The sequence below is a fragment of the Struthio camelus genome, chromosome 3 (genome assembly GCF_040807025.1).
Source record: "Struthio camelus isolate bStrCam1 chromosome 3, bStrCam1.hap1, whole genome shotgun sequence".
NCBI classification, from domain to species: Eukaryota; Metazoa; Chordata; class Aves; order Struthioniformes; family Struthionidae; genus Struthio; species Struthio camelus.
In genome coordinates this window covers 35,157,343-35,430,920 of record NC_090944.1, presented here as the reverse complement: position 1 = coordinate 35,430,920, position 273,578 = coordinate 35,157,343, and the positions used below count along the sequence as shown (strand labels likewise).

The 273,578-nt window shown below is 38.2% G+C and overlaps 3 protein-coding genes and 1 long non-coding RNA gene across 7 annotated transcripts; 2 read left to right on the top strand and 2 right to left on the bottom strand.

Annotated features, from left to right (window-relative positions):
* The first annotated feature begins 65,499 nt into the window (after positions 1 to 65,499).
* Positions 65,500 to 152,780, top strand: HMGCLL1 (3-hydroxy-3-methylglutaryl-CoA lyase like 1). Of its 4 annotated transcripts, none has more exons than XM_068937393.1 (9): positions 65,500 to 65,716; positions 89,919 to 89,996; positions 90,974 to 91,081; positions 96,783 to 96,878; positions 98,309 to 98,457; positions 111,907 to 111,970; positions 116,508 to 116,696; positions 142,784 to 142,909; positions 147,348 to 152,778. In XM_068937393.1, the coding sequence occupies exons 1-9, from the start codon at positions 65,588 to 65,590 to the stop codon at positions 147,459 to 147,461; spliced, it is 1,053 nt and encodes a 350-aa protein (XP_068793494.1). In that variant the 5' UTR covers positions 65,500 to 65,587; the 3' UTR covers positions 147,462 to 152,778. The 4 variants fall into 4 exon arrangements, with proteins under 4 accessions (XP_068793494.1, XP_068793496.1, XP_068793498.1 ...); XM_068937395.1 differs by lacking the exons at positions 142,784 to 142,909; positions 147,348 to 152,778 and adding exons at positions 124,842 to 124,921; positions 127,004 to 132,783; XM_068937397.1 differs by lacking the exon at positions 116,508 to 116,696 and having other exon boundaries at positions 147,348 to 152,780.
* On the top strand, positions 66,344 to 74,456 carry LOC104151951 (uncharacterized). Its single transcript, XR_011140100.1, has 2 exons — positions 66,344 to 66,493; positions 66,985 to 74,456. It is a non-coding gene; the product is annotated as an uncharacterized lncRNA (long non-coding RNA).
* Positions 152,781 to 156,454: 3,674 nt separating the features above from the next.
* Positions 156,455 to 185,748, bottom strand: GFRAL (GDNF family receptor alpha like). The gene is made up of 10 exons (XM_068936440.1): positions 185,727 to 185,748; positions 182,354 to 182,491; positions 175,249 to 175,407; positions 173,687 to 174,160; positions 172,863 to 172,919; positions 171,822 to 172,149; positions 168,470 to 168,729; positions 164,540 to 164,638; positions 157,523 to 157,604; positions 156,455 to 156,542 (listed from the first exon to the last, which is right to left on the bottom strand). The coding sequence occupies exons 1-10, from the start codon at positions 185,746 to 185,748 to the stop codon at positions 156,455 to 156,457; spliced, it is 1,707 nt and encodes a 568-aa protein (XP_068792541.1).
* An 8,638-nt stretch (positions 185,749 to 194,386) lies between these two features.
* On the bottom strand, positions 194,387 to 230,659 carry HCRTR2 (hypocretin receptor 2). The gene is made up of 8 exons (XM_068936439.1): positions 230,226 to 230,659; positions 215,146 to 215,324; positions 213,445 to 213,688; positions 206,661 to 206,776; positions 201,201 to 201,421; positions 199,724 to 199,845; positions 198,495 to 198,695; positions 194,387 to 196,108 (listed from the first exon to the last, which is right to left on the bottom strand). Exons 1-8 carry the CDS (start codon positions 230,455 to 230,457, stop codon positions 195,915 to 195,917), a joined length of 1,509 nt encoding a protein of 502 aa, XP_068792540.1. The 5' UTR covers positions 230,458 to 230,659; the 3' UTR covers positions 194,387 to 195,914.
* Between the last annotated feature and the right edge of the window lie 42,919 nt (positions 230,660 to 273,578).

Below are 273,578 nucleotides of genomic sequence, written 5' to 3'. Positions count from 1 at the left end.
CAAAGGATTCTAATAGCCAAGACTTTAAAATTATATTCTTTACAATCCATACTAGCTTTTCTGCTCACACATTCAGCTGTGCATAGGGAGAATTTGACATGTGGTGCTTGAATGACGAACAAGCCACATGTGAATTATATAGCATTATCTTTTACTATCTCATGTGCAGTCACAGGCCTTGCAAACTGTGATTTACAATGTGTTACTGAATTCTTACTCACATGGCTTAAGCAAGAGCTTGATTAAAAACAAAAGAGAACTACACTAAAAACTCCAGGAAAAAACAAGATGAGGTTTTCTTGCCATTTTAATTCAAATAAATCAGCACCAAATGTGGTACATGAGGGATCAGGAATCTCATGAGATTTAAGTGATCCTTTTGTATTCACTTTTCCATATTTATGACACACGGCACAGACAGATACTTCTCATGACTGCTGTATTTCCAGCTAAATACTTTGTACTCTTTTCTTGCACTTCTTTGCTACCAGATGGGTACCATCAATTATTATTATTAATATAAATGAAGATGTTATCACTTTAGTGGAGGTTAATGGTTTATAAAATTGATAAATGCTGTTATTATTTGCTGCTTTACAGGTACAGAAAGGTGGAGAGACTAGCCTAAGATAAAAGCAGAAGAGAGGCAGTACAGGGGAGACAACCAGATCCCCTGTGTCTCAGTGCTCTAACCACTACCTCATAGCATTCACGGAGTGATATGTACACTTCATGTTCCTGCCGTTCATGGCTTCTAAAGATTATAGGCACTCTTATGGGTTTACCTGTACCATTTACCAAGTAGTTTTGCAGTTTTGTGGTTGTTTGCTGAAATATGAGCAGTGGCTGATAAAACTGGGAGATATTCAGGGTGCAGGCTGCAGCTTTGCTATGTGGAGGTAATTATATTTTAATACTATTCCTATGCAACCAACCAAGATCTCCTTGAAGCAGATCTTGGAGCATCTTTTCAACGATTTGCGCCAGTAGAGCTGAGGGCAGTGATACATCCCTTATTTTTTCTCCTTACATTTTCTTTCTGCTCAGTGGAAAGTTTAGCAATGAGTTAAGACTGTTAATATTTTTGTAGCAGGGGATCTCAGGGCAGATGTTGGCTGGAGATATGACGGCAACATGCTTCCTAGGGAACAGCTCTGTTGGAGAATAAAATTGAAGCAGAGATGTGGGAGCAAGATCGCTGTATAACTTGCCCTGGTCTCCTCCGGGTCTTCAACAGGCTTGTGAGCAGAAACGTGCAAAAATGGGAAAGGTCTTCAGTGAAATTGTGAGGAGAAAATTTTGAGGGGGCTTCTTCTGGCATCTCTGTCCCTCAGAAGCCCTTCCACAAAGGAGAAATCCAGGCTTAAACCTGGCGCTACTCAACTGCATAGAAACTGGAAGTTACATAAGATGTGATGAAGAAACATGGCACATACATCAAACTGCCTAAATTGATCTAATTGAAAAACAAAGCTTTTCATGCCTGATTATTTTCTTGATCGCTGAGCTATCATGTATTAACTTGCCACAAGAAAGTGTGTTCCCTTTTATTTGGGCCAATTATATATCCACTGCTGGGATTCATTTTCAAAATTAGTGTTTCTCCCTTAACCTCTGAAACAGCTCTTTTCAGCCTTCTCGGCATGTTATCTGTTTTATTATTCAAGACTAACAACTCCCACAGGGAATGTGCTTTCCTAGACTGTGCTGCAGGGATGGAACAAAGACAAGACCTGCCAAGCCAGTTACTTGTTTAATTGGGATGTGAAGCTAAGAGAAATCTTTTTTTCTCATTTTTTATTTCATTTTCACATGCGCTTGAGAAGTTTCTTGATTTGTTATCATGATACAAAATCTTGTGGGTAAAAACATGTAGGTAAGCGCATAGCGTTCCAAGAAACCTTCCTGTGAACTGTATTTGTGTTTCATTTAGCGAGAAAAAAAACAAATACGTTTGGTCTCCTCTTTAATAATAGCACGGATGTAGCTGGTAGAAAATTGGAATTCCCATTAAGGAGACAATTTTTAGAAAAATACTGAGCAAGGTTGCATTTCATGTTTTGAAAACTATTAATTTAGTCAAAAATTAATGAGATGTTGATTAGCAGGATCTACATTGTTTACCTCAGAATTGATATGCAATGACCGGATATGTATTCTCTGATACATTAATGTCAATACAAAATCTATCACAATTAAGAGTGGCCTTGAAATATTCATAAATATATTTCTAATTTTTGCTGAACAGTGACATAATTAGAACATTATTTGTGCTAGAAAATAATTAACCGTTTAATCTTCAGACTTATTCTCCTCATAACCAAAATCCTATGCTTTCATTCCTTCCTCTCATGTAGCCACAATGAGAATCAGCTGAAAGTCAGGACTTCAAATTCTGCAAAAAATGTTCAGGTTTCAGAATGGAATTGAAAGCGGAAATTCAAAAACTTCCACTAGAAGGTTAAAAAAAACCCACATCAAAACGTTACTGATCTGCAGAGCCCAAACCAGGGCTGGGGAAGCAGTCACCTTGGGCAGGGAAGCGGGGCTGCTTGCATACCTTGCGAGAAGCGCCGGCAGCCTGGCAGGAGCTGTGCCTGCGGGACGCCTCTGCACCCTGACGAGCAGCCAGGACTCCTAGGGACTACACGTTCCCAGATTCGTGGAAAGGAGCCTGGAAGCTGCAGGGTTCCCTACTCTGACATAGTCCAGACATCAAGGCTGTTCGGGAACCGTGCATCTGAGTATCCAAGGCAGACAAACAGGAGAGGTTTCTAACAGAGAGGTGCATGGTAGATTCTGCTGAAAATGCCTGTATTTCATTAGAAAAGTGCTTAAAGATACGACTCTATTTCAATAAATTGACATTTTTTTGACAACCCCCCCCCTCAAAACTTTGTGAAGTTCCCATGCTATTGCTGGCTAAAATTTCTACTGATACTTTTAAGTGAAGTCTTTCTGACATTTTCACAGAGGCTTAATCATTTTTAGCAGGAAAGAATTTGACCCCTATCTTCAATCATGTTACACCTCATTTCCACTGACTGTCTCCCAGACTTTTACCATTCTCTTAGTTCTTTCCATGATGTAAATACAAACTCCATTAGAAGCAATAGTGTTCATCCTAATTTACTCTAGAATAAACGAGTAGTATTGCAAAATGCTTTCTACAGTGTTTTTCTGCCAGATCTTTACTCCTCTGAATCTATGCCCTTAACTGACCTCTGCTGTTGAAAAAGCTATAAGAAATGAGCCAAATAATAATGGTCAGGGCAAGAATCAGATTGGATCCATGTGTTACATTTATATATATAATATAATACACAGCTTTGTATAAGTTTGCACCAAGACTAAAATCCTTGGGTGTAACCTTGTCCTATACAGTGAGGGTATATATGAGATCAGGACAGATGTCCTTTTCTGTATGCAGCGTTGGCAGTGCAAAACGCTTCTCCCTTGGCCCTGGTCCAAGCACTGTAGCAGATTAACCCCTTCAGTCTTTAAGCAGAACAATTCCTTTGAGTGCTTCAAGCAATGTCAGGCTAATCAAGCTGCTTAATCAAGCTGATCTTTGCATTTTTTAAACAGATTGATTCACTATTGGTGATTACTAAACATGGTAACTTCCTTTAGGAGAATATTGAAGCACAGACAGGAGTGGTAACCTTCTCCACTACCTTACATGGGTCATGAAGAAGATATCCGTCTCCAGTTTGATTTTCATTGGATGAATATATTCTTTATTTTCTAGATTTTAAAAATGATACAGTGCTTTTCTACCAGTTGAGAGAATTCTGCTGCACATTAAAACCCGCTTATGTTGTTCTCTGCTCAATGGTTCTGCCTTTTTGTCTAGTTTCCATGATTGTCCAAAGCTTGCAGAAGCCATCTCGCTCATCATATCAGTTATTATAATTAGGACTACTCCAATTTCATGCAGTTCTAATCACCCTTTAGATATCTAGGTAATTAAAATGTTCATTTATAGGCACCCAGATGTTTTGGTAATTTCATTCCTGTATGCTCCTTTTCCCACCAGTATGAGCCTTCTCTTATTCACAGTCATACTTAAATCTTTTTACACTGCAGAAAATTTGATAGTCTGTTTACAGAAAGTTGGGCAACTTGCGTTTTGTCCCTTAGAAAGAGACGAGGAAACGTTTCTAAGGCTACTCTATATGACATAATTCAGTTCTGTATAGTGTGTTACTGCATATTTCCAAGCTGTTTGCAATACCAGCAGCATTTCATGCAGAACCTATATTTTGACATGGCAGTACACTAAATGGTGTGTAGAAACATATTAAAATGTTGTTTTTTGATCATCTCTGAGTCTCTGAGGTGAGCTGATAAGATCCAAATGAGTTTGCAAAGGCCTGTGAATGGCAGTGTTAAGTTTATATTTTTCTGTGTCTCCTCTTTGCAGTGAATATTGCAAGCAGATCAAGGCATAAGATCAAAGAGCCTTTCATTTTAGTGAGTACATTTCTGTAAGTTGTGTTTAACACAATGCTGAACATCATTTCTCATTGAAATCAAATTTTCATTAACACTTGGGTTTTCCTTTCTCTTACATGTCTTATATGTTTTGGTACCTTTATAGTCTCTGCTGCCTTAGAAGTTCTGTTATAACAGCACCATCTTCTGACTAACTTCCTGTCAAGAGTACTTTTGACTGTTTTTATCTTTGGTTTATTGCATCTCTGAGGATCCTGGTTTTGCTAAAAGGTGATGACGGCTTCCCTGCTTCATGCATTTCTTCAAAGATGCGGTGAAGAGGTTAATTGAATCAGATACTAAGCAGGACAGTCATCTGTGCAGAGCTGAGAATTCCTTAACTTTGGCAGCCTAATATTGAAATGTATGTATATTTCCAATGAAAACTCTGAGAGAATTTAATGAAAATAGAAAATGTTCCACTGATATTTTTGATGCTGGCTAAATTGTGTATGAATAGAAGCCACTGACAGCACTTGTCTTCTCAACCTCTCTCAAGGTCAAGATTGTATGGTAGATATTTTCTGTTTTCAAGAATTTATTACAGTATAAATACAATCCAGTTAATAAAGTTTTAATATAACAAAAAATGGCCTTATTTCACCTTTATTTTGTATGCATAAAGGCATAAACTTTTAGATCAAAAAAACCTGATCTGCACTGTTTTCCCAGAGCAGTCTCTGCATTTGCATAATTTTCAGGTTATATGTACTTTAACTCTTACCTATGTTCTAGTACATATGGCTTCTTCTTCCTTCCCATTTTTGTCTGGATGCTAAGAAGAACCAGTACTGATTGGCTGTTGACTACCAAAACTAGTTAGTTAATTAATTACAGAAAGTCTGTGGGCTGCGGTTTGAAGTCAAATATCCATTTCATTTTTTATAAGTTACTATTACAGCTTAAGTATAGTTTCAAGGGCATACAAACAGAATGTCGTGCTTCACTTCTGTGAGAGAGAGAAGGGCTCAGAAGATCTGGGCTGTCTCTTTGTTTCTGTCACTGGTTCAACATGAAACTTGGCAAAACAAATTCTATGTCTACATGCATTTATAAAAGAGAAGTGGAAATATGCACTTTGAAGAAAATTAGTATTTGTGACAAATATTGAGATTCAAATCTGTAAGGCAGAGCAGAAATAGTGCTGTTCTTGGCATTAGATATTGCCAGTTTGTTTCCTAATTCTCTTGCACTATATATCTTTTGTGACAGGTTGCAATTTTCAAAGGTATGTTTGGCTTATTAGGACTTTGGCACCTTATTCATTTCTCATCTGTAATACAGTAATAACAGCATTTCTCAGTATCACAAGAGAACTATGAGGATAAATACATTAATATTAACATTAATAAAGAGGGACTCATATCAGTAGTCATTTCAGTGCATTTATATTATTTATATACACACACCATCTGATATATTTCATCATTAAGTAATGACGAAACCTGTTACTCATCTGGGCCCTTCTTTTCCAATTTTCATTCTAACATGCTTACTTAGATTAATCTAATAGTTTGTTCCTTCTTAAAGAACTCCTTTGCCATCACCAGAAAGAGGTTATTTGCTCAGGCTCTCCGTTTTCTATTGTATTGGTTCCTTATGAATGACTTTCTCTAGCCTTTGAAGGCTAATTTTCTTAGTCTCTGAATTATCCACGTGTTATTAAAAACTTCTGAGAAACATCATATGCAGAACTGTATAATATTCCCCAGCTGATGGCTCACTGGAACTGAGAGGAATTTTCTCTAATTAGTGACAAGAGTGGGGTGATTCACTGCATTACAGAGATTTTTATAGAGGTGTAAATGCTGGTGCAAGGTGTAGGGCAGCAGAGAACTGAAATCAATGCCTAAATAGAAACTGGAGTTGCACTGATCTTTATTTCCCTGACGGCATTGATATCTGTGTGTGGCTAATGCAAAGACAAGTACAGGTGGTCACAGTAATGTTCTTTACAGCATATCATGGATTCACAGAATCACAGAATGGCCAAGGTTGGAAGGGACTTCTAAGATCATCTAGTCCAACCCCCCTGCTCTAGTGGAGTCCTCTTGAGCACATTGCTCAGGGTTGTGATCAGGCAGGTTTTGATATCTCTAGCGAAGGAGACTCCACAACCTCTCTGGGCAACCTGTGCGAGTGCTCTGTCACCCTCACAGGAAGGAAGTTTTTCCTCATGTTCAGACAGAACTGCCTGTGTTTCAGGTTGTGCCCGTTGCCTCTCGTCCTATTGCTGAGCGCCACTGAGAAGAGCCTGGCCCCAGCCTCTTGAACCCCTCCCTACAAATATTTATGCACACTGATACTCCCCTAAGCCTTCTCTCCTCCAGGCTAAACAGGCCCAGCTCTCTCAGCCTTTCCTCGTAGGACAGATGCTCCAGTCCCTTCATCCTCTTTGTAGCCCTCCGCTGCACTCTCTCCAGTAGGGCCATGTCTCTCCTGTACTGGGGAGCCCAGAACTGGACACAGTACTCCAGGGGTGGCCTCACCAGGGCTGAGGAGAGGGGCAGGATCACCTCCCTCCACCTGCTGGCAACACTCTGCCTCATGCACCCCAGAATACCATTGGGCTTCTTGGCCGCAAGGGCACATTGCTGCCTCATGCTTAACTTGCTGTCCACCAGCACTCCCAGGTCCTTCTCTGCACAGCTGCTCCCCAGCAGATCAACCTTCAGCCTGAGGCTATTCCCCTCCCTGCGTGCAGGACCCTGCACTTGCCTTGGTTGAACTCCAGGAGGTTCCTCTCTGCCCACCTCTCCAGCCTCTCCAGGTCCCTCGGAATGGCAGCACAGCCTTCTGCTGCGTCAGCCACTCCTCCCAGTTTAGTATCATCAGCAAACTTGCTGAGGGTGCACTCTGTCCCTCCATCCAGGTCATCGATGAATACATTGAACAAGACTGGACCCAGGACTGACCCCTGGGGGACACCACTAGCTACAGGCCTCCAACTTGACTCTGTGCCACTGACCACAACCCTCGGAGCTCTGCCATCCAGCCAGTTCTCAATCCACCTCACTGTCCACTCATCCAACCCACACCTCCTGAGTCTCCCTATGAGCATGTGATGGGAGACAGTGTCAAAAACCTTGCTGAAATCAAGGTAGACAACATCCACTGCTCTGCCCTCATCTACCCAGCCAGTCATCCCATCATAGAAGGCTATCAGATTGGTCAAGCATGACTTCCCTTTGGTGAATCCATGCTGACTACTCCTGATCACCTTCTTGTCCTCCAGGTGCTTAGTGACGACCTCCAGGATGAGCTGTTCCATCACCTTTCCAGGGATGGCTGGAGGTGAGGCTGACAGGCCTGTAGTTTCCTGGCTCCTCCTTCTTGCTCTTTTTGAATATCTCCATTAGGATATTTATTCAGTGTCACTAGAAGCAAAAGGATTGTTTTTTATGCTTCAATTTTAGCGCACTCAGTGCCATCTACAATTTTTTACTTTGGAAGCAGATCTCCAAAATTATGGTGAACTTGCTGGACAGAAAAACTCACTGTTCCAATCTCTGCATTTATTCTCAGATGAAAAAAAAAAGGTAGATGGAACTGTAGACCACAAAGGTCATGAGAAAGAGGAGAACTGTCTTAAAATAGCTTGGAGCCAGAAGACTGTGCACTCAATTAAAATACTGGTGAGGTGATACCCCCAGAGGGGTTTAGTTCTTGTTTTGATTTCTGGCTATACATACTTGTTTCATCTCCCGCACAGCCACTAGTATACTCAGAATACACACCCCGAGGGACCAAATCCCCTTGAGGAAGAAGATAGATGCCCACAGAAACATTGTCTTCTTAAGTTTCTCCTTAACTTTCCAGCCTCTAGCCCTGTTTACACTGGTGAGCTGTAATGTATATTCAATATATCTACATTAGTGATTCCATCATGCATATCCCCTTGATATCTAAGCACTTCCAAGTGCAAAATCCCCTCCGCCCCAGCTGCTTCTGTCTTGCACTAGCATGCCTCAGGTCATTTCCTTGTTGACCTGATGATCAAAAATGGTCATCTCCCACATTAAGATCTGTTTGAATGTTTTTTTCTTCAGCCAGTCTCTTCTTCTTCACTACCACATCTCTCTTCATCCTATCTGTTACGATGGCAACCTGCAGGCAACCTTGCCTGCCTGCCTGCTTTTCATATTAATGTCTTTGTACCTTTTCTAATCATTGTCCTCCATCATCTGATCCATAAATCCCCTCCCACTTCCTTCAAATTGCTCTTCAAGTTCAGCCTTGTAAAAAATACAAATAAATAAATAAAAATGTTCTTTGGGCAGTATACCCTTCAAGAGATTACCAGGTGGAGGAAATGCAACATCATCTCTTTCTATATACAAAGCAGCAATGTAAACCTCCATTTCTCTGCCATACCATCTGCTCTTTTAGATCAGTGCATCATAAAATGCTACCAAATCTTTATGAAAATCTAGTTCCATATTTGCATTTAATTCATGATATGCTACAAGTTCTAAATCATGATAAGTCTCCCTTTATTAATTTTACCATTCTCAGCATCACTGTTTGCTCTGTCACCTTTCATTCTCCTCTCCGCTATCATTGAAAAACAGTTTTAGATATTCATTTGTTAGCGTGTACAATTTTCTGATCATTTGCAAATTTGTGCATCTTTCAGTGTGATGTTTACTTTTCAGGTGCTTTATTTGCATGTATATATACAGAAAATGCCCCCTGTTGGGGTACAGACTGGCTTTCTTTGAAATGCCTTTTAACCTTTTTTTCACTCATCGATTTCAAACAAGCAATGTACTGTTGACCACAATGAGTTGGTTTATGGACTCAGAATCCCACTAGAAAAGCCAGAGCACGATGTTTGTTCTCAAACTCTAGATTTTGCATTTATCTTTCCAAAATTCCTGGAAGATAGGTAAAAATCACTTGTAAAAGAGAGGTCTCTCTGGACTATGAATCTGTACTTGCCTGATTTGTGGCTTCTTCCAGATACTATATGCAGCATAGTGTGTTCCAGAGTGCAATAACTTTCTCCGTAAAGGACTGTACAGAAAGAAGTGCATGGTTCAGGGCTCTCACATCCTCCTTCAGACGAATGTTGATCTTATTTTGGGTTTGTTGAGCACAGGTGTTCAGTCCACATATATCTGTCACAACACGTGTTGTCAAGAGGCAGTGGTGTCTTTGCATGAAAACAATATTGCTTAGACTATTTCTTTGTTATTATCATAAGTTACTCTAGTCTGAGGTGTTGTGCATATGACTTCACATAAAGCTTCAGTCTTTGGACTAGATCTGCAGCTGGTGTTTTTTAGAGTAGCTTTTATATATTTGATTGACGTCACCTGAAGAGTTGACATTCTCATTTGCAGCAGTGAAAAATGAAGCTTTCCCATCTCACAGCACACAATGACAGTGCTGTGCACACAGAAATGAAACCTGGATATGGAATTTATCCAAGAGCCGGCATACATCTCAGTGACAAATAATGGAAAGAAGAAAAAAGCACAGATTTTAATCCTGTGGGTTCTTCTAGCAATTGAAAACAGTCTTGAATTTCTATAATTTATAAACTTACTCTTCTTGTTTGATAAAATGCATTTACAACAATTTTATTACATGATGGAAATGCGATTAGCATCCTAGCGTAATCTCTTATTCCCTCTCTGGCTCCCTTTTTTTTTTCTGTTTGACTGCTGTTGAAATAGACTTAGAGTCAGTAGAATCACTCCTTTTTTCTTTTTCTTTCTGTTTTTTCTTAGCCAGATATTTAGAGTATTTCTTACTTCTCAGGGCTCAGGTGCCCACACAAAGATATGGTAGATAATAAATTACAATGCATAAAAATGTATAAAGATAAGCTTCTACTTCCTTTTCAGCTACTGTGTTTGTGTTTTGATCATTGTCTTTTACATTTTAAACCTCTTTTTCCGTGACGGTTTGGAGAAGTAGATAAAAGTGTGAGAATGGCAGACTCTGGTGGGACTGCTGAATACTCCTCAGGGCTCCAGGAAGATCTGAGGAAGCAAGGAAAAGCTACTCAGGATTTGGACGAAAGTGCCTTGTTGGGAATAAAACATTACAGACCAAGTTTTTATAATTTCTTTCTTAAGACACTGGAAACAAGGTTGTATGAAAGTAAGCTAATAAAGTAGCCACTATAAGTGACCACTGTATTTCTAGCAGTATGCTAATAACAGTTACAAAAAGATTGTTTGTATGACAACCATTATGACAATCAATCTTCCAAGAAGCTCTAGCTCTGGCTGATACTACTTAGTATCATCTTGTACCACACTGCAACTAGAGTCAAGAGTCACTTGTAAAATACTAGTTTTATTAAAGCATTGGCACTTTACCCTTGAATGGTTTGAAATCACAGTGGCTAAAATTCTTAAAGACACCTAGGCAAATTAGTAACTTTAATCATATTTTCAGAAGCAGCTGTGATACTCTGACTTAGAAAACTCAACTGATTTAGAAATACACATGCTGTTTAACTCCTACAGAAAGCACCTTCGTCCAAATGTAGATCCACAAAATTTGAATTTAAGCATCATCTAATCCTCAAGTTGCCTAAAGTAAAATTTCTCCCAGTGAAGTTCCCAAAAGTGCTTAAATGCCTATTCTTGAGAGTTCAAGGACTGGCAACACTTGCTAAGTTGCTAAACTCTTTATGCTTAAAGCAAAGCCCAGGCAATCCTACTGGTTTCATTGTCAGGTTTAAAGGTTTGGTGTGTAAGCCTAACCTGATTTAACTGTTGGATGCCAGCGTCCCACCCTTTGCCAGAGTCCTGACCTCTCTCTTTCAGAGTTTGTTTGGCCCTCTCTGTGATGAGTCATTTCAGCATGCAAATCCAACAGAAAATTAACGAGAAAGAAAAAAAACAGTTGTTTTCTTAGCACCCTGACTGAGCGTAAAGCGATGCTGGCCAAATGTTGAAGTCAGTGTAGTGGAAAGGGTGGAACAGTAAGGCTGGGAGCAAAGGATGGGCAGGACCGTCACCAGTGGTGAGGCCAGCTCAGGCTGCTGTGGGAACTCATCATCAAAGCATGCTGGATTAGGCCACACATAAAACACAGGTGGAAGGAGAGATGTTTTCCCAACTGTTTAGCAACTCAATGGTTGTGAAGGTTCAATTTCTAATCACATTAACTCTGGAAGATTTCCACTTTTTTTTTTCTTTACTATGTCCCTGTTTGTTCATGAGCAGTTTAAGTTTGGCTCCCATTTGGAGACTAAAACACCTGACTGTGCCACGTGAGCTGCGGCATATCCGGAATTATCACTGTGTCAGCAAGTGACTCAAAAGCTGAAGCCAACAACTGCCAGATCTCCCTGGGACCTAGCCTACTCCATACCATGGGAACACAGGGAGCCACTGTCATCTTCACCTATGGACTGTTCCTGCAGCTCCTCCTCATCCTTTCTGCTCTCCCAGGTACGTGGCATGCAGCCTGTTCTCAGCCATACCAGCACTAAGTGTATATCTACAGGTATGACTCTTGGGTCAGGGAGGGTGGCTTTCAATTCCAAAGGCTATTTTGAGATAAAGTGGCCATAGTACTGCCTGACAGAATCATTCTTCCAGTGGTGTAGTTAAATCCTGTTGTAGGAGAGGAAATATGCTTATGATTATGAGGGTCAATACCTTAACGACTGGAGAACTCCTGTGGGAGACATGCGCTCCAATCCCCTCAAGCTGTTCTGAACCCCAAATTACTATATACTGGCCTATAACACTCAGCTATTTAGATTAAAGGGAATGCTGACATCATTAGCTTTTATACCAAATTTTGTGCCTAGGATTGCAAAAATATTAGTTTGCAAAGGAATTCATGGCATGAATTCAAGCTATACGGAGCCTTCTTCATGCAGTACAGACTTCAGCAAATCTTCCAAAATCGCTTTATCACCATGTGTTCCTTAGCTTAATCACTCCTCCACTCAGCTTTGGATATATATAGCCAGATACAGCACCTAGCTCTCGCTAAGTACCGGACAACTGCAGCTGAGCATTCATGGAAATGGTGAGGTATGTAAGCCATTGGTGTTGTGGTGCTCAGGTTTTGATGACTGTACTGTATACAGACCAGTCCTGGCTGAAAAGGGGACTTATGCTTTTAAGTCACTTAGAAGCTTTTGAAAGTATCATTGCTTGCCATATTAGCTAAAATATGTTTAATATAGAATGTGATACTCCCAAGTTGCTTCAGGATATGTCATCTGGACTCTTTACCCTGTGGTCCCTGTGAAGCCTCCCCTTCACAGACATGTTAAAAAGATGTAGACCAAGAGAGCTTACTGCATTTCTTTGGGAAATGTAATGTGAGATCCTTACCTAGTAGCTGATCTAATTTTTGTCAGACTTAGCTCACTATTTTGGAGGTTCTCACTGAAAAAAAAAGGGAATTGCTTATACAACTGTATTTCAGCAAATAGCTTAAAGGTACAATAACTTTTCTCCTGGTCTTGTACTGTTAGCTCTACTTCTGTTCTACTAATGTCAGTTAAAATCTTATTTTCACAAGACTCGAGACAAGTTTTCTTTTGTGTGACTCCAGTGCTCAATAGTTGTCTACAACAATAAAATAGCAAGATCATGTACAACAGATATTCAAGTACTCTCAAAAAGTTTGTCCGTTTGCTTCATCTATATACTTGGAGCATTTCTCATGGATAAGGATGGCAGTTCTAGTCACTGGCTATGTCTACACTGATAAATTAACCAAGGCCAGGGCAGGTGCATATCTTGTTGTCCATGTCTGTCCCATTGCCCACATCCACCCTGCTGTTCACATCCAAACTGCTGTTACTAACTGTTAGTATTCTCTCTGGGTGCAGTTTTGGCTCATGCTAGCTAGCACTCTTTCATGTCTAGACTCATTTCTGGGGATCGTATTGGCTAGGGAACTGTTCCCAATAGACCTCCCAATGAGGCCACCTTGCCTGGGAGCACTGGAGTGCAGTTTAGCTGTATAGATGTGTACCCTGCCAAATCATTTGTCCTTAGAGCAAGAGCAGCAGTTAGGGGAGCCCTAGCTCGTTTTATTCACTAGGAGGTAGACACCTGCCTAGAGGACCAAAAAGGGCGTTCAGCAAGGACAAGGGCTTTGTTTCAGTTAGAGAAGACTATAGGTCTGCCTAGATGCCTCAGATGGTGGAATAAACCAACAGGACTCAAGTGAACATGGCCATTCAACAATAGGCCATTTTGCTTTTCAGTCTTCAGGTCGTCTCCCCACTCAAATTCAATGGAACTTTTTAAATAAAGAGAGATGGGAGAGGTGCCACTCAGGTGAAAAGGGTTGCTGTGGTGAACAAAGGAGCAGCAACCCAGGACTACCCATGCCTCCAGCAGAGATCCAGGGAGACTGGTGACAATGTAAATAGCTGTAAAGAGAAGAGTTCTCTAATTAAGTTCTTTTTTTCTCTCCATCTCATTTAGAGATGATTGACACTTTCTGACTGAACCCTACTGATTTCTGAATTAAAAGAAAAAAAAGGTTTAAGAGATTTTCAAACTGCCTCACACCATCTTCTTTTTTCATTTTGAGTTGCACTTGCCGTATTGGATCAAATCAATATGATATCTGATCTCTCTTTTTTAAATTCTCTTTAATATGATCTGGGCAATTAAATTGACTTTGAAGGCTTATATAAAATGCAAAGCTTTCTTTATTAAACTGTTTATAAAACAGTTTATTAACCTGTTTATCAACAGCTGTATACCCAATTCTGATAAGCTTGAATTTCACAAGGTAAAAACATATTTCTTGAATCTAACTTTTCTATTTTTGTTCTCTTTTAAATTCTTTCTGTTTGTTATATAATAAAAAGACGTTTGGAAATACCTCATTCCTCTTATTCCTACTACTCATTTAATATTCCCTTTTCTAATGTAGCAGAATCAACTCTTCTCCTACGATTAAGAAACAGAAAAGAAACCGATGAGGGAAAATGCTTCTGTCTTAAAATTTAAATGAAAGTAAAATTAAGGGAAAAGGAGAACCAAACTCTGAGATTTATGCTTGAAAGGAAAAAAATCTTATTTTCCTGAAAAAATGAAACATGTTAGAAGGACTTTATGTCAGCAACATCGTCAAAAAATGTCAGATTTCTGAATAAAATTACATGATTCCTCTGAACAGAATACCACAGTCCTGATGGGTTTGGACATGCTGAGAGAAGTTTTTAAACATTTTTTTTCATTATTATTGCACTGGATTTGTGAATCACTAATACATTCCCTCAATCAACTTTTGCTGAAGATGGTAACTTCTGAAGTTCAATTTCTGTTAATACAGCTACTTAAGTTTGCACAGCTGGAAGACTTCTATTTTTTCCTACAGCCTTTTCTTTCCCCTCCCCCATTCTGATTTGTTATTGTTTGAAATTCTGAGAATGTTTTACACACATTTCCAGTGTACAACATTTGGACACTGATAAACGAATGACAAGTATGATATAAAGCCTAGTGGAAGACCCTTTAGGGTCTATCCAGGGAGAAGCACACATCTGTCTCCAGCTGTGCAGCTATTTAGAAGTGAAATGACTTGCCCTGGGTTGGGCAGAGATGGTAATTATTTTTGTTGTTGATGTGAAGATCAAAGGTTATTCTCAGGAAGTAAGGACAAGGACTGTGGTATTTAGCAGGAAAGATTTATACAGGACATAATTTAGTACATGGTTTGCACATTAACCTGGTGCTAATGCATATAGATGACAGAGAAAATGTAAACAGTCCTGATGTAAGATAAATTATAATTGGTGAAAAGCAAATTAATCTACTGGTCATGAATCTCCCACAAGTTAGCAGAATCTCAAGCAGCTGTTACATTCCAGAATCTCACTTTGAAAAGAGCTGCTTGATCTGAGGATTTCTAGCTACAGTGCAAATAACTTGTTCCTCCTGTCCCAGCATGGCTTTTCTTTAATAATGGGACCTCTACGTTTAGCAGCAGCGTCCAGTCCTGGACTAACATAACTCATACCTTTCTTACTATAGGAGTGAATCCTTAGGGTTTATGGTATTCACAGGTGCAAACTAAAGAGCACCCGCCTCACTAAAACCGCAGAGGTAGTAGTTTACAAATGACTTTTCATAACGGACTGTACTATGACTTCATGGTCAGTAGATGAGATGTAATGTTTACTTCTCCACAGTTTCCTGATACCAGGCCAGAAATCCATGAAGTAGCTTTCTCAGGTTTCTGGTTCCTAAATTTGACTTACGTATGCAAATAGTTTTCTCTATTAAAAATTTTTCAGTGTAAACCACATATGTACAAATTGTGTGAGCAGAGAGAAAGAAACTGAAGAAATAACATGGGAGAAAACATTGGGATGCCTTAGAGCAAACCAAGATTTAACCAAGATTTATATACTAAGAATTGTGACACGAAACATTTTTCAGTAATATTGATATTTGCATAAAGGCTCTTCTATCTAAAGTCTGATTCTGCTCAGATATGTATTGCTTAAATAAGGAAAAAACTTCATGAGCAAAAATGAGCTATATTGATGTGGAACCAGTATAAAAGGTCTTTGGACCAAATAGATAGACCAAATACATAGGAAATGTTCATTACAGATTCCAGTGACAAATATTTGCTTGTTTGGAGAAGGTTTAGCAAAAAAAGACAGAGGTAGAAAAATCATTTAGTAATAGTAGCTCATTCACAAATGTTTAGGATTATTCTTAGACTAGAAAGATAAAACTGCTATGTATATCAAAATTCATGCACTTATCTCTCAAATAATTGTTAGGCTAGGGAGAAACGATGACAAGAATGAAGTTCTAGACCTTTTCCCTTCTTTGCTGGACTGTTCAACTTTCAAATTTTCAAGAAAGCACATCCAAGGACCAAAAGATGCATTCTTCTAATATAGCTTTGATCCTATGATCCAAGCATCAGGTGTTCAAGGAAAGCAAGTAGTGATGGAATGCCCATAGAATACCTATGTAAGCTTTTACAGGGCAGAGAAGTTTCCACCATAAGCAGATTTAGTTTTCTAATTTTGTGCAGGCTCCAGTAAATGTCTCAGCATAGACTAATCTGCTAAAAGTAGGTGCAGCCAAAAATCAGAAATTCTCCAGATAATTCCATTTGTAAGCCAAACCCCATTGTTTCCCCACATCATCGCCCTCTCACAGAACAGAATCCTACTGGAATCTCTTAAAATAGCAAGTGAACTTTGAATTCATTAAGGGAAAATTGGCCTCAGCCAGTGAAATAGAGGTTACCAAGTCTTCATATGGGTTACACTTACTTTAACATACAAACATTACTGGCTAAACTGCAGGGCTCAGTGGCACAAAGCCCAGCTAGAGGACAATCACTAGTGGTGTCCCCTAGGATGAAGAATGTTTAACATCTTCATTAATGACCTGGATGGGACCAAAGTTCACAGATGATACAAAACCGGGAGGAGTGGCTGATAGACCAGATAGTTTTGTTGCCATGCAGAGGGACCTGGAGAGGCTGGAGAGCTGGGCGGAGAGGAACCTCCTGAAAAGTTCAACCAAGGCAAGTGCAGGGTCCTGCACGCAGGGAGGGGAATAGCCTCAGGCTGAAGGTTGATCTGCTGGGGAGCAGCTGTGCAGAGAAGGACCTGGGAGTGCTGGTGGACAGCAAGTTAAGCATGAGGCAGCAATGTGCCCTTGCGGCCAAGAAGCCCAATGGTATTCTGGGGTGCATGAGGCAGAGTGTTGCCAGCAGGTGGAGGGAGGTGATCCTGCCCCTCTCCTCAGCCCTGGTGAGGCCACCTCTGGAGTACTGTGTCCAGTTCTGGGCTCCCCAGTACAGGAGAGACATGGCCCTACTGGAGAGAGTGCAGCGGAGGGCTACAAAGAGGATGAAGGGACTGGAGCATCTGTCCTACGAGGAAAGGCTGAGAGAGCTGGGCCTGTTTAGCCTGGAGGAGAGAAGGCTTAGGGGAGTATCAGTGTGCATAAATATTTGTAGGGAGGGGTTCAAGAGGCTGGGGCCAGGCTCTTCTCAGTGGCGCTCAGCAATAGGACGAGAGGCAACGGGCACAACCTGAAACACAGGCAGTTCTGTCTGAACATGAGGAAAAACTTCCTTCCTGTGAGGGTGACAGAGCACTCGCACAGGTTGCCCAGAGAGGTTGTGGAGTCTCCTTCGCTAGAGATATCAAAACCTGACTGGCAGGGTCCTGGGCAACCTGCTTTAGCTGACCTTGCTTGAGTAGGGAGGTTGGTCTAAATGGTCTTTAAAGGTCCCTAGCAACCTCAACTATTCTGTGATTCTGTGATAAAGCCTTGTATATATATATGTATGTATATGTTTACATATATATATTTATATAAGCCTCCTTCAAGAGCTTAGATACATGTAGCATTTAAGTACAGTTAAAACTATTGGCCCACAATGTGAAGAAAGTAGTAGTAAGAAAGGCTTGGGAAAGGGGGATCTATCTCTGGTTCTTTTTCAGGAAGGAAACAGTAACAGGTAAAACAGAGCTCAAAGTGACAAGATTACCCCTCATAATAGAACGAGATAATTGAAAGCTGACTGGATAGGAGCTGTAGCTACTGAAATCACAGCTTCCTTATTTACTTCAGTGATAAAGACTTTCTATGTTGAAATATTTGAGTGCCAGCATTCCTTAGTGTCAAATTGCTAAGAAAGCAGTCTTGTGAAATCAGTGGTTATTTGTGGGCATGCCAAGGTAATTTCTATCCAGCAATGCCAGGTCATATCAGGTAGAATAACTGCTGTAGTATCACTAGGAGAGAAACAGCTGTATGTACTTTCTGCCTCTGATGACAACAATTGTAACACTGTAGTAAAGCTACTATAAATATAATAAACAATGAGAAAGGGTTGTCTGAACTCTCACTAATTAGTAATTAAAAAAAAATTTGCATAACTATCACAATTCATTTTAAAAAACTTCTAATATGTCTTGTATAGTTTGTAAAGGTAGTACTGTGTCTTCATGTCTCTTTCTGTAGAGAGTTTATAATTGAGTTCAAATCTTTTCCAGCCCCTTTTCCATTTCCTTTGCGATTTTCAGAATGTTATAATGCATTTATTTTTAATTTCTTTGCTCCATTTTACACTTATTTTTCACTTAACACTATTTTTAAAATCCTCCCTGAATAAGACAGAACAATAATTTCTTTGCATCAATTTATATTCTACGGAGATTTATTGCTAAGGCAAATAAACAAACAAAAAATATTCCATTTCCCTCTTTCAAATGTTCCATAATGACAAAAGGACAAAACATTCAAGACGTATTTTGGAAAAATTTATCTAACCTTTAGCTTTCAAAAAGGTCATGCAGTGGACACTGTATATGCAAAAGCATGTCAAATAAATCCATGTCTGGTTCACCTCTCAAGTACAAGATAGACACTTCCTGTGTATGTCATCTTTTCCAAGCTGAACCTATACTTTATCGTTTTACCTATGTTATATATCTTCTGGTAGAAGCTCATAAAAATTCAAAACATCATTAGTCACGTAATAAAGACTAATAACATGAGTTGGCCAGAGTTTGGGAAAGCGACTGAAATGGTCCACGCTACTGACAAAGCCAGATTTCACAGTAACTTTCAGCAAATCTGTAGAATGTAAATAAAATCCTTAGAGAATAATTCGATAGTAAAACAAAGACAGTGGCAACGTTAGAATCCAAGAGACTTTGAAAAAATTTTTTTTATTCCTACTATCTTTTACAAACCTTGTAACTTCGTAGTATCACATAAACATAATTGTTTTATAACATCACTGGAGAGTACGAATTAACCACATCATAGTGTTTTTAAATAGAAAATCTTAGCAGTCAGTGCATCATCACATTCATTTCACTCAAAAAACAAAGAAAGAAAGAAGAAGAAAAAAGGAAGAAAACTTGTATTTCCTCCAAGTGATAGGAACACAGGCAGCTCTCATGCATTTTTTTCCCTTCTAAAGACAATTGTTGAAAGTCTGTTAATGAAGACTGCTATTGTGTAGGAATGTTTATGGTCATTGGCCTTCAGGCAAAGTTCATCAAAAGAAAAAGGATAATTACTTTGAAAATACCTGTGGCGCTTAAAAAAAAAACCTCAATGGCACTTAACTCATCCACTTTCAAACTGTAAACTAGTTCTGCAGGTTATTGCAGAATTTGACTGTGAAGAAAGCCGTGACGTGCGTTGTGTGTCAGCCGTCTAAAAGGATGGGTCTGCTTTTGCCTCTGCATAAAATTCCATGCAATACCACATTCCTCACCATGTGAATCACAGAAAGTCACAGCTGCTAGATTTGGGTGGATCACCTTGTTCATTAGAAAGATCAACTGGCTGAAAGACAGCAGGAAAAACAGAATGATTTCCTGGCAGTAAATGCAAAAGTGACATATGGAAATGTTTCTTCATGCCATTCATGGTGAGCTGGTGGAACTCATTGCTGCAAGAGCTCATTGAGATAGGATCCAAGAAAGGCTGGACATTTACCAGTATATTTCTAACCCCTAGAGTTAGGCTAGTAAAGCCTAAATATACAGATGAGAATGCTGGGAGACATAAACGGTCACACATTTCAGGAAATAAGCCAGCTTCTAATAGATGGCTTACAGGAGAATCCTTTGATATATCGCGTATTTGTTTCACCAGTATTTGTAAGTGGCTGGGAAATAGTTACAGAACAGGGTATATTAGCCTACTGACAGTGTGACAGTTTGACAGTCCCTTATAATCTGATGTATGTTTTTTACTTTATCAAAAGTTTTGCCCCATCCCTTGAGTCCTAACGTTAGTTTCAATGTTATGCTATTTAACTAGCAGATCATAGTAGCTTCGGGCTTCAGAGAACAATCAGTGTTTTAGTCCATACTGTCACAGAACTTTTGATCTTGGTGATAATCTGATTTTGTGTATTTTATGTGTCTGGAATAAGACCACTGATTATTAGAGATGGTGGAATTCATTTGGTGGACTTATATGCTGCTTATATGCTTACATGCTACTTGAGTACCTTCACAATAACTACCAACAGGGATGGAAGAAGGGGCTGAGGACTGGAGCTGTGAGGCTGACCACTAAGCTGGAGCTTCTTATATAAAAGTATAGTTGAAGAGGCCCTATGTTTCATTTGTTTACTATTTCCCTCTCCCATATACAAAGGCCCTTTTACCTCTGATTTTTAAAGGATTCTGTCTCCAAATAATTAGACTGGATCACAGAAGTTTAAATTAATTTTCTGAAGACAGAAATAAAAATGTATTTTGAGCCCTCCTGCAGGAGAGCGCTTAAATCTTTCTTAGAAAATCCGGACATTTATAATGGGGGAAAACTTATACATAATTGAAAACACAGGATCTAGCACTAGCAAGAGTTTTAGGCAGCCTTATGTAAGTAAGCCTCTACACAAGTTTATTGGCTGTAAGTTCAGTGCTGATGTGGAGAGCTGCCTGGTGGTGCAGACTTCCCAGTCACATGATAGTGTGGTCCTAGCAGTGAATCTTATGGTCTCCCTTTCTGCTGTAGTATGTGTATCCCGGCTCCCAGTTTCTGACTATTAGTTGTGTTAACAGCTATTGCCTTTGATTAGATATCTACATTTGTTTTCAACTTAATCATTTACTTTTTATTCTGCATCCTCACTTTTTGCTCTTTCACTTGAGAAAAGGGAACACAGAGAGTTGCTTTCACGTTCTGGTTCTCATGTGGTAGCTCATTACTTAGCTGGGAAATACTTCCACCATTGCTAGAAGGAGATTCAGGGAACAGCTAGATTGGTTTTTACCACAGGAGTTTATCTCAACCTTGCAAATTCTATACATTTGGGCCAAATTTCATCAGGTGCTATGCAATGCAATGGCATTATCTGGCCTAGCAAGGAATGCTTTAGAATAACAGTTCCATTCAGTGGCAGACATTCTGCATTTCCCACTGACATGGGAGACTGATTGCTGTATTCCAGACAGAGAGCACCCTACAAACAATACCACACAGTCTGAACTGGGTAGCACAGTCTGGGCTAACAGCATAAAAAAAAAGGAATAGAAAGAATAACTGATGTGTTAAAAAGGGAAGATAAGGGCAAAAATTCATCTGGAGATATTCCGAGGATAAAAGAAGCACTATAAAAACCTTAAAATTTATCTATTCTGTAGCTAAGTGTTCATTTAATTGGTTTTGCATTGCAATTTGTATATTGCAGCTCTTGGATTACAAAAAATGCTAGATATACAAAATGTATTATTATAGGCTTGCTGAATACTCTAGAAAGAAATTATTTGGAAAATAAAGAGTCATATACGTATATATAATTCAGAGTGCAAATATGTACTCACTTTGCTGTAACAGAAGAAATCAAACTTTTCAAGAATAAAGTATAGTTTCTTAAGTTGCAATTTTTAAATGGTTTTCCATATATTATATATACTGAGATTAATCTTAATTTTAAATTGGTTAGCCCTTCAGCATCAATCAACCATTTTTTCCAGGTAATATATATTTTTTCTACCTTCCTTTCTTTGAGTCCTTGAATTTAATAATGTTGGGATTTCCTCCTCCAAAGATGGATCTGCTAAATAAATTTGAGTGAACTTAAGCATTAAAAGAGGAATGAAACCCTAGAAAAATATATTCAGATAACATTGAGAGTCTGAATCAATAATCCCCAAAACATGACAATTTGAAATTCAGTCTGAACCCGCACATTCTCCAGTTGTTATTCAGAAATATTAGCTCCTTCCTATAATTTTAAAAAACCTTTTCCCCAAGCCCATAACCTGAATATGAAGTTCATATAGGAAAATATTCCAGAATAAGGCTATTATTATACAAGCCCCATAGCTCCCATGGAATTTCCCTTACGAAAGGGGACTCCAAACTGGCCAGTTGGCTTTCTTGTCATCTTTGCTGGTAGAGACATTCAGTGGGGTTACTTTTGTGGGTAATGCCCCATATGCTTCCTGCATTAAGGAGGTGAGGGGAGATGAACACCTGCCATGACATAAGTCATAATGAAATTTACTCTGCAAGTTAGAAAAGCCCTAAAAAATGAGTGGAAAATCTGTTTTTCGGGAGTGGAGTTGTAGAGGACACTTTTAGCCAAAAACTGGTGAGGTTTTGAAGTGAATAACAACAGGGACAGTCTATATCTTGCATTTGTTGCCTTGGAATGCCAAAGACTTGAAGATCATGAAAAAGGTTAGAAAAGAAAATGAAAAAAGTTGCCGGATACCAGATTTTTAAAATAGACTGGTCAGTTCTAAGTGTGCTTTTGGATAGCGGCACTGACAGGCCACACCATTTCCTTGGTGTTAAGCACCATAAAAATACAAACATGCAAGAATAAAAATACGTTCCTGTATTATCAGCAGTGCTCCACCACAGATGGTTTGTAGAAATGCCAGAATGAACTGACATTTAATAGTACATCTGTACTAAGAAGCAGCTTTTATGACGCCAAGTACAGTATATGTTTGCTAAAATGTAACTGTAAGAAAATCAGGCACAAATTACAGATCTCAGCTCATTTATAATGACAAATGTGGGGGGTGATCTTATGCCAGTAGCTGGGAGGTATGGTGGAGGCAGGGAGAGGTATCACTTTTCCCTGAAGCATCTGCTACTAACTCATGCTGCAGGCAGGTACTGAGCTAGATGGACCTTTGGTTTGACCCAAATGTGGCTTTTCATATTTTCAAGAATCAAATAAACATCAAGGACATCTGAACTTGGTACTCCTTTTTCATTTTAGTTGATGCATCCCATATTTCAAATACAGCCACATGAATGATTTTTTGAAAAATAAGCTATACTTCTACCTAAAAACCTTTTTTTTTTTTTGGTTGATCAAGCTAGAATGTGTTTTTAGAAGCTGCTAGTAGGCCAAACTGAAAGTGCACAAAATGCATAGAATGGAAACGCTGACAGACCATTAGCTATAGATGTGCCAGTAAGGTAACTCAAATGTATTGCCATTAATTAAGCAGCTGAAACAGAAAACAGAGGGAAAAATTAGTTCAAGTTCAGCGGTTACTTGTTGCAAATTTGTAAATGGGCTCTCTACCATGGAGATATGTAAAATAATGCTCTTGTTAAAAGTTATGTGGAAAATAAAGGTTCTCAGCAAGCTAATTTTACTCTCTTAACAAAGCGTGGTTTCAAGCTATTCTTGTTAACCATCTACCAACTTTCTTTTCCTTCACCACCTCAGATTTGCAGATAGGAGGTACAATTACAGTCCTTTGTTCCACCTCCAGATCTCTTTACAAAATAAAGTCTGCTTTTATCCTGTTGAAACCTATGTGCTTTCCTTCATTGTGTAAAGCTGAAGGGGCTGAAGTCTAATTTTAAAGTAGTCCTTTGTGTTACTTTTTTTTCCCTCCTCGCCTCTTTGTTTTATGTATAAGCTAACTGTGTGCCTTCAATTGAACTTTTCCCCTGCCAAATCACACACCTAAAGCAGAAGAAAAGAGGCTGGGGTGAAATCCTGACCCCACTGTGGTTAATGGACTTTAATAGGGTTAGATTTCCACTCCAGTGACCGCTCTTGGAGTTGCTCCTTCTAGTCCTGCCTCAGACATAGCTTTCCCCCTCCTTGTGTGGAAGTGCTCCAGTGCAAATTTCTGATGTAGATGTTCTGATACAGTGAACAGAGTACCATGAACTTGTGTGATTGACACAGTGTTAAGGTCATGGTCTAAGAATATGCATCCCATTCTTAATATACAGGCCATTCCTACTATGCCTCCGAAAGAGTGAACCACAGAAACAATGTATTTTTATTTCCTCCTTTCTGGTGGCCTTTTTTTTTTACTTGCCAGAGCATCCCAGCTCAATAAAGGCAAACTGGTTTTTCAGTGTAATTCATGTGTTTTTCTGGAGATTTGTAGCAGAAGGGAGTGCTGGCGAAGATAAGCAGAAAGGGGTATAGAGATCGTTTTAATGGTACGTAGCCAGAAACAATCAAGCAAAGCAAAAAAAGAATTACCAACACAAGACTGACAACAGCGGTGGGAAACTTAGCTGCTGAGCTGGCCAGGGCAAGCAGAGAGGATGCTTGTCTGCAAGATCAATGGAGTGGGATTACAGTGGTAGAAAAGTTGAGAAGTTAATGCCTGGAAAGTTTTGCTTCATAGACTCTGGTTTTACTTTCATGCCTGTGACACAACTGCTCTCTGAAGGAGCCACAGGAGATGGGACTGATGGCAGGCTTGCTGACTGAGTGTCTGCCGGAAGGATAAACTCTTCCTCCCTCCTCTCCCAGTAGCTATGGTGATTTCCTGGCCATCTCCTTAATTTCTGTTAAGTAATTAAGTAAGTGCACATCAATCCCTCAAACGTGTGCTTTGTATTGAACCAAATCCACAGGGAGACAGAGATATGAGAAGATCTACTTGATCAGAGAGACAGAATGGACAGCTTCACATTTCTATATCTTTCCTTTCCTCTATCAGTTAGACCACTATCATCCAGACTAGTTTGATCCTGGGAGAAACCCTGCTTATTCCTACTCAGTATCAGCTCCTCTCTGTGATTGAGGCACCACCTTTTTGAAATTGATGCTGTAAAAATGGTTTCTGATGAGCTAAAATTCTAGAAGCCTTCATACCACTTCCAATGAGACCTGTAGGATACTCTGAACTTATTCCCAGAAATGCTGCTTTGTTGTCTGGGCTTTAAAAATTGATGTAGCCATGGTCTTCCTGTCACCTATACTCATCTTAAGCTTAAAAGGAAGAGTAATTTCTCAGAGAAATCTCCGAGGTTTGCATTTTGCGTAGGATATTTAGAAATTGGAGAGGTCACAACATGATTTGAGAGCTGGAGAAAATGTCTAAAACCCCTCACCATGCTTAGGTTATCAAAAAGAAGATTGAGATGTGACTTGATTACAGTGTATAAATGCATCTTGTGAAATATTTTGACATTATAAACTCACCTAGAACAGCAGTTTCATGATGATTGAAATGAATAGCAGATATGGATGAATTCAGGGGATCATTTCAGAGAAGAGCTGAAAAGCTTTTTGTTTTAGGGCTTTTAAAGCTAAAGTTTATTCCGTTGTTTGATTGTAATTGTAAAAATTGTAATTTAAAAATTGACCTAACTGAAAAGAGGTCAAATAAAAGAGTCAACTTAAATATTTTGAGTTGACCTAAACCTTTTGTTTGCTAGTTTCATGGCAAAACTTAAAATAATTTGATCTGTTTTGAACTGAAAAAAATCTACTTTCTGTTTTTCAGTTTGGCTATTGAACTGAAAATCCATTATTTTTCCAGGTACAAATATAGACTCTTAAATCAACCAGAGATAGACTAGCAACAACTGGACTTTGAAAGAAGTAACAACTGGACTAGCAACAACTGGACTTTGAAAGAAAACACAGTTGGATTAGAAATAAGATGGCATTATCTTAATCAGGAGGATGTTATAACTGGAACAAAACAATAAAGGGAATTTTTGGATTTGATATCTCTCAAAATGAGACTGAATGTCTTCCTGAAAGACTGACATTAGTCAAACACGTTAGTGGGCTCAGCACAAATGGTAACTAGGTGAAATCCAATGCTCTGTGCTAAATAGCACAAGACATTGAATGAGCCCATGATCCTTTCTGGTTGGTGAATCTATTAATCTGCCTTGTGAAGTCCCTACTATCAGCATGCTATGCAGTGGTAAGCACTGCAGGGCTGTGCGGCTGTTTTCCCTATGGATAGATCCATATTCCTAAAATCCATGAGGTCACCACAGCACGGATGGCTCTTAAGGACCCCAAAGGCAAATACCTGAGCCAACTCATTATGTTGGCACTAACTGTTCTACCAGCCCAGCTGTCATTGTGTTAATTATTCCACTGCTAAAGAAATACCCCCTGCAGTGGGCTTTGTACTCTGAAGTTATTGTCATCAAAAAAAGATACGAGACTCTGGGATCCTCTGAGTGTTCTCAGGTATACAAATAACCACGCACTTCTGTCAATAGGAAAGTTAGAGAATGGTCTACCCCCATTTTAACCTGAGAGTTTGACTCATATTTGATGAGAAAGAGACGGAAAATTTAACAAATTATTATTATCATCCTTATTCTTCAGTTTTACTCTATTTAAAAAAATGTTTAATAACTATTTAGGGGTTTCCTGTCAGAAGCTTTTAATATAGCCATAACCTTAAGGTGCAGCATTTCTAAGCCCTCTAATTTTCGGCTTTGTGCTTTGAAGAAGCTCCACTTTATTTAAAAAAAAAGTTAAAATCATTATTCTGAAGATCCCTTCAGAACAACCAAAATGTTTCAGTTCATTTAAACTCTTGTGTAAGAAGTTATAGGAAATTAAGAAAAATAGACATTCAGGGTAAGATCGTTGAAGCAATCAGGGCAATGGACCACTCCGGGAGAAGACCTAAACTTTTGTCTGAATGAGGACTCTCAAGCTTAATGTCTAGGTGGGAGAAGTAAAAATTATGGAACAAAAGGGCACATTTTCAAAATTCTTATGAAGCCAAATCACTTTGTTCTTACGCAGTTCTTGTACTTGCACTCTGTCTTTTGGAATGAATGATAGTATTTGTCTCACTCTAAAGAATATCGGATTTAAGACAAAATAAAGATTAACCATCTTCAGCAGCAGTACTTATGTCTCCTTTATAGGCCAGCCAGCAGCTCTGGACTCCTCCAAGCTGCTCTGAGAAAGAAAGCATTTGGCTAATTGGACAAAGGTGCTTGGTGGAGCTCTAAAATAATCACTACCATCCCTCATCTTTCCCAGCCCTAAATACATATTGGAACTCTATCTTTTAATCCTGTTTTTTTGGCAGAACATCTTTAATCTCCTGCCCTCCATACTAAGAAAAATTCATCTGCAAGTGAGTTTAAATAAAAGGCACTATTTATAGTAGTTTAAAGTGATTTATACTGTCTAAATTTTTATTACACTGTCATGACAAATTTACACTTTTTTTCCAGTATTTTGCTTTGAATACAGACTTAGATGTGTACTTTGCTTACATTGTCTAACTACTGAAGTTGGATGATTTTTTTTTCTTCCAGTAAGGGACATCTTTGCCCCTTCTTATAATTTTCTAAAATATAGTTTGAAGTCATTTAGAAACAGTTGCAGATTTGACTTATATTTTGTTTAATTGTTCCTACTGAGTGAAAAATAAAGACAAATTCTGGAAATGAGACATTTTATTTGAAATTTCCAAATGCTTTGAATGCTAGGGTTCAGTTCACAGCAAGTCTAAGGTGCCCTTCATAACCCTGATTACCACTGCTGGCACTCCCGTAGTTAGGACACAATGCAGTAGTTTGGATATTTGCTTAGTAGATGTCCTATTCAAGTGCTCTGGCTGTTTTTTCTTTGGAGTATTTTCAACCTTTTGCTGCAGAATATTGCGTGGTGACTCTCTCTACCACTCTTTCTCTCCACATAAACACCTGTTTAAACTTCTAATATTTGTAAGAAATAATTAATTAATATCATTTTGATTAGTGAGAGGGGGGGAAAAATTGTGTCATATTATATATTTTGGTTCTGTCGTCATGTAGAAAAATCATTTATTTGCACAGCCCACTGCCCACATGCTAAATTTTTGAATGATGATCTTCTGGATACATTAGGTTGCGTTAATAAAGGACGCGACCATTCCATACTATAACCTGGTTTCCTAATGACTGTTTTGTTTTGACTTTTTAATTCCATGACTGTTCTGACATAGTGAATTATTCAATATAGGAAATAGCCAAAGCGTCTGCATTCAATTAACCATTAATCCTCTCATGGTCTGCAGCAAGCTGGGGTAGGAGTGGGGAGAAGACTGTAAGGCCTGTATAAGACAGACTCTATTTACTATAGTGCAGCAAATAGGTTTCAGAAGTGTCTGAAGTGTCAAGAAGTCAGCTTTCGTAATGTGAGAGTATAGACTGTGAAGCATATGAAATAATCCTTCCATTCTGATCAAGTTTGACTTTGCCCAGCTTTGGGCATCACATTCAGGAAAAATGTAGCTCAAACAGAAAAGGTCCAAAGGACAGCAGAGGGAGTAATCTGAGATCTTGAAGATATGGTCTACCAGGAAAGAATGGATGAATTGTTAAGCATTAGGATTAAAGAAGTGGACCACATGGGAGAATTTGAAATAAACAAAGAAGAAAAAATCTGATCTCTGTCAATGAAGGAGAGATCAAGAAGCAATAGGCTGAAACTACAGCATAGAAGGTGCACGTTAACAACAGGAAAATCTTCCAGTGAATAGGCAGTGAAGTAAAATAAAGTTTCTACATTCCTAAAAGTGACAAATTTCACATTGAGCCACTCCATCTCTTAGTCCCCTCCTTACCAACAGAAAGAGTGGCTCTACAGCACACCCAGAAGGCAGTCCTGAGAAGGTCATTGCTGGTGACTGATTTATTTTAGTTTGCTGAAGAAAACAAAAGGACTGGAGGGCGTAAAATTGCATCCATCAGTTTGTTGGCCAAAACATGATGTTTCATGTCAGAATATTTCATTTGATGTGCCATAACATAATTTGTAAGAAAATTTTTACTTTTTACTTTACTTTTTAAGAAAAGTAAAGAATAGATAAGTCTAAGCATTAAGAAAATTGGGAATACATCTGAAAATCAGCAGCCTGGTGCTATTAAGTAGTGATGGAACTGCCTCAGTTTCCAAATCTCCTGCCTCTCAGAAGTCGCTTGTCCACAAGGCAACTAGGTATGCTATATTAAAAGGCTTAACTCTTAACAAGTTCACATTATTCTACTTTGTGAGTAACTGAACGCCCTGTGAGTGGAAGCGTATCTAGATTTGCTAACTCTCAGCTGAGTGTTCTAACCAAGAAATAGAAAGTTTGGCAAATAATTAAATATGTACTGCAAAATGGAAATTTTGCAAATGTTAGTTAATAGAAGGGATAAAGAGAGACATACCTCAAAGAAAAGCAAGGGTTAACATTGTCTAACCACCTTTCAACATGTGTACCCTGAATCAGATAGATTCAAATTTAGTCATCTTCCCATAAATGAGTGCTCTACAGCTTAGAACCATGGTTTCCAGATCAGAAGATAAAGTGTAAGCACAGTGCAAATGAGTTACCAGGGCCAAGCTCTAGTTCTGCAGGGCAATAGCAGCAGCAGTCTTGGGGCTGGGGTAGGGAAGGCAGGAGAGTGAGGAACTGCATCCAGTAAAGCAAGGAACAAGGCCAGTTTTCTCTCAGTTGATGCTTAGCAATATAAATACTGGGAAATATGACTCTTCTGAAGTGATTGTTTTTCAGTCCTAGCCTTAAAAATACTGAGACAGAGGTAGGCAGCAAATCTGTTACTCACCTAACTGGTGGATGCCTGTGTTTTAGTGCCTACTCTAGTGGGAACGTGTTTACATAAAATAGAATAGCTTCCACAGAAGCGGCAGAGTCTACCCATTTCCCCTCAGAAGGCTTTCTGACCTTAAAGTTTCTCTTCAAAGGTGAGTTTTAAAATCCTTTTACCCAGAAAATTCATTAGCTACTGTCTACATTAGTACTTCAGCCCCTGAGCTACCAGATGAAAAGATCAGAAGAAGGATCTTCACACCATGACTAGATCTTTTTTAAATATTTAGCACGGGAAAAACCCCATGAATGAAACTATTGTGTGAATTCAGTGGAATTGATGTACAGTTTTTGGGTGACTGAAACTGAACTTTTCAAGGGGGAAGGAAAAAAAGGGACCTTCCTACAGCTGGAAAAATGTTGTCAAGATGTTCTTCTCGCACTTCTGATTATATTACAGAGCTAATGCTTAAGACACTTAAGCTTAAGGTTAAATTTAATGTCTGGACATGCTCACTGTGTATGTAATATCTTCATTCTTTTCTGGAAAGATAAGAGCTGAGAACAGCTGTTAGCCTCATGAGAACAATGTCTTAAGTATCACTTAGATGTTTGCTGCTGTTTTAAATGGTTTCAGGACCCTTGTGGAAGATTCTTTGTAGTTTCTTTTACAGAGAGACCAAAAAATTAACTGTGTCACGATCCTAGAAGATAAAGACTCAAAGCAAAAAAAGACATCCTGTTTTATAATTAGGGCACAATATGTGAAAATACTTATTCTTTTCAGCTCTGCCTACTGATGATTAAAATGCAATACTAATTGCTTCCAATTCTTTTTAACATGACAACTCTTTTCCTTCTTTATGCATTTATCAAGGTGCCAGAGTACCAGAACAGTCTTCTGCTCCATTTATGGCTTTTAAGGACAAAATTAAAATAAGATCTTCATCCTACTTATTGCTTAGCTTATTAACATTTGGAGAGCAACTGTGGTCTAGTGAAATGTGAACACCGGTCAATAGAGTTTATTCATCCTAATTTCAGGTATTTAGAACCTACACATTTTTCAGACAGCCCATACGAGTACCTATTCACTCCTTAATTCCCCAAAGTAGACCGCTATTGTTTTTTCGGTCATGAACCTTACTCCGGTCCAGATTTTTTTTCTCATTTTTTTCACAGTAAAGCTCCATTACATGGCTACCAATGATGGTATTGAAAGTCAGCATGGTGTGGAAGGTGAGACCACCAGAAAGACTAGGAAAGCATAAAGAGAAAAGCTAACAATAGATAATATTACTGGAAGCCTGAAAAAAAAGTCTGCACAATAGAAATAAAGGAATATATCTGATATTTTCTCTTTCTATGTCAGGTTCATTGCTATCATGTCTTTCATTTCAAGAAAGAAGCTTGCCTAGTTAACTTACTTTTTTATATTAAAAGCGAACAGAATAGGCACCACTAAATACCTCTCAGTGTAATTATTAATGGGGGAAAAAAGTTATAAGAACCTCAAGAGCAGATGAAGGGCTGTTGAAGCCTATAGCTGTGACAATGCTTGTGGGAAAGTCGGAAACAGCAGGGAAGAAAGTGGCAGCCAAGAAACCTGAAAAATACTCAAAATACTATCATCAAGCCCTTTTTCTAATAATATATTTTTAATTTTAATAATGTCTTTTTTTTTCCTTAGGGCCCTGTGTTTATTGTAAAGCATTCCTTGAAGCTGCCACTCTATTGGAGCTCCCCTAAACTAAAGCTCCCTTAACATGCAGCTTTAGTGATTTGCCTCTGGTTTGAGAGGGTACATTAATAACCACACACTGCTATAGGCCACCCAGAATTTTCACCCTCCTAACACGTAGATTCCACATTTCTATCCGCTCCTTATGGCAGCTAGATGAACGGGAATGATGTCAGGGGTGCAACGAAATGCTTTGCACATCTCTTGACTCCTATCTTAGGGAGGATCTTTTCCTGTTAGACAGCTATTCATTCAGACAGGGAACACTAAAGTGAAGTTGATTTAGTGCTGACTGGAAAGGAAGAGTGCCACCCGCCAGATCATCATTAGCAGAACTGGCTGCCAGCCAGTGCTGTCGCCCTTTGGTCATGTCTGCATATATATGACCTACAAGTTGCTCTAATTACTCCCAGCTCTCGAGTTTATCACCCACACATGCAGCATGCCTTTGACCTGTGAGCCACCATGTGCAGTGGAGAACTCTGCAGCTTCATTTTCTGGCTGACTTCAGAGATTTCAAGCTCCTTCTTGTAACTGTATACTCTTCCCATCTGTGTCTTGCCTGCTCTGCTGTCCAGAAGTAGACATGAGGGCACATACGAGTGTTTTGAGGAAACGCATGTGTGTGTGCATATGTGCAAGTGCAGAAGTTTTTCTATAGGCAGGGTTAGCAGCTCAGTTTATTTCAAGTTGTCTAACACTTTTGACTAAAAATCTTGTTTCCAGTTGCTGAAATTTAACTATTTTGGCTGAAATGTTCCCAGTCAATAGCCCATCTCATATTCAAATGACTGTATTGGACATATATTCATTTACTTGAAGATTTCAGCTAAACCTCTTTAGTGATCCCCTGAAAGCTAGGGAGACCAATACATTCTTTGCAAGCAATCCATTTCTCCCACATTAAAAAAAAAAAAAATCTGGTGAGTTTTTCTTTGAAAATCCATCTTGCTTTAACAGTAGCAGGGATGACTAATTGTGCCAACTTAGCTGGCACATCGGTGCCCTCTAGTCTATAGGGATACTCTTTCAGTGATAATGTGCCCGAATCCGGCTGAGAGTTAAGTCAGCTTTGAAGCTATACATATTGCAGCCTGCCCTGTAATTGTAACTTAGTTTGCTGTTGCTGCAGCCACATCAAAGCACAAGAGTTGGTTGTAGGCTCTCATTCGTATCTCTTGGCTGACAAGGGTCTAGACTGTAATGCTGACAAAACTCAGGTGTGTGCATGCCACACTTCAAATGTGCCACACACAAATGACATCTACCCTACAAGTCCTTAGGAATGCATTAAGTGTTCATCAGATATTAAATAACTGTAAATAAGAGGTTATGCCTGTGGCCACCTTTTAGTAATCTAAACCGACATTACTGCAGGAGGGCCACAGACCATCCTCTAGCTCTGAGCCCAAGCAATATGGCCTTGTTGCATCCATAGCACATAAGACTTGGCCCTGCATTGCCTATGGGTCCTATGAAGTACTCTGTTTCTCTGTTAGCCCTAAAATGTAATTATTTCTGTGTGTGCGTGTGCGTGTGCGTGTGTGTGTGTGTTGAGGGAGTATGTGTTCAAAGTGTCTGAAGTACTCAGGGCTATGGTGCAGTCCATTAAAGCTGTGTTTTTTTAGCATGAACATTTGTTACCTGTGTGGCATAAAAGCACGTGGGAGTGCTTTTGGGCACAAAGACTACTGGGATAGTGAAGGACTGTGTAGGATGGAGAAAGGCAAACTAGCTAGACAGACTAGACTACACTGACTGCACAACAGATTGGTTCAATTTATGAACTACATTGCTGACTAAGAATGGTCCCTGGCGTGTGCTGTACACCTAACAGTGTCATGAGATTTGCAGGACAGTGCTAGTTATCACAAGAAAATTACATTTAGGAATGAGACATTGTGACTGTGATTAGGATTAGGAACACTGTCACAAGGATATTGGCAGAAGAGTAACAGAAAGAGCAGGATGTTCTAGGGAATTTGCAGGACAGAAGGAGAATCTACCAGCCCAGTGGAGAGCTGACCATGATCAATGCCTAGTGCCAACGCAGTATATATGTGTGCATAGTGTAAAAGGCTATGTTTGTGACAGACCAGAATCACTGTACTGAGATGGCTATCTCTGATGTAATATGGATTCACTACAGCTACTATGTTCGTCTGCACATGTGCAGTAGCCACTCATTTGGTATTTCTGAACATTCAATAGCCCGACCAGAGCTACTACTCCAATGAGAATACCAGATAGTCAGAAATCTGGATAGCCATGCAGATGTCAGTGTACTGACAAAGTACAAAGGACAAAGATTCTGCACGGAAACAAAAAAAAGAGGGGGTATTTATAGTGAAACCGGGATGCACGGTAACCTCATATTTAGTCAGATTGGTAAAGAGGCCAAAACTAAGGCAGTTCAGAATTAATGGACTAGAAGGGGTCTCAGCAGGCAGAAAAGTCCTTTCTTACCAACAGCTACTCCTCTTCAGTCCAGAACCCAACATTCCTCACCTGCTATCAACTCGGATATCAGCAAACACTAACAAAGTGACTTACTCCCTTCTAGTGATAGTGAACAAAGAGGAAGACCGCTCTACATGTGTTATCAAGTTACTTCATTTGTTCAAGTGGAAGAATTTTTTCTGGTGTATTGGGAGATCAAAGGACAGTTACACAGAGTTTGTATTCTCTTTTTTTTTTTTTTTTGAATTTCCTTTATTAAAAAAACCCAAGACCCTTTTCATACATTAAATAATCATAATCATATAGCATATTCAGATAGTCATAATTTAGGAAATTCCAGAATGAAAGGCATTGCTAACTTCTGAGTGTTTATAATACTAACTTAATTGTATAAAATATAAACAAATGCATGAAATTCTGTATAGTTTGCACCAGGTTAAAACACACCTAGATTTTTTTAAAGTCTTATTACAATATACATTATTCTCTGTTTCCTAACATGCAATCTTTTAGCGTGTGTCTACTTTACAAAGTTTTCTTGAATTTTTAAAATATTTACTTAACAGATTTCCCAATCAACTGCTAAAAAAATCCTCTCTGATCCTTTTTTCTTTCTAAACTTGTTGTTCATGAGTAATGAACCTAATCACTGAGGTATTTTCCTACTTTATTTGACATTTTCTTTATTTAAGAATCCTGAATTCTGCTCCAATGAATGAAGAATTCATCCAATTATAATTATAAAGAAATGTAACTGTATACAAGAAGAAAATTAAATAATAGAACACAATTAAAGAATAGAAAGTAATGGGAGACTGAAAAGCTGGTCAATTGTTTCTAATAATTCTTAGCGTTGTGAAAGAGAAAAATAGAGCACATGATATTTTCAAGCAGAGTAGCTTTTGGAGAGCTTTTATCATGAGCAGCTGTCACAGATGGGTTATGTTAGTTAAGAATATTCCAAAATAGGAGAAAAAGGGCACGCTTATATAAGTGGGAAGAATATCAGCTTGGTTATAGTACTCCTCTACTAAGAGAATATATACTGTTGGCACTGTCTGTATTCACTTAGACATTAATAAAGGAAGTATAGATCATAAAAACAGAGTTCTAAGCACTTTTTCCCATCTAAAAAACTCACATCTATTCACATGCTCAGTGATTAAACAGAGCACAATACACTATTCTACATATTTCGAGGACTTCGTAGGAGCCTGGATGGGAGACATGCTGAGAAGATCATGAAGCCAAATCCTAAATCTGTTACTCAAAGGATTATATCTTATTGCCACATCTATTTCTGAACTGTATAGATATTTTTATCTTAATGCATTATAAATTGATGTATTTATTCATTTTTATTTGAACCCTTACAGAACTTTAATTAAACAAAACTGTTTCCCACAGAATTAGCACAGACAGCCATAAAACAAAAGATATTAATAATCTGAAAACGACAAAAACTTTGTCTGCCATGCTCTCACATTTTCTGTTTGGTCATGTAAATAAAATTAATTTGAATGCATTCCGCAGTTCCTGTTACAGCACCACTCTTCATGATGCTAGATGAAAATGTTGACTGTATTTGTCAAGTTCACTGCATAGTCACGTGGAAGAACTAACTCGCATCAGAACACTGATTTAAGGAATATTTCCCTAGCCTAATCCATCAGCATAATCTAATAATAAACTATCCATTTCAGTCCTTGCTATCAAGATTATGTCTCTTTATTCTATCTAATATAAAGCATATCAGTGACCAATAATACATATATTATTGCTTTTATATATAGAGGATCTTAACTACTAGACCTTCTGATTCCAAAGTTTGTACTCCTGACTGCTCAGTGATGCACCTTCAATAGAACAGCCAATACATGGTTTCACTTTCTGACTGAAGACAAATCATTTCCCCGGGGTTAAAGTGGAAAATTAACCTTGGTCTTTCATTTCTTGGGTGCATGCCCTAGGCACCAGGATATTATGCAAATGCTAATGGTACTACCATCACTTCTTATCTGAATAACAGCTGTTTGTACCTAATGAGGCAAACACGGTGCTTTAGATGCTTGTGTGATGCTTTAGGTAATTTTAGCACCTGAATCCATCTTGCAGAGTAGCTGAAGGATGTGAGAGGATCAGAAGTCTGATCAGTCTCCTTCGGCTGTGTCCCTCAGGCTCAGGTAGGCTGATGCTATCCATAGCTCCTAAAGTGGCTAACTTTCCAGGTTTATTATATAGGGATGCAGATTATTGACTGAATGTTATGAAACCCATATCCAGAGCTAGCACCTACAAGTCGGATGTGGTTAAGCCTCATCAAAGTGCTCTTTTCAGAATTTGCCCAAACAAGAGAGCTTCACTCACATTCAGCGCACACACATTAAGCTGTATTGTAGTATGAACTGTACAAGCTGGTGGGTGCAGAGGAACAACTGGGGAAAGATCAATCTGCATGCACTGTGCCTATATTGCTTTCCGAAAGAACTGTTTTCTTATCCCTGATATTTTGGTATCCTGAATACACTAGAAAGGGTTCTTTAACTACTGGCCTGACATAACCATTGCCTTGCTTTTGGATTTCAAAGTGGATTAAATAGATTGTTTTAGTAGGCTGGCACAAAATAAAGAGGTGTTAGAGAAATCTACTGAGAGTGGTGGTTGACTGTAATAGGCAGACTAGAATGTGAAAACTCAGGGGATCTCTATTTTGATAATTATCTTGTAAATGGATATTTTCAGTATAAATATGACTGTTGAAATGTGAAAAAAAGGAACAGTTTTAGATGTGTTCCTGAACAATCTTCAGGGCAATATGTTTCTCTAAAAACACACCTTTGCTCTTAAAGGGCTAAGAACTTCATCACCTTTCCAGTTGCCGACATCCTCCTTTATTCAACTTGTCTAAGACACATAACTAACTCATTCAGACGAGTTATAATCAGTCTGTAGTTAGCCTGAAGTTTGCAATAGACGATCAGAAAGCCTTGCGGCCCTGGAAACATATCTATTATTTCTAATATCACTGATCTAATAAATATACATGATCATGATAAAATCCTAGCTCTGTATTACTGAAAATCATAGCCTGAAGGAATCTGTCGGACATCTATTCTTCTTACCATGACTGTAGCTTCTTTTTGGATATCTGCTATGTATAGAGAGTTTTCTAAAGTCTTTTTAAGATAAGGCATGGATGATTCTATATGGGAACTGTCATACAACACATTGTAAAACTTTCTAAAGTTTAAAAAGTTTCACTGTATCAAGAGGTCACAAGGACAGGAGATTTGAGGAAAGGAATGGGTTAGTTTGTTTTTAATAAAGACAAAAGGAAGGGTCAGTAAGTAAGCAATGCATACTAAAGCTACTAAAGAATTAAAAGGTGCAAAATTATAAAGAAAACGATTGTATTTAATACTAACACGTTAGTCCTTGGTCCTAATGACTTTGTATATTTTATGTCCTTTATATGCATTGCAACAATATATTTAGTACTGAAAATAAAATTCTTTTCTGGTAAAACTATTTCACAAAATCACACCTGAGAATCATTCAATGTTTAGGAGACAAAAAGAATGCTAAATAGCAATAGAATTTGCCTTAAACAGCTCGTGCCACCAACACCTAAACAAAATAACAAACTTCAAACAACTGTAAAACTGAATTTGTTTGAATGTGTCAAGTAAACCAATGAGCTGGTAAGAGTGAAATCAGCCATTGAAAGCACATCAAGACAGCACAAAAAGAATTCACTACAACTAAAAGTGGCAGAAAATATCAATGACTTCTACATAGGAGCGAATCATGTGAACAGCTAGTAATCCAAACCCAAAATGTTGCTTATTTATTTTTCTTAATCAGTGTTAATTAAACTCAGAGTAACAAGTTAAGACTTCTGTTTTCCAAAATACAATCATAACGAAATATTCTGGTAACCTATCTTTCAGCTTAACAGAATTTTCTCTTGTTTTTATTGTTTGTTATTTGTGCTGCAGAAGGATCCTGAAATAGCTCTTGCACACCATGATTTTACAAAGTAGTGTACTAGCCCATGCCACATTGCTTTTTTGTTGTTTTTTCCCTTAAACCACAATTTAAAAAGATCTAGCAGCTATGTTTTCAGTCATGTAGCCATAGGGGAAAAGCTAAGAAGAACACATGTGAAAGGGAGCAAAGAGAGCAGCCTTCTTGTTCTCACTTCTCTGAAGTAAATACCATTGTTTGGTAGACCGGAGGAGGAAATTCAGACTATACGTAATATTTTCACCCAATCTCTTGTTCAAAAGCACTAGCATTGTTAACGGAGCTGAAGTTATTCTGCCAAAATACTGTGTATCCCAGGTAATCAGACACAGAATATATTCCTGTAGGTATAATTGAATACTGAAGTAAGTACTTACCTTAGTATAAAATACACTTGGGGAGCATTTTCATTACAACACTTAATCCTGCTGAAATCCGTATGAGTGCCTCAGAATTCCCTCAAAGAGTATCATATTTTCAAAAACAGGTTTGACAGATGCATGATAGGTCATGAAGTATTTAACAGAGATAATACCTTGAAAATATAATTAATTCTACAATGAAATGAATAAAAGAAAAGGGCAGATGCTTCAGTGAAATGCATCTGAAAAGCTACGTATTTGACTAAAGTACCTAAGTAAGACTGCATTTCCAAGAAAAGAGAGGAACAAAGTGGAGGTGAAAAATCAACATTGAGCACACAGCTTTCCAAACACCAATTATTTTAATGTCATTATAGCACTTTTAGGATATGGATTGGTAGAATTATTTTAATTGGATCCTAGAATTAATTCCTAATGCCTATTAAAATGATGTAAATGGTTTATTTTCAAAAATACTGCACTGCACCTCATTACAGGACAAAATACAAAAATTCTGAATAGATTTTCAATTGCTAGATTGATTTAAGAACCAAAACGATTCTGGAACTTTTGGAATCACTTCTGTGAATCTGTGATTCTGTGAACTGTCTTTCTGAGTTATCAATATTTTGGAAAGCAGTAGGTATAGAAATAATTATTTCTATTTGATCACTCCAGGTAGGTTTCCATCTTCTTTCTGAAGAGATTATAAACTATGGAAAGAATGATCAGGTACTAAAATCTGCTAAAAAGATCCATGTCTTCAGATATAAGACATCTCATTGAGTATATGTTTATATTTCCTTGTGTCCAAAAAGAAACATTTTGTTAATATTTGGAACAGATTTTTTTTTTTCCAGCATGGAAAACTGTAGAGATTTTATATAATTACTGAAATTAAAGGGTATAGTGTCTTTTTCCCATTTACACAGTATTAAAATGCTTTAGTGCTAGGTATCTGATTTGCATGACCGCTTATAGTTTTTTCTTAAGTATGCAGTTTGTAAATCCCTTGACTCTGATTGCCTAATAATGGTTGTCAGCTAATCAGAATGGATTAATTTGCATTATTATTATATAGTTCCTTTTCAATAGCCACAAACTGAGTAGACGAATCTCTGTACTGTGTGTGATGATTATAATCCTGAAGCTCTTGAGAATCTCAAGAGCTTGCTAGCAACAAAGATGGTATCTCAGTTTCTCTCCTTCTTCCCTCTCTTCAACACAGGCAACAATCCCCAGCTCAAATCAAGCAAATAGGAGAATTTGCACAGAAGAGAAGCAAAATGTCTAGTTCTGTCTCAGTTAGAATCAGTGGAAGTTTTGCCAAGGATCTCAATAGAAGTAACACTCTCTAAACTTCCTTTCTTCTTCCAGGACAACAAACTTCTTATCTGCACAATGTCTGCCACATAGTTGTGCCTACAGTTAGACTAAGTTAACACTAGGAAAAGTTACATACCCGTAAATTTTGAAAGAGCTTAATAGGGCTTTTAGACACATAATCCCCAGCAAATCAGCAGAAGCTATGCAGCTGAAAGCTGAGGTCCACTCTGGAAGTGGTGTTGAGATACCGTTTTCTTGTATGTTGTATGTATGTGACTGTTAGTAGATAAAATGTGTTTTTATATCAGAACAATGAAGGTAAAATAGACATTGCCTATTTGTAGTATATGCTATTGAGTATCTGAATGAAATAGAACTAGGGGATGGAGGGCTTGTTGAGGGAAGAAGAAAAATATTACTCCTTATAATTCGAAATTTATCTTTAACATCTATGAGTGGCTGAGCTGGAATTTTGATGAGTTTTTGGCTCTGTTGTCTGTTATAGTTTTATTAATAATTTCAAATTTGGAGGAAGAGGAGAAAATATCCACAATGTATATATAATTACAATATAGGTAATTTCAGGCTAGGCTGAAAACACTGAGCCGAACGAACACTGGCCTACCAGCTTACCTAGTGCTGACTTGAAAGCATTGTGCAGATGAGATTCTTGTTCGATTCAGTCTTTTCTTCCTGAAGGAAGAAAAAAAGGCAAGTGTGACATAGTTATGGGATGATCACATCTGCCCATTAGGGACTGGACATCTATCTCTCTTTAAATAGCGCTACTGAACAGCCATCATTTACATTAAAACTCTCAGTCCATTACCAACAGGTGACCTTGTGACCTTAGTTTAAATGCTTCGTATGCCATTACTTTCCTCCCAAGTCATCTACTTTCTTAATACCTTACACTAACGCACTTCAGCATTGTCACACATTTCTGGCTCCTATTCTGGAACACATTTCTTTTTAGGACTACACTCAACTACATGCTTTATTTTAAGCATGCACTTATCTTATGAAATTAAAGTGAAGCATACCATTACTGTTTGCTTTCCATAGAAATAGACTGAACATATACTTATGTGCTTTTCAGTCTGAGGCTCTGAATAATGGGAGTTATTTTTTCCAGTCTATTTCAAACAGAAAAACTAACGTAATCACAAATGCATTGAAATTAAACACTAATAAAGGATCTTCAGAAGAATGCATATATTCATGCTCCCACTTAAAAAAAAAAAGTTTATGATACTTGAAAAAGATACTTGAAGCATTCCAGCTTTCTAAAGCACTGCAGTATGATTTTGCAACGTCTTGTTACCCATTACTGACTAGATTTAATTATACTTTGTCTGTAGTAGAATTACAGTTACAGATGTTTTTTTGCTACTGATTGGAACGTCAGTAATAATTTAATTAGATATTATGACAGTTTCCATGGCTTATAAGTTAACACAGTTAAATTCTCTCTGTAAACTAATTTTGAGAACAAATGTTTCTGTTCAAAGCCTTTTACAGTGGAAATGTTTCAAAGGTAGAAAAAGTTAATTATAAGGCTTCCCCTCCCAACATCTTTGAAGGAGCAAGAACATTTTCCATGGAAATATGGTCAGTCACTGAAATGTCAAAAAGGCTCTAACTGTAGAATATTGAACAGTATATGGAAAGTATATGAAACTTAAACTACCTTAGAATCTGAGTTAAATGGTACTATTTATTTATATAACTATAGTGACCCTCCGTGTGCAGAAGATACGCTTTTTACTATGTGGTTTTCTTGTGTGCAAGAACATTGAATGGCTATATTATATTTAATTAAAAGCAACGGTGGGTCTACCCAGATGTTAAAAGGGCCTGATCTGAACAGTGTGTTGACATCAGATGAATAGGGGAGGCCACCTGCTAGCTCCACTTTTGGCTTTGTGGATGATTTGCATTCCTGTGGCCTGTTGCTCTGCATGATTGCTCTCAGCACTTCACAGCCCCATGAACTGTTTAATATCATGGATACCTTCCAGCCATGCAGGCTATCTCCTTTTGCAACATCAGTGCATAAGAAAGAATGACCACTTGCATGATTTTGATGGGTAGAGTATGATGTTTTCACTTAATATATACCACATCAAAGAAGAGGAAATGTTTTTATATAAATTGAATTAAGATAAAAATTAATCCATTCTTGCCTAAGAACGCTAACAGACTTTTTTTTTTTTCCTTTCCAGAAGATAATGCTCATCACTTGAATCTGAGTACATTACAGTTCAGATAGTAAGTTATATCCTTGCCTTTCCACTCAAGCACAGCATGTTTCTAGTGTAAATATGTAAAATTAAAATAATTCACTAGAGGCACGTACTGGCTCCCTGAACACTGGGAATCCCTTTAGCTGCTTAAGTGTATTCATGAAACCAAATTCACCTATTAGACTGTACATATTGCATAAGGCTGGTGCAGTCCTGATTTCTATCAGCCCTCCAGAAATTGCAAATATTTTTAAGTGAGAGAGAAGAAAAATGGAATCAAAAGAAAAAAAAACCAGTATTTTTCTGGTGAGTAGTATCGAAAGGCAAAATAAAAACTTCAGATGCATGTTTCCATATATCGTCCTCTCTTGAGATTATACTTGCTGTGTAAGACTCAGTGAAAGATTTTAAATGCTTCGCACTTGAAGGTTACGTTATAATCACTCAAGGAGTGGAAGGATACCATTATCTAAAAATAGTCAAAGTTGTTTTCCAGATTCTTTCATTTTTGTTCTGTATTTATTTTCTCAGTGATAAGTTAACTTCATCCAGGAAGTTCTCACTGATATTTCTTTGCAGTTTCTTACATTTTAGTATTAAATAATGTATTTAACAGACATAAAAATCCATTCTGTTATGGTGTGATAAAAGATAAATTCATTTATTCAAGTTCTAGATGTGAAAGCTAAAAGTTACTTTAACTTGCAGTAGACTGGTGGAAATTATGCTTGTTTTTATGTTTCACATATTTTCCATCACGCAGTATGATGATTTAAGGTATAAGACAGAAAAATATAGTGTTAATGCACAGCAGATTTATACATAATTTGTGTGATAATTCTATTTTAACTCAATGTTAAGACATTTTTAAAATATTGAACATTTTTTATCAACTTTTTGCTGTAACTGAACAACAATCTTATTGCCAAATTAGTTACTTAAAACCTAGGATAACTGAGATTAAAGCAGAATTTATACACCTAAATGCCTCTTTAGAAGCCTTACTCTAAAGTGTAGGTTTTCTAACTCCTTACTCTGCTGATTCCTAGCACTAGTGGTGTATAAAATTCCTAAGAACTTAAGTTTATGACATCAAAGTTGCTTGTGTATCTCAAATTTTGCTTCTCAGCATATCCACAGATGACTCTTTCTCAATGCATAAAGAGTATAGAGATTTTATTTGAAAGGCCAGCAGACAAAGTGCACCCAGTATGTATGAGAAATATGGTTTCAATTCCATCCTTTGTCTGAAAGGATTTGAATCTAGCAGTGTTTATAAATCACATGACTTCAGAGGTTTCAGGGAATAGACACTGTCAATTTTGGCTGATTAAGGGTTTTTTATTGACTGGTTAAATACTTACTAGTCAGTGACTGCGATCAAGAAAGTCAGTGACTCCATGGCCTGCCTATTAAAGTGTTCAGAAGGATGAAGAGATGCTATTTCATTCTTTGTCAAAAAAATGAAATATAATTTGGAGAAAATGGAGACACCTAAGACAAGGTATTACCCAGGAAAAGCTATAGCCTAGTGGCTAGGGATCTTCTTCAGTTAAATAGAAGGGTTCAGGTCTGCTTAGGCAGAATTTGAACCATAATCACTCGATTACTGGCTGAGTAGCAGGTACTTGGTTGCTCGGGTTTTCTTGCTAGAAAGAACTGCTACTGTGAAATGCCATTGGTGAGAAGAATCTCTATCCAATCTGCAATGAAGTATCCAAAGCCTTAAAAGGGATGAAGCTGAAGACAATCTCCTCTTTACAGTATTTTCTATTAACTACTTTTTCTGATCCCAGGTCAACATCTCTGCTTTCTGTGAATCCCGTTCTTGGGTCCCAGGTTCTGCCCTGGTATTGAATCGGAAATCTAACATGTGGCTGTGATTCTCCCAGGGAGTTGCATTCTGGTGCTGAATATTCTGAATTGCAGAACTTGACTATTACTGCTTTTTATTTTTTTTCCTGAAGAAACAGTCCCAGCATGAGGCACTGTACAGAGAAAAGGTTAGATCCCATAAACACTTACACTGGGACTCATACAAGTGTCTACAGATACTTTAGGGATGAGGCTGCACTTAGGACCATCTGAGGTGTTGTGGGGAGTCCAAGACAGGTGCAGGAGGTTGACAGATATCACAGGACCTGCAGGAAACTCTTCTGGACTGGCAGCTAGGAGACTATGGCATCTCAAATGGCACTGGGCACTTGTAAGCAAGCATGTAAGTTTAGGCAGCTGAATCTCAATCAGGGTGTTCAAGTTCCCATGATAGTTGGTGGCCATCTAGTTGATGTAGCCTAGGGAGTGAATTAATTTACTTGGTGCCTGGGACTTACTCTTCCACCTCTGCTGGCTAAGTCTTCACTGGCTGCCTAGCATACACGTAGACAAATACATGTAGATACATAAATTTAAGGTGTCTTAATCGTGCACTGAATCTTATCATTAATTATGACATTTTCCTTTATTTCCATTGTAGTCAGTGAAACTATATGGATATAGAGAACACATTGCGACAAATACAAACGTTGTAAGCCACCTATTTGTAAGGTGACCAAGGAAGCCAGGTATTGTACACTCACACTTCACAAAGACTACAATCACTTATGCACATCTTCGCTATAACATCATGGAAGTGTACAGAGAAGAGAATATATTGATATTATTCCCCCAATGAGCTGGCTTGAAGCAGCAGATTTAACTATGACCTACTACAGCTCATGTCCACTATACTTCTGGAGGGGCTGTGCAGTCCTAGCAAAGCCAACGGCCTCGAAACCGATGGCAAATTAAAGTTTAATATGTACTGCAATTTGTATCTGTTAGAATCCTACATCACTTCCCCATCATAACTGTGTGTTAACTGCCATTACATCCAAGTATATGAAGTAATAAATAGGTCCCAAGTGCCAAGTAAATGCTAAAAAAATTTGAGGCATTTCTTCTCCATGTGGGAACCATCTCTAAAGAACTATACTTCTGTAAAAGGAAAGTTATTACTGTTGCTCTGCAAGTGTTTTCCTTCACTAGAAAGCTGCTATAGAGAATGACAAAGGGTTTACTCTTTTGTTGAGTGCTCTGCAAGTACTGTGCGCCTTCCTCAGATACAGCTTTGCAGATGGAAATGTTTGAGGCGAGGCAGAATGCTTTGCTGAATTGTAACCTGCTATAACATGAGTTTTCTTCTCAGCCTAATTTTCTCTGCTTTGCACTACTCAGGTGCTGCAAAACAGCTGTTGAGCTAGCTGACCTATGAAGATTTAAATTCTCCTGACTGCCTGAATCCCCATGTTGATGGAAAAGGACTGCAAAGCTGAGTACCACTTGATTTTAGCCATGAAAGAGAGGAGTGGGGTTTCCCTGAAGAGGTGATGGTCCAGAGCATTCCTGTGCTCCACTACTGCCTATATCTTTGGTTCTATATACAGACTTGTATAATTTTGAGGCAGAGCTAACTTCTAAATGACTTCTGCTGAACCTCAAGAACACTAAAGTGACATAAAGGCATCTTTGCCACCCAGTACATGACAGAGGATTATGTTTAATCAGCCCCAAGTAAGGAATTTAAGTAAAAGAGAAGATTATATAAATTTCACTTCTTAAACAAATACTAGATTATCATCCCTTTGACCATATCACTGCGACAGCTTTGTGATAATATCTCCAAGTATATCCAAAACATGATAAGGAATTGGCAGTGTTTTTGTTTTCTTGTTACAGCAAATGGAGTGGTAAGGCATTAGGATAACTACTGCTAAGCATTGCCATTGTATATATAAGGACAGGGTTGAGGGGCACCATGCTCTTTACTGCTTATCTTTGTCTATTTTTAAGCAAAGTGTTAATTGAGTGCAAATGTGTCTGATTCTGTGATGTAAAGAACTGCTCTTTGTTGACAGTCCTTAGTCTTTTGATTGGTTATTTGGTATTGACCAGCTGTGGCCTTGAGTGATGAAACATCTTAAAATATGAACTGTGCTTTCTTCAAAGTGTGTATTTTGCCTTCTATATGGTGAAGCAATCAAACACTTAAGGCTAGCTTACAGGAAGAGAACATTGCTATAATAAGTACTGGCGGGCTTAGTTCAAGGGAAGAGAGGATGCTGAGGAATGTTAAAAGCAGACACTGTTATCACTCCCTTTGAGTACTGAGTTTACCTTCACGTATAGCTGCTTCAGATCCTCCCCCTCTAACCTTGAAGAAAGCCTTTCACAACTCTGGTGACACAATGTAAGGAAGGTGTAACACTGGGACAGGACAGGAGGGGAATACCCCTATCTTCTCTTCCCAGACTTTCTGGGTAACATTAACTTTTCTAAAAACATGCCTTTATGATAACAAACAACCCACCCTTAGAAAAATGTCAAGATAGTTTCATGTAAGTTCCCATCTTTGGAAAATAAGAAAATATACTGCAGTTCTTGAGTGATACGTGTTGACTTCTCCCCATGCTAACTTGTAGGGGATCAAATATAGTTTCACTGATATTCTGATATGAGATGAATATCAGGATTGGATTTTTTTTTTTTTTTGAGGAAGAACTTCTTCGTATCTTTCTGCAGTACAAAATCAAAAACCTTAGGACCTTCCTGGTTACAAAACAACAAACTGGCCCATACCCTGCCCCCTGCCCCCCCCAAAAAACACACACTTAGGCGCTGACCAAAAGCTCACTGAAGTTTCCTGGATCAGGCCAACGGCACATTCATTTCAGCTGAGCTACTCAAAATGGATGAGAGTTCACAGCACCGAGCTCTGCTTAGATACTTGCCCCGTATAGTTAAAATACCTTCCTCTCTCCCCGCCAGAATACAAATTTTAACTAGTATTCTATCTGATGTGTGTTTGTGAGAAGTGTCTCCCAAGGCTTCTTCTCCTTCCTTGAGAAATAAATAAAACAATCATATTTATTGTGCACACCAGTGGGATTCTTGTTTCATAGCTCTTCTGGAATAGTAGCTGCCTATTCCCATCTCTCAAACCAGCTCACTTAGCTTCATTTTGCTCCACTGGGAGCGGCCGAAGCCTTCTGTGAGTCTCTCCTTCTGAGAAGGTTTTGGTTCCATCAATCTCTGAATTGTATTTCTCAGCTGGTGAAGGAAAGTTCTCTCCAAGCTTAATCATTTTACCTGCTACCCTAACTCCCTCTCTGTAGAAAAGATGGGTCCCCTGCTATCATGTCTCCCTCATCAGTGTGTTGCTAAGCTTCACTTGTGTAGCAACAATGTACACATCAACAGCTGGAAACTGATTGTTATGGGAAGAAGTTAGGCCCAACTGATAACTTCCTGAGCCACAAAACCAAACCACACCACAGCAAAAAACCATGATTTTTAATAAAAAAAAATCTAGATTTTTTTATTAAATACTAGATTATTGCTTTCTTATTTGCAGTGATTACATGAACTGACTGCCTTCAAATTTCAGTCTTTCTCATTCACATACGCATAACACATTTAGACGAATACGTGAGGCTTCGGCTTGCATGAACCTATCTGGTAACTTGGTATCAATAATAAAGCTAGAAAAAAATAGGACTTGATACTTTTTTCTGCAAATCTTCAATTAGGAAGAAGACACTTTAAGACATTGCTTAGGTAACACAGAGCAGATCATCATTACAGCTTTGCATCTGCTATTGCTGGTGAGAGCCAGGAAAGATAATAACTCAATGATGAGCACGAGGGTAGGCTACACTCAGGTTTCTTGCAACTGGCGATTGAAAAAGTATTAGAAAAAGGGAGAGAGGGGAGGAAAAGAAGATGGTAGAAATGCAGCATACTATTCCTTTCACTTCCAAAAGGAGCTCTGAAAAAACGAGATTGTACTGACAACTTACAGTGAAGAGCCTTGTCTGCCAAACTGAGGATCATTTTCCACCCTTAAGCTTCCTGCAATTCTGTAATTTTTCAGCTAAATCAACATAGTAGAACACCCACCTAATGAAGCAACCAGTACACGATATTACCAATGCTCTGTTTCTTTAGCTGGTTTCAAGGACACTGGAAAAATGAATTTACCCAAGGATTTGTGAGGTTTTTTATTTGTTTGTTTCTGCCTGATTTATTAATGGATTATTATCTCCTTGGCCTGTGCTGGATGAAAGAACGTTATTTGTGTGAGTGAAGAGAGCAGTGCTGTGCTGTGTAAGAAGGGAATTTTAGCTATGGCAAGGGAGATGTGAGACAAGCACCATAATTCCCTCCTGCTTCCCTCCAGAGACATCAGCAGCAGTAAGGTCAGGAAGACTGTAAACCTGCTTATGCAAATGACTGCAGTTAGCCTGGCTTGCCACAAAACAGAGCTATTTCTTTTTAGACATCTGACATAGCTCTGTAGAGATGGCAATTCATCAAGCTACAGTTCATGAGGATAATAGAGTGATATCCAAAAATTTTCAGTAAAATTGAGGAATAGTTACATAACAATTACAGCTAAACCAAAACGACAAAGTTATTGTCTAAAGCAACAGTGAGGTTACACTGTGGCTGGATATAGCTCGCATGAGATGGCTAAAAATCTTTGTGGAACTAGCAAAGGAGTTTCGATGATGTTGGTTTTTGACGGGAAGAAGGTTTATTTTTGTTTTTTCCTTTGCACTGAATGTGAAAAAAATGTGTTTAAGATCCTGTTATCAGAAAGACATGCTACTCCTAAGCCACTTTGCTGTGGTTAATTACCCAGTGGAAATAGATTACCTTTGAGGATTAAATTTTTTTTTTTCCTCTGCTAGTTATGCGTACATTAGCAGGTATCCCGAATCTGGACTATCTCTTCTTGAAGCATGATTATGGTTATCTACAGTCATGAAGGACTGTGCTCTTCAGAGTTAAGAAGGCAGAGCAAAGGTCAATGGAAGCTCAGCTCATGACTTTTTACTATCCGCTTTTTCTTCAGCACACAGTGTGAGGAAGTCCAAGCTGTGGTGTTTCAGTCTCTTGAATGTCTTTTGGCTTTCATTTTGGCTTGAATTTAAGACTGGATAACTGTTTTAAAGGACATTTGAATTCAGCGTCCTTTGTAGCATACTATTCTGTGTCTGTTTAAGAGGTGTTCCATGTGCTTTTGGCAGATGATATTTCCAACCATTTTGAAATGTTTAGAAGGCCAGTTTTCTGAACCGGCTGCTGCTGTATGTGCGCTAATTAAAATTTAGGCTTTTGTAGTTATGGCTTAAGTTCAGCAGCTTAGTTTTACTTTGCTGTGAAAATCATAGCCAAAATAAAACACCCTGCCAAAAACCAAACAACGGAGGAAAAAAAGGAATATATAAATTTAGTATTTTTACAGTTTATCTTTTTATATTTGGAAGACTTCATTTGCTTCTCTTTGCACTGCTGGGAGGCAGCAAAATCTGTTCTCACTGTACCAACGTGGGAAGCTCTCGGCCCAGAACGTGCTATTGCAAAAGAACAACGTTGTTAATTATTGAGTAAATGAAAACACCAGGGCTGAGCCTAGAATCAGAAAACTGAATCTTTATAAGCTTATATGTTTTAACACTCCCCACTGTCACATGGAAGGTATGAAGAGAGAAAAGCTGTTTTGCCTTCCTGCATTATGTAAAATATATACCTACGTAAGTAAGATGTGGTGACATACGTGGATGCCCTTTACTTCTTCTCCGTTTTACTCATTAGAAAATGCAAATAGAAGCTGTAATGGCAGAGCATGGGGCAAGGCTTACAATTCAGAGGATCTTGAGTTGCTTATCTTTATCCTTAACCTTAAACTAGTGCTATTTATTGGACAATTATAACTGATACTCAGACACTCTGGGAAGGGAACAGGTCACAGTCCCATAGATCTGCCAGTCCCACACAAATCATATATCATATCATATCATATCATTTCATACCATATCATATTTCCTATCTGTCAGCCCCCTCCAAAAGTCTCACTACCTTCAGGTCCAAAAGACAGTTGTTTATGAACCTGAATCACTCCTCAAATGAACTAATAATGAAGATGCCATAGGGGGACCGTTCTTAGCAAACGTTTATAAAGGACGGTTCTCTGATTATGCCTGGTGCTCCTTTCACTAGTGGACAAGTATCCTGTGTGTGATTTAAATATAGTGGATACAGCTACCTTGATGTTTATATACTGGTATATATTCACATATATATGTGTGACTGCTGTGCAAACTCATGCCCAAATATGAATAATAAAAAGCATACCTGAACGTTTGTGTGTGTGTGTGTGTGTGTGTGTGTGTGCGCGTGCGCGCGTGTATTTCTCCTCTGAAAATATATTCTTTGAAATCCTAGTTTAACACATTTTCACACATACAGAGAAGGAAGCGTTTCTTCTGACTTAACATGCATTGTTAATATGCATTAAGCATCATCCTCCAAGTCATATGGTTGTAAAATCCAACTGGACTAAATAGGTATTCTTTGTACGTAAGAGCTGCTACATTTATTTATATTTTTAAATTTACATTAAAAAATTTAGCTAATGCTTGTTTATTAGTGTAATATAGTACTGTTTTATAGAACAAAATGATAATAACATTGAATCTGCTCAAATCCTGGAGGTGTTTGATGAACTGATGGACTCAGGGCTTTTAAGTTTAAAGCTTTCCTTTAAAGCTGGCAGGTAGGACATTCAGGTGTTTGCTCAAACACTGCTATTTTAGCTAATTAGACCTGATGACATAATGAAATGACTTTCTTTTTGCCTCCTTATTCAAAAATATTAAGTATCTTAAGTTAAGAGTGCTCAGCACCTCCCAAAACAGTGTCCTTAAGCTGCACAGTCATACAGTTGCGTTTTATTAAGCTAACACTAAACATATACTTTTCAGATTTGGAATAAATGTTATATTGCTCACATGTTACAGCGGTTTGCTGTTTTCAGGTTTGTCACTTTTGCCTCACAGTAAGACGCCAGTTTACAAGATTGCACGACTGGCAGTACCTTGGTAAAACTAAATGCATTGCAGACGTGCGCTAAGCAGCCATCGCCACACAGCTTCCCCTTTGCACTTTGTTTCTGATCGGCCACACCAGGGTTATTACAGGCCTGAGCCTCTCTTGAGCAAAGCCTACCAAATGTGCTGAACTCTGTCAAACTTGCGTGGTGAGCCTGTGAAGTATTCATCTGTTGTGAGGCAGGTTTTACATATAAGGAGGCTTTTGCCTAAACAAAATGTATCAAATTGAAAGCAGTTGTAATTTGGAACATAAATCATACATCAAATAACATAAGTGTAGTTTGCTTGTCATGTGGAAAAGATGTATAAATGGTATTTTGCTGAAAAATACGCAGGTAGAGGTAAAATGTAAAATCAAACGCTTGCTTTAAAGAAAGACTGTGCTTTATTTGACAAAATATACTTTATCATTAAGATTAATATAGATATCCAAAACAGTATGTGTCTGCAAAATTCCAGAATGTTTTAAAATAGATTCCTGCTGGAGGGAAAGGCCTATCTCAGACCTGTTTTAGCATTCTGTGGCTTGTGGATCGGGGTTTAAAAAGTTTACATCTCAGTGGGAAATGTCCTTTATCATCTCCTTTCACAGCAGGTGAGTCTGTCAAATGTGAAGAATGATATCAAGAAGACTCATTCCAGCCCACTTTATCTTTTAGTCTGGTTTTGGTTTATTAAACTTTTTGAACAGTTCATCAGGTTAGTCACGAAGCTTTATTCTCTATTATTACACTAATTTTAAAATGATACTATTTTGTCTGCAAGAATAATGAGAAAAAGTCATTGGGGATCAGCTGTGTATATATGGCCCCTCCTTTACTCATGCTCTCATGGGGCGAATTAGTCATGTGCTGGTTTAACACATCCCTACAGGCAACATCTTATTGCTTAAGGTTCAGAAATATGAATAATAAAACTAGACCATAAGCTATTTAGCTTGCTAGAAATTAAATTTAACAGCTTCAGCTCATGAATCCAGCTGTAAAAGTACATACAAGGCATTAAATTAACAGGAACACATGGAAATCTACAGGATCATATTCCAGAGGAACCAAGTTTTCTGTTTGTCTTACCAGATAATCTGGTAAAACTAGACAAAATAGGTTTTTTTTTTTTTTACATTAACCTTTTCATTCCACTAACAAAATCCCTCTTCGAAACAACTTTAATGCTGTAGAACAATATTCGTAGCCCTGACCTGTCGTCTCATAATAATACCAAATCTCCAAACTAGTCAGCTCGTCCCTGTAGCAGAAAAAAACATTAGCATTTAGGAAGGATTAATGTGCCAAAGGGATTATCTATTTTTTTCCAAATGTACTGATTAATTTCATGAAAGACATCACTGGCTCCGCCCACAAACTTGTTGTGCATATCCTTTGACCATCACAGTCACAGTAATGCTACAGTATTAATATTTGAGAATATACCCTTATAGACAAAAATAAATCAAGAAATTATTGCCTTTCAAAAAAAAAAAAATTCCAGTCCAAAAAGAATTTGTTTTTTTGCAAAGCAGGGACATTGCTGTTGTTACTGACCCTATGCAGAAAACACTCAGATACCGTAGTAATAGTTAGCAGTCTGAAATTCCAGGGTTGATATGAGTGGTTTCACTGATATCATTGTAAGGTATATTTGAGCCTTTTGTGCCAGGAGTTTCATGTAAGAAGATCCTGTGCTTAATGCTGTGACTGATCTTAAGGCAATGATGAGTGAGAAAGTAAGGGTGACAGTGTATTGGGCTTTACAGAAAGGTGAGTTTTGAATCTATTGTATCAGTGAGGATATATTGGGGTAGGCCAGGTTAAGAGCAGAAACGAACATCTGGCATCTTGTCTTCCTCCAGATCCTGCAGGCAACACCTGCACAAAGGCCAAATACTGTGTCATTACGCAGGACTTCAGGATTTCTCATTGTATGAGGAAAATAAAGTGCATTTTCTCCCTTGGGGCAAATCCTAATTCTGCTTCTGAGGCCAAGAAGCCTCCTTCTGCCTTGTAATTGTGTTTTGGCAGCACAAGTCAGGACAACAGACTTTCCTGGTAAATCTCTGTACAGACCAGTGTGCCAGTAATGGCTAAGAATGGGAGCAAGGCCAGTGATCATGCTAGCCCCAGTTCTTCATTCTGCAGAATACTGAGCGATACAAGGAATGGGATGTTGTGATTACGTATATGATGCCTCAAAAAAGACACACTACTATCAAAGTCTTGTGTCTTATCTTGCATAAAGCCAGTTTTCCCATGTTGCCTAGAGACTGCTTATATAGTGGCTGCTGGGCAGCCTATTTTAGGAGAAAGTTTATTTCATCACAGCCACATATCCTTCAACCTCATTGTCTTCTGACATCATTCCTCATGCCCTTATATTGCTGTTGCTAGGGGACACGTTATCTGTCGTAAAATCACAGTTGAAAACATGTTCAAGCTATTCTGTTGTCAACTGTTTAAGTTGCTTGTCATGCTTACTGTCTTTTCAGCTACTATATACAGCCTTATCTTTTGTAGTAGAGATGGAAGAGCTTAGTTATGGCACTGTAAAAGGGAGCAGTCAAGCCTTACTTTAAAAGTTTGATCTAATTAGTGTTCTTAAATGAAGGTTGAATGGCAATATTTATATGAATATTTCTATGAAATATAGATACATACAAACTACATTAGGTGTAAAGTCTAGCTTTACAGTAACCCATCTCAGGATCTGTGATCCATTAATTATTCTAAGAAATATGATATTGTCCAATAATGAAACCTGGTCATAGGGGAAACTATCTAATTCTACCAAGTGTCAGCTGCGTAAATACTTGTTATATTTCATAACCTTTGTTTTATAGCGGTCCTATATTTTAATGCATATGGACACTAGTCCTTCCTAGAATTCTGCTAAGTTCTTAGCCTCCATGATATTTTATGCAAAGATAACAATCCGCACTAGTTAAGAATTGGCTAAATATGTATTGAAATAAAAATATTTTTATCAGTCTGAAATGTTCAGCCGGCCATGAAATTCATCCTCATTTCTATGCTTTAAGGGAAAAATGTGACATACTCAATTTTAACCTTGCTTAGAAAATCATACTTTTCTGATTTGTCATGATAACATATGTTAGGAATCAAAGGAATCATTTGCTTCCTTAATGGTATGGGAATATAATTTGCAGTTTGTTTTTAAAAGCTGTATCACTATTTTCAGATATCATTCCTCAGGAAACATGTTTTCAATTAACCCTTCCCCCCCCCTTTTTTTTTCTCTCAGGCTAGCTACACTACCTATTTAAGCAGGATACATTAATTTTTTGTCATAAAGATACTTCTCAAACACCTTTTCTGCCATTCCTTTTTTTATGGAATCACTTATACAGTTTGTAAAATAATAGGTCACTTATTTTAATGATGCCCAGTTCATCTGTAAGGTGTATCTCATTGATTCTTGACTTTATTCGCTATACAGAAAGACAGATAAGACCCATTGGCAGTTAAGATTCATACTACTTTAATGGTTGTAATTAATTCCTGTATTCCATGTGTGTATATTGTACCAGCTGCATTATAATTCATGATAGTGCATTTCAAATACATCACATTTTGAAAATAACACAATAATTACTTTGTTTAACAGCCCATTTATGTTTCGATGGAAAGATCTCAAAAGTGTCTGAGCAGACCAGAGGATTAAGAGGGGTGGTGAACTATTCATCATGCAGTGAATGTGCTCCTTAATTTAGCAGATTGCTTCACATCTTCCAGCAGAAAAGGCGCTTGAACTGTTTTTGCCTTTTCCATACAACTCTCTTACGGGTGGAGCTTTCATCAGTGTTAAGACTGAGTTGCTTCTAGTTAGAAGTCCACCTCCCACTTTGGGTGCTCCACCCAGTCCTCAGCTCTGAGAGCTTGACTTTGATCTCCCTTCTGTTTAAGCACGGTTTATCTCACTCTCTCTGTAGCATAGCACTCTTTAAACACCAGAGCAATGATTGGCTAAGATATCTAATGAAGGAAAGCAGAGATTATTTCTTGGTTTTCTTAAAAGGTTTTCTGCAAGGCATCTACCCCTATACACCTAATAAGATCATTCATAAAGTCTAGTTACCACACATACATAGAGAACAGCACTTTTTGCCTACAGATTGTTCCTAGCTGTTTCTCTCTAAGAGAAACAGTGCTGGCTATTCTGTATCATTATTGTAAATGGAAGGCTTTTAAGAGCTCATTATTTTCTGATTTATCTTACCTTTCCTGCATTTCTGCTCTCTTTTGGAATTTTGATAAATTGGGACAGGGACTGTGTTTTATTTTGTCTGCATACAGCCAAGCTCAAAACAAACATGCAAGTACTGTTGTACTTCCATACGTTCGTAATTAGCATCTTATTTACTAGCAGAATGATCTCTTGCTGGAAATTGTCATTTTAGTAAAACCAAAACACCCCACAGGTACAACAGCATTCCTTCTGAACTAGTATTCTGTGTACTAGCATTCTGTGAATTTCCTATCCTTAGTATAAAAAGCATATCAACTGGACATGTAATCTATGAAGTGCAGCATCCTGTCCATGATAGTAGCCAGTACTAGACGTTTTAGAGAAAGGTGCACAAAATCCTTACAGTAGACAGAGGTTGGGTTACCTCTCTGTTAAGAAGGTGTCATCCTAAGCCCTAATACTTAGTTTGTCTGAAGCTCTAAAGAATGAAGTTTTATGTTCATTCCAGAACTCGTCTTTAGTGTCTTACTAAATTTTATTCTTTGCGAATATGCTTGTTGTGGAGCAATGGCAGGAACTGTAGTGTGTGGGTTCCAGATGTAGGTTCAGCATTGTTTCCCATACTGGAGCAACATGCCAAAGCAAAATGTGCTCTGAGTGAACGGGATAATAAACTGCTTAGCTGTTAGCCCTCAGCAAATATAAACGAGCAAAACACAGACAGAAAATTGTATTTCTCAATAGTTTTAGAAAATAAATAGATATTCACTGGCACAACAGAGGGAGTGTTCCTGACTCCAGGCTATCCTACCGCTAAATTCCAAGTTCTTGCTGCAAGACATGGAGATGTCTGTGTTCTTACAATTTGTTGGACGTACTTTTGTAATGGAAAAAAATTGGCAATTTAAATATAGTGGTCACTATTTCAGGCACAGAATTACCACGGTAGAAGAGGTAATGGGAACACAAGTCCATTGTCCTGAGAACGTGTGGTGACAACGCTATGGCCGGGAGCAGGAAATTCAGGCTAATGAGGCTGAAAGAGCAAAAGTCTCTCTGGGACCAATTGTGAAAGAAAGTTAAAGCCTTTCTTCCTGGCTGTGGTGCATCAGAGCAGTCCTACTACCTCTGTGGCTACAACACTGCCTCTGCTGCCTGTGTTGGGCCTTCTGATGCCCCATGGTTACTTGTTCCCCATCCTTCCTGTTCCTCAAAAAACCCACGGAAAGAAGACTATAAGAACTCAATCTACCTCCATTAACACTACAGTCACATACATCTCTCATTGCTCTCTCCTTGAGCTCTGAATTATGAATCTGATTTATAATAATTGACACATCGTGTCAAATTATGTTAACATGGTATGAAACACCTCAGAAACTTAAACAGAAGAAGTGAAGGAGAGGAAAAAATGTTTTCCAAAAATAATAAAGAATAATTTTAATCCTGAAAGCCCATTTACCTGTTGTCCTCAAGGGAAGCTATAGCTTTTTAAGCATCTCTCTGCACTAAGATCAGCAATACTCAAAGGTCAAAGAAAAGTCAGAGCTGTAATAGTAATGTATTACCATAGAACTTAAAGAAATACTCTATGCATTGTTTTTAATTCCTGATTCCTTATTACTCAAATTCCTGGCTGTATAGTGATCCAGTGTCAACATTTGGTTTGGCATTTAGGATTCTCTCCTAGGAAATGGGAAGTGTAGGTTCAATACCCTTAAGGCTTCTTAAACCCTGAGCCAGGAACTTCATGGCTATTTCTCTGTGCTTAATGTTTTCTGTTGGTCAAATTTCAGTGGCTACTCACTCAACATGGGGACATACAGCACTGTCTAGAAGAGATACCTTAGCTTCCTTTATTGCAATGGAGAAGTAAGACTGTAGCTAAGCTGCTCTGAATAACGCCTCGGGACAACTAGCTTGGACACCTAGCTCACCTTACTCTGTAGAAAAATTCAGCTTAGGCAGTCTAAAACTCTCTAAAGTCTTCTAGATGCTGCAATGCCTAAGTTAAGCACCTAAGTTAAGGAGGTTTGACTATGGCCCAGCACTGAAGTGCCTAATACTGACCATATCTATTTGCATTCTTTGCAGCCTTATGCAGATAGACTGAATATCTGTTGTACTAGGACCACAGTGCCACATGCTAAAGCCATTCTTTGCACTCAGAAAGACTATAAAGTTGTTAATTTTCTTAACAAAGGTAATTTTGATCTGGTCACATAATTCTACGAGCTGATACACAGATTTTAAAAACCCCAGGCGCCTTGTGAAACAAATCCGTTCTTGTCAGGGTGTACAAGTCTGCTCTCGACGTGAATTGTGTCTTAATTTGGACAAAGAAATTTGGAGTGGTTGGTACTGTAAATGACATTCTTGTTATTAAAAACAACAATATAGCTCTTTTTCACAGAATATTGCTTACATGACATTGTGGGCACCTAAAAAACAATTCCTCTCCGAAAGTCTTCTGCTTTGCAACATGGCATCAGTATTTTCCTTTAAAGGTATTTTTCCTCTTTTTGTATCTCTAGATGAAGCTTACATATATGCTTTTGTTTCACATGCTGTAGACATCAACAAGAAAATGTTTATTTGCAACTGTAATATGAAGTAGTGTACATTAATTCCTATGTGATTACATCGTAATTTAGTGATCAAGATAGAAAAGTAGATGTAAAAAAACACTTCTTCCAAGTGTTTTATTTTAATGTGTTGCTGTTACCATTATGCTAAAAAGTGAATCCGTGAATGTCAATATCATTCCAGTATTTCGTTTCCTCTAGAGTTACAGTATTCATTGACTTGGTACAGTCTTTGCTACTGAAGCCAAAAAATCCAATGCCTTGTCCTAACTTATGCATGCTACCAAAGAGGATTTTAGATCACAGGACACAGCTGAAGCCTGCAATCTGACTCTAAAGTTAAATACAAACAGAAATGAAAGAAATAAATGATGCACACATTTACTTGATGATCACAGATTACTTTGTATTATGGTACATGTGATATTTGTTTTTATTCTATATTACACATTATTTCAATTTATTTTTCATTAGTCAGTAGTATTTTGTCCAGAACTTCTTGCTATGTTGATAATTTAGCAATGGCATTCAGTTATTGTGGGTATGCATTTTTAATTATGCATTGCTTTGACAAATGATATGAAGTAAATTGAAAAATATCAGACAGGCATATTAAACACATGGAAGTTACCTTGGCAAGCACAACATTTCCACACTAGATGAGCTATTTCTGTCTTTTTCACTGATGTTATTTTAACTAGGGAGAAAGCAATTTAAAATGAAGTTAAAAAAAATGAGTGTGTATGAGTAATGTAAGGCTGTAATAATATTTTTAATGATATGTGCAGTTACCATAAACTGTGCTTTGGACACCCACATTTTGGAAAAGCCATTTTACTGATTGAGTTAGCTATCATCTTCCATTGTGATTTTAAGGAACGGTCATTTAGAACTCAAGATTTTTAGGAGGATGCTACATTAGTCATCTTGTGAAGATTTTGATGCTTTGGTTTTACATTGCTACTAGCCACACTATCCAACTATGGTTGATGCAACCGCATTGCGAAAATGTTTGTCCATTCAGTTATACCACTGCCTTTTTCACTTTTTGGTTGCCTAATTAGGTAAGTTTATATTGCACGAGCAGATTTTTTCTTCGTTTATTTTTGGTCCTAACTAGAGTAACGCTGGTGGCAGAGAAGAAATAAAAAAGTTCTAGCTAAAGATAGGTCACAGATTGACCTCTGCTAAACCAGAATTTAAACTGTTTCTGGTTTTTTTTGGAACAATTTAATGCCAGGGACACAACAGCTGAGTACACCAAATCATTTATAAAGTACAGTTTATACAGCAAATGCCAGCAGTAAATACAAATACAGTTTTCCCTGGTACTCCCACAAAATATTTTTTGTACATTAACCTAGTAGTATTGTTTGGGAACAAAACCAAACCAATAACATAGAAATACAGGTTTTGGATTCACATTGTCTATCTATATTTTTGCTTTATTAGATGGTGCCTAATTCTTTTTCGCTTATTGAAATAGTTTCAAATGAGGAAGTTGTATATTAGATCCTAGAGTTTGTCATAAAGTCCCCAAAAAGCAAGCTAGCCACTAATCAACCTATTTCTCTTGTGATTTCATAGCCCAAATACACAGTTCTTTAGATTATCTGCTGGTCTCAGAAACACTCCAGTTCTTTCACTCCAGCTCTTTTCCCTTCCCCTTCAAGCTGAAACTACATCTAGCTCTGATAGCCTGCAGGATGGACACATGGTCTAGTAATCTCTTTATCTATATGCTCCAAAGCTATGACCACATAACCTTTAATAGACCAAGTTTGGCATCAACTCTTATGTTGATTCACTAAATACAAAGGAATGACTCAGAGGATCATTTTTGCCACATTAATCTCCTTAACTGATACAATGAGTACACAATGATATAACATATTCATACGTGTAGATTTCATGTGCTCCTTTACCTAAGAGTAGGATGACAAAAAATGTAGGATGACACATTTGTACAAGCTGTTTCTGGATGAAGCATCAGATTTTATTACTTAAATTAATTTTATCATATGTGAGGCCTCACCTGGAGTAGTGTGTCCAGTTCTGGGCTCCCCAGTACAAGAGAGACATGGCACTCCTGGAGAGAGTCCAGCGGAGGGCTCTACCAAGATGATTAGAGGGCTGGAGCACCTCTCCTATGAAGAAAGACTGCGAGAGCAGGGCCTGTTCAGCCTGGAGAAGAGAAGACTGAGAGGCGATCTCATCAACGTGTACAAGTATCTGAAGGGGGAGTGTCAAGAGGATGAGGCCAGCCTCTTCTCCGTGGTGCCCAGCAACAGGACAAGAGGCAACGGGCACAAACTGAACCACAGGAAGTTCCACCTGAACCTGAGAAAAAACTTCTTCACTGTGAGGGTGCCAGAGCATTGGAACAGGTTGCCCAGAGAGGTAGTGGAGTCTCCTTCCCTGAAGATATTCAAAACCCGTCTGGATGTGATCCTGGGCAATATGCTCTAGGTGACCCTGCTTGAGCAGGGAGGTCGGACTAGATGATCTCCAGAGGTCCCTTCCAACCTAAACGATTCTGCGATTCTGTGATTCTGTGAAAAATTGATTCCATCCACCTTTTACCAAGAACACACAACCTGGCATAGACGGTTAATATAATTTTGTACACATGGTCCTGCTATGATTTCAGTCCACTACCAGCTTCCTTGGTGAGTTACCATTTTATCTGAAGCCAGCAAACAGTTAGGTTTGGTAATTGTATTGGTTTGAGACTTTCCTTTTCTGCACAAACTAAGAAGAAATCAGTTACAGAGTTAGATGAATTGACCAAGTAATGGACTTAATAATGTTGGCTGGGGTGCGATTTATGCAACTAAATGTAGCTAACGTCACTATCTACATCTGAGTGGTTATCTTAGGCTCTCTGTAGTCAGTGGAGACAAATGTATACCTTAGGATATGATTCACTTGATCCTAAAATAAGTGGCTGAAATAAGTCAGAAGAATTGCTCCCTATAAGAAACACAGAAATGATGCAGGTCTTTGTTTTATGTCTGGAAACCACTATACCAAGAATATAGCACAGGTACACTTGCCAGGTGGTTATTTTCTATTATCTGATAAATGCTCTATATTTGGGAAGAAAAGGATATGGTATAAAAGTTCTCCCAGTATCTCCTTACTCAGTCAATATTTCCTGAGGACGATTTATAGCTTCTGTTTTTACTAAGTGATGTAAAGGGGACTCTCACTGGAAGAGCAAGAAAATTGGCCCCACTGACAGTTAATACTGTCTGTTGGGTTGACTCTTAATAGCATAAAGGGAGAAGGGAAATCAGAGGCTACTGCATATTTCACCTTATAATCCATATAAGAAATAACATCAGCATTTATTGGCAGAAGAGACTGGGTGGAAAGGAGAGGGAGATATTAGCCGCATTTATGTGAAAAATAGAGACAGAAATGCAGTCTGTCTAACAAGGCAAAATACTTGCTCTGGAAAGGAAATATTTTCTTAAATATTATAACAGCACCTTGAAAACCTATTCTGGAATTGGCTCATTCTCTCTGATGGTAATGTCCAGTGGCAGATCAGGTCACTGAGATGAAGACCTTACAGTCCAAAGGATGGTGTCAGACAAAGGACGTAGTTGGTTCATCAGCATTTCTGTCAGTTATGGAAATACCTCACATGGAAATGTTATCCATAAATAAATACTTTCTGCCCCAATTCTCTGTTGTCTTTGATATGCCTCATAACAGTAATTTTTAGCTATGTAACTTTGGCACTTTAAAGACCACCCAAAGAGCTGCAGAATACCATTCTTACAAAAGCAAGAGGCAGTGTCCTTCATAAATATAAAATTACGCAGCTTATGATACGTTCTTTTCTTTTGTTTCTGTGAATAGTTGTAGAACTCTTGTGATTACAAAAGTAGGTCTAAACTCACAGAATTTCCTTCTTTTATTTAATATGGTCTGCTAATAGTAGAGTAAAATTAAAACGGTGTCAGATGTCAATGGCGTCAAATGTTTGAATTCTTTTTGTCTGCTTGTATGTTCTACACTGCTATCTAGTTGGCAAAAAAACTGCTATCTGATTGAACTGGTGAAAGAATAGAAAAGAGCAGAATTCAACATCTGGCAAGACGTAACCTGGACTTTCCTCTTGATTGTCTCTGTTTCAAATGCCAGGTGTCTATCACCTGGGGTCTAGCCTTACTTTGGCACAGTAAATCTATTACTAACTCTCTGAGGAATGCTGTTTCTGAACGATGCTGCTGTTAATGGAATACTGATTTACTGCCACAACTTTAAAGAATCTTTTTTAACATTATGTTACACTTCCCATCAATTTAGATCAACCAGACCCACCATATGTGAGAAGTTATCTGCATTTTTCTCCAATAAAACTGAAATGATGAAAGCTTTGCTTTCCCTGAGGTATCATCCACCGTTGGTAGCCCAGTTGTTTTTTCTTTAGCCCTCATCTTCTTTGTCAAGGCTGGAGCATATTATTCCTGCAATGCTTGCCAAAATTCTATGGCTTATTTGTTGTTTGAGACTCACCATATGTGTCTTTGATCCCTGCCTAGTAGGCACCTTGGCTGCTTGCCAGTTTGGCACTTAGATTATCAACAGCATGAATAGCTCCCTTGCTTCTGATTCTGTCCTTCTTGCTGTCATCAAACCACTCTTTAAACAACTTTCTTATTTTCTTTTAGATGCTTGTAAATGATCAACCTATTTTTACCGTGCCTTTCTTGGCCAGGGTTTCATGTCATGCTGCAGGAAATCCAATGGTTTGATGTTTCCACTTGCCATGATCTGACTGCCAACTACCTGTGTAGTCGCATGGGGACAACAAGCAGTACCTCTTAGAGAGATTTTTCAAGTTTCGTTGTGTATTATACAAACTTGTGTGTTCTTCCCATTTAGTAGATTTGGTGGCACGATTTCTGCAAGAGATTATTTACTTTAGTGAAAAGCATTCCTTTTAATAAACGTTTTTAAACCTTTGACCAGAATAGAGTGTGAGCCAACGAGAATGATAGATTCAGAGGAGTATCACAATGATATATAGTTTTAAGAGACAGATGGGAAGCCAAAAGCCAGTCATGTGTAATTTCTATTCACTATCCTTGTGTAGCATTAAACACATCTGAGTCCTTCCATGTGTTCTAGTAAACTGAAGTTGTTCCAAAATGCCATTGCTGAATGAAAAATATGCAGAATCAAAATAAGGAACAGCACAGGGCATAGCAAGGTCTAGACCATGAGAAGCACATGTGCTGTTACAGGAAGATCTGCCAGAAGTTTCTATTACTCCTTATATTATTTTGCAAACCTTCTAACAATAAATATACTGGTACTACCATTCAAGGAAAACAGCATATCTATCTTCATGTTAAAGCACAGAGTGGGGTAGAATAAGTTCTTTAGCCCCTGTAATTAAGGAACAGTATTAGCATGATTATGCCTGCCTGAGATGCACCCTTCCTGAAGTTAATTTTGACACTCTGTTGTCCCAAGTGACTCTTGTTTAGGAATAATGATTTGGTTTAGCTCTAAAGCTTTTAACATAGTGCTTTTTAGACAGCTAAATGATCAAGTGCCTCTCTCAAGAAACATGGAATTTCAGACCTAATTCAGACAAGTGAGCATATTTTATTCACAGAAGTATGCCTTTCAAGTTTGAAAAAACTGCTTTACCTAGAATCAGGACAAATAGCTGAAAAATTGCTATATATTGGTAGGGATGAAAAGCAAAATTCTGAGTTCAGGGAGAATAAGAGGTGTAATAGAAAAAACAATGAGAAATGGTAGAATGTGAATCAAGTTTACTGGGATTACGTTTTAATGTGTCATTGTTGCCTTTTCCTTCTTGGTCCAACAACATTTGGATTTCAGATAAAGAATGTTCCTCCACTGACGATATTCAGTGGCGTTCTGAGCCTTTAAGTGGGTTTGTGTCAGAAAACGTTCATAGTAGACTTAGGGTGGAAGAGCACGTTGAAGCTTTAAGCCCTATAAAAATAGCCATTCAATTCTGGCAGTGTGCTTTTCTGGTTTAGTTATGTTTATAATAACAATGACAGAGAAGCACTGCTATTAGGAGGGATTTAATAAGAAGTAGGCAGTAGTTTGATGGATTAGCTATCTGCAGAGGGTTATAATGAAACTAATGTCAGAAGTATTTTTAAGATGATGAAATGGAGCAAATAGCTTGACTTCAGTACTGGAGTACTGGAGCAGTTTAGAAGTGAATGGGCTAAGTAGGTAGGAGAGAGAGGTGTACCTTATACATAGAAATACTCTAACTTCCCCACCTAATAGCATTTTTCATCCTAATACCAATTAAATAAGAAATGTATAGAAAGCGTATCGATGAAGCGTCTTTCTCTTCATATATACCGCACTGTAGAAAAACTCAAATGGAAATAAAAAGAAAGGCTTGATTTTATCTTGAGCCTTTGTATATTTTATTCCTAGCTTCACAGCTTTACAGGTAATAAGGCCAAAGAAAGTAGCTGCAGTGTGTACTGGACAGCTAGTGGAATCTCAAACTGAAAATGTAGGAATTTTGAATGCAAAAATATTTTATTGGAAGAAAGAAAAAAAAAAACTCCCTGCCTCAAATCTCAGTCAGTGGGGAAATACCATGGCACCTGTCTGTGCCCAGGTTTGAAACTGCAGAAATGCCTGCTAGACAGACTTGATAAAAAAATCTTAAACGCTATTTTAAATAATTTCTGAAGGGATGGCGTTATCTTCAAAAAGAAAAAAAATCCCAGCCATTCAAACAGTATCCAGTTTTTGTTTACAATGGTACTCAGAAAGGAGGGAAGGGTTTGGATGCACAGAACAGTAAGCTTGAAACTCAAAGGTGTAAAAAAGACAGTGCTTCCAGAGCATTACAGCCATTAGCAAAGGACTGGGACAGAGACTTGGCTGTAAAACTGATAATCTTTCACAGAAAACGCCTAGGGAAAGGTTAGTGAATTTAACAAGAATTCTGTGATACCCCGGAAAAGCAATGATCCGGGAATAATTTCAAATGCATACGGTACTCCACTGGAGAGTAGCTTGGAAAGCTGGCTAACACAGTGAATGCTGAAGGAGATGACAAAATATAACCTGCTGCTTTTGAAAGAGCTGTCAAAATGTGAAGAGTGCTCCTTTTGCTATCTTCTAAATTTCTGCTGCCTAAACAAACACTGTATATAAACCCCCTTGGAAAAGATTTGCTGGCACCTGCAGGACCCAGGGACCGGAAGACGTTTGGTTCAGTCCCGCGGTGCCAACCAAGGCAAGCTGCCCTGATCTTGCCGCAGCCCTGGCCCTTCTCCTTCCCCAGCCATCAGAAATAATTTAAAGCACGACTTGGGTGACGCATTTCCCTCCGGCGTGCGCAGTTTCAGGAGAAACCTGGGGTAGGAGGGGTGGCTCTGCCCATTTTTGTCCTCCCCGGTGCTCCAGCCCCGCCGTGACCCCGGGTTTCCTCAGGGGTCACCCGCGCCACAGCCGGGTGCCCTGGCGTTGGCCATTCCCCCCGACCCCGGCCGCCGCGCTCCCGCCTCCCGTTTCCGCGAGGGCTTCCTCGGCCAGGCGCCCCCAGCGCCCAGGGAGGCGAGGCGGGGGGGCGTGAGGCGACGAGCCGCCCTGGTAGCGGCGGCAAGTGAGGCCCGCGGAGCCGCCTTGGGGCGAGCCGCCCCCGCCGCCGGGCCGCGGGCGGCCGTTGGCGGCGCGAGGCGGCGGTTGCCGCAGCAGCGGCGGGAGCGGCGCGAGGCGCCTCGGGGATGCGGCGGCGGCGGCTGCGGCTGGCCGCGCTCTCCGCCAATCACAGGGGCGGCGCGGGGCCGCGCTGCAGCCAGTGGGTGCGGCGGGCGCGGGGCGGCGGCCGGCGGGGCTGCCGGCGGGCCGGGAGGATGCGCTGACCTTGCGGCTGGCTGCCGGGCGCCCCGCCGCCGCCGCCGCCGCCGCCGCGCCATGGGCACGGTTCCGTCGGCGCTGAAGCACTGCCTCAGCTACCAGCACCTCCTCAAGGAGCAGCTGTGGATCGGCGAGCCGGCCCCGCCCGCGCCGGCGGCGGCGGCGGCGGCTCCGCACCCCGGGCAGGTATCGCCGGGCAGCCCGCGCCTCCGGGGCGGGCTGGGGGGTGAAGGGACGGGACGGGGCCGGCCGGCGTGAGCAGCGGCCGCCGCTAGGGGGAAGTCGGGGCGCGGCGGCCGCCGCCATGTGGTGTCCGGTCGCGGGCGGCCGCCGCGGCCCCCTAGGGCCTGCCTGCGGCCCCCGCCGCGGCGGCCGGTTGGGAGGAGCGAGGGGCGGCTGGCGGCCGGCCGGGCTCTGCCTGCCCCCGCACGGGTTTGCCCCTTGCTCATGCGGTATTTTACAGCACCGCTGATCTGAAAGCATCTGACTGGCAGCACGCACACGTGGGCACCTCCCCAGCGGAGCTGGGGGCAAGGATGGGGCAGAGTTGAGGGGGGAAAAAAATCCCTTCAGGGATTTTTCATCCCCTCCCCCGCCGTTGTAATCCAGTGCGTGAGAAGTGGGGAAAGTTGTGAAATTGTAGGTTGGCAGAACTGCTGGCAAGGCCACAGCAGCCTCGTCGCTCCCGGCCGTTGGTGTTTCTCAAGCTCTGGTGTTAATCCTTCCACAGAGGTGGCCTGAGCCCTCCCGGGGCTGCCGCTCCCCTGTGTCTGGCCCGCGCCGGTGACCCGCGTGGCAGCGGCCGGAGCAGCCAAGGCGGACGCGTCCGCCGGCCCGCCTGGCGGCTGGAGAGCCTCGACGGCCCTCGGGGACGCTGTCACCCTCCTCCTGGCCTGCTGTACTCTTGGCACCGACGGGATTGCCGCGGAGGGGAGAAGGAAGGCAGCTGCTGCCCTCTCGCCTGTGAGCTGTGAACACCTGGGGGAAGCGGCTGGAGATACTGGGGAGTGGGAGAGGAGGTTGGATGAGGAGGCAGATGGGCAGGCAGACAAGCACCATAGCACATGGCTTTGGAAGGAAGGAGTTGATGGAAGGAGAAAGCTGTGCCAATGGGCTTTGGGGAGAGGCTGGATAAATCTGGAAGGACGTCTCAGGAAGATGTCAATATGGAATATCAGCTACTTCAAAGAAGGAAATCATTTGGGGCATGGGATTGGCTTTAGTATCATAGCCCACATATTTTTAAGGCGTATTGTGCCTGAATTATCATTCTTAACAGAGTTAGACTCCAGTAATCAGTAGGCACTCCAGCTGTCAAAAGCGATTAGCCAGGTCTAGAACAGAATTAGTTTAAAAATTATGTCTTAAATGCATTTGCTGTTCGTTTTATCTGTGTTCTGTTTTCTACACCTTTTGGGTATACTGAGGCTACATCTTCCATTTTTCTCCACCAGGAGCAACTGAAATGCTGATGCTATTGGGTAGCAGTGTAACTTCGGAGGTGGAGCGATTATAAAAAAAGTAATGTTTTGAGTCTCATGAAAGCTGGCGACATTTCATTGTAATTTTGCTTCAGATGATCTGGGCTTGACTTTTCAAAAGCTACACACGTGGAATGCTTGTGGGAGATGTACTTATAAAATTTGTCAAGCCTTAAAAATACCCTTGTGAGCACAGAACTTTGTATAGGTAAGCTACACTACAACTTCCAGCTATTATAATTTCCTGAGCATGGTGTCTATCCAGCAGTGAATTGTGGGGAAAAGTTTGAATGCAGTTCCCTCAGCTGGTTCTAAAAAAGTGGAAAAACCTTTTCTTACTGTAAAAATAAATAAAATGAAAGGACTTTTTATACATTAGGCATGAAGTAAAGCACAGTCCTCTTCAGTGACATTATGTGCCCTTGCTACATTTTGGTGCATCATTTTCTTTCAAAACATGTGAATGCTTTCTAAAAAATTCCTTCAAAATATCTTAATTTGCCACTTCAGTTGCATGAGTCTCTAGCCTCTATCAGACAGAGGATCTGAAAGGTTCAAGGACTATTGCAACAAAGAGAGAGTTCATTTGAAGTCAAACAGTGAAATCTTCCCGAAAATTCATAAGTCAAGAAAAAATGATCAAATTCTTTGTTTTAATAGATGCCAGTAACTTTTGCTTCATTTTTGCAGTGCTCTTCAGTGACTATGTTTTTTTTCTTTCTCATCACAATTTTTTCTTCCTGTAAAGATACAGAGAGATGTCTTCCTCAGTAACAGTAGCAAACATGAGAATTTACTGCTTATCCTCCTCGTGCATATTGATGTGACTGTAAGCTGCATAGCCTACTCAGGCCACTGACACTAATCATATTAAGTCCAGAGTTGGGCACTGTTTGTATTCTAGCATCAACGTCTGCATAACCTCCCTATGATTTTTTATTAGATAATTTTCATAATTTTTTTACTTTACATGAATCTGTTCCAGTTTCCATTTTTTTTCACAAGGATCCTAAAACAACCTGTAAAGCAATCAAACTGTTACATTTTCCTTATGCTTGAGTGCATTCTGTAGCTACCCTTTTAGGAAAAAAAAAAGTTCCTCTTTATGTGAATGGAATTCATTGTAGCTCAATAGGAGGTAGTAAAAAGTGAATTTTTTGTTTTGACCAGTGCATGCAAGACAGTTGTGGGGGCATTGTAATCACAATTTTGCAGGTACACAAAGAAATAAAATGGGGGAAGGGGGAAGTATGAAAACAGTTTCCCAGAAATAATGTAGTGCTTTCACATCTAATGAAAACAGGGAGTTGATTTCACTGCTAAAATTTTTCAAGATTCTGTAAACACAAAGTAAAATGTAGGTGTTATTAGAGTGTTACTACCAGTGCTCTTGTAAAAGTAAAATCATTCTTTTTTTTGTTTGAAAAATACCCCAGTTTCTATAAATTTGTTTATGTACTGTACCAAGTAATTTGTAAAGGTCCAAGTTAATTCACCAGGAGCTGTGTCTGAGGCAAAATAACAGGGCCTAAAGTGAGTAGCTGAGGGTCTTGGATCTTTGTTTTCCCTTAATTTTCCTGCTTCCTGTAGCCAGTATTTTTATGATTGTTAAAGCTATATGTAGCTTTAAAACGCAGGGCTTCTTGAGGAGTGAAACTATTGAAAAGGAGGACTGAAAAGCAAAAGGTAATTGGGCTAACAGCTAGATAGAAATTAAGTAAAATTTGCTAATATCTCAATTTCATTCATGTTTAGTATATCTGTTCTGTGCTACGCAGATAAACTATTGCGCACTTGACTGGTCAAAGGGACACCCTATTCCTTTTGCAGTACCTTCATCTTCTTCCTCCATTTTCTTCCTTTCTTTTTCTTACCTTTTATGTAATGGAATCCTAGTTCAGATTCATCCCTGTAGTGTTACCCCAGTGTACGTTATTTTTATTAATAAGTCTGATTAATCTGACTAAACACTTTTAAGCAATTAACATACCTTAGTTCACATATGCATAGACTTCAGGAGTACTTTTGATATGGTGCTACTTGAGAAGTTTGTTAAGGAAGACATGGATTTATGTAAGAACTGTAAAATGGGCTAGGATCTACCTAAGAAGTAGATGGCAGTGGAAATTGTTGCAGTATTAGCACATTTCCTCAGTAATCAAGATTGCTATTGATTGTAACACATGGCACTTGCTTGCAGTTTGTTGTGTACTCTGCGTTCTGTTTTGTAGAAAAGTTGGGCTGAGCAGCAGGGAGAAGGCTGTGCACGAGCTGCTGGCTGCTGTGCACTGGTTTAGGGGCTGCCTTCTGGCATGAAGGTGACATGCTCTGAGAACAACTGACATTGGTCCCACCCTACAGATTTAACGTTATGTTTTCACATAGATTAAATGGAATTTTAATGGATTAGGAATATGCTGAGGACACAGCAGGGAAGAACCGGATGCTGAGGAAGTGGTGTAAAAGACTGGGATGAAATTCAAGAATACAAAATGATTAGGTACTTGGAGACTAATAACCCAAATTCTGCTATAAACTATAAACTGTGAGATTATCAGTTAGAAGTGATTGAGGAAGTGAGGAACCTTGGAATACTAACAAATCGTAGGAGAACTGTGAGTTGCCAATACAGTACAGCTGTTAAAAAATAAAATGAAATCCTAGGATATATCAGATAAGGCATTTTCAGTCAGACAGTGACATGTTAGTGCCATTGCAAAAGACCTTATCTGAGGCATGTACAATTTTGGTTAGCCATGTTCAAGAAAATTGAGTTCCAGCTGGAACAGGTCAGGTCTTGCACCGCTAGAATAATCAGAAAAATGAAGATGAAATGTAAGATGACTTTTGCTTGTTCAATATCTAGTGGTAAGACCTGGGGGAAGGGCGTGGAGGGAGGAGAGAAGAAATAGCTGTATAAAATTACCGCACAAACACACATACACACACGCACAAAATCTGTCTACATATTAAATATAGAATAGAAATTTAAAAAAATCTAAATATCTAGTGATGAGATACTTCAATAGCTTTCTAATGAAAATAATGAGGATGAATAACTTGTGAATTTAAGTTTAAAAATAGGATTATGATGTGGTGTCTGTAGTAGCAGAAATAGGTAGGTAATCTTAAGATTTTTAGGTAGTAGAAAGTGTAGGAATAGACATGTAAATGATTTAAAATAGAGGCAATTCCAAATCCAGTTTTTGATTGCATCACATGCCTTACAGTACATTGGAAAAAATAGGATTAGTTGAGGACAGAGTATCAACTTCAATGGCACTTTATCAGTGCATCCTACTCTACTCTGCAAAAGGACAGCAGCTAAACATAACTAATTAATGATCATCTTTCTCTTGAACAGTTGTGCTCAAATGTACCAGTGGCCACATGCACTAAAATGGGTATCTTAGGGCTTATCTGGTTCGGTGAGGGCTGCTTGTGCTTAGTACAAGCAAAGCAAATAGGAGTCAAAGACAAAACTCTAGTCTCTTGCTCCATTGGGTGTGGCTCTGCCTCTTGGAGGAGTAAATCTTTCTAAATAATGCTGTTGTGAGTGATGTCTTGTAGGCTTGCTGTCACATTTAGGCTGTCCTGTAGAACGCAGCACCCAGTATTATTAACAGTTGTTCAGTGTGTGACCATTGGATAGCACAGTTACATTATTATCAGTTCTGTTACTGCAGACGGACAGAAGCTCTTCGTGTTAAATACATATTTTTTAAAATAATTGAGCAAAAGCTCAGGTCCTCCAATTTAGACAGCCAACATCTGTTTTGGTGCCTACGTCTCACTGATTTATATGATACATGTCTAAATGTTTTTGAGGATTTGGACCTAACATGCACAGAATAATCTAGCCTCTTACCCACAGCCTAAGATTCCCTGACCCCCTGATTCCTCACTAGCTACCACATTTGGAGTAAAAGATAGATACCGTTGGCTTACTTCTGCAGTTCTAATTTGATCATTTAGATTTTGTAATATACTATCATTTTAGTAACTATGTGTTAGCAATCCCTCAGATTCATTTTTAAAGTAGATCAGAAATAACGTAACAAAGTCCATTTAACAAGCTTATGTATATTTCTGTTAGCCACTTCTTGTGTTCAAAGTTTGATGCTTGGTTCAAATTGCAACGTAAAAATGAGGCATATGGTATCATGCTACCTGGGATGAGAAGGCATGTCTTTTATTTGAATCTTTCAGCTACGCTTCAGAGAGATTGATTTGAGACATATTACATTTCATATTCTTTTTATCTCTATGTAATTATATATTCCAGGAACAAATTCACATTTGCTTTAACATAGACAAGTGGTTTATGTGCTTGTTTCTTTTCTACTATCATTTCCAAAAATTGTACCATGTCTTCTTAAAAAAAAAAAAAAACAACTGTCTTCCTCCCCTCTAAATTATCCTGGAAATACATGAGAAGTGGTATGTAAGGTCACACCAGCAGCCTGTTAACTAAAGATGTAGGTTATTTTTGTTTTTTGTGTTTTATTTAGTTTATTTAGTTTAAGAAGTACTATAGAATTGTGCTGTCAAAGCTACTGCAAATGTATTAAGTTATTATGGCAATTACAATACATAATAAATACATTGTAATTTATATTCAGTTTATTTGAAATATAAAAATATTTCAAGAGAAGGTAAATGACACTCCCACTGAATTTAATAGGAGTTCACTGCTGAGCTCTTTTAAACATTTTCTTTGAAATCAAGAAGAGTTTTCTCTGTAGTGGATCAAGTCGCTAGACTCATCTTGATTTTTTCGCCAGATAATCTTCATGCTGTGAAGTAAGAGCTCAAGAACATTGGAGGGTGGAATGTTGAAGACAGAAAGAAACAAAAGGCTAAGCAGTAAGTGTGCTAAAGTTGCCAAACAGGGTGTTGGAATTTAAAAGGCTGATAATAAAGTTAAAGTTTGACCTGAGTGAAGTCACTGACTTTTAGTTCTTGTATGCCATTGGATTGTAAATAGTGGAAGGATAATTGAAAATTCTTAGCAGATACAGATTCATGTTATATTTGAATTATTTTGTGGGTTCAGAACTTTATATTACAGCTGGAAATGTTGTAAAGGATTTTACAGATCTTGCTCTGCAAATTTGGGAATTAAAAAAATACACAGGAAATTTCTACTCAGACCCAACATCTGTTTTTTGGTGAGATCCTGTTTTTGACTTCTCCCACCTCCACCTCCTTCAGAGACTACGTATGGGCACGGTGATGTTCATTTCCTGTCTTGCCAGCTCAAGGAAGAAGATTAATTTCAGACACCCCCTGTTTCAGATCATCATACTGAAGGTCATACGTCTTGGGATCATTTTTCCTACTACATTTTGTCATTGCCTTTGTTGAGGATGAAAATAAGTGACTTGCCTAAGGTCAACTAGATCCATATATAGTTCCTATCAAAATAAATGAGAATATATTCATTAGCTCAGCTTTCGTTCTTAATAAGGATTTCACTTAAATTTCTGGACCTTCTAGCATCTTAGTTGCTCTCGTTTGGTTAGGGTGATCTCACAAGCTGTTTTATCTACTATAAGATTTGCCAGTTGGTCAAACACAGAAGTTTTCATAAAGCAAAATACTTATTGCTACTTGTTTATTTAGTGTTAACTAAATGTTATTTAATCAAATTTTGTATTTTTGAAATGTCTGACAGGAGACTAATAAATAGTATTAACAGTAGTCTCTATAGTGGCTTGGATCAGCAGTTCATGGTTTCTCAGACAGATTTGTCCCAAAGAAGGTACGGTCCTGGGTACTTAGAATGAGGTTGCACTCATTTCCTCTAAGTGTTAATGCTGGGAGTTTTTTCATCTTTCAGAGGAAAAAAGTGTCTCCAGTTCTTGCAGCATTTGGGTTGAAAGATTCGCTTGGTTGTGAATGTGTGGTTGAATTTCAGTTTCTCTCTGAATATCATGCAATGAGAAATTGGTGTAGTGGAAGTACAGTCCGGAGATAAAGCTGATAGGAGTGAGTTTGTCACCTCTGCTCTTTCACAACATAAATTTTGGAGGCATTTAACCAAGGTGCTGATCCTCTGAAATTTTAAAAATTGAAAGTTAAAGAGGGTCTTTGATGTGTCAAGTAGAGGAGGAGTTATGTTACTTTTAAAGAAACAGTGGGTGACTTCAGAAAAGTAGTTATTTAGTACTTCAGGCTGTGTTGAATTCTCTTCTATCGTTTAGCTCCTTCATTTATTTAACAAAGATCCACTCTTTTCTTTAACATTCTTCTTTTTCCCCAAATGTATATTTAAAAAGATATATGAAGTACAAAAGAGAAAATGTATGCTAAAGATGTTGTGTGCTATTTTTGACCTTACAATGCATACCACCTTACAATGTATAGCAGTGCACATCACATCATAATGTGTATGTGGACCTGGACGTACTTACAACGTAATGAAGAACCAGGCACTCAGATGTTTGTGAAAAGTAAGGCTTATCAATTAACAGATCTTAAGAAAATAATGGCACAGAAAAATGCTGATTTTAAGACTTGAGAAAGAAAAACTGTCAGATGCAAATTTATGTGGAAGGGTACCCTTTGGCTGTCTAGTCCATCTGTCTTCTATCATATAGAAAAACTCAACAGAATATTGAAATTCTGAGAATAGTTGATTTATTGGCTTATTTGGAATTTGTGAGGTAAGAGCATGTAGTATAAGGCCTATAGCTCCATGATCAAAATTAGGCATTCATACTATGCTGTTTTAAATACCAGTAAAACTAATTTAGCTTTTTGGCTCTTCAGCAAAAGGGAAATATTTTATTACCGCTTTATTAGTGGTTCACACTTCTATAGCCCTTTTGGGGCAGAATTATCAAACTGGTATATTAACCTTAAAACTAAGCCATGCAGTGGAGATAAAAGCCTTTTCTATCTTGTAATATGTTGCTAGTGACATAGATTGTAACGGAGAGTCAAGAGTTTATTAAACGAGAGATTATGAATCGCATACTGACTTTTGTTTTCTGAGTTTCTCAGTCTTTTCATCAATCTCTCACTCTGAAGGAGTATAAACCTTATGTCACAAAACTGATAAATGCATGATTTACGTTTCAGAAAAATACTTCCAAGGATAGTTTTAAGGGTTGCTTTTTAATCATAAGGTATTACAGTTAGAAATAATCAGCTCATGATTTTTCAGACTTCTGCAGGGTTGGATGTAGTAACTGACAGTGAAGATTTTGATCATGGTTTGGGACAAAATTCCGATGTTGCAAAACATGAAAAAGAAGCTGCAGGTGATGCGAAGAAAATTATACTTTCTGTTGGAAGATTGTTTTACCTGTACATTTTTAGATAATTCCTGTGCTAAATAGAGATTTTTTTATGGTGTAGTGTAAAGTAATGTAATTTACTCTAATTGTTACATTGCATGTTAATTTATTATTTGGATTAAATATCCTTGTGAGACAATGCTTCTCAACAGTTCTTACTGTGAAAAGTAGATTTATTGCATGCAAAAACTGCTAAAAGGTGTATTGGTAGGAAAACTGAGCTGGGTAGACATTTCTTCTTTGTTTGGCTGTTTTTTTTGTCCACAGATGTTAGCTGTTTTGTGTGGGAATAAAGGTGTTAGTTTATGAGTTTCTTGGAAAAAAAATTTTAAAGCTTTGAATCCATGAGATGTGGACTGAAGCGCCAGAGGACATTAGTGGAATGTTAGGTGAAATCCATAGGGAAATAATTCAACAGCAGCATCTGGAAAGGAGCTGTATGTGGCTTTAGGGTTTACTTTTAATGTAAGTAGTTAAGATGAGATTAAATATAGGTGTTAGTATGTGAGAAATGGGGGAGCGAGCTAAGTGATGAAGGTATATCATGTGGAACACTGGGATGAGGAAAAAGATTTAACAGAATCCATGGCTAATCGCAGCTGAATTTTTAAAAACCTGGAAACATAGTTTGGGTTGAACTACACGTTGGAGTCATACAAAGAAAAACAGCTTACATGAAGAATTTATTGGAAAAAAGAAGAGAGAGGATGGGCAAGTTCCTTGGCCATGCTGTGTCTCATTTTTGCTGGAGTAGCGTGAAGAAGATGGAAAGTTAAGCTACTACGCCAGCTGGCTCTTGCCAGAACATAGAAGAATCTACTGCTGATTGGGAATTGTCTCTTGTCTCCCTGTCACTTTCTGATGTTTGGGATTTGTTTCAGTTGCGTAAGCATAGTTGTCTGGTGCCATTTGAGATGCCCTAGGGTAACAGAAAGCTCAAAGGTCTTGCAGATACCACACAGGATCTGTGGGAGAGCTGGGTCCTCTGGACTGGTAGCTGGAGGTCAAATGGAATGTATCTCAAAAGCACTAAGCCTGTAATTAGCCAACTGAATTGTGTCGTTACTACTCAGCTTAGCTGTTTCTGAGGCTCTTGGTCCAGTGTTGACGATGCAGAGAAATGGCTTGATTCAGCTGCCCACGCTTCATTGCCAATGCTATTTAAGATGCTCTGGTCTTGGCCTTCAGGTGCCCAAAAAGACACAATCCCATGTGCTGTATTTTGGAAACCTTAAGAATATACCAGTATATAAATGGACTGTAATGGGACACTTAGCATACCTGTAGACACCTATATGTATAAGGCCAAGTTATCTTAAACTCCAATTGAATCTTACTATTAAGGACGTTTCAGAACATTTTGAACTTGGTGGTATGGTTGGACTGCCGTTTAGTCCCTAATTATGATTGATCAGCAGAATTTAGAACAATCCGTCGGCCAAGATTGTTGTAATTATTGGTCATAGTAAGAAGCAAGTACAACTGATGGTAATACCGTTAGATGTATTTGACAAATTTCACATGTGGTTAACACTTACCCACTTATCTTATTACCAGTTTTACAGAAATGCACATTTTTTTCTCATCTGTTGCACATCTTATTACTCAGAATATCAGTCCTGGAAAAAAAAAAACTTACTCATTTGCAAAGTCAAGAAATGGTAGCAGTAAACAATTAGGAAATCTCATGATTCCTTTTGCCATGACCTCTGTTCTGCTCATTCTTAAACTCTATGATCTCCTTCTATTTTTCCCTTTGTCATAGGTTCTCCAGTCCGTTTTGATCTACTTAAAATCTTGCTGTATCACTTTTTAGTTTAATAAATTGGAAATTTAACCAGTTCAGCACAAGTCTCAAATACAGTATGGATATCTTTACTAAGGTATATCGTTATGATCTGTGTACTTTTTAATAAGCTCATGAAAACTGATTAAAAATTTTAAATTTTTATTTAAAAATAAGGCTTCCTATCTATCTTTATTTCTAGATTTTAAATAAGGAACATTTTCAGTAGCTTTAATTGTTATCAGTTCAATGGACAGAAAAAGATACTCTCTAAATATATTTAAGTGGTTCCATTGTGGAAATGAAACATTTTTTATGACATTAAGCATGGTGTAGCATTCAAGATACCATAATTTTCTCCCTACTACTGGGAAATTATTATGGTAACACTTTGCAGATGTTTTTTTTTTTTAAAGAGGAGCTTTATAAATTTCAAATTCTCCTGAAGGACGAGTTGCCAACCATGGTTAAATAAATAGCCATTAAACGACTGTCATTTTTATCAGTGTCTTTTGGAGAGAAAGCTAAGGAAAATGTAGTGATGGGCCAGTTGTACTTGAATTAAAGATTTCCTTGGTCTGTTAGGCTCTGGTTTCTGACACAGAAGGTGATTTTGATGACTGTAATAATTGAGAGTCAATTCACTTTCCGCTTTTAACTTGAGTTCGTAAAAGATCTATTCATAACATTCGTTTTTATTGACAGTGAGGTATTTACCAAGGCATATCTAATAGGATGGATGGGCCGGTTCTTCAGTGTATTCATTTTTTCCCCACTGATATCCCAAAGCATTGTAAAGGACAAATTACTTTCACATGTTGGTCTTGTAAGGATGATTGTGCCTCTGCTTTTTCAATGTGTATGGAAAAACACCCTTCCTTCTGCCTTCTAGAATTCTTGTCTTTAGTCTTGCCTGTAAAACACCATACAACATACACACCATAATACTGTTACCATAAATAATAGTAAAGGAAAGTGTGTGAGGTTTTGGCTCCAGTGTCATCAGTATGCTGTTGATCTCAGTTCTCTGTATCCTTTTCATCCAACCCAGATGGCAAAGTATAATTACTTTTCCAGACTTTGACCAAGATAGGGATATGGATGAAAGTGAATTGGCTGCAAATCAACTTGGTTAATGGAGAAACGTTGCTTGTTAGCCAAGGGAAGCATTTAGGGAAATAGAAAAAGATAATGTATACACCATGTCCTGAAAATACATTTTTAATTTTTGCACGAGTGGCTAGCTGTATTAGGATCTTACAAACAACAGAGGCTTCTAGTACCTTTTGTTAACAATGATTTCATTGTAACGGAGGTTTAACTGTGGTTGTATATGCCTCTGCTACCGCCTGACTCTAGCAATACATTCCCTTAATTGTTATTTTTCAAGTGATCAAAAATCTGTGACTGCAGCACATGCCTGTCTGCTTTTAGGTTGTATGAACTGCTAGCTATGCTTGACACTTGTACTCAAAACTGCAATTGCACATGCTCTACATTTGTAGAAAATGGGAACAAATGTTTTGTAGAAAATGGCAAGCAAAGTTGTCAGTGATAATTCAGACAGTTCAGAATCATCCTGTTACTTGATAGACTTGAGGTTATGAGGAATGTTGAATAAAATACATGCCTGAATATCAGAGAAGGAGCTTCTTGGTTTTCAAAGACTGTGAACAGTCTTTGGGCTTGGTTTTATCCTTCTGAATTTTTGTGCTCTATTGCTACTACTTTTTTCAGCACATCCAGCAATATTGCATGGAATTGGACATGGTTTGCAGTTGCTCCTGGAGCTAGCTTCAGTAGAACTAGCTCTGTCTGTTACACTCTCTATTCAGAGCACAATTCCTGAGATTTCATTTTTTCATGGCTGTCTGTCAAAGCAGCAGTTTCAATGGCCTGCATCAGCTTGCTGAATTTTCTCATCTACTTGCTTGCATTTGGCAAATTTTAGGGCATGACCACCAGAAATGTTTGTGTGACTCTGTACTGACAATGAGTCATTATCCTTGGCAGTGTAGTTATAATGGAGCATGAACTATTGTGATTTTGATTATTACAATTTAAAATGCGTAACTTTATGTAATCCACAGTGTTCACATTTCTCATCTGTGCTTATTAAAGGGAAGAACTTCTAGGAATCTGTAACTATCTTACCATATTCATTTCTGTGTGATTGCCAATATAGTTTCATGGACTTTGTTTAAATTACTAAAAGTATCAGCATATCTGAAGAAGAATAAGATTCTAAAACATTAAAAGGTGTAAATTAAAAATAAATCTAGAAAGTTTTATTTTTATGTAAATATTTCTCCTGAATATGTGTATATCTAATATTTGAAGTAATACTAATACTTACATTTTAGGTAGTAATATTTACATATATTTTATCATAAATTTTTATGTTTTGAATAGGCAGTTTTAATAGGTGCTGCTGTTTCCCATTGCGTAGGCTGAGAAAAAGCTTTTTTTAGTTTTATATCCACCATAACCATTACTGTGTATATGAGATGTAACCAGCAATTAAATTTTATTTTGTCACTTCATTGTACCTTTGCTTTTCACAGTCTGTGGGGATGGAGATGGTATATGAAAAGTTATAAAGCAAGAACATCATCAAAACGGAACCCTGAAATCGTGGTACTTAAGTATTAGTTGTTGACTTTTAAAACGGTGAAGGATGGGAGGAGATAGATACCCACTGCAGCTTTATCTTCGTTGCAGCTGTAGTAAATATTAAGTCTTCTTTCAAACTAAGCTGTGAGATTATATTCTTTGAAAATGGCTATGATATCACAGAGCAGATAACCAACAGGGTCGTGATGGAATTGTTGACTAGTCTGTTCAGATACAATTCAAAAGTCTTAAAAAAGCTAGCAGTTATAGGCTAGCAATTTGTTGTTTTATATCCTGCTACTGGGAAAAACACATGCTTGGTTTAGTAGTTCACTGTTGCTCTTTAATGCATACAGGAATATTGTTACCTTCTGTGCTCACTTCGAATGATGGAGAAATCTGAAAAAAGTCCAGTTTATAAACTGATGTAATTATAAAGAAACGTTTGGTAATATTGCAAGATCAGCATGGCAGCCCAGTTAAATATAATTTGTTTAACTAAGCGAAATAGTTTCAAAATGTATTCCAAAACCACAACATGATAGAAAACAATAAGGAAACTTTAACCCTATTTATTACTTTTGAACTTGGCACTTCCTAAAGAAAAAGGAAAATGAGGAATAGTATAACAATGAAGGTTGGTTTAGTCTTTGATGTGATGGGAAAAGTACAACAGAAATAACTTTCAAAATTTCATGTATTTAAAAACATATATATAAGGTATTAGAACTTATTATTATGCTTTTAAAATAAAAGTGAAAGTAAACACCTCCAGACCATACTCAAATATAAGACTATCTTTTCCATTAAATGAAAAGGAAAGAGTCAGGATTTCAGTTTATGTATATTCATAGTTCAAGCTGAGTTCACTTGAGTTGGTTATATGAGGCAAATTACATGTTGGAGGCACCTACAGGTTTTGTTTGCATCTCTGAGCAGCTAAGCACATCCCCTGTAAGAGAAAGGGTAAACTCCAACTCAAAGAAAACAATATTCAGCAGGTGTTTCACACAAAGTGAAATGTGAGAGTTGACCTCTTCTGATCTATTACAAAGAAAAATATCCCGAGAAGAGAGGAATTCCTTCTCTTATTCCCTCTGTTTGACTCCTGCAGGCAGAGATTATGTTGATTTATTAACTCGATAGTGCTTTTGGAAAGTATGTTATTTTGTATTTGGCCTAACAGAAATGTTCTTCCATACGGAAAGGAGTTGCTTATTAGAGCTGTTAATACGTGAGGTCTCTTGTTGCATATTACTAAAACCTGGGAGGTATCATGTTGGGAAATCAGCTTGCACACTTGGTAATATTTCTGTGATTCTCCTGTCAGGAAGTGATTTAACACACATGCATATTGTGGCTCAATTTGCTCTTTTATGAGTGGACTTGTACTTGTGTCACAGACAGAACTCTTTTAGATGCAAATTTGGTATGTTTTTTCTTGTCGGAGGCCTCTGATTGTAAGAAGACCCTTGTTTGTTGCTTGGACAACACATTATCCTTTGGGATTATTCTCATAGCAACTGATCACTGTATAATCCTCCATGTAAGGAAATGATGAGGCAGGATCAGAGAGAGTTAATATACAAAACAATAACTTTCCGAAGTAGCTTACAACTGCTGCTGCCCTAATCTGGAGCATATGACGCTACTGGTCTCCATCAGAGAAGCTTATACTTAAGTGACAGCTATTAGAAGCTACTGTTACTTTGTGTTATAGGTACTATTGACAGAAGGGTGCAAAGAGAGGGAGGAGAAGCCTCCATTCAACTCCCAGTATATATGATCACTTGGGGTAAAGAAATGCTTCAAGGGTATATATCCGATCTGCATGGCAGGAAGCAAGGTTCGGATATTGTGAAGAACACTGAACTAGGAGATTTCTCTCAGTTTAATTATCAGGAAGCTGCAAGGGCCAGGTGCTCCCTAAGGCAGGGGAGCCAAAGGTGAACAGGGCTGGCAGGGTGGGGATGTCAGCCTGGTCCTGTAGTACCCAAGTGAGCTGAGCAGGGCAGGACTGGAGATGGTAGCCAAGTTCAACCAAGACTTCGGATCATCAGGGAAATTTGTGGTGATGAGGCAGGTCCGAAGTTGAGCTGGGAGTGCAAGTCAGTGAGTCAGGATCACAGTTAAGCCCACTGATGGTAATCAGGGTCAGCCACAGCCCAGTGACTCCTTGGCAAGTCTGTAGCGATAAGGGAGGTCAAGCTGGAGAGTCAGTTGAGGGATCCCTGGGTCCATGGGCAGGAGAGCAGGGAGAGGTCCTAGGGAGAGGGTGGTCAGGGCCACTAAGACCTAGGGAAGGCCTTCAGGGGGGAGACTAGATTACTGAAACAGAATCATGAGTAAAGCTGATGGGAGGACAAGAAGTAACATCTGCTGTCTGAGCATTTTCTTACTATACTCCCATTTCACAAACTGACGTGTGAATGGTATATTTACAGGGGAGTTACTTGAAAACAAGAGGCAAGAATTCAGTTGATCTGAATAGCTTCTGAATGAGTAGCTTGGGCAGAAGGACAGAAACCATGTCAGTTGCTCAGGACAGAAACCATGTCAGTTGCTCCAAGGAGGGGCCCTGAAACAGGAGTTACAATCCTCTTTATTGGACTGATGCTGCTTAAAACACGTGCTACATGTTGCCTTTCTTATACCTAGAAAGCTGCTGTTGTATAAACCTGTAAGATAGCAGTCCATGAGGACGTGTTTTGGGTTGAAACGATCTGCTGCGAGGGGGAAGGTTACTTCCTCTCTCCTATGTATTTACCTGTCTTCCAAATTCTTAGGGTTTTCGATGAATATCCTGTGAGGGAGGGCTTTGAGGCAAAGGTGAAATGCAGCAGGAGGGTAGACTGGGAACTGTATCAGCAAAGAAGTGTGAAAACTTCATTTAGAATGAGAAAAAGAAGATATCACCAGCTGAGCTCTAGAAGGAACTCCAAAAGGGTTTGTTCTCTTGATCCCACATTAGGTGACACGTAGTTCATTTGAAGCAGATTTCTGCTTGAGATTGAAACACCTAAATGAAGACATGTAGGTGTCTATAGTAGCTTTAAGTTGCTCTGATAGCCAGTGGAGATCTAGAGCAGGACTCAGTTGCCTAAACATAGATGCCTAGTCCCATTTGAAACACCTAGGGTATATGAGATGTTCATATGGGGCAGGTAGCTCTGACCCAACACGTACAGGAGCCCCTTTTTTTCTGGAATAGCGTTCAGTCCCCTAGTCAAGCACAGTTAAAACCAACCTGGGACTGCAAGTCATCAGCCACTAGGTGTCAACTTCAGGATGAACGGGACTTTTTGTGTTCCACCTGCTACATTAAATTATATAGCTGTAATTGGAGTTTAGATATCTAGCATGCCTTTAGACATCTACATGTAGAGAGCAATTTAGAAGCTCAATTCAGTTGCCTAAAGAGATGTGTCTAGGGCCATTTAAGATGCCCTACAGTGTCTGGACATCATGACAGAATTGAAATGGGACCTATAGCAAATGGGTGAAATGGGACCTGGGCCCTTCCTAAACAGCACTTCGGAGGCCATCACTCTAAAGTCATCCAGAATGACTCTGGGTACATATGTTTAGGCAATAGAAATCAACTGAGGTAACTTAACCTTTAGCTGAATATCACTTTAAATCTTCTGTAGCTTTGGAAGTCTGATTCTAAAGTATTTTCAAAAGGCATAGTAATATATAGATGGTATTTAACTTTTTTTTAATCTATAACCATATGTCCATGGTAGTATAGATTGGAGTGTGACTTGAATTTTGTAGTTTTGTGTTAAGAATATTATATTCTTAACACTGCAATATTTGTACAAGCTCGAAAGCATTCCCTATTCATGTCATTTTTCTCCTTTTGAACTGTCAATTCATTAAACTTCCACCCACCTGATAGAATTCTTTTTCAAAATATTCATTTTTAATTTCTAAGACTGTAGATTATTAGTTAATATCATTTGCATTATTATGACCTTTTTCTTCACCATTAAACTCCTCTTGATGAACAGGGTTAAACTGAGCAACTGGCCACTCTAGCAGCTTAAACATTTATAGTTCAGCTGAATTCCCCCTGGATTTACAATTGTTTCTTCTATTTTTATATGAATGACTTGTATTTTCTTATAAACAGCCTTGCAACAATTTTGTAAGTGTGCTGCTAGATTATATTAGAATTTCATAATTAACAGAAATGCCAGTAGAAATGTTAGCGCTGTTACCTTACAATGCAAATCTCTACAGTGAATTCCCAGTCAGTTCAGATAATTTCCTGATATATCTAAACAACTACTCTTTCATGAGCTTGCACAAGCCCTCTAATACAAAATAATGGCAGACTTCTACGCACATTCAAATTAAATTTGAAGAGGTGGACTAAAGTAGTAGTTTTGGCTCTGCTCTCCAGTACAAGAAAGGCATGGACATACTGGAGTGGGTCCAGCAAAAGGCCATGAAGATTAATGGACTGAGCATCTGTCATATCAGGAGAGGCTGAGAGAGCCGGGACTGTTTAGCGTGAAGAAGAGAAAGCTTGGGGGGAATCTTAGCAATGTTTATAAATACCTGATGAGGGGAGTAAAAAGATGGAGCCGGACAGTTCTCAGTGATCCCCAGTGACAGAAGAGGCAATGGGCCCAAACTGAAGTAAAGAAAATTCCATTTAAATATAAGAAAAAGCTTTTTAACTATGAGGGTGTCAACCTCTGGAATAGATTGCTCAGAGAGGTTGTGGAGTCTCCATCCTTGGAAACATTCAAAACCTGACTGGACATGGTCTTGAGCAACCTGCTTTAGCTGACCCTGCTCTGACTGGGAGAGTTGGGGTAGCCAATATCCAGAGGTCCCTTCCAACATCAACAATTCTATGATTTGTTTCAGATATTTTATCTCTGCATTTAACTAATTTCATTCCATAGTGAGGTATTTGCATTTTATCTTTTCGCAAATATTAATGGATTTTTATCAATATTTGTTTATTGATTTTGTTGAGATTGTTCACGACGTATGGAGAAAACACGTTCCTTTAATAGAGAAATGGAAAAGATGAACGGTTATGTAAGGATTTAGAATTGGAGGTATTTGTGATGTGCATGATAACTTTACATCTTGTCTTGACTAAATAATTGAAAGACGTTTTATGTCAAGATTTTGTAGGGTTCCATTGGGGTGGATGGCACTGGAGTGTTAGAGCTTTCTACGCCTTTCCTACAACCTGTTCAAGAGCCAGGTAGAGTTGCACTTTTTGCCTGCAGGATGCCTATGGATAGGTGTGGCTTCACATTGTCTTTTGTGGATAGCTGTTTTGCCCTCTTATGGATGCTCTCCTGTTGATTCAATTCTTTCTTGATGTAGGGAGCCCAAAACTAAACATGGTGTTTACCTATCAAGTGGCAGGCTACTGTCTTGTGTATGACATCGGTGTTTATATCCTGGAATTAAGTTTGCCATTTCATTTTCTTTTTTTTTTTTAACCTCGACAGCATGATGTTAATGGCTGATATTCAGTTTGTTATCCATTTTAACATCCTAGTTCTTTTTTATAGAACAATTTAGTCAGTTACTTACCATTTTCTGTTCGCCAAATACCCTTTTTAGTCAAAATTACCAAACTGGAAAAGTAAGTATGATTTTTAAAGGACAAACATACAGCAATTCCCTTAATTAATCCATCAATACCTGGAACAATAAGGATAGCCCTAAGTGTTGTGTTATGTATTGTCTTTATTGAAATGCATCTGCTTATTTCTCAAGTATATCAAGGGAATTTTGAATTCTAATTCTGTTATCCAACGCACTTGCAACTACTTTGATTGTGGTATTTCTATTCTATCATTCAAGATATTAATGAAAATACTCAATAATATCATAAGAATAATTTATTTACTGAAAGCCTTTCAAAGGCTGATGAATTTTTTTTGCTGGTAGCAGCCTATATCTGGCTACTGTTTTCCCAGCAGTCATGTCAGCAGCATGTGACAGCAGTTCTGTGATGGATACTCATTGCATGTATGATGCAGGAGTACGCCTGTCGCTCAAAGATAAAACGATAGGCAGAAGCTGGCTTGTGCTGGCTCAAGAGACTCCAGAAATTGCTTTATCTACTGTGTCAAAAAGATGTATTCAATACATTTTTGCACCGTTTGTGTCCTCTCTCTTTCTCTTCCAATCTGAAGTACAGTACAAAATAGAAGGTTCTTGCTTCTCCAGTCTACGAGGATATATCACCCTTAAATGCTTGCATTTATCTGCTTATCCTGATTTGGTATAGTAAACTCTCAGTAGCATATCAGTCTTCTTTTTCCCGCTTGTCTTTGTCTAGGAACATTCATCAGGTCTATGTCCCACTATTTTCTGAATATCAGTGTATCTTTCTTGTATCTCACAGGTGAATCTCCTTCTTTTTCCCCTAGTTAACTTGAGAATGAGTATCTTTTTAATATGTCTTCCAGTAGTGTGAACTGTGTAAACAGGTCTCTGCAATGCCACTTCAATTATTATTTGATTATATACTAACATTTTAATTTCTTCCTGTTTATTTCCTCTATGTCTTGTAAAGTTTAAAGGCATCTATCTGTTCAGAAGATTGACCATTGTTTTCTTTGTTCTCCTTCCAGCAATTGTATTATTTATCTCAGAGCCTTCTCCCAGTTTTTAGGCATTGGTTCATGTCACCGCACACGTACATATGGAGTTACATTGCCACCTCCCTGTTGATGCTAGTTTAAAAACCTTCTCAGGAACATTTCTTCCTTTTGCAAGATGGATCTGTCTACCTTTGCACAGTTGTCTTCTGTGCCAGAACACCACCTTGTGGAAGTGGAAAGCAGAGCTTCATCTTTGCTTGGCTAGAAAGACTGAAAATTCTTCTCCCTTACTTTTGGGTCCTTTTAATTGCTTCTGAAAAGCTCTGGGAGTATTTGTCAGTGCCATTAGTGCCCATATGGATGAGCTGCATGGAATAAAAGTCAGAAGCTGAATGAACGTCAGCAGCTTTACTAGAAGTTCTGAAGCAGTGACAAAGCTTAAGAAAGTGTTTATTTAATTTGATTACATTTATGGTTATATTAAGAAGATTATGCTGCTCTAATTAAGAGTTAATAGGGTTTTCTATAATAAACTTCTATTTTCAGCTATTTATAACTCAGGGAAAATGTTTCCGTACAGAAATTTGGCATACAATGTCTGAAGCTGAGTAGTGTGGCTTTCCTTTTTGTATTTTTTTTTAAAGAATCTTTGGCTGCATTCTGAAGGCAGTTCTTTTGTGGTTTTTATGCTTTTTGTTCTCCCTTGGCAAGGCTTGATACATGGAAGAAACAAATTTTCCAGGCCCTTAGTCTTTTATGTCAACTATTTCCTTTTTGATATTCCAAACATTGTGCTTTGGTAGTCATTACTTTTTAACAGAGCCAGTATATAATTCAACAAACAGTCACCTCTAAATATCTACAATAACTACTTTTTATACTTTGTTACATGAAAATACTTTTTATAAAATAATTTTATTCAATATTTTTTTCTGCAACAAGAAAGATCTTCATGACATGTTTAGTGAAATAAAGACTTGTGTAATGAATACTTGTGTGTTGCTGTAACATTCACCTTTTCTGGATTCTCTTAAAATATACAAACTATTTTTCATTTTTATATTTATTTTCTGTGGACTGTTTAATACCATACTTGAACGTACCTAAAATTCTCTAAGTGTGTTTCCTTGTTGGTTCTGAAAAACCCTTCTTTTTAGCCCAAATGTTTATACCTTTGGATTACTCCAGTTAGGGGGATTAGATGCCTTGATCCTGGATGCCTGAGTCCTGACTGAGGTCTGATGCCATCCAGACAGCAGAAAAGTGCTTAAAAGTCTGCATAAGTTCTTAAAGACTTCAGTCTATTCTGTGCATTTGGAGTTTGCCTAATGGCTATGCATGGCACTAGGGCCAGCACAAAAACGGGCTTATGGCTCTGGTCACTTCTTCAGCTGGCTTTTTAAGTGGTGTCCAACTGTTCTGCAAGTGTGGCACTATGATCTCTTGGGAAGACTTCCCAAGAGAGCAGGAAGTCTATTTTCGTTTCCTTTTCCTGAAAACATTGTCAAGTCTCCAGCTTCCTGGAGGATGTCCTAACTGCTGCGTTACTGAATAGTCATGGGACAGGTGAGATTAGGGCAAACAGGTACTTCTTTCCTTCTGTTATTGAACTTGGGCCACAGAATGAAAAAGATGCTAGTCATTTTAGCCAAAAACAGAGCATGTAGTGATATAGTCTCTGATTTATTTCTGGGTTTTATCCAATGACTATGTACTGTAAAATGCATAAATAGTACACAGGGGACTGAATCTAAGTATTCTGCATCCCTTTTTCTTGCTTTTTATCTAAGCTTCAGCAGTACAACACAAGAGAAATTATTAGTTAAGCTAGAGGGGAGGAGGATGAGAACAGGAATTGTGCGGTGAGTGGGAAGCTGGAAACAAGATAATGTTAAAAGCAGATTTATTAGGCTGAAGAGACTTTACTGGTGGAGTTCCTCAGGTCCTTTTGTTTAAAATGTTTCTTCAATAGTACTAGACCAAATTTAGGGAAATAATATATGTTTGTGCTAAAATAAATAGTCATGTTAGTCCAGATATTTTCCCCATGGAATATTAAGGTGGTAAAATTTGCTGATGACAGAAAGACGGGAGACATTGTCAGTAGCACACTGGATACCGCACAGGAGAAACTGAGTGACTGTGAAAACAGGAGCAATAGAAAGTAAATTAAATTCAATGCAAAGCAAGGCATCTGTGGACTAAGAGCCAAGAAGTCTACTCTAAGCTGTTAGTTCATCAGCTGGAAAAAAGTAAGGATTTGTCTGTAATGTGGCCTTGCATTTCTGCTATGTGGCCCTTGTGAGAATCGTCCTGTACGCACTTCTCAGCGTCGTGTTTGAGAAAGGTGAACTCAAAGTGGGACTAGAGGGCAGAAGAGCTACAAGGAAAACCAAGATGAAGACCCTGTCTTATGAGAGACTTGAACTGTGGCTGAATGAGGTTATACACCGGTAATTTTTCCACAGCTGGAAAATAAAAATCAATACTTTTGAACAGAAGTCAATACTCATTGTCTTCCTGCAATAACCATTCCAAATTTCTGTTCTTTGTGAAATCCAGCAACTCCAAACATCCTCTTAAATGGCTATGTGAATGGCCACTGCTATGGCACATGAGATAGCTGTATAAACTGTTCTGTAAAGACAGATATAGCCTTTGATTTCAGCAGAAGCTTTACCACAGTAGAAACCGAATAGGATTTACATGGTTTGGCCTAGAAATTGAACATTTTTGCCACCAAAGTTTTATGGACGTTTTTCATACTTTAAATTAGGCTTTAGTTCACATAATCTGTTTTAGCTCCCTTTATTTTCAGTCACAGCTTTATTCATAGCACAGCTGTGGCATTTGTCTTGTAACAAGAAGGATCTGATAGTCATGAAATAACCTAGATTTATGCCCTTAGTGCTGAAGCTGTGCCATATGCATGAAAATAACTTTAAAAAAAGAGAAACAATATGCAGCAGATGTGAAAGTTTTACCTTCACGTTTAAGTAGGTTTATACTGTCAGTGAGTGTGGGCTTAGCACAGTCTGACAAAGTTTGAACATACCAGATGTTCCACGTGATCAAAAAGATACTGTGCAGCTGTTTCCCATTCTTTTTACTGTGCCTAGATAAATATACAGTAAATGCTCTGAAATATGTTTATTGTATTTTAGCTGTATTGTGACTATTACTGCAGAGAACTTACTTTAATCCACGGGCACTGAAATCGGTGGGGGCGGAACCAAAGGTACCGTAAAAGTATGGTGCAGATGGCTCATTTTCCATTACTGTGGGGAGAAATTGTCAGCCATTTAGCTGAAACTACACTGGTGATGCTAATAAGGAAGGGATGAAAAATGGGTTTTTCGTCTAGTTGAGAATGTTGTGAGATTAGTGGTCCTATTTACGCACTGCAGAAATTACTTCTTGAGTCTACGTCTGGTTTCTGTGAAAGCTCCGACTTCTGCATCCGGGTGCCTTTCCCTCCCAGTTGACAGTTTCATTGTTCCAGTGGAATTTAACTGTCAGGGGAGGTCATGGTTGCAGAGGGAGCAGCAGTCTCTCAAGTAGCTAGCACTAATCCCATCAAGGGCTTGAAATATTGGAATGAAGACACTGGATTGGATTCTGTATGCAGTGCAATACAGAAAGCAAAGTGTTTCCCCGAGCTCCTGATGGGGCTGCTCCCCGAGCTCCTGATGGGGCTGCGTGTGTTCGTCCTCTCTGCTCATATAGGCCCTGGCAGGACGCCCAAAGTTAGCCGTTTGATTTGTTTTTAAAGGCACACAGCTTTTTTGGGTCAATGTGAGCAACTGCTCTGAGCTGTTTGTTTCAGGACATAAAAGCCCAGGTTACTTTAGCTGCCACACCTGTCAACTTGATTCAATAACAGACCAGCTAAATAATAAAAAAGGAAGTTTCATTTCCCTTCACCTGCTTTTCTGCTCTTGTTTCTCCTTCCTCCCCCTCCAGCTCCCCATGCTCTCCTTAGCCCTTTGACCTCACTGCTGCCTTCCTTCCCTCCTTTTACCCTCAGTCTCCTACCATATCAAATCTGCTCTTACACCTGGAAAATTCTTCTTCTTGTCTACCGGGGGCCTTCCTTGGTCTCCTTTAAATCCTTCTTTAAAACCTTCATCTTCAAGCAGAGGGATTGCTTTCATCTTTCATTAATAATCTCTTCAACATTTCTTGATTTCTCTGCTCTGTTCAGATTTATAGCCTCGTCTTGCAAACATTTACACAGAAGTAACTGTTCCACAAATTGAGAACATTCAGTTAGAGGTTGGAGGACTGGATCGTTTGTTTGGAAGCTTTTTCAAATGGGACTATTTCTCACTTTGTAAAACACAACGCTCATTTATGGTTTTATATACGTTCTTATAATAAACATTTGTGGCCTCAGAGGAGCAATGGAGCATGCATGCAGATAACTTCTGCTTTTAACTTTTATTCCCCAAGTCAAGTTGCGGAACACATTCTCACAAAGTTTTAAGGGCAGTGAGCAAACTTACTGTTGATAAAATGACTTCATACGCAGAATCATATAAGAAGACATGTACAAGCTGTACCTTTGATCTTAGTGACCTTCATTGTTTTGTGTTTCAGTGCTGATTTTTGTTTCAGGAATCTGAAACATCTGGACTGCCTGAGTATGTGAAGATAGTAGAAGTTGGGCCAAGAGATGGCTTGCAAAATGAAAAGGTAATCTTTTTCTCTTTCTTTCTACATGGATATAAGCATTGTTGCCGTTATGTAAAATATAAATAATATTTTAATCATTTGTCTTCCATTATGTACCGTAAATATATTTTTCTATTTATGTATATATTAATACCTTACATATTAGTACAAAAGTATATTACTGTTTTTCAGATGTTACATTATACTTGTTTCTTGGTATTAGGTGAACTAGCTTTACTGTTACTCATCCTCCATTTTTTCTCTGAAATTTGTCTTGTTAGCCAATTACATTGTTATGACATAATTGGTAAACACCTTGAAATGCTAGCTCTCTTTAAGTGTTCATGCTGCATGTGCTACTGTAAAAGGAATAATGTAATAGATTTTTTCATGCTTCCTGTTGAAGTGGGGTGTAGGAAGGAAAAGCACTCTTTTTATATTATTTGCCCAACGGGAAATAATAAGGAAGCGTGGAAGAAGATTGAAAGAGACTGTATAAATAGGGTGCACGTATCAAAACAGTCACCTCTTCCGCAAATAGATTAAGCTTATATGCCTTGTTGTTACTGATGACATAGGTGTTAACAGTGTTAATAGTGTTAACAGAATAGGAGAATTACTGTGCCTTAGCTGTGAGGCTATTTTTTTCTTTTTCCTCTGTCTGGATTATTCTGTGTTACTATTTCCTTATGTCACTTCTTTGGTTTGTTAGTATTTGGTTACTAATAATCAGTGAGGCCAGATCTATGAGCAATTACATGGAAATGCTTTCACATTCTTTTCTGGTGGACAAAAAATGGAATAGGATCATGCACACTGCTAAGTACTTTTCTTGTACAATAGTTTCCTACTGTCAATAAAGGGTATAGATATGCTATAATCTATAAGCATAGTTCATTACTTTAAACAAAGTATCTGGTATGTACTAAGAACATTTCTCTTCCAAAAGTTTCTTACTGCATGAATTGCTTTACTATAGTATGTCTCCATGTTCATAGGTCATAGTCCCAACTGATATCAAAATTGAGTTAATCAACAGGCTTTCCAAAACAGGCCTGCCTGCAATAGAAGTGACCAGTTTTGTTTCATCCAAATGGGTGCCTCAGGTATGTAAAATCATCGCCATTAGAACTATTTAAATTTGAATGCTATTCCATGCAATGGAGTTTTCCAATACCTTAGCCTGTTTTACTATACGAGAAAATGGGACAGAAGTAAATTGTTGTTTTTTGTGACATTTACACCATTACACAGTTTAAAAGTTTTACAGTTTTATTCAGATCCACTGCAGTTGGTCAAATTATTAAAAAGTAGTACAAATTATTAAAAAGTAGTAAGATGTCAAAGAATATATGTACCTTTATCTCTATCTATCTCTCTGTCCTGCAGGTTAAATTCTAGTGAAAAATATCAAGATACTGCAGCACAGATACTTTCTTTTTCTTGAACACTTCACCAGGTTCTTTTGAATATTGATAAGGTTTTAAAACTGAAAGAACTTCTGATATCTTCATCTGTGTCCATTGAAGGGTTTATTGGAACACGAGGGCTTTCCAATTATCAGGTGCTCTGCCATTTAGTGTTACCACAGCCCTGATTTACGTGCCTGTGGGGTCATGCAGACACAGTTGCTGTCAAAAATTGGTGTAAGAAAAAACAGCAAGCTAGGCAGGAAGCGGGTTAAATGTAGTCAATAGAGTTAGGGAGCAGCAAGGACAAGTGTCTGCACCAAGGACGAGGACCTGGGAGCCAAGGATAGCAAGGTGAGCAGAGGTTGTATCCTCACTGACAAAGGGGCAGTCCCACCCAAGAGCAGAGCAGGTCTGGTGAGGGTAACCAGGGAAGCCAAGCATACAGATCTGTAGGTGAGTCCACAGTGACAAGGCAGGTCCAAGGTCAAGCTGGGAAGTCAAGTCTCTGAGGGTACAATCAACAGGACACATAGCCAAGCAAGAGCTTGGCTGCGTTGCAACTGTAGTGTTTCTCAGGTGGGGAGAAAGCATGCGAGCCCCAGCTTAGGAGTGGCTTCTGAGTGAAAAGAGACACTTCTTATCAGAGCTTTTCAGGGAATCCTCTGCTGAACCTTCTAGCTTTTTCTTGAAGAGGTCCAAGGCTGGCTGAGGCTTCTCAAACTGCTCCCATCTTATCAATGAGCTGGGCTTGAATACAGGCAGCTAAACTCTTAGGAGAGGAGCAGTGCACTCTTGGGCCCTGATAAACAGAAATGCTAGGAGTATGACTTGGAATGACTACTACATAGAGTGTGAGAAATCTTGGATGGGGCCGTCACTTTCCAAACATAAATAATTTTGAAGGTGATTCCCATTTCCCTTTTGCAGCACTAGGCTATGGCAGCAGGTTAGGGATGTGTGTGAGTATGTGCAAAGGCCAGCAATAAAGCGAGAAGGTGGGAATTGGGTTGCAGGATGCTGAGTGTGGATAAGAGGTGTGGGAACAGTGGAGTAAAGGGCAGCTGGGTTATAGGATGCTGAGTGTAGACACAGTGACAAAGACTGGAGAAGGTGAAGCTGTCAGGGTACAGAGTACTGGGTTTGAGTATCCGAATGAACAGCAGTGGGCATGATCTCTGTGAAACGTTCATGGTGGAGGTGACTTCCTGTGGAAGCAACACTAATTCAGAGCCTACAGTCAGAGAGGGGAAGGCTAGGTGTGTGGGATTTGTCGAAACATGGGAAACTTCACAGCAATCCTCTCCGTGGCACCTGCTAAATGAATAGACACCCCAGGCCTAGGGATTGTGTGAAGTGTCATGGAAATGTGACACTTCCCTGAGCTCAGACATCACTTTCCTTGAGTATCTACTGTGTTTGTTACATTGAACACTGGACCATGTTGCCCAGAGAGGTTGTAGAGTCTCCGTCTTTGGAGACATTCAAACCCAACTGGACATGGTCCTGACCAGTGTGCTCTAGCTGACCATGCTTGAGCTGGAGGGAGGACTCTGGACGGTCTCCAGAGGTCTCTACCAACCTCAACCATTTGTGATTCCGTCATTCCCATGTATCCATCCACCGTGCAGTTCTCCTTTCCCAAACACTAACATTATAAATAGTCACACACATGCAAACACACATGCACCTGCATGTTGAAGGATTCCAGCTGAGGGAGCGGTGTTGCAAATTCTACACTGATTTTGAATTTACTCTCAAAGAGGCAGAGGCTTTTCACAAAAATCACTAATATACAGAAAGTTCTTTATGCTCAGTGCTGTATTGTGCTTGTGGAATAGAGATAAGGGAAGTGCTTCTACATTCTATTTTATACTTTATTTATTTAAGTATTCAGTTAGCTGTAACTAAAGAACTAAAGGAATAAAGGACTAAAGAACTGAAGTGATAGGCCAATAATATAATTTAAAGTTGTTCCTACCTCTTTCCTACTCTTTTGAGGACCAATAAACATTGATGTAAAACAGAAAAATCACATACTTTTTTCTTTTCCCTAAATAAAATTTAATTTTCCATACTGAGAGATCTGTTTGGAAGATCTAAATTTGGTTCTTTGGCATATGAAGCAGCAAGGCACTGTAGTTGTTTTACAGATCGAGCACTCTTTCAGCGGCCATGCTGAGTTTTGATGAATTGTAATAATTTGCTCATTACTTTTCCAGAATTAATTTCTATTTTTGCTGCGGTTCAGCAGAAATCCCGGGCTTTCTGAAGTCATCAGCAAAACTGTATTGCTGGTAGATGTGCCAGGTTTTCATTTGAGGTTTAGTGCTGCAAATTCAGGCCTAGTCCTGAAGTATACTATGCAGCTCCTGCTTGTGCAAACTTAATTATTGCCTGCAGGTAAAGAAATAAATCAGTCCTTGTTTATTTCATATAAACTCATTTTCAAGAGGTTACACACGTACAGCCACAGAAACATTTGAGTGTTTGTATGTTTAGTAAGGACTGCACATGTTATTCAAGAAATAAAACTTGAAATTAATTGATAAAAAAGAATGAATGTATTTTGTTGTCTTCTGTAAAAATATATAAAAAGTGTATCCATTTTAAACTAGGAATGCACCCTGAGACTGGATTGTGTTCCAGACTTTCTTCTGAGAAAATTGTGGTATGCTCATGCCTTACCTTGCACAATAGCTAACAAAGCAGACTGGCTGTACAGTACTCTCTAATGGGCTCTCAATTTATTTCCGTATTTGCGGGACCATCAGGGAAAGGCCCAAAGGAAGGATAAAATGAAAGGAGAAAAGAACAGTGACAATGCAGAATTTCTCTGGTGTCAGCGCTGCAACAGTGTGCTTTGAGATTGTTTCCATTAGAAGTGCTTAGGCTAGGCTGTTCCAAGGGCCATCACACTTTGGCAGTTACGGCAACAGAAAATAACTTAGGGGTTTTAAATATGAGAATGAAAAGTCTAAAGCCAAGGTAGATTTCTTCTTTTCTTGTTTAATTATTTCATTTTCTTGTGAGCCATTAGGAGTACCAAATTTACGTTAGGTTTGTCAGTTTTGGAAAAAAAGAACAATCTGTTCTTATCTTAAATTCAAGTCTGAGTACTTTATTTTAATGGCTTAATTTGTGTTTAAAATGCTTTTTATTTAGATGATAAGATTGTGTTGCTTTGAAGGGAGTGCAGTCTTGACTTTGTCTTTTCTGTGCTCCTTTTTTTTTTTCTTTTCATAGGTCATGGGAATAGAATTCCTGGTTATGTTTAGATCACTCATTCACTTACTTCTTTTTTTAGTATTGTAAAGCTCTTTTATGGTTTCCTACCCAGTATTTTTTTTGGCAAAGATTTTATTGCTGAAAAAAGCTAAAAGAAAAAGGTTCCACAGTAGCAAGGTGCCATATAAAACAGGATCCCACACCTATAACCTAAATGGCCAAAAATTATAAATACCTACCATTAAAAGCTTATTTTTGAAGATATTTGGAAAAGAAATATTTTATTACAATTTAAAAAATTATAACATGCAATATGTGCTAAAATGGGTTTTTTCTTACAGGAAAAATAGTAATGGGACAAATGTAACGCATAAAATATTACTTGGATCTGGCAGCTTTATGCTGTTTGAAACACTGTCGTTCTGGTTTTCTAGTATGTTTTAAGTTAGACTATAATTTTAAAGTGTGGAATTAGTTCCAGCATTTGCCATTTAATTAATCATTTGGTTTCAAACATTTTCCCTAGTCCTGAGAAATGTAGATACTGTTTCTATTAAATTAAGGAATAAAAAATTGTTTTTTAAAAAATAAGGCATGATAGAATGTATTTTTTGTGAGATTATCACATATGTTAGATGGTCACACTGATTTACTTTACATAGAAACAATTATAAAGTTCCTTTGTGCCACCACGTGATTCTTGATGAAAAATTAGTTGTGTCTAGCTATAAGGCACTTTCCATACCATATATCTCCTTCTTTACAGAAATGTTTGGCATGCACGCATTTTTCTGATATATTTTGGTACATTCATTTTCATAATAGGAAAGCAGTGACATGAAGATTCCAGGATACCAGTAGTACTGTTACTTAATAATATGGTATAATTTAATATCTCATATGTTAGGATTATGGTACTGCAAAGCTGTCAATGTATTATCCATTGTAAATAAGAGGTAACAAAAGCTTTGTTGTTCATATCTGTTTTACTAAGGTAGTCCTAAATTGACTTTTCATCAGTTTGAAAAGAACTAATCGGAAAAGCAATTTAATAGCAGAACAGGTATTATTTGCTTGGATCAGCTCCTGTGAGAGTTGATTTAAACAGCATTGAAAGCATACTGTTCAGATTCATTTTTTTTAAAACTCAGAGTCTTAAAGACATGAGATGTGAGATATGCTTAATTAATTTTATTTTTTCCAGATACGGGCACTATTAAAACGTAAACTCATTATTCCTACACTTCTTTCAAGAAAGTGTACTGGTCTAAATAATCTACAATTTATTACGTGAATAAGTCTCTGATTAATCTTCTTGATTAGCACATGGAGCTATATTTAATCATGAGTGAGAAAAGCATAAATATTTCTTTAAAAGGCATGGCTTCTCTTTAGAGGGAGGGAGGTTGTGCAGTAAGATACGGTGAATGAAAACAAATGCTTGAATAAGGTAATTTTCTTTGACTTGTTCATAACACGTTTTCTGTAATGAAACAATTTTATTTCTTTAAAAGAAAATTCTAAGTGTATTAAAAAGTTACACTATGCAAAGAACTGGATTTTGCTATGTTTTTTAAGAATTGTTTTATTCTGATTAGTCTTTTCAGACATGCCGGTTGCAGTATTGAGTACAATTGAGGTTCAATTACATTTAAGATTGTAAAGTCCATTTTTGTAAAGTCCATTTTTGCATCATTCTGTGATTGTGATTCTGTCATTTTAGCCATTTTCAATCAGGCTGAAGATTTTGGAAAACTTTGAAGGTTTTGATGGTTTTGAGAATTAGTTATTCTGTCAGTTCTGCTGGTTGAGTCTGTTGAGGTAGGTTTAGAATTGCGATAACAAATTGATCCACGTGATCCACATGATCACAATTTTATGAATACATACTGCAGTTTCTGTTTTTAACAGATACAAAATAAACACTCTAGAAATTTTATCTCCAGTTCTATAATAACATAGAATTAAAAAGCTTGCAACTCAAGTATTCAAAAGTTAAGAAATGTAAAAATGAGTCATTGTACAATATCTATTTAACCACTTTGCTGTTATACTTTTTTGCAAACTATATACCTAGTCAAGACAAAAATACAATGTAAGATAATTTCTACTTTACCATATCAAATCAGAAAATAACTGATAATCAGTACAAAATATTTATCTATTTTAGATGGCAGATCACAAAGAAGTAATGAGAGGCATTGAGCGGCATCCTGGAGTCCAGTATCCTGTTCTCACACCTAATCTTCAAGGTTTTCATTCTGCTGTAAGTGCACCCCTGGAAAATGTCTTAACATTCCTGAAAGATATCTGCAATTGGCATTTTCATGTTTCAGCTACTTTCAATTCAGTACCATAAACTACTTATTTAATATCATACACCCTGTCCTATTAGAACTAAGCTATATTTTAATGCAAAGCTATCAGGTTTTTTTGGTGAAAAATGACCAAATTTACATAATGACATTGACTACCATATATTCATATTTTAATAGCAGTATCAGTCGGTCTTTGCAAGTTGCTATGAATGATGCTTCCATATACAGAGAAAGAAAATTCCTTTTCATTCTTTGACCTGTTGATCCTAGAAGAGTTTCTGAAGAATAGGTTTTTACTGGAAGGTGGTGAGACAATTAAATGGAAATGCTTTGTAGGACTGTATTAGATCTCTTAAATTTTGAACCATTTCAGTAGGGTTCAAATGCTGTTAAATATTTCAGTTCATACAAAACTTATTCAAAATAATAAACTCAAAACGAAGTGTTTGAACTTACAAGAATGGAGCATTTCAGTCTTCTTAAAGCAATACATCTTGATAATCAAATATTTACAGGTATTTTTTGTTTTCTGAAGGATTTTCGTGCTTTCTGTACTTTGTTTGGATATAGGACAAGCCATATTTGGAATGCATACTCCTCTTTGGACATTTATGGCTTACTCTGATTCAGTTTTCACGCTGCGTATGTGACCTATGTTAAGATGGAAACCAGTACCTGGGAGATTTAACTACAACAATATAGTCAGATTTATAGTGCTACCCTTAGTCCACAATGGCAGCTGTATGAGTTGAATTATATCTGCCGTATCTCTAGGCCTTATTTGATGATATAGTGAAAATAAAATAGTTGTAAGTGAGTCCTGAATTATTTTTTGCTGATTTTTGTTTTCTCCATTCCATTGGAAAAGATTCTTGTTCTTGTCAGGGTTGCTGAAGCTTAGATTCTGCAGAAGCAGATATTGTTGCCATCCTGGGCACATGCAGGTACAGAGCTTGTCCTAAGCATGAGAGTAACTTACTGCCATTCATAGAGAGGATGGATATTTCAGAGAGTCTGTAGGATCTTGTTTTCTGAAAAATAAAATATAAATATCAGTCGTAGTTATTTTCGTAGCTGGAGGTTATATGATTTCCTACATCTTAATACCTGTATTTAACTTTTAAAAAATGTATGCTTATCCAATTGACAAGAAGAGGAAGTAAATATGCCATAGTGAAATGAATTCATAAAATTCATTTGATTTGATTTGTTAGCATGCAAACTGATTAAAGAACACTCAGAATTAAAATTGCACTTATACTTTAGATATTGGTGAGACTTATAATGTACTAAAATTCTAGAATATCTTACAGCATTAAACACTTATAATCTTTTAATAAGTTGTTACTCTTCTGTTTTATTGAAATATATCTTTCAGATTGCAGCAGGAGCTACAGAAGTCTCAGTATTTGGTGCAGCATCTGAATCTTTTAGCAAAATGAATATTAATTGTTCAATTGAAGAAAGCATAGACAAATTTGCAGAAGTTGCTAAGTCAGCAGGAAATATGAATATTCCAGTGCGTGGGTAAATATAAGGATTCTTAAGTAATTTGTAGTTACTGGCATTGTCATTATGATTTATTTTTCTGTACTCCTAGAAAGGTATGCTATCAGATTTTCACACTTAAGTTGAAACAATAGTCTGTTACGAAAATGTTTTATAAAAATTTGAGTATGTTTAGTATTTTGCTCTGTATTTTGTAACTAGAATTGGTAACTTTAATTTTGTTTGGAAATTACAAAAAATAAGTTGTTTTGTATATAAATATCCACTTTATTATAGAAATTTAGTCAGTTTTATTTCCAAAGATGACAGAATAAAATTTGTTTTGTGCTGCTAAGAACTCGTAACACTCGTTGCTGAACCTTAAAATAGCCTGCATATTTTTATTTTATGTAGTATTGGTTATGCATCAATTCATTCACTATAGAATTAAGGTATACAAATGATGGAACAAAATTATTCCTGCAGGAAAAAAAATCTTGATAAAGTTCATTCTGGAAACTTGAAACATTTAAGTATGTGGAGTCTACAGTGCATAATGCTCTTAATTCTTCTAGTATTTATCTTTCTGAGTATTTTCTTTTAAATTTGAAGTACTCCTGAATGATACTGGTCCTTGAGCAGTCTCTCTTTTTCAGTTACATTTTCCTTTGCGTTAGACAAAACTGTGTATCTAAGATTATTTGTGAAAGTCCTTGTGAATGCAAAAAAGGTTACAAAGATTTAAGGAGTAACTCAACAGTGAGACAAACTACATCAGGCTCAGAAAGTACTTGAAGCTGAAAATGGATAGAGGTAGGTACCTCAGAGACTCAGTATCTGAAAATCTTTCTGGGAATAATACAGGGATATCTCTTTCCTCCAGAAATAGTGATGAGATCATGCTACTACTCATTTTTTGTATAATACAGTGGTAGAGCATTTGCCTTGAAAAAGGGAGATCTGATTTCTGCCTCAGTGTCAGGAGTTTTTAACACATATCTCATACATGCTTGAGGCTTTTTTCCCTGGCTTAATTATGTGTTTTAGGTGAACAGTTACTAGATAAAGAAATAAGAACTTTCGCTGGATTAAGAGATGAAAACTTTTACCAGAATTTAAATACTGTACTAATCTCTCAGGTAGAATCAAGCTCTGTCCTCCTGAGCTCTTACAAGAACTCTGTTGTTTAAAAGGTCTTTAGCACTACTCTTTGCCATGTTTTTCTGAAATTAAATTCTATGCTGAGAACATAACTAGCAAACTGGGTTCTTCAAGAGGATTAAGCTCAGGGATACCTAAATTTTGGGTCCCAAATATGTGTAGGAGACAGGCAGTGAATTCAGAGAAGACAGCAACATAACCTTAGGCACTAACGAGAGTTTTAAGTAAAAACTGTTATTTTCTGGTTTTCCCAGATGTCTAAGCCTATCAGGCAATTTTTCTGTTTCATATTCCTGTATTTCTCTACCAAAATTCAACCAAATGGTACAACAGAGCAGGCTACCTTCAAGGGAATCCTCGAGGCTTTTACACTGTCTTTATGTTTGGATAGCTATGGGTGTCAACAAATGGACTTTGCAACAGAGGATGTAAACTACTGATGCTGAGGCAGCTCCCTGTGGTTGACTCTAGATTGATATTGGAGCGTAAAATGGTAACTTGTCTTCTCTGCCTTCTCTGCCTTAGTTTGCACATATTTAATTAAGTGGCAACCTGCTGCTTTTTTCACGTAACGTATGTCTAAGGCATTTGTAGCATCCCAGTAGCAGTTATTCTGGGAGTTATACACTGACGTGATGGAAATGACTGTTCCCATGATAGAATTCTGCAGTGATCCCATACGTGTGTTGTCTACTACCTGATCAACTCTGTGTAGCAGAGAGAAAGAAAGAACAGGCAGAAAGCTGTCAGATAGAAAGGCAGAGCAGAAAAAAAGAAAAGAGTATTACAATAATGAAGAATGAAAGGAAGGAAAACAAGATAAGGGAGCACAAAGAGAGGGGTATAAGGAACCACATAATGAAATGAAGAGAAAAAAACAGTAATCCAGAGATGAGAAGAAATGAGAAAATTGGACGCAGGGAAAATATAGTCAAATTATGTTTTAAAAGTGTGTAGTCTGTGCATCTAATACAGAAATCTGTAATTTTACACCTGTATGCAAACCTTGGCAACCTTCACACAGTATGTGCAGGATGTTTTCAGTGAGTCTGTCATGCCAGGAGCAATACGTTGACATGTGCAGTCTGATGTGTTTGCAACATAACAGATATGTTACAAAGCAAATACATTCAAAGCCATGAATGAAATTGATTTAAGTTCACTCCACCTGTAGCTTTCTTCTTCATGCTTGCAGGTGTAAGAAAAGTGAATCATTCAGAAGCAGGAAGCCATCAGCAGAATCTTTGGATTTGTGGGATTATAGCTGAGTCAAGAATTCAATTAGAGAGAATAAGGATATTGAGGAGAAACTAAATTTATATTACAGCTATTTTAACCACAGGATATTAGCTTGGGAACTACTTTATTCCAGCTAAAATTAGAGTTTGAGGCATCAAGAGACGAGATACTGGACTAAAGTTATGTTTTAATAATCAGTGAGTTACCAGGAGAAGACTATCTGGTATTTGTCCAGGGGTGTCTAAAGTAATTGAATAACAGCATAGCTAATCTGCTACAAATCTGTTAGGAATCTAAATTGTAGAATAGAGATCCTTATTTCATAACAAAGAAAACTAACCGATATAATAATTCTCAGCATCGGAAACATTGACTGAATGTGGATTTCAATATAGGAATATACTGAAAAGAAAGTTTTGAGCATATTAGTAAGTTAGAAAATAAAAGAGAACTGGTTAACATAAACTGTTTGGACTTTGAGTGCGCTTTTGAAATATCCCTCCTAGAGATTTTTAAAAGAGGCAAAATAGTTATTCATGAGAAGTAAATTGTTGCTATGCGTTAGAGTCTGGATAAATATGTTTTCAAGAGAATAGTTACCAAATATTTTGATGCAGTGAGTCTTGTTCCTGCCTATTCATACTAACTGAAGTGCACTCCTCATAGGTTGCAGAAATGTGGGAATCTGTAAGAAGCACTGAGACTTCATGATTGCTAAGAAATAAAAAATCAAAAGGATTGTTCAGTGTCTTTCTACCTCAGCACTTTCTATTAAACTCCAGTGTACTGTATTTGCTAGAGTAGAATTCTGAAGACCAGAAAAACATGAGCAAGTAGCAAGAACATATGAATGCAGAATTCTAGAAGGACTTTTCTTTTAGTGGTAGATATCACAGAAGTTGAACAAAGCTCTGGAGGTGGATTTAAAACTTCTAATTAGTTATAAATTGAAGAAGTACCCATAAAGAAGAAGCGTCAGTTTTGGATAACAAATCTAGGAAATAAATAAATCCGTTTACAGCACTTTCAGATATTTCTGAGGGGGGAACATTATGGAAGTAGATCACAGAATCACAGAATCACAGAATCGTTTAGGTTGGATGGGACCTCTGGAGATCATCTAGTCCAACCTCCCTGCTCAAGCAGGGTCACCTAGAGCATATTGCCCAGGATCACATCCAGGCGGGTTTTGAATATCTCCAGCGAAGGAGACTCCACCACCTCTCTGGGCAACCTGTTCCAATGCTCTGGCACCCTCACAGTGAAGAAGTTTTTTCTCAGGTTCAGGTGGAACTTCCTGTGGTTCAGTTTGTGCCCGTTGCCTCTTGTCCTGTTGCTGGGCACCACGGAGAAGAGACTGGCCTCATCCTCTTGACACTCCCCCTTCAGATACTTGTACACGTTGATGAGATCGCCTCTCAATCTTCTCTTCTCCAGGCTGAACAGGCCCAGCTCTTGCAGTCTTTCTTCATAGGAGAGGTGCTCCAGCCCTCTAATCATCTTGGTAGAGCCCTCCGCTGGACTCTCTCCAGTAGGGCCATGTCTCTCTTGTACTGGGGAGCCCAGAACTGGACCATGAGTTCCAACTTAATTCTAGAAGACTGAAACTGTAAATTCTCTTGTACTACCCAACAAAAGTCTGCGCCACTATAGGGAATTCATTAGGCCTTGAACGAAAATAGTTTATTGGTTCCCAAATATTGCCATGTGTTTAGGAGACTTTTAATATGATTAATCATCTGCTTTAAATACAATGTAAACTTCCACAAGCGTGTATTATATAAAAGACAGGACTTCCCCTCTCAAGTGAAAATCAAGCGTAGAAAAGATAATCAGGAAGTGAAACTTAGGAACAGCTTTGGTAGAAATATTCATTGCAATCAAGGAGTGACTTTTTCCTGGAGAGGTAACATTCAAAAAAATCTACTATCAAAGTCTGCAATTTATGATCTTCTCCCTTATTTAGCTGCTACTGAAAAGGGCGTTTTGAGTGACAGATTTGGGAAACAGCATTTTCCTAAACATTTGTGCATCCCATGTAAAGTTTGCTAAACCCTGAAACAGTCAGGGCTTTGTGGCAAATTGTCTTTATGTCCTGTGCTTTCCAGATCTGTGTTGTGAGCATCACGTAGGAAAGTCAAGCAGCCATAGGAAGAGGGGCAGAAACTTACAGTTTCAAAAGCTGGAGTTTCTGTTGAATGCTGTCAAACCCAGCACTGTAGAAATAAAAGGATGAGATGTTAAGTACTTCAGCAGTTTACATTCAGTTTCAGTATTTTGAATTGGCACTCGTTATTTGGCTGATTGTTTTTTAATTTCATGGAGAAGATTAGTTTCAGGTTTTATTTTGTTGAGTGTTAATTATGATAATTATATATTATTTGCATCTATTGTTGTAACATGAGCCATCTAAGTCTGAGCTTGTCATCCTAAATTTGCTTTTAGTTATTGGATAGGCAGCCTTCAGGCTATGGTTTATCATATGTATTTAAATCCCTACTTTTGGATAAGATGATTCACCCTCTGGATGATCCTTCCTTTTGACAGTAGAGGAGTTTGGATCCTATCCTCTGTTAGTAATCCTATAGATGGCCTAAGTCATGGGCTGTAGATGATTTTCTTTGATATCTGAAATTAGAACAGATGAACCTCATTGTACCTGTGCATAGACCAAGGGTTAGCACCTTGTAATTTATGTAAATTACAATAGATACAGTAAATGCATTAGTGGGCTTAGTGGTGCAAGATAACACAGAATAACGCAGTGAACAATGATACGCGCTCCGTGTGCTGAGAATTTTTTATCACCCTACTAAAGAACCAAAGCAAAAGCCTGCAGCTTTTGCTCAGGCAAAGTCCCACAGCTACACAGTTTGGCTTGTAAATTTTGTAGGCTAAATATTCTGCTTGAATTACTTAGGTAGTAAAAATATTAATATGTGTAAATTATATTATTTTCAATACAGAAGTTGTTTCCTTTCTAAAGCACTATTATTGTTTAAAGTGTTACTTATTTGCAGGAAATGGATAATTTAGTGCTTTGCCCTAACTCCTTACTTGTGCAGTTGAAAAATACTTCCAAAAATAATTCTAAAGGGTTCAAATTTTATTTTTTATTTTTACTGGCAATTTAGAATTCATGTTATGAGTGTAAATCATTGGCAATCCTTGATTCTTATGAAAAATGCACTCAAACAGTTGAAACTAAACTTTAAACTTTTGCATGTCTTACTGTTGCTACAGCTGCACTAACATTGATTCTATCATCATCCAGAAAATTTATGTTGTCAGCTGTCACATTTAAAATCTGTAGCACAGTATACAGTTTTCTAAATGTTTACTAAATTACTTCAAATGTTTATGAAGAATTGAAATCTTGCATATGGTCATAGAAGTTAGACCATTTACTAGTGTCATAAAGGGTTTTTTATTTTTATTTTTTGTACATGCATAAAAACTTTGTAATAACATCTGGGACACATTCTGTGGAGACGCTGTGCCAAATCAATGTTATAAACTGGTCAGCTAATGACTACTATGCATATTTTGCACGTGAAATGGCACAAAATACTGCTGTTTTTAGGACTGCATCTTTTAATGCCTAATTCAGGTACTATTACAGATATTACTACTTTTTCAGTGCTTAAAGATGAAGCCAAACAGCTAGGATTAGTGGAAAGCTGTGGCATGTGCTAATTGCAAGTAGTCCCTTGGATTGTGTTTTAATTTGAATGTAATGTAAATTTAAGTGAAGTGTACAGAGAAGTTGTTAGACAAATACATTCTGGTTAAACTAGATTCTTCCAAGTGAATGTATTCCAAAACATAGAAAGACAGAAATAAATTGCAATTACTGCAGCAGAAGAACAAGTTATTTGGGTGGGGTGAAGTAAGGAGTCCTCTGTCTCTGTTTTCGCACAAATGGCACTTCAGTACATGCCTTGTGTCCTGTAACAGTGAAATAGCTTCAGACGAACTTCTGTTGAAACAGTTAGTTCTGTATGTGACTGTTGTAGTCCTAATGTAAATTTAATGGGAATATAAAAGTCGAATTTTTTTTTTTCTGTACCAAATAAGCACCTCCTCGTGACCATTGTATAAAAACCGTCTTGCATACTTATGTCCCAATCCTGAAAAAGTTTTTTGTGAATAGCTTTTCTGAGGCCAGTTGGACTATTTGCATTTGCAAATGTGAATGTGCATGCAAATGTTTAGCGGTTCAGTATTAGAAAAACAGATGGAAATGTTTGCTGTAAAATAACTATTTTAACTCTAAAAGCTTTTATTTAAGAAGCTGCTGCTTGTAACTTAGAGCACATGTAATCATACATTAATTCTAAGTTGATGTATGTAATTCCTTTAAAATGTATTTGGTAGACCTATAACTTTTAAGAATGAACAGTATAATAAAGTTCACAATACATAAAAGACTATTGAAATGTATCAATATTTAGCTTATATTTGCTTTTATATAAAATGCAAATACTGGTCGATCCACTTGAAATACAGGAAAAATACTTGCCATGACAGATAGGTACCACACCAATTATTGCTTTGCAGTATTGTTTAGTATCTTTAAATAGCACAACTGATACTTTTTATATTATGCTATAATAAAGGCTGTACAGGTTACTACAGATACACTTCCTTCTTGATGATAGGAACGAATCATTACTTTATTTCTGTGATAATGGACAAGATAAGATGAAAAATGACAGAAATAACAGAAATCAGTCTGATTGTCTTGAATCTGCTAGTGACATTCTGATTTATTTTGAAAATGGATTTTTAAGAACGAATTGATTTTAATATACTTTATAACAAATAATTCTGGAAAATAGTAATCGGCTATTTAATTTGAATATTGTTAGAAAATTATGATTATCAAGATAATCTGATCTTTATAATTCAGTTTAATAATTCCCCTTTTCCTTTTATTACATTTCATATTAATGTCTTTAATATGAGAGATTTGGCAGGCCTTATAGTACAGTATTTTATATAAGTAATTAGAACTACCATGAGATAAGCGCCAACAATGCAGTCTTGCAGAAATCAGCACAGTTCAAAGCTGCATGTGTTTTATGAATACAGACAGAAACTTTGAACTCAATTATCTCTGACATTCTGGAATACTTGGGGCTGGAGTACACATTTTTTTTGTATTGCTTTAAACTCTCCTTTTCTGATGACATTGTGTAGTTCTTCAGCATAGTCACAACTATATTGATAGCAGGGTGTTTGCACTGTTATTACCGCTTCAGGTATTTACTAAAAGCAACTAACGCCTTCAAGTCACTGTTAAGTCAGCCTGTACTTGAGACTAGGTGAACAACACGGTGTAGACGAGCCTCTAATAGAGTTGGAAGCAACACGTTTTGGTGTATAAGTAAGTGGTAAACAAGTCTTCATGCTTACACTGTATTAAGCCAGCTGTTCACAGTCCCCTGGCGCAGCTTGAGAATCCAGAGATTGCTAGAATGTGGGGATTTTGTGTGTTTCTCTGTACTGGGGACAGGTTAAGAAAAAGATGTAGGAGCCATTATACTAGCTCTCTCTTATTGGATGATTGGTAGGAGGAGAGCTTTTCCTTAGCGATAACTTTATACCCCTTTTCAGCCATTTTTATGTGCCTGCAGAAAGGTAGAAGGTGATACTGGTGGGCCAAAGGAGCTGGTGGTTTTTGATTTTTAGTATGTGACACCTTTGGAAATTCAAAATGATTTCTGTTTCTTTGAAAGGATAGTGTAAAATTAGACTCTGAATGTTAGTATCAAATTATAAGATAATAATACAGTATGTCTGCTAGTATGTTATTGATTGGTGCACAGATAATCAGATACACTAAACCTGAAGTGATTAAGTGGCCCTTCATTGCAGTAATAGTTTTGCTCTATTTCTAAGCAGAAAGTTACATTTTGCAACACCTTGCAAGATCTGTAACAGCATTTCTGGGCACTCAAAAAGTATTATTATTATCATCCTAGGTTCTCACTTAGAATAGCATGTGTATTGTTTATAGTTAAGTACTAAATAAAAGGAGGGGTTTTTAATAAAAAATCAAATGTAGAAAAAAATCCTGGCCTTATTTACACATTTTGGTCTTGGCTCAGAGATTCAGTTTCTGAAAGAATCTCCTTTCTCTCCCATCTTCTTTGTGTTTTCTGTTTCCTTACAGTAAAGTTTGCCTGCTTCTAACAAATGGCTTCCTCTGCAAAAAGACAGAGTATATCAACCTTAATATTATGAATTCACCAAATGATCGGCATATACATTTTAGCACGAACATCCAATAAAAATAAATACATCTGCAGTGAACATGGTAAATTATATGCGAACTTACACTATAATAATAAACAGGAAACAGCAGCATCTGAGTCTGCAACTGGCTTCTCAGGAGGCTTCAGGCTTCCAGCTGTGGTAGCAGCTGTGGATCTGGCTCTGGAAGTCTTGCTGAAACAAGCTGACAAAGGGCTGATTACAACATGGAGTTGAGTTTCTGCTTGGATTCATTTTGCTTTTAACACACTTTGGTTATGAAAAATTTGCTCATTTACCCTGTTTGTGATTTTATATCCTGCACTTCATAGTCATTGGACTGGTGTGGTGATTATCACCAGTCTTAGTGACCTGGATCATAGAGACCATATATTGCCTATACCATTTGTTGAACACTGCAGTTTGATTTTGACTTATTGGAAGAAATCGAAAACTCTTTTCCTTTCCTCTTCCTTCTCCCTCCCCATCCCTAGAGACTGTTCAGCATTTTTTGTTCAAAATGTTATACACTAAAGTTGTTGGATTTTTTTAATTGTTGTTATATGAATAGAAAAAAACTTATGAGATGACCACATGATACTCACCTGCAGTGAAATCTGGAGAACAGGCAAGAGTCTGGGTAAGCTTTGCCTGGTGAAACAAGCAGAGAACTTCTTTTTATCACTTTTTACTACAGGGAGTAATTCTGATTTCACAGAACCTGACTGAGAGAAGCAGCATCTACCTGTGTTTTCCTAGAGCAGTTTTATAGAACAACCTTCATGTATTGCAGGTCCTTCTTTTCATCTGTGGTTGCATGGGCTCTTTTTTTGATTGTCCACTGAAGACGTGATTAAGCTACTAAAAACTCTGGCCTTGATTCGGCAAAGATTTAAGCACATATTTGGAATTAAACACTTGCATTGCAAAGTCTGCTTTGTGAACTCTCAGAAATTTGCTTCTGCTCTCATACTGTGGAGTGTCTCTGGTGAATATCCTGAAATCAGGACAGCCTTTTTCATTACAAATTCTTTTTTCTTTCAGTCCTACCATCTTTTTAGAAAATAGCTGTATTCTCCAACTCAACTGAATCCCAAAATTGAGTCCCGGTTGCCTCTGTAACTTGTTGCTCAAACTCTTCTCTCTTTTTCCCTCTGCTTCTTTTCTTCACACAGGATCTTGCTCATTTCTCCGAAGGAAAAATAGATACAATATGATCTTCCTTCTGTCATTCTGTTCTCCCTCCCCTCTATAATCCTTCCTCCTTCTTCTCTTCCACTGTCAAAGCAGCAGAAGTTTCTTGTCTACTTTCCGTCTGTACCCCTGCCACTTGCCCCAGTGACCCCACGTTCTGCTCTCTCCCTTATTTCTCCCCTCCCTTATTCTCTTTCTTAACCTCTCACTATCCGCTGGCTCTATTCCATTGCAATATAAGCAAGCATTTGTCTCTTAAAAATTTCACCTTTGACCCCAGTCGGTTCTTCATCTCATATCTCATCGCCTATCTCTTCTTCATTCCCTAAGCTCATTGAAGGCGCTGTTTATAATTACTGTCTGGAGACCCTATTCTGTGATTCCCTCCTGTAACTCCTACACTTTGGCTTCTGTTCCTTGCTTGCAACTGCAACAGCTCTCACCAAACTCCCTGATGACAAGATCTCAGAAACAGTAGTCTGTCCTCATTCTTCTTGACTTGTCAGTAGTGTTTGCTGCAGTTGACTAGGGCCTTCTTTTGTCCTCTCTTGCCTTATGTAGCTCTGTCTTCTTGATCTTCTTTCTAAGCATTCCTTCAGCATGTTCTTCTGAGTTGTCTCCTGTTTTGGAGTGGTGTTGGTGGTGGTCTTGGGGCTCTGCTTTGACTGGTGTTCTTTTCTCTTTTTATGCCTTGTGGCTTATTTCAAACACTAAAGAGAAAATGTAAGTGCCAAATGTATCTGTAGATGAAAGATCTACCTTTCTATTGAAACCTGTCTCCTCTCACTGAAGCTTATTAATTTGGAACTGCACAAATGCAATTATGAAGCATTGCACCTGGAGCTGCCTTGAGTCTAGATGTCTTGGCAAATGCTCAGAGCAGATGGTTGATTATCTCCCCCATTCATGTTGATGCATATATTTTCTCCTTTTGTATGATAGGCTCTCTGTACCCCTGCTAGCTGTACCAGCCCTTCTCTACATCTGTTCCAACTTGTACTACTTTTTGTATGAATGACTCAAATTGTGTCTCTTATTTCAAACGAGAACATAACAAGACCTTGTCAAATAGAATTCATATTTTATGATCTGTACTAAAAATGTTTCTCTTGATATATGTTTGGAGTGTATTTGACTCTTTTACAGCCTCATTTTAGGCATTTCACTTTCTTTGTCAATGCCATGAACTGAGTCTCATTTCTATTGCTCCTGTCCTTTCTTCATGGAATCATTGTACATCTTCATTGTACAATACCACTAAATTTAATGTTTTCATCACACTTCTACTTTTTATGCCAATTCACTACATGAAAAGATTAAATAAATTTGTGCCAAACTCATCCTCAATGAACTCTCCTAAAAGCAGTTTCTTTTTTCATTCTCCACATGACTTTGTTTTCTCTATGTTAGGAAGTTCTTTACCTGTCTAATTCTTTCAATAATCTTTTTTTCTCTAGTTTAATATTGAATATCGATGTCCAGATAGATTATATCTACCGTATTTTTCCTGTTTAACATTTTAGCTTAAACGCAATGATGTAAGCATGCAGAGAGCTCATAATCTCAAACAGATTTTTACGCTATAGGAGGCAGATTCCTCGGGTCATCACATCCTTTAATACCGCAGCAGGCCCAGCTGAATTATGTGAGCTCAGGCAGGTTTCTGCTAGCTAGCATGAACTACAGGGAATGTTTCCTTGTGGCCTGCTTTTACTTTTGTTTGCTCTACTCCATTCCAGATGTCATTCATGCTGCATTATCACTACCAAATACAGATCTTATTGACAATAATATATATAACTGTTAGGAACATACAAGATATAGCTAATTAGAGGGAACGTGTAGTTGTATGTTGTGCATTTTGCATTTACTTTCTTCATGTTTAGTACTGTTGCTCACTTCATAGTGAGTGTTGTGGGTTATGTTGCAAAATAGTTTCAGTAAAAGACTGTGTGTTCTCTGACTCTAGGCACCGTACTATTATGAAGAACAGTCCTTTGGGTCTGAGATTTTTTGTGCTTGATTTCACTGGAAAATCTCTCTGTATGCATGTAAAATATAAGGAAATTATCTTGTACTGTATTTGAGCATGTGTCACTGAAAAGCAAGGCAGTGTTTTTACTGCTTAAAGTAGCTACCTTTTTATTTTTAATGTAGATAAGTAAATTCAGAATTTTGAAACTTAAATGGTGACATCTAAATTGGGGTGGACGGTATTTGATGAAATCTATGGCCAAGTCTCAAAAAACCCTGATTTTCATAACATACAGATAATTGAAATCATGCCTACTAGTCGTCTGGACTGAAATTATGAGGAGGATGTAATGCACCCAACCACTTTTGTGGAAACAAAATAAATTTCCATTTCGTTGTCAGGGCTAATCAGATTATTTTTAGGTTCAGGGGCTGCTTCTTTCTTACTGCTGTTTCCGCTGTGCAAAACTATACCTTCACCTATTGGAATGGAATACGTTCTATGTGTTAAAATGCTGATAATTTGTTTTTGCCTGTTGCTCATCCTGATTTCACATTCTATCTTTCCGTTTCTCCTTCAACTGCAAATAAACAATACACCCCTTACCTTCTGGACCTTGGCTACATGCAAACTGGCATCTGCTCAATCCAGTTTGCATTATACAGTGTATAATTTTACATTTTATCCTTCAGTGTTGAGGAAAAGGGAGTGATGAGGGTTCGATGAAGGTTCTTATTCTCCTACTAAGAAGCTGAGCAACCTCCCATTGAGACTGGGGCTCTACCTGCCTCTGAATCTGTTGTAAATCCCTCTACAGCCACACTTATTTTGATTTTGAAGGCCTGTTTCTGGTTAGTTTAATCCTATTCTTAATCAATTTAAGATAAACAATTAAAAATTAAATTGGAATGTCACGGCTTTTAAATGTCATTAAAAAAGGAAATTGAAATCAAATTCTACATTAACACGGCATTAAGACTGTGAAGGCTCAGCTGTGGAGCACTTTTTGTGCTTCATGGAGCAGATAGCTGCTGAGAGACACAGTCCAGTTTCTCAGTTCCTCTTGTCCCAAGCCATACCTAAGCTATGGCTAGCAATGGAATTACCATTTTTGTGGGGTGCTGGGATAGAAATGCCAACAGAGAAATTGACTGGGGTAGGATTAGAGCTACCCCGTTCACCACAATTCTACTTACAGGGTAGTGGAGTTGTTATAAGTTTTCCTTGTGCTGCTATCTATGGTCCAGGTAGCTGGCACAAGGAAGTAAATGATACCTTACTTTCTCTGAATACTTTGTGTGGGCCAGGCAAGAAAAATCTTGAGCGGGCTCTTACAATTTAAAAAGGAAATACCAGGAAAATTTGAATTTTCCTGCAGTAGCATTAACTTGGCTGCATCGTGAATCCTTTACAATTTGTGACATTTATTGATCATAAATAAAGCTATAAAACTGTGATTTGTGATTTAAAAAAAAGAGAAATCTGCTATTTTCATCTGATGCAATTTTAACTTTTCATTTAAATCTTTATTCTACATTGACCCACTTAAATATTCAAAGTTCTATTTAAACTTTACTTCTTTTTGATTGTAACATGTGGACCAATACAGATAAGTGTATATAAAACAAAAGTATATTTGTGTGTTGTTCTTTTTATTGTAGGTATGTGTCATGTGCACTGGGATGCCCATATGAAGGAAACATCACACCAGCTAAAGTGGCCGAAGTAAGAATGCACTTTTGGCTTGTCTTTTTAATGATAAAAATATACCTTGTAAAGTGTGCCTAAGTTATTTTCTCTACTTAATCTTAAAAAGATCTTTAATGAATAAAATTTAAGGGAAACAAACACAAAACATAGCTGACTCTAAAACTAGTGGCATAATCTCCCTATTTTTTTCAACCATATCCAGTCAAATTTAAGGAAAATAATGTGATTTTTATTAAAATCAGCCTTGAGAAGAAAAAAATATATATATGTGCTATTTCCTTCAACAAGATATCAAGGAAGTGCTTAAAGAAACAGAGTCAAGCACATTTGTCAGTGGACCGTGCTGCATGAGATGATTTTCAGCACAACCTCCTGCAAAGGGAAAGTGCTGTAAAATTTATTCTATGCTGGCACGAGCATACTGCTCACTGCCTATCAGTAGTGCCACTACTAAAACATTGTGTTTCTGGCACATGACGTACAAGCATCATGTGATAAAGGCACGAACCAAAACTCATCCACAACATCATTTCCTACTACTTACCTTGCTATTCTGCTGTGATGGAATAAGATGCACCCTCCCTTCCTGTGCCCTTTTCCCAGTAAGATAAAGGAGAAGGAAGATGTTTTGTCCAGCCTTTCTCTCCAGCAGAAAAGAGATGAGGTCCTAAAAAGGCAGGAGAGTGGAAGGAAGGCAGGAAGGCAAAGAGGGCAGTGAAGGTGAAATGGGCAGTGGGTATGAAAGTAGGAAGAGAATTCAAGACACACAATGCAATACATACTGACTTTCCTCCTGGAGGAGGATTTGCCTTCTATTCCACTGTGCCTGTTACATTTAATCACCTTTTTTTTGCAGCCTAGCAGAATCTGCAAACCACTTTTTTTGTTCTGTAGCAGCTAGTCAACATTTGTCTTGTATCTTGTGCTCAGTGTGTGTGGCTTTCAGGTCCTGTCCTCCTGCATCTTCTAGTTTACGTTCCAGATGGAACTTGTGATAGGGCTGCTTCCATGGCAGCCGCGTGTACTCTCACTCTTTGAAAAAACAGCTAAATTGGAAGGTATTCAATATTTCTAAATTAATTGGTTTTAATATGAAGTGAAAGTTAGAAGTGATACAGCTTTAGTTAGAGCAGTGATGACAGATTCAGCTGTGCTGTTGGTAAATTGCTTACTGCAATATCATGTTCCCCAACAGGCTTCTTTCCATGTGTTGCTTTTTAAAACTAACTACTCTCCTTTCACAGAAGAGTTCCCTTTCAGTTTGACAGTGGGAGTGCTATTTAGTGTTCCAGACCTGCAACCTTTTACTCACACAGCTGTTTTATTTTCTCTTTTCATCCTAGTAAGTTTTTTCTTTTATACTTGTTCATCATCCTGTGTGTGCTTAAAAAATAAAAGGTACCTCCTTAAGTTATTAATTCAGTCCCTGGTTCAGCAAGCATTGATGCTTATCTAGAAGCATCTGATTAGCTGTTAATGGCTTTTACATAAACACATACACTCGTCCTTTGCTGAATCAGGATTATCAAAATTACTGGCTGTGTTGCTAAACCCTGTCAGAGAGTTGCCTTGCTAGTCGTCATCTTTCTCAGGATGGGAGCACATCACTCCCTTAGCTGTGCATTGCAATCAGCAGCTATGACTTAGGTTGAAACTGTTTCTTCCAGGATCAATGACAGTGACCAGATTTTAAGCAAAAGGTTTTTTACCTGGAGCAAAAACAATTAAGAGAGGTGGATCACAAACCAGCCTATATGCATTTCTGGCTTACTAGATACATAACCGTTTTACGCATAAGGATCTAATGTGTCTAAACTTCAGATGCCCTCAGACTTGTAGAATCTATCTAGCACATCCATCTGGTTCTCCTCTCATCCTGTAAAATAAACCACTGTATAGCCCTGTTTTATCGCTCTGCTTCCTGAAATGGAGTCACTCTTTAACCATTTATAGTCCTCCAATTTGTTAGTTTTAACCTTAGGCAAATAAGGCTTGAGAGTTGTTGGAAACACAATGGAACATCCTTGAAGCCAGTTGTGTTCCCCATTATCTTTCAGGCATATACTCAATTGTTTTCATCTGCAGCTGTTGTCTTTCTGCCTGCTTCTTTCTTTCCTTAGCTCCCTTTTACCCTAGATCAGAGAATTCATATAAATATTATCCAGCATTCAGTAATTTGCCCTCGCTGATCAGGCCACAGAAAATGTATATATTCTTGTTTCAATATTATTTAGATTATTACAGACTTTCCCTTACATCATCAGGATTGCAGTGTGTATTTATGCTGTTATTCACTTAAAAACATCTGGAACTGGAGTGCAACCTATTTATATTCAATTTAAGAGTGCAGTTTTAGATTTTCTTCCCAGCAATAGGGAAGATTGTTCACAATTTAAGGTTTTGCAGTACTGGGTCAGCAGCTCACATTTTGATCAATGGCTGGCATCAGGGCAGTGCTCCCATGAGGAGTAGTACAAGACTCGTGTAGTAAAATTGTTGAGCAGTGAGTGCAAAACAACCTTGTTCTATTAACCAAGCTGCAACCTCATCATCACTTTCTGATTACACTGACAAAATAATGTATTCTCTTCTCCCCCACCCTCCTCGCAAAAGTCCACACTGAAAAGTTAAAACAAAAATATAAGTAAGTAGCCTTCTCCTAGGATGAGATAGAGGGGGGTAGAAGGACAGTAGGATAGAAAATCCAGTACAAAAAACTCTCATTCAGCTTTTGAATGTGCACATTCTTCTTGGCATTAAATATATAACTCTTTGTTTTTTAAGGGTCGATTTAAGTTTAGATCATGAAAAGTCAGTGATGGTGCTCAGCTTGTTAGTACTCTCTTCTTTCACCTTTCAGGGCTTGATTTTCTGAAAGCTGAAAGACCTACACACTGAGCACTGGAGAGAAATGAATGCAATATGATTTCTAGCTGTTTACATAGTCCCCTAATCATCACTGAGATGCTCACTTAGAAATACTTTGAATCAAGGATTAAAAAAAGAACATCTAGAAAAAATATACGGTCTGCTTCTTTCACCCTGCTATTAAACAAAAGTTTGGGGGTTATGTAGAGGTAATCTAATCTATGACTAACTGCAGGTGATCCATTTTGTCTTACAGCAGTAGTCCAGTTTAAACACCTACTATGTATTGATGATATAAAAATATGCTGCAAGATGGAATCCTGGTGAATGTCCTTTTCTTAAGCATACATTGAATTTATGGTGATATGAACCCAGGACTTTGTGACTTTAAAGCACAAAGAATTTTACTACATTTGCAAGAGTCATGGAACTTGCAAGGTTTGAGCAGAGCAATCGAACTACTTGAAGTTCTTTTCAGCTGTTCTTTGAATTAAGTGAATAGCAATATTAATCCAGTACTTCCGGGACTGCTGGTGCAGCACTTTATCAGCTTCTGCAGACATATTCACAGCAATCCAACTGATGAAGTCCTGAAATTGCTTTAACAGCAAAATGCAGAGCAACTGAAGTTGTTCTGGAAAAGAGTATATTTCTTCATTTCTAAACAGTTGATTTCTAGACTGGGATTCCGTGCCAGTGGAGTTTCCTTTTGGGAGCGTTGATACACAGTGCAGAATGCTAAAGGGGACAGACGTACTCGGCAACTGTAAATAGGTTGAAACCTTTTCCAAATAAATGGATAGAAAGATACAGAGTTCCTGTATTCAATTTCTGAAGCAGTATTTTCAGTGCAAACATAATTTTGTGCTTTACAGAGTGTATGTCTCTCTCCGTACAAACATTATGGGACCAAACCTCAAATCCCTTATTCATACAAAGAACTCCTCAAAGGCATAATTCTAGAAACATTTAGGGCTTTATAGAAGTGAGCAATATTTGCATAGGGTTTTCTTTGGTACTAAGAGAAATCTGAAGACATAAAGGCTGTAATGTTAATTGTATTAAAGTTTTGCTCTTTTGTATTTTAACATTTGGATTTATGAAAAGCAAACAAAATTGATACTAGCTAGATGATGTTAAAACTTCAGTTTTCATTGATGCTTTCAGTGCCAAGAGGAAGCAAAATCAGGCTTCTAGTTAATTATTTATTGTATTAGTTCAGCCAAGTGCTTAGCTCTGTGTAATAAGCAAACAAAAGGGCAGGTCTTTACCCTGTACAACTTGTAGGCTGAAAAGTACGTGGAGAAAACCAAATGACTGGAACATCCCCAGAGAAAGGAAAATGTTGGGAAAGGGCTTGACAGAAACTTAATTCGTAGAATAAATCCTTGCTTCCTTGGATTCTGTTGGAGAGTCAAAAAGCAAGTTGTTGATGGATTAGGGTTAGTTGGTTATTCCATGTATGGAAGCAGAACTAAAAACTTCAAGAAGAGGGTCTGTGGGATGTTGTTCTTGGGTGACAATTTTCAAGAAGAGGATTTCTGATACAAGGTCCACTTCAGTGGGACAAAACCCTATAATACACTAAGAGCTATGCATAAGTATGTCCTTTTTACCGTATGGTCTGAACCCTATTTTTCACTCTTGCATCTTGACCTCTTTGTATTTCTCTGTTTCTAATCAGGTATCTAAACGGCTGTACAGTATGGGCTGTTATGAAATATCTCTGGGGGACACAATTGGTGTGGGGACTCCTGGAAGTATGAAAAGGATGTTGGAAGCTGTTATGAAAGAAATTCCTCTGAATGCTCTTGCTGTTCACTGTCATGACACGTATGGCCAGGCGTTAGCCAATATCCTCACAGCCATACAGGTAACTCAGGTCCTCCTTTTATAGATATGATAGTAATAGTCTTAGTTTAATTCAAACACACAATTTATAAAAGTCTCACCCTTAAGGAAATCAACAGAACAGGAAACAGGCACTCACCAGACTTTCAAAAAGTGTTGCCCATGCTTCAGACTGTCTACAGGTATTGCTGCTTTGCTTATGCTAAGAAAATGTCAAAACACTTTCTGCAATCCCACATGAAACTGGAAATTGTCAGTTATGAATTCTTATCTACTTATTACCTTGAATTCCATACAACACCAATAAGAGACAGTGATGGTGATTAAATGCTGTTGATTTTGGACGAATGAGGGAGATAGATAAAATATATATTTTTTCTGATGTCTCAGAGTCCTCTTCTGTGCACATTCACAGATTATTAAATGAAAATTTCTACTTTAAAGATGTGGCTAAATATAAAATAGAACAATGCATAATTACATATATTGAATTTGTTTTCACATTGATAAATCTAAATTCTTAGGAATGTGTTACAGAGAATGAGTGTTTTTTTAGACAGTTCTACCACTGTTAACATGCCTTCAGTATTATTTCATGTTTAGCAATTGTACCTTCCAAGTAAGATGAGCAATAACTTTATGTCTTGTTTAATCTTCTTTCAAATCTGTTGCTAAATAGGAAGAAAGAGTTAATTTCCTGAGAAGATATCTTTTCCTTTGAGTTTGTATTTCTTAATAATATAGATATTTACTACAAGAAACAGACCACTAATTCTAGTGTACATTTTATAAGGATATTATGTTGACGAAAAATATTTTCAAATATATATGTGTTCCAAAGGAGGGGTTTCTTTACTAAAAGCTACAGAAACAAAAGCTATTTACAAGTTATAGGTCTATATGTTCTATTTTATGCTTAGGAGCATCTCTTATTTCTGCATTCCTGAAATTCGTACAACAAAATCAGCTATTCTGTGTGTTGACTTGATATTTTGATACGGCACAAATGTTGTTTAGAAAGAACAGCAGTATATTAACAGTTTTAATGGTATCAGCAAGAAGAAGGAACAGGGAAATGTTTCAGTATGGGAGTCTCTGCAGGTATTTGATTAGATACTGCATGTTAAAATTCAGTAAAAAAGGTTCTAACTTTTACTAGTGTTGTTCACTGATGAGCCTTACTTGCTTTTAGTATTGCAATTGTGTACATATGTATCATGGGATAAATAAATTACTAATTTTACAGTTAGCTTCAGTTGCAGATGTAATAGCTAAAAGCATGAAAACCCTTGAGCATGGGAGGAGTTCTTCATAAAAATACTTGAAGCATTGTTTTTCAAATCCTTCCTTAAAATAATTGCTGTCATGGTGCCTATTAAACACTGAAACAATGACTGTGCTTTGTTGACCCCAGTATCTGTTATGATACATTTCACATTTACCTTATGCTCCTGTCTTTTTATGTATTTCTGAAATTAACTCTGCAAGAGCTAATGGGGGAGAAAGCTCTTAGGTACCTTATGTGCAGTTTAGGCTAATTTAGATGCAAATTCAAGAAAGCAATAAATCTGGAAAATAGTTCCCTACCCAGTCTTCTCAGATTACTGAGAAGCCAGGTGTGCCTGAGATTCTTGCAGAAAACTTCCTTATGTGCTAAAATTCTGCTACAGTGCACATCTAAAGGTGCTATGTTTTGGGCTGAACTGAACTTTTCATAGATTTAGCCAAAAGTCCTTGATGAGGTAGGCATTACACAGGCTCTCTGACTGGCTTTATGCAGGCTGCTTCTTGGCTTAGTCTGAAGGCAAGTCCCCTGACTCTTGGATCCTCAAACTGGGCCTCTACGTCACAGCATCCTTTCCTATCTCTGTAGTCTACCACTGATTCTAAATAAAGACTTTACTCAAACAAAACTGGCAGCTAGCAGTGAATTATAGCTAAGTAATATTATTTCTAAAACAGGGAAGCTTTTACTAGTCATCTTGATTATAGAGCGCCAAAGCCACTGGATCAGAACACTCAAGTCACTTCTAGCCCCTGCTGTCAGGCTTGTTTGTATTTTCCTGTCTCCCAAAGAAAAATGCAGGGTGGTTTAAGGTGCTAGAGCAAAATCTCTTGTCTTAAACCCACTAATTTTTTCACTGTCCAGATTCTCCACAGATGGAATTTCTAACCCTCTTTCGTTATGGGCCTATATGAGAGAAACTGTATTTCATAATGAGTAAGATGTGATTGAGGGGTTTTAGAAATAACAGGCTACAATTATTGTATGAAAACAATTGTAAAGAGTATTCAGCAAACAAATTACAGTCTTCGTAAGACACTGTAGACTACAACCTCAGACTGAATACTATTGTATTATATATTATATTTTCTAAGAATTAATGAATGACAGCTGGAAAGCCACAAATCATTCTATACTAAATCAGGCAGTGCTTGGATGGGAGATCTCCTAGGAGTGGAAAGAGGTGCTGGTGATTCAGTAAGTGATTTTTTATACAGATCACATTGTTTCATACAGGATTATACTACCCCAAATATTTTATTTTGTTTGGGGCTGATCCAAAGTCATCTAGAACTGACAGGCTATATCTGTATATGAAATTAGCAGGGAAGTAGCCTTGTAATTTTAGTATTCAGTTTTATGTGTGTTGTTTTAGCAAAAGGATAGGTAGTGATAGATGGGGGAGAGATAACCCAACTTTTAAAGGATAACTAATTTATCCTTTAAATGAAGTGATATTTCAGAACAAAATGTTAAACATTTTAAACAGAAACATGTCTGACTCTTGATTAACCGGCATAAACTTGGCTGAATCAGGGAAGGAAAATATTAAAATATCAGAGTATACAATTTATTCAAGAGCCAAAATCGGAAGATGGGAAATGATGTGGTGATCTAATTAGGGACTGTGATATTTTGAGTAAAATTCATATATAGGTTAGCTAATGTGACAAATACAAAATGTAGCTAAAACAAATAGTAAAACATTTATAAGAAATTGTTACAGACCTCCAAGGAAGAGTAAAAAGATGGATCAGGAAACCTGTGCGCTTGGAGAGGCCCCAGTAAGGGTAAACCAGTGATCTCAGGAGATTTGAGTTACCTTGACAATTAGCTCCCATAGCATTTACAGAATGGATAAGAAGGGGGAAGTTTTTTAATGGAAGAACTATTTTCTTGCATAGCTTGTGTAGTTGCCAGAAATAGCTGAGTAAGTCTGTTTTCTTAGCACATCTCTGAACATGAGAAAGAATAATTCAAGAGGCAAAAAGGAGTTTTGACCTGCAGTGATAGTTCCGTGAATGAAACAATTGCATGGTAATTTCATAGAATTTTATCAAATTTGAATTGTTAATTTTAATTCATATAAACTGATCCTTACTTACACTACCGGGATCAGGTCCTAACTTATAGAAAGCTAGTGTAAACTTTAATGACTTACCACCAACAAGGAATTTTAACACTTTGTGTGATCATTTTCACCTGATTGGGCACTTTGAGATGAATGAGTTTGATGACTTGCCAAATGAAAACATTTTTTCATTAGTGCTTTCTTCTTCCAGAAAAGGAAAACTTTGAGGAAAATTAAAAAAAATCCCAAATCCACACTTTAGTACCAGAAATGGAATTTAGCAAGCCTATAATTAAACTTTCAAGGTGTCTCACACTGCAAAATCCAAACTGATGAATATAATTATTTATTGCCAACATTAGAATAGAAAATGTCCCCTTACAGATAGCTGAAAATATTTAATAAAGTTTTATTAATATCTTTAAGGTCCTTGAACTTTAAAGATTTGGGTTTTTTTTAATCCAAATAGAAGTGTCTGGCCGCTAAACTCACCCGTCTATCACTTAACTAAATAGGGCCCTTTGACTCACACTGATGATTCTAACCAACTTGCATGTAGGTTATTTTTTTCCATATGTAGTTTGCATATGGAATAGGGCTAGATTCACATACAGGCAGTTAGTGATGATATGCCTGTGTTTTAAGTGGCAGAACTAAGGGAGAATCAGAACAGAGATGCCTAAGCTCCCAATGTATTAATTCGTAAGGATCAAAATGCTTCAGGACTAAAATTCACAACAGCCAGCAATGGTATGGCCTGAGCTAACCACTGAAAAAAGGACTGTTTGAAATCCTCATTTTGCTTTTGGGCCGACCCTTGAAGCCTTAAGTGAGATGAATTTTCCACCAAAAACCGTCTTCTAGATTTAAGTACCTGACCTGGCCCTTTTTCAAATACAGGATTCACTGTTTGTGGCTGTTCAGCTTTCCTACAGGACAGACGGTCAAGGCCTGCATCTCATTCTTCCCCTTTTAGATGCTAGTCCAAGGCCAGCTCACTGAGAAGCACTGCTGTCCAGAGGCCAAGAGGCAAGATTTTGCCAGTCAGTTAAATCTAGAAAGCATTTAACTGTGTCTGAGTGTACGCAAAGCCCTAACAGATCTGCACTGGCAGCTTTGCTGAGGAAAAAAGAATTCATTGAGGAATTAGTGTGTTTGAGTGATATGGCTTGTGAATTATGACTATGAACTTAAACATCTCTTTTAGGTGCCAGATCTTCTTTAGCTGCCATAGTCCTTTAAAGTTTTTAGACTTGTATTTCTGGAACTAACTGACCAAAAAGAGTATCGGCATAATGAGGAATTTCCAAACAAATATGGCATCAGTAAGACTATTTCGGTACTAGAAAATCCCCTTAGCATTTGTATCCTGCAGTCAATCCCTGCATATTTGATTTATCCAATTTAGTTTAGTAGGTGTCTACAAGGATGCAGGGGATATGTTAGTGTATCCCAGTGAATGACTAGCATGTACAGCTGGAAGTTATACAAGTTAGAGTAGAAAAAAACCAGAGAAGTAATAAAAAGCAATAATGGTAGAACGGCATGAAGGTATGGATAGCAAAGGTGGGAGGTCAAATGGGAAAAAGGCAAATATATTAGTGTACTAGACAGTTAAATATTCAACCATTCTGGGGTTTTTATTGGTGATTATTACCTCGTGTTTTTACTGAGTTATGCATATAAGCAGGCATACAGCCACAGTTTAATCTTTTGATTTAAAAAGAATCAACAGTATAATTTTTTAAAGCAAAACTTTATGAAACTTTATGTTACAGAAACTCATACACATATTTTTCTTGGATTTTCCTGAGCTTTATACTTTTTTCATTTCTTCTTTGGGTTTAATTTCCAAACAGACACAAAGTTAAAACTGGTAGGTTTGTCCTGGATTCATGCTGAAATTGCCCCTTTTCATGATTTTAATGCACAACAATAGCTGGGTTATGATCTCTTTAAACTTTGCATACAGTTGCTTGGACAGAGCAACATTAAGGAAGATTTTAAAACTAGATGAGCTTTGTTGCAAAATGTTATATTAGGGGAGAATTATGAGGACATGTTGTAAGTAAAAATTAAGGAATAAAACTAAAACTTGGTTCCTTGCTCACGCATGCATCGAACAGCAACCAAAAACCCACAGCATACTGGATAACAAAACAAAGACTTTAAAAGAGAACAAAAGAGGTAGGATTATATCATTAAAGACTCATTAATTCATGTATACACTTTTATTCATGTGCTAAGTGGTCACCATGTTGGACGATCAAAATTCAGGACTGCTTTTTTGTCTGCCTACAGTCTGGATTTAACCAACATCTGAATTCCTTCACTTTCTCTTTGTAAAACAGAGAACAAAGCATATACACAAGTCTTCAATAAGTATTAAAAATCCTATTTTCTATATCCCAAAAGAGCAACTGACACTTCTGTTACAGAGTAGGGAGGATAGATCGGCAACCACGAAGAACTGTGAAGCCTCCATGTAGTCACTGTGCGAGACCTGGGCTAGGAATTTCTCAAGAAACAGTATATTGTGAACTGAGTCGTGGGAGAGGCAGTCTAGCCGTACTTTGTCTGTAGCTGAGCAAGTAAAACATACTGCTTTTTAGGCTTTATACGGTAATTCAGGAGATGAATTTATCTGTAGTGGGCTGCCGAAGTTCTTGTTTGAACAATACATTAAATACCACAATTTTTTTTTAAATATCAGCTGCGTGCTGGGGTACCCAGAGCCTAGCAGTGAAATGATTTACATCTAAACTAATTTTTAACAGAGCAAAAATATTTATGATAGGTTCAGTTAAAATTTCAAGACTGTAGTAAAGATAGTTTCTAAAACCGGTAAGGATGTGTTACATGGAATGAATGAGGTACAGGAGGCAGGAACCATATTAGGGGTTCTTAGCTTGTCTTCTCCCTGTTTGCCATATCTCTGTGCATATCACTTGTCTTCATTTTTCCATTTGTGAAATGGAAATGAGGCTCATCTCTTTTTTTTTGTGAAATGATAAAAAAATTACAGGAGGAGAGCATTGGACAAGTACAAATTATTTTTATGCACTCCAGATTTAAAAGTTTTTTTGAATTTGTAGTTTGAAAGCTGACTAGAATTTAATTTTTGTTTAGAGTGTAATTTTGAGATTTAAAAAGCTAAGGTATATGAGTGGGCAAATGATCAAAATACATACATGTCCTTTCAAATTATCTGAGTTTTGTAACACACCATTTCCTTTCCCTTGCGTGGCTGGCATTCTGTAGAATTTGTGCTATACAGCATGGGGGTGGAAAAGACATTTGGGGATCTTGAAAAATGTTGATATTTTTGCATTCCTGTTTTGAAAGAGACATAGAAGTGGAGAGGTTTCAGTAGACCTCACAGGTTTACTTTCTTCTGCAAAATGCTGTTTACAAAAGAATCAAGTTATGCTAGGAAACTGCAAATCACTTAACTGAGAGCTCCAGATTTCAAAGTTCAGATGGGGAAACATTAGAAAAAGCACAGCTTGACTGAGAATGGCTAGTATGGGATTCAGGAAGGGCTGGTCATGCTTCAGTATTTCGCTGGAATTCTTTGAGGCAGTCACTGCCAAAGAAGACAAAGGATATACAGTGGCCATCATATGCTTTGATTTTTCAGAAAACAATTTACAGTGTTCTGTACTGGAAGTTAATATTAAGGCGTGGAGTCATGGAATAAGTGGAAAGTTGGCTAATTGGCAGGAAACAAATGGGAGTTATAAAACAGAATTTCTTCAAGCTGGAAAGCGCCCACCAGCAGGGTAGTAGAAGGATGTGTTTGTGGATCCCAGGTTTTTCTGCTCAAATGAATAATTTGCAGTATGATAGTGCTCATGTTAAGGGCAACTGTTCTAACTAAATCTGACTAGTATTCTCACACAAGCAAAAGAAAAGCATTTAGGGGTAAAAGCAGAAGAGTAGGAATTAGCATAATTTTAGGTAAGGTAAAAGATTATTCGATACAATGTGCATATCTTTTTAAAAAAATATCTTCCTACAGCTTTCTACTTTTAGATTTCTCTAGGAATTAATTTATCCTAGGCAGTTATCAGACGTTTTTTGAATTTAAAAATGTAAACAATACGTTTGAATTTTCTGTCAGCAGACTAAAACAAAATTCCTTAGAAAACATCAGTTTGCATTTTTGCATCTGTTTCCTTTTATTCCAGTTCCTAATAGAAACACCATAACACATAGGTAATGCTAGGGATTAAAAAGTTTAGACATTTGAGCTGAAGAAATACATGATATTAAGAAAGGAAAGAGCAGCTAAAATTGTATAAGATGATAGGTGACAAAACAGAGTCAAAGGAGTCTGTGTGTATCTGAAAGCGGACAAGTCAGGAGGAAAATGGCAGGTGAATTGTGAAAAGGTTCCAGATTGCAAGGTTTCTGTGAGGAAAACTTAAAAAGAGGATGTTTACCTTAGGAAAGTGGAAAAACTATTGCATTATAATTTCAAATAATACTACTAATATAAGCAGTCAGCTAGTTACTTTTATAAGTGAAAAAACATACTACAGAAATGAATACATCAGACTTAGATGTGGGAAGAAAATGAAAGCATAGGCATTCATTCTGAAAATCTGAGAGAGCTTTTGCACTATTTTATCTGTTTTTTTGGAGGGGTGGTTTTTAAAGGTACTGATTTTACACTGTTGCCTGTAATTTCCAAAAAAAAAAAGAAAGAAGAAAGCAAATGAACAAACAGTACCACCCCTGCTCTTTTCTCAGATCAGTACAAAAGAAGGAGCAGCCCTATTTTTATTGCTATCTCCTATTTTTTACAGGATGTGCATAGTATGCAATTTCTGAAGGATCGAATTTTTCTGACCTTTCTTCCTATGCTTCATAAAAACTTGATAGCCTGGTAGGTCACAAATAAATTCCTCGCTGCTGTTATTACAACTGTTACCCTATTCCCTGGAATAAATTTTAAATAAGTTATTTAAATTTAAATAAAATTTCTAACTAATTTCAGGATTTTAAAATTTTGAACATTTTAGGAGAGGTGAGGGACTATATCTGTTACTGTATACTGAATTAGTAGCCAGAGGTCCAAAGGTAAAGATATATTTACATGAGTATATCAATAAGTAGCCTTATTTTTTTAAAGAATCTTATACCCTAAGTGATTAACAAATAATAGAAAACTTCATTGTTCTAGCTACCTCTAATGTGATGATTGAATTTCAGAAGCTTTCAGTCCTCGTTACTGAACCAGCAAACCTCAAGTCTAAGTCTAATTCAGGATACTAATCAGACAAAGAGATCCTGCATCAGTTATAGATTATTCTCATCTCCAGATTCTCCCACTAGAGCTGACTTGGAGCAATAGACACAACTTCCCTTTGGCTTAAACTCAAACCTCAGCTGTCTTTTTAAACATTTTTAAGCTTAGAATTTCTCATGCAAATCCACTTATCTCTATATATATCTCTGCAGCTACGTACAGATTTATTACTCTAGATCTAAATGGAATATGAATGGAGAAATCACTGCAACAACTAGAGAAATAAAATCTAAAGTGCTTTTTAGTAGTTTTCCATCTTAAAGCCAAATATATTCTCTGTACTAACAACACTGAAGCTGTGGATTTATAGAAGGAATGGATTTGGCCCAGATATTTTATGCCGTTTTCTCTTATTCTGTGCTTGTGTCTCCTTGCCTAGTTACACTTTTTTCTTGGAATACTGTTTAGTAGCTTTCCTAATCACATCTTAGATTTCTTTTTTAAGTTTCCCATGCTGTAAGTAACATCCAGTTGCACATTTCACTTTCTCTAATGTCAGTAGTATGTTGCAATTTCGGCTTCATTGATAGTTTTCTGTTTCATGAAATCCAGAAGAATTAAGGCCATTCTGATTTAGTGGACTGACACCTAAAAAGTGTTGTGGCATTGCTTCCATTATTGCGCATCTGTGCATCTGTGTTGCAGATACACTTCTGCCCGTGTAAAAAAATACACAGATTACAATTTACTTTAAATGATTATTAGGTCTTCATTAGATTCTACTCTGCTACATTATTTTTAAGTTTCACATTTGGAACTACAATGTGTAAAACAAAAAGAAATTTGAGTTCAAGGAATATGAGAAGACAATCATCTTTTTCCCCATTTGCCAGTTGATAACAGGCTTGCAAATTTGTCTTTACAGACAAATAATTAGGTTCAGAAAACAGTTTAGATATACCTAACCAGCAGATTGTAGGCCCATCCAAGGATAATACTCTGTGTAGACTATTATTGTCTACTTCTCCCGTCCTTTGTTCTCCTTTACATTTTCTTTTTTGCCATTCTTTGCCTCCTTCAGTGCATAAGAGCAGTAAATACAGTGCTGGCAGCTCACTGACAAGAAGGGAGAATGATAGGAATAAATCCTGTGCCCCTGCATTCACCTCGTCCCTAAAATTTTCCATGGCACTTGGCAATTTTCTCTCTTTCACTGTTTTCCTAGTCATTGTTTGGTAGTTGTAAGTCCGCCTGGCCAGAGCAATAGCCTTTTTACAGACCTCCTTTTATCAGCCCAACTGTGTCTTGTTTAACTTGACTATTTAAATGGCTAAGAGTCAGCATCATCCAGTTCTGAAGTGGACTGGGCAGTAATCCAGCTCTTTCTGTTAGAGACAGACATTCATTTTTTTGGACTAGAAACAAATTACTTCCAAATGCTGGAAATGTAAGAAGGCTTTTCAGAAAAGGTTTTCAGGTGTTTATAGAACAAATTAGTATAAAATAGTTTTCAAAATGCTAAGCCCAATTTAAAATAAATATTTAGTACTTTTAGGAGTTGTCAAAATATCGCACTGGAAAGCTGAAGTCACTGATCTGTTGCATGCATAAAAAAAATAATGAGGGCACATTGGTGTCAAATTCCCCATGCATTTTTCTATTGTGCCTCAGCTGGATTGCATGCCTAAAAAGTAGTACTTTGTCTTTTTTTTTTTCCAGGAGACTACATGGCTTGCTGTAGGTTTGATGAGATGCCTGCCGGTAGCAAGCAGAAATGGGACTGATAATTGTTATTTGCAACAGTTTTCAATTCACTTTTTGAAAATCAGAGTCTAGATTATCAAGGTGACTGGAAGAGGAGGAATTTTTGTTGGTGTAAAGTTTGTTTTTTGTGATTCATTCAACATCGCGTAGGCACTCTTTATTTCACAAAGACAGTCTAGTTCTCTGCATCTATTTTACTTGTCTCTTTTGTTTTTGTAATGTCTTGCTTCTTTCTCACGCACCATCCAATTTACACAAAATGAAATGGGATTTCAGCAAACAGGTAGTTTCCTGCACAATTGCCTCGTCCTAGAGCTGCCCCATCCTTGCAAGCCCATCTGTCGTCCCTTTCAGCCCCCTACCCCTTACCTGCATTTCGTAATCCATTTCCATCTCATAAGCTGTCCCAGTAGTTTTGGATATCACACTAGATGAATAGACACTATGTCGTTCCTTTAACATGTTTCCAGTCTCAGTACTTCCTCACCTTCCTATTCTAGTTATATTTTTCCCTTTTTTTTCCACACTGCTCCCCAGACCTCACTTACTGTTGTCATATCTCTACCTTAATCAGTCACCTTTCTCCTTTGAGCTGCCTAGGTCCAGCAAAGTGTTAATTGGCTACATCTATACTAGTAAATTAAGTATACCTGGACTTGTCTGGCACTGAGACCAATTAATATGAAAAGCCTGCATCCATAAAATCAAATTATTACCCTCCAAAATAGGGTCACCACTTTCATACAGCCAACTATGAATGGTCCCTAACCTATGCTAGTTCCTACAGCGTGCCAGAAGTTGTGCCAGATAACAATTTGATTTGGTTACTCTCTGGAGATCTGTGGAGCTGTGGAGAGCTAGACTGTCCTTCTGTGAACTAAGGAGTGCCTGTGTGATGTTGAATGAGTCACAAAAAACAAATTGTTACCAAAACCAAATTGCTACCAAATTTGTTACCAATTTGCTATCAATTGCAGACAGTGGACAATTGAGTTCCAGTTGTTGGGAGTGCTCCCTGACACTGTTTAGTTTACTGGTAATATAAATAGCCACAAGAGAGCACAGCCTGTACAATAAAAGCACAAAAGAGCGTTTTCTGCTTTTGTTACCAGTGGCTGTTTTACAATGTCCCCAAAGATGAGATTTAGGAGGTTCTAGTCTGCTCTGAGAATATACTGTGCTGCTGGAGTCTTTGGAGATTTCCACTGCAGAGCTGCAAGAAGTTTTCACTAAACATCTCTACAGTGTATGTAGAGAGTGTATATCTCATCTGTATGGCCCAAATTACAAGTCCTTGATCCAAGCCACAGGGACCTGAGCACTTAAAAGAGAGTATATCATAATTTACTAATATGAGGAAACCAGTGTATTTATGTTATTTTGAATAGCTGAACTATTTTGTCTAATTTTTTCTAAAGCAATATTGTTCAACGCAGATATCCATCACACAGAATTTCAGTTCAGTTGGTAAAAAAAGGCTGTACGCAACTCACCATAGGATCTGAATATGGAAAAGGTTGGCCACTCTCTGTAATTGGCATGGCTAACATGCTGATTTAAATTGAATTTCTAATTTAAACATACTGCAAGATTGATGTCTGTATGTAAAAAGTAATCATCTAAAATATATTGTAGATTCATACTAGGTTTGTATTAACAGATCTCTGTTATGTTTCTGTGATAAAGATGTACTTACGATGATTCTAGGACATATATTTTTAGGTTATCTGTAATCTAGAACATGAGTAAGCTAATACTTGTGTATCTTGCTTTATATTTTCATCTAGTGTTTTTCTTGATTGACTGTGGTATAGTCTGATTCCTTTCACTTTTTTGGTTTTGAGCTGACATGCTGACATGCAGCACACTAAAAAGTTATGTAGTGCAATGACAAAAATAACATAATATTTCAATGTAACTGTGAAAGACAATTTTCAAAAGTTTGGCGAGGATACAATTATTTAAAGTACCTTAGTTTCTTAGTCTTCAGGATTTGATTCCTCAATCAGTTTCTTGGGCTCAGACTGAAAATCTTTTTAATTGTATTTTCAAAAGAAATTATTTTGATAAGAGCTTCTTGACATATATTTTTTAAATTCTCTAAAAATTACATTGCACTTTGATCAGGCTGTAATTCTGTACACATCAGCTAGAAGGAGATAAATGGCTTTTAGACGTGTATATTTTTCTGCTCTGGCAAAATGACTTCCCCTCTCTTTTTTCCCTGGAGGTTTTTTTTTTTTTTTTAAAGTTTAATAGTAAGTGTAAAACAAGGACAACATTGCTACAACACTTCCCAGCTAGAAATGGTGCTTCTTTTCCTTACCCTATGAGTATGCGTCTTTTAGTTTATGCCTGGAAAAAAAGGTCTTGCCTTGCAAGCTCACATTTAGAGCCATTTAAGGGTGAGGCTAGTTTGCCATGGCAGGAACAGTCCTGGGAAATAGCTGCAACTGGGTCAGAAATCCCAGTGTCTCCAGTAGGGAAGAGCAGTATTTACAGGATGACGCTTACTTCCTTTTTGGGCAGCTCTACAAACAGCTGTGCTGAGGGGGTGGACCTAAACCTCTGGCCATTCTTGTATATTTATGACTCCGCAGAACCAACTCTATTATGATCCAGCAAGCAATGAAGGAGGGAGATTTACTTCATGTTGTTGAGATACATAAGGTGGCTTTAAGCATAATTTCAGGGTGTTTCCTGAGGTAAATTAAAGCGCAGAAAGTTCAGAGATATTATTATTAGGCAGATTCAGGTTGCTGAATTCACTCTAAATTAATATGTTGGATAGATCTTTGTGGCCACGTGAAAGCAAGTGACTATTTTGCATAAGTGCAATAAGTCCGATGACTTGATCAAGACAGAAGGCAAAGCTGATGCAGTACTTGGGGTATAACAATCATATTTGCTTTCTGCGCTGTGCAGAAGCAACACTGAACCAGTCTTCTGAATAGTTAATTTGTCATTTATGTATTTGTTTTATTTTTTCTTTTGAAATATTATAGTGTAGATTGAAGCAGTTGGGCTTTCAGAAGGAAAAAGATTTAGATCATTTTTCAAGATAAATGATGAGTGATAGTTTTATACACGCTGTGATTTTTGCCAACTTTCATATTTTCCTGTTTATTAAATTTTTCTGCATTGTTGCTTAGTGCAAGTGCTATACAGTGACAGACTGAGAGGCAAATGACAGACACACAAAAAGTCCTCTTAAATGCACAAAGTTAGCAATTACAGAATGAAAGAAACATTTTTCTCTTTAGAAAATTTAGAATTTACTTGCACTAGCAGTTGTAACAAATGGTAAAAAATTTAAATTTAGTGTAGCTCCTCATCTTAAGAATAAACCAAATGAAAACAAGTAGACGATACAATGTTCATTTTTAGCAAAAGATGAGGTGCTAAGCTGATTTTTTTTTTAAACAAAAGCAGTGTTCTAGCTTTACTGTTGAAAGATGTTTTGGCTAAGCAATTTGAAACGATTTTTTTAAGAAAGGGAACTTTATTCAGAGTAAGGAAGAGAAATTTTCAAGGTAGATTACATTTTGGGGCTGCCTGCCTTCTGTCTGGACCAAGTCATCTGACTTATTGCACTTATGCAAAATAGTCACTTGCTCTCATGTGGCTACAAAGATCTATCCAACATATTAATTTACAGTGAATTCAGAAACCTGAATCTGCCTAATAATAATAGCATTTTATTAGTATATTGAAAGGCAAGGTTCTTTCAGAGGTGTTGTAATAACAGTGATGAAAATGATAAAACTGATACAATTATGATGGAATAGTAGGAGAAGATGAGAAACTGTCACACTTACTGTTAAAGTTTACTGCATTATGATGGAAACTATGGTAGAGAACTTTGTTTTAAATAAAGATTCCATTTTCCTATGGATTCTAAAAAGATGCTTTATTTGATCACATTTGCTTTGGTCATTTTGCTGTAATTATTAGCTGTTTAATCCCATGCTGGAATTCTATTCAGGGCATTATATTTTAGCACAAAATGGAAAGTTCTACTTCCTTGAAATTATATGGATGAATGAATAAAACATATATTCCAGAGCTCTTAAAGGGGGATGGGGGGGTTGCGCCTTCGTTCTGAATCTTTGCCGTAGAAGCTGTATTTTCCAACAAGACATTACTGCTCCCATTTACTAAATATATTTGGCTGTGTGCTGAATCAGATTAAGCCTGTGCATGGTTGTTGGCAAATTCAGGGCCTATTCAGCGGGAAGGTATGGAATAAAAAAAAAAGTACAGATAGAAAAAAATTGCTGGTTTTTGTTACAAAAGGTGTAGAAGAGAATAATCACATGAAAAAAAAAAGAAATATCTAATACTTTATTATACCACAATGTCTATTAAAATATTACCATAATTTTTGCTTAACAAAATGGGAACATAGTCATTATTCCCTCTAGAGAATTGGGTATACATGCCAAAATACGTTTGTTTTTATATTGTTGGATTTTTTTCCTTTGCAATGATTTTCAGAACACAGATACCATGAAGAAAAAAGAAGCAGTATAACTACAGTAAACATTTTAGAAATTACCCATCTGAAGTCCCTCGATCTCGGGTAATTAGAGGCCATACTGTGGAGATTGACAGGGTAAATTACCAGCTAATGTTTACACAACAAAACATATGCCCAGTACAATATCCTACACTGATGTTACTGAAAGCAGAGTCCGGAAATGTACAGTGGAAACAAGACCTGGTACTTTTCGTTTGCCAACACAAACAGCAATTACAGCACAGTGTGAGAGAAGTCATAAGAAATACTACTGCATATCAGTAGTTCAACAAAGTCAGCACTTTTGTGTAATTGCAGGGGAAAAGGGCTGAAAAACATTACAGATCTCAGCAAGAAATGGCCCTCTATACTTTTAAACTGATCCTTGATAAAACAATGCTGGGGTCATGAGAAGGCTACTTTGCCAATTTTGCTTCACTGTGGGATCCATTGACATCTGGCTGAGCTGCGGAAGCTGGAAAACTTCTTTAATATTCTCTTGACAGTAAAATGGACATGTGGAAAACATTCTAATCTGTTAATCTTTGGTGCTCCTGAAGAAAAAGGACATTTGGCTTTATGCTTTGTGATGATAAATATTAAGTCTCCAGATCTAGCTGTAAATAAGTTAAAAGCATTTGAATGGAGAACACAGTTCTTATTTTCCAAATAGAGCAGAAGATAGATATGCACCTGCATTATCCAGATGATGTAATAAATGCCAGTTTTTTTCCAAGGGTAGTTTACCTCTTGGCAATTTACTTTTCTTAATAGTGAGTGTGTTTTGTCAGTGAATACTAGGGAGCAATATCTCTAAATTCTTCTTACTCTGCATACTAAAATAGAGTAAAGTATTATTTCACTCAAGGGATTATGAAAATAGAATTAAAAGAGAATCAAAATTATAGTTATACTTGAAAAAATCTCAAAGGTGTTGCTTTTTATTTAAGAGTATTAACAGTACGTATTATTTTTGTCCTGGACTGTAAATACAGTACGAAATAAGAGTGAATGGTGCAGATACATATCTATTCAGCTTTAGGTAGAATATATAAGTCCTCATTTCTGTAATGAGATATATCTCTAGAAATAAGAAGCAAGAGGAATCTATCACATATATTGTGAATGTGAAGCATATAGCTTATATGTTAACATCAAATGCAAAAGTGACATGGATTATGAGAAAACTACTAAACTAGAATTCAAAGTCTTGCAGATTCTTGTAGTACGTTTTGAATTCATCTAAATAAATAAAGCAATACATAAAAATAATATATTTATAGATTTCATGAAAGTTAAAGTGGTTTCCCAGTTCTGAGTAATAAATTATATCAATATAACACATGCACTCTATTGGAAATACTTGAGTTTCTTTAGAATCTTTAGTACCTTTAGTTTCTTTAGTATCTTCTGTTGCAAAATTAAGTAGCCGCAGGAGTTAACAGGACTGTTACTTTTGTGTGTTTTCTTGTTTGCTTGTTTTTCAAAAGGATGAAAACAATAACAACCAGTTAAAAAGTTCAAGCAGACTTTTGATCTTTGATACAATCAGGTCATTTTCTCTCTGCCCACTTATCAGTGAATCATTGCTTGTTATTAAGACCTGTTTAAACACTCACAGTAATGATATAGGCTTGAAGTCCATGCCCTTACACAAGCGAGTTCCCAATAAATAATAATTTTAGTCAAGTAAGAATCAGTCCAATCCACCTTGGGTAGTTGAGAAATTTCAAGGTGTCTGGGTCTATACAAAATAATATGTTTTTCTAAAAAGTAGAACTGTGCTGGCAAGACATTAAATCTTGCTGTTCCATAAGCAGATTGAAAGTCCAGGAAAATCTGATAGAAAAGTGGAGGGGAAAAAATGAAGTCAGAGAGGGGCTTCTCAGTGACATGCACAGAATTCACTAACATCGCAGTATTTCTGAAGTAGCTGAAAACTTCAGCCTCAGCAGAATCTTTGATTTAGATGTTCCCATGTGTTTATGCACAGTGCAGGTTGGGTCTCAAATAAGAAAAAGCCATAGACAGGAATTTTGTGGCTCACTGGCTGGGTGTCCCACATTACCCAAGGTTAGGGTATTTATTCAGAAGGAAAGTGAGCAGTTTTGAAATTTCCTCTCTGTAATGGTTGAAAAGAAAACTTGAAGCCCAGGTTTCTGAAGCCTAGTACTGTAGTATGACTGCAAGACTATTGGGTATATTTATGTGTGTGCATGGATTGGCTATATGTGTGTGTGTTTTTAAGCTCCACTGCTGAATCTGCTCCACTTCTAAGCTGAATATTTCTGGGACAATTGTTGGGGGTGGGAGGGAGGGGGAGTCTGACTCTGGCCTAGCTTGATATGTTTTAAATAGGTGAAATGAAACAGAAGAGGTGATACTGGTTACAACAGAAACCTGAGCAACTTTCTGAAAGACAAAGGTACTGACATCCAAGGAAAAACCTTGGAAACCTGAGATTGCACAAAAACGTATGTAAGAGCGGCCGTTCCCAGGACAGAGCTGTCTCAGCAGCCACTATTTTATTGCTTCAGCAATAAGCCCCTCACTCTGCAAATGCACCTTTAGACAGGAGGCTATTTCTTGGTCACCTTAAAACAACAACTGTGAAAAAGAAACTTCTGAGTGAATGTATGATGTAATATTAAAACTATTGTCATACTAAAAATTAATTTTTTGATAGCTAACGAGTCTCTAGAACCAAATTTTTTGGCTGTAGTCATTGAAGATGATTAAAGGTTTGCGTATTTTTTTAGTAGATACTTGCATATCTAAAATAATGCAGGTTTGTCTTTTCTTGGAAAAGAAATGCCAACAGTATTTTGCAGTGGGCTGTTTTCTACACATACTGTATTGCACAGAGATTTTTTTAGCGAAGGCTAAAGGAAAGGAACTGAAACAAGGTGTTCTTGTGATGGATGGTGTCATCAGTATTAAAATGGAGGGGGAGTATTCAGCTGCCTTAAGTTCTGATGAGCAGCAGATCATTTAATATGTCACTAGTGCCATCAAGTTTGGGGTAGCAGCCAAAACCTTCAGATAGAGCTTTTGACATACGGCAGAGACGAGAGAAACTTGGATTAAAGTCTGTTTACCAACTGCTCTTATTTATCATCACATCCAGGAAAAACAAGTGTAGGTCTAGTCGCCAAGAGCTGAATGGGAACATGACTAAAACTCTCTGATATCTGAAAAGGTCTTTCACTCTGTATGCAGAAGCCTGCTCTGCAGTTGCACTGGAAGTATTGGGTGAAGCTGAATTCCTTGTGGAAGAAAATGGCCTTGTAGTAGGACTAACATGCATCAGGGTTAGTGTCTGGCAACGTAAATTGGGGCCTCATGTTTAATCTGCCTTAGCATCCCTTGGAGAAAGCTACGCAGAGGAAGAAGAGGCTGGCATTAGGATACATTTTCAGACCTCCAGAGATCCCATTAGAACTCCTGATGTCTTGCTGCACGTCCTCTCCACCCGTGTTGATTCCTTGAGGAATCCCTAGCTGCCACACCAATGAGCCAGTGGTAGTTTTCAGACTACGAAGACCACACATGTTGCATGGGTGATCAGCCCTTAGACATGGGCCGATGATACTTTTGCAGGAAGACTCACAGCACATCTGGAGAAGAGCCCTGGGGACATGGGGGAGGTCCCCCTTCTCACTGACTGGGTGGCAGGTGGGTGTGATTTTAGAGATAACTTGGGGAATGAAAGTCAAAACAAAGTGGTTTTTGTGGGTGGGTGATGTTCCTGACTCTAGGGGAGTCAGGTGCTGCTGTGTGAGGGCTCCGGCTGAATTAAAATCAGATGGAATTTTACATGGTGTGCTACCATTTCATTCCTTTAGATACCCTAATGCTGACATACTGCTGTACTAACATGGAATGAAATAGTTCTGCTGTACTTTCGCAGCTTTCTTATAAACACCATCATTGCTACACATTTGTTTTATAAGAATTAATTTTTCTGCCACCCACCTACATTGTTACAAGCTAATATCCTCTGCCACGTGGTGTGTCATGCAGAAAAGAAGTATTCTTTTTGTGCAAATTAAGGGAAAACAGGCTTCCAGGGAGAGCTTAGATGGGCCACCCAGCACAAGTCACTCGGTGAAGCAACAGGAATTGGTGTTTCAGCAACTAGAAGAGCTAAGAGTTTGCAGAAGCTAACCAGGACCAAAAGACAAGATTAAAAGAATTTGTAGTTTCTTTCTAAAGCATAGATCCTGATAAAGCTGATACCTAAGACAGATGATCTAGGTTATATGATCCCTGACCCTAGGAAAAAGTAACCTTTCCAGAAACTTACTGGCTCAGCTGAGTTTGTGATGCTCAGATCGGATTTGCCATTTTCGCTGGTGGACTCACATGCTCCATATTTCACACATGCACTTCAGATACTGGATCAGTGCCTTTCCTTGATTCCCCATAACTGCACTCTGTCCTTTAATCTCAGCTAATGTTCTGTAGTTCAACAGTTACGATCAACATCTTCTTTTTATTTTAATGGGTACCTCTCTCCTCAGCTTATCCTCTGTGAGACATCTGCTGCGGAGTGGGTAGATTTTGTTTCTTCTTCAGTGCCATCGATGCCAAACATTCTTCAATCTCAGTAAAATTTTGCTCTCCTGGAAAACCATCACTAACTTTACCATCAAGTTAAGTAATCTTTTTGCCTTCCCTGTCCATTCCAAGCCCTCAGGTTATTCTCAGGTTTATTTTTAATCAAATACCTGGGTGTGTAGCATGTGAGGGTGGCTGCATATAGGGCACAGACAACCTAATGCAATTGTTAGGTCTCCAGATTAGGTGGTTCTCTCCCTGCCCACCCTGTAGCTGGGGACTCTGTAGGTCCCCTTTCCCTTCTGATCCCAAGATTATTACTCTCTCTGCTGTACTTGTTTAACTTGTCTTCTGTGTCCTAGCCTGTATCTATAAAATGGATACTGTACATTTTTAAATTGAATTATTTCACAACACATACCAAGCAGACAGACAGTTAAACCACCAGAGGTTTACTTCAGAGAAGCAACTTCTGCTGAGGAGCGCCTGGGGCAGTAACTACTTACTGCAGATCAGCGGCAGCTGAGCTGGGAAGTCTGGCAATGCCCTGGGTTGCTTTGAGGGGGGAGGAGGGAGAATGGAAAGTAATTCTGTGCTCTGATGGTCATCTCATCTTCATGCGGTTAGAAAAGACCTTGAAATGTGTCTCCTGCTCCCCCTGCAGGCTCCGTGATCCTTAGCAGGGGCACAGCTTCAATTGTGTACGCCTCTAGATTAGCAAATCATGATGTCTTGTGGACAAAAAAGAGTGAACGTAGTCAAAAAGGGAGCAGAGTAGGTCTGCACGGGCAATGCTAATAGTGATTTCTAAACATCTGCTTCCAGATTTTAATTTTGTTATGGTGTAGGATTTTGATTATGACTTTCTAAGCTTTTTAAAACCTCAAAATCAAAACCAAAATCGCTCTTATGCTTAATGATATTGCTTCCCCCAGAACATCTGCAAAAGTTCTCTGAAAAAACAGGGTCCACAACACGGATCTGAACTGCTGGAGCCAACTGGTGAGAGGCTGTTACTGCCTGTGCAGGTATTGCAGCGTAGGCCGTAGACACCCATAATTGATAATTTCAAAGAAATTGCTCCATAGTCCTTGTTGAGGTTGAGGGAAAGAACATGGTCAGCCAATGCTCTCTTGGGCTGGGCAGCACTGCCCAGTAGATGGATCCTCAGGCGTTTTAGCTCCCTGACTGACTAGTTTCTAACTTATGAGGTACAACTTTCATAAGCTTATAACTTAGCCCAATCTGTGTGATCTCTTAAAAACAAAGCTATTCCTGTACCAAATTTCAGCGTGTAAAGCTGCAAGAATGTTTCCATGAAGTTGTTCTTAAAATTTTTGAATGTTAGCACAAAAAAAGCATTTTCTTCCCCAAAACTTGTTCTCGGAAGTGGCCACATCCAGTTTTGCTGAAACTTTTGAAACATTCCAGCCTGAGGCCTGGACAAGGCGTGGAAAGTATAAGACCCAGCAGTTAAAGGTTGACAAAGTAATAAACAACTGAAAGTAGGGACTCATGATGAAAAGTGTTAGGGAACTTTAACTCTAGGTGTCATTGCCAGCTTTGCTTATAATAAATGTGTCAGTAGCAATGTGAAAAGATGTGTGCAATAAGTTAAAGGAATGCTATATTAACCTATTTTATGCAGCACATTTGCCCATAAGTTGCTTGCATCTCAGTACATTTCAGGAGAAGAGGTTTTTGTTTTTGGGTTTTGGGTTTTCTTTTGCTGAATGTATTAATTTTGTAAATGCATGAAGCAGGAAATTATAGACGTTAATGTAACAGTGACACCTTGTGGTCAGTAGTGATGGAGTTTACTTTGAACAGTATTGTTTTCTTCTGTGATGCCCTTTAGCAAGCACAGAGAGAAAAAGAAGCAACAAAGAAATGCAATTGGCTTTCAGGGTTTCCACAAAAAGAGATGATGTCCCATTTTACTGCTTTACATGTAAAAATATATACTTTCAATTGCTCAGTTACTTAAATAGTACTTGTTTGTATGCTTTTGCCATATTGAAATAAAATGGCAAACCTTGATTTTAGATAACTTGGCGATATAACTCGTGGAATGGTCTCACAGCCACCTTACAAAGTGTTTACTGGAATAGTTATTTAAATTTCTGTGGTAATCCATACCTCTACAGGAGAGATGCCAGAAGAAGGGTTTCTCCCTGAGGGTAAACTACATGGTGATGGGTAACAAACTGTTGCCACAGAGACACGATGATATGACGGTGCCACACTGTGTCAAGAGTGACAGTTAGGCACTGACAGGGCTGCAAGATTGGGCAATATGACTTATTAATCTTGTGGCAGCCTCTATGTGGACAGTCTTTGACTTAATGTGTGCTGCTCTTCCTTGCACTTCTTCCTCTCTTCCTTCCTTGTGCAAATGCTGAACTGATATAGCAGTATGTTGTTATATCTAAATGCACCTGACTTTAAGGCACTGTGATACTGAACTTCACAATGCTGTGATCCCTAAAGTTTCTAGGATAACAGACCTGTTCCTATTTTGTGCATATACAGTAGCATACCTGGGATACAGCTTCCTACCTAGACCTCCTGGATACTTCATAAGTGCAAATGATAAAAAAAATGAGTAAGACAAAAGAATCTAGAATATAGGTTTCAAAATCTCGTAGTTAAAAAAAAATCTTAATCTATATGAAACCTTGTTTATAGTTTCTGATTTATAGGCTAAGCATGCCTGTAGTTAATGATGCTGAACTGGCCGTTTTTAAGAGGGAAACGAAGTTACATTTCTGTCAGATGAAACTACGCTTAAGATGAGTAAAGAAGCAGTCTGATTGTCCCAACAAGAAGTTAAGGGGAGGCAGTAAACCAAACTGAGAAACATGAAGCATTTATTATTCACTGGCAATAATGGTTTCCTGTTAAAATTGACTATTATTATTTGACAAAAAACGATGAATTTAGTTCCTTGCTCTCTCATTGGGAAATTAGGAAGTTAACATGGGACAGCAGCAAAAAGTCTTCTGCCTTCTCCAGAGAGTAAGCTAAAGCCAGCCAAAGCTAAAGTTTGGAAGGTGTTCAGAAAGCACTATCAGGGATTTAGTCACTATCAAACCTCTGCAAGTGTCAGAAGAGACTGGAGCACTTAAGTTGTCCTGGAAGCCAAGCTATCGTTTACCCACACACATCACCATAGGTAAGCAGCTCAGTGAGTGCTTGTCTTGGACATGTCCTATGAAATAGCTGCAGTGTGGATTCTCATGAATCTCAACGTAATTTAGTGCCTGTCAGAAAGTGACAATGAGACTGCAGGCTTTTTAAGGATCTCATATGGACAGTGAATGTTTTGCGAGCTCAGACTGCTGAAAGGCTTGAAACTCATTATCTCCCCTAAAAGCCTGACAAGTATTGTGCATGTAATGGAGTCCGAGGCCTTGTTTCACGCTCTCCCTTGATTTCTAGCTCTTCCTTTAGAGTCGATTATGCTTTTCAAGGGCTGTAAAAGCAAACAGATTCATAGCTGCTCAAACTTTCAGAGACGTTATTTATTAGGTGCGAGTTCAGACTCTATGCTGGGACAAGCTAGGCTGTAATATTAACCCTAAAATTAGTTAGTAGTGCTGCTGAAGAATGTTTTCAAATATCTGTTCTTAGTGTTGTAAGAATAAAGCTTGGAGTATGGATTATTTAAGGACTTTTTGAACAGGGCCACGCTGGAGATGAACTGCTGTGATTCCACACATGAATCAGAAAAGGCACTGTATTCGCTTGTCACTGAAAGAAGGACCTCATGCAAGAGGGACCTGAGCCTGTGCTGATATAGCAGTATATAACAGTAGACTTATTAGCAGAACTGTTGTAAAGAGAACTTTTAAGCACAATATCTTAAAAGTAAAGAGGCATCCACTCATTACATATTAAGAGCGTTGATTTCAAGATATGTCAGATTTGGAGGTTAGTCTGAGCTGCTGTATATAGCACCATGAATGTTATTACTACTCCCACTGCTTAGCCAGCAGAAGGCATCACATTAATGCTCTTGCATCCACATAGGGAAAATTGGCTGAGCTTGTTCCAGCTTCCAGTGAAGGCAGTTTGAATTAATTCAGATGAGGCTGCCTGAGAATGTTAGGTTTGCTTTGACAAAGATGTGTACTTCATGTTATTTTTATGTTGCCTCCATTGCTGTGAGACCCAGTACCCCACCAGGTATTTGTGAACACTTTCAGTAGATACTAATAAGCAATATGTACTTCCATATTATAAGATTTCCATTCCAAATTCTCCCCAGCTTTCAACGGGCATACTTTTCTGCCTGTTTCCAGAAGCCAGTTTAATTGTCAGCAAATACAGCTTTCAGTTGATACTTTTCCCATTTTTGCACAAAGGCAAATGTTTCATGAGATAATTTACTAGCATTAGAAAGTGACTGCTTATGTGATACTGAAGCTGTTCCTTAGTCTGTTGACATGCCTTGGGAGTTTGACAACTGTGATGTACCTCAGCACACTGTCTATCTATAACTTTTATCCCCATGTAAAAGTTAATGAAAATGAGTGTATCAAGGAGAATGCTCCCTGTTTAGTGGTTATGCCATAGTCTGCCAGCTGGATGGAAACTCATGAAGGACGTGAAGTCCTTCTTTTCCTTTTTGAAACACTCATTTCTGATGGAAATTGTCATTTCTGATGGAAGTCTGAAAAATCTAATTGGAAGAGCAGATTTGATAGTGGGATGCATGCTTATATTGTACCAGCACATCTACACATTACTCTCCCTTATTTCTTCACCAGATCTTTTTCTGTAGCCAGAGTGTTTTCAGTAAGAGGCCTTAGGTGTGTTTCTGCAGAGATGCTTGCAAGCCCGACAGCTGCCATTTTGCACTCGAAGCAATGACTTCCAGAATAAATGCATGAGTCTTAGCAGCTAGGGCAAAGGAGACAGAATTTCTAGTCGAAATCTATCATGAATTCATATCCTTTGTGTATTGACGCAGATGTGTTGTATGACACATGTTCTGACCAGTGGGTTACACAAACAAAGTGTGTGACAAGTGGCTGAAATGTGAAACATGTACTTTGGTGATTCACTCCATAATTCACAGATTAGTGTACTTTTAAGTACAATATACCCACTTAAAGAGCCTCATTGTGTGAACAATAGGAAACAGTACTGCCTTGCCTGTCACAGTTATGCACTTTATCTCCTTTGAGATCATTATTAGAGCTACCTATCTTAAGACAATTTTCCCTGTTTTAGAGCAGGACCTGGGAAAACACTTCTTTGTGCTGCTCTTGCTGTTAGCCTCCAAAACTGCTGGAACTTTAAGCAGCCTATAAGACCGATGATAAGACTATGGAAAGCACTGTTAAAACAAGAAGCAAATGCAACAAAGCCTTAGGGAAGATTATTTCAAAACTAAAAAAACAAAACAAAACAAACTACACATATAAAGTGAGTCTGATGGGCATATTTGGAAAGGGGGCTTAGCAACTGCAACATGCAGCACATCATAATCTTTTGGCTACCTTGCCAGCTGGTTGTATTCATGGCTGTGAGAAAGAAACTCAGGCTCCCAGTTGAACATACGGGAACAGTTAGGTTCCTCAGAATGAAAGCAACAGAAATCAGCTTGCTCTGCAGTGAGGTCTCTAAACTAATCTGTTGGTCAGTTGTTTTTCCAAGCCCTAATTTAAATGAGCAGGCTTAACATTGCACATCAAGAATTCCCTTAAAAATATTCAAAGTGAAGATTAGAACCTATGTCCATAGAGAACTTACATGATATCCAAGCTATCAGTTATTCCAAGCACCTTCAAAACTGGAGCCTTTGGCCACTTCTCCAAGACTGTGCCAGGAAGTTTATTTCTGGGGGACTGGATCTCCTCTAGATTGGTGACTACTAAAAGCAAAGGGCCAAACTCACCAGAATAAAGTTCTTTAAACCTTTTTTCCGGTTAATTTGAACTCATAAACTCTTTAACAGATGTGTCAAAATATAATTCTTCCTTAAACTGTAGTGTTTAACTTGAGTGAAAATATCTTGCAGTCTCCCCCTAAAGCTAGAAAAAAAAACTTCCTCAAAATTATTTACATACTGGTTTCACAACCTCTAATAAAGAGGAAACGCAAAGAAAATCAGAAGAAAGAAAATGTTAAGAGGGACTTTCTTCATGGAAGGATAGCCGTTAATATAAAACACATTTTAGAGGATAGATGTCCCAAAATCTTTTGAAAGACACAGTCAGATGCTAATATTAAGACGTCCATCTTACAAATGCTTATACATATGCTTAAAATTACACATTTGAATAAACACATTGATTGTGTTTGGTTGTGTGTAAGCCTTTGCAGGATTAGATGCAGGCTACTTAAAAACAACATATAGGGACATAGAGAGAAAGCATATAACTGTGTTTCATTCTAAAACAGCATTATCTTGTCTGCCAAAATCCAATGAATTGGGTCATTGGTTCTCTGTTCCATTTCCTGTGTTTGAAGAGTCTTACCTTAAAAAGATGTCAGGACTAAGGCCATTATAGGGAATTTCCACTGAGGAACATGTCCATTTGTGGAGAAATATGCATTTTATTTATGGTAACTAGCATAGTCTAATATTTATGAATAATAAATAATAATCTTTGGTGATATTGCATTTTTGTGCTATTATTTTCCAGATGGGAGTTGCTGTTGTGGATTCATCTGTTGCAGGACTGGGTGGTTGTCCCTATGCAAAAGGTGCTACTGGAAACGTGGCCACAGAGGATGTGATATACATGCTTAATGGTTTGGGGATCAATACAGTAAGACATCCTCACTTTCTACTTTTTGAAACTTTAAGAGAAAAAAAGTATTTTTCTACAAAACATAGGATTCATACAACTGACAATCGCTTGTGATGTACAGTAAGTTTTGCCAGCTCAGTGGTTTAACAATGCTTGACAGATAACATGACTAATGTTTTCTACACTAGCAATTTAGAGCAAAACTAATTTGACTATTTGATGGGAATTTGAATTAACCCTCTCTCTCCGTTGCTAGAGATATGATGAACTCAGTAGCAATTGCTTTCAGTCAATGTGCTGCCTCAGTCACCACAAAAAGTCGCTAGTGTAGACATTGCCCCAGAAGGCTAATACTCTCTTCAGTGGAAAGATAAAGGGGATCCCTGCTTTGGACAGAGGGGATCACAGAGCTTTAGATTTGGTTCATAGTGCTTATTAATATTTTGTTAAATTTTTCTATCTTCAAAGTAAGGACAGTGGCTTTTGGAGCCAAAGCACAGGACGGTGCTATTTGTCACATACCCGCTTAATATCTTTCAATATTGTAAAAAATTATTATTGCCTAGAACAGTGGTGCTGACTTCTGCAAGCTTCCAAATCGTTTTCATTTCCAACCCTGTTCTTGGAGGAGAAGCCAAGGCAATTAATCTGCCTGAGCTGCACTTAATGAACCTTACCAATGAGCCTCCTCCTTTCAGCAGCACAAATCTAGTATCCCTGCTTTGGTTAGCACGTTAATTATTCAGTATTCCTGGGAATCTGGTAATGCTACCTCCTCCAATGGATGCGGTCTCTAGTCTTCCTGTTAGTCATCGTTGTTCTAGAAATGTGGCATAATGAGTTTTGACTAACTCAAGCAATGCAATGACTTTACATTTAACTTAGGCATTGATTTTGAGAGAATCAAGTTCAAAGGAGAATATGTAAAAAACTACCAAAAAAGGAACGTACCTGATTTGTATTTAAACTAGTGTAGGAAGAAATTTAAAAAACCTGGTTTCCAACATACAAAAAAATAAGTTACTGGGGAGCTGTCTATTACTTGCCGTTCAGTGTGGCAGGCATGTTAACAGTCTTCCTTGGCATAAAAGATCATAAAACTTGTCTCCAAATCGTACATCCCCTGCAAACTGTTAACTCGTATTCAGTACCTTACAGAGTGTAATGTAATGTTTATCTGCTTTCATGTGCTTCTTGGGGAGTTCTGGTTAGATGTCAGATAACTGTATAGGGAAAGTTTAATCACAAGTGCCCATTATACAAGTGGACTCTGTTTTGAACTGTTTGGAGGTGCTGAGGGGTTGCTTTTTCACAAATAACATGTTTATTCTTTTAAAATAACACAATTCTTTGGAATGAGGAGGAGAAATCATGCATTTCAGTTCACACTGTTCACATTGCTGTGCACCTTTGAGACTTAGGCTTTTAGTATACTCTTTCCTTGGGCAAAATACCCGTTGACTTTTCTAAGTGATTCCTAGCAAAAGGAATCAATTAGATAAAATGATACTGATTGATTAAATGAAATGTACCTGGTTCCAGGTTGGTTGATGAGATTTACTAAACTGTGAACAAACTGGTCTCCAGGCAATCTAACTGATCCTAAAGGCTGATACCAAACCCTGTGAAGATAAATGTCCGTTTCTCCACTGTCAAACATATTTAGTTCTCTCTGTTTTTCATTTTTAAATTATGCAACAGCAAAACACTTCACACTTCACAGCAATTGCTTCTTGACCCTTTTGTGTCCCATTAAGAAGAGATATTTTCCTGAATTTAGGTGTAGAGTCTCAAAATTATTATATTAATATATTAGGTTTGGTCTTGCCATGCTGATTCTTGTTGGTACCATGGTCAATTCTGTAATCATTATCAAAACCATCTGTTTATATGTTCCTTTTTGTATAATGGCACATATTGAAATTATAATTATTAATGCTGTCCCTTTCCAAGGAGCTGCTTCTTTTGTTCCTTTCAGCTATGCACTAAAGCTCTCATTTTTCAAGAAGTGGAGGTCTTACAGCTGAAGACTGAAGTCATTTAGAATGTCAGCCAAAGGATGGACAGCATTTAGGTGTTCATTATCATGGTCAGATTGACTGGATGTATCAAAATAATAATTAATGCTTGTTTTAGTGTTCTTCAGAAGGCGTAACCAAAAAGTGGCGTGTGACATTGTCTCTAGCAGGGTAGAGGTGAAGTGAATTTCTAGCAGAGTCCATCTACAAAGAGATTGATTTGTTGTACCATGGTAAATGAAGAGACAGTTATGTCATAGATCATTAATGCTTTTGAAAATTTGTAGGGAGATGTACTTCATATGAAGACAGTTTTCTATATGGTACCTATGCAACTACAGTAGTAGTACTTGTGGTTATGATGCCTTCAAAGTGCTTAGCAAACCATAAGCCTTTCTGAGAAACGACTATTAGCTTCGCATTACCATCAGCAAACCCAAAGTTCAGAGAGATAATAGACTTGGTATTTATGAATGCTGAATGAGAACTGATTAGTGGAAGTCAATGGGAGTTAAAGGATTTGCCTTCTTGCAGAAGCTGTTTCGTTTCTTACAGGGTTCTGAGTTAGGTCGCTTGTCTAAGATTAGAGACACTATTGGAGATACATGGAAATATATTTGCTTGTGTTTCATGGTATCAAAGAATAATTCTGAGTGTATGGAGTGTTTACCAAACACATTTAAGCACATTTTTGAGCATCTATCTGAAGACATATTGTTTTGACACAGGAATCTTACAAACATCTGTCACTATTTTCCCATCCCCATCTGTGAATCATGCTTGTAAATACTGGGTTGTGTGCCCTCATGGTAATCCTCTTTGGTTTCATGACACTTACATAAGAAAGAAAATTTAAATGGCAGAGATGCTTGTATTCCATTTAGTGAATATGAACTGTGAACATATGTTTCTTATCAACACATATCACATTATGCAGTGTTACAGTGCTGAAAATGTGAATTTTCTGTAGCTATTTTCTTTTTTATTTTGACATCTTCCATTACCTAACTACCAAGTATGTCTATGGTGGCATGCTTCTCATTTTGTCCTAGTAAAAAAGGATAGATGTTGTAAGAATTTTTTAGATGACATTATGAACAACAGTACTGTACAAACTAAAGCTCAGTAATGACCAATAAAGGATAAACAAAATGAGCTGAAATCACCCTTGTTATAACCCATCTGCAAAGATGTCAGAGTTATAAAAGGGTATATTTGAACAATATGTTTTAGATGGTGCTAATTACTAGAGCTGATCAGAAAGTTTGAAACATTTGTTTCAAATTAAAAATGTTGTTGATTCTGTTTCCGTGAAATAATTTCTATTCTCATTAGCATTTCTGCCTAGCCGTAAGGGTGAAAAAGGCAAAGATTGCTGCAGAACATGGAAATAAGTGCTAGATCCAATAAAGGGTTTAAGCATCTAAATCAGGTCTATGCACTACTAAACTGTAGTGCATAAATCCATAAGTGTTATGAAAGTGTATTTCCAGTGCAATACATCTCATATGCTTTAATACCCAGGGACACACTTCCCCCAGCTTTGTGTAACTGTCTGCTCAGTGTATTGACAGTTCAAAATCCCTTCTTTTGCATCCCTTCAGCAGGAACTTTACTGGCTTCTAAATCCCAGTCTTTGGAGCAAGTACTTATATCATTTTTGTAATCTAACTCTAAAACTTTAACTCTATATGAATAGGTCAGGAGACTAATAATAAAGTATTTTTTCCTCCTTGATCAGTGGATGAAGTGGATAAAGTGATCTGATTGCACTTCAGCAATCAAGAGGTACCAATGTCTTATGTTATTTAAAAAAACAGTTGATTGCTCAAGGAACATCATTCTAACAAGGACAGATCAATCAGCTGCAATTTTTTGCTCAGTTGTGTTAGTAATGTAAATTGTAATTTTAAATTGAAAGAATTAAATAAGAATTTCTTCAAGAAGAAGATTATATATTTTTAAGAGAACGCAGGATCCCATTTCTCACTGATGTCAGTTGCCAATTCAAGTGTAAGTCTCCTCCATTCTCCTAAGGTGTGAATGAGATACTTTACTTATAAGCATGAAATTTCATAGTTTTCATTAATAAATAAGTACAGTACGTCTTTCAATACTGCACTTTTCTTCTGATTTCTTCTGGTTGTTATTCCAATTGTCTATACCAGTTCCTTCTGCATTTGAAATATATCACTAGAGTATTCCACACACTGCTATTAGGACAAGGAATCACCATCAGAATGGCAGAACCCTTCAAACAATAGGAAACTGATTATTGTGTAAGCCAGTATAACTCTACTGATCTCCGTAATTTCCCTGTGCTATGTATCTGACCCTTTGTTTGCAAAAATTAGAATCTGGAGGCAGACAACATGCAGTTTAAGCATTTTCAGTATGTGTATTTCTTATTATTAACATTTTTCACCTCTGTTTTTTAGGGAGTAAATCTTTACACAGTGATGGAAGCTGGGAATTTCATCTGTACAGCTTTGAACAAGAAAACAAACTCAAAGGTTGCACAAGCTTCCTTCAAAACTGGAACTATCAATTAAATTAAATATTTTTGTAAATGAATTTCGTTTGTCATATACCTTGACCAAGGACATTTATATGAAGAAACCAAATTCAAGAAAACCATTTCAGTAGAGAACCAAATAGAAGCCAGATGTAACTTCTTATTATGGGAAGGCTTGCTGTACTCTAGTGTCTTGTCAAGCGTTGTCTGATTTGCAAGTAAGAAATAAATGACTGCAGTACAGAACCATATGCTTGGTACTTCTACAAATGAGAAACGGTATACACACCAGGACACTTTACCATGTATTTAAAGTAAACGTAAGTCCTATTTAGAAAAATTGGTTAGAAGCAGAGAATACATAGTTAATTTTTATCAAGATGACTTTAGAACAGTACAAATATTTGCAGTAGTTTATGAGATCTCACGTTGTGTGTGGCCTTCTATTGTGTGTTTTATTTATCTGGACCTATACTTCTCATTTGTCAAGTCAGTCATGTTATGAACCTGGAGCCAAATCTGAATTCACCATAAGAAATTTTTAGCGATAGCACTTTTATATTTTTATTTTACTTAACATCTGTTAAATATATGGATGACTTTACCTCATTCCAGGACTTTGTGGTGAATGGCAGCCTGCCAGATCTGCCAAATCTAATGCAAGTTTCCTTATTTGTTACATATGTTAAATTTGTTGTAGTTGCTTTTTTCATCAACTGTGTTAAAACCTAGTTATATGAAGCAACTAAAAATTGGCAAGATTTTCAGCCATCATTCAGCATGGTAGTAGTATAGAATGAACTAGATTTTTGTCCAAAATCTTATCAAAGGTTTTGCCTTTTCATTTTGTAATCTATAAATTGACCTTCTCACTTCTCATAAATTGCGAATTTTTGAGGATGGTAATACTCTCCTGGACTAGCTTATGCAGAGAGAGGCGCCTCCAGTTTTTCTCTGTGCTCTTGTGGTAGAGATTTTGTACTTTTAAATGTTCAGCTGGATGATAGTGAAGTGCATTGTCATTTGTAGATCAATAATGGACAAATTCGAAGAAGAGTCTGATTGTGTTTATAAACTGTTCAAATTCTTCATGAAAATACTTTCATTTTTCAGCCTGAAATATCAGTACTCTTACTGACTGTTTGTGCAGTATCCTTTAGTAATTCTCTGTGTGCTTAATCTTGATCTATATTCTTCTGAAAATAATCTGTTAACATGGAAATACAAAAACCCCAGACTATGATCTTTTTTAGGATGCTTCATTTTCCTCTGAAATATGAAAGGCTGGAAAAAGGTAAGATGAAAGAAAGTGAAAGATAACCTGTAAAGAAGGAAAAGGATGAATCACAGTTGTCTGGAACTCAGCTCTGCCGAGTTACAGCTGAGTCTTAGTTTGGCTTTGAAATTCCCAAGTGAACCTTTTCTGAGATCTTTTAGCGAGTATTGTACCTTAGAATTGGCACAGCCTAACACAGTCAGACTTGGCATGCCACATGACTTAAAGCTAGAAATTTAATACAATCCCTGTTTATGCTGTGATGATAGTGAAAACCAATATAAACTATGTTGTTTCACCCTTCTTGGGGTCACAGTTAAAGAATGAGCAAAGAAATCCTGCTTAGGTGAGGCAGGAAGATCTTGTCTATCATTCCCAAATACTAAATTGCACCCGTTCTGGTGGCATGTAGTAAGAAGACTTACAAGGTCTCTTAAAAACATGGAAACACTAATTCACTTGATCTGCTCTGAATGCATAGCTAGATCCCCACAGAAAATGCTCCACCTTCATTTTCCCATGATTTAACTGCAACTTTGTGATTTAGCAGTCACTATGGCCCTTATATCAAATGTGAACTTTAATATAACTGGGTCTTGAACCATCCATAGACTTGAAAATTCTGTAATGTATTAAATCTGATAAAGTAAGGAACCCACAGCAGTACTTATGCAGTACTTAGTCCAGTAATTAGTAGTTAAGCCTAACTGAGATGCCAGACTTGACATCTAAAGACACCCTAATTCAAATGCCATTTTCCCATGAAGGTTCCTAACCACACTATAACGCTTCTGTTTAATAATACAATTTTGTCTTTAGTTTGCAAAGAATTAGTTCATTCTGAGCTGAAGCATTGACTGCACAGGTAAGGCCTGATGAGAGTTCTTCCATCCAAAATACTGTGAGCGTATTTAACCCATATGAGCAAGACTGAGCTTCTCACGCAATGTTAAGTGAAACTACTTCTTAAAAAAAAGTAATTTTGGTGCAGCCCATCTTGTAAATATTAGCCTGACTGGTAGACTAAACAATTGAAGATCTGAGACCGGCTCACCACTCAGCCTGAAGGGGTTCACATATGCATTTTTTCTTATCAAAATTAATAGATCTAACCACTAAGCTATATACAGAACTGAAAAAAAAATCTCACTTTTTAGTAAATCTGGATGAGGTTGTGCCACTGTGCAGGACAGAATAAAAAATTCCTCAGACCAGAAAAATCATGAGAAAAAGCATCTCTGTAACAGATAAGGGTTTTGTCCTGGAAGATGGCGGTGAACTGATTTGATATTGTCCACTTTTTTAGTTAGTATTCTAACTACAACATCTTCAGTAAAAGCGAACATTGCACTACCACCCAACTTTTGCTTTGGAATAAAAGAATTAAGTCTGCTCAGTTCTTTGAGAGGAATTCTAGATGTCTGTGTCTTAATCTACCATGAAGGATTCCTGACTTTGGATCTAGGAGACCCTTAAACTCTGGAGAAGTTTTCAGATGTATCTCTGTGAATATTATATGATAGGCTTTTCAGTATCTGGGCTATCCAGTTTACCATTCTAAGGGTATTGACTCTCCATATGCACTGAAACAGGGTGCCTACTTCATCTTCAGGATGAACATCTTAAAATGCCTCAGTTTTTTATTGAGTCTATTCTAGAAACTACTTGGGAGCTTGTGAAGTGACTTAAGTTCAATTCTATTATTCCATAATGATGTGAGCAGTGGAAAAGATGAGCAGTCACATCTGGATCCCATCCTTTTCCCCTCACATTCAGCTTCAACCACATAGCGAGTCACAGTAATCCAGGGTGGAGGTCACAGATAGTTTGTCAAGATCATTATAAAGGAGTAAGAAACATAGAGCTAGATTCAAAAAAAATGTTTATGTGCCAAAAGTGCCACCTGGGATGCATTTAGGTCTGCAGGTCCAGGTGAGCACTCCCCACAAAATCCTTCTTTACTTATAATGTGGCTGAGAATCGTTAGATGTTTCATGTTCTCACTACTAAAGTTTGTTAGGCACATAAAATTCTACTGCTCTGCCTTCCTGAGGTGATATTGTTTTGTCTATACTGAGTATTTTAACACCTAATCTTTGGCTTCACAAAATAGACATATATTGCCCTTTAACCCAGGGGCTAATCCGGTAGTTATGTTGTGAGCATGCGTTGTACACATAGGCAGCAGTGAGCTAAGCACAGGTTAAAGCAGTTGAGACTACATCTGTTCAAAAGCATGGTCAAAACAATAAGCGATATGATGGTGCTGCTGCTCTCCAGTGCTTCTGACCATTGAAATCTTTATATTTATCTTCAGAGTGACCCACAGTCAGTGATTCCTGTTCATTTAGTCCCTATCAGTGTCCCCCAGTGAGTACATTGTTATTACCTCACCCTGAAGGTGAGTTTTAATTTTCTCTGTTTCCAAAAGACTTCATCCAGGTGCATCCAGCTGAATGTCATGATTACACTATGGGAATGTGGGGACGTGATGCCAGCAACTCTCTTTTTGCTGTTGGTCCCATAGAAATGATGAAAAGGGGATACCATACACTCCGAGAATTTGCAGAGAAGAGAAAGAGTAGTTATCATTTGCCTTCTGTGAGTCTTTAATTAGAGAGCAGTGATTAGATTCAAGAAGATATTTACTTCAGTACTTTGAAGACTGTAGCTCACTGTATCAAAGTCACTGTAGGGGTCTAACAGAACAGCATGGAGATCATTTTACTTATGCCGTGGCCTTGGAGAATGTAAACTGGTGTTCCCTGAGCAGACTTTAGTCTGTGCCCTGGTCTGAACCTGTGAAGCATCCACAACAGTGGACCACTGTCATGTAAAACTGGAACTTTCTCCAATATTTTCACAATAGTTCTTTCCCACGCTGTTGGCAATGGTTAGCAGGTCAAAAACTGGCTTCTTTGGCTGGGCAAGATACTATAATTATAATTTCCAAAAGGCATATGGTTGGTGTGCTTTTTCTGGAGGAAAAGTTGGTATTCATAATGATGGCATAATTGTTCTTCAGTGCCTTTCGCAAGACAGCAGTGACATGGATCCTTTACATAGATAGCACTAATGTCTTCCAGCAGCAGCTTGCTTTGTAGTTAAAATTTTTATATTAGGGCAACTTGGCTCTGGACCATCACTTTAACATTTCATTTTCATGTATAACCAGGGTTTATGGGAATAAGAAGTGAATATTCTGGTGTTATGAATAAGTCCAGAGAGGCTGTGGCTAATTTTCCTTTCTTAATAGCGTGATTTGAGTTCATAAAACTTTTATTATTGTAACAAGGACTCACTGAGTGAAGACTGCAAATCTGTGAGGTAAATTCCTATGCTTGGGATCAGTGCTGTTGAAAAGGAGTAACACTTGTCGAAAGAGTGAGTGGGAATGTGTAAGATCTGCCTGTTATTTTCACAGAGTTATTTTTAAGGGGCAGAAATATTGTTTGCTTACTATGTAAAATATCTGAAAATGAGGATTCTCAGCCACTCGATTTTTGCAAGATTTTTCAAACTGCCTTAAGTTCTCTTTAAAAAAAAATTGTATTTGTCTTATTCATATAACAATATCAGAATAATTAATTTATGTTGGGGTAGGTACCTGAAACATCTAGAGAACTGAATAAATAGAAAAATCAGTCTGGAGAACTGACTGAAAGACACTTGCTTTCCAGTTCTTGACTTGCTGATAGATGCTTTTCTTTTGTCATGTTGTATTTCTGAAGATTGTTTTTCTCTGCAGTCCTCCTCTAGTGTAGTGTTCGTCTTCATTGCTACAATATCACAGCTGGCAGAAGGACTAAAGCCAAAATCAACTTAGTCCTTCGAATCAGATGTCAAATGATATATTTGTTAAGAAATTGTCATCTACCCTCTTGGTTAAATACATTTGTGATTTGCAATGTGTGATGTTAAAGACGAAATAAAATGTATCTCAGTGTTTATTGAAATTGATATGCTCCTGTAATACACCAGATTCAGCAGCTCTGACTAACCAGCTCACACAAATGGCATTAGTAAATATAAGCTGTCACTCTGACCTGTACGCCTGTGTTGACTTTGTTACCTTGTAATCCATTCTGAGTGCATTTTCTTAGGATTACCTTTTTATCAGTTGTTCCTGTGTGCTTTTAGAGCTGACACGGCTCTTCTAAGTAACTAGGGAAACATGCTTCTTCCCTCCATTAACTAGACATTAAAAGCTACATCAAATAATGGAGTTGGGAATGTGAAAATTCAATGAGGCGTTATCTGACTTTCGATGTTCCACTGCAAAGTAGAAATCTGTGCCCTGTAAGTGGTGTCCAAGACCTCTACACACTTCATGGGAGACTGAATTACTTCAGTATGTGGTCTGAAAGAGCATGTTGATCAGGGAAGTGTCTTGGGAAAGTGAATAGTAAAATTCCCCACCCCATGCTAATGTTGAAGTGCCTCAACCTGAGCTGCATTTGGTTGTCTTCTCCAGTTTGAATACAATGGCTAGAAGTTTTCTCTGATGGAGTGGCACTCATAGTTATTTTTGAAAGAACTGAATGGTGTTCCTTCTTTTAGGGCATCATCTTGGGGATGGAGATGGTCCATCTTCTGTATTAGTGGCTTGATCTGTCATCTGTTACCAGATGCCAGGGTGTAAATTCCCTCCACAGCCTGAAAAGGCTGAGTCCATGTTTCTTTCCAAGACGTGTGTTCTCTCACCTCACAAACGGATGAGATGGTTGGGGGAAATCCTCCTTTTGAAGAATTCAAGATTCACTGGGGCAAGACAAGAGAAGTGGAGACTTGACTTTACAGCTTTGTAGCTTGGATACTGCATAAGGAACAGATAGTCCTGTGTGTTTGTCCCCAAAGCTGTTTACATTTCATGTAATATGAAAAAATCCTTAGGTAAACTGTATAAACAATCTCGAAAGCAAACGCTGGAACCCAGTATCCCCCCTTTCAAATAAGAGTGTTATAAGATTAAGATTCATGCTTTCCCCCTCTAGACCAATCATTCATTTATTCACTGTGCAGTGTCCCAGCTCCAATGGAAGGGAGGCAGGCAGTGTCCTTACTCAAAATGACTTATATCTTGGGAATCCCAAGTCCTTCTCCCAGTGACATCAATGTGACCTTAATTCTCCTCAGCTGGGAATTAGGTGCAAATGTCTCACTTCATAGGAAAAGATTTTAATGGTGAGGCTGTTTAAAAGAGATCACTTATGATGTCACTCATGGCTGATATTGCTTTGCATGGCATAGGATATTGTTAGGTGTTTCTTAAGGTATCTGGGAGGCCAGACTAAAATAGCCAAACTGGGGGATCTTGCTCTTCAGAAAATATTATTGACTGAATTATAACCGGACTTATGTAGCTAGTGGTATGCATTGCGTAGCGTTCCTTATTCTTTGTTCAAGAGGCAGTTAGAATTTAGATTCTAACTAATTTTTAAGTCACCTGAATACAGATCATCACAGCAGAAATTCCTTTATTTAATAATTAGCGGCTGGTTGCAACTGACAAAGTACAGTATCACTCTAAAATATAAATCAAAAGAACTGTGATATAGATGCATTTTACATATATTGCGGAGGAAATATGCTTCTTCATTAAGCATTAAAGTCATCCTTAATTAAGAGATCCCATAAAATTACAAAAGTAATACAACATCCGCTAAATATTTTTCTATTTTTTCATAATAAGTCACACACCTACCTGCAGTTTCAAATACATTTAACATGTGTGTGTGTGTATGTGCGTGTGCGTGTGTGTATACGTACACATATGAAAAATGTTCCTAACATCAAAACATAAAACTATTAGAAAATGAAAGTTTTAAGGTAAAAAGTTACAAGAATAGTTTTATGGTTCTTTTAGCTGAAAAAGAGGTCTATTTAAATCTGAATATAAAAGTACTTCTGCAAATTTCACAACCCATTGTTCAGCATTGCATCATTGGTTTTTCCAGTTAGACTGAAAACCAGCAAAGAGTTTGTTTCATATGTGAATTGTCTGTGATAAAGACACATTTTTATTCAATACTGAGAATGTATTCTCAACAGTATTTTCATAAGTTTTCCTATTTACGGTTTGAAGGTTAAGAATATTAATTTCTATTAAGTCACAGAATACCCACATGGTGAGAGACATACTAAATGTTGCTAATTGCTGGGCTGATATAGGAGATTTTTTTGATTAGCAAACTATGCAATTTTCCATTGTTTGTTTCTGTTGTATTTCTGTACAAATGCTGTTTCAGTAATAAGATAGCATTTAATTGCAAACAAGAAAGAACTTTTGGTTTTATGCATGTCCCGAGGAAAGAGGAAAGGTATGGTATAATAATTGTTAAAATCTCTACAATTTTCCATAGTAGGATTGCACACCTAAGGTTTTGCTGTTACAGTAAATTGTTTCACAAGATATCAAAGCCAGAAACAAAAATCTATTTAAAGAGTAGTATTTCCTGCTCTTGTGATCATGTCAGAAATTTTGAATATCTAGCCCTAGATCTGAGTCAACCATGGTCAAACCCGGAACTGAATTCAGTGGATCCAGTATTTCATTCTTGATGTATGTGTATTGCATTTAGTGGAGATTCGCACAAAATTGAAATTAATCAAATTCAAAATCAAATTAATTCATCACATGTTATCATAACAAGATAATGCATATGCTACTTCTGGTAACTTAGTAATAGAAGAAATGCCAATCCATTATTCTGTGCTGCCCAGAAAAAGATCGTCACAAAGATATAACAAAGCCAACCAGTCAATAGTAAATAAAAGCTTAGCTACAGAGTGGAATACAGAATTCAAAGCCACAAAGTGGGATCCAGAGTGGTATGTTAGGGACCATGACTCCCGGTACAGTGCATGGTATGTGCAATTAGGCACTGTGGGTGTTGCCTAGAGACAATGAATAGGAAACACAGATGATGAAATGGGTCTTAACTTCTCTCTTTCTAGAGAAATAGGCACTTTATATAAGGCCCCAAACAAGTGGCTCTGTCCATTGGGGATTCAGATCCCAAAATGTTTTCTAAAATTATCATTTTCAAAGTAGCAACGCTCATCCTTTGCTTTATTGAAACGTACTGGAGGATAAAGAATATCCGGTGATGATAATGGTTTCCCTTTCCAACAATAACATAGTGGTCAAAGCATTGGACCAGACAGAGTTTAATTCCTCTTCATACTGAAAGGGATTATTATTCTGATCTCTTCCTATTCCAGAAAGTGCTCTACCATCATACTACAGACAACGTACCTGTGAGTGCTTCCGCAGAAATATCTCACTAGGTGTTTGGTCTCCCTGTATTAAGGGAACCTAATGTACAAAACTACCAAAGATGTAGGTTTTTTTTAAAAAATTCTCCAAAATGTTTCTGAGCAGAATCTTTTCCTTTCCACCAGATGAGTTCAGATCAGAACGGTGGGTTTCAAATTTTGCCACTCCTAGGCATGTTGCAAGGCTGTATTCATGCTGATACAGTATTTATACCATTGTGTAAATCTAAAGACAAAGTAAATGTACAGCTCAGGACAGATCTGTGAATCTACACAAATGAAAAAGAATACAATTCTGGGTTTTTTTTAGCTTGTGAAAGGTTTAATATGTGTTAATAAATATAAAACTCTTTTGTATGCTCAGCTACAAAATTCTATAACTTATAGTAGGTTTTCTGATATATATTTTATTATCGCATATGTACAACAGGCTGGCTTTCAAGAATAGCCTTAAAAAGCATAGGCAACAGAGTAGTTCATCTGTGACTTTTATAATGGACCATAAATGTTTCAGAAGAATGGTCTGGCGAGGGACTTCTTGACTCATATTTTGTTCTGCAGGCTCTGAAAACAAAGAATGTGCATGTATTTAACAATAAACTATACAGCTTTTGGTTGAACTTTGGCTTAATTGAAATCAGTGGCAAAATTCCCCTCTATTTATGATGAACACTGTGGTATAAAATAATTCCCTGCACCATTATTAATGTGCTGTTCTTTCTTCCATCCGCTTTATTCTTTAAATCTGAGTTTTATTTATATGCTGATATTCCTGTAACTGCAAACCTAAGGAGAAAGCCTCTGTTCCCATATATCCTTGACTTGCCTTTTGCATTTTTCTGCATGATTCCTCTTTGATCTGCCTCTGAATTTAATAATGAAATTTGACTCAATATCCCTCCCACTATATATAGCTCCTGCTACATCATGTTCTGTTACCTATCATCTGACAGTGTAATTCTTGAAATCTGGCCATTTAATTTGGTCCAAGAAAATGTATCATTTAAGAAAAGACCATGTTCATCTGACTAAGTGAACGCAGATTTCTGTTTTCTTACCGAGGACTGTTGAATGAGCAGCTTTTCATACTGCGTGTGTGGGCATGTTTACAGAATCCTATCAGCAATAATAGTATTTGGCAACAATATTAACTACAATAGCAGTGTTCATGGTTCGATTTCTAAGTATGCTGTAATGCTGAATAGTTTCATTTCCTTTCTACATTGCCCCTGCCTGCTACAGGGCTAAGAAGGCAACCTCCCAGAATTGTGCATTCAGATTTGACCTTCCTCTGCCATGGGACAGGAAATGAAACCTTCTGAAGCCCAGGATCTCTGTATGAATGGAGGGCATTGTAGATACGCATCATATTTCACTTCTTCCTGCTGACACCTGCAATGTCGGCTGTTTCCATCTCTGGGATGTGCTGGACTGTTTCTAAAGAAAATCGCAGTGCCAACCTCTTAACTACGTTGAAACAGTTTATTTTATTTTCTGCTTTTTCAGTTTCCTAGAACCAAAAATTAATATTCCTATCAAATTACCTGATCTTTAGGAGAGTCAACAGGACTATTCCTAGGATGAGAACTATGCAGGAGGAATAGGCAATAATGTAGACTGTTTCACCTATAAGCCAAAACCAAAAAGCAGACATGAAACATTTATTTCTTTAGTAATAAGAATCAGGTTTGAGATCTGAATTGGAATACATACAAATGTAAGCTAAATTAAAAACCAATTCTGATATCATTAAAAGGAGGAAAAAGACCTAGATGGTATGCCAACGGTAGGAATTACTCTTCCTTCACCAGTTGATGTGAAATAGTTGTTGGACTCCGCTTAGTAAATACCAACTCCAACAGCACTTTCTTGAAGTAGTGCACAGCACTACTTTTTAGTCCTCCAGAGGAGTTACACTAGCTTTTTACTCTGATTTTCATTTCAGTGTATTTTCCTGGTTGACTTTTAAGGTGTTAATTTTATTCTGTGTATTACAAAAGATTTGGATCTTAATTATCTTCAAGACCCTCTTTTTCTTTTTGATATATTACCATAACTGCAGTGTGCAGCAATACCTGATCTGGAATCAAACTAATATAAAATGGGACCTAACATGTTTCTGGGCCTTGTGCCCATAGAATTTCCTTTTCCTTTTGGGCTTTTGACCAGCAAATCACTTACGCGCCTTATGTGCTAAAAATTCCAACTATGGAGGAAACCTGAGAATTGTTTCCACTGTTGTTTTCCAGAAACTGAAGGAAAATTGATTTTTCCTAGAGGAATACATCAGTTTTGATAAAATATTCTGAGGAAAAAATGTCGGTTCAGAGTGCAATAATAACTCAGAATCTGGGAACAAAAAATGCAGAGGTTAGACTAGTTGACAACAAGACTCCAATCCAGAGCCACAAGCGTAAAACGTGAGACCCCTCTATTACTTTCCTGTGGCACCGATTCTATTATGTATATACAAGTAAATAAATTTTATTGATTCAGAACCTCAAATTTAGAATGGCAAAACATGACTTAAGCCATGCCTAAGCTGCTCCACTTTATATAGACAATTAAATAATCATTGAGGAAGAGACTGACCCTGTAGTCCCATCACTGGGCCTGGAAGAAGCTGTGAGAAGGCCAGATGCTGGTCTCTGAATCAGTTATCAGTTATTGTATTTGTAGTATGTGTGTGTGTGTATGTGTGCATAGGCCTTAAATAAGATATTTCTGTATACACTACATATGTGCAATGAATGTAGTCTGTAGTATAATACAAATACAGGGAGTATTAATAATGAAACAGCTCAAGTAAGAGAGAGTGAATATATTTTCTACCACAAGGTAATCAGTGGGAGAAGAGCTGAGCAGGGAGCTGGAGCTGCCTGTTTTCTGTTCCACAAGGGCACTCACTTTTTCTCTAACAGTTATCCAAAAGTCAAGTTCTCAGGTAAAACAAAAAAGAAAACAATGATTAAACTATCACAAGTAATGCTGAATGAACATAGCATATCATGCAGCAAGCTACTGAAAGATATTTAATGTAGTGAATCTTTGAAGGAAGAGAGATCTGTTTTTGCCCAATGGCAGGACTGTCTAATATCATACACTTTAAAATGGGTTAGAAATTGCCCCTCCTCTCAAGTTATAACATTTCTTTAACATGATGAGATTTAGGAAAATAATAATAAGGTTTCTGAATCTTAACTGTACACTCAGGCAATTTTTAAAACTTTCTACCACGGAAGGGGCTACAAGGGTCGTAATTATTTTTAAAGTGGAAAGCAAGGTTCACATGTATTTCAGACAAATGGAAGTTTTAAAAATCACTTTAAATTACCATAAGGATTAGGAAAATTTTAAGCAGTAGCAACTGTGGACGGGCTACTGTTTTGGTTACTTAACCAAAAATGGGCTAACATTGTTCCATCATAACATTTTAAAGTAAATGTTTTCTTTAAAAAGTTGGACAAATTATTGCATTTTGATCAAAAGAAATGCTCAAATAAAATGATCAAATGAAACCAAAATGTTCTATTTTTTGTCAAAACTTTATATAATACTACATTTTTGATGACGTAGTTTCTGGTAAAACAGATTTGATTAAAATATTATCAGTTTTATGGGGAACACAGAAAAGATGTTAATGACGAAAACATGCTAGAGGCCATGTATTTTCTCCTGCCTTCTGAGAAGTGAGTGAATTTGTAAAGCAGAGAGAGGGCATACTTGTGTGCGAGAAGAGCTAAATCTTCATTTTGTATGTTCTTTGTGGCTGAGCTGAGTGAATCTGCTTATTTACCTTCTGTGAAAAACATTGCTAGGGGTGTATGTTTCATGATGGACACTGTCCTCTTTTTTTAAAATTGAGAAGAATGATTGCATTCATTTTCACAAGTCATCTATGTCCATTCAGTTGTTGAAATGCAAAATAGTGCTGTGGAAGTTTAGAAGTGTAGATGTGAAATTTTGACTGTTCTTCCCAAATCCTCTCCACGAAAACTATTAGAATGCATATTTAAATTCCAGTATGACATAACAGTTTGCATTGTCCCGTTTTGATCACTGAATACATGATATTGATCATTTAATATGCATACATATATATTCATTCATACACACACATATGTGCACACACATGCATATATATGCATATATGTACATATGCTTGTCTACCTACCTCTGTATCTCTCTATATTGTACATCACATAACTAATTTAACTATGACATAAAGCTTAAAAAACAGTGCATGAAATAAATAATAAGAACACTAGCTGCAATTAAGCACATTTGTAGGTGTGGTTCTATAAACAGCCTTAGCACTCATGCTGTGTCCGCATTCACAGCTCGCTAGAAAGCAGACAAATCCATCATTAAGAGTTAAAAACTCAATTAAAAGTTGGAGTACTTTCATGTTATTAGCAGAAATGGTTGAAAATATAGTGTACCCACATGCCTAGTTCATTACTCGTCTAAGAAATAGCTATCTCTATTTCTATATCTGTTAAGCTTCTCTTCAGCTGATCGAGGTGCAAAACTGCAAATTTTTGCAAATCTTTGACTTTACGGAAAAAGGGCTACAAATATTTTGGGTGTATGGTGGAAAATGGTAGAGGCACACCTGATGTCTGAAGCCTGGTAATAGAAAGAGGGTAAAACTCGAGGTGTTTTCAGCTCAGTCCTTCAGAGCGTGAACCTGCCCAGGCGGAGAGCAGCCACAGCACTGGGTGGCTCACGCGAGGGGCAGCTCTATAGGGGCAGCTCTATAGGGTCCGAGGGCAGGCTAGTGCGACATGTGGCAAGTGTCTTGCCCTTCCCAGGACAGGCTGCAGACATGCAGGGACACAACAGCTGGTGGCATAGGTACCACTGAGGCAGTAGCTGGTGCTCTCTATATAGACATAAGGACATTTCGGATGATAAAGTTTGGTAAGGGATAGCTGTGGGCTCAGCCAGTGGAAAAATTACTGGGATTAATCTCATCTGTAAATCTACCTGTTTATGTATACATACTGTGAATATTCATTGGGCAGATCAATTCCGGTTGATGCTCAGAGGTTTCTTGGCTGCCTGCAGGTGGTCACAGGCTTTTTTTTTCCATATTTGTAAAACAATGAGATTGACAATGTTTCATACTTTACAAATTAAAGTCACTGGAGCTGAACTAATCTCAGTTCCCACAGCAGCTGGTATAATTATAGATAAACCATGCCAATTACTTGTTTATCTGGATTCTCAGTACAGCAACACTCCACAATAGAAAATATCTAATAAATCTATACTTTAAGGGGAAAATAAGATTAATTTCAACAGCTTGGGGTTAAGCTTAATTTTATTTTATCTCACAAGAAGCAGATAAGAGTTCTGTATTCTCAGCTTCCTCTTCCAGCCAAAAAATATTTTAGTTCTAAAGCTCTACACTGATGAAAGTAAACACTTATCTTCACACATGAATCATTTTTCAAATTAAAGTATACGAAGTAATCTTTTAAATGCTGTGAATCTTTAAAATCATGGGGTTAATTTGCATAGGATAAAGTCAAAACCAGGCTGAAACAGCATAACTAGGTAAGCAATAACCTTTTAGAAGTTTGGAGAGTTTTTGTTCCGTTTATCTTTTTTTTTGTTATTTTCACAATGGCATCAAATTCCGGCCCCATCTAAGCCTACAATGAAAGTCTCATTAGTTTCTATAAGATCAGGACTCTGCCTACATCACATCTGGGTATCTGGGTTATATTAATGCACAGATGACTACGTTTCCACGTACCCTCCTGGATATCCAAATGAGTGTAAATCCAGTTACATTTTTTAAGAGGTGCTGTTATCACCTGGCAAACCAGAGGGCTAGAGACAGAGGACTTCGTTTCAGGGTAGTCTTGGTATTGCATTCATTATTCCTGTCAATGTTTCCGAGCACGAGCCAGTTACTTGTGTGATTGGTCTTGCTGAGTGAAAGGGAGTTATTTCACACTGGCAGCTCTAGCCAGGTCGTACTTCGCTGCTGATGCAAACTGGGCCAAGGTTTTCCAGAGTACCCAAGTGCTTTTTTTTAAACCTCATCCCATTTGCAAGCATCACAACTATATTTAGGAGACTAAAGCCTTTGACATATGACACGCTAGAGTGTTTAAATTGCCAGGCCTCAGCTTCTCTGCACTTTTTGTGTCTACACTTTCCCCTTTCTCATCGAGCAACGGAATAGCTTCTGTTTTATTACAGGCTAAGAGTGTGCCTCTGTACAGTGACTGTGGATTGCTTGATCCACAGTAACTGAGTGCCTCATGGTAATAATGTATTTGTTCATCCCATACTTTTGACCCAAATTATTTGGCTGCTACATTCACACCAGAGTGTCTTTGGTTCCATCAAAAGCTGGAATAATAGTATTTCCACTGAACGAGGTTATATTTTTTTGTAAATATGAAAAATATATGTTTATTACTTAGTATGATCACTCCTTTTACTTAAAAACAATCCTTTCCAATGGCATGGCTTGCATTGCCACTGAATAGATGACAGAAAGTTTATTGCTTTTTGAATTTTATAAGATAGTTGAAGAAATCCAGAGTTGCTTTCCTAGCATGTCCATCTGCAGCTGATCATCAATATGATTTTGTGAAAGACATCCTTCTGTCTTTCAAAGGCAAGCTGAATAAAGGACTCTTCTGAAGTTTTGATGTAGGGACAAGATATCTGCAAATTTTATCTCCTGCCTTCCAAGTTTGGCAAATATATTCACATACACAAAAGGCTATGGTTAACCACTGAACCATTTTGCCTCTGTACCCCGGGATTCTACTTTGGATTTAATTTTAGTAAAGATAAGTGTTTTGTAAAGATGATAATCCCCTTTGCTGCTGGAGTAATACACATTTACTAGTGTATGAATCTAGGATACTGGGTTATATTTTTGGCAGTGGGATTTATGAAACAATTTGCAATATGTTTTTTATCATCAGGTAGATATTCTGAATCAGATTCTTCCCCTTGATCTGGCTTCCTATGAGACATTTATAGCTGAAAGAATTTGGAGCTAGCATACATGACAGCTTCAACAGGAGGAATATTTTATTGTAAGGATTAGGTTCGTCAGCATTCTTTTTATTTTTCTAAGGCCATCCAAAATTCTACTGGAGTTCAAGGAAGGGCTTTTGGAAAGTATTCAGACTTCAATGGGAGCAGAATTAACTAGGTGCAGCCTGCTTTTTGCAAACATTTATCTGGATCTCTGAGGAAAATGCATAATACATTTTACCCACTGAAAGGATATGCAGTTAATAGTGGTCACTGGGGTGAAATACCTCACATCTTACATTTTTTCAGTTGAGAGTAGGATTCCTCCCACTTAACCTTAATTATTTAAACATTAGCGTCGAGTTCCAGCTGGAGATTCAGGCTCCCCTTCTAGTAAGCAAAGAGCAGGTGACCCTTCCAGGACACCCTGGATACCGGCAGAGACAAGCTAAAATGGGATGAATCCACCTCCGACAGTCCCTGACTTTCTTCGTTAACTACACCGAACACTCAGATCACATGTGTGAGTCTTGAGTAAGTAATGTTAATGCTAAAGTTACAAATGGATGCTTAACTATTCGCATACAGGTCTCAGGAATCCCAGTCATGACGATTTATTTTTATCCTTCCCAGACTGCCCACTTCAGGGATAGCTGAAGGATAGAGACAACAGAATACCCTTTATTTCGCACTATGCACAGAACTTGAATTACTTTTTCACTGTAAAAGATGCTCAGCATGAACGTTTCTGGGGACTAATTCATAGTAATGGCTAGAGTATTGTAATCTGCTCCACCTAAAGGAGAAGAGGTCATTCTCATTGCAGTCAATATTTTTGCATTAGCTCTCTAGTGTTCTCAGTCTGTAATGGGGTCCTTCAAAAGGAAACATAAAATCAATATTCTTACAACTATGAGAAAATTTGTATATTAATTCAATATCTTTTAACTTTATGTCAACTGTGTGTTGTAAGTGCTTGAAAATAAAACTAGATGCAGCTATTCAACCTGTGGGATATCATGATCCACAACAGCATGCCCTTCTGTTGCATGAGAAGGTAATGTCAGACGGAGAGTGACAAAATACCTTTTCAGGCCACTTACTGGGTCTTCCTAATTTAGTTGTTGCAACTACTATGGCACAAAAAGTCAAGAGAGCGAAGAGAGAAGTAGGTGTGACATCAAAGTTAATCACTGATACTACACATTATGACTACTGCTTTTTAATGAATGTGTGGAGAGTCAGGCTCTGGCAGGCTTAATAGCTTAATTTTCCCCAATTATAATGTAGTGATTTTGAGCCATCTATTTCTAAACCGCTTATCAGCAAAACTAGGTCAGTCTCATTATCTTTATTCTGTAGTTATATAAACGAAGACAAACAGGTGGAAAGACTTGTCCACGTAATGTTGAATGGAGCAGCTACAGATAGAGTTAGTGCACTTTCCTGAACCCATCCAAGGGCCCCAAGCTTTAGTCTTCCCTGTTGTATGTAAGGGAAATTTCAAGAGTACTTCTATTAAAAACATGAAGCAATTTGTTCAAACTCACCGTTAATTGAAGAAGAATGTAGCTGTGCTCTGGAAAGCTTTTCTCCTGCTCTTCCGGTATTTACCCAATGGAAATCTTGTTTCTTAATTGAGATTTGACCTGAATATTGAACAGAAAATACTTATTCAAAATTAATTTTTAAAAGGTGACTTAAGTGAATGTTATTTTTTGTTGTTTTGATAGGAGCCACAGGATTTTATAAAGGCAGCCGTTTAAAAACATTGTTTACTGATACTCGATGAATGAGCAAATACAAGTTCTTCCTTTTTTGTCTCAGTTGTATCTCTACTGTAGTTTGTTTTATAAGGGAAGTGCATTTTAAAGAAAAAATTATCTGCCTCAAAATTACTTAAATTCTCTTTTCACAGAAACAAAAGTAACAAGTTTATAAATAGGCCTATCAAAAGGAAAACAAATATAGAAATGATGAGGAGTGGGTAGTAGTTTGAAGTAGTTTCGGAAAGCTGATTCTCCAAGTGGATTTCTAGACCTCGACTCTTTTACAAAGCCCTACCCTTCTCTGTGGCCATAATTTCACTAATGTATCTGAAAATATTTATCTTATATTTAAATGGCCCAATGAAAGATCTACCTGAGTAGAACAGTTTACAGATTAAGAGGCTAAAATATGCAAGAATATGCATGATCACTCACATGAACAGGAGCAAGCTGACAATTTTTTATTCCCTAGAGGAAGGAAAACAGTGAGACATAAAGAATCATGTCTGCAGTCTGGAATAGCGTCTAAATAGCCCTGAGCTAAATCTCCTTGTAACATATTATTTCTGTGAGATACAATAGTACAACCTAAAGTTAAAATAGTCTGGAAACTTAACTTTTTACTTTCTGTCACTGGCATTTTTACTTATCCCTTTTGTGACACAGATCCTATGCTGATACTAGTTTACACTGTGCTCCTGTCTCATATAGCAGCCAGTCATTTGCAGTTCTTGTCTCTTACTGAGCGTGCTGCAAGCTTTAGTCTCGTAAGCAGAGCCCCAAGAGCAAACATTTGTAGCACGGCAGTCCCATGTGACAGCAGGAGGGCGTGATGGTGTAATGCCATTTACAGGAAGGTAGAGGTGTCTAGCTTCAGCTCTGTTCTAGAGACAAAGATGCCTTTTGCTGGTCCTGGGCATTTGCCTCTTCAGGAAGACTTCAATGTTAAAAAGTCACCATCACTGTAACAGTGAAAGTTTCCCATAGTTCACACCCAGGCCAAAGAAACGAGTTTGCAGAAGAGCTTGGATGAGTTCTGCAATAGAGCACTCACTCCACATCTCGTGATTACCATTAATTAACTATGGTAATGGCATTGAACGTGGCAGCCTTACAATGAACAACATAATCATATCTCTCTTAGTTTAGTTGTATCACAGCTGGGCATCTAGAAGAAAAAAAAGATTCACAGCACCAAGGCAGTGTTCAGTGAAGTAGATGCCAACCTTGTACTTAGCCAAAGCCTTAGATCCTCAAAGTATTTTTGTCTAACTAGTGGGAACTTCATTGCAACAGAGGAGCAAGCAGGTGTTTTTTCTTCATTCCCAATTGGGTTAGGAAAGTTTCCATCATGAAAAACATTTTATCCTGAGACTGCTTCAGGGAATGGCAAAAGCTGATGAGCAGTTATTTGATTATTATGATATGAGGGTCATCTTTTTTGCTTTATAGGTAAAGAATAACTAGCCCAATGATGTGATCACTCATTTGGACCATTAAATGCAGCCATAAAGCAAACAAGCAAATAAATAATGCTCATCAACAACACCACAGCTAGCACTCTCCCGAATCGAACAGTATTATGGTATCACTTTTCCAGGGGAGTCTGGAGACTATGATGTATTTTTAAATGGCAGTCCTTTAGATGAACTATGGAACAGTCATTACTGCCAATCACTTTTCACTGAAACCGTTATGAATTGTCACTTTTCCCAAGCTAGGTTGGGAATATAGATGACTCGCATAGGGTATGGTATATTAGCAAGCAGTGTCCACCAAAAGGATTTATACAGCAAAAGAGCTGGTGTAATAGACCTGAGTCCCACATTACATGAATTTGAGGAGAAGAGGATGCTTTGGTCTTTAATCTGGTCCTAGGGACGGGTAGTAGCTGGAGGGCTACAGATGCGGCAGATGAACCTTCCAGCCTAATTTTCTCCAGAGGGATTGTCTGCCCGGGAACCGCCCTGTGGTCTGAGCAACAATGCAGGAAGCGGGGAGAAACAGGGGATTTGCCTCAAAGGCAGACTTCTGATCCACACTAAAACATTAATAAATGCACCATATTGCCATTCATTGCACTAATAATTCCCTGGCAAAGTAGGATTTGGCAAGGATTTTCATATTTAACAAAACTGAATAACTGACTTAGCATATAAAAGGCTTGAATGGTTCTGAGAAAGCATACGTATAGCTCCTCTGAATTAATCCTAGGGTTTTTGCTGATGGCCAGCTACCGAAGCCTCTATTCATTGTGCATAGCAGCTTTTTCTTCCAGAGGTCCTGTTTAAATCATTGAAGTATTTTCAGCAGAATGAAGGCCGTTGCTAAATGTGTGTAGGGCTTCCTAGTCCAACTTTTCATTTTTAATCAGTGCATATTAATTACGTTTCCATTAGTTAACTATCTATTAATTTAATAGTTATTAAATTATCTAATGATTTATCATCATACTACCAGCAGGATCCCAGTTCTGACTGGGGCCAGCCAGCGCTTTCCCAGGCATCTGGACCCCAGGCACATTTCTGGATTTTGCATGGCCCCAACTCCCTTTCCAATAGCTATTTTGGTGGCAGCCATTCCTTTTTGGGGGTTTGAGGAAGCAGAAGGCAGGAGGGAAGCTCAGTGGTGTGACTGCAATCTGTTCTATGCCAGTGTCCCTCAGGGGAGGAGGCAAGTTCCTGGTCTATTTTATTTACTAGTGCAGATATAAATGCAGGTCCTGGTAAAGGCCACTTTTCTGGCCCTCTCATTCCTAGCTTGATGTCTTGCACGCAACACAGAGAGCTAACACCTTTTGGTAGCAACCTGCAATATTTCAGTGATGTTAGGATAGTGTCTCAGAAATACAGTTAATGTTGATAATGGTAGATACACAGATATGAATTCCAGGTGGACGAAACTAAAAGATATTAATAATATTTTGAACATAAGTTTAAACTATTTGCTAGCAACTGCGTAGGCCTGCAACATACTGTACCACCATATTTAAAGCAAATAAAAAAATTAATAAGTTAACTCTCCTCAAAAAAATGACAATTAATGCATTGTTATGTATGTCCTGATTTCTACTGCAAACAAGGTCTATGCTCAGAATTTAAAGCTAGAAAACTCTCGATTCAGTCTAGCATTCTTCCTCATTTCTGTTAAGAAACTATCTGGAGACAAAAGACCATTAATGCTACTGTTTTTTGTTGTGTTTTGCAACAGAATTGAACTGTTCTTACAATGCCAGATATTTTTAAGGTTAACATTTATTAAACAATTTCCTGAATATATATATTAGCTAACCTGCAGAGTAAGCTGTACTAATACTTAGACTCCAATAAGAAAAGAAAGAAAAAATAATATCATTTACTATATTATTTGTGAAAATACTGTACCAAAGAACAATGTTAAGCCAATGGCAGAAATGCTTTGGAACTGTTCTAGTCTACCTAATACTATAGGCCCCAGAAATTATTCGTTTATGGTCATTCCAGCAAATCCATGTAATAAGTCATGTAGGCAGTTTTACTAATTTACTACTTATATAAAATATTTCTCAATAGTAGAGAAAAAAACTGCATATTGTGTTTCAATTTGGATTAAAAACTAAAGATATAAATGTTACTGAAATCAGTGGGTTTACTGTTAAGATAATTTGATGCAAGTAAGCATTTTAATAATCCTTTAAACCAATTCTCCTTTAAAGTGTTATGTCTTACTCACGTAACTCACTGACGCAGGATTTGCTATGAAGCATGTGATGGAAGAGCTTGCATAAAGACTGCTTGGTGGGAGGTAAGTTGTGGCAGGTACACTCCATGCGCAGCATCGTGCCCCAGTTGCTAATGTAAGCTGCTTTGCAGTCAGCATTTGCAGAACAGGGCATGTCATCCTTGATTAAAGTTTCAAGACAAGCTTCATCATCATAGCATCTTTTTGTCACATGTCTCCAACACTTTGACCGAAAAGTTTTGTATTTTTTCCTGGTGGAAAAAAAAAATATATATATATATATATATATATATTACAGTTTTAAAATTTTGTGATTTCACCAGAAAGACATTTAAGGATAATCAGAAAAAGAGAAAGTATCTGAAGGTGCCATTTAAACTTTAATAATCACAACATTCAATGACAGCCAACTAAATTCTGCTCTAATTTACCCCTAATTGATTTCAATGAAACTGCAAAATTGTAGTTTGAGGAAAAAATGAGTTTTATTCAAAAAATTTATGAGAAAAAACAAATGTACTCCAAACCAGGACCTGTGCAGATTTTCCCATGGTCCGGTGAAAATCAGTGTGAGTACCAGCAATCTCGGATACTCAGAGTAGGAATGTGGGTAAAGGAATAAAACCGATCATTACAATGAAACCAAAAGAGATGCTTTCTACTGGAAAGGTTAGCTAGGTAGTGTGATATTTGATATAAAATAATCTACATCCAATGCTAAAAAAAACCCCAAAATACTAACAAAATGCAAAACATCCAAAAATCCAGATAAATTAGAAGGAATTTGGCTACACATATTAGACCTTAAAAATTAATTGGTAATGGAGGTGAGTTGCAGGAAGGATTAATTTCATTCCCAGCTCAATAATCCCAAATGACTGCAGTTTATTTGCTCTTGTGGTTGGATAAAATTAACCTTTAATGCACTATATATGACAATAGAAAACGTCTATTAAAAGTTAACTAAGAAAACCAAAGATAATGGTTAGAAAACCATTTATCACTTACACCAAATATTCAAGGACAATAGAAATAAACTATTATTGGATATTGGACAGTAATATATTAAAATATTCCTTCTTTAGTCATAAAGATTGGTCTATTAATTTAGTGCTGTTATTGTGTAGCTGTTATAAAGCAAGTCACATTGAAAAGTGTGGACTGTTACGATACCAGCTAGGACCTTATTTATAAGTATTTTCATTATACAGGCAAAGAGTTCAAAGTAGATGCCACCTCTCTGCTAATGGAATCATTTTTGTTCACCCCCTAATTTATAGATATAGTTAGCCATAATTCACAGAGTAATTTTGCTAATTATATCCACTTATTGTCAATACCAGGAAACATTAATGCTCCCAAAATAATGGGTAATTCAGCAAGTCTCCATTATGATATTACATGTGCACACATGCACATGCACAGACATACATTTGTAGCCCAAATCTTCTTGATATAAAAATGGGCAATTCCCACTGACGTCAATCTGAACAGCTTGCATAGGACTGAAAGTGTCTCTTTGCCTCTTGGTTTGTTTGCTGAAGATTAATTTAAGCACAGTTATGAGGTAAACTTCAGGTCTAATCCACACAGAATCCAATGAGCACACTGAAAACTTAAATGAGCCAACTGACCATCCACAAATGGTGGTAATTAAGTAGAACTACGAGAATAGATCAATCCTATTGCATGTTTTCTGAAACAAAATAAAATCTGAAACCTATGTTATTCTTCATGACTTTGATGGTCTGTGCATGTTTCAGGCTAGCAAAAGAGTTTTTCACATGCCAATGCGTCTCAGAGGAGAAGAATAAAACGAAAGTTTTACAAAGAAGCCAAGCTGGTTGTACAACAGTTAGATACAAAGGGTCAGATTCTCAGGTGGAGCAGGTAATTACTTTAACCTGCCACACTTTGCCCAGTCTGCTGCATAATCTGTGTAAACTGCTAGAGGGCAAACGTGCAGACTGGCAGGTGTCATCTGAAGAAAGAAATAGTGAAAATACCTAACGACATAGTTTGTCCAGCAAAAATGGTGTTAAGAGTCATCAAACACAGGCAGAAGAAAAGCCCATGTGAAACTGAAGACCTTAGTTGAAAAAGAACCTTTTTGTTTTACTTGGGAAATTACCACAGTTGATACAGACAGTTGTGACAGACGTACAGGTGAAACTGCCTTTTTGTAGTCACTTTTCAGATGAGAACATGCTTAAAGGGAATTGCTAATGTCTGTGCCAAGTGACAGATGATCTAACTTTTGACTATTAAAATTGGGTAAGTTAACCTAATAAAATTGAAGCACATTTGGGTGGAGGACCAGTTCATGTAAACATTCAGTGAGGTCATTACATCTCTTGGACAAGGTGCCACAGAGGCCCCTTCTGGGTGAGTCTGAGAATGGGTTATGTAGCTGTCTGTAGGTTTGGATAGAGAAATAGTTACCAGCAAACAACACGCTAAAGGGAGGAAGAGTAGGACAGCGACATGTGAAAATTTCCTAGGGACTGATAAGCTCTGGAAGAGCTGTTGAACCTGCAAGAAACACCTGTGCACACTGGCATCCATGACAGCTTGCGGAGCTCGAACCCACACTTGACTGCCACAATTGCTGCATGCGGCCGGTGGCCACAGGATTATACAAACACTTGCTGAAGTACAAGACCCTCTGAGATACTTTCTTAACATCTACCTGGAGGCCACTGGCCCACCAGCATAACCCTACTTTTACAAGTTCACAGTTGGAGCTGGCCTCCCAACTGTTGCTTTAACTGGTATGAGGGGGATGGGTGAGCGTGTTGAAAGAGCTGGGCAGGTGAACAAGTGAGCGTGTCATGTGGTTAGCTTCCTGCTGTTAATAGCATCTGGATCCTTTTAATAACAACAGCACAAAGAATAGACGTTGGAAGAAATACTGGTTGTGATCTGTCTCCTCTCCCTATCAGAGAAAAAGGAATTTACAGCAAACACTTTTAAAGTTGTAGAACATACTTTTGAAATCTCAATAGTTCGGAACACTGTTATAAGATGATTATCACGTTTTGTCCAAAAATTAAATGGCAACACTGAAGGCTAAGATGTGCTTAGAACTGGGCTCCAAGTCTCTCAGTTAACTGAAATATCAGGTTTGAAGTGTAAAGATAGCAAACTTTCCACTGTTTTAATCCATAAAAAGCTTTTTGCACGTGTCAGATACAAGTAATAATATATGATAGATATAGCACAGAAAATCATTTTGCAATAGATGAGATAAATGGTATACGTATATATAATTTTTTGATTAAATCTTTTTTCTCATGCACATTGCTAGGCAAAATGTAGGAAAAGTAAACTTTCTTCTACTTACCTGCACAGTTCATTCTCTTCACACGTGTGAATTATATTTAGACATGACGGAGCAGGAATTGCAGTCACTGCACAGGGCTTGCCATGAAGAAGTTCTTTAGCTCTACGGCAAGATTCATCAGGCTGGATACAATCACAAAAGGTCATGGTTTGGGCAACTTCAAAAGGCATGTTTTGATAGAAGAATCTTATGGCTGCTTGACATTCTTTCATGTTGCACTTTTTATTTACTGAGCAAACCTTTAGGTATAGGGACAACTGTTTATTACATACTTCGTCTTCAACACACTCTTTGTTCACATCCAAACAGGTTCTGTTTGCGGTGTATTCTACAAAGAATAATGATTTTAAAAATGTAATCATAAGAAAGCCTAACTCAAGTGATGACAGGTAGTCATTTTGCCTGCATTATTCCCATTACAGACAAGTTTGACTCCCCAAAACTCTGATTCACCTTTTCCAGCATTGCCCCTTTCAAGCCCATTGCACATTCTTCAAAGTTCTCCCTCTCTCTCAATTCTCTCAAAATTCTTGGCCCTCATAAGCAACCCCCGTGCAGGTTTTCTGTCCTTGACAGGTAAATGGAGAGAAGAAAGTGAAAAGTGGCAAGGAGAAAGTACCTTTGTTGTAATGGTTTCTAGAATGCTAGTGGCTACTGGACACTTTAGTCTTCTGAAATCTCCAAAATTCAGTCTTAAGTTAGGTTCCACAATAACTAACGAAGAAGGTAACGTAAATGACATTTCTGCATTCTTAAAGCTAGTTCAGGTACTTCTATGCTGTAAACCTTCCAAAAAGACCTAGATAATTTGGACCTTAAACAGGGGGTAAGTTTTGCCTCTGTAAATCTACTAGGATTAACACTGTTACCTATCAGTTCTGGGATTCTTATATTTTCAGAAGCTTAATGGAAAATATGTTTTGTGATCTATTGACTCCCTGCTCTTTCATAATTTGAATTAAAGCTATTCATTTTAATCTGGATTATCTTAAAACACACCCCAAATCAGTCATTAGGATTCATAAATGAATTCAGAATTACCTTGCTTGGAGAGGGCAGATAAATTCCATTGTAGTTTAGCTTCCATACTAACATTATCTAAAACAAAAAGATATGGATATAGGCATAAGTAGCAGTGATAAATCATGTCTTACCTTAGTTCTGAACTTTAAAGTACTGGCTGTGATGCTGGCATAGAGTCAGGAGCAAAAATAAACAAGAATAAAACAAATTAGTTTGATAGATAGAAACTATCAGCTTGTTCATAAACTCAGGAGCAAAAATAAACAAGAATAAAACAAATTAGTTTGATAGATAGAACTATCAGCTTGTTCATAAACTCTAAAAGTGTTGTTACATATATTCATAGATTTTGAGGTGAATGCACACAATTTCCCAATGGTTGTTGGTAACATTCTTTACATAATTATTCATCCTGTGATCTCAGTAAGTTTCTAGAGATGCTCAGCATTGCATAAAATCAGGTATCTTGTGAATAAATAAAGGCCAGAGGCCTTAATGTGTTCATCAGTATACCCAGTTTTTAAATTTCAACCACATGTCATGATTTAAACTCAACGCAGGCAGAGAATTCTCATTATTACCAAATTTTCATTATTATTATTTCTTTTTATAATGCAATACTAAAAGGCATTGATTGGGATCAGGATGCATCAAATTAACACACTGAAGAAAAATACTATTTGCACTCAGGCTGTTATTTCACTATCAGATTATTTATTTATATTTGAATAAAACTATTATATTTCCAAGGTTAAACTGCAAATTATCAAAAAAGTTTTTTCACAAACATATCGATTGTACTGTATGTATGAAGGGGTTCAGACTCCTGGAACAGCACTCACCTGTGTCAGTGTCCTGATTTTCCTCATCATGAACATCATCATCATCGTCGTCGTCATCACCACCACCACCATCACCACCACCACCATCATCATCATCATCTTCACTAGATGTTGAAGCTCGATTCTCCTGAGAGTATTGTAAACAAGGGTTGTTAAAAATTCCCTTCCATATTTTAACACATCTCTTTTGAAGTGGCTCTGAGCACTTGCACTTTCCCAGCGCTGTTTTCCTCAGCTCTTTCCACGCTGACAAACACTGCTGCATGGCCGTCTGGAGCCTGCATTTCACCACGTCTGCCTGGCATACTCGCTGGAAGTTCTTATACACCAAAAAACAGTAAGGGTCCTCTCGGCAGCTTTGCTTTGCAACACTGCAGTCATTCTCTAATTCATCTGGGTGTCTCTGGTCTTTGGGAGTTCTGTGTTGCCTGAAAGTCAGTTCAGGATCTGATCTTGAGGAAGTTTCCAAATACTCTGTACAAATAGGTGCAAACAGAGCTAAAAGTCAAACCGAAGACTAAACATCATCACTCTCTCCTAATCACCTCAAAACAAAATTTAGAAAAAGAAAAATGCAGTAAAATTAATTAAATAGCCGTAACTATACCACGACTAAATTCAGTGGTTTGCACGTACACAATCATTTTAGATTCTTGCAGAGTAATGAATCTTTGTCAAGCTTGCTGTGCCCTAATGTCTACATCATACAGTATAGCTTAGCAATTCAGCAGCTAACAGTAAAATGAAAAACCCTCATTGAAATTACTGCATAAAGAGCTTCATCTCACATAATTTTAGCCACCTACAAATTGGACATATCACGGATTATCTTCTAGATTCCCTCTATAATCTGCAAGGAGAAAAAGGTAATTCCAGAGGATGATTCATTACGTAAAATACATGTTTAATATGGACAGGGAGAAATACTCCTGAAAGCATCCACCAACACTATAAGCTATGAAAAGTTGTTCATTTATAGGTAAATGCAGTAATGGTGCAATTAATTCACCCTTTTTGTTATACTGGCAAGAAATGGAATCATGTTAAATCAACAAAAATACAAAATTGCTTCCGTTTGCTAGAAGGAAAAGCAACTAGTTTGATGACATTGACATCAGGCTTTAGATACGCACTCTTCTTGTCTGGGGCAAGGAGTTTCAGAACAGGATGCTGTTTTTTCCTCTGCAATGAAGCTGTATATTTTGCTACTTGATGATATACATTGACTGATGTCCACACAGAACGATGGCTCAGAGTGGAGAATCAGCCTCTGTGCTCACTTTTCAGACTCTCATACATTGACTGATTTTACCTCTTTCATGTCAGATTCTTTAATCCTTACTCAAGGAGACACTGGATCAGAAACTAAAAGCCTACCCGAGTAGTTCTTATTTGTAGAAATAAGCTTTCTCAAGAGAAAAAAGTTCTCAGAATTAAATAAAAAGGGGGTCTGGGCCCAGTGACTATAATGGAATTTTTAAAAAGTCCAGTTAAAATGAGAGTTAAAAAGTTATCCTTTTCTTTTGTTCTGCATAATTAAAGCATCATCCTTAATTAATTACCTTTATTAATGCTACATTGTTTCTCAAGCAGCACTGTGATGCTACAGAAACCATCTGTAGTGCAGATGCAGTTTTTAAATACTGGATATTTGTCAGCCAGGACCTGGATGATTCTATTACAGCCAATGGCGTCTTCTGCCTTGCATCTATTACCTAGAACTCACAGTTAAGAATATAATTACATTTATGAACACTTAGGGGATAAGGTTACATAAAACAATTCAATTTAAGCACAAAAATAATATGCTTTGCCAAGAGAAGATGGTTTGGACTTAGTTGTATTTGAAAATGTGTCATAATTCACAATTTTAAAATAGTATTGAGTGATATAATAAAGATGTGGGTACAATATTGCCTTCTTTTATTCAAGCTGACCCCTTGCCAGAATGTCTGTCTCAGTTCACATTTCCCAAGTACATAAAACCTGAAAATAATTACTTTTGACAGGAATTAAACAGAATTAGTGTACTTTTGGCTTATAAGAGAGTTTATTTAAGGGACCATATTCACTGGGGTCTACAGTGAGATAAGTCAGCATACACTGTTGTGCTGAATCTCACTGACAGAAATACCCCCCGGGAAAGAGAACAGGGGAGCAATATAGCTGTGATTTGAGACTGCTTTAGCTGAACATGAGAGACTAGCTGCTTGTCAGAAGTGGACAAACAGAAATAGGCAGGACAGCCTTGGGATGAGAGAAATCAGTATTTCTCCCCTCCCCACCTCTCCACCCCTGGCAAGGATCTGTCAATCAGGCTTCAGTGGGTTTCTGGTTATGCAGATAAAATTAGCACTACACAGCAGTGAAGCATAAAGGAGAACAGCTAGTGTTGGACTGTAACCATAACTTTTTTCTAGGTAGGTGAGGTACAGAGACTAAGCTAAAAAGATGCATCAAAATCTAAGGTCATAACCTGGACTGAGGCATTGAAACACTCATCTTGGGCCTAAAAATTGGGCCTAAACATTGGGTCTAAAAATTAGGTGCATGGCTGTGAGGCTGGAAATCACAATGTTGAATGAGGTACCTCCACATAATGGGGTAAGAGATGGCATGCAGGAGTGCCCACGCAGTCGCACAATAATGATAATGCTAGCCCCATGCCAAGAGAAAGCACCTCTGGTTCAGACCCCTAGCTTATTTGAGGATGATGCAAGCCTACAAATGTCTGGTCATTTAGATATGCCCTTACAGCTCTAATGGTTTTCCATGCAGAACAACTTCACTGTCTAAGTTTGACTATGAGAACAAATTTGAAGCTGTCCAAGAAGCGGATATTCTGATTTTTGGTTTTAATATTATTATAAACATGATGGAGAAGTTAACCTAGAACGTTAAGACAAAAAATGCAGAGCATTAATTTGCCACTCCAGCTTCAAGTCAGCTGTTGGTGTGTGTACTTGAACTCAGTGGCAGGGACATTCACGCAGACTGTCAGGAACAGTAAAAATAAAGAGCATGCACTAATCTGTGGTGCAAATAGATAAATAGATCAACCTTGTACTTTATGGACTAAATGTTTTGACATGTATTTTGCTGTTTATTATTGCTTAAGGAACTTACTAGTTAGTTAAGAGAGTTACTTAAGAAGTAGTTTATTACCACTTAAGAAACTTTTATTTTGTGAAAGTCGTAGTCTACCTTGTCAAAATAGCAGCTCCCCAAATCAGCACATTTGTCTCTTTGCCTCATGAGTATTAATTGTCTTAAAATAGGTAGCAGTAGGAATATGTGGCTCAAAAGATCCAGGTTGGTCATGAGGAAGTATAAGGATCTGTTTTAATCTACTAAATGCATATGCTGTCTTTCTGCACCATCAAAGGTGATGTCTGGCTTCCTGCCTTGCTGCTCCCCAGGTGACCAGTGTGGAGCAGCAGAGATTGTGCGCTTTAGTAAAACTCAAACCTAGCAGCCACGTGTCGTCATTGCCGCTGACAGGCTTTAGTGTGGCCTGTCACTGACAGACTTCTAAGATCATTTATGCATTATTAACATGAATAACAGTGGAAGGCATTCTAGGCAGAGATCTGCAAGAGGAAACAGTACATTTTGCCTGTGCCTGAAGGCATGAAGATTAACTATTTGAATGTGCATGTCCCCATTCAACTGCCCCAAAATCCATTTTCAACCAATGTCTGCATCACCCTTGCTCCAGTTGCTGTTGTTAGCTAAGGAGGGTTTGGGATGTATTAAAAAGTAGAACTGCTACAGGGGGTGTCCCAGCCCAGCAAGAGTTACAACTCTCAGTCCGTCTTCTGACTTCACCTCTTATATCAGCATTAGGAGGAAGTCATGATGCCTGGGCTTTCTTGAATCATCTTTAACCCCATCTCTGTCTTGCCATCTGCATCTCTAGAAAAGAATCGTGATCCTGACCTTAGCCCTCACATTTTTTTGTTTCTTTCTCAGGAGCCAAGGATCTCAGGAGGTCTAATAGGAGCTACTGAAGATCACAAAAATAGAAGGCTCTCTGATGGTAAAAATAGGGTTGAAAGTATGTCATGACATGGGAGCTATGGAAACTATAAAGGTCCGTGGAGGTAGGTGGGTAGGTATTCTACCTTATATTTTATCAAATGAGTGAGGGATAATAACTAAATTTCAGGCAAGAACTTCAGGGGGAGGAATTTCAGGAGCAGAAAGAGCAAAAAAAAACAAAACAGAAAGGGCTTGCATAAAAATTAGCTAATTTGCAAAATATATGAGTGTCTCTCTAATGGCCTTCAAAGGGTAGAGGTGGCAGAATAAGAAACACAGATCCTAGTGTCTTTTAGTCAGTCCAGCGCCACTTTACTCATCCACCTTTATGGCACTAATATTTTGCATTCATTAGTCAGCTAGGCTGTCTGTTCAGAACGCCCTTATGCACTGTGAACATGCTATGCTGAATTACAGCATGTGACAAGCAAGGGTTGAGACATAAAGGTTGTGGGGCTATGAACATTCAAAGGGCATAGACAGAATCAGGAAGCGCATCATATTTATAGAGTTCTCTTGCCTGGCCTCTTAAAACCAGTGTGGAGATAACCTATTATCAGTGTTGGTCTGTTTGTACACTGTGTTGATTCAGCTGTGATGAACAGCAGAAAATATTTTATTGCTGGTTTTTAATTATTGTTGCTTTATCATTAATTAGTTCTAGGTAATATATTTTAGCTAATACACATGCTACCAAGGCATTTATGAAAAATACCCTCTGACTTAATGCCCAGCAGCCATTATTTATTATTTGATTTATTTATATGTACATAATCTGTGCACATATGACTACAAACAGATGCAGGACAGAGTAGATACTGACACTTCTAACACTTCCATAATGATCTTATGATAATCTTTCTTCTTGCACAGTCAGCTCTTCAATCACCTCAGTGGGAATTGCATCTGAAGACTGCAGATAACAGTATTGGCTTTTCCCCTCTACCCAGCCCCCACATCTAGAGTTCTGTGTTCATTTCTGGTCTCCCCAGTAAAAGAAAGACATGGACATACTGGAGTGAGTGCAGCAAAGGTCCACAAAGTTGATGAAGGGACTGGAGCATCTGACATATGAGGAGAAGCTGAGACACTTGGGAAGGTTCAGGGAGGTCTTATCAATGTGTATAAATACCTGATAGGGGGAGTAAAGAAAGTGGAGCCAGACTCTCCTCAGTGTTGCCCAGTGACAGGACAAGGGGCAATGGGCACAAACTGAAATACAAAAATTTGATGTAAATGTGAGAAAAGACTTTTTTACTGTGAGGGTGATCAAACACTGGAACAGATTTTTCCCAGAGATGTTGTGGAGTCACCATCCTTGGAAATATTCAGAACCCAACCGGATGTGATCTTGGACAACCTGCTTTAGTTGACCCGGCTGTGAGCAGGGAGGCTGGACTAGGAATCTCCAGAGGCCCCTTCCAACCTCATTCTCTTATTCTGTGATTCTATGAAAAATGAATTATACTTTCAAATATAGTTCACAATGTGAGTCCTTAATATTTGATTGCAACCTGAGATTTTTTTTGGAATGAAGATGATCCAGTTTTGAAAAATTAAGAAAAGGTATTATTGGGGCTGGACCAGACCTCAGCATTTTCTGTTTCTCATGAAATAAAAAAAAAAAGGAAAAAAAAAAAAAAAGAAAAAGAAAGTCAGTAAGAAAACAACTCTCAAACCCAAGCTTAAAACCTTCATTCTGCAATGCTGGAAATTTGAATGGTGAATTCCTTTTCCGAATGAAAAATTTTGATTCTGCCAAAATGAAATATTTTAGTCTTCTGCAATCCTGACCTGAAAGTTGACTCAGAGACATTTTGACCCCTTTTTTTCACTATATCATGGCACAGAAAGGGACCTAGAGGTAGGTGTTAGAAAACTATAAAGTGAGTTTCTGAAAAACTTGCTGCATTTGGCAAGCGTTGGTAAACAGTTTGACTGAGAAAGGAGTAACTTAGGAGGTGTTCCAGGGAGTGTGCCCAGACCTGCTCTGAAGAATAAAAGACAGAGTTCATCACAATGCATACATTTAACATTGAGGTTGCAATTTGAGGGACTGAGCTATCCAACTTGTACCATGGAGTAGGAGAATATTTGTAATCCATAGTTAGTTTTTTGTAAAGAAACTAGCCAAAGGAATATTTGCCCTGTTTGCCACCAACCTGTCTGTTCGTGCTCCACACTCAGGGCGCTTTTTCCATTCATACAGCTCGTCTTGTATATGCAGAGTACTCTTGACTGATGGTATAACTTTGTTCTTATTAATACTATTTTTCTGTTTCTGTTCCAGTGGGTTCTCTGAGAAATACCATCAGCTATCTGACTGGGTTCATACCCTCTGAGGCCATGGCACATAGTAATTACATGTAACACAGAGAATATCTGACTGTCCTGCAATGCTATACAATCCTTGCTGCTATCCGAAAGAAATATACAGATGCAAAAAACTGCCAACCAATCACAAGAATTTATTTTCAGAAGGCTTCTCTGAGCTAGTTGCAAATACCATTAATACTAGTGAATAAGCACATAGGACAATATATGCTGGAAATGGAATATTTCAACCACAAACATAAATAAAATGGGACAACACAACAAATCCAAAAGTGAATCCACAGCACTCATCATGCTGGGTCACTTCACCTGGTCACTTCCCATTATGACAAATAGCCTCAATGCTAATGCCTTTGAGAAGGATATGACAGATGTAGATTCAACTTGTTCCTCTGATCTGGAGAATAGGGTTGTGTCTCGAGGCTTCATCTTTAGGTGAGTGTCTTGACTTTGGAAGTACTGGTTATTCCAGTACTTTTCTTTCAAAACTAACCATATCTTTTGAAATTGGTCTACTTTACATAAAATATTTAAAGACTCAATAGAACATGAACTGAATCTAGTTCCTTTGGGGACTGTCATAACCATTAGAATATTGTGGTTTTTTTCAATTAGTCTTAATGTTTTTAGGAGTTTTCAGACATTCTATGCAAAATACACATGCATCTGAAACAGCAGATACTAAGAAGGAACCTGCAGAGAATTTTCTGCCCTGTTTTAAATGCTGTCTTGTGACCTGGGAGACCTGGGTTCAAATCCCTGCAACAAATCTGTCAGAGTCATTCAGTTAGTCCACACTGCAGGTGCATATTCTCGGAGATGGGCTACCGAGCATGGTGTCAGGCAGTATCTTCTCCTGCCTGACTTCTCCACATAGATCAAATGTGAGACCGGGGTCAGAAGTCAAGCTAGATGGTGCATTTTATGAAATCAGCTGTAGCTGAGAACAGATTATGGCATCAGGACATGGATAGTTTTGTTCAGGTAGTGCCAATATACGGAGAAGGAGGGTTTCCATAGAATTTATAAATCTGGGAAATGTAGATGCCTCAGTGATTCTCAGTGGCTGAGAATCTACATTTTGGAATTAAGTAGTTAGATGTGGCAGTAATGTATCTGAATCCCTTTGGCTACGTTTATGAAAAAGGCCTGGACTAGGCCAATTGCAAGTGACTGTATATACTGTTGCATTTTTGCATGGTACCTGGTCTGAGCTGAGCAAACTGCACTGTCCAGTTATTGCTTTGTCATGGCTGAGAAGAAAGCAGTTTGGTGCAGCCAGTCTTGGGGTAGGAAAGTTTAGTTGTATCTGCACGTGCTGTCCTAGGGCTAGATAGTTCCCTGCCCTCTTTATTTGCTGGTACTGATGTAGCCCTTGACATCTCTCAGTCATCAAAGGAGTCATTCTAGACTCCTCCTAATGACACTGCCCTACTCTGCTCTACCCAGGCACTCTTCTCCCTTCCACATTCATGGTACCCGGAAAATGAATACTCAAAATTTAATAGCAAGGACTTGGGGAGATTTAAAGAAAGGAAGAGATGGTGATTAATTGCCAAGGAATTTTCTATGGTAGGTTCAAGAAGAAAATAGGCTATTGGAGAAAAAAACATTTTCATTTGACTGCAGCAGGGATTAGGAGGGGTTTCAGGCCAAACTAATTATACTTGGTCCTTGCCCACTTAAAACATAATCATACTTTATTAGCATAGCAGTGAAAAGATGGATAGACTGATTTTCTGCTTTCATTTATGTAAGAATCTGTTTAACAACTGAAGAAGGATTAACAATACTCATAACTTGCATTTTAGTGTGCCATTGTTCCCTGGATGGGACGCATGTTTTATTTGATCTATTTCTTGTTCTAATGCTATTTTTAAAAATTATTCTAAGTAACTGCTACATTGCCTAAGATATGATACAAGATCAGCTCCTCTGAGGGTCTGATTTTTTTTTTGGTTGGGGAGGGAGGATTTCCTAGTTCAGAACATGCGGAGCTAAATGCCTGGTTTGCATAACAGGATCCTAAAACAGCATAATTTCCACTGGATTCCGCTTGTTGAGTTGGTTCGGATTTTGACCTCACTTCCGTTCCAGAAATGCAATTTATTGCATTAAAGATTGGACATTGTGATTGCTATTGAAGGTAATATTGGCCACTGTCAAGGATGTTAGAAGTTGCCTGCCTGCTCCTGTCATTTGCTCTTTGAAATCTCACTGACTTCATTCATTCATCCCAGAAATATTATGATATGCTATGAAAATAATTGCGTGTGCACCATAAAGAATTACCTGAAATATTGCAGACATCTTCCACGACATTCCAGACACCCTCACATCCATTTGCAGCATTTGTACATTGTTCCCTCAAATGCACACAGTCAGTAGTAGTCAGGGCAGCAGATATACTTCTGAAGAACATGAGCAACACTATAAAAATAGAATATAATGACCATTTAATACAACATATATTTTACTTTTTCATTTGTTTGGATTATAACAATATATTTACTGTAACTTATCTAGAGTTTCAAATGAGTTAATGATTCACTTTTTAATAAAATAAAACTTTTATTCAAATTCACTCCTGAAAATTTAAATTTAACTTTCAAATTTTCAAAGTAGAAGCGTCACAAAAAATGACTTTACGCCAGCACTATAACATCAGCCATGGCTATATATGATATCAGTCCACAGATATATAAAAATGACTGCTGTGCTGAGATCCATAAAAAATTGCGAAAAGGAAGACTGAGTATAAAATTCAAAGGAAATATAAAACTGTATTTCAACTGTGATTTCATTAAGTGAGAGACTAAACAGGAATTCCTATCAGTAGATCATATGAAGAGATTCGACAGTTATAGAACTGTTAGATAATAAATGGCATTTTATTTCATAATACAATTCTCTTCCTCTTCTTTGATTTTACTTTGCAGATGCATTGTTTCTTGAAAGCAGCCCCCGAGTTTATATCTTTATCAATCTGTTTCACTGTTTGCACTGAACTTAAAGGCCATATTAATTGCATAAAAATGTTCTAAAACTAAAGATTGCTAGGGAAGTTTCAAGGTAAAGAATTTTAAATCATTATCACTTCTACCTTATCAGTAGAAAATCAGATTGCTTTGCTAAGAAAAGAGAAATCGGTTTGGGTTTAGCTCTTTCATCAACATTCCCATGATAACACAGCCTTTAATTTGGTAACCAGATATCTTAATTTTCTGTAAAATTAAGTTCCAGGCACCGGTTTCAGGCCTCATCAGACTAGCTGCTAAATACCAGCTGGGAGTGTTTTGTTTGGATATTGAAGGACACCCAGCATCTCCTAGACCCATGTTCATTTTTCGTGATCTTCAGGCAAGTCTGTGTGGAATTTGAGGGACATTCAGCACTATTTAAATCCTTAAATATCATTTGCAAGGGGCAGAAAATATTCTCTGAGGACCTGTCCATACCCTGTCCAGAGAAATGAAATGTAGATATTTGACATAGCTCTTAATAATCTTAAACAGCTGCTACTGTTTAGAGACAATGTCATCCCTTCTGGAAATGGCTCTTTCCTGTGACGCAGTAGTGCTGCTGTAGGGAACCCTTTCCGGAGACACACTGACAAAGATGCAATACCAGTTGATAACTTATAACTGACAGGTGCAGTAACAGCTAGTGTGCCTCAGAGATGTGTGAGATCACACACGCTTGCCATAAGATGGTGAAACTGGTGCTAATCCTTTCTCAGTTGTGCATGTTCCTCCTAGTTAGGAGATCTATGCAGAGCTGGTTGTGAGGTCAGTCATCTCCAGCCTGAGCAGCTCTTTTAGCCTTCTATCGACCAGGCTTGGAGACTGATCAATAGAAGCAGCCCCTGTTGCTAGATACTGAGGGGTGTCCAGGTGGCCTATTTAGCTCCCTATGACAAAATGTCATTCCTGGGACTGTTTCTAAATGTTCTTTCTAATTGTTAAAAGTTACCTGCTGTTTATTTATATGACACTTTATGATTAGAAAAAGTTTGGCATATACCTTACATGCGAAAAAGACTATATAAGACTACAAATTTGCAAATCCAGGAATTTATTAAGAAAGAATATCTTGCTGGATGACCATCTACACGTTTTGTAGCTACTAAAACAGTGAGGAAGATACAGGCCTCTGACTGGGGTCCTCAGCGGAAAGATGCTGTGCTATCTCCCTCCCATTAAGACAGCTTTCTAGAATGAGTGGCTGAAAATGAATAGTCAAAGCAGAGACTGATTAAACAGCCAATTAGCAGCTCCTGCTCCTTTGATAAGATTATTTCACTGTGTTTATTTTGAACTCATCTGGAAACAGTGCCCACAAAAAGGAAGAGCTGCCTTTGCAAAATAAAGAATCAAGTAGCACAATCTATGATTGAATCTATTTCAGTCTAAGAAAGGGTCTCCTCCACATCTAACGGCATATTATAGATAGGTTTTTAACTTCCTCAGCAGTACGCAGGGGTCTACCATGGCAAGCCTGCACAAAAGAGGCTGGTCTGTATGGTTTTAGAATCCAGGGCATTGTAGCATTGCTTATACAGTTGTTTATGGTGATAGCCATTACTTAAGTCATTTACTCTAGTTATTCATTCTAGCGTTTGGAGCACTCAGAGACTGCATACTAGTTAGGAAAGTTCAGGGGTCTAAGAGTTAATTTACAGATAAAAGCTAGTTTACAGGGGATCCAGTCTGGCATGAAGACACATAAATTTAGATTTCTACAGGCGTCTATATGCTTTTACAGGTGTCTGCTGACATACTGGCTAGGTGTCAGATTCCCTCTTCTGAAGAATTTAGTGTCTAAAATGAAATGAAAACAAGGGTGGGGCATAGTAACACCTTCATTTTCACATGAGAAACTGAGGCACAGAGGAATTGCAGTATCTCTTCCAAGACCAAAGAACTATTTTCTGGCAGATAAGAATTAGTAATAGGAAATTAAGATTTCCCAAGCCATAGTTCCTTACCTAATTTCAAGAGGAGCAAGACAACCAGCTTCAAGGGAAAAAGTAAACTATAGTTCGGGGATATAGTTATGATAAAGGACAGCTTGATTCTAATGAAATAAAAGCTAGAGCAGAACTACCTACAGAATGTTTTTAACTGTGGAACAGTAATTTAGAGGAGTTAAAGAGAAAAGCAGCACATATACATAGAGAGGGAAAAGGGAAGATTAAAGAAATAATAAAAAACATGTCTATATTTGGGGGTGTGTTTTTCATTGTAGTCTCTTTTACCAACTGCTTCTGTGCCTGCTTTGTTGATTTTTCCCTTTTTTCCATTCAAACTCAAGGGGAAATGTCAACAACCCTTCTTGAAGCGCTGCCAGCCCTTACCGCTTCCCCCCCAGGAAACAAGTGGCTGTTTATTCAGGCAAGGCATCCCATTTCCAGGACTCCTCGCAGGCTCAACTTTTTGTCGCTGCTGGCCCTGCCGCCCCTGCTATCCTGCCTCTACTCCCCTCCTCAGTCGCGCTGACGGGGCCAGTCTGAAGAAGTTTGTCCCACGCCGCAGGCAGGGCCTGGTGTGGAGCCCCGAAAGGTAGGGGCTCCCCCCTGCCTGGCGGGGCCAGGTGCAGGGGCAAGGCGGGGGGAGCGGGCGGGAGGGCAGGTGGGCCGGCGCGGGGGAGCAGCGAGGGCACTTACCGAGGCCGAGGAGCGCGGCCATGGCAGGCGCTGGCGGCGGCAGCTCCGCGCCGAGCCCAGCGGGTCGCGCCGGGCGGCAGGTGCCGTGGCGGCGCCGCCCCTTCAGCACCGGCGGCGCGGACAGCGCCCCGCCCGGCCCGGGCCCGGCCCCCGCGGGGAGGGCGTCCCGGGCGGCGGGAGGAGACGCGGGGGCGGAGAAGGCCCCGGGCTGCCTCGCAGAGAGACTCCGGCGGGCGCGGAAGACGGAGCGTGGTGCTGCGCCGGCTGTGGGCAGGGGCTGCGCCGGCACGGCCTTCGCAAAGGGTGGAGGGAGGCAGACCCGTCACACTTCAGATTAAATATTTTATCTTTCTCTTCCCGCCTCCTGATCAGAAGCGGTACATCTGATCGATCTCTCTTTTTTTTTTTCCTTTTTTTTTCCCCCCACCCAAGAGCTCCCTTTGTTACCCTTGCTATAGTCCTTGCTTACATTCCTTTGTGCAATAGCCCTTAAGCTGGACAGAGTCTAGAGGAGATGTGGTTCCTAGGCTTTCTCATACAGTCTAGCACTTCCTCTTCCTTCAGCTCCCATTTGATTTCAGGAGAAACGGACAGAGCAAGGGTTTGCTGCTGCCTGCAATCTCTAAGGAAGACAACCTCTCAAGCCCTTAGTCTTCTTTAGCTGTTGTTAATCATGTAACCTTCAGCTGCTGTCTAATATGTGAACACTTCACCTTGCCTTTTAGAAGTGAATTTGATCGTCTTCATCTCATAAGCAGGACAGGACCATGGTCTATTGATTAAAAATGAGAAATAGGAGCTATAGAGCATGTTGAACAGCAAATGAGAGGAACAAATAAACAGTCTATACCGACTGTTTGCCTGGCTTCAGGATTTTCTCTAAGTTACCTCAAGAAAAACTTGCTGTAAGAGTCAGCAACTGACTTGGATATTTTATAAAAAACAAACCATAAACCATACAATCAGTGATGTGTCAGTTTAGGCTGTTTCTCTGTAGATAAATGTAGGAAATGAGAGCAGCAGCAGAAGTTTCCCTTTTCCAAATTCAAAGCTTTCTTTGCAAGTAATAGGTTAAGAGAAACTGAGATCTACACACAGTTGCATATTTCTCTTTGGCTACTCAACAATCCTCGGACAGCATAGCTACTTTGCAATTCAGAAGATAAACCTGTGGATAATGCACCTTAGTAGGCAGGTCCAACTGAAGCATGAGTAGATAGTATGGATCATAACACTATTACATTTGCTATACAACTTCAGATGAAAAGTCCACCTAGTTACGTATCCTTTTTCAGCGGTGGACAAAGTATATCCTTAGGGAAAAGTGTAAGACAAGTATAAAGTGATACTTCCCTGAATCCTCAGAGGACAACCATTTGCCCTTCAGGAACTTCTTGAGCTGGAGGAGTGTCCCATGGCACCTTCTCCCATAAAGAAGCTGCATATCCCTGTACACACCCATGCAAACTTTTAGCATTCACACTGACAAGTGGTATCTGTAAAGAAACATTTTGTTTTGAACATGCCACCTGCTAGCTTCATTGGATGCCCTCTTATTTTTGCACTGGAACGAGTAAACAGTAGATCTGTACTGATTTCTCCATGCACTCCTGAGTGTTGTTTTTGCAGGCTGCTTATCTCTTACAGAATATTTTTAATTGGATTTCTTCCTTAATTCCGAGAGCAAAAAGATGTCGTAAAACTTTCTGTATGTCTAGCGAAATAGGGATATACTGACTGAAATCCTGTCTCCATTGGCATAACAGAAGTCAAGATTTTGACTTCTTGACTTGAATGAAGTCAAGATTTTGTCTATCTTCTGTTTAGCTGAGGAAAATTTAGGCTTATATTTAATTTCTTCATTTTTAACTTAGATTTTATCTTAGATAATTTATTACATATTCTATTTAAGCTCTCAATGCCAACATTGCTAAATGCTTGCCATTCTTTGAAAGTGTGTTCAGTAAAATGGAATACTATTTCATCCACTATATCCAACAGTCAGAAAAAAGTCTTACAGTCAGATGAAAGGAGTAGCCTGAAAGATGAATATCAGTTCAGCTGGGAGATAAAATTTAGGTTGGATGGCTAAAGGTGCCTTGGCCTAATTCCACTGTAATATGTAGCAATAGATCATAATGCACTAAGGTTCTGACTTATGCTTGTGTTTAGTGTATTTTCGTGCCTCTTCTCCAGGTTAATAACATACACCAACTTTGCTAATATCAGAGGATGACGTACTGCCCTCTATGCGAAAGGAAAGGAAAAAATTGCCCTTTTGGAGGTGGAGAGGGAAGAAGTGGTCTTGCAGTCTTTGTGACTGCAGAGCACAAGCCTAACACTCCAATGACAGCAGGGAAGGAGAAGGCAGGGATATCTCTGTTCTTCCAGGACACAAGTGTGAAATATGTTGAGAGACAAAGTACCAAAATGACAGTGGCACAATATTTTATGCACATGGAAATGACTGTACTGTGTTTTAGACTTTATATCTAAAGGCTATATGACCAAAACAGTGCCGAAGAAGAAACGGTGGCGTTAGAAAGCTGTTTCTAGACTCTTGAATTGTTAATGGAAACATTAGAACAACAAAGCAGTTAGAGATAACAAACCCTGCTTAAAACTCGGCTCTCAGATGATTTTCAATATTTACAACCTGGGTAAGAAATGTGCATTCCTCAGCTGCTCCTTTTTGATGGGTGAGAAGGTAGGAGTAAAGAGGTTTTTATAGTCCTGTTCGCATTGATGGTAGTTCTGGCTATACATCAAAATAGCCACACTGGTAAAGTTTTATAATGTTGATATGACTTAGTCCGCCATCCTCCCTTCAAGCTCCATCAAAAATTAATTTTAAGTTTTTTCCATCTTTCAGAAACTTAACTTAAGATGCTTAACTTTCTCCCACCACCAAAAGGTACTGCACTCAAAATCTTAGTTTTATCCTCTTACAGTCATTGCAGTCTGCCTTATTATCACTCTTCTATCCTACAGAATTTTCCATTTTCAATAATGGGCTTATCTTTACAGAAGATTTTCTATGATCATTTTCATTCAAAAATAAATGCATTTGAATAATATTTCTAATGTATCCATATATTTGGCTCTCCCTTGAGTAAAAGGCAGTGGAAGTAGCAGAAAATCTCCATTACTTTGCACAGGTAGATGACATTTTTACATGCCCGTGAAGTTTTTCCAATGAAATGGTGCTTGAAAATGTGGTTAAAGAAGAAAACATTTGAGTATATTTTTAAATTTATTAAGAATAAAGAATTAAAACAAAATGAACATAAAATATTTCTTCAAAAATTATAAAGAAGAAAAATTAATTCTTTCAAAAAAGCTATTTTAGGGGGTGAAAAATATTTCATTAAAACACACAAAGCTTTAGCTTGCTAACCACATCTGACGCCTGGGCAAGAGTTAGTAGTTCAAAACCGCCACTTTATATTCACAGAATTACAGAATGGTTGATGTTTGAAGGAACTTTTGAAGATCAACTAGTCTGACATCGCTCGATCACAGCAGGGTGGTCGCAGGTTGCTCAGAGCCATGTCCACTCAGGTTTTGAATATCTCCAAGGATGGAAACGTCATAGCCTCTGGGCCACCTACTCCACACCTCACAGGATCACCCTCACAGGTAAAAAAGTTTATTATGTTTAAATGGAATTTCCTGTATTTCAGATGCCTCTTTTCCTATCACTGGGCCACACTGAGAAGAACCTGGCTTTGTCTTCTTTACACCCTCCCACCAGATATTTATACGTATTGATCAGATCCTCGCTAAGCCTTCTCTTCTCCAGGCTGAACTCTCCCAGGCCTCTCAGCCTGGGAGATAAAATTGCATGACAGATGGTCCAGTCCCTTCATCACCTTTCTGGCCTTTCACTGGACTCAATCCAGCAGCTCCATGCCACTCTTGGACAGCCCAGGATTGGACACAGTACTCCAGGTGTGGCCTCACCAGGGCCACATCTGGGCTGAGTGGAGGGGGAGAATCACCTCCCTTGTCCCGCTTGGCAACGCTCTTCATAATTGGCCTTCTTTGTCACAGGGGCACGTTGCTGTCCCATATTCAATGTATTGTTCACCAGGACCCCCAACTCCTTCTCTGCAAAGCTGCTTTCCAGTAAGTCAGGTCCTACCCTGTACCGGTGCATGGGGTTACTCCTCCCCGAATGCAGGACTTGGTATTTCTCTTTATTGAACTTCATGGGATTCTTGTTTGCCCATTTCTCTAGCCTGTCGAGGTCCCTGCGAATGGTAGCCCAACTATCTGATGTATCAGCCATTCTCTACTTTGTATCATCTGCAGGCTTGCTGAAAGTGCACTGTGTCGCGTTATTTAGGTCACCGATGAAGAGTTAAACAGTATTGGTCCCACTGTTGAGCCCTGGGACACACCACCAGTGACTGGCCTCCCGCTGGACTTGATGACACTGATCACAACCCCCTGAACCTGGCAGTACAGTCAGTTTTCAGACTACCTCACTGACCACTTATCTAGCCTGAAATTTATCTGTTTGTCTCTGAGGATGTTATGGGAGACAGTGTCAAAAGCCTTACTAAAGTCCAAGTAAACAACATCCACTGCTCTTCCCTCATCCATCAGGCCAGTCATTTCAGAATTACTGTTTCTAAAACTATCCTACTGGTTGCTCCTAGACAAGCTTTTCAAACACTTGACTTTCAAAATACGCTTGGGTGTTTCAAAGCATTTGAGATTCAAATTCAGTACAATGACTCTTATCTCCTTAGACTTTTAGTTGGGAATGAACTACTTAATGAATACTTGGAATGAAATTCTATCCAAATAATTGTGAACATCTTTGATTTGTTGTGTTGGGAATTAGGAACCAAACAGAGTAAAAAGGAAGGAAAGAACTTTAATGATCATAGGATCGAAACCATGATTCATGACTCTATTTTTGAAGCATTAGCTGCCTGAAGAAGCAAGCAGGACATTTTGGAAAGCATATCACCATGAAACCCTCTCCCTAAATTATTAACATTAAGTTCCCTAACAAGAAGTGTATGAATTCACCAATTTTAAAGAAAGCTTTGTACAATTGCAAGAAAGTATTTGGAATCCACTATGATAGATGCACCAAAAAATATTTAATATGAAGTCACTCCAAAAACATATAAGCTAGTGCTAGCTCTCTCTAGATCAAATGATCAAATTGGCCTTGTCCACTTCCCATAGCAGCTGACATGCATTTTCTCTGGGCTCCATGTGGTTTCCTTCTAGTCTTAAGATAGAATTGTTGTGGTTTTGTTTTGTTTTGTTTTGTTTTTTCTAGAGAAAAATGCCTGAAATAAGGGGCTCTGTTGCAGATGTCCAGACTAGCATGGACTAGTTTCTGTTATGGAAATGAAGGCATTTGCTGTATATCTGGTGCATGTGTTCCATGCTCTCTATAATCAAAAGTGAGAATATTTAAGCTATAAAACTTAATAGGGTACTAGTAGAGAACTGCTACTGCAGGAAGCTTAACTTGGTACAGCCTCATTTATGTGGACTTTTGGAATTATTTATACTACTTTTGGGGATGTTCCTTTGAGCGAAATATCAACCCAATCATGTCCTGGCTTTGTCTTGGAAAGAACTAACTGAAGAGGTCCAAAACTCAGCCAACAAGCAAGAAAACTATCAAGAATTGTGGACAATCGAGTGTTCAGTAGTCAAGCTCCATTCCAGATCCTCTTATATCCTCCAGTATAACATTTATCAAGAGCCTATATTTTTCAAAGGAAGCAAGTTAGGCTGACAGGTCTATAATTTCAGAGTTCCTCTTTTTTCCATTTATTAAAGACAGATACTTTACGATTTTCTGTTTTTAGCCTTCTAGAGTCTCACTGATATTCCATGAGTTTTCAAAAATAATTACTAATTAATTTGAAATTCTGTTAGCTTGTTCTTTAATTACCTCTCGGTCAAAACCATCGGGCCAGCCTGATCGGTAACATTTACTTTATCAAAGGCCTCTCCAAACATTTCTTTTCTTACTGAAGCTTGAATTATTACCCCTTTGTTGCTAACGCCAATTGTATTAGTCATCTAACGGCAGTTGGCTTTTCCAGGTAAGAGGGAAGCAAAAAGACATTTAACCCATCAACCTCCTCAGCCTCATCTGTTGCTCGTTTTCCTTCCATGTTGCAAAGCCTTGTCTTTCCTTGGATCTTGTTACATTTTCTAATTAAATATGCCTTTTAAATTTACAGGTAACTCCGAGGCTGAGGAAAGCTGTAGCCACACTCAAAGTTTGATTCGGAATTTAGAACAGCGGAAACAAACTGATGGAACGGGCTGAAAAGGCCTGAGACCCACAGAGCTTGGCTGAGGTCCATCCAGACAGTGCAGAAGACAGAGCATAACTCCAGCAGCGACTGGGTGCACAGGGCTGAGCTGAAATGGAGCCCTTGGGCTCCTGGAAGGGCTGTGGGCGGAGGTCCCAGGCGAGGCTCGTCAAGGCAAATTAAGGCCTATCGGTTCTCTCAGGGCACCAAATTATTATTTCTTGTAAGTTCCTGTAAAGTCTTCTGTCTCACGCTATAGACTGAGCAAAACTTCCTCATAAGAGAACGGTAGTATTCCTATTCATGGCCCAGAAAACAGTTTGTGCCATTTACAGGATTTTCCCTTTTTTTCTAGAATGCATTGACAGGCGGGCAATGGGATGGTTATAGTAGATTGTACGTAATTCTCTCCAAATCCCACCTCTGCAAGCCTTGTATAACTGAATGTGTATTATCCTTCCTTATCTGTGTTTGTAGTTTCCATTTGATGAATCCTTAGTTTGCACATGACACTGATATCATGACTTGATATTAGTTGCCAGGTTCATGATCTTGGAATTTGTACCATGAAATTCATTTCATTCTCTAGGTCAGCTGGTGATTCGTGTGTGATATCCTGATCCTTGTCTGCTTCTGTTATAACTCATAGCTTTATGTTATTATGAAATTTCATGGCCATATTCTTATTTTTTGTTCTGACCATTAATGAAAATATGAAATAAAGTTAGTCCTTGAGGCACCATTAGTTTCTATTCGGCCTGATATCTCATTCCTACAAGCTGTGCTGTTGTTAGACAGATTCTGACATGTCTTACAGTTTGCCTACTGTTCCCATTTTCAGTACTAATTTATCATGTGGGACTGTATTAGATGCTTCACTGATTGCCAAACACATGAGATTCATCATATTGAATTAACCTAGAAACTGATTTAACATGTCAAAGAAAGAAATTAGATTTACTTTGGCATAGTTTAGCTTTGAAAAACTAATGCTGTATTTTATACTGGGTTTTATAACTAATCTGGTTTTATGATGTCCTTTGAAAGTACTGCATTTGTTTTTTTCTACTCAGGTGGGCAACTCTTACTGTGATAATATATTTTTAAATGTCATATTGCATTCTCTTGTAAGGAAAAAAAACCTGAAAGTGTTTCCTTTTCATTTACAGTTTTTACGACTCTTTAGATTTTCAAATCTTAGAAAAACTCTGATTGCATCATTTGTGTCTGAAAGATATACTATTTAAGCAATAAAATTTTGGCTGGAACAAAATCAAATTCATGTGTTAATGAAAAAAATCTCATCTCTTGTAGTCTCCACACAAAAAAAGTATTATTAGGTTAAATTTATAACTAAAAGAAAATTTCAGTAATTTTGGAATATTTTAATCTTGGGGATCTAAGTGAAAATAAGGAACGTAAAAAAGAGAAGATTAAGGCCAGAAATTCCTTTTCTACTGTGTCACAGAACATCTGCAAGAATCAAATGCTCCCAGTGAGGTTTAATTACCTTCTTACCCCAAATTAACTAACACAATTTATCTCACTTGCATTAAGGGAGCAGCAAGGAGAAGATAACTTGAATTGGTAGGTTGCATTCAGCCCTTCTCTAGAAAGATGATATTTACAATTTTGTCATGAACATTGCTATTTTGACTCTGGCCCAAGTTAGAGGTATTTTACCCTTTCCCCTCCCCATACATTCATCTCACAGGGATTTGGGCAACATGCCTCAACAAGCATGACTTCTCCAGAGTCACTTGTGAACCTTGTATATTTGATAAATGTGCACACTTCCCTTTGATACTGACAGTTTTCTTACATAATCATTTACTTTTTACATTCTTGCTCTCTCTTCAAGGAAAAGACAGAAGTACATTTTTTGAAATGAAAGTATCTGTTTGTACCATTGCTTCGGCATATCTTTCAGCAGTGGGAGGGGGAGCACTTCATGCCATAATTAAAAGATCAATGAATACTATTCTGCAGCTCGGTTACTATGCTAATTTTTAGCTCTTCAAATTTTTATTTGCTTATATCAAAATAATAAAAAATTAGAAGACTTTCCAAATTCCAGTCTCCTATTTTTGTTATGTTTGAATTCAGCAACTGCTTGTCTGATCATTTCAAATTATATAGAAAAATAATATCTGGTTCCACACAGCTTAAAACTGTCATTCCCATAATTATTTGAGTTTTCCCTTCTTAGAAGAGACAAAGTAAAATAATTTCCTTGAATAACAGTGATGTAATAGTTATACTACAAAATTAAGCTTACACATAGGAATATAGGAATAATTCCTATGATTTTATTTGATGTTTAAATATTATTTCCATTTACGTATTTCTCCTTAATCATTTCCTAGAAAAAGAAAACTTTAATATACAAACAACATGAGATTTTTATCTCACTTTACACCAGTGTAAATTATAACAATGTCTGGTAAAACAAGGCTAAAGCATAAAGTGATTAAGTAGTTTATAAAACTATAGTTCTCATGATAGACAGAACATTGCATGACATGGCTTAAGTCAAAGTACATCGTAGAAAAAATATTTACATAGGTTAATCAATACCATCTTGTCTAAGAGAAATTGTTTTTTCAACAAAACGTGATCATATGAAAAAGTCTTATGTCAAGTGCTGAATTTTTTTACTGAAAAACAAGTCCTCCCTCCCATTTTACCCCTCCCACTGAAAAGAAAAATTTCATCTGATAATTGAAATCTTATCTGAAATGCAAGAATTAAGAATAGCGCCACATCAGGATTATAGCTTAGGTACTTTTAAATTAGCCTCTTTCTAACCTGCAAGCCATGTTCTCCTAGCATTTTAAGTCTTTAGCAAAGCACCATCTTCTCTCATTAAAAAGAAAAATTACAATGCATGGTAGGAAGCCCCAGGCCAGGGAGCTTATCCCATGAATGGAAAATGGATATGTGAGTACGTGATCTACCAGTCCAATGAGATAGCTCCTTCACATTTCCAGAGAGAAATATTTTATTTTAATTTTTTGTTGAAAATTCAACATTATCTTGGAAATCTGTTAATTTTTTGGATTGCTAGTATTAAATAGCAGATGAGATGGAAAATGCAGGATAACCAATGTTTTCTATTTTAAAGATCCTCAGAGATCTAGAGCAACACTCGTGGACACTATGGACTAAAATGAGCCAGCAAAGTTAAAATGTCCTGTTCCTCAGGGGTGCTGCCACTAGTTATTCCTATTGGCCTGAGTAGGAATTTTGAGCTTATAGCACCTTTGAGTATCACATAAGTTTTATTTAAGTGGTTAGTTTTTAGGCACTCCAGTCTGAAGAAAAAAAAAATGGCAATTTACTGTAATGTTATGAAAACATGTGCAACTTGCAGCACTCTGAGTTCATATTTAAGAGGCTTAGTAAAGTAACTTGGAATATCACAAAATCAATCTGAAGTGAAACTTCCATAAAAAACATGGAATTTACTGCAAGTGAAGCAGCAGGAAAAGAAGTGCAAAATAATTCCAGAATATCACTAGTGCATAAGTAAGCATTCCTTGCAAATAAGTCACTCATTAATAGAAACAGGATATAAATAAATGATGTTTGAGACTGCTTTCAAATGCTTGTAGTTCTTTATATGATACAATTTAGAATGTTCCACAGCATCTAAAATATATAAAAATAAATATCTACAGTATTTACAAAGTATGGTACAATCTAATCTTTAAAAAGACTTGTAAAGACATGTTCTTTAGCTCATACTGAGGTAAGTAGGTTTCCATAAGACTGAGAAGAAATAGAAGAGGCAGTTATTTTGAAGGAATCTGTTTGTCCTGTTATTCTAGTCTGCAACACAGCTAAAAACGTGCCATTTTCAGGTGGTCTTAAACGTACTGAGCCAAAGTCAGCCTTGCTGTAATTCCAGCGAGGTAAGTTTAGTTATGCTAGGGATGAATTTGTCCCACTTTGCACTCTCTGCTGCACCAGTGTCTTCTGCAGAAACTGTCACTGCTTCATCCAAATTTGAAGTCATACTCATCCCTGGTATGTGGAGATGCAGTTCCACTGATTTCAATGGGCTCAGTGTAGCTGTGATACCTGTAACGTAAAATACAGATTTTTAAGGTGATTTTACTGCTAGTAAAATATAGCTGACTGGCAAATTTTAAGCAAACACTCCTTTACTGAAGTCTAAGGGCATTTCTAATGCATAGATCTTGTTTTTCTTACTGTTAAATGTTGTAAACATGTTCTATTACCTATCTAATAGTCATCTGCTAAATTAGCCTATGGTTCCTAATTCAGACACTACTCTGAACAGTACAACACTACAGATTTTTGTGTACCAGTCAAAACAAGGCAGGTGCAGACAGGAGCATGATGACAGATAATGGATATAGAGTAAAACATCATCTACAGCCACACTGTCATCTGGGTTTCACTGTTGTAACCTGGCTTGTGCCACACACATAGGAAGGGCAACAGTACTGGAGGAAAGCAAGCTGAAATTGAGAAAAAAAAAAAGTTTTACAATGATTTTGTAAAGCTTATACTAGTACAGCTGGAAGAATGAATAACATATATACCTCATCTTGACACTCTGCCAGAAGTTGCATGCCTGTACCCCTTTCCTTTGCCAGCTTTGTCTTCCTTATTAGAAATGTTGTTCTTAAGTGTGACTGCAACTTTACTTCTCAGTCTTATGAAGGCATTTTGTAATCAAAACAACCACTATTTCTTACTTAGTATAATGCTGAGTGATGTAGGATTTCCTACTGAGTCCTGTAAGAAGAGGTTCAGGTAGGAGCTCCACATGACTAAAGGACTATCTGTAGATCATGGTCAGGAGCAGATGTCAATCTGTGCATGACTCTAGAATAGCTGTCTTCTATTTTGCAGTCTCTTTTCTAATGGGACTAGATATCGCTAGTTCCACAACACCTAAAGTGCAAATGCCCAACCACCAGTAATACAGGAGTTCAATGCCTGCCACTAAGACTATGGGTGAGATTCAGTTTAACATTAAGATGCCTAAATATAAGGCTTCTCAAGTGCTTGTTTATGCCTCAATTTAATTGAGCCTAGATCTCTGTTGGGTGCTTATACACCTAAAGAACCTGTTTTCACCTACATTTAGGTATCTTCATCTTGAACTAATACCCCACCCTACAATCCTTGAGGAAGAAAGTCCTTTTCTAACATCACACAGATCTTGATTTGGTTGCCTATGTTTTGATATCTTTTCAGTTTTAGACTTTAGGGGGTGTCCCACCTAGCTGTCAGCTGTTGCTTCAGAAGAGCAGCAGAAAACTATGTTTGGGCAACTGAATCTACCCCTTTCGGTGCAATTCATTTCACCTAGCTTTAAAGATCTGAAATGGAATTGTCTAAGATACCTTGTGATCTTCTTATAGTAAGTGGAGGGAATAGACACCTTCAGAGGTAACTCATCTCATCCTTTTTTGACACCTATTCTAAGCATAGATTAGCAGTCTTTGGAGATACTATTTTCTCACTGTTATCAATAAAAGCAGCCTATATAGTCTATAGTGGCTAAGCTAATTTCTAGACAATCACTGTTCACATTCCTGGGAGAGTAGGGATGAATACCGTGCTTGCAATCCCCGATAAATACCAGCTGGGAAATAATGTAATGAGAAATATCAAATAATAAATTATATACTATTTTTGCTTTATTCAGGAAGCTAGGAAATTGCACCATCATTTCAGTGTCCACCTAAAATTGGGAAAGCTTGAATAATTTCTGCCTTTCATTTCACATTGAGTTCACCTGTTTATCAATTTGTACTGGCAAAAAAAATCAAGAGTGGCTTCCCAGATGTTCCTGAATATATAGAATAAGCTCAGCCAATAGGAAAAAGAACAAGAAATGCAAGAAAGAATATTAATGTGAATTCCTTATTTGACCAGCCCAGCTCACAACTGAATGCCTGGTGAGCAGATCATTTGAAATAGACAAGGACATTCAAATAGTACAATCTATACACTGAACTTCGGTTAAAATGTTTGTTATAGAATGCTCTATACTTGTAGGAAATAATTAACTCTGAGCAGAATATAGCCATTAATAAACACATTGCAACTCCATGGAAATTTTTTTCTTATTTTCAGGTACCTGCTATTTACTTAGACGTCTAAAGGAAAGAGTAATGCAGTGAAAAACATTTATATGAAATACAGTTACCCTTCCCTGTTCCAAATTGCAACACATATTTTGAAATGAATGATATGAAATTTTGACTCATCAGTGTATAATCAAAGTTGTAGTTTACTGTATAAAATATTTCTTTTAAACTACTTTTTTACTTTCAGTTCTTAATTGTAAATACTTTTCTCTCATTCAGATTCTTTGAATCTTTGAATTTCAGATTCAAGGATTGTTCTATGCACAATTAAATTCTAACTTCATAGCATCAAAAGACACAGAGACAAGTATACTACCAGTGGAGAATAGGTGCAGTACCATTTGCCGGAAGTGTGTTTATGTTGGTCAATACAACATGTTCTGAAAGTTTTGAAATATTATCAAAATTGCTGATCTGGGTGGTCAAGGACTTTCGACTCTCTGTACTGGCACGACCTCTGGTAAGCCGCTCATCATGGTGATGGTGAATGCCAAAGAAGCAACAAGAAAATGCTGCTTTAAATTCTTCTCTAAATTTCCCTGTCAATCACAAAAAAAGACTCATAGAAACATTATGTTATAAACTATACTTTAACCAAGCTTATAGATTAGAAAGAAGCAGCTACCTAATGCAAAATCAACCTAGAATATGCAAATGTCCTTCTCAAGCCACTGAAGCAGGAAGTCCCAATTTCAGCAGCTTGGGGAAAGACAGAAAAGATATAACCTTCACAAGAACGTATGTGACATATGGTATGAATCCTTATTATTCTTGGCTAGATAGAACAGAAAAACTACAGTGACTTCTGAATTTATGCTGTAGATAGTTTGTTGATTAATAACATATGTAATGAAAGCAAATGACTAAGCACTGGTACGCTTAAATGACTGAAACATTATCTGACATGTGAAATGAGAGGGCATGGCTAACTTGTGTTTCATCTTGAATACATTTAAAAAGCAAATTCAAATTAACCTGCTTTTAGAGCTCATAGTAAATTGTTCAAGTCATTCTCACGCTACATACAATAAAAAACTACAGTTCTCCAGATAAGCAAAATAATACAAATCCAAACTAAGACAAATACATACTAGTAAACTAAATAGCATCCTGGCATGTTCTTTGGCCTGAAACCTAGTTAGCATAGTCTGGCCATGCCTGCACTATTAAATCCTCACAGTCTCCAAAACCTGGTGGCCTCAAATAAAATGCCAGCTGGGGACAGCTACTGGCCTGTGCTAACTCCCATCCAGCAGTAACTGTAACTAACTGTATCCAGGGAGTGTTTTGGGGGAATAGTAACTATTTCAGGCCAAAATCATGCCAGAGACTTCTCTAACGAATTAACGGCATGGACAGTCAAATTCAAGCACTTGGACCCATGCCTTGGCACCGTTTAGGTTACTTAGCTTGAAGGTAATGGAATATATGAGGCAACTTATTCCAAAAAGAGGATCTGGCTCCCACTGGAGGAGCTATGCTGGTGTTACACAGTCATTAATCTTTGCTGTGGCTCATTACATTTAAGCTATACATTAAACTTGAATTTTAGGTAACTGCAACTTACCACTGAGGAAGTTATAAATAATAGGATTGGCTGCACTGTTTGCATATACAAGCCAGTGTGAGAATGTGAACCAGGCATATACAGTTTCTCTGTCATCAGCATGATTAAACATCCCAAAAACCCTAAGGGAAAAGAAAAGCAAACCTGAAAGATGGCAAAATTAGAAAACATATAAGAAGTCAAAGGCAACTTCTAGTCTACATTTGTCTCAGATGACTTATTTCCAATATCACAGAAAAGATGATGCAACACTGCTAGCTTTCTTGAGAGAGTAAAGAGCTCTCCCCATTTATCAGCCTCTTTTTTTAATGGTTTTGTACAACATACAGTCCATAAGCACTTTGCTTTTTAGGGGTGCAGAGGTATAATTCTGCTGCAAATAGCTTAAGTAAATGATTGCCAGATTAGCCAAGCTGCTTTTGTCTTATTCCTGTCATTGCGCTTTCCAATTTCGGGCCCAGTTTCCTGGGAATGGCACCAAACTGGCCCAAAACTGAGCTATAGAGGTCATAATAGCAGCCTCTGTCCTCCAGAGAAACATGCTTTGCCCAGACTCCTTACACCTAATTTTTGCTATTTGTTTTTGCCTAGACTCCTGCAGTAGCCTATGCAGCCTTCGTAATTCCTCTGTGGAGCGTGGTTATGCTCACAGGTAATCTGGGTTGCCTTCTGGAAATACCTCTCCCTCTCTGCTTTGCCTACCAAGGGACCTGTAGATGAATAAGCACTTAAATTATGCCTCAGGAAAGTGCTAGAATTGAGTGGGATATATTTAAGCCTCCATGTCCAACTTGAAATGTTCCTCAATCACAAGCCTCCAACAAAAGCGAGTTTCCATTTTAAGATATCTTTCTCTGGAAATTAGCAAATGGCTTCTAGATATCAGTATTCCAAGATAATCAGTATTCCAAAGGTCTCTAAAGGTGTAAGTATATCAAGGCCTCAAACTGCTAGGCACTGTACAAAAAATAGCGTATAAAAAATTTTCTGTCTCAAGTGAACAAGGCAGAAAAAGGTAAAAATGTAAAAAACAGCTTCACATACAAACTGCAGGATTAGCCTAAGGTCTCACTACTATACATGATGGAGCTCAGGCTAGAGTGTGGTATTTCTCAGTCCTCAGGACCATATCACAGCACTGTAGTCTCCCACGAACCTTCAGGTGGTGCTGGTTTGTGTGTGCATTTACAGCAAAAAAGCTGTAATCCCACGTAAATGACAAAAAGAACAACATGCAGGTAGGTTATATCATTTTCATGAATCAGAGCTTGCTAAAAGAGGTTCTACAATCTGACCTTCGATTTCTGCACTATGGATAGCTTAGCTACATATTTTTTGCAACTTTACGCTTATTTTCAGTTTCTTTAGCAAGAAATATGTTGGCTTCACTCTCAAAAGTATCTGTCAGCATAAAAGGAATCACACCACAGAGAATTGTTTTTAGCAGAAAGCTTTACCAAGTGTTTACATTTTTTACCTTTTTAAGACATTGAGGATGCTAATTGGCAAATAGCAAAGTGCAAAAACCAGGAGGACAACCATTAGCATACGTGCTGTTTTCCTTCTTGCACGAATCTGTTTTATTTCAGCTGCCACAGCACTAATCTTTGACTTTGTTGATTGCCCCATCCCTCGGGGCAGTGCTGAGGACTGCAGAGGCTTCCATTTTTTCTGAACAACAGAAGAAGTTCCTGGGATCTAAAAAAGAACACAGTAAGTGGTATCCTCATTATTGGCACTTTGAGAAACAAACACTGTGGATAGCTATAACAAGACAACTAGACATGTTGACATATACAAGGTAAACTTACAGGGAGAAGTATTCTTTTTTATTAAATTAATTGATGTAGCTGGAAGAAACAAATTGGCTTTCAGACAAACTTGAAGCAGTGCACAAAAATTAGCATTTTATACAAATATATCAATTCATGTAGTAAAAGATGTCTTCACTTCCCACACACCTCACCTTGCTCATATCTTCAGACTGTCACACTTACCAACCGTATTACTATAAATTAATACTGCTATAAAGTTCTACATTAAACGCTTTCTTGTATAACAGAATAGTCTATCCTACTAATATGCTGCTAATTTAAGGTACTCAGTAGCTTTTCAGTAAAGGGAAAACAAAGATTTAAAGCCTACACAGTTTTGAATATTGTAGAATTTTCAAATATGCAACCTAAATGACAATGAAGCAACTAAAGAAGTCATAGCTAAAATATGGATATCTCTGCAAAGGTCTTCAAACTGAATGTGTGTACAATGATGGACAGAGTGGGAATCATGGAAAAGTGCCAAGGCATAGGGAGAGTTTGGTCAGCCAAAGACACCTTGCTATGGGTAGATGCTGCACCAAGGCTATTAAAAAAAGTCTCAGTATTTACTTTTCTGCCCTACTGTAAGCTAAGCCAGATAAAATAATTTTGCTTCAGTTCTTCAAAATTATTTCCTGTCTGCAGCCAAATGTGAAAGACTACAGATGCCAATAACTTTATATCCTATTACAATGATGTTCATAATATGATTTCAACATTATACTTACTTTCTGAAAATCTTTTGGGCAGAAACATAGTTTTATTCATGAGTAGTGCAATTGTTTACAGTATAACTAGTCCCATGAGTATAAAATAATTCATATTTAAAAGTACTTGCAGAATACAGATCTTCCACTGCGTCATTTTAAAAATTAGGGCTCATTCACACAAACTGATAAGAAGAAAAGAAAATTTTGGATACTTATTTCTGGAACAAAGTCAGTTAAAAGGGAAATACCTGTTCTAAAATAAAAGTATGCACATGTAGAATTTTTCTAGTATTGCTATTATGTTTTAAATTTGGACCCTGCATTTTTTCATGCATAGCTTCCTTGCACAGACAAGCCCTTAATTTAGTATATATGAGCACCCTCAAACCTGATTTACAACTGTGGGAACCTTTTGGTGAAGTTCTATTAAAATGAACAAGAAATCAATGACATAGAACAGGAGGATACACAACAAAATTTATTTTTTACCAACGTGTCTTTGGACACAAAGCAAAAATATTGCATCTTAATACTTCTACCGAGTATTCCCACTCATTCAGCTGAAATTAATAATGTCTGTTTCACATCTTAACGTGTCTGCCCCATTTCAGGAAACTTATCCTACTCAATTAGAGGGTACATCACTGTAGTGTGCCTTTGCCATACACTACTGAGATAATATACTTTATAAGGTTCTTATTCTGGGTTCTCAGGGGTATTTTGATATTCTATTCTTTTAATGCCAAAATGCTCTTCCTTCCTTTTTAGTTACATTGAATTACCATATTTGTAGCAAGAACTGATCAGAAAAGGAGATGGAAGTGGAGAAACTTGACCAAATCTGTCCTAACCTCACCCTCCTCATTATGCCAAAGATTCACCTTAGGAATTTTGTGAGCAACTTTTTTAGTAGCTAGATGCAGCTCAGATGAAAAGAAACAGAATCTTGGCTAAAGACTGTGAATGGCTGTTTCTACAGAGACGTTAGACATGACTGCGTACACAGCTTGTTTGTGTCTGTGCAGGTAGACATGTCTTACCTGCTATTCAAGCAGTCTTAAACAGCAAGAGGTGATCAAAGCTAGGGGTTGTGATACAATGTATGATCTCATTGTACTACCTATCAAATTACTGGATCTTTCAGGAGTCTGTATGGAGACTGTTTCTACAGAAACCTCTTCTCCTCTGTCTTTACTTGGCAGATATCTAGGCTTTAGTACTTTTAGTCCAGTAAGCGATGCAGCAAGAGTTTCAGGTAGGGAAAAAAAAAAAGAAAAAACCCACAGAAGCATGGCTGAACCAGCATCCTCTAAGGAGCATAACACTTCATAAGCATGTGCCTGTATGTATATATGTGTACAGATACGTTTACAAATATGCTTATATGTGAATACATGCATATGTATTCTGCTAAGTATACACATGCCAGCATAATTTATACACTTGCTTTTATTATTGAATCAGTCATAGAGATAATTATGTGGAATTTGTATAATGCCTATAACTCACAAAAAACTCCCTAGCTGTGTCCAGACATGTACTAAAAGTCACAATGTTACTGCTTTCTGCACCTTTCCTCTGACCCCTCAAATCAGTATCAAGGGATTTATTGAAGAACTGAGGAAATCTCTCCAAATGTAAAAACACCTTCCAAAGATTGCAAGGATATATTTCAGCTGCCAAAACAAAAAGGGGCAGAGTTCCTGCTTACTAATATAAAAAAAGGCTTTAGCATAAATGCATTTGGACATCAGTATATCCAAGTATATAGTATGCAGCTAGATAATATATGAATTATGTATCAACACTATTATCATGAGACCATTCGGTCCTATTTGCTTGTTCAGATGTTACTTTTAATCTCCTCCTTAAAATCCACAGAAGAACATAGTCTTCTAAGTCACTACTTCCTCGCTAATGATTAAAATAAATTACTCAAAATCCCTGGTATCTGTGGCATGACTGTACTTCCTTTTACAAGGACAAATCTATAATTTAAAGATTGTTATGCTTTTATGCAAAGACCTGCTTGAAAGACATAACCATCAGTTGTAAGAGCTAGTGCACAGAGTATGGTAGGGATGGTTTGTGAATCTGTCTTACCTTTAGTCATTTGAAAATTTGCATATACTACAGACTCCGTTTTAAAAAATAACCTTTAGAAAAACTGTAAAGCATAACAAGATTTTGCTGTTCGCTGTTTATTCTGTTGCATACATCTGGAAGGTTCATTGTCGCTCACAAGAGAAGCACCATATTTAACTAAAATTCTGTTAAATAGCCTCATTTCGTAATTGAAGCTATTATGAAATAATAGATGTAGACCACTGTACTAATTTGCTCTACATGACTTATTACAGCACACCTGTTTCACTTAGAAAAATGCTTGATGTCTGCAGCCAAGTTACAGTTGTTAATAGATGTGAAGTGGTTTTAATTTCACTTAGTGTGGCCCCTCCTACATAGTGCTATTATCTATGCTAGGAAAACAGACACCTGTAATTTTCCATCATTGACAGCTCTAAGGCCATAGCAGTATTTGCCTTTTTGACACTGGAAAAAAAAAATTATATAAGAATCATCCTAACATTGTTTTTCAGTGGGCAAGACGCATAAGTAGAATATCTTTAATCAGGCCAACTAATATGACTAGGGGAAAAAACCAAAACAAGTTAGTTTCCCGGCATTTCTGCTCTGAATCTTAACTAGCAAATTTCAAACCACACACAGGTTAAGAATAATTGTTTTGCATTAACTTAATTAATGGTTAGCCTGAGAAAATAAGTGGACTGTACAACAGAGAAGGTTAAGAAGGATAGTAGTTACAAGATCATTGGGGCCTACAGGACAAAAAGAGAGACAGATAATTATTCAACAATCTTAAATCTTAAATCTATGTTAGACTGAATTTAATTTCAAAACTAACTGAGCTAAGCCTTCTTTTCTGGTGAAGAGAGAGGGTCCCCTCAAATTGTAAAGGTTAAATCTGATGTTAAAACTATCTTATTAATCTTATAAATGTAAGGAATTAAAATAATAATAATAATTTAAAGAAAAACAGTGAGATTTTTATTTTGCTTTAACTTAATATGATTAGAAGTGAGAATAATTGCTATTCTGATGAACAGGTGATATCATAACGCCTTAAAGCTAAAGCCAGTTTTGTTTCTTCCCATATTTTCACTATTTGTGGGATATATGTATTTTGTCAGTGTGAGAATAGATTTTTATTTTTAACATGCATACACTTGGATATTCAAAGTATACTCGTGATTTCCCTAAAGGATTAAACTGAACTGTACAGAACATGCTTCTAATGTGGTGCTTCTGTATTATGCCCAAGACAGGACAGCCTCAAATTCAAACAGTACCAAATATAATGGTGAGAGAGAAATGATTCATGCCCATGTCTTGATGTAAATGACAGTCATTGTTAGAGCTGTTTGAGAGGAAAGGACAGGAAATATCTTGCATCATATCTTCAACAAGATGAGTTTATTGCCCTTTATAGAATGGCAGCTAGGGAGGCTACAGCTATTGATAAATCCTGGGCAAAGCAGTAGACAGTAGATGGAAACATGAACTGATGCATGATTGATTACAGCATAGCTTGCATCCAGAAAATGATTCTCAAGCAAGCTAAAACCACTTGGAAATGTTGTTATTGGAAAAACGTTCCTGAAAACAATTCACATCATTTTTACCACTTCAATTCAAATGTTCTTTGTGAGCCTGATTACTTGCTTGTTCGGATTTTGTTATTTGTTTTCTGACCTGTCTTTCTAATTTGAAGCTTGAGAAATTACATGTTCACATTAGAAATTATTGCAATTATTTGTAATAATTCACATCAAACATGACTGATAATATCCAGGTTCACACCAGACAATTTCAATTTCACAGTTCTAGGCCAAATTTTGTTCAGACTGGACTCACTATAAAATTGATACTTTATAAAATTAAAAATAAAAAAAAACAGTTAAACAGACTAACAAAATGAGAAAGACAATCCTAACTTCCGACTGCTATAGGAGATTTTAGAAGTATAAAATCATTATATAAGGTCACCTACATCTATCTTTCAGTAAGCATTTCAAACAGAATGGGAGAGAGCTTTCTTCTTCCTAAAATGAATCTTTCTGCACTCTTTTCATCTCTTTATTTCCCTCTCAGAAGTCTCGCATAGATGTGAGCAAAGCAGTCTGACTGTCTTCATTTCTGAATGCATCTCAGTTCTTATTCTCGGGGGCTGTACCCAGCAGTGTAACAGAACTTGGTAACAGTGCTGGCTATAAAAACCTATATAAGTCAGATCCTAAGTGACACTATGGAATACATAGAGAAGGTTATACATGAGAATAGATACACTGTCATAACAGCAAGCAAACAAAGCTAGTATAAATGACTTACCTGGCGACACCACAGCTTTCGAAATATTTGCAAATAGGCCAACACCATAAGACACAATGGTGCCATGTATGTCACCAGAAAAAAACACGTGTGATACATTCTGGGGTAAACCTCAGCTGGAAAGAGAATTCAAATAGAAAGAGTGTATTTAAATATACATACATTTTTAAAACATTCTGAGCCAAATTAAGAACATTTTGAGCAAATTTAAGCCAAACTCAATAAGTTTTTGTTGTATTAAATCAGTGAAAGATAGAACATGTCACTATCTAACAGTAGTTAACCAGTTATTTGAACTATCTCACCTTTTAATGTGTTTAAGAGGCTGTGTAACTAGCTTTAGTTTTTCTTCTGCAAGGGCTGCTATATATCCCTGAATGAGTTGTACAGTCTCTCATAAGCAGAGAACATAGACTACAGCACAGAAATTCATGCATATTAGGATGCCAACGAGGAGAGGAATGCATTTTTTAAACCGCTTTGTTTTTCTCAGTGGTGGAATACACGTATCTTCAAGCTATACTCAGTGATGTATTATTACGATTACATGGGAGAATTAAAATTAGAATTAATTCAGTCAGGTGTTCTAAAGTTAAGAAAATCCCGAGAATTTTACCCTACTTTAAGAACAATGATTTTTTTAACCTTGTATCTTAATATGTGATCTCTTTTCAAAAGAGAACTTACGGATTTTATTTGGTTAGAGAGGAATAGAGTTGTGAATATATTATGATTTTAAGAATGTTATATCAGAGTCCTTTTTTTAGATTATAGCAGAATGTGCAGTGTGTACCTGGAAAACTCAGTTTCATTCTTGCACTACCAGTTGTAATTTGGTATTACCAAGTGTTGATATTAATTACAATTCAGATGACCAAGATTGGGCTCCTTACTTACTTTGAGATTCCTCAGCAAACCGATTCTTAACTGAGCAGCTACAGCTACCAGCTCTTGCTAATGTCCCTGGTGAAGACAGAACTTTCTAGGTAGTTATTTTATAATTGGCAATTACTTGGGTTTGTATATTTACTGATGATCTCAAAATGGTTTTTGCACTTCTGTCTTGCTGTCAGATAGGGAAATACTGCTGTCCATGCTTCACAGGTGGAGAGATTAAGGAGAAACTGGAGTAACGTGTCTTATTTGGATCACAGGAGGTCAATGAGGGAGCTGAGAGTACATTCTTTTTATTAAGAAGGAGGTGTCACCTGCCTCATCAGTGCTCTGCAGGCAGTCAGGCCCCTTGTAGGTAGAAGGACAGTACATATTTAAAAGGCCATCTGGAGTTTATGGCTTCCAGTTCAGCATTCCAAGTAAAGGGAAACATTAAATGAGCCTAGCTATCTACAAAGGACGGATGATCCAGGTTGGAGGAAGATCCTAACATTTGCCTTTGAAGTTTAGCCACCTGGAAAGTGCCAGCTGTGAAACATCAAAGGAAACCTGTCCCTCCTCCACCCAGGGCAAAGCACTTTGTAGAACTTTTCCTTAAGAAGCATGACTCTGTTTAGCTTCTCAAGCCAAAGAAAAGCTTTAAAGCTGTTTGATAATCCCAGTGGCAAGAAGGAAGAAGGACTGGTTTGGGATACTGTTCATTTATCATCCGTGTGAGCTGCTGGCTCCTTGAACGAGAACATCAATCAGCCTATGAACTAAGTGATATATCAGCTGCCTGACTGGAACCTCTGATCCTCTTATTCTCAAGCAGAAGAGGAGAAAAGCATCTTTGCCTTCCACGGGTCACTTAATAGGCTTTGGGACAGGGGCAGATCATTCTTAGTTGCAGTAACCGTCTTTTTAAGAAGAAATGAATGATTCTTGTGTTACTGACCCCTGTTTCCCTGAAAAGAGGAAAGGGGAGAAAAAGAAAACAAATGGTCACAGGGATTGGACTGAGATCAGCATTCCTACTCAGTACCAGTCAGATAGTATGGTTACTCTGCCTGATAAATGATCTATATGCTGAAACAGGCCTTCTGTTTGTTGGAGGGATTATTAAATTTAAAATTTTGTTTTAAAGCTTCCTTCTCAGTACTGTGTTCCAGTCACTGCCTGTTGTTCAATGGAGCAAGGCGGAAGAGCTGTGAAACTATGGCTTCCAGATTTTGCCAGAATTTTATTAAACACACACACATATTAGCAACAACCTAGATTCAAAAGGCTTTAATATGTCTAACAAATGAAATATCCCCTGAAGCAAAATGAAATTCTTTGACTCTTGATAGCTTCCCTAAGAATATCAATAGAGAAAAATAACAAGACTATTAAGCTTTTTGAGCATCTGTAGAGAGGTCCCAGGTTCCCTAGTCTCAGGAAAATCTCTGTTAGGTTTTGGAGTAACCAATAAGGAGAAGCAAGACAGCTAAAAAAGCATACTTTTAGGATAAAGCCTAATGAATAACAATATTAGCAAGTGGGTGCCCACAGCAGAGAAAATTAGATTACACAACACAGCGCCTTCTAATTTATGTCCCCACGTTACGGTAGTTACAGCTTGCTAATATTAAAGTGACATTTTAAAAGCTGATATATTATGCTTGTATTATCAATACATGATACCACAAAGCATAATTTAGTATTAACGATAATCCCTCTTCTGTATAAAAATGTCCCAGAAGTTTTGCCTTAAATTCTGCATTTTCAAATCATTTGAAACTATGTAGTCAGAATGTTCTCATTCCTTGCATTTACTCTGGGCATCAGAATTTGGTGAGCTCCTTAGTAGCATTCAAATTAACCTGTTTTAGGTCATATCTGAGCTCCCAAAGTTTCTCACACTATGTAATATAATTGTTGTGCATATTTAATAGTTGAAATGTACTCTTAAAGAAGAGTCAGGAATCAAGATTTAGAACCTGTTTGTTTTTTTCTGCACTTCAGGTAATGATTAGTATTATAGAATTAACTGCTGGATACTTAGATAAACAGGATGTATAAACCTTCATGTAGTAATGCAATTTCCAGCTACCTTACTTTCTCCAGAATTAAGAAAATATGTTTTTCTGCTATTTCATGAGTAATCTAGAAGGAAATGGAAAACAGAGAGTCTTCACTTTGTTTCCATTCAACCATGTAGTATTGGGAAAGAATTATCTCCATGTTCTTTTCATCATATGCAAAAGGAGTTGGCTAACGCACCTTGGATAACACCCTTTTCATGAACAGCTGGCTTGGACACATGGTGAACTTGTTTTAATATACGTTTCTTTTATTTTGGCACTTTATCTAATCAATTTCAGCACATAGCAATTACAAAGTTTTATAGAACTATGGCCAGCACTGGCTCCTTAAGTAAGTTTGCCTAGGTCACATGTTGGATCCTTCTGCATTCCCAAATAAAATATTATTATTAGGCAGTATTAGAAATGAAAAAAGCCTCAGCCCAGAACTGGCAATGAATTTCATATTCAGGAATGCCAGAAGCAATTAAAAAGATATTGAGCCTTGTTTTAGGCTGAACTATGGCTCTTTTTTCAGTTACTGGCAGCTCTCCCATAGCATACTTGAAATCTTATTATTAGTCAGGGTGGCCACTATTTGTTCACTGTTAAGGAAACCAAGTGTCACAGTGTTGATCAGACCTTCCTTCTGGGCACTCACCAGACTTATGTGGATTCCAAAAGCTGTACATAAGTCACTTGCTTGGACATCTCTGACATCTTCCTGGAAACAGCTTCCTGTCTGTTACTGCTCCATAGCATGCCATGTTTCAACAACATTGCCTTCCCAAAATTAGTATAGACTTCCAAAACACTTCAGGAACTGTCATTAGGCACCCCCTTTTAGGGTCCCAACCTTGGTAATCTACAGTTCAGCACCCTTGGGACATATGATGGTTGAAGTACATGCAATACTCTACAAAGATTTCATCAGAAGTACCCTAATTTTAGATAGCTTAAGTGATACGCAGTTATTAACAAAGCAATAAATACCCAAATGTAATCCCTTTCCTCATCACACAAATTAACGCTCCTATAGAACTTTCTCAGAGTCCCTTGAGTGTGTGCAGTTTCTACATCTCTACTTGCTATTTTCAAATATAACTTATTCTTAGGAACATGAATTTCATCTTATTTCAGCCCCCGATAGATAGCTTGTTTTGACCCTATATTTTCCCATAGTCAAAAAGCACTAAAAAAAAAAAGCAAGTTTATTCTTTGAAAACATTAGCTCTTTATTCCTTCCTCTGACCTCAAGCCTCACTAGGCTTTTCAAACTACTGCCCTGTTACGCATGTTCTTTTGTTCTCCTGTTGGACGGTCTGTTTGATTTCAAACCCCCGTTCTCAGTAGAAAACTACATCGTCTATGTTTTGACCTAATTCATTGTCTTAAGACATTTTCATTTGAAAGGAAATTACTTATGTTAACGACACTCTATTCTCCACAGTCTGAAAGGGGTGTTAATGTATTATATGATATTATCCTGTCTGGTAATACATGGTTAACACTACAGTTACTAGGTTCTTCTATGATATGAGCAATGTAGCTGCACATAGAAAGGTTCTTCTCTCAAGTCGGTGATAAGCTATTATTAATAAGAGTGAGGAGAGGATTATTATTTTACAGATAACTAAAATGCACCAGCAGATTAATTAGAAATAGTATTGCATTATCATTAGAAGAATAATTCCTTAAAAAAGCAGCAGTATAAAAGTAGAACTGTTATTTTTAAGCGGAATAAAAATCTTCTTACTTCAGAAAACTTCCATGTATTTTTAATGTAAAATTATTTTCATGTTATATTCAATATTAATTAAAAAAATCATTTGGGAGTGTTTGCACTTTATTTCTGAAGCCAGATATAGAAAGAACTTTATTCTATGCATAAGCATTTGCCTTGTCATATGCCTTTCCACCTCTCCAAAAGTCTGAGTTGAGACTCACAGCATAACCAGAAGATCGTTAGATTTCATTTTGGACAAATACACTCCAGAAGGGTAGGATGTTGCAAACACATGTGGGAGCCTTTTTTCTTTTATATAATGTGTGTTTCAGCTCAAGCATATCTGTGGGCTGCAGCTATTCTAGTCAAGTAAGGAACAAGAGGCTCTCTTTAAAATCGTTCCAGAGCTACTACAGACTCAGTAGTTTGAAAGCAATACTTCTCTGTTGGAAATCAAAAAGTGGCCAACGCAGATCTTGAAATTTTGGGATTGTGTTCCCCTGATAAAATGCTCTTCTGACTCCCTAATTAATTAACTGGAGTGCTTTCCATCATTTTCATTTCCTAGGCTGATTAAAAGAATCTCTGTTGCAGATCTAACCTTGAAGTGATGAAGGCATGGATAATTAGCTCTCAAACAAAATGAATGAACATGAATTGTACCCAGAGTAAACGCTGGGAAAGAAAATAGTCACATAAATACTGCCGTATCAGCAGCAGATTGGGATACAAAATTGTTCACAGATGAAAAAACAATGTTAGAAGTAAAGAGCAGATGTATCCTCTTCAATGAAACAGCGAGTGCCATATTCATAGATTAACAGAGATTTCCCTTAAAAACTATCAGCACATCTTTGCCTGGAATGGCTGCCAGCTAGCTAATGGCCATGTCTACCAGCCATTGCCTTGCTCCAGAGGACCAGCTGGAATGAGGGAGATAGAGAAAGGGGAATGTGATGGCCATCGCCTCCTCATTCATGTCTGGCCCTGCAGAGGCGGTTAGCAGAGGAGGAGCTTTCAGAGCAGCGCATGGAAGAGACCTCATTAGTTCAAACAGCTTAAACCAATTTATAATAATAATTAAATATAGGTGATCCAGTCGCATTTTATCTTAATTGTTCACAGGACTAGAGTGTTTCTGTACAGAGATAGCTCTGAGAGAGAATCTGATTGTATTTTAGTGTGCCTTGAGGCTATTAACCAAGCACCTTTTAGTTGCATGCTTTGGCAAACTTGCCTTTATTTTCCTGTGTGTGAATAATGGTATTACTGGAAGTCATTTTATCCTGTGTCAGAGTCACAGCATGTAACTCATATATGCTGTTAGCGCTGGAGTTGTGCCAAGGCCCACCAGAGTGGAGTCTGAACCATTCAAGGGGGTACCTAGCACTACTTGCTAGATGAAGTCAGACAAAACAGAAGCGGTTGCTCCTTTGAAATCCTTAAGAATCCTCAAAGCTGAATTTAAACACAGAACAAGTTAGATTCATAGTTATTCTGGATGGGCAGAATTGTGCTTCTTGGATGAAATAATTTGGAACTGATTACATCTCCCAAGTTACTTAAATGATCTTGTCTATGATAAATTCCAAATTATAGAATAACTTCCTACCCCATATTAAGGACATCTCTAAAATCTGTAGTGACCTGCAGTTTGCATTGAAGTCCCAGGAGATTTCTATAAAGACTAAATCAAATATCAGCAATTAGCATAATCAGTATCCCAGGTAAATAGAAATTCTGTTCTCATGTAGTTATTTCTGAAGGCTAAACACTGCAGCCTTTGTATTATCTGCAATATCCATCAATCAATGAGAATTACATATACATAAACATTGAAGGGTGGGAACATTTCTCCCCTCTGGGGAACATTAACATGGTCAAGACACAAGACAGCCTCATCCATTTAAACTTAGCTTCCAATGTACTTTTAGTCTTAGCAATACAAAATAAAACGTAATTTCAGAGTTTTTGAAAGGCAGTTGTTCTAGGAAAGATTATGCAATTAAGAATATGTTCTGATATGCTTATACAGCCTGACTTCATATTAATATGTCCTCGTATTTTTATTACATAATAGCAGTACAAATTCAGTATTTATGGTCAATGACACACTCACCTCCCCAGTGCTCATCACACACTGTGAATAAGGTGGTTTTATTGGCTAGTCCTGGAAACACACTGCTGCACTCCATAACAATAGCCTGAGGAATCATTATGATGCAGGACACAATCCAGATAATTATAATGCTGTTCCTTGCCCGCTTGGCTGTGCTTTTAAACATCAAAGGGTGACAAATTGCATACCATCGATCCAAAGCAATGCAGCTCAGTGTTAGTACAGACACAGAGACTGAAACTGTCTAAAGAAAAGACAATAGTATGTAAACTTTATCAGAGTTTTAAAAATGAGTTATATTTTCAACAAGTTAATAAGTTAGTTCTTTATTTGCAGTTAATAAATAGAAATTATTCATAGAAAAATGACTCCTTTTTAAATCACTTCTTACAGAATTAAAAACTAATATATAAATCTCCTATTTATTTTGTGTGATATCTTCATCTGCTGCAGTCCCACTGGGATCAATAGGACAATTCACAAATTAAGGTGCTACTCAAGCTGAAAAGGTGTAGCAGGATCAGATGTTGCAAGAATAAAATTATGCAACTCAGAATTTACAAAACATTATCTGAAAAATTACTTTTAAAACATAATACCACTAATTAGATCCCCTCCCCTTTTTTTTCCTTTGTAGAACACAGTTTTTTGGTTTTCTATGCTCTACTCAGATACAATATCGTCCTTTTGCTTTTCCAGTTTTCACAGGAAGAACGGAAATTCTCATGAAAAAAAAAATCATCCTACAGCAAACTAAGTCATTTTTTCCTTCTATTCAATATAGGAAATGATCTATGATTTTGGTTTTATTCTTTCATTCTGCACACTAGGTGATCATTTCACTTTCTCTTCAGATTTTCTTCCACCGGAAAGCAGTCTTTGAAAGAAGTTTGTGAGTTTGATTCTATCCAGTAGAGGACATACTTGCTGGAGAACTAGTCCCCTTGACAATGTGGGTCTTCGGCCTGAACATACAAATTCAGGCTGAAAATGTTAAGTGTGCGATACTTTCAGAGTTCTGCTAAGTTTTTTTTTGCTTTATAACGTCTGAAAGACCAAGCAGCTTTTCATTCTGTTATGCCTAGTTTGTTCATCTAACTGATAAACTTAGAAAAGATGCCAATCATTTTGATGGAAATGTTCTCATAACTAAGTAAGTCAGACCACTGATAATGAATGAGCGGTGGCAATTGTTGCTGAAGGGACACGATATGATCAGCTCCCAGTGGACGAGGATACTTTAACTATTTCTAAATAACGCTCACTAAGTCACTAAACATCTATGGAGGTATAAACTCTCTTCAGAGTTCTTCAGAAGGTCTGAATTCTCTGTCATGAACACTTACTCGATGTTTATGTCCACATACAGAGAGTATAAACGCCTGTAATTCTACTTAAGTACATTTTATGGCTTTATATCCTTTCTGAATTATTAAGATAATCAGACAGAGTAAAGAGCATCAGGCAACTGTCCCAGTAGGTGTATTGCCCAAGCCTACCAATCAGTTTCACCAAGAACAATATTTATTAAGCATAAACATATAATTCACAAGTGGAACAGTCCTTTAGTCCTGTGCAGGTATCCTGAGATATCCGCTCTAGCTGAGATAAACTTCCATCACATAATCCCAGTTAGGAATATGCTTTTGTTCTTTTTCATAACAATGGTAATGTGCATGCACACACAGTGTAAAACAATACCTGTAAGTAGGGAATCACTTTGCAGAGAGTCTGCCCAAAGAACCATGTTTCTGTGATGTCCACGACTAAAGTTGCTGGAAGACAAGTAATTGTGACCAGAACGTCAGCCAGAGAGAGATTTACTATGAAATAGTTGGTAACTGTCCGCATGTGGTGATTCTTCCACACTGCAATGCAAACTGAATTTGGAAAGAAAAGTTAGTGTGCTGCGAATAACCTAGGTAATGCTTCAACAAGAAAACACTTTGCACTGTAGAATTAAGGAAGTGTGTCATTTGCTTAATAAAGAACCCTTAAATATATAGTTTAGCATAAAAAAATATGTTTTGTGTTAGAATGAAAACAAGAGGGTATATGGAGAGAATCTCAATACCCAAAGAGTAGCTCTCCAAAGACCACAACATGAGAAATATTAATCTGATATACAAGGCTGCCTATTTTACTGCAAGTACTAACTTCAGTAGCTATTAACACAATTGCCTTCATTTCCATTTTAATCATTGGGCTATATTCTATGGAAATATATGTCTACATTTGTAAAAGCTTGTCTTTTTTACAATACTGTAATTCTTAATTTAAAATGCTACCACATGGCGTCTTGTAAATGGCATCCACACAACAATCATTTATAACATATTTTGCTATGCATAACCTATCCATTGTATCTGCAGAGAATCTGTGACAGTTGTGTAGGCAAAAGGTATTTGGGATTTGAGGTAAGTAAATTAATTTTTTCAGTATTAAGTGCAAAGCCTTTTAAATGTGTTTTTTTTTTTGATCATGACTATTGTGATCAAAAGCAGCATGTAGCAAATATTCTACAAGACAGGCCTTTAAAGATTGCTTTGCATCATTTCATTTCAATTTGAAAGGCTTTTATAAATGAGGCAAATCATTCCTTGAACATGGTGACACTAAATTCACAAGCCAATACATTAGAAATGTCAAAATTGAGTCTGAGAAACTAACCTGAAAAAAATAAATTTTGAATAACTTGGAAATTAAAACCCTAAGAGACTGTAACATTTGATAGCTTTCAAATTTTCTAGATTTCAGTCACTAAAAGCTCTTTAAAAACTCATGCATAAAATTTTCCTGAAATACCACAATACTTCTTGTAATAAAACAATACAATATATTGTGCATTAGAGGTTCTTCTCCTTTAAAGAGTAATTCATCCATCCTGCAAATCTGGAAGAAGATTCAAAGTCTCCTTCATCTTTCAGGATATAGCACTAGGCTTAATTAAGATATATTAAGCAGATCACAGAACACTACTGCATAGAGTTAGAAAGGTCCTCAGGAGGTTGTCCAAATCTAAAACGGAATCAGATGAAGTTAAGCCATTCTCTTATTAAACTAACAAACACAGCTGGAAAAAAACAGACAAACTTTAAGGTACATAATCTGTTAAGATCAGATGCTTCTTTAGATCGTAAGAAGGATGGTGTGCCTGAAAGCTTGTGTCCATCTTACAGCTGTATCAGCTGATATAATAACAATATTGCTTCACCTCACAAATCTTGTCTTGCGTAAGTCTTTAGACTAGCACAACTACAGTAAGACTACCACCAAGACATCCTCGGTAAGTTTAATTTTTAAAGTCTGTTATTGGTGAAGATTTCATGCCTATCTTAAATATGTTCCAGGGCTTAACGATCCTTCCTATAAAAAAAAAAAAAGTTTTTCTATTTCTAATCTACTTTTCCTTTGCTATTTACATCTTTTTTTTTTCCTGTACACAAATGGCAATGAAGAACAGTTTTTCCTTGAGGCAATGTTTCACACATGTACATATGTAAAGATTTTTATCACATCTCTTCCCAGTCAACTCTTCAGACTGTTGCAACCATCCTTGTTGCTGTTCTCTGGATGTTCCTCAAACTGGATCACAACTTAGTTGTCAGAATGCCTTGCCCCAAAAAGGCACAATAATGATTCAAAACTTTACTAAAGCTTTAGTGGGAGCTAAGACTGGAACACTCCTTCATGAAAGCAAAGTTTGGACATTTGCGGGTAATTTAAGACAAGTAGAGAGAGGCTAAGAGAAGGTGATTTTGTCAACTACCCCGTTAGGATGCAGGCTTCCAAGTTTCATCCGAAACTCTGTTGTGCCACAGTAAATGCTCGTCATGTCTTCTATGCAGACTTGGATGAAAAATCTAGGGTTTCATAATTGAACCTACTTAAATTTAATCCTTGATATGCATCCTTCATGCTATTGGATTGTAAATCCAAGTCAAATCCCCCCTGCAAGGCTCTTTGTTGTCCTTGGACTGCTTTTGGAGAAAAATCTGTCACATCATTCATTTCTTCTGTTGTGTTCTTTGTGAATACAGAATTTTAGTTGTTCTTAGCTGTGGCCTCAAATAATTAAAAGGCAGTGCTTACAAATCAAAGCTTAAATATCATATTAATTGTGTTTACTGCTTATTTGGGTGATTTAAGTTACCTAAAGAAGTAATTATTTGTATAGCTTCACATGGTAATTACAGGACTTTACCATTTTTACTTGATGCATGGGACTACTGCAGTTATAACTTACAACAGTGACTAACGATAAGTTATTTATAATTTATGACAACGTAGAGGTAGCACATAACAGGGGAGATAATACATTGCTGCCTCTCTTGAAATTTCACTCATGACAGGAAATGCTGGAAAAAAAATTGCAAACACCATTTCACTTTCAATAATGCAAGTGCTTCTGGCTTTTACTGATGGCTTTCTCTTTGCCTTGAATTTAATTCATATTGAAAGTATAATCCCGTCTTGTGTTAGGCAGAAGTTATATCAAGTGTCCATGTTTTTCTGTACTTGTTACGTTTTTAACAATAGGCAGTAGTTAAATAAAATATTGTTTTAAATGCTCAGGGTTCAGCTGCTATAGTTTCAACAGCCTTAGACTGCTAGCTGATTCTTTTATGTGCCTATTTTTGAGCAGAGGATAGCAGTGCTTAAATGTGTCAGATTTAAGCAGATAGGTATACTCTTTGACAAAGTCCATTCTTATTCCTGGGCTGCCATGTCTGGGGAAAGAATCTGGTTGTAAACATTATTTTAGGTAAAAAAACTCATAAAAAGTTAACAAATGTGAGGTTAATCTCATTGGCCATAAACAGTACCAAAAAATGAATTCATAGCATTTTGCGTGTTGCATTCAAAGCTTTCTATCAGTATGAGGACATGAATCTTCATAATATCCCAGGGAGCTAAGAAAATATTCATCTTAGATACGAGGAAAGAAAAGCAGAGTACGGAAGCTGGCAAAGGCCATCAAGTAAATTAGACCCAGAATGAGAAACATGGACTTCCAAATTCTCAGCTCTGTACTAAGACTTCCATATCACACTGTCTTATCGAGAGTGGAATTTAGATGAACTCCAGTGCCTGCTATTCCTCAGAGAAACATAAAAGATTGTTCCCCTTGATACTCAGGGTGTAGTCATACAGAAAGAAGCTCTTAATTCCTTTGAATTCTAGTCTACAGCGGCTAGAGGCACCTAAAAGGTGGAAGAAGTTAATTTACAAGCATAGAAATGTAGGATATTTTGTTACTTTAGGTTTCTCTGTTTATATTTGACTGTTTCCCCTTTTCACTTGATAAATTCTTTACAGCATAGACAATTTTCCATTCTCTTTTCGTACGGTGCTTAGTGCAATAATATCCTAACTTATGTGTTTAAATACTGCCAAAACAATTAAGAAATCTCCCAGCAATTTCCTTCATGCACGTACACAGAAAATGAGTATGTATAAGAGAGGCTGCTACAAAAACCTCTGAAGAGAAAGTATCTTAAAAATTACAGTCAGCTTTTATCCCCCCACACTTATTGCCCTCTGCTGGCTGAAGTACTGCTTTCAACCTGTGCAACTGTATGATTTCTTTCAGTGTAAGGCTAAACAGAACTACAGGAGTTTGCTATGAATAGGATAGAATGATGCAAATGACAGAAAGTTAGTTCAACATATTCCTCTCCAGCCTTCATATTCTTCTGAGCCTACTACAGTGCTAAGCTTGTTGTCCAGGACAACAGCTTCATTCATACACTGGTGATCTAGCAGATCATCAAGAAAGTGTCTCTATCCTATGTTCAAAAGCTAATCTTTTTCTGAGAGTGCAAAACAGTCTGAATATGCCACTGAATATACTATAACTAGTTAAGCATTAGAACAAGGGGACTTTGTCTTCCCTCTGCTCCTCTCTCACCCCTTTAAATATGCGTTTCCACTCCTATTTCCATCTCAGCCAGTCCTGCAAGTAAGTGCAGACGCTCAGCTTCTGTATAAACCTTAAAGAAACATGCTAGAGAAGGGAAGTTTCGTAGAGCATGAAATGCTGTCTACCCACCTACAGTGAAAGGCAGAAAGCAGTAGCTTTCTGCTGGGCTTAGAGAAGAGAAGCAATGAAGAAACAGGTAGTAAAGATTCTCAGCTGGAAGTGGATTTTACCAAAAAGCAATCCAAAATCATAAAACAAGAGATGAGGCCAGCATCAGCCTTCCTAAAAAAATCTGGAAGACATCACAGAATTAAGAGGGTGTCTGTTCAGTTAGGGCACAATATAGTATCTTAAATTAAATTGTTTGAACCTCAACAGAAAAATCTATGAACTAGTAAAAGTAGCCCTGAATAAACCCATGATTTAACATTCTATGCAAATCTTTTACAGGACCTTTGATGTACCCAGCTATAAGTGTGAGTTAGAAAGCAAGAGACACGATATTAACATACACAGAGCAGAAAGAATCAGAAGTTCAAAGAAAAGTAGGAGAAAAATGTGAGAGAAATGAATCTGAGAAAAGTTCCTTTATTATGTATAGTTCTTCAAAATTGTTATCACTCTCTATTTGAATGTAATTACCTGCTCAGTTCTATTATTTTCTGTATTATAATTTTTATTTTGTAAAAATGCTCAAAGTCACAGTCAATAACTTTCTTAGAAACGAAAACAAACAGGCCAGCTTTCACAAAGAGCAGCTGGTTGTCCATTGGTTACGTAGTCAGACTATCGTTACTCCTTCCTCATAATGAAATTTCTCACCACTGATGCCTTCAGTTTCTTCTACCAGAATCGCGAGAGGAGCTTTAAGCAAAACGATTGCTGTTCTTACCTTTGCCACACAGTGTCAGTGAAGGCTTGGAAACTAGCTTGAATTGCCAGGCTGATTCTGTTTGGAAAAACTGGTAGAGGCTTTCCTCAGTGAAGAGAGTTCTGTTACAGTGAAGTTTGTTTCAGAACTCACCCTTCCAAAAGCTCATCATCTCCCCCCAGAAAAGTCTCACAGGCAAATCTCATGAAGGACTGAATATAACAAAATCAAATCAGAGATAAAATTTAAGGCAGATACTATGCGAAGGCCATCAAGAAAGCTTCAGGTACCTCATTATATTCCTGTAGAAAAAAAAAAACCTCTCAAATATCATAGTATGGTGAGGGCTTTAGATTGGTTTTGTTCATGTATAAATTTAATCCCTGTTGGTTTTGCGTCCTTGGGTATTTTAATTAGAGGCTGTAATGCCATCTATTCACTTAGCATAATTCATTGTATCTCAAGCTGAATATGAAAATAATACAAAGGCTTCAGCTGGTATAAAATGCAGCTGATTGCCTCCTGGAAGATTTAGGCTGTCTTGAGAATATTAAACCCTATGTTACAGTCCTTCCATTGACAAATAGTTGGCTCAGCTGTCAATTATTTTCTGCATGACAGCCCTAAACCATTTCTCTAACGCTCCAGAAGTCTCATCAACCTCTTATTCAATGGATGAACTTCCAGTTGGACTTCTCAGTCCAAATAAAAACCTAATTTCCCTAACTAGCAATTCCTGACATTTCCACATATAAATGAAGGACACCATCTCTTACCTCATTTTTTGATGAGTAAGAATAATGTTAAATCCCAAATGTAGATAAACAAAGAACCATTATTTTCTTTCTCCTTCATAACAAATTTTGATGACTTACTTTTGCTCTATTAATTTAATATCACAATTGATTGTCTAAAATATAATATTAGTATATTAGTACATAGGAGTCATATGGAGGAGTCATACGGAGTCATAACCACTAATTCTGTGGTTATAAGCCCTGGTCAACAACATCTTCAAACGTATGAGATAGAAGGCTTCTAAAGATCTTTACTTCTTCTTGATGATTTGTAATTAACAGTGATAAGAAATACGTGTTCAATACATTTGGGTTATACCCTGTCCTCCCCTCCACCCTTCCTCCCCACGCCAAATAATCAATTCTTTAAATGGTATTTTCCCTCCAGCTCTTTTTTGTGTAATGACATTATCTACTGTGAATCAAGGTCTCGGTGGTGAGGTGTCTAGCAGCACAATCACACTGAAAGAAAAGCTGAGTAGATAGGCAACCAAATGGGATTTTGGTGTGCTAGAGCCCCTGCTCAAACACTGAATGAAAGCACGCTGTTGGAAGGGAAAATGCTCTGCCTGAAACTACTGTCAGTATGATCTATTCCTAATTAAGGATTCTTCTGCTTTAATTTAAGAGTCCAAAAATTAGGTGGCTAAGTCTAAGCTCATTTTATTTTAGATAAACTCTGTGAGCCTTTCAATAATTTTGACGATGATCTTGATTAAGGAGCAAGAAGCATTTTAACTAAATTGCAGAGGTAATTAGAGGTTTTTGAGACCAGCCGCGAGAACAAAATATCTGAAACACAAACACTGCTTCTGTGAAGAGGAAGAGGATATCTACTTCCTAGGCTTTCAATCTCATACCTATTATTAAGTTCTAACTTACACATTACTTCATTTTTACATAACTAATCTTATCTAGAAAAAGCAAATCTAACACAAAATAAGTTAAGGTTGAAAAATAGAAACACAATACAATAGTAACACAAAAGAGACACTTTTTATACAATGTCTGTTGTAACAAAAATATATTGAAAAATTCCTACAGCTGGTAACAACACCCAGCAGATAAGAACTGTCCTTGTATATGTGATGTGACAGCTGAAAAGATGGATAATATCCTTGGTTGCATACACAAAGGAATCACATAGTCTGTCAGTGAGGTGATAGCTCCTCTTCATAAGACACACTAGAAACACATCAACAGATTTGAGCAAAATCATAAAAGTATAACAAAAGAAGTAGATGGTTAGATCATGCTCCCTTATGCATCCCAAGTAAAAAAGTCCATGTGAGAGGGAGTCTCATTTTTTCTAGTAAAAGTCTAGAAATATACTGAAATTGTAAGAAATATGGATGAATAATATTGAACAAATGAAATCTTAAAATATTTTATTGAATGCCAGCCTAACTGAAATGTACTTATGAGGAACTTTCTCCCACAGAAGATAAAGAGAATCTGTATAAATAAAAATAGGTACCTAATAACTAGTCTGCTTACAGCAATGTAATTCCTGACATGCTTTCTAGCTACCAAGTGCTCTGTTGTACTCTGACTTTTAAAAGGAATTGTGACTTGGGGTTTATTGGTTCCTTCTGTGCTCTCCTATCCACTCTTATACTGTATGTACTTCCTCATTATTATGGTGCTAGAGAAGAACATAAGAACCAAATTATGTTTGCTGGAAGCTAATCTCTATGAAGCAGAACTGGGAGTAATAGCACAATCATCTAATTGGCACAGGGTTCATTTTCTAACTTAGTCGCATTACATAATCTTAGGCAATTAACACTGTAATGGGAATGGGAGTTATTACCAGAAGATCAGCTATTCAATAAAAACAATTTGCCAAAAATCTCAGTTCTGGTCATCTCTGGAGGAATTGAGAGGTACCATCACACAGTTTCTTGAGCTAACAATACTGATTAGCACAGATCAGTTTTAAACTGTCCCTACACACACACACGTACATACACAGAAACACGCGTGTGCACGCACACACTCACACACACCATATTATTACAACTATGAGTTGACATTTCTGGTCATCTCTGCAGAACTGTCTGTGCTGAATGATCAATGATTTCATGACCGCATTTGAAGTACTTATTTGTCTATCTGTAGTAACAGTAAAAAGCCTACAAAATCCTTACATACACTTCACATTAGAGATGTAAGGACCCTAAATATAGCTGTTATACTGCATATGATTCTACGATGAAAAGATTTCAGACTTCACTGTGATTCAAACTAAAATCTGAGTGGCTCATTAAAATCAAGGTGAGCTTCATGCCTGAAATGCTGTGCAACTTTGAAACCTTATGCTTCAAAACGCATCCATCAATCAGCATTAAATGGATTTAAGTTAGGAAAAATCCTTCCATGTTTATTTCTAATGTAGGTGTAAGAATTCCTTCTCTTTAGACTATACAAAGAAAATACCATTCACGATGCAATGGGAATGCTACAATGAATATCTTGCACAGTATAACATGTCTGAAACTACATCATAAATCCACACTGCTAACATCATATTCCAAAAATTGGAAGTCTTACTGTTCTGAGAACCAGGAGGCAGAGGACAGCTTTGCCAGGGCCAAGCGCACCACCCAGCCCTGCATCCTCTTCTTCCAGCCCAAGGTTTGGCCACCTAAGCCTGAGGCCAGCTCTAATATGGTGCAACTGGGTAAGCTGGGGTCAGACCGCTGGGAAAAGAGCTTTGGGAGACAGCTGTGACAGCTGTGAGGAGGTCTCTTATTTGCTTGGGAACTGCATTTAAGCTTAGGCTCTTGCCTTTAGCTCTGGCAGAGACCATGTTGTTTGTAAGTGCGCCTGTGGCCGGTCATGAGCCATCCTGAACCAGATTGTGCTGCTGACCCACTGACTTGATTTCTTGGCTTAACCTCAGACCTGCCTGGTTTTAACATACTCAGCTGGTTGGGCTGGGCTGTTGGCTGACCTTGGTGACTCTCACTGGACTTGCCTTGCTCTCCTTGCTTGGGCACTGTGGGGCTGTGCCCTTGCTGGCAAGGGCACTGCCCTGCCCACCTGGCTACCTCAGCTCCTGGCTTGCCTTCCAGGGGGAGCAACCCTCTCTTGCTGTTCTATGACAAATTCCATTTGTGAGCAAGCACAACACTGAAAGCAAGTAAATCAGCTGCTAACAAATATCCAGAAAAAGGTTTCACTTGACATGCAGCACAGAAAATAAACACTGCTTAGAAAAACTAAGCCACATTCCAAAACTTTCCATTTTGGAAAGATGGTGAGTGAAATCAAGTAGTGACAACAATCTTCAGTTACATTTCATTTGGTAATGCCCCAAAGGCACCTCTGTCTGAAGGGTACTTCACTCACCTAAAGCGTAAGTTCTGATAGTCTCTGTTCAGTTCCTGGTAGACATAACTCTACTGTTTTTAGCAGTCTCACTGAAGCTGTGCACTGGCTGAAGAGTTTGCCATTTTTTTCCTATTTAATCTGCCAAATGCATGTTAATGTGCTTTCCCTTGCCACCCCACCTGATGTTCTGGTGTTAGTTAGCTCTTTTGAGGGAGCTGCTGAGTAAGTAGCCAGCTCTTAGTCTGAGGCTTATGATATATCAGATAAGAGATATTTCATCAGCAATTCTATAGACAGAAGAAAGGAAGAGACTTGAATGGAAGAGGAGTCCTAAATTTTCAGTTTCCAACATACACAAGCCCCAGAAGTAAGACCAACAGAATCAAAGATAATTGTGAATTAAACAGGATATGAGAAGTCTTAGGAAAATAATATAATTTTTATTTCTCTTTCAATGCATTTTTATAGTTTTTGATCCTTGAGACTGGGATCTTGTCCATTTGTCCAAATTCTAGTCCTCCTCCTTTGTCACTGAATAGTTCACAGCAGAACTAGTGTCTTTTGGAATGGTGTTAGAACACAAAGAATCAAACTGCTCAAGTACGTTCCTTTTCATCCATCTGTAAAAGCAGCCTCTAGCCAGAGGTAACTGTCATTTCTTTTAGAAGAACTGAAATAAAAATCAACACAATTTTTATTAATGTTCAAGTTGTCAGGTGACCTCTTGGAGCTCACCTTCCTTTAGTCTCCTCAGTCCCTGCATTGCCCTTTTTCAGAATCAGATTCAGTAAGACTGCACTATTCATGCTACGCGGTGTAACCTTTCAGCATAAAGGATGATAATGGAGAATAGAGCTGTGTCCCCTCTGGACTCTCTGGTCAGAAGGGTTATACAGTGGAACTAGACTTAAGCATCTGGATATGAAAATTTATAGAGAAATAGGCATAATTTTAAATAAGCTTCATCTTTTAATGCATTTCTGCTCTTGATGTATCTCAGAAGGATATGCATGGCTGTTTCTTGTTAGTAATTCTCATGATATTACACAAACACCAGTGTAATTCAGTTGAAACCCTACCTCTTACATAAATGAAGCTCATATATTCTATATCATAGGTAGATGAAACAATATCAGTACCATATCATTTCCTATGTGGTATCTTTTTAAATATGACTAAGCAATCCTAGGTACTCACAATCTAGGAGATAAAAGTGGTTCTCATGCTGATATTACAGACCTCAAGCCCTTGCAATGCCAGATTCCCCAAATACTCTGGACAAAATGAAAAAAAAACCTCAAAATGCAATGAAATAAAATATGCCTCATTTACAGCCATCAAATAGGATTCATGAAGATCATGGCACCATTTAAGAGAACACATGAATCATCCTATTCTACCAACACTTGCATGTACACATAGACCTCAGTAGTTCACCAAATATATTTAAAATCGTATTAGAGAAAGACTCGAGAGATTACAGTTACCTGTTTATAGACATTAACTTGAACTCAGGTGTTAGAACTACACAAAACCTTTCTTCTACACCCAAGAAGAAAGCAGGCCTAAAATCAAACTGCAGTAAGTAACAAACAAATCACCTTGAGCTCTATGAGCCAGACTGCGAACTCTCTGAGGAAAGGACCACTGTTCAGTTCTCTACATCCTCAGCATAACGTGCTGCTAGGAGTTACTATAAAATATATTATAAACAATAGACCTATCTGGTTCTGAGTTGGAAAGAAAAGCAAATATCATCAAATTATGTGAGTAAAGAAAATCTCTTGGATCTCTCTCTGACACGCTGCATGGCCTCCAAGCCTTGGAAGCCAGCAATGTTGTGGAGTGTCAAGCTGGGAGCTGGCAGTTTGTGTGTCCTAGGACTCTTAGCTCCTGCCTGCTCCAGGATGGGCTGCCAAGAGATCCCAGCAGGCCAGCTGGCAGGAAACCAGGAGGCTGCCTTCTTCTGTGTTGGGTCTCTGGCGAAATCAAGTGATCTCTGCTGTACGTTTTGATTTTGATGAATGAGTGAGTGTTCCCTGAAAGAAAGCATTTAATTAGAAAATTTCTGACCTACTCTAATGAATAACTTAAACAAGAACCATTCACATTCTTTACCTGTGTAAACAGAGTTAAATGTATGGATTTGGGCATTAACTATTAATTCCTTATGGTCTTATTTCAGTTTTTAACTGCTGCAACTGGTTAAAGTGGAATGATCCAGTAGTAGTCCAGTGACGACAGACCTCCATGCATCCTAAAAATACCTTTCCTACCTTAATTTTCTGGTTTTCTATTTTTAAATAATGTTTTCAAATAAAGAAGAAATAGACATTTACTCAGCATACGTACCCAGGTAAGAAGTACTGCTTTGCACTACCCTTGCCAAGTAGTTGCAAGAGCTCTATTCCTGGGCTGTGGCATAAAAATCTTTTGATCTTGTGTGCAGAACAGGAAGTCCTTACTCTCAATATCTATTCTGCTTCTAGGGATACATGCTGATGTTATCACCCAGGGTTCACATTCTTTCAGTGTTAGTGTAACTACGTCTTAAAACTTCGGCCAGTAATTCTCAGGAAAAAAAAATTTGCTATTGCTTGAGGTTTTACACTGCAAGTGAAAATGCAGCTATGCAATAAGGGCATGTTTCTTTTCAGTGGCTCCAGATGAGATCTCTGGTGGGCAGCCAATGTGGGCACACATGAGAATCAGTAACATGAAGCACTTGAAAGCAGTAATCAGACTTGCATTCAAATGCAAGGACTTGCTGATGGTTTTCATTTTAGCTGGTTTTGCAGCAGTTTGGACAGTGCATGGCAATTCTCCTAATTGAATAGAAAGCGGCAATGCAGACCTTGTTATATGTTACTATTAGTAGGGAGAATTCCTGCAGTGTAGCTCAGCCAAAAGTCCAGTAGATGTCAATCAAAGGTCAAGCTTCTGATTCTACCCTTAGCTGTTAGTTAACTGTCAGAATGTTTTAATCCAGGCTATTGCTAATGTCTGAGGAAGGTGCTGTGCCTTCCATCTGTACAGATGTTACTGGGGGGATACAACGTATTTCCTCATTCCCTGCAAATGTGCTATTGAAAATAAGAGGCAGATATATCATTGTACAGATCAATACAGGGAAGAGAAAAATCTTCCCTGGTTTCGTAAGTGCTATCCAGATAGGACATGGATGAAGCAGAACCACAACACTGGCTTCTCATGCTGCACCAGTTCAGCAACATTGGTCAGACATAAGCAGAGGAACACACTGCATCACTAAGGATGACTCTATAAACCACTAAAACTCTCTTTAGAAACACTGTTGCCTTGTGTTCAAGGCAGTCCATGAGTAAACTCTAGATTAACCCTGAATACGGATTTTTCAAATTGGAAAAATTATCCCCTGAGAAAGTTCAGAATGTGTATCGCTTTATACCGTATTTTTGCCACTCGCCAAATAAACAAACAAGGTTTCATAAAAACCTCTTTGGAAAAAGAGCATAGGCCACATCTGTTCCTCTCCCCAAATGCCTGCAGTCAGTGCATTATGAGATTTCTTAAAGACGAGTTCAGCTAATGAGCACCTGCACCTGCAGATCCCACGAACAACTTCTTGCCTGTAAACAGGAACAGCGCTTTGGGTGGGTGAGGTCCCTGCAACGCACGAAGGCCCTTTAAACGGCAGACAACTTTGGCAGAGGCAGCAGCACGACCAGCACAAAGGAGAGGTGGACAGCCAAACACCAACTTCCATCCCCGACGAAAAGAAAACGTGCACAAATGTCGGGGAGGAACGTTTCCACATTGGCCACGATAATGGCTCTGTTTGCATGCGCAAAGAGAGAAAACTGTTTCTCCTCGTGGCTTTCACGGGGGGGGGGGGGGGAAGTGCAAACAGGCTGAGAGCTCCTGTAGCCGAAAAGATTTGACCTTGAGTTTTTAAAGGCTAGAGGACCGCCTGTTTACACAATGGGTGGTGGTAAATAGGTAAAGACAGATCCTAAAATCCCCCCCAAAAACAGTCTTTGCTCAGGATGAGAACGAAGGACGGTTTTCTTTGTAGTTTAAGTACACCTTCCTTAGGAAGGCCATTAGCACTGTCCGTCAGGCTCGCTGCCGAGCAATGGAGCGTGCAAGCAGGTGTTCAGGCTTCTGAATAGTGTAACCTCTTTCGCTAAAGACACACTGATTGCGTGCATATTCGGTATTTATCAGTAGTTAGCACACCACTGCAGAAAGAAAATAGCAGTATCGGTTCTTTAAAATAAAAAAGAGATTTCCAAAATGTTGCCTTTGGCTTCAGTCTCCTTCGCAGCTTGGCTAGAGAAGCCCACAAAGCTTGCAGATAGCAACCCTGACATACATAAATCCTTTTTAAAAACATGAATGGAAGACCCTTAAGGCAGGGCTCCGTACGTTAGTGCGCCACCCTTTCCATGAAAATATCAATGATGTAGATTTAAAAAAAAAAAAATTGCAAATGGCCGGGAGGAGTGGATTCTCATGGCGTAACCAGCTCCCTGGCGGTCATACCGCATGCACGTTCATTCATAAATGCAGGATTTATTAGGGCTAACGTACTCTCAGCTGATGCGAGAATCAGCAACATAAAATGCAAGTGTCTGCAGTAATAGGAAACAGCCGGTCGGGATGCAGATGCCCCAGGGCTGTGTGTGTGTGTACCGGTGTGCGCTGCCCGCACGGACACAGCCACCAACACATTTCCTTAGAGTCCGGTAAAAATAGCCGGAGTGTCGGAGGCGGGAGCCTCACGCAAGGGGAGCTCAGCCCGCTCGGAGCAGCCGTGGCCGTGGAGGGGCGCGGGGCCGGGGGGCGAGCGGGGGGCAGCGGGCTCCGGCGACGGCCCGCTCAGAGCCTCCGCCGCCTCCGTGGCACAGAGCCCGCCCCTCCCCGCCGGCCGCTCCTCTCCGCCCGCACCTTTCAACCACACGTTCGTTCGCCGGCTGCCAACGACCCTCCTCCCGCCGCCTCCCCCGGGGCAGCCCCTGCGCAGCCCCCCTGAGTGCGGAAAGCCGCCCCCCGCAACGGCCGCCCGCCTCCCCTTCCCCAACCGCCCCGTCGTTGCGCGCGCGCGGCCTCAACGGCCGCCCGCCCCTCCCCAACCGCCGCCGCCGCGCCCCCCGCCCGCCGGCTCCTTCACGGATGAATGGGAGCGGGGAGGGCGCGAGCGGGAGGCGGGCTGCCAAGCGCCGCCTCCCCTCGCTTCCCTGAATGAGAGCGAGGAGGGCGCCGGCCTCCTCCTCCTCCCCCCCCCCCCCGCGGGGGGGCCGGCGCCGCCGTCGTCGCTCCCCGGGCCGCGGGGCACCGGCCGTGCCGGGCTGCGCTCTCTGCCGGCCGGGGGCTCCCGAGGGTGGCACAGCCGCCCTCCCCGTCGCCCCCCGGGCTGAGGCTAGTCCGTCTCCCCCTCTCCCCCCCCCCCAGCTTGTCCCTGAAAACATATGTGGGTTTATTCCGGGCAGCGCTCGCGCGGGGCTCTGCCGGGCGGGCGGGGGCAGCAGCCGCCGGGCGGGCGGGGGCAGCAGCCGCCGGGCGGCCCCGAGCGCCGCGGGCCGGGGGGCGGCGGCGTTCAGCACCTGGGCCCGGCGGACAGGGGCGGCCGGCCGGCGGCCCCGGCGCTGCCCCAGCCCTCCCGGCGCTGCCGGCTAGCGGGAAAACCGTCCAAACCGTCCGGCGCCGAGGGCTCTCCGCCTCCGCCTAACTTTTGCCCCGGCTGCCGGAGGCGGTTGTCCCTCCAGAGGCTGCGGCGGGAGGTGAGGAACTCGCCCGGTTTCTAGCCGTTGAGAAAAGCCGCCGGGCGAACCGCCCCGCCGGCTGCACGGCAACTTCTGGGAGCGAGACTCACCCAGGACGTTCCCGACGAGCGCCACGACGAACACGATGATGTAGCCCGCGATCAGCGCCCATTCGTATTCTTTGGGGTGCAAATACTCCTTCCAGAGGTACCGCAGGAACTCCTCGTCCTCGTAGTCGGCGGAAGGGGTTAAAAGAGCCTCCCGCGTTTCATTCAGCTCTGGGGAGGACGACCAGTTCCTGCAAGGCGGCGGGGAGTCATCCTCCAGGCTGGGGCCGGACATCCCTGGTTGCGGTCCGGCTCGGAGCAGAGCCGCTCAGCGCTCCAGCGCGCTCGCCAGCCCGTCCATCGAGACGCGCCGCTGCCGGCGGGCGGCGGCCGCTGGGGAGACGGGCAGAAAATGACGCGGGAACGCGGGGAGCCAATGCGGGCCGAGCCCGGGCTCCGCGCAGGCCCCGCGGGCGCGCAGGGCGCGCGGCCGCCGCGGCGGGGAGCGAGCGCAGCGCAGGGCGCTGCCTCCGCCGGCGGGGAAAGCCGCGGCGCCTCCGCACGGCGCCCCGCTGCCTTTGCCCGCAGCCGTGCGCGCTCCCCGCACGCGCGCACGCCCGCCCTCGGCTGCCGCGGGCCCCCCTGCCCCGCTCCGGTTCCCCTTGCTAGTGCGTTTCCCCCCGCTGCTCGCCCTCAACCGCGTCTCTTGTTCCCGCTTTCACACGTCGCACATCACAGGGCGTGAATGCCAGACGCTTGCGCGCTCAAGGACAGGAGTTCACGCGCGGCGGGGGCAGGCTGCTGGCTGAGGGCAGCTGCTGAAAAATGCCTGGCTAACGAGACTGTCTCCTCAGGGTGCCCCTTAAAAAGTTCTGCTGGGTGTGTGACCAAAAAGGAATGAATTAACCCCAGGGGAAAAATCCAGAAGGGCACTGAAGAGACAAACGTGTGCTTTTCTTGGGTTTTAGGATCGGGAGAGCTCGTTGTGGGCTTCAGTCTAGTGTGTAGAAACACCCTGCCCTGAGGGTGTTTCAGCCATCCAGCTGGGGGTCTCAGGAGAGCAGCTCCCCACTATTTAGCTATTCCCAATTGAGCTGAGCTGGCAGAGAGCAACTGAACAGAGCCCAGAAGCCAAGCGCTACTTAAGCAGCGTGATAGGACTCCTGGCTGCTGGTCATTGCTTCCTGGACTGTTTTCGTATTTTGCCCAGTGTACAATGGGCAAAAAGTCAAAGGGAACTGAACTGAAAGTGAAGGGACGGGAAGTCTGGACTTGTCCCTCCTCGTTGGAAAGCAAACAAACAAATAAACAGACAAACAAACCCTGTTATCCAGATAATTTGTTATCCAGGTAATTCCTAGCTGAATGATTTAATGAGCAGGGTATAAGCACCACTTTCTTTGTGAAATGCCACACCTGGCTCAGTTAAATCAAGTAATTTATGTGGAGGGTCTGCACCTCCACAAGAAGGAAGGAACCATTGTGCTTCTCTAGTTCCAAAACATAGACATCACAGAGAGACAGAAATTCAGAAGCACTCTGGTGTTCAGCTCTAGACGGTACTTAATCATTCTTTGCAGGCGTGCAGCCTGCTCTGTTGACTGCAAAGTCCAACACAGCATATGCACACCTGTTGTTGCCATTATCTATTTCTATAGATCTGCTCTCCTAGCTTTAGTTCCCTCTCCATAAAATAAAGAAAAGATCTCTTTCCTATTCCACAGGGAAATTGAGAGGACTTTTTAGGATAAATACATTAAAGACTGAGATATCCTCAGATATAAGGGTAGGATCAGCACCTAGCTTACATAGATTAGAAGGGTAGATTTTCATAAAGATTAGACTCTCTGCACAACGTGAAAACATCTAAGATTTTATTAGCTGTGTTATGAGTTTTTGAAAGATATTTGTGATCTGAGAATTCAAGAATGCAGATGTATCTGGTAATCAACAGAAATAGATATTTAAGGAGCTTGTCATGATCTTCACTAATGGTGAAGAGACACAGAACATGACTATTTCATGGTCAGTAACAGATATCACACTCGTGATAGATGTTTCATGTTTTACAATGTTGTTCCATAACTTCAATATTTGTTTCCAAGTTGTCATAAACTCTGCAACAGGTAATGCCTTTTTTAACATAGAGTGCTAGGAGTCAAGGAATGTTTCCTTCTCCCTCACCAATAGCAAGGAACTGAATTAAAAAATATACATATTAAGAATCAACATAGTTTTATGGAAAATGGGTCTTACAACTCATTATTTTTCAATAAGATTACAAGTTTGACTGATAAAGGCAACTGCATAAATTTGTCGTTCCTGGACTGCTGTAAGACATTTGCTTTGATTGGTACAACATGTTCTGACTAGAGAGACAGGATAATAAGGAATCAATATGGCACACATTATAAAGATTAAAAACTAGCTAACTAACAGGTCTCAGAATGAAATGGTACATGAAGAATCATCACTGAGCCCATGCGTTTCTCCTGGTCTCAAGCAGGTCAACTCTTGGTTCTGCTACACTCAACATTCAATGACCTTGACGAAGCTGACAGATGTTACAAATATCAGGAAGAATCAGCTAAACACAACCTCCCATCAGGAATCCATAGCCAAAAAGGTTAATGTGATCCCTGATGGTATGAATAAGTATACCTTTGAACGTGGATTAAGGTAGACAGCATTATAAGGGAAACTTGACTAACGAGCTAAAGTATTCAACATGTACCACAATTTACTACTGAGGAAACGCTTATCAAGTTGAGTTACTACAGCTGTACATTTTAAAATCAAGACTGGATGCCTTTCTGGAAGATAAGAGCTAGTTCAAATGGGAATTAATTCACAAAAGTCATATGACCAGCAATATACAAGAGCTTAGACTAGGTGATTACAGTAGTCCCTTCTGGCTTTCCAATCTGTGAAAGTGCAAAAGAGATTCAGCTGATGAATTTTAATGCTGATTTATCTTTTCTTTTAATTCCATTCTCATATATATATATATTTATATATATAATTATAACTATATTTGTACCAAGACTAATGCAATTTAAATTTGTCCCTTGTATATGTAAGTGAACAGTAAATGCTCAAAACTGTATAACTCTTATTTTGTTAACTGTTTTTCAGTTCAAAATCTGTTTAACATGTGATTTTAAAATTTATGAAAGAAAGAATATACTGGCTATTCAGCATTTAAAAGAAGGATAAATTCAAGGTTATATCTATTAACCTTTTTACCTCAGTAGAGTAATGTCTTATACTTTATTTAGCTAAAAGGTTCACATACATTAATATATTTTCTAATCCATAAATTTCCACTGCTAATCCCAAAACAGTGAAATGAAATTATCAGTCCTGGAAGATGTGTCTTGGGCTTTTAATGCCACTTATTATATGGTATTAGACCATGTGAATATAAATCAAACACACATTTGTGCTTTATGCCATCTGATAGCTCAAAGGAACCGGCATTCATAGAAAAAGAAAAAAAAAACAACCCTAATTCAACATCCAAGTTTTATTGCTTCATCAAGCTCTCCATAATAATCATTCTGTTGCAGACTTAACGTTTGTACTGATCATACAAATGGGCCACATTTCTTCATATGTTAGAGACTAGCCCTTTCATTTTAAAATCTATTTGATTCAGAGGATTAGTTCCATACTAATCCAATAGCATATTAAATGAGGAGCCTTTTTTTCACAGTAGAACAATTTTTAAAATTTTTGAAGACTTTGATTGAAAAGGCAGATGAGCTTGAGGGTTACTGTTCAACCTTTGCTGAACATTTTAGCAAGTGCTTCCATTCTTGGGAAGCAAACCATACAAGCACGGCTGCTGGGGAGAAACACACTACTGTGTTGGCAGCACAGATGAATCGTGTGAATATGCCCTTCTTTCCCATCTTCCTTTGACTATTCTGATTTAATAGCTTTTCTCTGCCCCCTTTCTCTCTGTTATGCAATATGCCACACCATGCCTCAGCAGAAAAACAATCTTCTCGTTTATTTGCTGAAGCCATCCTGCTCAGCCATGTCCCAAAATTTGGATGTGAAGCCCCTCTGGTATCTTTTCTCCTTTAGTCATGGAGACTCCTTTCTCCATGTCAAGGTGGATCTGCTGCTTCCCTGGAAACAGAGCTAAGTAGCTCCTGCAAAGCAGTTGGGTTATTATCAACTAAACAGACTGTGAAGAAGCGAAGAAGTTAATTAAGAAGAGAGATGCTAAGAGCAGAAGAGAAAGACTGATAGAAAAGGCAGATCTGGAAATCTCTACAGCCACAAAATTCCATGGGGAAAGGGTAATAACTACCAGTCAGTAAGGTGGAAGGAGCCACAAAAGAAAATGAATGCTATATAGTTTAAGAAAAGAATGAACTAATGAGCAAACGCTATAACTGAACATAACTATGGTCCATCAAACAACATACTTGCAGCACCACCTTTCCTTTAGGCTCTTTTTTGTCTTAGTGTTAATTTAGTAATAAACTGTAAGTTTAAAAAACAAGACTAGTTTTAACACGATAGATATTATTCAGACGTGCTATTGAATTTTTGGAACCACGGGTGATGCAAGAAACATCCAGCAGTTAATCTTGTTTAGCCAACTTTAGGCATTTTTCTCGTTATATGCAGAAAACAGGGTCCTGTTCAGCAGGATTCTGTTTTAAAAATTCCAATGAGCTTGCTAAGGCACTGTTACACGAATATATCAAGAATATCAGCTATATTCTATGGATTTATTTGCTCACTAATCCCATTAAAATGAGGCACAGCTGGGGTGAGGTGCTCTAATACTACAGTGATCAGAGAAGAAAAGATCAGCAGATCCACCAGTGTGTTTTAAGTGAAAAGGTCTGATTCTAGTCTCATTCACACTGCTGTAAGTTAGAATTAACTTCATTCATGTCAGTAAGGTTACTTTGCTGTAATACAAATTAAAATGATACATTCCACAGTCGTGCAAATGCAGAAGATCTAAAAGTCATATGAGAATCTGAGTCTTGGTGAAAATTTTATTGTGCAGCCAACAATGGAAATGCCTGTGCCCTTTCCTGCATATTATAGGTACAATTTCCAACTAGGTACAATTCCTATTAAAAAAAAGAAAAAGAAACAAAAATCAGTGCAAGTACACTGTTTCTCCATCCATTTCCTGGACCATTTGCTTATTAACCTCTAAGTACTAAGAGCTGTTCAGAAAAAAATGGCAATTCTATTTGCAATATGCACTCGTCCACCAAGTCTACAAACATTTAAAAGCAAACAAATCGTTAATGGTCAAGGCACAGATGTAATCTTGATATAACAAATTACAATACTCCTTTCCACAGAATGTCCCTGAACTGAATACAGAAGCCAAAAGAGGGATGGATTTTTACTCTTTTTCATAAGACAAGACACATTCAATGAAAATATCAGTTAGCAAGTTTAAATAAGCAAAAAAGAAAGAAATACTTCTCATTCTTTTTATGTAAATATTGGAACTCATTTCCGCAAGATATTGTAGAAGCCATATACAAATGGCTGAAAAATGATTAGGAAAATTTAATTTTAAGTCCATTAGAAGCTGTAAATGAAACAGTTTGGATGAAACACTGCACTCAGGAATCCTGAAGACAGAGAAAGTGTAATTCCAAGTATAACCTGTTTCTCAACGTTCTTTTCCCAAGCGTCTACTCCTGACCCATTTGGGGGTAGTGCAGGATCTTGGTCCAACCTGAGACAAGATGGACACTTTAATATTCTAGAGTATTTTGAGGAGTACCTAGAAGGAAGGATCATAGAGCTTTTTGATAAAGGATTTGTTTTTTTAAGGGAAATCAGTGCCATTCAGATGAACTTAGCACATCTAGTGCTCTAGAAAAAAAAGGTTTTATTTATAGAAAATAATGGAGATTAGAGCTCTGGGTCTTTAAAACATGTGGCAAGGGGCAATCTCTATTCTGCAGAACATACACGTGAAGCAGAGAAGGAAAATCAAGAGTGGGAAGCAAAACAGTCACAAGGACTGTTTTAAGTGACATATCACTTCCAGTCATACAGAGGATAAATGACAGAGACAAGGGTATGATCTGTATCTTCTGCATTCAGGTTCACTGACCTACTGGACCACACTGACATTAGATCAGACCCAAAATACTGGATTTTGCTTATGTTTTCATCAGACTATTTCTTACTTTGTTCTCTAGTACCACATAAAAGCAGACTATACAGGATGAGGTCAAAGATCCCTTTAATCTCTGTTACATCTCTGACAGTGGCCAGGAATAGATGTTTAGAGAACAACGTGAAGGTAAGACAAGTTTGCAGTGATATTTTCCATCATTACAGTTTCCCATCTTTGTGCAGTCACCAAGTTCACAGCTTTGTTATTGGTATGGTGAATAGGTCTTTGTGGATTTTTCTTCTGATAATGTTGTTTGACTGTTTTTTGAACCCCTCCAAACTTTTGGCTTTCAAAGTAACTAGAAGCAATGATTTCCATGGTTTGTTACAATGTTCCTGCTTTGTTATCTTTAAACCTGCTGCTGGATAATTTTATTTATTTTGATTGTTCATGTATTGTAAGAAATAAAATACATGAGAGCACAGCTAACAGGTAACCAACAGATCACAGAGTCATAGAATGGTTGAGGTTGGAAGAAACCTCTGGAGATCATCTAGTCCAACCCCTCTGCTCAAGCAGGGTCACCCAGGATTGTGCCCAGACAGCTTTTGATTATCTCCAGGGAAGGAGACTCCACAACCTCTCCGAGCAACCTGCTCCAGTGCTCAGTCACCCTCACAGGAAAGAAGTTCTTCCATATGTGCAGGTGAATCTTCTTGTATTTCAGCTTGTGCTCATTGCCTCTTGTCCTGTCACCGGGCCACACTGAAAAATGTCTGGCTCCATCGTCCTTTTATATGTTCCTTTCAGATATTTATAAATGCTGATAAGATCCTCCTGGAGCCTTCCCCTCTTCAAGCTGAACAGTTCCAGCTCTCTCACCTCTCCTTTTACGACAGATGCTGACCTCATGGAGCTTGGTAAAGGGAAGTGCTGAATCCTGCCCCTGGGAAGGAATAACCCCATGCATTCATAGAGACTGGGGGCCGGCTTGCTGGAAAGCAGCTCTGCAAAGAAGGACCTAGGGGTCCTGGTGGAAAATAAATTGAATATGTTAGCAACGTGACCCTGTAGCAAAGAAAGCCCATGGTATCCTGGGCTGCATTAGGAAGAGGGTTGCCAGCAGGTCAAGGGAGGTGTTCCTCCTCCTCTATTCAGCCCTGATGAGGCCACATCTGGAGTACTGTGTCCAGTTCTGAGCTCCCAGTACAAGAGACATGGATGTACTGGAGGGAGTCCAGCGAAAAGCAGCAAAGGTGTTGAAGGCACTGGAGCATCTCTCCTACGAAGAAAGGCTGCGAGAGCCGGGCCTGTTTAGCCTGGAAAAGAGAAGGCTCAGGGGGGATCTTTTCAGTGTGTATAAATATCTGATTGGAGGGTGCAGAGAAGACAGGGCCAGACTCTTTTCATTGAAAAACTGAACAGTGCAACAGTGAAATAGTGAAACAACCATTTTTTTTCTAATATTTGTCCCATCACCTTGAACCTCTTGGATACCTTCGTATCTTTACCTCTTTTACCTTAGTAAAGAGTATTTGAAAGACCGTGAAAGTAGAACGCTTTTTGAAAACAAAAGGACACATCATAAAACATCACATGGATGTTTTACACTTACGGATGTTTCACACTTATTAAGAGAAACACAGTAGATCTATGATGCATACCTTCCCTCTCCCAAAAACATTTTGATACCTTTCCATTATGTATATTCCTGTCTTCTATTATATCAAATTGCAAAATATAGGATACAGACTTACTAGTCTTTACTATTTGCGATTCCTCTGGAGGCCCTTTAGAAGTGTAGCTACATGTTTGATACCTTTCACTGTTCCTGTACTGTTTTCAACTAGAAGTAACATGTTATAACTCTTAGGCCAATAATTCAGTGTCTTAACTCCTTTAGTACCTGTTGTTAGTGTCAACTGGTCTTGGGAATTGTTTAGGACTATATGTTTTCTCTGAGGTGACAAATACTGTCATACCTGTTCCTACATCATTTGGGCACAGGTGTTGCTGGCTATGAAACAAGCCAGGTATGACCCAGTCTATGTCCGTGCTGCTTAAACCCTTTTCCTTCCTTTCCCCAGAATGTCCTGATCGTGTGCTGGCTGCCAATTTGGAATGAGCTCCAGGCTAAGCCAGCCCCTGAACTGTGCCAGGGAACAGCTTGAGAGACAGGTTTAAGGCTGTGCCATGGTCCTGTACAACTTGTAGACATACCTACTGTATGTACAACATACATGTAGACATGTATGTTGTAGACATACCTACTAACTTCCACTGAATATCTTCTTTGCTTCTGAATTGCCTCTCTGTCCAAATCCTCACTTAAAACAGCCATTTCAGGTTATCTATCTTGTATTTTAGATTTCCAGCTGTTGCAAGGAAGTATTTATACAGATGATCCTGCTTTTTCTGTGTTTGCATATGTGTTTAAGTGAGACTCTATTCATTTAGTCTTTTTTTTACTGTCAGTTGTTTGAATTTTGCTGACTTTTGCTCTATGCTTCATCTGAGTACAGAGTACATAACTTCACCACCAGAGGATGAATCATCTCAAATTGTATATTTTCAACATGTTGGCTTTCAGACCATTAGTTTAAAAATTTCCCTATAACTATTTTTACTTTTAGTATCATTAATTGATTTAATTTTCTTTGGATGGACTATCTCGCTCCTGTATAAAGTCCATCTATTCTTAAAGTTTTCCCATTTCCTAATTTCCTCTGCTCTTCCTAATTTCCATTCCCAATTTCCTCTGCTCTTCTCTATGCCATTTGCTCGCCCACATACGGACATCCTGCACTCTCTCTAGCCCTGTAGTGGTACTAAGAACATTTCTCAATATGTTTCCCTCGAGGTATTTATATTACATGTTCCTACTATATTCTTAATATGACCTCCTGAGATTTCCATTTTTACGCTGTCATCAGAAAAAAACACAGAAGTATTTTATCAGGAGAGGAGTATGCAAAGCATCAAAAATATCTGGATTCATGTTTTATTCTATTCTTCGCTATTTAATTCTTAAAGTGTAACTTCAAAATCTGTTTATGCTGGTATTTTTCATGTGGCAATTAAAAACAGTACTTCTGCCTAGATAGTATATTCCTTTATATTTTCTATCTTTTCCAGATTAATAAAAATATTTTAGTTAGGTAATAGGTATCTTATTTTCCTCCTGGTTTTAATCAACTGCTTCATGGATATTTTTCTTAGTCTTTCAGTGAAATACTTACAAAAAGCTTTTAAGTGGCTATACGCTACTTTTCACTGAAACATGAAGAACTTTGCAGTTATTTCCATAACTGTTCTAAGGCTTCTTGTGGCATAAGAGCATGCTTTCTGCATTAGAAATTGAAGGTATATTGACATGCAATTTCTGAAGAAAACAATGGGCATTTTTTCATGTTTCAGTGTGTTTCTAGTGTATAGGATGTTTCAGTGTATAGGATGAAAGCGGTCTCTTGTGCCTGCATAAACTGCACAATTTTTTTGTCTGCAGTTTGCTACTGTATCCATAAAATGTAAAATTACTGAGGAAGACTGTTAGCAAGAAGTCTGAAACTGAACACCAGAACAGTGATAAGCTTAGTTGCTCAGGTGCTAAGGTGATGCTGGATCAAAAATAAACAAATAATAGAAGCTGCCTCTGCTACAGAATCACTAAAACCAGAACCTTTAGTAGTCTTCTTCAGCTCCTCAAATATAGAATATTGCATTTTGTATTCATGTGTTACTGTTAGTTACATCTTTCAATAAGTCTTACTTTGCCTGGTTGTGCATCAAAGAATACTGCCATTATTATTCATTATCCAATTTCCCATTAGACAGCTGCTGGCTCAGATATTTATTCTGTTAAACACTACAAACTAAAGATTCAACTTGGAAAAGTAAGAAAAGATGATAAAATAAAAGAAGTAAAAATATATCACAGAGATAAAAAGGAGAGGAAATACTAAAAAACTTAAATACAGATCAACTTCTTCAATTCTATAATTTAGCCCAGCATAAATATCAGACGAGTCCTTTAATGAATTAAACTCATATTTTTCTATCTATCTATCTCATTCAAGTCACCTTGCATTTTATGAGTCAAATCTAGCTTCAGTTATCATGCCTGAATACCAGTCCTCATGATTAGGGACAGATTTTTCTCTCCACTTTTCTACTAGACAGGTTTGAGCCTCAGATAATTATATTTTTGCCTACTATTAAAATCTCTTTTTATCTATGATTTTAAATTAAGATGCGTGTGTACTTTGCAGGATGAGCCTGTTAGGTATGGAAGGGAGGAGGAGGAAGCCATTTAAGGACTCCTTCTGCTACCTGAAAAGGCAATGATGAAAGGAGCAGGGCTAGGACAACGCTCCTGTTAGCAGGTATATGCAGACTGCTCCGCCTGTGGATTGTGTGGAAAAGCAGTGGGAGCGACAGGACCTCGAACAGGCTCAGAGGTGTGCTGCCTCAGGCACGGCTCTGGGTTTGCGCCAGGGGACTGGCAACCCTTCAGCACTAGAACCTTGCTAGACCGTACCCTCTCATAAAACCTGTGTTTACGAACAAGATGCAAGCTGTCAGAGCCATATGTGTAAATAAATCGTTATAATATCTCACATTACTGTTACATTTTGGGGCACCAGCACTGCAGAGGACAAACACGTAAATAGCACCTTTCTATTACCTTTCTATGAAATTGAAAGTGTGCCACCATGAGTATGAGGACCTGGGGACCTTAGCAGGCTGGCGACCTCAGAGCTCTTCCACAAACGCTTCTGGGGCAAGGTCTATATCTGTACAATCCTTATAGTGTTTTTCTGAAAATAGGTAAGCCACTTTTTCAGTATCTCAGGCTACAGCGAAAGCATACTTTCACTCAGTGCCACTGTTGACTCTTTCCTCTTCTAAAGAAACCAAAGCTAGGGTTTTCAAAGATCTCTAATGCCATACAATCTCATCAAAAATAACTTCTAGACAGCTTTTTGTATTAGGAAATGAAAAAATACACTGCTATCAATAAACTGATTAGCTGAGTTTAATCGTCTTGTCAAATATACACACATTCAGCATCTGTAAGCTTTTTATTTAGGTTGAATAAAAGAGCAAATAGACATTGCTTACTCGTGGTGTTCACTTACAGTCCGTATAATTTCACTTACTTTCATAGATAGCCTTTCTTCTAAACTGTGTAGCTGTTAACATAGTGTTTATAGATATTGCCTGTTATCTAAATGCATAGTAAAACATATGGGACCCTGAAGAACTCATTGCAGGCACACCTGTTTCCAAAGGCTTAGCATACTTAGGCATTTTCTCTAGCTTTTTTTAAAAGCTAGCAAACTTCCCCATAAGAAAAGTCTAAATGTTATGGAATTAAAGAAGGGATGCATAGCGAATACAGCAGCTGCGATGGGCTTTTATAAAACAAGTCTATCAGAATTATATGTTTGTTTCTAAATCACCCACATTTTAGATAAATTACCCTAAAAGTTGTTCAAATACACTTCAGTGCTGGCAATGATACTGTTTAATTTACTGAATTTTTAATTTAAAACATAGAATTATATTGTCTGCACGTTTCATTTATTGTTAGAGAACAACATGGAAACAAGGCAGTTTCATCTCAGTTTAAGTTCAGCTGGATTGTGATTATCCAGGATCTTCAACTGAAGATCTAAAGATCTCATGCTAAAGCACGAGGAGATCTTGAGAAAGTTTTATTTGAGATAACATTATTCACCTTTTTCCTTCCAAGTTTCCTGTTTTTAAATGCTTAAACCTCCTCAGTTCTGTCAGTGGCTTTTTATTCTGGCTTTCCTAACTTTAGGTGTAAAAGTCATCTCTGGAGAAGCACAGATAAGCTCTTAGCTTTTTCACTGCAAACAGGATTACAATTAATGAACTTCATGAGGATTCTGTATATTTATACATATCACAGTAAATTGCTTGCAACCTATAGGAAACTGTGTCATCACTTAGCCTCAGCTTCTAATTCCCCCAAATGATGACAATACATAATAGAAGAGGAACAAAACTACGTAATAGAAATCTGATCCATATTTATGACTTGCAGGTACTATGGCAGTACAAATACTATTAAAGTATTTTTGCAAATGTATCAACTCAAAAAATGGATACATATAAGTAGATGGACTCAAGAGGGAAGAGTGAAGAGGTGCAGGATGAGAAGTTGAATGCTAAAGTTTATAGGAGTTGCAGAAAGCCTCGCACTTCACCTGGTGCACTGACAAAGGCCAAATCAAATGGCAGAACTTGAAAAGACTATCCCTTCCTCTGCATGTTATTTTGTCCCTTTTCTGTAAATTGGCTTAACGATTCATTTTGCATAAAAGTATATACAGGTGAGTCTATTTTTAAAATATCTATTCACATGTATAAATGCCGACATAGATTTGATCATAACTCATATAAAGATATATGTACGCTGCTACAGAACATACCAATTGTGTCTTGATTTCCTATTCCTCATGCCAGAGAATGAGCTAGACTTTAAGCTGGAGAATCTGCACTGAATAAGGAGTGTGTTGCAAATTATTAGTTACGCTGCTGTTAAAGTTCACTGAAAATGTCTAATTAATATGTATCTGGAGTGAGAAAGTACAGTGTGAAGAATTATACAAAAAATAACATCATTAAATAAATCAGTGATGATGTCTTATCAGTAATACTGTTGGCAGTACTAGTCAATCCATCACTCAAAGAGCACACAGCAGGTTTCGAAGATCTTTGGCGAAGGGTGGTGAGAATGATAAAGCATTGACATTAGCTTTGAAAAGAAGCTAAAAAAAGCGGTGGTAGTTTGCCACACGAGACAAATCAGAGAGGATATAAATGAAAGTGGGCCAAATAATGAGCAGAAAGAGGAAAACAGACTATATTTTTGTTCTAACTCATAGCACAAGAAGGAATCACTGAATGAAATTAGCAGTGGAAAATACAGGCTAGATCCAACAGTTTTTATTCCAAGGTAGAAACATAATATAGAATTCATTAAAATCAAAGTGTTAGCTACATTTTAAAAGGCCTGGTCATTCCTGTAGGTAACAAGAATATTAATTATATTAATTATAGCAAAAGTTTTAGCTTAGCCTTTATCTTCAGTTTTTAAAACTTTCATGTGTTAGAAATTAGGTGAGATTTCTGAAGTTTCCCATGGAAAATTCAACTACCATGGATCATCTTGCTCATAGACTAATGCACTATGAAATCTGTTCAATAAGTGTAAAAGGCAGCACCTTAAATCCAGATAAATTTATTGTCTTTATTAACCTCACCATACACAAAACGTCCACAGATAAACACAAAATAACAGCAAAGATGGCAGATTACAGCTGAATCAAGTGTGTTTTCCAAGTTTTATGTTATTAGTACAAACCCAAAAACGTTTAAAAGAAAACAATTTAAGAAAAGTGTATTGCTTCTTGAATATAACATTTGTAATCTGGAGTTAGGTTTGACTTTCAGTTGAGGCATCAGCGCAAAAGCAGTATAAACGTACAACTCAGGACACCAAAACTCCTACTCAGATATGCAGATTAAGCAGCAAAAAATTATAGGTGTCTGGTGTATGTAGGCAAGATTACCTCACAGAGCTCTAGTAACACAGTCATTCATAAATGCTCTATTTGTTCTCCCTCGACTCTCCCTCTACAGAGAAAATTAGAGGCTAGAATGTGTAACCTACAAACTGTCCTAAATTACACTTCGGTTATTCAAGACATTCAAGAGACGCACAGAATCAGGTTTTCTATTCCCAGCCCCACTATCAGGGCTTGATGTGGTAGGTTGAGAGCACACTGGATAGCAAGCAGAGCTCCAGAGAAGAGGAATGATACTGCCTCCTGTGCATCAGTCTATCTCCTAGGCAACCAGTAATTAATTTATTATCCAGAAATTATTCCATTACTTTACTAGAGACAAGTTAATCTGACGATATGTCTCCACTCCCTGAGCAGGAAACACATTTAAGAGGGAGTACACTCTACCCGGCTTCCCAGTGCTTCCTTATGCTATCAGTACTGATGTAAGCAGTAGTACCACGTAGTATTGATAATACGTTGCATTGTGTTGCACTGTACTGCTGTAATACTGCACTGTATTTTGTTGTAACTTGCAGTACTTTTTCTTTCAGTCTGTAGTGCAAGATCTGCATTAATCATAAAATCATGAGAAAGTTCGAACAGAACGTAGTCATTTAATACATTTTGAAACTGTTCTGGCTTATAGTAGACTGTACACTTAAATAAGCAACAAAAAGACAGAAATAGTCTTCTGAATTGTACAGCATGTGAGTTAGAATGCCATGTCCTAAATTCTAACATGAAGGCAGCATAAAATGCTAATGTCACTTCTGAAGAATTTTTTATTTCCTCCTTTTTAATTTTTATCGAAAAGCTTTACTCAGGCTGGTAATTAGGTTGCCATCTATTGCTTAAGTTATAGAGCCTTTTCCTACATAAATAATTTGTTGATCAATTATTGTCTTCAGATATTTTTACCATTCCGTGTATTCGAAGAAATAGAGCTTATTTGCTGTTCTGTAAAATGTATCATTTTCTGTTATTATGCACTATGTGATTATTCTAAGTCTTTCCTTAGAGACCAGCTAATGGTCACTAAGGGACTGTTCCCAAACCCTCTACTTCTAGGTCCAGGGACTCAAGAGACCTAAGGGAAAATCTTACCAGTAAAGACGGAGAAAAATATTGTCGAATACCTTTACCTTTTCTGTGTCCTTTGTCACTAGGTGAGGATATTAAAAAGTGATCCCACATTCTCCTTAGTCTTCCTATTGCTGCTGATATATGTTAAGAAGCTCTTCTTGCTGCACTTCACTAGTTTTAACTCCAGCTAGCCTAGTTAGGCTTTCCTAACTCTAGTTCTGCATGCTCGGGCAGCATCTCTATAGTCCTCCAAGTAGCCCATCCCCATTTCCACCTTCTCTATATTTCCTTTTCATTTGGTTCAGCACAGTGGCAAGTCTGCTTTCAGGGCTAGACAAGACAAAAAAGGTCACAGTCTTCTGATGTGAAATGCTTAACCAGTACAAATACTGTCTGCTAGTACAAATGCGTTGAGAATTTTTCATGAGTTTTTAAGCCAGGTCAGGAATCATCAGTTCTGCACAGCTAGCATAAAAGTACAATGAACAACATGTTATATGTTCTCTTTAAATCAACAGAACCACATTCATGTCCTTACTTTTCATCTGGATGCAGCTGGTACTGCTGGTGACCCAGTAGCACCCAGATCTTAGGTTGATGATGGTTGAATCCTGGCCTACGTCTTGCTGATTGAGCTGAAAGGTAAGCGTGGAACAGCCTGTTACCTCTCCTGTGGATCCCAGCTGCAGGTCCTGGCAGCACATACCACAGATTGCTGTGTTTAATATTTATTTTCTGATTGAGCACACTTTATTTACTTAGTGAAGATGTATTTTCCTAGGAAGAAGAGGAGTGCCTTTTGATGTTTTCTGTGACAAGCGCTATATGCATTATGTTTGGACTGAGTTTTTAGTTAAATGAAATCAGGCAGTGCGGATAATAAATCGTAGCAGTTATAAATCAATAAAAGCCCATGAAAGACAGGACCAACTGCTTTGTTCTTATTCCAAAAAGCTGAGTTTAAGAGAAAACTACAATAGACTAGAAAACATAAAAGTACATCATTAAAAAAACAGCCATCCCTGAAGAGCTTATTGTGGCAACAGACAAGAAAACAAAATGTGGGAGGGGAAACAAGAAGCAAATAGATGTGCAGACCTTTTATAATGACCCAAAGAAAATCATTCACACAGCTGGAAATCAAACTCATGTCTCCTGATTTCAGATCTTGTACCTTGGACCGTTGCACCTTAGAACTACAGGATTGTGACCCATACGGCCTGTTAAAAATCTAGGCAAGCACAAACCTGAGCGTTTTAACATGTTTATTACGTCTGAAATTAGATTCTTCTCTTGAAGCAGTTGATCACAGCAGAGCTTTGACTGTGTGCCCTGTTGTTTCAGCTGTTAATCGAAGTCGCCATTCCCTGCATCAGATCCTTATTGAGCGTTACATGCAAGGGAGGCTGCTGAAAGAGCTGGAACAGACACTACTCATAATCAGCACCTATTAAGGCTTCTCCCAAACTCAGTTTCCCTACCTGGAACATGGGGTGGACAGTTAACTGTGTATAGGTCAGGTTCTCTCAGGGATGATGTTTAAATGTAATGCATCATAAGTGGTGGTACAGAAGCCCACTGTGCTTAAGGCAGGCAGCCAGCTACCATTGCCAACAGCTCCCAGCCTCTCATGGGAGCTTCCATCTGAGTAAATAAGGGGTATTTATCATGGAAGTGAGGCTATGTCTATACCAATAAATTAGTATGCCAGGAACAGTTCTCTAGCAATTGCATCCATACTATTAAACTCTTTTACCCTCCAAAACAAGGTACCGTATCCCAACTGCATTTCAATTTACCAGTATAAGCGTAGGCATGTGTGGGTGTGTACAACTCCTGCCAGTATTCTCTGGAAGCTTGATGTCGTTCTCAACAAGCTCTGACACAGGCAGAAATGGTGCTGATTCCAGCTATGTATTTGTGGGCTATATAACTTTAATATCCTATTTAATAAAATTACCAGGAATCTTCTTTTAAAAAGGGAAAGAAAACAGCAGCAAAGAAAAAACAGCTCTATTTTAGTGTTTCTTGTTTAAACCATTAATAAAAAGAACTTACTCATTTTCTTTTGATCCTTCATTAAGGTTGTCCAGTATTTTAATTTCCAAAGAGACGCCAGAGATGGAGTTCTGTTAGCAGTTACATCTTCAACATAATCAAATAGCTCCAGGCATGGGTGTACATACCACATTTAGCACACACAGGTTTACTCCCCCTCACTTCATTTCACCTCCCTTACTCAGGCAACAAACTACAGAGCCTGAAAAAGGAGCATGCTTGCATGCGTGCAAGTGACTGGCTTACAGCAAAACTATCTGTAGCGAATAAGAAAATAAAAACTCTATGTCTCTTTTTATTGCACAAATGATTTCTTTTTATAAAAGAGATAACTGATACTAAAAAGAATAAGGAAAGGAACCTGAACTGATTATATTTCAGTGTGACAGCAGAAATTCGCTACCCACAAGTAGCTTTCTGTGTTAGGCAAGAGTATCTCTCTCTTGCTTTCAGCTGTCTAAATAGCATATAGACAAAGATTTAAGAAAGTGCCATCATTTCATGGGAACTTTACAAGGTGTTCCTATTTGAGAAAATTTGAAAGGTTTCTAGCATGCTGATGGCAGATACATTTCAAATGCAACACTACTGCCTCTCATTTTACAGTAAACATTATCCTGTGCTTTAGGATACCAGCTCAAAACAACAACCTGTCCGTGAAAAAACAAAGAAATATCTCACTTGAAGTCTCCATGACAAAAAATATTTAACCTGTCATCAGTACCAAGGCACGGTCCCGGGCACTGGAACTCGTGTGTCCACAATGTTAAGTTGTTAAAATCGTTCTTGACCTGGTTTTCATCCATACTAAATAACTCTCCACCAAACAACTCCTGGGAATAATTCAGGAGGTAGCACAGACAAAAGAGTATTCCAAATAGAATACATGAATAATGCAATCCCCTGTATTGGAGACTGACAGTGTTTAACAATACAGACACAGCCAAACTGTGCTGGTTGGCCTCAAATCTAGAGAACGAATCTGGACATTGTTTACTTTACTAACATAGACGTAACCTGACAACATTCAGGGCATATCATGAATGTAGATTCCTTTTTAAACATTCTATCCAGAAACTGGTCTTATCTCCCCATTGTGCTGATACACAGAAAAGTTAGCCTTCTGATCCCCCATGAATACGTGAGCGGCATCTGAGAATAATAAAGATAGCTAATAGTTAAGATGCTAGACTTTGAGGAAAGAAGATCCCTTGAGATCAGAGGATCTGCTCTAACCTCATCATCAAGCTAATGTCATTTAAGTATGATAAAAAAACAACCCTTGTAATTTTCCCACCTGTAGCAGAACTGTATTTCAAAAGGCAGAATCTAGCAGTAGCACATCTGCCAATATGTGCTAAATAATCTGCTTTATCCACTGATTGACAACCACATATTTTTACAGAACTGATTTCCTACACAGCCTAGGGAGGATTCTGTGACTTCCATTATTCATTACTTCTCTGAGCTGCTAGTCAATAAACAGAAACTCCCAGGACTGTCTCTATTTGGAGAAGAAATGAATGATAAAAATGAGGGGTTTTTTTTGGTCCTACACACAAGATCTGTTTTTCCTGAGCACAAGACAAACAACAGCCTTACTTCAGTTTCTACCAGTCATCTTCTCAGTCAGTTTTGCACCCACAAAGCTCCCTCCTTCTTAGGAACAGGTGCCTTACTGCTTTTCTTCCTATCTTTTTCTCTTAATGTGTACCCATTTTGCCACACATTTGCATGCTCATCTCTGTTCTGGTTCTATTATTTGGCTAAGCTCTTTAGGAGATGACTTTACAATTTTTTTAGCTGTCAATATGTGAAAGAGTATTATTTGTTGTGTCTATTTAACATAGAAGACGGCTGAAGTGGACATCTGAAGGATGTCCAGTTTTAACTGAGTTTGCAACTGCCTGTTAATCAAAGACCCGTTCACAGAAATCAATTACACCTTCCAGTACAGGTAATGTCTATGTGTTTCTCATTATATTTTGTGCTTAGCCATGATGCAAGAAAGCCACTGCAAGTTTGATGATAGCTAAATGCAAAAAATTCTTCTGAGGAGAACTGTTTTTCTGGTAGAATAGCGCATCAGCACTGTTAGAGGACCCAGTGGCTGCCAAACCCTAGCCATCCTGGATTATATCCTTAGTAAGGCAACAGGAGTTGGACACACAAGTGATATGAACTAAAAAATCAGATGCTTGATTACACTTCTCCCCGGGAGCCTAAGCCATGAAGAATATGCTTAATTGTCTCATTCACAGGCTAGCCATATTTGATATGAACTAGCTTCACAAGCTGTCAGCAGATAAACCCTGGAAACCCCATCTGTCCCTGAAGGTCACCTAGGCACCTGGCTGTGCCCGTAGTGGAGTAAGAATAAGAATGCTGTCTGGAGCATGTGAGGGCATTAGCTCACTGTCATGAAACTCTCTTGATCTCTTACTTGTATTGGGTCGAAAGTTAATAATGCTAACCCTCCCAGTAACCACAAACTGAATGCAATACAAAAAATGGCTCATTATTAGGATGGTCCCAGAATTGTAAGGGGTGTTGCTATCAGAGAAGCAGCAACTAAGTGCTGAAATAGAGAGAGGTCAGGTGAGTGAGTGAGTCAGCAAATTCATTGGCTCCACACTGAATGCAAGATACCCGCAGAACTGCTGTGAATGTATAGCAGAATTATTTATGACATATAGCCGTAAGGACTGAACACAGATGCCACATCCTATTTAATAGATGGTCTTCTCTTAGCATGTGTTATCTTATCTATTGCAAAACGGGTCAGATTTATCTAAAATAATTCAGATGCTGAGCTGAGACACACAAGTCAGGAACGTCATCTTTAGGTCAGAGGAAAGAGACAGAGCAAGACAGTGAAGCCTCCAGGCCTCCAGAGAACTGAAATCTTAGACAGGCTAGTCTGGAAGCCTTCACTGACTGCAGAAGGGCCTTGAAGAACTTCTGCTGTTCCATTCTGTGCATGGCAGCTGCAATGTCTTCAGTTTAATCCACATATATCAATGTATGGCCTTCATTTTTCCTGTTAATTCTTTATACATATGTTTAAAAAAATTACCTTTTAAGTTAGCTTATCTTTTCATCATGTGAGATTTGGATCTTTGGGTTGAAGAATTACAAGATACACCTCAAGTATAACTGAATGCAATTTTAACCCTTGAAATTAGCTATAATTTAATTTTTGTATTTTACACTAAGGTTCTAAAGTACTACAAATATCTTTTTTTCCCCTATCTTTTTCATTTGACTTCAAACTACTTACGTGTTTGAAAGTGGCTAGCTGCAGCTGACAATATAGCATTAGACATAATTGCTTATTGTGGACTTATTCTATTTTTAAATATGGCTGAAATCTACTACTTCAGACATTTATAACTGACATTTAGGATAAAATATCATACATCGCAAATGTATGCCTTGTTATGAATGGACTGACTCAGCGGACTGTGATCATTTTAAATTTATTATTCCTTTAAAATGTAAAATGATGTATATGGGTATTCCTAGCTGGTAACTTATTCTTCAGCTTTATGTTGCTAATACCTGAGGGCTAAAAGCTGTTTTGGTAGCTTATAAGATGCTACATGTTCCTATTTCCTCATCAACTTACTGCCATTTCTTGTATCAAGATAAGAATTTCCAGTCTGTCTTTTCTCCGTCTTTTCTCTTCTTTTATTTAGCAAATATTCCTGACAATGAGTTAAGATACTAGAACATAAATGGCAGCTGAGTACATACATAAATGTGGATAAAAACAAAAAGTACCTAAGGGAACAAAAATAGATACCCAAATGTCTGAGGGGTTTTCTTCAATATTTTTGTCAGCTATATTCAACTTGTTCTACTTGGATCATAAGATTATTTTTACTATAAGCAGGAGGGGAAAATGGTCAATAATTTGAATGTTTTGCATAAATTTAAACATATCCGTGGCGCATAATGCACTTGAAAGTATCTGTGATGTGCCAAATGCCTTGAAGGTAAAGCAGTACCTAAATTTTTTCTTAAAAAATTTAAGAAATTTTTTTTTCTTAAAAAATGAAATGCAAGGAAGATAAAATAAAATAGTTGCAATATGAACATCTGGGAAAATATTAGAAATATTTCAGTGCATATGCAAACCTTTAATTATTTTTATTCATTAGAGTAGCAGGATACCTACCTGGCTTATCAGCAGAGGCAGTGCTTTGTGCTTAGCCTTACAAATTTTCATATCAAGAAATAGCTGCTGTTCAGATGAAGTACTGGGGAAAAAGTAATCCATTCTGTGCCAATTGTAGTATGCTGTTTTGGAACTTACTTTCCAAAAGTGTGTCATTAGCACAGTGAGTTAAAGGTGACACTGAGAAGCAGTGAATTATGCCCACAGAGTAAAAAAAGAAGAAAAAGGTTATATATGGGTATATATGGACTATATATATATATATATATATATATATATATATTTACTTCTTTAATGTTTCCATATAAAATAAAAAGTTAGTAAATATTGGGCTTTTATTGATGACTAACCAATATTTTCTGGCATGTACTATGCTATCTGAATCTTTTAATTGGACAAAGTTACCACGTGTAGGTTTAACGACAGGAAAAGAGAAAGGTGATCCCTCTCTTTCTTTCCATTCTCCTGACCTTTTCTCATATTTAAAATGTATTTTTATGCAAACATTTCCATTTTACTCATCTGTAGCTTGGCAAGTTTTCTCCATGTTAATAGTATGTCTGCCCTTCCTCATGCAAAATCTCTTTCTGCGGTTTGAAATGGCTCTCAGATGTGTGGAACTTGGACCTCGTGCTTGTCTTTTATGGTATAATACCTTAAAGAGCGCACATGAAGAAACTGGCTCACAAAATGTGAACAAGAATGAAATTCAGTTTTTTTTTTTATATCTAGGCATCCCAGGTAAGCAAATAGAATGAATTACATGAGTGAAAGCAGATTTTATCACTAATAAATTGTTTTAGAATGATATTCTGACCTTGTTGGACTACAGTCCTCTTTAGCTACAGCTAGCATCGCCTAACTCAGTCAGCAGAGACCCTGTGCAGTTGAGCTGTGAGGTTCCAGAGCTGATCCCTGCAGCTGGCAAACCGCTGGAGCTGCATGCAGAAAGTAGGGAGCCAAGAATGAGGGTAAATGTTATACAAATTACAGCACATCATTACCACAGCAAGATGCACATATACCAGTTTTTGGGAAGAAGCTCTGGTCTAGCTGTTCATGAGCAAAAATATGTACAACATACTACAGGCTTTCCTATCCACCTTGAATATTGCTGCTAACAAACATCATTGTTATGTGTCTGCTTCCACATGAATGCCATAGCATGTGTAGCTACCATTAGTAAGCCTTCTTGCTTTGAAGAGTGATTTCCACAGTAACTTACATAGTTGTTGGCTGTAAATTGTCAAAATGGGAGAAATTGCTAATGACCCAATTAAAAGTGCCATAAGAAATACAATTTTTCTAGTCTCTTGAGAGATGTACATAAAAAGGAGATGAATGGCACACTTAGGTCTATGCAGTACAAAGGAAACGAAGGATGATATAAAAACAACAATACTGAGTCAAGCTAAAGGTCCATCGAATATGGTAATCTTTCTCAGTTGCCTGCAGCAGATGCTAGGAAGAATATAAGAAATATGCCAAGTATATAATGAAATTTCCCACCTACAACCTCCCAGCTTCTAGAGATTCTTGAGCTATAATGGGTATATTTGTATTCAATAGACTTGTTGGATTTTTTTCCGTAATTTTGTCCAATCTTTTTGACGCTCTCTATTTTTTTGCACATGCACAGCCTCATAGGCCAAGGATTTCCAAAATTTAACTAGGCATTTTGTGAAATAAAACTTCTTTTTGTTTGTTTTAGATCTATCATGAGGACAGCTCATGAATAAAATATTGTTTTAATGCAGCAATTGCAACTTGCCCACAATAATAACCTAAAAGAGTAAATTTTTGCTATGTGGATCACTCAGTAAGGGCATTATGATGTGCTTATGTTTGTGCAATTTATTAATATATATCAAAAAAAATATGTGTTTTCAGTAGTTAACATATTTAGGATGCAAAAGGGAATATGCTTCTAATTACAAGAGTTCTTCCAGACTAACAAAATGGGTTACAGTTAGTGGCATTCCTTAGCCATTAAAATGTTCTTACGGTCAAGTTCAAATGGTCCTGAATTACAAAACTAGGAAGAGTGACTTTATTTTAGCTAAAAAGTCCACGTTGGTTTAATTAGACATGCATCCAAACCATACAAAACTGCAAAAAGAGAGAACTCCATTTAAGTGGGAGATCCTGCTCTGTCTCTGGGCGTGGATATGGTGTCCTTCCATATTATGTGAAAACTGTGAAGTTACTCAGAAAGGTTTGCAAAACTGTATGTCTGTAAATGCCCTGTTTATGTCCTATTCCTGTCTATCAGATGCCCACATGTGTGTAGGAAACTGTGTATAGGTGTGAACAGAGAATCTATGAAAGTTCTACATATAAATACAGTATGGCTGCCAAACATATTACAATCTCTGAGCCAGTAATAGGTATTAATGAAGGAAGATTTACTTTCTACTACCTCATGGAGGCTGGAAAACCTTGAGAATATGTGGAAAAGTATTACCGGGATATATTCATCTAGCATCTTTAGTATTTGTTTAGAATCATCTTAATGTAACTAATTACTGGAGTTAGCATGGTATCACAAAAAGAGGAATGAGAAACTGAGGAAAGAAATAGTCGGTACATAAATAGTGATCTGCAGTATATGAAAATAGGACAAATGAGTGTTCATAAGTGCTACTTTTTCCCAAAGACATGGAAAAGCTACCATTTTTGGTAGTGACCATACTAAACTTTAGTTTTCAAAAAAGACTATTTTAGGAAATAAAGGAATAGAAGGTCAACATAACTGGCATCTACAGGAGATAAAAAATGTGACTGCAAATTTGTTTAGAAGATAATGTCATAGAATTACTGCTAATTTTGTTTAAACTAGACTGCTTTGTAGCAGGCTTTTTCCCTGCCATAACAAGAATGGCATGGCTAGAGAGGAAGAGCAATGAAGAGTCCACTGAGCGCTGACTATTCAGTGTTGGTGCACTGAATGGAGGCAAATCACTGCAGTTTAGCACACACTTAGACTATAATTATTTGCTAAAGACCTGCTTTAAATTATACCAGGAAACATACATTATGGTCTGCTGTAATAAGATTAAAACAAGATGATATAGTACAGATGCTTCAAGTCCCTTTCAAAGATCTAAAGGTTGCCATGTTGGGGTGAAATGAAAAATCTGAGGGTTTATACAAGTTCCAGGGGAACTGAAAGCTTGAATAAGGCAATGAAAATGTATTTAATACCTGAAAACATTGATATTACTCATTACTTTGTGTCAATATTTTTTGCTGGTTCTGAGACTTGTTACATATCCTGATCAGCTCACAGCAAGCATTTGATGTTTGCGCTTTTAAGCACTATAGTATGCAGAGCTGGCTGTCAACTTCATCTTCAACATCTTCTAAAGTGATCTAAAGTAGAAGAGTGTTCAGATAAGGGATTAGTACTTCAAGGAACCTCATGTAAACACTAAAATATTTTTTAAAATCTAACCAACAAGCATAAACAAGCAACTCAGAAATGTTCCAGAAGCTGTTTTATGAACTTGTAACAAATAGCAAGATAACAAGCTGTAAATAGTTGTTCCAGAGGACACTAATCATAGCCAACACATTTTTAAGCTTCGAATAGTAGCTTGGTAGTGTCCGTTTAACAGATTTTAAAAGATTTAAAAAATTTCATTTTAAAAATTTAAAAAATAAAAAATTTTTATTACTCCAAATGCCCCTAAAAATGCTTCTATCTTTGCAGTGATCACACTATCTCCCCTTCCTAATAAGCAATCTTTGGTATGTGAATTTTTCGTGGGTATTGATCTTTTTGCTTCATACTTCTTAACTGGCCACATTGGCCTCAGTTGCCCCCTCCTTCCTAAACACACGTTGAGGTCAATCTCAGTTAAAGATGGGCTCGTGCCATGGAATTCTGATCAGGATTTTGATCAGACAAAGCACAGACTGTTTTTGTTCAGGCTGCTGGCTCAGGCAGGTGTTTAACTTTCAACAAATTCAGTGAAGCCTGTCTTTTCCTTTAAAACTTGTTCTAAAACTTTGATATTGGACTAATGGGCTTTATATTCATGGTTGTGTGGCATAAATCTCAGATTGATAGATTTGCTAAAAATCATAACTATCCGAAAACTGATTTCACCTGCAACTTCCTTCAGGGCTCAGAGATTACTGAATACAATACTCTTAGTTTTGTTTGGTCCTTAATTTCAGCGTTCCTATTTCTGTAGCCTCATTTCCAGTAACAGTCCCATACTTCACAACACTGATTTTACTGAAAACCAAGACAATATATTCCTTTGTTTAGGCATCATACTTAGATTATCTTTCCCATTCTCAGTGAAAGACCAGCTCTATTTATTTCTTGGGGTTTTTTTTTGATTTGTATGACTTCTGGATGAACATTTTGTTGTTTACAGTGGTTTGCAAGATATAATTCTGCTTTCTTCCTTTCTTCATTAATCTAGTATTTTCTCCTTAATTCTTTTATGCTTTCATTTATTTCTAACATTCTATGTAAAGGATTTTTTTATTTTCGGACACTTGGAACCTCAGTGTGTTTTCCTCTGGATGTGAGCTGCAAGCATCACAAAGTTTTACATTCAGCTTAAAAGAAATTACAGATGCCATATTATAGTTAAGCCTCTGAACAAACTGACCTAGCTGACTTCAGTTATTCTTCTAACAACAAAATGTCCTTTCTTCTAATCAGATCTTTTCACAGATCCAGTTTAGAGAAAAGTAAATTACCCCCTTAAAAGGCACAGGTATCTCCAACTTCTGTGAAGAGGTGAAGAGGGAAGGGACAGGATCCTGTGACTTCCTAGACAAAGGAAGGATGGAACTAAAAGCAGATCTTAAATTCTTAAAAGTTCATAACATCAACTCACATCTTAGTTTCCTTCTTGAGAAAAAGAGCTCTAGTTTTAGCCTTGTATTTATTTATTTTTCCATTAAATTGAATCAGCTTATCATCCATTTTAAGGTTAGTGCCTCAGATTATCCATAGGACAGGTTCATAGACCTATATTTCCTGTGTATGGCGTAGGAAGTATTGTGAAGTGCTAGGTGTCTAAGATTGGGATCCATGAACAAACAGAAACCGAGCACAGGTAATGTGTAAACAAAGCAATGAGAAATATTGAGATGTGTTTCTGAAATTTATGCTTCTCTTTGGGGCTAGTTGTCTCCCTGGAATTATCAGATTTGTGCTTACGTGAGACAGAAATTTACACATCACATCTCCTCCTGGTTTCACGTGCTTTTAAGTAAGGAAAAACTCATTCTTTGAAAAGGAAGTGGCAGTGACTCGTACCTTACTAAATACAACAGCATTATTTAAGGGAAGGCTTGCACTCTAGGCCTCCTTCTGCCTGAGGAGGTTTCCACCCATGTTTCTCACCTCTCAGTAGAGTGACATGATCACCAGGTTAAAAGCTTGACAGATTTGGAAGCTATCCCTGTTGAAGCTGCTATACGGGAGAACATGTGAGAGAACTCACAGGGCTAAAAAGAGAAAGCAGGAGTCTTCAGGTGGAGGAGGCAAAGGAGGTACCTCTCATTCCAGTTCTTGTCATCAGGGCTGTTTCTGCATTTTTTATTGAAGAGTTCCTGGAAACATTACTGGAGCAGGATGGAGGGTCAGATTCTTGCATATCTCCCAGCTGACGCCTAGGCTGCACAATCAGATTCCTTCTTTTTATACCCTTTTTAATGATAATATTCTTGTCTGCTTGATAACCCAGTTTCAATAGGATGTAGGCACTCTCTGGGAGGTCAGAAATGTGGATTTGAACGTCCTTGAAGAGAGGGAGAAACTGAAGAGAAGGGGAAAGGGAAGAGAAACTGAAAGCGGCTTTCTCACTTCAAAGGTAAGTACTTCAGTCATCAGGCTTCATTGGAACAGTGGGATCTACCTCTGCTCTTCTACTACTCTACAAAAAAGAGAGCACTGCTCACTTTTTTTAAGGACAGTTACTTTCAGATAGAGAATTTGTGTTCTAATCCTCCTTTATCCCTTCCCATTGCCTTTACAGGTATCCAAAATATTTAGTATAGAAGTTCTGAATGGTCCTGCTGAGGAAATTGAAATAGTTATTCTGAACCTGGTCCCAAGCCCCGTTCTTTGCCCTGTCTTGTTCTAAGAGGTACAGTGTATTAAATATGTTTGGTAGATTTTTAAATGAAACAAAAAGATGAAACAACAAATATTTTATGAAGACTCTGTAACAAACAGAATTTTTTTAATATGAGATCTGACAAAAAAGTTATCTCCTGAAAAGGCTTGTTTTATTGATTCAGATGATCATCCTTTATTTTCCTAGATGATTGCTCATTGGCAATATCAAGAAAGAAGACTTACACTCCTTTTACAGAAAAGGATAATTAGGTAGAAGTAGAGGTTACAAACAACACATAAGTAAAAGAATGTCCAATTTGGAAAGAGTCCAGGGAAGAACAACAAAGATAAATAAAAGGCCTAGAAAACGTGACCTCTCAAGAAAGATTGAAAGAGTTGCTTTAGTGGAAGAAAAGCAGATTAGTGGAGACTGTATAACAGCCTTCAAGTTTATGAGAAGCTACTGCAAAGAAAAGAAGAGAAAAAAATATTGTTCCTATTCTATGCTCCTCAGGATAGAACAAGAAATAAATGGCTTAAGCTATAGCAAGGAAGACTTACAGTAGAAATTACTGAAAATTTATTACAGTAAGGCTAGAGGAGCATCAGAATAGATGCTATAACGGTGTATAAAAATATCCATCTCTGAACGCTTATAAGGACAGATTAGATGAATATCTCCTGGGCAGGGTTAGGGATAGCAGATCCTGGATGATACAGGACTACATAACCTCTCAAGGTCCCTTCTAGCCCTATTTTCTGTTCTTCTCTGTACAGGATATTTTATCAATTAGAGCTATGTAATTAAATCCTGAACAATAAGGCATCCATCCCATCTGGTACAAAGCTTATTCAATGGAGGGACAGCTATCACAGCATTTACTTGTGCTTCCATGTATATACTGCTGTTCTAAATCCTACACAATTCAGGTCAAACTTGGGATCAGAGCCCATGTAAGTGCCGTTCTGGGAGCCCTTGTTTAATTTGACAGAAAAAAAATCAACTCTCTTCCAATGATAAAAGTAAAAATATGAGAGAAGGACAAAGAAAAAAAGTGTGATGTGACTTTTCCGTTAATTTTTATCTGACCAGTCATAAGATGTACTTTTCCATTGTATAAAGCTAACTTCATAAATCCAATGCCACATAGCTAACTGACAAAACTGCAGAGAAACTACAAGACTTTCTTCTACCTTTCTCTTTCCTTCCTCTTGTGACAAGGTTATCTTGCTTTTTAAGTACAGCTTTAGATCTGATATTTCAACAAAGGCATATTTCCTGTGCATATTTACATTTACTAAGTACTGTACTTACTCAAGGCTTGCCCAGGATAATGACTCATATTACTCTTTTATGTGCTAACTATATTGTCTCTTGGTAGGTAAGCAGACTGTCTGATAGACAGTATACTGTGAGAATACACTGAGGAAAGCTTGTATTGTGGAAGAGTAAACACGTATCTGCTAGGTTATCTGTTAAAGAGCTCATCTTCAGAAGCATGAAGGAGCGCAGAGAGCAGTAGGGGAACCCAGATGCTACTCTGACCTGGCTGCTCCCAGACCCATCACTGGAGAGCGTTCAGCCCATCCAGGGCTTGTCTCCACAAGCACAGAGGAGTGCAGAGGCGCAGTGGCAGGTGGGGAACCCAAATTACCTGCTTGGAGGAACAGGCACCCTGTCAGGCTCCTCCCAGAGCTGCTCAGGTGTGAAACCCAGCAAAGTAAGTCAACGGGAGCTGGTCCCTGCAGCATTGTTTGGTTGAGACAGGGGTCTGGAGGGAGGTTACTGCCTAGCAGTGGGTATGGGACACGTTACCCAGGGAAGAGCATTTTGGGGCTTGTGCAAGACTTGTTGTGGGATGTTTAAGGGTGGAACCAAAGGTGCAGAAAAGGAGAAATCTGGGTGATTTGGGGAAAAATAAATGGGAGAAAACAGAGGGATATGAGGACAAAAAGGGATCAGCTGCATATCAACAGGGCTTGTCAGTACACTTGTCTGGCCATGCCCGGCTCCTCATCATTGCAGGAATGTTGAATGATGCTGCCTATAACCCCATAGAAAAATATCCTGGAAAAGGATGTTCTCCCTCCATAACGGGGACTATAGAGTCTTTTAAAAACTTCTGACAAAATGTTGAGGTGCCTTTTTATTGATAGTTTCGCTAGGACTATAAGTGTCATGACAAGGAGCTGGGAAGACCGTTGGACTTATGACCCTATAGGCAGCATTTCTATCCTCTGGGTTCCGAGAAAGATACCTTGTGGGCTTCGATGTCTTTTAGATGGCACAACACTGGGGCTCAGTAGTATATATACATCATATTCTTACTTCTGCAATGACAGTAGGCAAGGACGAATGCTGAGAAAAGGAGATCTAGGATTATGTACAGGCCAGCCCAAGTTCTAGAAAGACAAAAGACTGAATGGTACAACAGTAGAAAAGAGGGTATCAGTTGTAGCAGATTCTCTTGTCTAACTTCTCCTCTATACAGGCCTCAAAACTAAATGCATGCTGAAATGCTACTTGAATTAAAATATTAAAATATGTTTAGTATACATTTAGCATATTAAATATGAACCATTTTGCCCTGATGTTAGAAAAGGAGGCCCCACTTTTTCCCAGTTAAGAGTGGGCAAGAGACCTTCTCTGAACAGAGTATCACGGGGAGAAAGATGATAACGTCCCAAATTTTCTCCCAAGAGCAGGAACTGAGTTTGGGAAAATTTGGATTTCTTAGTTGGTGCAACTTGTTGACCCTGCTCTGACCAGCAAAGTTGGACCAGATGATCTTCTCCATAGGTCTCTTCCAACCCCAATTATTCTGTGAATCTGTGATTTTGTGAATTGCATTCCCTGCTTCAAGGGTAAAGACCAAATCTTATGTCTCTATTGCCCACACAGGAGCTTGTAGTTATGCCAGTGTGGCAGGCTGCCAATATGATTTTTATTCTGTTTTTTTGCTATACGCATTCAAATGTGATGATTCCTCACTGAAAAGACACAGAATCAAGGGTAGTTTTCAAACACAGCTTAAAAAATGTGAAAGATCCATAGTTTTTCCATTTTTATCTTTCCATAGAAAGATTTAGTTTTCATGACCTCAAGTCACCAGTGACTGATCTTCTTGCCCCACATTCACAGAAGACTTCCATCTAAGACATTCTGGCTTTGTGTTTTGTCTCAGTGGGGACTGCTATTAAACTTGGAGAATGTGACCTTTTCCCTTCGTGTGTGTATGTGTGTGTGTGTCTCTGTGTGTGTGTGTGTTTGTGTGTGCGTGTGGAATATTTCCCTTTGTGCAGTATTTTCTTTTATGTCAGCTCTTATCCATGAGCAAGAGGTAAAATAAACAAGTAGCAGAGCTGACATCGTTTAGTTCCCTGCCAGTGGAATCACTTTTGCAGACTGTCCTTGCCAAAAGCAAATTACGGGAGCCATGATTATTGGTGATGCTGGTTCCAAATCCTCCAGGCAGTGAGTTTGTTTCATTGTCTTAGGTGACAGGCTAGATCTTGGGGCCAACAGGAATGATTAGCTGAGCCTCTGTCCGGGTGATTCCTACATTTCAGTAAATGAAATGGAAGGGACGGGGCTTCTTGGAAGACCTAAAAAAGGTTACTTTGTTGTAGAGGCCTGTCATTATACAGGCAATAGCAGATGGTATAGCTTATATTTTGCTTGTGTCCTTCAACCAATATTATCATATAGATACCATTAGACCTTTAAAATGTGTCTGATCTCAACATGTAGTTTAACTCTCTGATATTTGTCTTATATATCCCTTCCTTCTTTAATGGTTGTACCTTTTCACAGAATCACAGAATCACAGAATCGTTTAGGTTGGATGGGACCTCTGGAGATCATCTAGTCCAACCTCCCTGCTCAAGCAGGGTCACCTAGAGCATATTGCCCAGGATCACATCCAGACGGGTTTTGAATATCTCCAGCGAAGGAGACTCCACCACCTCTCTGGGCAACCTGTTCCAATGCTCTGGCACCCTCACAGTGAAGAAGTTTTTTCTCAGGTTCAGGTGGAACTTCCTGTGGTTCAGTTTCTGCCCATTGCCTCTTGTCCTGTTGCTGGGCACCACGGAGAAGAGGCTGGCCTCATCCTCTTGACACTCCCCCTTCAGATACTTGTACACGTTGATGAGATCCCCTCTCAATCTTCTCTTCTCCAGGCTGAACAGGCCCAGCTCTTGCAATCTTTCTTCATAGGAGAGATGCTCCAGCCCTCTAATCATCTTGGTAGCCCTCCGCTGGACTCTCTCCAGGAGCTCCATGTCTCTCTTGTCCTGGGGAGCCCAGAACTGGACACAGTACTCCAGGTGAGGCCTCACCAGGGCTGAGGAGAGGGACAGGATCACCTCCCTCGTCCTGCTGGCAACACTCTGCCTAATGCACCCCAGGAGACCATGGGCCTTCTTGGCCACAAGGGCACATGGCTGCCTCATGCTTAACTTGTTGTCCACCAGCACTCCCAGGTCCTTCTCGGCAGAGCTACTTTCCAACAGGTCAACCCCCAGCCTGTACTGGTGCATGGGATTATTCCTCCCTTGGTGCAGGACCCGGCACTTGCCTTTGTTGAACTTCAGGAGGTTCCTCTCCGCCCAGCTCTCCAGCCTCTCCAGGTCCCTCGGAATGGCAGCACAGCCTTCTGCTGCGTCAGCCACTCCTCCCAGTTTAGTATCATCAGCAAACTTGCTGAGGGTGCACTCTGTCCCTTCCTCCAGGTCATTGATGAATATATTGAACAAGACTGGACCCAGGACTCACCCCTGGGGGACACCACTAGCCACAGGCCTCCAACTTGACTCTGTGCCATTCACCACAACCCTCGGAGCTCGGCCATCCAGCCAGTTCTCCATCCACCTCACCGTCCACTCATCTAGCCCACACTTCCTGAGCTTACCTAGGAGGATGTGATGGGAGACAGTGTCAAAAGCCTTGCTGAAGTCCAGGTAGACAACATCCACTGCTGTGCCCTCATCTACCCAGCCAGTCATTCCGTCATAGAAGGCTATCAGGTTGGTCAAGCATGATTTCCCTTTGGTGAATCCAGGCTGACTACTCCTGATCACCTTCTTGTCCTCCAGATGCTTAGTGATGACCTTCAGGAGGAGCTGTTCCATCACCTTTCCAGGGATGGAGGTGAGGCTGACAGGCCTGTAGTTTCCTGGCTCCTCCTTCTTGCCCTTTTTGAAGACTGGGGTGACATTGGCTTTCTTCCAGTCCTCAGGCACCTCTCCTGATCTCCAGGACCTTTCCAAGAGGATGGAGAGTGGCCTAGCGATAACATCTGCCAGCTCCCTCAGCACTCGTGGGTGCACCCCATTGGGGCCCATGGATTTCTGGATGTCAAGTTTGGACAAAAGATCTCTAACCTGATCCTCCTCCACCAAGGGAGAGTCTTCCTTTCTCCAGACTTCCTCTCTTGTCTCCAAGGTCTGGAATTCCTCAGGACTGGCCTTAGCAGTGAAGACTGAAACAAAGGCAGCATTCAATAACTCTGCCTTCTCTGTATCTTTTGTCACCAGGGCACCTGCCCCATTCAGCAGCGGGCCCACGTTTTCCCTAGTCTTCCTTTTGCTATTGATGTATTTGAAGAAGGCCTTCTTGTTGTCCTTGACATCCCTTGCCAGATTTAATTCCAACTGGGCCTTAGCCTTTCTTGTCGCATCCCTGCACGCTCTGACAATGTCCCTGTATTCCTCCCAAGTGGCCTGTCCCCTTTTCCACATTCTGTAGACTTCCTTCTTCTGTTGGAGTTTGGCCAGGAGTTCCTTGCTCATCCATGCAGGTCTCCTGCCCGCTTTGCTGGACTTCTTCCTCAGAGGGATGCACTGATCCTGAGCCTGGAGGAAGTGACGCTTGAATATTAACCAGCTTTCTTGGACCCCTCTTCCTTCTAGGGCCCTACCCCATGAGATTCCCCTAAGTAGGTCCCTGAAGAGGCCAAAGTGAGCTCTCCTGAAGTCCAGCGTTTTCATACATCACTATTCAAATATCATAATTACAGATGTTGCTAACAACATGAATTTAAAATATCTCATATCATTAAACTATTTAAAGTGGTGTATTCTTTTTCTGTTCTTTTTATCCATGGCTATGCGAAAATACTCTGTGTCTTTTGCTTTCATCGTGGAGCTATTTTTAACAGTTACTGCTATGGGCTAATAATTTTGAGAATAGCTCTTACGTGGTGAGTGTAATCTCACACAGACACGCACACACTGAGACACACACACATACACAGAGTCATCCACAGTTTTTTCAAAAAAAAATTATTGCTTATGTACAAGTTGTAGGAGGGCTGTATTAATTTGTAGAAACTCCAGAAGCAACATATAGCTTTTTTTTTTCCATTTTGTACCTACTTTAGAAAATTATATCTCCTCATATTTCAATGATAATTAATAAAAGAACATATTTACTGTTTAAGATATTGGAGTGTTCAGATTGTTCAGATTATTAGGTAGATTACTTAATTCAGAGACTGAAACCCAGACCTTAGTTAAACGCACGTGGAGTTGCACAGATACAAGTGACAGCATAATTTTGCAAGGTAAAAAACAGCTACTACATTCCTATATGTTAAAAAACCTAGCAACTATGTGACTCTGAACACTTCTGTTATTTAATATGAAAGTCAATGAAAAAATATATAGTACTCTTCGAAAATACTGTATTCAATTTACAGCTCCAATGCGTTCAAGGAAAAGGAAAACATCAAAGATGACAAATCTCAGGAAGATTGAAAGTATCTATATTTTTAAAAGTTTATGTAATCAAAAAGCCAGAGAAGTTGATTCATACAGAGCTAGGATATTTTAGTCAAAGAAATCATGAGGTACTGAATTTCTAAGGGCTGAGGAATCACCTAATGTTAGCAAGTAGAGTTTGTGACTTCAGTAAGAATGGACTGACCTTAATGGAAGCTGCAGTTCTCAGAATATCCACTGCTAAAATCCACAACTCTCCTTCCAGTCAATGTCTGGCTCCTATTTCTTATACATGTTTGGTAGAAGAAGGCATGTTTGGTAGAAGAAAGGCATTCTACTACAGCTACCAAACCTTGGAAACTGTTTGTGAAATCTGACTTGTTGAATATTCTTTTTATACCCATGTATCCAGCATAGTTCCAAAGATCTACATTCTTTAAGAAGGTTACAGTCTCCAGAAGAATGGATTGTGTATCTGAAGTGGTTAAATAGCTTTAAATTTTAGATGATCGGTGATTGAATAAGCTATTGTACAGTATGTGAAGATGAAATATCACATACAGATTCCCTATTTGTGCATAGCTATATACACACACACGCATACCTGGGAAAAGGTTTCCTGGTAATAGAAAATTATAGTTAAAGTAGAAAAGTAATACATGCAAATGTTGAAAGGATTTACTTCCTTGCAAGAGTATTCCTTAGGGGACCATTTTCATTTTGTAAAGATTTATTAATCCAATAAATTAGAAGATAAGACAGGAAAGTAGTCATTTTGTCGGGATAAGCTTTATAGAACAGATGTTTGCAATATAAAGAAAATATAAGCCTATCATTTAAAAAGTAACTTTCAAATTTTGACTCAAAATTGGATCATTACTAATGAATGTAAATTGAGGTAGAGAAATTGAGTACTTTTGCTATAAATATTTAATCAATATAAACAAAAATCTATGTTAAATTATGACTATTTAGGTATCAGACTTACTGAAATCATTAATATGTACCCTCATCCTGCAATGACAGAATGGAATTGGGAAAATGAAGGAACTGAGCATTCTGGTTTGATGTCAAAATAAATACAAGGGAGAAGCAACACCTCTGGTAGCATATAATGAGTAAGAACGCCATAGGCCAGCAGATAGATGAATCATTGCAGACATTCTGATAAAAATACACTGACCTCACTCTGACACTCATTGAAAACCTTGGTCCTTCCTTGCTTGTATTATCTTTTCTTCAAAAGGTGATAATTGCAAAAATGTGAAAGAATAGAATGAATTTTATATGGGATTATTAATATCTCTGGTCAGCTGATTGCTTGTCTTACCTATTAACATATTAATATAGGTTATGATTTAAAAAAAAATTTTATATGTAAACGTCATATTTGGAAGCGATTTAGAACGATATTTAAGTCAGTCCTCCAGTGCCACTGAGTTCAACTAGAAAAACGATTATAGAAATCCATCACTGTTTAGAAAATGGAGAAATACATTTTAAGGAGTCATGAATTGAAGTCTTGGGCCAATACTATTTGTCCAAGGCACATTCATCAATTTTAGCCCCTATAAGATATGTCCATCGCATGGAACCCAAAATTCAGCACCTCTTCTCCTGTACCCCCACATAGATGCTTCAGGATAACTGATAAAAAAATACACCTAAATTGAGAAGCTACCCAAGAAGAAATTCATCAGAAATGGTGGGATTCTTAAAACCTATCCCACTTGGAATTTTCCCAAACAAATCCTAGATTTTGTTGGGTTTGTGTACATTAGCAAGTAGGGCAGCCCAATAAGGGCAGATTCATAGAGCAAAAAAGTAGGTGCTGAGGATCTAACATCCACACTATAAGTATTTCAGAGGGTTTTTCCTACGGCTAACTCTGCTTGATCCCTTAGATTGAATGGGCGTTGAAGCCTGGAGTACATTAGGTGTGCTCCTGGAGCACATTTTCCAGTTCAGGTCCATCTAAAAGAAATCAGGTTTGTGTACTCCACAGTATGAGTTAAAGCACTCCAGGAGAAGAAACTTGGGAAATTCTCACGTAAAGTATACTCTTTACCCCGACTAAAGCACTAATGTAGATTCACCCTTTGTCTACTGAGGATCCCCAGACTCTAGACTTCTCTCTCAAGACAAGATATCTGTAGTTATTCTTGTAAAGAGCTGCACAGGTGACGGTGAAGGTGCCTGCTAACACATCAGAGGGCACAATTTGCACTTTTCAGATGGCCTTATATACTAGGCTATAGAATCATGCTCCTCTGCTCTTCTGCTCTCCGATACACTCTGTTATGTATTCTTCTGCTGCAGTGACCTGGTTTTACCTGGAGGAGAGGAAAATCCTTCTCTGGGATAGTATCCTGGCAAAGAGTAGCTCAGAGTTAAAAATCTTCATGCTGAAGAGGATAAGATCTCTCTGTTCTTTGGTGAATAATAACACTTCCTCAGCCTCGACTTAAGAGAAAATGTCAAGAAATGCATTTGTCAGGGAGCCAGATCCTGTGAACATGTGCCAAAGGGTGTACTTCAATTGATTGCCGTATGGGAGCCCTCATTGAATTTAAGCTCTCATTCACCTGTTTGCTGGATGGATCCTCATGGATAGCTGATACTGAGATTCTTAGATTGATGAAATCTGCAGCATGCCCCTAATTAAAAAACCAGACACTGAAAATTGTGCAGCCAAAGTGAGAAAGGCTCCCAGTAGGTTTGGGCAGTGTCAGGCTTGGGTACCCTAGGCAAAGGTTTGAACTGCAATTTTGAATGTAGGTACCTTCCATATATTTAAATGTTACTTCTAGAAAAATTGTGTAGTTCCATCATATACCAGTTATTCCTTGTATAACTTCTGTAGCTCAGCTAGCAATTCACCTTAACATGTCATTTAATCTCCTTCTCATGAAATCCAAGAAATATCAGAGGTGTGAATTATTTCAAGACCCCAGGACGGACTGAGAGCAAATATTGCAGAATCATCAGTATGTTGAACCTGAATACATGATTGTAACACATGATCTACTTCAAAAGGTGGCAAATAAAAACTGTATTATTAATTAAGCAAAAGGTAGAGGACAACTTTCTCAATGTCTGACTGTAGGTTAGGAAATTACATTAGGAGATTAGTCACACTGCTTTTACATCTAGTGAAGAGGAAGGCTCATTCTGAGATTGAGTCAGGGCATGTGTAAATGGGGAAGCATAAGATTACTGAGAAATTCTGTCACCACTGATCAGAATTGAAGCATGTACTAGCAAACTCTAATCCTGCATTCCTCAGGAGCGAAACCAGGCCATGCAGACTTTGGATGCTTCCCTGATCGAGAGAGAAATTCCTCTAGGGGAGCTAAGAATAAGTGTGAACAGTCTTCTGGAGACATCTCTTCTTCATTCACTGAGTATAGAATGTCCATAGAAGGATTAATCCCACTTTGAAAAAGTGAACATTTTTTTCTAATTATCTCCCACTTAAATATAGTAAGCTTTTCAGTCAGGAACTTCCTTTCGTGTCTGTATGCAACTAAAATACTTGGAACTAGTGAATTATATACATACTTAGCTTTTGCAATTAATGTTGCACCTTGTGGCAGAGCTAAACTCTAGCTCAGTCTGCTGGAGTCCTTCCTTTTGAAGCTTGTGAGGAGTAGACATGTGGTACAGCCAGCCCATTGTAATAGCCACAGTCAATTTTATAAGACAATTTTTGATCATTAAATTTTCTTTTAATATCTGTGAGAAATAATTTCCCTCTCTTTCGGAATTACTTTGAGAAATAAGGGTGAATATTAAGGTATTCTATAAATTATATGTAGCTGTAATTAGTTTTGGAGTAAAGTCCTTAACCTTTCCAAGAAACATCAGTCCACATAATTTTTATTTTTAGAAAGAATTATGCAGTGTCATATATGTAAGTAAGAAAGAAAAAGTAATTCTTTCTAGAACAGATCTAATTACAAAAGGGGTTTTATGGAAAATGGAAATGTCAACCTTTAATTAGGATCATGTTGGACTATTCTAAAATGTCTATTTAATCAAAAGTAAATATTGCCTCAATGCAGTATATACAAGGGATTTATAGCAACAAATTATCACTAAAATAGAACAAAAAAAGTTAAGTTCTTACAGTTCATAAAATTCATTCGCCATTGATTCTCATTATATTAAAAACTTGCTGCAATAACATATCATATAGAATAAATGATCACATGGAAATATACCTTTTTCTCTTCATTGCTTGCTTCTAATTTGATTTCATAGACTAGTTTCCAGTTGTCCAGGTACAACAGGTCCGTCCGAAAAAAGTTTCCAGGTGTCAGGATGGCTACCTTTCTTAGTATCCTGGGATGTCTACTGCTATGATGTGAAGGAGTACTTAAAAAATGGAGCAAGTAGTCCCAGATTCAATGTTCCAAACATTTGGCCCCTAATTTGAGAACATTTTCTAGATTTTCTCTATAACTAACTAATCTTCAACTAAAATCCAAGAGAGAGGAGACATACAGAACAAAGCAAGCATCTCCAACCTGTATTCTGTGAGATGAGCTGGTGGATCAAATCTTTAGAAAGACCTTTTACAGTTGATCTTGGAATAAATGGATTAAACGTCTGTCTTTTTGCTAATTGCTTCTTTATAAAATTACAGAATCACAGAATGATTGAGGTTGGAAGGGACCTCTGGAGATCATCTAGTCCAACCTCCCTGCTCAAGCAGCATCCTCTAGAGCATATTGCCCAGGGTTTTGAATATCTCCAGGGAAGGAGACTCCACCACCTCTCTGGGCAACCTGTTCCAATGCTCTGGCACCCTCATAGCAAAGAAGTTTTTTCTCAGGTTTAGGTGGAACTTCCTGTGGTTCAGTTTGTGCCCGTTGCCTCTTGTCCTGTTGCTGGGCACCACGGAGAAGAGGCTGGCCTCATCCTCTTGACACTCCCCCTTCAGATACTTGTACACATTGATGAGATCCCCTCTCAGCCTTCTCTTCTCCAGGCTGAACAGGCCCAGACCTCTCAGCCTTTCTTCATAGGAGAGATGCTCCAGTCCCCTCATCATCTTGGTAGCCCTTCGCTGGACTCTCTCCAGGAGTGCCATGTCTCTCTTGTCCTGGGGAGCCCAGAACTGGACACAGTACTCCAGGTGAGGCCTCACCAGGGCTGAGGAGAGGGACAGGATCACCTCCCTCGTCCTGCTGGCAACACTCTGCCTAATGCACCCCAGGAGACCATGGGCCTTCTTGGCCACAAGGGCACACTGCTGCCTCAGGCTTAACTTGTTGTCCACCAGCACTCCCAGGTCCTTCTCGGCAGAGCTACTTTCCAACAGGTCAACCCCCAGCCTGTACTGGTGCATGGGATTATTCCTCCCTTGGTGCAGGACCTTGCACTTGCCTTTGTTGAACTTCAGGAGGTTCCTCTCTGCCCACCTCTCCAGCCTCTCCAGGTCCCTCGGAATGGCAGCACAGCCTTCTGGTGTGTCAGCCACTCCCCCCAGTTTAGTATCATCAGCAAACTTGCTGAGGGTGCACTCTGTCCCTTCCTCCAGGTCATTGATGAATATATTGAACAAGACTGGAGCCAGCACTGACCCCTGGGGGACACTGCTAGCTACAGGCCTCCAACTTGACTCTGCGCCATTCACCACAACCCTCGGAGCTCGGCCATCCAGCCAGTTCTCCATCCACCTCACTGTCCACTCATCCAACCCACACTTCCTGAGTTTACCTAGGAGGATGTGATGGGAGACAGTGTCAAAAGCCTTGCTGAAGTCCAGGTAGACAACATCCACTGCTCTGCCCTCATCTACCCAGCCAGTCATACCATCACAGAAGGTTATCAGATTGGTCAAGCATGACTTCCCTTTGGTGAATCCAGGCTGACTACTCCTGATCACCTTCTTGTCCTCCAGATGCTTAGTGATGACCTCCAGGGTGAGCTGTTCCACCACCTTTCCAGGGTTGGAGGTGAGGCTGACAGGCCTGTAGTTTCCTGGCTCCTCCTTCTTGCCCTTTTTGAAGACTGGAGTGACACTGGCTTTCTTCCAGTCCTCAGGCACCTCTCCTGATCTCCAGGACCTTTCCAAGAGGATGGAGAGTGGCCTAGCGATAACATCTGCCAGCTCCCTCAGCACTCGTGGGTGCACCCCATTGGGGCCCATGGATTTGTGGATGTCAAGTTTGGACAAAAGATCTCTAACCTGACCCTCCTCCACCAAAGGAGAGTCTTCCTTTCTCCAGACTTCCTCTCTTGTCCCCAGGGTCTGGAATTCCTGAGGACTGGATTCTGTAATTTTTCTATAATTATAGGTAAAAAGATCAGTATTTTATAAATACATTTTAAATCACTTCTACCTCAGCCTCACTTGTGTATAAAGTTATTTCAAGATAATGGCTAAACCAAAGTTTTCCATCCTTTTGAGTTTAGTGATCCCTAAATTCAGGATACTAGACCTCTTCTGTTATGAGCAGCTTCAAATAAATTTTCCTTGCACATCCAAACATTACCAGAGTACACTTTTCTGAGATGCAAAGGCTGTTCTAAGCAAAGAACAGCAGGGATGTGTGTGTAAAGGTGTTCTCTGATGGCTGGTCTTAGTCAGTGCGGCTCTTTAGCACATGGGAGAATGGGGAGCTGAGCACCAGGGTCCTGGAAACATTTAAGATGTTGTTTAACTGAGAACAGGAATTGGCACTTAAAGGCTTTCAGGAAAGATTACTGAATGATGGATGCCTCCCTGCAGATTTAGAGAACAGATAAGTATTGATATCCTAGTTTAAAACATTCAGAGCTGCCATTTCTTAGAACTATAGAAAATTAAGCTGGAGTCATATAAAGCTAGGCACCTGAGTCTAAGCTGGACAGCTGAATGTATCAGTCTTTACCAGTATTACCAGCCTTCAGCAATCCCAGGACCCTGAGACCAGAAGGCAAGTCTGGAGAAAGGAAGGCTCGCCCTCACTGGTGGAGGATAAGGTTAGGGAATAATTAGACAAACTGGAAACCCACAAGTCCGTGAGTCCTGATGGGACGCACCAGTGAGCGCTGAGGGAGATGGCTGATGTCAGCATGAAGCCACTCTCGATTGTCTTTAGAAAGGTCATGGTGACTGAGGGAGGTGCCTGAGAACTGGAAGAAAGCAAGTGTCACTTCAGTATTCTAAAAAGGCAGGAAGTAGGACCAAAGGAACTCCAGGCTTGCCAGCGTCACCTCAATTCAATTTCCTCAATGTGTCACCCTCAATTCCTGTTGCTGGAACTCCTTCATTTTCATGTTGTGCTGAAATATTAACCCATATTGAAATGACTTCTTCAGGTAGTGGTTAAGATTGTCATAAGAAAGTTGTGGTAACTGAGTTCCATCTCCCACTCTGGAGAACTTTTTTTTTTTTTTTTTTTTTTTTTTACAAATAAATGTTCACAAGGGAGACTGAGGATACTCCATTCAATACTAGCACAGGTACAATATTCTATTGGGAATTCAGACTGTGGTTTCAACACACCCTCACTGAGAAGAAAGAGTGAAGTCCAGATGTCCCAAATCTTGATTAAGACCCCTGAGTGGTTATTCAAAGGAGGACTGCTTATATTATCACCAGCACTGTCGATTTAACTTTCCTTTTTTTCACTTTTCTGGAAAATGTCTTCAAGGGACTGGTCCATTGAAAGGCCGGTCAGGGAATTCATTGGCCTTGGCAAGGAGAGGTATATTGTTTCAGCAAGAAAGGCCTGACCTATTTTAAACTTATTTTTATATGTCTGAGGCCTGAGTCAAGAGTCCGTTATGAAGGTAACTATAACCAGAGGCTCTTGCTCTATAAAGTACGTTGAATGAAAAAAGGAAAAAAACAAAAACAAAAACCAAAACGACTCACAGAGAAGTGATTTTCAAGGTTTGTTGAGTGCTGTGGTCAGCTGAAATGCTATTTTCTTTTTAAGAACAACATTGCAACATGTGATTGCCATAGTACTTAAAACATATTGGCCTTGTGTGGAAGCACTCATGGCAATTCCACTCCCACTGACTATAAAGTCGTCACTAAAGAAATGGCTATTATTTCTTCCTTGACCAAGCTAATTTGGAGAGACACTAAAAAAGGTATTTTATACTTTTTACCATTCTTTTTTTCTTCCCATCTGATGGCATTTGTTCACAAACATAGGGAACCTGATTTTCTATGGGTCCTTTTAAATACGTCATCTCAGATAAGCATGAAGGTCTTAAAATGAAGACAGTGACAGTACTTCAAGTTTAGCTCTTGGGGCAGAATAACCCCATAATAATTACAGGCTGGGAAGTGACTGGAAGAGTGGCAGCCTGCAGAAAAGGACCTGGAGTTTACAGTGAATGCCAGGTTCTGTTACGCACCCAACATATCTCTAAAGAGATAGAGATATAGAGAATAAGTCTTCCATACCTGTACATGAAGTATAGAAGAAAACTGATCATGGATTTGGTGACCTCAAGGTGAAGGATGCTTATTGGATATCTTACATCTCTTAATTTCATAGGAATTTTTCGTATCATTAGACCAATCAGTAATATCTATATTAATTTTGAAAAAGTAAGTTCTCACCAAAATAAGAAGCGCTTCTAACTTTGCATTCCATACCTACATTAAAAAAATTGGGAAATTAATTTAATTTACAAATTAAAACTTACCTCTAAACTAGCAAACTCAATAGTATTCATGTGACGGCCAGCACAGCATAACTAGCCACATGCACACTGTTAAACTATTAGCCTTCAGAAGATGGCCACTGCATCCCAGCTGTCTCTCAGGAACAGTTCTTAGACTAGACTAAATCCCAAATTGTGCTCAGGAACTGCTTAGGACAGTATTGGCTGGCCAAGACCAAGAGCCTGCCAGGGATGGTTATAACAGTTAAACTGTTTAGACAGTTGAGTTGCTGTTTCCGTCTCTGTCACAGTGCTACTTAATTTCCTAATATAAATGTAGCAATATTGGACTGAGAAAGCACAGTAGAAAGATCAAATAAATTCCAATAGAAAACATGGCAAAGAAATATCTAAAAAACAGGAAAGAGTCTGTAGCCTATTGCTACATCCGAGATATAACAGAATTTATTTTTATGTATGGAAAAGAAATTTACTATGTGAAGAAACACAAAAAATCTAGCAGAGTCCTTACATATCATATGCCCCAGATATCTAATGTCCTGAAAGAAAGTAGCTAGACAGCTCTGTGGACCTTCAAATAGTTTAATTAACAATTCATTATGAATGAAACTTTGAAAATGGCAAAAAGATCCAGAAGAGGACTATTCACAAATTTCCAACATTTATGTATGGCAAAAAGGGTGAATAAAAGTGAACCACAGCCTCAGTTCTAGGCAACATAATAGCTAATCCAAGGCTAGCAACAAAGAATTAGCATAAGTCAAACCAACACAGAGTGACTGAAACTTATGAAGAAACCCTCAGGGTATGTACTCACACTTCAACCCTTGCAAGGGGTTCAAAGGATAGTCTTAAAAGAGTAGGTTCAGGAGAGCAAAAAAAAAAGGGAGCCTTGTGATGTGAGGCTTGAAAAGCAAACTCTACCAGC

What these genes read in the sequence shown, in the direction of transcription:
- HMGCLL1 (XM_068937393.1), top strand. Translation starts at nt 65,588, where the DNA reads ATGGGCACGGTTCCGTCGGCGCTGAAGCACTGCCTCAGCTACCAGCAC. An exon ending in ATATCCTCACAGCCATACAG is followed by an intron (nt 116,697 to 142,783) that starts GTAACTCAGGTC and finishes ATTATTTTCCAG; the next exon opens with ATGGGAGTTGCTGTTGTGGA. An exon ending in ATGGTTTGGGGATCAATACA is followed by an intron (nt 142,910 to 147,347) that starts GTAAGACATCCT and finishes TCTGTTTTTTAG; the next exon opens with GGAGTAAATCTTTACACAGT.
- GFRAL (XM_068936440.1), bottom strand. Translation starts at nt 185,748, where the DNA reads ATGGCCGCGCTCCTCGGCCTCG. An exon ending in ATCTGCCCTCTCCAAGCAAG is followed by an intron (nt 172,150 to 172,862) that starts GTAATTCTGAAT and finishes TATTCTTTGTAG; the next exon opens with AATACACCGCAAACAGAACC. An exon ending in ACATTCTTCTTCAATTAACG is followed by an intron (nt 157,605 to 164,539) that starts GTGAGTTTGAAC and finishes TTTGGCTTATAG; the next exon opens with GTGAAACAGTCTACATTATT.
- HCRTR2 (XM_068936439.1), bottom strand. Translation starts at nt 230,457, where the DNA reads ATGTCCGGCCCCAGCCTGGAGGATGACTCCCCGCCGCCTTGCAGGAAC. An exon ending in ATCCTCAATGTCTTAAAAAG is followed by an intron (nt 199,846 to 201,200) that starts GTAAAAAATGTA and finishes CTTTTCCCTTAG; the next exon opens with GGTTTTTGGGATGTTTAATC. An exon ending in AAACACACTTCCGGCAAATG is followed by an intron (nt 196,109 to 198,494) that starts GTACTGCACCTA and finishes TTTACGTTACAG; the next exon opens with GTATCACAGCTACACTGAGC.